Here is a 288,358-nt window from a genome sequence, read left to right as displayed (position 1 = left end):
TTATTGTAGTTAATGAATTGTTACGTCGGCTCCTTACCCTAAAGTGATTAAAGTGCAATTTCTTCTATTTAATTCTACTATACCACTGACAATAAAAGAGATCTTCTTTGACTTATAGAAAGCAACCACTTTACATGAGAAATACTAATAAATCTTTTCCAATTATTTATCTGAAAGCGAACAAGTTTTGCATTTTATAACAATTGAATTGAAAAGCTCTTTTGTGAATTTTCTTTAATCTTTAATACATTATCAATCTTTTTATAGAGAAATAAAAGCTTGAATTTTCAAGAGAATAAGTTCTATCGATTTTTTTTTATTTAATTCTTTCGAAAGTAAAGATTTTTTGTGATGTCACAATCCAGTGCATTCAATAACTCGAACTAAAAAAGACATATCATCACATAAAATTTCAATTTTTTATAATCAATGCGTTTCTCTATTATATGGTACGAGAACTGCTCATTTCATCCCCTACCTCAGAGAAAGTTATATTAGATGAGATTTTTAACAATCTCACGTATTGTAATCCTAACGATTCTACTAAAATCTCACGTTCTCCGATCGGGCCCAAACTTTGCCAATATATGTTTAACCAGTTTCTGAACTTTCCTAGCTGCTGCCCGTCCAAACGGCTGTTCTTTCGAGCTTAATAATTCTCAAACTAAAAAAAAAAGAGGTTACATAGGTCTCTCAGATCAAAAAATAGGCCTTTTTTCTTATAATAATTTATTGTGTAAAAAATATTTTAGAAATTCCATCTTTTGGGATATGAAAGTGTAACTTTAGAACAAAATTAAATAAAAATTTTTTTTGAAAAATTTTGAAAATTCCATTGTTGGTAGCTGAGTTTTGGAACCATTCCTCAAAAAACAGATCTTGTGGTAGGCAGGATTTCTCCCAGTAGGTTCAACTGAAATCAGAAAACCGAATATACTCTGTTAGAAGATTAGTTAGACCCGTGGATGAACGAAGGATTTTTGAAAAAACAATATTTGGATTTTGGGAATCAATTTTGGAATAAATTTTACCCTATTTTCAACACATTTTGTATTGTAAAAATGGTTCTGATTAAAGGAAGTGCAAATCCCTCGTTCAAACACTAGATAATACTTCTCAAAACAAGTATGCAAAATTTCAGAAAGATCGGTTCAGTAGACTCTGAGTAATCTTGACTACCGCATTGTAAAACCGTGTTTTGGGATAAACGCGTTTAAAATTTTATAACAATATGCGGGCACGGGCGGAATGCATAACTAAAATTGCTCTACCTCCGAGAGTTTTACTCCGATTGACTTGAAATTTTCAGAAAATATTTTTCCAATGTTATACTATAAAATAAAAAATAAATAAAAAGACTTGATTTTTTTGATCTGAGAGACCTACGTAACCCCTTAATCGGTCTTCAGACTAGATGTTTAGCCCAGTTTTCGAAGGTCTCTAAACCTAAATATCAACCAATTTTATTGATTTTTCAGAAGCGAATAGATCATTTTCCCTTGACAGCTGAATGTTAAGTTAAATTTTCCAAAGACTGATAAGAATTAAGAGCAGTTAAGCCATATGGCTAAGCCTTAGGTCTGAAGCCCGTATTACGGTTTTAAACAGCGATTTGTATATCAAGTGAAAATTGCAACTTGGTGCACAACCCTCACCCACAATCAATACATTCATTATGTTTTCTCGATGTTTAGGCTACTATAGCATGGATTTGGATTATATTTTAATATAAATAAATATGTTATAACATGGAATTAAAACTCTTCATTTAATATGCTGATTATATAATATATGCTTCCAAGAGCGCAAGCTCAAAAGCATTATTAATTAAAATAAATAAAAAATAATAATAAAATAATAAAAAAGTCTCCCTGACTCCCCTAATTCGAGCTATAAAAGGTAAAAATCTTGGCCGAAATTAAAAAAAAAAACTAGAGTAGTAGTTAAAAAAAAAATAGAGCGATTTGTATTCCCTTTCGAGTTGAAATTAAATTCAAACATTTTTATTTGTGAATTGCGAAAATTCTGTTAGACAAACTAGTCAGACTTAGTAAGAATATAGTTTCAAAGGGATGCTTTGAAAACAAACGTTATAGTTGCTGTGGACTCATTCCAGAAACTAAACTCCATCACAGATAAATATCAATATCTTCATTCAGAATCATTATTAATTATGAGTAGAGTAGAGGGGTACAAAAAAATAAAAATATTTCTTATCAATGGAAAAGAATTCTCAAGTAGAAAACTTTTTATCGACGCAGAGATGAATCAACAGAAAGTTTTATAATAAATGACTTCATGAATTATGGTGAAAAGTTATCCAAAAGTAGATCTATAAGTATCTCCATAGCGTTCACTTCCCTCTCTCCTCAAAATTGATTCTTTGAGAAAATCACGTAATTATTTGTTAGCAAATGGCAGCATATGATGAAGTTCGGACAAATGATTAATAATCTCATTGTAATGATGAATAATTGTTTCTATATTCAGTGAATTCTTCAAATTTTCCATATGAAATATTATTTTTGACACAAATGAACCATAAATTTCATATATCTACCCCTTATCTAGCAGAAACAGTTACAAACATTAAAATTGCCCAATGAAATAAAATTTTCCTTTTGAGGGAAGAGGAAAAAATAACAAAATGTTTGATTCTGACTATTTTATTGTTAAATTTTTAAATCAATTCCTTTGGCATTTTTGCACAGCCATTAACATGATGCTTTTGAGCAATAAACATCCAAACAATTATTTTTAAAATACGGATAAATATTCAAGTATTTCAATTGAAAAATATAATAGATCGTCACCATTGATAGTGTTTCATTTCTTTTATATTTGAACTTTAACTTCTCTGCCCAAAGTTCATATAAAAACTATTAAAGTTTTGAGAGATTTTTAGAGAAATCTGTGTAATATTAAATCTTATTTCTAATGGCTCTAACACACCTTTTAGAACGGAAAAATTTCATAAAGTCAAAATTTACATCACTTTCTTTCCTAAAAGCTTTGCATTATGTCTATCCTACTCTTTCGCACTCTTCTTATTCTATTGAACATCACACTAAATTAAATTTAGTTCAATCAATTTTGAAACCGAAACAATAATATAGACTTATGCAAAGCTTTTGAGGAAGAAAGAGAAGTGAATTTCGACATTATGAAATTTTCCTGATCTAAAAGGTGTGCCGGAGTTATAACAGACAAGTTTTTAATATTACACACAATAAATCAATTCAATTCAATATATTTCTCATCAATTAATGCTTGGTTGCGGCTGCCGCCGATCGGTAAACGGCAGAAAATCTGAACCACAGATCGTATATTCCAAAAATTCGTAACAGTTTTTACAATTTAAAATTTATAATTACAATTTGAATTGCTGAATTCAATTTGTATCAATATGATAGTAATGCTACAGTTCGCTAACTAAAATGAAAGTAAAATCACAAAAAAACCACCTTTTGACAAATTTTTAAATAAACTTATAAATTTTAAAATTTTTATGTGGAAAATTCTTCGGTAAAACTATATTCGAACATGGGAGAATTGTCATATGAAATTGTTATATTGTCATAGAACCCCCCTACTGATAAGAGTATGATTTAAATTTTAGTTTTACTTCCCTAAAATTCTTCAATTTATATGAAAAATTTTCAATATTTCTATCCTAATTCCGGACATATTGCCTGTTCCTTTACTAAAAAGATATTGAAATTGATAAACTTTGCAATTATGGACCAGTTTCATGCGGAGATAGGGTAAGTGTGCCAAATTTCGGCATAGTTGCATGCAAGCGCATAAGTTTCAAGTTTGAAATGTAATGTCTTTAATAGAAATTGGTTTTTTTTATTCCTTCCAATAAAAGAGTGTTGATTAGAACCTTGTAGACAGTTTATTGTCTTTATTTACTTTAAAATCATTCTTAATACATTTTAAAATGAATAAAAATGTAGACATAGCTTTTGTGCCCTATTTCGGCCACCTTCATTCTCATAGTTCCTTGTGCCCTTCGGGAATTCTTCCAATGCCTTTTTTAGATCATCTCGTTTGTCGAAGCTACATTTTCTTGTTATTCTTTTGCATTGTATAATCTCTAGAGTATGTAAAAACTAAAAATTCACGGAAATTCGAGGAGCAAAAAAGGTGGCCGAAATTTCAAGCTGGCCGGAATTTGGCACACTTACCCTAATTATTCATATGCTTCTAATTCTAAATTCGAAAAACCTAAAAAATAGTTTTGAATCCGAATATCTTTAGTTTCTTGTCAAAAACGACTAAAAATAATTGGAAAATTCGTCAAATCTACTTTGAAATGCTATCCCTGGAGATGTACGAATTGCACGAATAGTTGTTTGCGAAAGAAATGGTGCGTTGAATGCGATACAAACATGATGGTTTAGTCAGAACTTCGATATGCAATTAATAATTGCAATGACAGTTATTGGACAATTTTGCGTAATATTTTCGTGATAGAATAACTTTTTTACCCGAAAAAAATAGTGAAATATTTGTTTGTTAAAACTGAACTGGGTATTATGGCTTTGCTTTAAACGATTTATTATGAAAGTCACCTGTTCGTATGGCTACAAAGTTTTACTAATCAATGTAACAATAATCGGTTCATTGCAATATTAATTCATGTTCCATTGTTAATTGTAAGGGAAATTTCAACATTGTCTCTTGTGTAATGTCAGTATGTGGTGGTTGTATAAGAATTTGCTTGATATGATTTATTATCCCGCAGAAAATCTACTGCATCAGTGAAATTTTCGTAAACAAGAGAGATGGGAAAATGAATCAGCTGTAAATTCAATAAGGTGATATACTGTCAATATGCTATTGTTGCAGGTAAAACCATCTTCAATCTATTTTGATGCTGGGAAGAGCTTGATAAATGAAATTATATGTGATGTGCATGGATGAGAAAATTGAGATTCACTGGATGATTACTCTCAAACTTTTTTTCACTTTCACTTGGATGTTCTATGGGGGAAAAGGTATCTTTCTTCTTCGCTAGAATAATGGGTGAAATAGGTACAAAAAAGAAATCCTCTCACTTTTCGTGCTTTGCAAGACAAGAAAAGTACCACGAAAAGTTAACAAGAGCTGAGAGTGAATCTTGTTAAGAAAAGCATCGTGAAAAGCGTCACAGTTCTTTTGGGTTTAAGGTTTCTTTGCCTTTTGGGGGCACACGAATTTGTGATGAAATGCTTACAACAAGAAAGATCCCAAAAAACATACATGATTATTGAAATGAATAAAATAATATCAAATTGAGAGAACAGTGCGGGATTAAAGAAGGTGAGTTTCAGAGGAGAAGAAACACAAAATAAGCCACAATGACTTGAAAGATGGAAATAAGAGAAGGAAGAGAATGGCAAATATAGAAAGAAAATCATGAAAAGGGTACCTTATAAACATTATTATTTATGGATAAATAATAAAGGCAGTGAATGGTGAAAATGTCAAAACGTGTTACATTCCAAGAAGTTTACACTCTCGCGCTCAATACAATTCGAAAATCACCATTTGAGATGGCAACGAAGAGGTTGGCTCGCCGGGCAAAAAACACCAACAAATTCACCTTCTTTGAGGCATTACAAGATTATTGCCATTCCACGATTATGTGGGGCCACGATTTTCAATACACAAAAGACGAGGAGGAGATGTGGATTCAGAAAAACGAGAAGAACTGCAAGTGCATCCTAAAGCCATTCTTCTGTCCCGAGCCCCATACCAAACCATCCCGACCATAGAAATTTCACAGCTGAGACCGTCTTTTACAATGCCACTGATTGCCGTCCATGAGAAAGTTATATTCCGATTGAATTAATGCCTCACCTCGTCTTCTTTTCTTCCATCAACAACCCCCGTCCTTCCCACTTCGCTCCAGCAGATTAAGTGGCTCTTAAGCCACGCTCTGACTAAAATGCATAAAATGCCTAAATGGCTTCTTATTAGCAATAGCTCAGCACATGAAGAACGTGAGGAAGGATTGTGCAACTTTCGCACCCAAAAACTCATTGTAGCCTCTAATTCTACACAAAAAAAATACCACGTGTAAAACTTACACTAAAAGTGGTTTATTTTACCGCCTAATTCTAACTCTGAATCTGACAAATATGGGTAGAAAATGCCAGGAAGTTGACCATTTGATATTAATATTGTAAACGTAATACTCTAGTAGATCAACAGGTAGAGCATCTCTATGGAGTCATTTAGGTCCCAAACACAATTTTTATTTCTAAACTACTTGAACTATCTCGACCATTTCTTCAGTGGACAAGCATTCTTATAATGCCTATAAATTTCTATAAGTCTTGTCCTCTGAAGTCGAATTTCTGATTAAAAAATCGCAGTGTTTGGTGCTACCCCGTGCTTGGTGGTGCCCCAGTTTCCCCTATACCCCAGGATTAGACTGAGATTTATGCTAAAATTTATTTGATGGAAAACGGCAAGTTCAACTTTTTTAGCTGAAGGAATTGAATTTAATTCACTGTGTCCAAATTTCCCAAAGAAATTCCACACCATTCAGAAAATCGACTTGAAATTTGATATTAGTTTAATCTAATTTTATGAGAGAAATCCAAAAAATAAAAACAACATTCCGGAAATGTTAATTTTACCCTGCAGTATTGATCCGAAAACGGTGTAAATATTACCCTTTTTACGTGTATTATGGGTTAAAGTTACCCTTCTTTCATGTTGATTTACCCTTAAAAGGTGTAAAATTAACATTAAAAAATGTTGATATATTTTTACACCCAAAAAGTGTTAAAGTTATGACGAAAAAGAGCTAATCGCAGCCTGTTTTTTCCTCAGTGTAGAAATGATTCATCTTGTAGACTTTTATTGCATTTTCACTATGCTGAAATTAACAGAAATATAATTAAAGTGGATATAAAATGACTTTTTAAGAAAATTTTAGCAAATATTTTAATATTCTAAATTTAAGGACATCATGTTAAGTGCATTTTAAAATTCCTCTGACTATATTTAATTTAATTTAAAATTTAATTTAATTCATAAGTTATTTTGCTGGAACTTTAATTGATACAATTTTACTAGTTATTGTTGTAAGTCTACTAAATCATGATTGGAATTAACCATTAACATCAAATACTTCTAACAAATACCGCTTCACAGATGTTTTTAGCTCAGTGTATACACTCACTTTATCATCCATCGTGTTTTCAATTAATATTTAGTACCATCGTGTAGCTAAATCTGCAGAGCAATTTAGTGCTATTTGGTATAAAAAGGCGCTATGCTAATCATCATTTGTGATATCTCAATCCCATCTTACCCCATCTGACTTTTCAAGCATTGCTCAATCAACTTCTTGTGCAAATTTCTGCTCGAAAACTCATAAAAAATAAGCTGATTGGATGATGCAAATCATTGAAATTTATGCACTGATTTCAACTAAAATATTTTAGTGAAATATTACCTATTTTAAATTAATAACAGTTAAGTAAAAAATAACGGAAATTTGTAGCCAATAAAATACTCAACGATCACAACTCTTTCTTAATGTTTCATCTCACTAACAATCAGATATTTTCATAGTAATTCACAAAAAAGTTTCATAGGAAGTCCTTATTGAAAAAGTGGTGTTATCTTAAACAAAATAATTACGAGCTATTCCAATTTGCAGAATACTCGAATTGTGTACGATATTACTCAAGCCCAAGTAGCACAATTAAGACAGCACCACGTTATTTTTATCGCATGGTTAATTACTCAGATAAATCCAAAAATGTAAAAATAATATTTCGGTAGTGTTAATTTTACTCCGACAATATTGATCCGATAACGTTGTAAATATTACCTTTTCAGGCATAAGGTAAAGTGCCCTCGAGGTGACCGGTTCCTTGACTCGACCGGTGGTCAATATTTGAATGTTCTAATGGGGAATTTCTATAAAATTGTCACTAATTCGTATTTATTTATGGAATAATTGACTAATTATTGTAAGATCATACGCCAAATATTAGTACAAATATAAATAAATTGAATAAATAACTCTACCGGTCGACTTGAGGGTACTGTACCTTATTAAGGGTTATATTTACCTTTATAAAAAGAATGGCAAACTTCCAACCTTGCAGAATGCTAGAACTCACGAAAAGGAGCCATCCGTAAATTATGTTTTCGCATGGTTTTCGGGTGCTCACTGGTTTAATTACGAATAAAATGATTCATAAAACATAAATAAAAGCGTTCCAAAATCGTAAATTGGTAAAGTGGTATTTTAGAATGTTTTGGCCTAAATTACAAGCTTACGGGCAAGAAAAAATAAGTGTGAAAAAGATAAGTCATTTGTGGATACCTTACCGAATTATTGTCGATTTTAAAACCTTTACAAATAATTCAAAATTTACCAAATTGGTTGAAAAAAGCTCGCCAAAGTGATCAAAATTTGACCTTTAAAAATTTAGGATAGAAATTTTTTAGATCATATAACGATGAATGGTTTGCTTGGACTATTCCAAACTATTATATCCAAAAATAAAAGAAATTGCTGCAGTTGTTTGCGAAAATAACAAAAAAAATTATAGTTTTCGAAGAGTTGGAAGAGACTCCAAGAAGTTTTTTATATCGGGCCATCGAAGACCGGAAGTTGATATCTTTTACCGTTTGAGTTCCAGACTGATAAAAAGTTGGATAAAGCCGCATTATTATGCATACAAAATCTTTTATGTATACACTGCATGAAAAATTACACCTAAAAGTTGTAAACTTATCATAAAAAATGTTGATATATTTTTACACCTAAAAAAGTAAGCGTTATGATTAAAAATATTTGTTGTGTTCTCTTTTTGTCTCAGTGTTATAATTATTTTACATCCGCTCTTCATACTTCCGCAGTGAAGAAGAATAACCTCCATGGTCTAATGAGACAAATTATGACAACAAAAATTGTTGCTTTTTTTATAAAGTGTTGGCATTATTAGTAATTATAAATCTAACAGAACTAGAATTTTTATTGATACTAACTAACTAAAAAGCCAATTTTTTTTTAACATTTTTCTGGAAGAAAGATATTAAAATCTTCTCACGTTACTTACAGAACAATATCTTCCTCATTCTCGTATGTTTTTCATGAAAATCTTTTATAAAGGTTATGCAAATAATGCAGGATATTTCGTTCAATTAACCATGAAGAAAAGTAATGACGGTGACATACTTACGTTTTACTGACGTCTTTTCTTGAGAAAATTATATTGTCCATCTAAACCCAAGCAATACTTTCGAAAGACTTGCATAATCTCTTTGGTTAGTTTTCACATTATTCCATCAGGTAAAAAATAGCAATTTTAAGGTAAGAGATCTGCTGGAGCTCAGGACCACCGCCTCAAATCATTTCAGCAACGTTCTAATACCATATTCATGATATAATTTGTACAGTATACAGTAAAATGTTGTTGTTCAGGCATGCCCTGAATATTAATTAGAATGTTGTGGTGACTATAAAAATTTTACAAATTTATGCTTATTCTTATTCATTTGACAAAAATGCTTGTCATAGGCGAAAAGTTTTGGGTTTTGAGATATATAGAATTGGCTTCCAAAATATCCTTCTATTATGTAATGTTTTGCGAAATCATAAACATATTTAAGTCTTCAGATACAATACTTTTCAACGTTATTTTTGTGTTTATGCTCTTTTTGCTACATGATTCAATTTCTAGCTTTCAAACGATTTTACAACGTTGGGGAGATGTTAATGAAAATTATGTTGATGGTCCTCCGATCGATTTAAAAAGAATCTCAACATGTATGTATGTTTCACTTAGTTTTAAAAGATATTTTCTCAGAAATCTTTAGGAAATTTGTTCTAAAATAGGTACTTCATATTTTTGGAAAATGACAAAAACCAACAAATGAGGCATTTAGAGTGATCGGAGCGTGATGTCTTAGATGAATAAAATTGTAGTCCTAAGTATTGCCTATCGCCTGGTGTCAATGAATTTTTAATATCTTGTTTAGAGTATTTTATATAAACTTTTAAAACCTCACTTTAAGAGTATTTTTTTTTTGGTAATTCTTAGAGAAACTCCAATTTTACACCTTGAAGGAGTGATTTTACAAAGTTTTTTGTAAATATCAAAATTGAAGCACAGCTATTGGGCTTTCTAACGGACCCACATTTTTTAAGTTCTGTTCACTAGAACCTGAGATACATATAACGGATAATGTAAGGCAAAACAGAAAAAAATATAAAAGTATTAATAAAAACACATTGTCACGTGATGGAGCAAAACCAAAGTCAGATTCTTAATTAGAGGACTTGACTCTATCAAACGTACCATGTGAGATCTACGTTAGCAAAACCGTGTTGCATAATAAAGAACCTATTAATTGCATGGTGTTGCAGATTTTTTATTAAAAAAAATCGGATTCATTAACTTCAATTGGTTCTGTATGATATTAAAGAATATGAATATATATATAAAGAATTATGGTTAATGTTCCGAAACACAGTAAATTTACCTTTGCCTCTACCAAGCGCGGATGTAATAGTTGGAATAATTATAACAGTTTTAAGGGGTCCCGGTCAAAATCCCGAACGCCAAAATCCCGAAAGCCAAAATCCCGAACGCCAAAATCCCGAAAGCCAAAATCTCGAATTCTTAAAAGTGTCACAGCTACTCCCACGATTATACCCACGCTTGCTGGAGGCAAAGGGAAATCTTCTGAGTCTTAGGAAATTATTCTAAACATTTTCCACCATATAATTTCATCAATTTCAGGATTTTTAAAATTCGGGATTTTGGCCTTTTCGGGATTTTGGCGTTCGGGATTTTAGCTTTCGGGATTTTGGCTTTCGGGATTTTGGCTGCCACCGGTTTTAAGATTTAGGGATTTTGGCTCTTTCGGAATTTTGGGGATCAGCATAGGGGAGACCGGGGCAGAATTAGCCACGTATAGTATATCAGAGAGCCATCTCTTCTCGGCCTAACGGCTAAGATCAAAGTGTAGTAGTATTAGATAGTGGTATCTTATAGTTTGCCTTTGAATGAGTATTGAGGAAACCGTTCTTTATCCTAAATACAGTGCCCGCTTTGTAATTCGGATGATTGGGAGACGACAATATGACAGATGTCCGCTTCGTAATCCGGATGGAGTTTTTAAATTTGTTCAACGTCTCGAAAATATAATACAAGTTACATAATTAGAGAATTCTATTTTCGGGATTTTGTCATATATGGAATTTCGAGCCATTCGAAATTGTTGCCCATTCGAGATTTTGGCTTTTTAGGATTTTGTCCCATTCAGGATTATGGCTATTCGAGATTATGGTTTTTCAGGATTTCGACCCATTCAGAATTTTGGCATTCGGAATTTTGGCGTTTTCGTAATCTTGACCGGTACCCATAAGGGAAAGTGCCCAATCCTCCTACGGTCTCAAGCTTCGTAATGACTAAATTTTTCCTATGTTTCTCAATAAATGTGATTCATCCAACCCATATTTAAAAAACTAGGGAAAATTTAACTATTACGAAGCTTGGGATCGTATGAAGCATGGCACTTTCCCCGATATTCCACAAAGAAACTTTCTAGTCAACCGGTACTTCCCAGCTTTCAGTCTTCATTGATTGTTGTTTTTGATTAACTCTTATTTTCACATGGATTGCCCTGATATAATTTATTTATATTGGAAGATATATCCTAGGCGACAATTCTGGAATATGAATAAATCGTGATACTCTCTATAGACTCTTAATATGACCACTAACATTTCTATAAGTAGCAAGTAATTTCACTTATTTAATACTTGTAGAAACATTCCTAAACTGAATTCACAATGCTCATCAACATCTTCCCCATCTCCCAAGTTAGCATCAAGAAATAGATTTTCCAAAATAAACCAAAATGCCATTTGGATTGAAGGTGCAGATTGGTACAGAATGCGCCAAGGGAGTGGAAAATGCAAAGTCATGTCTTTTTTGCATAATACCTACAAGAGTATATTATTTGTATTGTTATTGTGACGAAAACGAATGGAAAACGTGCACATGTTCCCTCTTTTATTTATATTTTAATACATCAGAAATGTACATCTTCTAATACTGTAACACGATTTTGATATACCAAAAATGCGAAAAACCACAAAATGTGAATAAATATGAGCGGTTTAAAATCATTCGCCGTGATGATGTTCTTTCATACTAAATGGTGCACGAAATATCTTTGGTTGGAGGAAAACGCCAAAAAAAAAATTTCTGCAAAATTGTTTGAAAGGAGAGAATTTAAAGTGTGAAGATTTTTGCGTCTTTGCAGAATGACATGGTATTAATCACTCAGGCCATCAGCACGACAAGTTAATCTCTGACATTCTCTCTGCACTTTTCTTGCACTCTTTTATGCTGGAGAACTTGAGAATCTTCACGTCAATTGGCACAAACTCATCATACATTAATTCAAAAGAGTTTCTCATCTTAATTAGAAATCTTATTGAAAGTTTTTTTTAATCTCTTCAGAAGTGCATGATATGGCCGTAAGCTGGCATCCGCCAGAAGATGCAAAAGCTTGATTGGGGAGATAATCGAGAGTGATACTGAGATATTCCAAAGAGAAAATTGGTGCAGGAACTCCAGCAAGACTTTGTAGAATGGTTCATTGTCACTAGCTCCAAGTTCCCATTGTAGACGGCCAATAGCCAGATATGAAAGTGCGATTGTGGAAGACACCGATCATCTGACTAGTGGCGACAGGATTTGTCGCTGTGGCCAAAGAAGAGGAAGATGCTGAATCAATCTCTGGCCATTGATCTGTCATCGGAGCATTATTTATATGCTTCACTGGGATTATTGTTGCCATTCAGCAACATTCGCTTTGCGATACATTCACTCCCTATTGGAACATTCGACAATGACAAAATGCATAACATGAAGACTTTGGAATGGCTTTCAGGTGCACATTAACCAATGCTGACTTCAGTCAAATTCATTAATATTTGTGGCTATATACCACAATGATTTCCATGCTCAGTTTGCTGAAAGCTTCTAATGATAAGACGTTTCGTAAAATAGGCTAATTCGGATTCCCTGTTTCAAATCTGCAAAAAACACCGCAAAGAAGTTCTCTTTAGTATATTTCTTCGTTGTCTTTTTTCGCTTTGCCCATCTAAAACAAGGAGGACAGGAAGAACATCTCAAAATTCTAAATAAGAAATGATTCCAAATTACCCCATTTTATCCTACAAAACTTGTTTCGTTACAAATAATTGCCCTCTATACTCGATTTCCGTTGCATTACTCTTCGTAAAGCATTGAAAAATTGAAAATTTATTTAATTCTCTGGCTTAGAATTAAAATCAGTTTTTTTAGGGTTATGTTTTATAAAATTCAACCTTATATTGGGCCTAAGATTTTGATTTTCAAAACCCTAGAGAATCTAATACTACTCATGAAATTCAGTCTCTGCTTCTGTAGTATAAACGATTCTAAAGAAAAACTGGTAAAAAATATCAACTTGTGGTTTTCTACAAAAGTATCTTTCCGTTTTTGGGTTTTATTTATATTTCGAAATGAATTTGTTCCTGAATTCTGAATTTTAATTTAAGAAAAAGTTAAATAAGCTAAATAAAGCGTGTCCACGATAAAATTGTTCCAAATGATTTGATATTTTTATGACAGATGTCACTAGCTCCGCATTTTGGTTGTATGTAAACATCGTGACACGTTTTCTTACCTTTCTTTTAGTGAAACTCTCATCAAATTCTGTTCATTTTTCACTGAGATACGAAATAATAATGGAAAAGAGAAGGGAACTAATCGTTTACACGTAGGGTAAAGCGGTACAACTTGGACAGTGGTACAATTTGGACAATGCCAATGTTACAATTTGGACAGGTCTTTTTGTCTTGATAAATTTAGTACTTCATTTTTATTTGTATATTTTTAATGCTTTAGTTTTATAATTTGATTCCCAGTGAAAAAATTAGTATTTTATTTATCAAGAAAAAAAGCCATGTCCAACTTGTACCGGCGAATTGTCCAACTTGTAACACTAATTCTAAATTATATCACTTTACCCTATCTAAAAAATTAGATAAATTAGATAACTGCTCTCTCTTTGAGTTCGAGGAGTAAAATGAGCATTATTATAGAAATAAAGGTAAACGAACGCAATAACAGCTAATCGACGACATACTAAAGGATGTTGATGACAGTCTTATTTCTATCCTAATCCACTACTGTTTTTACCCACCTCGAACACCCGGAACAGCCCTAAACTTACTTTACTCGATATCGTAAACCCTATAGGACATAAATCAGTCTCATTTTTTTTAATATCCATGTTGAAGTTCTCGTCAGAAAAAAACTTTTCGACCCTATGATAGACAACTTTATGTAATCACCATTAATTGCGCTAAAATTTAAAAAAATCTATTTTTCGATTTTAGTTCCCAAACAAATATAACATTTATCTGAAATGCGTTGAGGACTTCAGCGAGACTAGTCAGTCACAATTTATTCCACCACCGTACATAAACACTGAATAATATGTTTCAAAAAGTGCAAAACTCTGTCATAATAAATTTTTTAGTATAACGAAATTAGCTATTTTGTCAATTGAGTCGCTTCATTTTGTAAGACAGTATTAGGTGAGATTCTTAACAATCTCACCTACTATAATCCTAACAAAATTTCATGTCCTCCGATCGCGCTCAAACTTGGCCAAAATGTGTTTCGCCACTTCCTGATCACGAATATATGGGGGGCTAAGTTACGTTCCCGGCCGGCCGGCCGTCCGGCCGGCCGGCCGTCCGGCCGCTCTTTGGAGCTTAATAGCTCCTAAACTAAAAAAGATATCGACTTGCGGTTTTCGGCAAAGGTTATATATCGCATGAAAATTGCAACTTGGTGCATTGACCCCCCACCCCCCACCCCTCCTTCCGCCATTTTGAAGACCCCCCTTTTTTTGTTTTCTCAATAGCTCCGCCCCTATGGCATCGATCGGGCTCAAATTTTAGTATGTTATAGCTGGGCCTTAGAGCTTTCCATCAATACCAAACTTAAGGTCCCCCGACCCCCCTGACCCGAGCTATAAGGGTCCAAAAAAAATTTCTTAAAATGGCCATAACTCCGGTTCTAATTGTCAGAATTTAAAAAATGAGGACTTTTTGGAAAGCTCTCGTGAAATGCCACTTCCTCTTCTAACATCGCAAGTTCATAAAACCACCGCTAGGGGCGCTTTTTTTAAAAAGAAAATTTTTAAATCTTAAAAGTTAAATAACTCAAAAATTCCTTATGCGATCGGGCTGAAATTTTAGTATGTTGTAGCCGTTGATTATACCTATCAAACAAAAAAAACCTTAAGTCGATCCATAACCCCTGACCCGAGCTATAAGGGGTCAAAGTTCGAACATTGACCGGCCTCTATCTCCGGTTCTAATTAACATAGCGACCTAAATTTTAGGTTTTTGGTTTCGTCTCGATGAGCACTTTCAGATGGAAGTTCAAAAAATCACCACAGGTGGCGCTGTGATAACGTCAAAATTCATCGAAATTCAAAGACATTTTTCTCAAAAACGGCATTGTGCAAGTTAATCAAATTTTAGTATGTTGTAGTCCAGTCTAGGACGTTTCCAAAATGGTGCGTATGTGCGCTGTGGTTTCAATAGAACCGGAGATATGAGGGGTCAAAGTTCACGAAATTCAAAAAATCATATCTCCGGTTCTATGTGACCGATTTTGATGAATGAGGGCTTAAACGAAAGATCTCACCAAATGCTACAACTTTCTAGAATATTTGAACTTCGTGGGACCAACACCAGGGGCGCCACAGTCGAAAAATCAATTTCAATATCACATAACCTCAATTATCTCGACTGTCGCTGAACCGATTTTGATGATTACTTCGACATAATTGTAGAGGACATTTGTCTCTACATTTCGTCCATACATCATTTTCCGCTCAGACTACGCTATCACTCCGATTTTGCCGTTTAAGTGTGAAAAAATTGATTTTTCCAATAATAACGCTTTGAAATCACTCAGATGCCAATTTGACTGCCTCTACTCCACCAAGACACTTAAAATAGGGTTTTAAATGGAAAATCCCACAGAATACAACAATTCTTTGATATAGTTGAAGTTCAACAAATGACTACTTGGGGCACTCTGGATGAAAAAACGAGTTAAGAAACAAAAAACCTCGATTATCTTGGCTTCTGAGTAATCGATGAGATCATGTTCTATGGGAAAATTATAGAGAACATTCTGGTCTACATTTCACCCATATAACACTTTTCTGTCAGTTCATCCAAATCCTTGATATTTTGGTTTAAATACAAAATTTGTATAATTTCACGAATTTGATTCAAGATGACTGAATGGCGTCTCCCAACTTCAGCTCTAAATCGAATTTGCATGCACTCCGAGTTAGCTCACGTTAAGAATCTCACCTACATAAGCCGGTTAGGATTATCTGTCCCTTTTATATCTCACCCACACGCAATGAATATTAATCACTATACATTATTCATGGCATGAATGTTAATTTAAATATTTTTGACCGAAAAATTGAAGAATTGTGCCACACTCTGCGGCTTCTTTATTAATCCTCTGAAGATTTTCATCAGTATTAAAAGATCTTTTTTTATTGAGCTGCACAGGTGTTCTTCCGTGAATTTCATTATGCATTAGCTACACGACCAAATAAAACATTGTGCTATAAATTTTTACATGATTAGAAAAGTTTTATTTTCACATGCCAAATAAGTCAATTTTGGGATGATGAAGAGCGTGAAAGGCATAACGATTGACAAGACCTGCGGAGAGATTTTTTAATGTATCGCTCCGGGTTGTTCTCGGAAATCCATTCAATTCACAAGAATCGTGGGTGTTAGAGAAATCATGCAGATAAGGGCATGACTATTTAAAACCGTTTGCAAACACGTTGTCAGAGTTAAGGAGCCATGTGCCCTTTAGTCTGAAAGTCAAAAGGCCTCAATAATTGATTTGAGTTCATTAAAGTAAAAAATTAACAATTTACAAAAATAGGGCACAATAACCACTTTTCGCCGCTTTTCAGAAAAAGTCAAATTACTTTAATCACAGTTTTTGAATCTTTGATTATGTTAAAATTCAAAATGTTTCCTGTTAATATATCAGTTAACCCTTTAACGACGAGACACTTTTTACGGACTGAAAATCAACAATAAAAATTAAACTGAGAAACATAGTCAATGATAAGTCTTACATCTAACCTTGGAAAGTCCAACAGAGTCTGATTCGGTGTATTTTGTGCTTCTATGAACGATAGGGAAAAAAATAGCCCGAAAATTTAAGTAATTTTTCTGACAATACTAATGAATAATATTTTTCGCTTTAATGAAGAATATTGCGTTTGAGTATTGTAGTTTTTATTGCCAAAAGGGTTTTGCTTAAAAAAAATTGGAAGTATAAAAAATAAATAAAATGAATTATGAATTTGAGAATTTAAAAATTCGCCATTTTTGAGCTTAAATATTTACTAGGGGAGACCGGGGAGGTTTGGGACACTTTTTCATGTTTTGAGTTTAAGGCAATATTCCAAAAAATCACGATAATATAATAAAATTTTATGCGGTCTATAGGATACTTATGGGTATTGACTATATAAAAAGTATGCAATAGAACTTGGAAAACAAATAAATTTTCTTGGATAAGATAATACATTTCACTTGACACTTTGTCCCAAACCTCCCCGATTTGGGGCAGTGTGGGACACAAAAGGGGATGTCTGGGACGCATTTTTTCTCGAATAATTTGCATTTTTGGAGCATATTAATTAATTTTAAATGCTATATTAAAAATATTTCTAACAGAAGTAGATATATTTAATCTTTTATTTCATACTTAAAAATCAATATCAATCTTATTTGTACAGTAGAGTCATTTTTTGTCAATCAGTTATTTAATGTGTTTTCTTCTTATTTACCACCCTAGCTTTTTTTACTTTTTTATTCTTATTATTAGAATTATCATCATTCAAATTCCTCAGGCGAGTAGATTCTCTAGGACACTCTTAGTTTTGAACTCATTGACGGATTCCTCTTTTATTTTACGACGAGAGCGTGGTAGTTGTTTTTCCTTATTTCTCTGAATAAGCTCTCACCTTGTCTTTTGTAGAGAACTTGTGAGATTTGTAGAGGATATTGCTCGAGAAATTTTCCAGAAAATAATTTTTAACGGGATTGGGCAAAGGCGAATATCCTCAGAAGAAGAATTTATTAGTTCCCAAGACATTGATGGTTTAATTGTCTCTGTAGTTGGAGACAACTGCTCAACTGGTAAACTTTGCACAAGAGGGAGATTTTCAGTAGAAACTGGGCATTACACTTCATTTTGACAATAAACAATTGCACACCACCGACAATCTTGTCGAAAATTAGCGTCCCCTTTTAGGTGTGACAAACAACCCCGCGTGTAGTTTTACTATTTAAAACCTTTAAGTAAAAAACAAGAGCGTATAATCTCTGAAACTTTTATAAAAATATGTTCCCAGATTATACTGCTAGCTAATGAGATAAAAAAAGTTTTGATTATATATCGCTGATATAAAATACAAAGAGAAAAACTGAGAAATCAAAAAAATATAATTTTTATCAGTTTTTAAGAAAGTGTTCAAAGAATTAAAACAATAAAACTGAGGATATCCATTCTTTTAGTGAAGATACATCTTAATATTGCCTACGATTGAGTAGTGGCATTGTCTTTGGATCTATCCAAAGACAATGGTAGTGGTCAAATCCCGTTTTTTTAAAAAAGTAATGAAAAAATCGCCTTGTCCCACACTACCCCTGTCCCAAATCTCCCCGGTCTCCCCTATATAACAAATAGCTAGGAACTTGCAAAAAGTATTCTAGATTCCTTCAACCTTCAACTTTACAATTATGTAGAGACATAAGAAAAAAATAACTTTAGGTAGTCAGGAAAAATTATTTTCTTTATGGGACACCGGTGTTGTAATCGTCCAATGGTTAAACTTGTATCACTCGTACTTTAACGCAGGATTTTTTGTTTCATTGATCACCAAATAAAATATATTTCCCTACTTTCCGTACCTAAAGAGACGGCTCGCTGTCAAATTGAAGCTAATTATTAGACAGTTAATTAATTTGATAGTTCAGTAGAACATACCATCGTAGGGGGAGATGGGACTACATTGAAAACAATATTTTTCGTATATTTCTATCAAGTTGGGCTTTTACAAATACAAGACAATTGTGTATCTATTAAATAATGCCTAATTCCATTTGAAAATGAGACACAGCATTTTCAATGTAGCCCCACTTCTCTCTAATGTTTCTAATGCTCTAATGCTAGTTTTAACAAAATCTCTAATAAATTAAATAATAAATAAAAATAAATAATAAATAATATGTTTAAATTGTTCCTAGTAACTTAAATGTAATGTTATATACAGAGAGATCTGAACATTTTTTGTACTGAAAATCAGAATAATTATGTGCACCGAATTCCCTGATCATTTATAATGCACATTATTTAATACACTTTTAAAATATATTGGTGCACTTTGATACCCTCACTGTGCGCTGCTTTTGAGCTGTCTTTTCATGATCTTATGCATCCAAATGCCAAACGAGCGGTAAGATTGTTAAGTGATTCAGTATTGCATTTGTTTATTTCTTTAGTATATTCCCATCTCCTTCCAACTTCTCATCTTTGGTTTTTGTACAATGTAAAAGCTCAATTTCATTCTGTGCCCACCAATGCCTACACTAAACATTGAGTCCGCAAAAAGGCTGCAAATGTGAAATAGTTTTCATTGCGATTTACTTTCAAAATAACTCTCAAAAGGTGGCCAGAGGGAGTGAATGGGACAGCAAATGGCAGTAATGTTGAATTGCATTATACAGACAAAGGGTATCACTTCCGCTAATCACGATTTATTCAAATTTTGCACCAAACAGCTCTCTTTTGTGCTACGAAACAGACAGTGAAAATCTTTTTTTTATTCTGCTTTTTTTTCTTCATCCGTGTATAAATCCGAATATTTATTTCTTTAATTCTTCGTGACGATGAGTGTGAATCTCTCATTTTCATCTGCTTTTTGTTGTCTGCAGAGGCATTCGCTTTATGCTCACTTTATATTCAAGTGCACACCAAAAAAAAATCTTCTGTCTGCCATATAAAGTGAAACATATTTGTGCTAATGAAAAAAATGTACAGAAAATAGAATTATCTGAGAAAGTTACTAATTTATTGCTTTTTTTCATAGTGAACAAATGGAAATAATAACAGATGGCATAATTAAATCTGCATGGCATAATTTTTGGTGAAAACAAAATTTAAAAAAATAGAATTTAAATAAATCACATAGAAATAGGAAAAAATTTAATCGTGGAATTAATTCATCCTGAATTTCAAGTATTTCCAAGATTTCTTGAATCACTCCAGCATTAACGAAATATCAATTGATATACATACTTGTAGGGCAATTTAGGTCAAAGCACTGCAAGTTAGAAATTTAAAAATTCGATATTCTCAAAAATTAATAAGAGCTTTATCTTGAAGTATTACTCTACAAAATAGCCTTGATGAAGCTCCTTGAGTCTCTGAAATATTAAGGAAATCGAGTACGAAATACGTAATAATTATAATGCTAATTTTGAGTAATTTTTTATTAGTTTTTTTTACGAGAATTCTTTGTAAGAAATACAATTTTTGATGAAATTTAGATCGAATATTTTCTTGTTAAATAAGTTATGATTATAAAGAAAATTCTATTGTTAAATCCTAGACAATCCTTTTTATAAAAAAAAGAATTGTAAAATAAAATAAAATGATTTAGTTAGTTTTCAATAAATCATGCAAAGAGGCATTTAGTAGAACCTAGTGGCAGGACTTTCCAAAAAAGCTCCATCTTTGTCAATTTCATTCATTTTACCTAGGTAAAAAAATTGCATACCCCGGATAAAATTTCAAAATCTAAATACATCAATTTAGAGTTGAACAACTCTTTTAAAACTAAGATAAAGAATTATTTAAGTAATAATAAAAATACTTTAGAATTGAATAATTACTAAATTAATACTATATTGCCAAAGTCTGAACTTAAACATAAGTTTCATCGGATTAACCCTTTAACGATGAGACACTTTTTACGAACCGAAAATCAACAATAAAAATTCAACCGATAAACAAAATCAATGAAACGTCTTACATCTGATTTTGGAAAATCTAAGATTCTGATTCGATGCATTTTTTACCACTACGAGCGATAGGGACAAAAATAGCCCAAAATTTTAAGTAATTTTCTGACAATACCAATGAATAATAATTTTCAGTATATTGAAAAATATTACGTACAAGTTTTGTAGTTTCTTTTCCAAAATGGTTTGGCTTGAAAAAAATTAGAAGTATAAAAAATAAATAAAATCATTTTTCAATATTTGAATTTAAAAATTCGTCATTTTTAAGGTTAAATATTTACTATATAGCAAATAATTGGAGACTTGCATAAAATATTCTAGATTCCTTCAACCTTCTACTTTGCAATTACGTACAAACGTAAGAAAAAAATAATTTTAGGTAGTCAGGAAAAATTATTTTCTTAATGGGACACCGGTGTTCCAATCGTCCTTAAAGGGTTAAAGGCTTGTCCGGAATTCCAAATTCTTACAGATTTTTTTGTCTATTTTAAAAATGGAATAATTTAATCTTGATATAAATTGAGATATGTATCTGGAAAAAGTTTGGCATACAAGGGATACAAGGAGATATTAAAGGAAAAATCTGTATACTGTTATCTCGGAAGAACACTTCATCAGCAGTTCCATAATTTATACATAAAATCCTCTATATCCCATATACTATTTTCTAAATACGATTATATGCTTGTCAGTGGTAAGGAAAGGGTATAATATGGATGCGGTATACATGAAATAACTTGCCGTAATAGTTTGGTATCTTCTTATTTTGATACAAATGCTAAAAACGTTCAGGTGTTTTTTGCTTAAATCCTAAAACAATTCGATATTTTGAAACCAGAGGTTCCATTAAGGACGAGAGAGCAAAAATGGCAAAACTTGAGGGTTAGAAAAAAAAATTGATGACTTTTAAGAGCAACATATAAATTTAGATGGTCATACGAAAATTTTTCTGGGTCATCGCTGACCAAATCGTCCTTAACCCTATAAGGGCGCATGGGACACCATCCAGTGTCCCAAAAATAAAAAAAATCTTTTTTTCGGACTAATTAGGGAAAAATAGGATAAGTGTACCAAATTCCGGCCAGCTTGCAATTTCGGCCACAAATTTTTGTTCCTCAACTTTTCGTGAATTTTTAGTTTTTGCATACTCTAGAGGTTATACAATGTAAAAAAATAACAAAAATATCGCTTAGACGAGCAAGACGATCTGAAAATGGCATTGGAAGAATTCCGGAAGGGCAAGAAACTATGAGAATGAAGGTGGCCGAAATAGGGCCACCAATGCTATGTCTACATTTCATTTTAAAATGAATTAAGTAAAAAAATTGTTTTTGTTTTGGAACACTGGTGTCCCACTCGTCCTTAAAGGGTTAAAGGCTTAGCGTGCGATTAAACGTTTCAACTTTCAAGTGTCAATTTAATGTTTTTAAGTTTCATGACTAACCCCTAAACTGAGGAAAAATTTACTAAAATACTGCTCAAATTCTTTAAGTTTCGAAGCTTTTTGAGACGCTTATTAAATAAAGCACCATCGTTGAGAATAATCTATGTGAGAGTTTTGGCTAAAGTGAAAATTGCAATACCCGGCACGAATTTGTGATTCAATAAAATGATGCATTACATTTTTGACGTGGAAACTGACAAGATTAAGCTGTTAAAAATGATGAGGGAATTGTCGAATAAATCTGATATAAAATGTGAATGACATATATTCAATGATATTTTCCACGTGACAGAGAATGATGTTTCGTCCTCTATTTCATTCCACTCACAATCCTGCATCCTGATATCATTGAGACAATAATACCTTCTGGCTTTGTTAAATTACTGAGCAATGCTATAGTATTTAAATTGGCAGAGATAAAAGTTCAATATTGCAAAGTTTCCTCGTTAATCAATACTCAGCGGGAGTTTCTTCCGAAAGTAGCAAATTTTCCACGCGGAAATTAAGTATTTCTTGCAGTATTGTGCAATGAGATCAGTAGGGGGCAATGGGAAAAAACCTAGATGGGGAAGAAGAAAAGTTATAGAACCAGAAATTGTGTGGGTGAAGAAATAAATTAATGGATGATAAAATTATATAGGGTCGTTCAATTTGCTCATAGCCAACATGAAATTAGCGTCACATAGTCACTTTATAATTCACACTGAGAGACAGTGTCTTTGGCAATGAGTCAGGGGGAAGAGGAAGGTATGGCGGAGACACACCGAATTAGATCTCTTCTCCAACTTTCGTCTGGCATCCAGGAACTTACCACCCAAAAGGAGGATGTCCGCCTTCACAGAGGGACACAAAGCAACTTGTCTCTTTAGCTTCCAAGTAATTTGTCAGTCTTCCGGAAATCGCATTGTTCGTTGGCTCCGTACTAATTTATTATGCACAACACGACACTACTTAATATTCTCCATCTATAATGGCCAATATACAAAGTTATGATACAAATTTATTTGATTATACATCAAACTTTCAAACCACTAGGTGAATTTATATTAATAGCATTACAATCTTGCTTGGGAAAACTTTTTTACACACAGCTCTCTTACAAAATTGCACCACAACTCTTTAGTACTCAACCCATGTCCTTGCTGAGGATCTTTACTTAAAGTCCCAATAACTTTTCTATAGAAATTATGTGTGATGTCCCTTTTTTGTTCCTTGGAAGGTGGTAAGGTAGCCTTCAAAGGAAAATTATTCCACATGTAATCCCAACAAATTATCATGCAAGATATTATCAGAAACCAACGAGCTTGGGTATTTCACAAAGTTTTTCCTACATGTCCATTTTTACTGCTCGAACTTCACAAAGAGGGCAAGATACATATACAACCCTTCGATTTTTTCACGCACCAAAGTTTCCACCTTCCGGTTTTTCAAAGTCTTAAGTTTAAAGGGATTTAGTGAGCGCATTTCTGAACCGAATGGGGTCATGTTTGGGCTTCGAATTTATGATAAAACTACTGAAAAGATTCCAACCGTTCCTGAACCGATTATAAAAAGAAGACCAATTTTTTATCCGAAAATCAATTTTATCAGTCCTAAGTTATTTTGGGCGATCTTTTGAATTATTCATGAATCGGTTTAAATCGGTTGATATCCGCTAAACAGCAAATGATGCGAAAGTATTTCTGAAATACAGCATACAACTCATGAATTCGAGCATTTCGCAAAGCAATGAACGCTTCGCCACCCATTTTTAATATCGATTCTCAATCAATTTTTATGGACTTGCAAATCATATGAAGGGTTTTTCAAATTTACCTAAACTTTTTCTGTTATATTGAATTTCGGGTATATTGGAATTCCAAAGACCTTTACAATGAATCAATCAGTTAAGCGATAGGGTCACTGTAGAAAATTCCGCATGGTCATGCATACGCCAAAGTCTTAAGTTTGAAATGTATTTTTAACACAACTGATTATTTTGTTGCATCTTTTTAAGCACAGTTGTTTGAAACCGTATAGACAGTTTATCGTCTTTGTGTTCTCTCAAATCATTCTTAATACATTTTAAAATTAATAAAAAAGATAGATAAAGCTCTGGGTAATATTTCGTTTATTTTATTTTTATTATTATTATATTATTACTTGCTTTTTTAATATCATCTTTTTCGTTGAAGCGATATTTTTTTTTCCATTGTGTATAATTTCTAGACTAGAGTATGCAAAATAAAAAATTCTTGGAAATACCAAGCTGGTCGAAATTTGGTACAGTCACCCTACGTTTTCTGAAGTTACTTGACATTTTATCTTACAATAATTTTATTAATTCAAGATCACATCGTATATGGATGAAAAGTTAATATACACAGGATTTTAAACCAATACCATTCATTAAGACGAAGGGCAGAGATATAGTGATTTTATTTTTTTTTGTGAAAATTCAAAATTCTATAATTTTATACGATAAATATCATCTCTTTGGTAATAAAGAATAAAAAAATATTTAAATCAAAATCGATGTATCACGATGTTTGGGTTTCAGTGATACATTTAGCTTTAGTGGGTTTTAGTTGATTAGAGAAATTTGTTAGTCAGGTTTAAAATTTTGGCTGAAAAAATGGTAGCTATTATGCTCTAAAATTTTGAGCAAATTTATCCTGTTCGTGCATACGTAGCCAATGTGTCATACGTTTTTCAATATTTTTTCTAGAACAGATCAGGAAAACTAGAATTTTGAACTGCACGGTACCATTATAAAAAATCAATATTCTAGTCTTATTTTGTAAGCATAAAATCATTAGACAGATTTCATCCAGTTTAGCAGCCTACGCTTGTCGATACTCCGCCACTTCAGGAAGATATTCGGATTCGATCCTAAGGCGCTCCAAGGCAAGATTATGAATTTGATTCAGCCACCTTGTCATAGGTAAACAAGTACTATAATTAATTATTTAATTCCTTTAATTTTAAACTATATTTAGAAGAATAGATTTTCGGACATCCTTTTGCAGAAATATTAGGGTAGATTCTTAATAATCCTACCAAAATTTCATGTCGTCCGATCGAGCTCAAACTTGGCCAAAATGTGTTTCATCTTCCTGATCACGAATATATGGGTGGCTAGGTTACGTTCCCAGCCGGCCGGGACTCATTATTATTTTTTTTTGCAAATTATACTCGAAGAAAAAGCTTAATTTCCTTGTTAAATGTACCACAGGCTCCTCAACTTTTACTAAAAAACAAAAAAAAACAATTGTATTATCTCTTCACAAGTTTTAGGCATATTTTAAGATTAGTTTCAATTAGTTTTGAACTAGTAAACATAAAAAACTTGACCTCGATCAAAATCAATAATGTTCAAAATAGTATGATTTCAAATTCAAATTTTTTATTAATTGAGCAATCTTGAAAACCCGTTATACTTTTCCACCCCTTCATTTTGTTTATTAAATAATGTTTTCTTACAAAAAACATCTCTACTATTGGTATAGTGCACAGTATGTAGAATGAATTGTGTAACAAATTTAAATAAACATTGTGAGCATTATATAGAGACAAATAAACATGTTTCAAAATGTAAAAGATAGTACAAGGGTGAGTTATTTTGCAAGTTTCACTGGATGATCCCTTGAGTCTACACTGGTAAAAATAAAAGGGTCAAATTGACCCTTTTCCAAAGGATGGATCATATTTGACTCTTTGAAAGGGTCACCAGGTACCCTTCGAAAGGGTCACGGTTTTGACATCTATTTAATTCCGGAATAAACGAATAAAAAAACAATGAAAAAGTGATCTTTGGTGTTCGCTCAGATGAGAGAAATATGATATCAGTAATAAGTTTACAATAAAACATGATTATTCGTGATAAATGTGCATACTAAATTTCAAGAGATACAAAAGTGAACCTTTCAAAGGGTCAAATACGATCCATCCTTTTGAAAAGGGCCAATTTGACCCTTTTATTTTTACCAGTGTACATGGATTTCAATATGCTAATGGGGTTTGAAATAAATTGTACCATCATTTTTACACCAATTCTAGGGCTGTATGCACATATTGTAAATAATCTAAAATATAAAAATACCCTTCAAAAATAAGATCTTGACCACGATTTTTAAAACTAATAAGCACATTTAACACTTGTAAATTTTAAAGGGTCTTTTGAATACTCCATTATACATTTCCCATGTATTGCAAATAAAGGGTTTTGTTGTGGGAAATTTCATAAGTATATCCAGCTGTTTAAATTCCTTTGAAAAACATATGAATATTGAAGGGACCATTTAGAGAGAAAATGAGCAAAAAGACTTAGTAATGATATGGTTTAGATACAATTGACAAACTTTTGCAAATAACAGTTTAAAGTTCATGGTATGTTTCAACTTCTAAAGTATTGTTTCAACCTTTGTTTATTTTATTCGTTGATTTTAATATTTCAGCCATTTGAATCGATCTGAATATGTTACTCCCTGAAAGTGAAGATATTACTAACTAAAGAGGTGCTTGAAGTCTCCAAAGTGATACGTGGTAATTAGGGGTGCACTCATCCCTCTGCTAGGATGGTGCTATATTGGCAAAAGTTAGTAATATGTGTCCACTATATAACAGACAATGGAACGATGTAATATACAGTGATTCATTATCAGTGCATCACGATGGACATCAATGGGATAACTTTTCGTGAAACGATGTCTTTTATAGACAACATTTACTCAACGATTGGTAAGTTTTGCCTTTCCTAAGTCTCCAAATTGCATATCTAAAGTACTTATCCACTAAGAAACATTTTCTACTACATGTGGTCTTGTAAATGTCACTTAAGTTTGTCTTTATAGAACCATGGTTTTAGTAAAATCTACTTGATCTTCCTCTATAAATTATAAACTTCATTAGGACGAAGTTTGAAAATTTTCTTTTCGTAATACTGGCAAAGGAGCGAAAGTATTATTTTTTTAATATAGAGATTTATGATGTGTCATTCTACTATAAATTAATTGTTACAAAGATTTACACCACTAAAAATGTAATAATTCTTTTTCACTTGGTATTCAGTGACAGACGTTTTTTTTTTTAATTATTAAAAGAATATTAAGCTGTGTCCTCAAATACTGTCTTTTCTGAATTCAAACTAATAAATAACGACTTAGAGTTTTTGGAGAACCGCCCTATACTCCCATACTTCTTCAAAGCAATTATTAGATTATTACAGTGGGACCTCGATAGAGTCAACTAATTATTTTTAGGCCTGTTGACTACTGGATTCGTTGACTCTATCGGAGTCCGAAAAAATCAATTAAAATGTGAAATTTTGATATAAAGGGGTATTATATTATATTTATACTAGATCATTGATAAATTCAACACGATAGCAGAATATTTTATTAAATTAATCCATGTATATTCTATACTCTCTGACCAAAAAAGTCGTGTATTTAGGCAAAAGTTGGAGATTAAGGAATCATTTTTAAAAATATTTTTATTAATAGTAAATACATTCAGTCCCGGGATTATGCACATTTTTGGAACCGAAAAAAATCGCGAAATGGCAATATGCATCAAGACAATTTTTTCCCGGAGGCGATTTCTTTCTAATGAATTTGCTTAAAAAGTTTTTTGCTTAAAAATTTTAATTATCTGTTGCTTATTTTTGTTTTTGATCCAAATTTTCTTTTGAGATACTGATATTTAAAATTAAAAATGTAAATTAAAATAAATTTACACGTTTTCTTTAGAAGCGTAATTTTTATGATTTTTTTATCATGCACATTTTTTAAAGAAGTAAGATCTTAAAAAAAAAAAAACTCAAACCGACGTAAAATAGTTAACTAGGTGGGGATTCCACAAATCGTCTAATTGCATTTCCCGATGATTTTCGGAATCGCAACCTAGTGATCTTTAAAAGGTTCCAATAAATTTAGAAAAGTTTCTTCACTATGCTATAGTCAAGAAATCTAACACCTTATACATTTTTTGTAATTCAAGTTCATATTTTTTGTTTTTGCCATAATATTATTCACTTACAAAAATTAATGATGGCTCAAAATTCCTTACATTGTGATCATAGGCCTATTTACAAAATCTTAAGACAAGAGAGAAAAGACAAGAGAACTGTCAATCGGTAAAAAAGCTTAAAATCACGCAAAGAAAATTGTTTTGTTGGAAAATTATTACACGGTTAATAAAACTACGAATTTCAACATGTCCTTACATAAATATTTTATTCTTGTGTTCAAAGTGTTACGTTGATACACAATAAGATTTGTTATTATTTCGAAAAGATCATATTAAATCATATAATAATATTAGTTCATTAATACAAGAAAAGTTGACTCTATCGGAGTCAATTTGGGTCCAAGTTGACTCTATCGGAGTCCGTAGAGTAAAAAATAGCCGTTGACTCTAATGGGGATTGACTCGAGGTCCCACTGTATATTATATCTATATATATATAATTATTTTTTTATATAATATCTTTCAAATATAAAAAAAACATTACCGGTGACGTATTCTAATCCGAATTAAAAAAAAAGTCAAAATATTAATATGACCGTACCATATTTCCCGTAGTTATTAATCGATATTTATTTCTATTATTTTGAAATTACTTCTGAATATTTAATTATTCTGGGTTCATAAAATTATTTTGAAAATATAGGTTCTATAACAGATTTTTTGCATCTTGGCCCGTACAGGATATCCACCATGTTACAAATTCAGCACAACATCTTGGAAGGAAAATTTTAAAACTAATTGGATCTTTTATCTAATTTACTTTTGGGGCATTTTAACAACATTCAATACTTTCATGTACATGGTAATGACAGATGCGATCAATATCTGGGAGATTCTATCGCAAACCCTTGTCTGGACATATTTTACCATTGCCATGATTAAAATGTACGTTATAATGACCAATCGAAATGATTTGGCATCTATCATAGTACAATTTGAAAAACTCTGGCCAAAAACTGTCAAAACATCTGTTGAAAAGGAAATTGTAGAAGGTTATATGATGGCTAATCATAAATGGATGTCTAGATATGCTTATTTATCCATATCGTGCTTTTTTGTCGTCAACACCACACCAATTATATTAACGATTTACAAACTAATATTGGGTGAAAAACCGGAACGATTATTGCCGTTTGTTACGTGGTTTCCTTTCAACGAATACGGTAAAATTGCATATCCTTTCACCTACATCTTCCTGTTCTATGGCTCACATGTCTCAAGTGCTGCTTCAATTTGCTACGACTCCCTCTTCTGTATGTTGATCTCGCATCTGTGCCTCCAGTACAAACTTCTAGCCGAGGACCTCAGGAATACAGTGGCATCTACGAAAAATAACACAGATACTAATGAAATTAGTAGCGAGGAACGTCTGCGAAGAGGCATTGAAAGGCATCAATTATTGATGGAGATTCGTAATAAGATAGATTCAATCTTTACCGACGTCTTCTTCCTGAATTTCTCCTCAAGTACCTTCAATATTTGCATAGTTGGATTTCTCTTTGTAATTCAGAAAGGCTTCGCAGGAAAAGTCAAATTTGTTATGATGTTGCTAACGCTTTTAGCACAGATCTTTCTTCTCTGTTGGTATGGACAAGAGGTTGTAGACAATGTGAGTATGCGAGTAACTGATACTTAAATAAAATTTTCATAAAACAAAAACTTTTTCGAGTACATAAAATCTTGTTAGCATTTAGTTTACTCTCTAATGGCCTCCACACACTGGAGAAATTTATGTCCATATTGAAGAGTTTTTCCTACAAAATCATAGGAAATTGGCTTCAATATGGACATAAATTTCTCTAGTGTGTAGAGGCCATAAAAGAACTCAAAAACGTAGAAATTTATAAATGATAAACTATTATGCCATATATTGCGTTTAAAGATTACATAAAAATACCTTTTTCCCATTTTTAGAGTTCGGCTATCAGTGATGCTGTCTACGACTGCAAATGGTACTGCTCATCACAGAGATTTCGTAAAATGATCATCTACATGATTCATCACAGTCAGATACCTCAGAAGCTTTTTGCTCTGAAATTCTGGGAAATTACGCTGTATAGCTTTAGCAATTTACTCAAGGCATCATGGTCATACTTCGCATTACTTAATACAGTCCTAGAAGAGCGATACCTTGGGATCCACCCTAAGGGGGGTCTCCTAACTTAATTTACAGCTATCGATAGTAAGATCTATAAGTTTACAAACAGTAAATTCAATTGTGGGAATTACTGAAATTGGTGTTTATTATATTACATGCTTCACTAACAATTAATTGTGATAATCAAGATGTTGCGGTGATGTGCATCACAGGTCATCACGGCTATTAAGTACATAGCACAATTGCCTGTTCAGTAGCTAAAGGACATTTTTGACTTCAATTTCTTATCATTTACAACTATTTATAACCTGTATAGAGTAAAGTGGTACAAGTTGGACAGCAATGGTACAAATTGGACAGGGATTTTTTCTTGATAAATTTGGTACTTTATTTTTATTTGTATATTTTTAATGCTTTAATTCTATAATTTGGTTCTTTGTGCTTAAAACAAAATTTTTGTACTGTATTTATCAAGATAAATCAATTATAAATTTACAACACTATGTCCAACTTGTATCACTTTACCCTATACGATTAAAATAATTGCATTTTTGACAATATTTGTGCTATACAATTAAATGTAGTTCTGATAGATTTTATCTATCCTGTTATCTAAAAAAAATATGCATAGAATTATTGTGCTCTAATTTCAAAATAAAAAAAAACTTTTAATGAAATAAATGTGAAGAATTTCGGTCTGATGGGGTGTAGCAGAAACACTAGACCTCTCTTTATTTTCGCAATTTTGTCCTCTAAACGTCATATAAAATAAAATTAAGCAAAATAGAAAATAAAATTGCGAAACTCGAAAGAGGTCTAGTTTTTCCGTCCATATTCTTGCTGAAATCGAATGAATATAGAAAAATATTTTATTACTAAATTAACTGAATAGTTTATCTCCGAAAAATAATGGCAATAATATTATTAAAATTAAAATTTAATAAATTCAATTCTATCTCAAATAACAATGCATCATTAATTTTCCCGTGCATTTACATATAGAGTCTTTATTAAACCACATCGATAAAGTACATTATCTGTCTACTAACTTTATTTCTCACACAATTTTTTACTATGTATCGTCACATTTCTGTCTTATAATTACTAAAATTTGCCTCGATTTATGACAAGATGAATAAATGTTGTAAATTTGATGGAATTAAGACATCGAGTTAAAAAGGTATCTCCTCAAAAGCCTTTCTCCACTATTCGGACAGACTCCTACTAATTGTAAGCGTTTAATAACATAAAATCATTACTAAATTTTCGTTTTGTTTACAATTTTATAATGCTCATTACATTCATTGTAATAACCAGCGCACAATAACTTTTATTTATAAACATGTTTTCAAAATTTTCTGTGAGAGTGAGCGAGATGACTAGGTCTAGATTTCATTCACTCTCACTGAAATGTCAAAAACATGTTTACAAAACAAAAGTTATTGTGCGTTGGGCATAATACCCAACGCACAATAGCCTTTATTTTGTAAACATGTTTTTGATATTTCTTCAATGAGAGCAAGTGAGATCTAGATCTAGTCATCTCGCTCAATCTCATAGAAAACTTTGAAAACATGTTTACCAACAAAAGTTATTGTGCGCTGAGCATAATACGTTAAACAAACATTCGAAGAGCTTTCCAAAAAAACTTAGTCGACGCGACATTTAAACTTGCTCAGCTCAAATCCTTTTATTATAACAAACAGATCTTTATTATTTTTGTAATGCGCTCGACACACTTATGAGTTAAGTCGAGAGACGACTTAATGGAAAATGATGGAAATGTAGTTTGATCATTTTTTCTAATATAATCACGCTAAGTCTTCGCTCGGCTAATCCTCAGGTCTATCAAGGCCCTAACACCTTTCGACTAAGGAATAATCAATTGAAATGCTAATGGTACTTTAATTTTTTTTATTTTTCTTTATGAATTATCCATAGAGGGGAAGTTCTCAGGTTTCGCTTACACTCTGGCTTCGAACACTTCACATTTTAGCCATATTCTTTAAATTAATCTGGCCTATCTGACCTATTTTAATAGCTATAGTCTTGAATCACACATTTTCTGGAAAATTGCATCGGATTCATTAAAGGAATATAGAAAAATATGAAATGATTCAAGTCAGAGTGTATGCGAAGCCTGAAAGCCTTTCACTATGTAGATTTTCTAAAGAATCACCATAAATACTCAAAATCTGAAACAATTAAGTATTAAAGAAAATCAAACATTAAATAATGTAAACACAATTTTTCGAATATATGCAATAAAATTAATATATCACGTTTTAAAATAAATATTTTTGGTTTCACACACTTAAAAGAGGCTATTTGAATTCTATTTTGAAGTGACAAATCACTAAAACTCAAAATTTCATTTGATTGGACAGTCAAATGATAAACTTTGCAGTATATCTGTCCATCGATTTAATACTTATATTTTTGGTGAAATGCAAATCCAAGTATAAATATTTTTATTTACGAACTTTTCAACCAACAAAGCCCCTCTAAAAAACCTCATAGAACCCTGAAAAATACCATTGAAATGGGAACACTGTAAAAGCGTAAAAGCAAAAGCTCAGTCTCATCGTAAATTCTACTTTGATTCTATTTCCCAGAGTGAGAACAGAGGAGTGAAAAAAAGTTTGAAAATAAATTTCATCGCTCGTTATTCAAATTCGCAAACACCTCTAATTGTGGTACACGTTACAGTGCAAGCACGGAAAAAAATGAAAAGATATGTACGTGAAAAATATAAATTCCCCAAAAATATTACGTGGAAATTTGTGTCTCTCCAGAGAACACACGGCACGTAGAAGGCAAATGTAATTTGGAAAGTTATTAAAGAAAAATAAATTATTTACGTATAATTACGTAAATTAGAGCATTAAAGGCAATTTTCATAAAGACCCAGTGAGGGAGCAGAGGGAAAAAAATACTACGAGAAGAGTCAACTTCTTTGGTATACTTTCGTTGCTTTTTCTTTTATTTTATTTTTTTGGTGGTGAGGAAAGTTGCGAGACAATTTCCCTTGTTGGAATTTTCCAACGGAGGATAGGAACAAATTTCAATAAATTCTACCGACAGACTGACATTTTCCTTATCACCATTTTCAACCATGGTGCCCTGTCGCGAATGCCGAGACATTAAAAGGACGATTAAAATAAATGACGGTTGCAATTGATTCTTAGACAGTACTTGGGGGACGACTTCGCACTCTGGCAAAATAATACTCTACTTTAGGAACTTCCTGACTTCCTCTTTTTAGAGAGTATTACAACTTTTTCTTCCATACAGACACCAAGATAAATTGTACTTGGAAAATATCTAAACAAAAAATCATGAAAATGTAGGGAAGAACGGAACTACATAACCCATAAATATCAATTTCAAAATAACTATAGAAAAAATAAATAAGTTCAATTTAAGAATCTCTTTGTTACAGGACAAACTGAAAAAAATCTCGACTATAATATTGTGTACAGCCTATGCAGAACTAATAGCACTTACCCAATAATGATTGCAGCCCGGATTAGAATTTCCTTAAGATCACCAAGAAATTTTTCCGTAATAAAAGTTGACAAAGAGTCTCTATAATCTCAGTTTCCGCGATCCCAGATGAAATCAAACCTCGACCGATGGGGCCTAATGTGATACGCCCTACCCGATTGAGATCAATAAACTATTACTATTAATTACTATTAATTAACTATTACTCGCTGAAAATCGATTTTTCAGGTCTAGTCGTATATTATCGCTACGCTACGCAGTACAAACAGTTTTACAGATTCTGATCGTTTATATGGTGTTTTATTGCTCGAACTTCACGGAAGGAGCAGTTTAGAGTATATAATCCATCGATTTCTTCACCCCTCAAAACGTTCACCTTCTACCCCCCACCCCTCCCCAAAGACCAATTTTCTCAACAAATGTCGTCAGGCTGTTTGTCCGTCTGTCCGTCCGACTGTCGCCAGCTCTAGAGGCCAAACGGTTAGAGATAGCGAATTGGGATCTTCGGAGCACCCCTCCATAAGTCGACCCAAGGATCGTTAACATACTCCTTATTTCCTCCCACTTCAATTTAGGATTGAATCGGTTGAGAAACGGTAAACGATGCGAAAGTGTAGGATTCAGTTCTTTTACAATAATCCTAACAGCTATTCTTTTGAAAATCGTGTGTAATTTCCCTTCGTAACAGTAAGAGATTATCGTGATCGTGAATGCGAGAAGAAAGGGAGTCAGTATTGATCAGACCATAGAAATGGGGAGCATCGACCACTGTGTCCTAGGTCTTGCAGAGTGGATAATCGGTTGTCTCAAGCCACAGGACTTCAAAACTACTTTTGAGGTATAGCAATAAGGGGTCCCACTCAAAATCCTGAAAGCCAAAATCCCGAATGGGCCAAAATCCCGAAAGCCAAAATCCTGAATTCTTAAAAGTGTCATAGCTACTCCCACGATTACATTCGCGCTTTCTGGAGGCAAAGGGAAATCTTCTGTGTCTTGGGAAATTATTCTAAACATTTTCCTCCACATAATTTCATCCCTTTCAGGATTTCGAACATTCGGGACTTTGACTTTCGGGATTTTTGCGTTCGGGATTTTGGCTTTCGAGATTTTGGCCTTTTCGGGATTTTGGCTTTCGGGATTTTGGCTTACGAGATTTTGGCCTTTTCGGATTTTGGCCTTTTCGGGATTTTGGCTTTCGGGATTTTTTCTGCCACCGTTCCTAGGAACATCATCTTATTGTAATGATCTTAAATAAATTGGAATTTACATGGATGTTATTTATGTTCAATAAATATATTCATAGAGAATTTCTGAAGTTTCCATAATTTCAAACACGAAAAAAAGCTAAATACGTCAGTGCAATAATCGATATTGATCCCATTAGATTTAATAGCCGCAAGATTTGCATTATTTCATTATAGTATGGAAAGTTATTCTGAGCAAATGGAATTTTAATATTAGTCTCAGATTCTCCATTCAAACCAATAAGCATCGATGCAGCAATACCAATAACCAAGGTTCGAATTCTGAGCTTCAATTAGTAAGGAAATAATCTGAAAGTAGCACAAGATATAATTCCGTTAAAACCATTCAGTCAAATTGTCTTTTTAATGATTGCACAGCACATGCAACACTATTAACTAAATTACCCACTTTTCAGCAATATAATTAAATTACTCATTTTCATAATTATTACAAAGCAATTAGGGGAAAGTACTCTCCCTTCGAACGTTCATGCCTTCAAATAATGTAATTTTTTTCCTAATTTCTATTAAATATTAGTTAGCTTCTTATCAATTATTGAAATTTATATAATAATTATGTGTAAGTCTGTTAGAAAAAGTGAAAGAAATTTACATTATTCGAAGAAATGAACATTCGAAGAGAGAGTACTTTCCCCTACATTTCTTGTAGTATGTTTAAAACATTTTCTTTATGATATCACATTCAAAATATTTTGAAAATCATTTGTATACATCAAATTAGAAATATAAGCGATAGTGCTATATTTTTAGTTAGATGTCCTTCAAATTTATAGGAAATGTTTATGATTTATAGTTACTCGGTTTAGTATTATTTAAAGCATTCTTATAGGTATCTCTTTAATAACTTCAATTGCAATACCTGTACACAATTTCGAAGCATAGTTATTTGCTCCTAATCTTAGAATTATTTATGCTACTCGTTCTTGTGTTCTAGAAATAATGAAAAATTTAAAAATAAGAGAGTAATAGTGTCTCTAATTCTATGCAAAAAAAAATTGGACTTGACCATAAATAATTCTGAGATATTTCTTTAAGTGTTAAATATTTAAATTGATCATTAACGACCGATTCGTATTCTCCGTTAAAGATCAACTATAATTAGAAATTAATTCCAAATGTATTTTAGACCTTAAAATTAGATATAACAAACTGGACAATAATAAGGCTTAAATGGAAATGTCAAAGGTCTATAAATTCCTTTAATAAGGACCTTTCAAACCTTAAAGACGCTACTTGACGCTAGTGAAATGGTAATAAAATGAGAATTCACTGAGTAAGTGAGGGTTGGAAATCTTTATTTTTATATTAATTATTTATTTTAAATTTTTAATCTTTCTATATCTCAAAATTAATGGGATTCCCATAGTAGGGGAAAGTACTCTCTCTTCAAACCTTCATGCCTTCGAATAATGTGAATTTTCTTTTACTTTTCCTAAGAAACTTCCACATGATTGTTACATAATTATCAATAAGTGATAATAAGCTAACTAATATTTAATAGAAATGTTGAAGTCTCTTAGGAAAACTTAAAGAAAATTCACATTATTTGAAGATATGAACGTTCGAAGGGATCGTACTGTCCCCTATTTCCATTATTACATACTGTTAAATTTTAAGATGAAAATATAAACCGACATTTTCTCACATCATTTGAAAAACTCACTCAATTTTCTTTAATCGAAATTTTCTTCATAGTGTATAATGTGAAATAGACAAGTATATTTCACAGTAATACCATTACTGGGTGTATGGTGGAAAAAATTGAGATAAAAATGTTGCGAAATGTTGTGGAAAATTGTGAAAAAATGTCTCAACATCGCAATATTTTTAATGGAGTCCTTCAATAATAAATGAATGTCTGATATTGTGGTCTTACTTAGAGAGACTTTTTCGCATATACTTTGTCATTTGCAAGTAAGATTGAAAGTCGTAAGTAATGAAGATAATTTCAAAGATTTTTCTATCCTAGTGCGCACAAAAAAAATGGGTGCGGAAAATTGTATATTGGAGGAATAAGGTCAAATACTATGGGAATTGTCATTTAATCAAGCTGAGTACCATTATGAAGCAGAAACTTAATAATAACTTTCAAGCTGTGCATCTTCATATTTGGTATTTGAGGTTAAATTTTAATATTAACTTAATGATAGTTTTGGGAGACTCTTAATAGTGAATTACACTGGAAAGTTTTCAACGAGATCCTTCCTTATAGAAAGTATCACCATTTCATTCTGGGTATCGCAAGCCCCAAGAAAATCTCCATGTGTCTCTTCTGTTACATAAATAAGGCGGATAAATTAGTGAAGCACACAATGGTGAGGGATTCTTTGGCGCGGAAGTTAAGGAGTCGCCAGATGGGAACAGTTTGTCTTTATGGAGAACTTTTCGTTTATGGAACAAGTAAATTATACTTTGGCACGCTTTGAGCACACTCTCCCACCTCTCCCAAATATTTCGTCGATTGCATCACCCAGTGTCGTATAATCATTTTAAGAGCTTCTCAGATGTAAAAAAAATCCTTTCTATTAAATAACATTCAATATTCTCTTTTTGTGACAATCAATAGCTGGACCTACACTAATGTACTGTAAATCTTGTGAAACAAAATCTTGAAGAATACTTTTACGGAAATTTTGTCAGTTATGTTTTGTAATACAATGACTTATACACCTTACGAAATTCAGATATGTTCAGCTCATGATGTAAAACTTTAATGAAGTGAGTAGGTATACAGTGGTGGCCAAAATAATAGGACCACCTCTGCAAAAACCATTATATATTCTTTTGTATTTTTTATTCCAATTTGTTCAAATAATTTTGATGTAGAAATGTTCAAATAACTACCTTACAAATTGCCAACAAGCTCCGAAACGTTGTCCGAGTAATAAAGGAGGAGAAGGATCTAGGTCAAATCCGTGTTTTTTTTTGTCATTCAATAATTACCTTACGTCGAATACATATTGTTTTGACCGCAAGAAGTCTCTTTTTTTCACAGAATATGTCAATAGTGAAATTCTGTTAACAACGTAATAGGACCACTTTCATTTAAATAAATAAATGTGACCTATAAATCGAATAAGTGGAACTAAAGCTATATTTATAAAATATAAATGACAATTTTTCTATTTTAACGTCTGAATTGAATTTCAGTATTTATGTATTCTGCGCAATACAGAGACCTCTAGCGGACAAAACAACTTTTATTCTACTATGTTAATAATTTGAAGATTTCTACATCAGAGTTATGGCAACAAGTTAGGAAAAGATATAAAAATTAAAACAAAAATAAGCTTTCCAAAGTGGTCCTATTATTTTGGTCACCACTGTATGCATCTGAATTTTGCGGAGTACATTTTAATTTAATATGGGACTATTAATATTTGGAAAACAATAAAAAAAACAGCTTATAGTTGAAGTACATGACCGTATTTTTCGAATTTCCCAAAATTGGTAAATATTATTTGCAATCCCAGTTCTAACTTTCTGTCAATTATTGTATCATAGTAGTTCAGAAGATTTCACTTTAAAATAATAACATTTCATAAATGAAATAAAATAAAGCAAATCAAAAAAAGAACAAAGAAAAAGAGAAATTATACTTAAATTTTAATTATAAAAAAACACGAAATGAAATTGAAAACCAGAAAGTAATTAAAAATGAATTCAATACTGTTAAATGTTATATGATTCAATAAAAATGCCTGTTTTAAAATGTTTAATTTCTGCGAAATATTTGAAAAAAGGGAGTGGCAAAGCGGGCAAAGCGTTCCATGTTTTGCGAAATGCTCGAACTCATATACCTTAAAATTATTTTTGCATGACTTCTTTATTCTGCTCGATGGTCTAAATAGATAACATTAGTTCCGCGCAAAATCTTCTTTATCAGTGGTTTTAGCTCTTTTTTTTTACTCAAAATGTTTTTTTTTACTGATTGTAGAGCGTACGGCCTATTCGACGCATGTCAACCCTGTCGGCGGCTGTATCCCACCAACCCAAATCCTTTATTCCTTTCACACGCCCAACTGTACCATCCCAAGGCGAGTGCTTAATGTTGTTATATGGTGTTCTTATTGCTTATGGCAATTAACATCAGTACTTCAGTGAGCGAGCATCAGTCGCCGTGGACAGTTCACTCTCAGGAAGTTTAAATAAAGATAGCAAACTCAGTTCCCCAATTTCCCTCTATACTATAGTAATTTTATTTAAGTTAGCCCCATCTGGGCTTATATGATCATTTAAAGTTTAAAATTGTTAATTGACCAATTTGATTTTTCATGTATCAAAAATACTTATAAATTCTAAAATAGTTTAACAAAACGCTGATACGACACTAAGAAATTCAATCGACAATTTTCTCCTAAATGTTGCATACAGAAGTGGATAGTGAGAGGGGAAATATAAGTTGAAAGAGCTTGTGGAAACTTATGTGTAATGAAGACAAAAACTTTTACCCCCAAGCATTCAAATTATCAATGAACTTCCTCAACATTGTTATTGGTTGAACGTGAAGCACAAGATTTTCCCAATATATACACTTTTTTATGCCCTTTTTGGTGCTACCACCTCACCAATTTTCGCTGATATTTTAAGGAAAATTCGTGGAATGAGGAAAAAGCCCCGCGAATTCCATGGGAAACTTTGCATGATCAACTTTCATAGTGAAAGACGTTTTTCAAAGTACACCATTCATGATAATGAACTCTGAATAAGGTACAGATTTTTGTATGTTAAGAGCTTCATTATCTAAGTAAATACAAATATGCTTAAAGAGGGGTGAACACGATCTGTTTAATACATAAACATCATATCACGGTCATATTAATGCGAATTAATTTTTAATTAATAAAATTGAATAATCACTCAGGCAATATATAGTATATACGAAATAAAACATTTCATGATTGAAGTTTGACCAACTAAGCGAACTGATTTTAAGCTGCTTTACTTCTCGAAATCCATTAAAGGATCAGTATTGTTTAAATCCTCGATTTTGAGTTATATGTATTTTCGACTCCTTACCTTCTAATGGGTCTAATTTTCGTAGAATCTTATACATCTGAAGTTTTGAGGTTTTTAACATCGCGCTGTTTGATTGTTCATCCGTTTAACTATTACTAGATCTACAGGCCATACGGTTGAAGATATCAACTTGGGAACTTTGGTAGACTTCACTCCCCCCTAAGTCGATTCTAGGACCATTAAAGTAGCGTCTAAAGGAGTAGATTTTGATACGAAACCTTCTTTTAAATGTAAAAGTTTCCCATTGAGCTTTAATCCGATGCACTTTCTCTTGCCGTTAATCGCGTAAAATCTCCGTTTCTTTATGTTGAATATTTTTACATTTGAAACGGTTTTAAGTCAGCTTATTTACCCTTTAAGGACGATTGGAACACCGGTGTCCCATAAAGAAAATAATTTTTCCTGACTACTTAAAGTTATTTATTTCTAATCTTTATACGTAATTGCAAAGTAGAAGGTTGAAGGAATCTAGGATATTTTTTGCAAGTAAAAATCAAAATCAAAAATAACGAATTTTTAAATTCTCATATTGAAAATTAATTTTAATTATTTTTTATACTTCCAGTTTTTTTAAGCAAAACCGTTTTGGAAAAGGAAACTACAATACTCAAACATAATATTTTTCATTAGAGTGAAAATTATCAGTTATTGGTATCGTCAGAAAAATTACTCAAATTTTTGGGCTATTTTTGTCCCTATCGTTCATACAGACAAAAAATACACTAAATCAGACTCTGTTTGCTTTTCGAAGGTTAGATATAAGACCTTTTACAAGTTTTGTTTATCGGTTTCATTTTTATTGCTGATTTTCGATCAGCGAAAATTGTCTCGTCGTTAAAGGGTTAAGAAATGGTTCTTTTTCTATTGTTCAATTAATAATATAATTGTTTAGGTAGAAGAATTTATTTATATTTAAAAGGTTAAGTGTGTTTCGAAGAATAAATACCATATTATTTAAATTTTTTTAAATATCTTGAACTTTACATTGAGAACAGTGGAGGCAGTTTAGAGACCCAGTCGAGGTTCTAAAAGAACACGTTTTGTCTCTAATAGTGTTTCCTCTAATAGTGTTTTAACCGGTGACAGCCAAAATCCCGAACGCCAAAATCCCGAAAAGGCCAAAATCCCGAAAGCCAAAATCCCGGAAGCCAAAATCCCGAAAGCCAAAATCCCGAATGTTCAAAATCGTAAAAGGGATGAAATTATATGGAGGAAAATGTTTAGAATAATTTCCCAAGACATGGAAGATTTCCCTTTGCCTCCAGCAAGCGCGGGTGCAATCGCGAGAGTAGCTATGACATTTTTAAGAATTCGGGATTTTGGCTTTCGGGATTTTGGCCCATTCGGGATTTTGGCTTTCGGGATTTTGACCGGGACCCGTTTTAACACTATTGTTAATTTATGTAATTCAAGCTCTTAAGCACGTAAGATAAGATAAGATTTTGCCAGGGTCAGTTCTCAATTTCGGATTACCGATGCATCCCGGCCACAATTGGGCCCATTATGCTTCCTCACTTCTATTCTATCTCACCCGCTGATACAGGTAGCCGCTCTATATCACAGCTCTGTATGCTCACCAGTGCCACTGCTGTATTACAGCAACACATCTTACTGTGTGTTTGGATCAGTAACAGTGTAATTTGTAGCGAATGAATTACCACTATCATGCCGAAACTCTATATGTTTTTAGGAAGTTCATGTTTTTGCTAATGCGTACCATTGGCATTGCTATTCATTCATTCACTGGACGAATTCAAATCCGATATGGCATGAGAAATCTTTTTCTGCTGCTGCTTAGCTTTGAGCCCGAGACAGAGATACTACTTTATCCATTGATCCACTTGATGAGGCTCTCTTAAGCACGTAAAAGTAGAATTTAGAAAATATTTTATTTTCTAAAATTTATAAATTAAAGAAATTTTAAAAATTCTGCCATTGGGACCTGATTTTCGAAGAACACTTTTCAAAAATCTTACTTTCCGTTAACCACGATTGCTCAATGTTTATCGGACGTATAAAAAACAAAGTATTACTTGTTGGCAGATGAGTAAAAATTCGTACTTGAAACAATTTGCGACATCTCAAATCTTTTTCTCGGAAATCTAAAATTTGCAGGTAAACACTGTGAGCATTTTATCCAAGAATCCGATAAACCAATTTTACAAAAACCGAGATATAAATCAATAGAGTAGGGGAAGACTAGATGCCAATCGGGACTACGTTTGCCATAAGAATAGTGATAGGTTCTAGGTGTTTCATTGTCTGCTGAATATAAGGGTGGCATGGTCATCCACTGCAGGAACACTCATTGAAAGACTATTGCTTTTCTAGATTATTGGGGGAGTTGAAATGCGATGGATACATTGGCAAATATTTGAATTTCATTGAGAATGTCTACTACCCCTTTATATTTCTTTCATTATCTCAACTTCTATCGTTGATGTTCCAATTTGATTTACCTATCTCATCAAGTGAAGACGCTTGGGTTCATCCGGTGAATTTTCTCCATCAAGTAAATTTATTCTCTCCACTGTCTTTCCTGTCTCGCCTCACATGTGTACCAGCAATTCCCTCGTGCACAGTTTCCGCTTTCCTAGGAGGAAATGGTATTGCGAAAAGGGTTGAGGCGGTTGCAGTTCAATGAAAAATCACAAGATCTGCATTGAGATGCAATTTTATTGCAAATACCCAGAGACATGACTTAATTCCATCTAATATCCCGCATATGCACTGAATTTCCACACAGGTGATACTATTAAATTTTCGTATGCGGCAATTTTCCCATCGCTCTGTTCATCTCCGACAGCCTCTAACAATATTTTGTAGTTGTGGTGGTTGTTTTATTAGATCGAAACTGCAGTACAATTTGCAGTTCTCCGGTTGGTAAACTCACAATATTTCACCTCGTGAGTGGCAATACGAGAGTTATGAGTGGCGCGGATATAAATTTGTAATCACATTCATACTCGCAACATGCGCTCACGATAGTGAAATAAACTATTATTGCGTATACTTATTGATTTGGAGGAGTAAGACAGGAGAATGGTTTTATATGGAGCAGAGAATTTTATTGCAAAATATCCCTCATGTACCTTTACGTCTTCTTTTTACGCCTTTTCCCACAAAATACGAATTATTGTTCAAACATGAACTTTACCTTTTCACTGTGAAATACATTACAACGAAGAATAGTATTTAAGGAAATTTATCACTTATAAAATCATAAATCATTTCACTTTTAGGTGTTGGTTGGTTTACATTCGGTATGGAATTTTGAAGATAAACTGATATTCCAATGTAATATAGAGGATATCTGGATATTTTTGGTCTAGCACAGTCTTGTAAACAGATTTGTTCGTTCGTTCATTTTGAATTATTTCTCAATTTAGAGAGTAGATAAAGGGGACAATTTAATTAAAACATTGATTATTACTGCTCGACCTCCACAGAGAGAACATTATATAACAGGGATGAGCAAGAACCTTTTGAAACCGAATAAATGTCAAAATATGTTTGTCCAGGTAGCGTTTCGACCAGGGACATGACATTTCCTATGCTTCCCAATTTTTTCTAGCGCGCCGAAAAAACTTTTGAGTTTATTATAGATGATTTCTGTCATTGTAGAACGAATTAGTAAAGAATACTAATAAAAAATAAAAGCCAATTTAATAACGAAGAGGCAACCGAAAACCCCAAATTGGCAACCTGAACTGAATAGCAACAACACAAAAAAATCTTTTAAAATTTTCACTAAATAAAGTCTTTTCGACAAAACAATTTTAATCACAGACACTACAGAAACTGGAGCAAACACCTGTACCACAAAATTTTATTTTACAAAAAAAATTTTCTGTGTTTATCATGCCAAAAATTGCCTAATTTTCACTTAATTCCCGTCGGCGCTGTACTTTTTCGAATCACAACACACATCTCTAACGGGAGAGCCTTTCTTCCCAATGCACACTATAATATTGTCAAGAAGTCAATAAGTGGCTCTCAGAGTTAACCGTGAGCGGCTATCTGCAAAATAGTGCCGATCTGAAACTAGAGATCGGCTGATCGGCGCTATTTTGCTAAGAGATCGACAGATCGGCACAATTTGACCAGAGATCAGCAAATCGGCATGAGATCGCCAGATTGAAGCCAGATCGACAGATCGACATAATTTTTGGAAGAGATTGACAATCGAGTGAACTGTAAGCGGAAGAGTTATCTACCCCTTGAATATTGTTGAGAAAACACGCGAAAATATCAATTACTTTGCGAATTTACAGCACTGATTAGTTCTATTTGTCATTTGACAAGTGAAATTTCCCCTCAGATATACCCAGTGAGGGGAAGATTTTTTATAGGGACACTGGAAGTTACTGGAAGTCAGCGTCATATTTTAGTCGTGAGCGAGTAATTTCAGAGTTATTATGACACCAGAATAACTCCCGTAATTACCGTCATATTATTCCAAACTTACCGTTATTCGACTTTCTGAGGACCGTCATAGGACCCGATATTGGAATCCAGAATACATACATCCAACGGTAACCGTACTCCAAATTGCTATTTGGTTCTGTTCGTCCGTCTGGCCGTTACCACGCCTAGAGGCGAAGCGGCTAGAGATAGAGACTTGAGAGCTTCGGGGAACCTCCCTTTTAGTTGATTGTGGGACCATCAAACATGCACATCATTTCCCTTCCATCCCTCACTTTCCCACCAAAACTATATTTTTATGAGATTGCTCGAAAATGCATCGTACGACTTTTCTCATTTTTGGATATGCTTTAGAGTTTAGCTAGGCGGACATTTCGTTCTTATACGAAAATACAGTTGAATCATTCCTAACAACTCCTTTTCGAGGTCAAAGGTCTAAAAGGCTATAGAGACGGCATTTCTCAACCGAATGGTATCCTTTGGACTTGTTGGAAAGGACTTTCACTTCATCAGAAGTTTGGGTTAAATGCAATTAGTACCCGGTAATAACACAGTTCATAGCCGATAACTAATTTTTATTCGCATTTCAATTATGTTACTCCTAAGGAATTTTGGGCAATGTTTTGAGTAATTTATAAAATGATTGGAATCGGCTGTGAACCCGTAATGCACCGGTTATTGTTTATTAACCAATTTTATTAATTTTAAAACTATTTTGGGAAATCGGGGAAATCTGTGGAGTGATTTATCAATCGGTTCAAATCGGTTGAGAACTGTTAAATGATGCGCTAGAACTTTTGAGGCATTGCATCTAAGTCACGAGTTCAATTATTTCGCTTTATTGAAAATTATCGATACATTTAAAGCATTTAAAAATATGCACTTTTTTTTAGAACTGTCGACATCCATGAAGTAGTATCATATAGCTATGAGTACAAAATTTTGTGAAGGGCTCTATCTTGTGAGTTCAAAGTGTCCAAACATCGTTCAAAACCAGAACGCTTTGACACTATTGGTTTAATTACATTTTTATAACTTCCTAAATCAAGAAGTTTGTTATTCTGCCTCTACTTCCTTACATTTTGCAATTGAGTTGGAAAGTAACCCTAAAATTCTTTATGGATGAATCTCGTTTTGGTAGCCTAGAACTAACTAATTAGGTATCCTGTAAGTCTTAATGTGAAAAGCTAAATAAAATGCATGTCTACTTTTAGAGACCAACTTTTGCAATTCCCCATTTGCTGTTGCTGTCCTCTTGTAGGTCACAACAAAAGAAATCTCTAATAAGATATGTATACAACAACAATAAAAAAACAACTCAATTTGTCTTTTTGAGTGAACAGAGAATTCTTAATTTTCAGGATGGATTGCTAGCAGAACCAGTAAGCGTTCATCGTCAATGGCAAATGCAATTGCTAAGTAAAGTTTCGCTGGGTGAAATGAATTTTGAAGAAAGTTCTGAAAGTTTAATTACTTGCTGATTCTATTAACTTTTTCTCTCTTACTCCTTCTAAAAAATCTCTTGATGTTTCTTCGTCCATATTGTGTGCCATCTGTGCCATAAACACTCGAAGAACCACTGCAAGTGCTGGGAGAAAAATGCTCAGTTGCGGAAAAGTACTGCATTTACAAAGTTTCACCATTTCAAAATTGGAGAAGATGATGGGTGTTTTGGGATGGAATCTGGGTGGAGGTTTTTGGTAAGGAATAGTCTTCAATTTTCTATTGATTTTATGGATAGTAAGCACAGAGAAAAAGCCATTGGACATACGGTTTAGTGACCACAGAATACGTGCACAGGTGGATTGAAAACCTGCGGTTGATGGGTTGATATAATGTAAAGCCATTCACACAAACCAGAAAGGATTCCAACATTCACAAAACCACATTCGACATAATTGACTCTTGTGCAGTAGGAACAAGAACAGCTGATTTAGTTTAAACATCAAACAAAGAGGTGCAAAATTTACAATTAATCACCTATAATTAAGGACTAATGTGCAATTTTCTCCCTTTTATTCAACCATTTTCTCTCATACCAATTTCCCATTCACATTGTACACGTCAAATAGTCGATGAATGCATGGCATTTGCAGGATTTTCCCAGGTAAATTGCACCTCTTTTTCTCATACGCACGGGAGGGCATAATGGTGAAACATTCAATAAAATTGCAATATCCAGATAAGGGGTTGAACTTGCACAAAAACCAGCTCGATTTCCTTTCTTTGTGATAGAGAAAAAAATTTCAATGTCCATTTGGTGGTAACAAAGAACTTTGGAGGAGAATGAAAAATTATTTGTGTATGCAATCGATGGGAAACCACATCCGGGAATTTTGTTCTGTAAACCACTGATACCCTTCAAGAATATCTCTTGAAATAAAAAACGTCACTCATCTTACCCAAGCAAATCGCTGCAAATGACCTGCAAATTATGCAGAAAAATATCGTCAGCACCACAATTTACTGTGTGAACTGAACCCTTGAATATGCCTCTAAGTGCACATAACTTAGAAGAAATTTAAACCGAACTGGAGCTCAATAAGAAGACATAATGATGGGTTAGTTCAGAAAATACTGCAAATAAGAACATCTAAGTGAAAAATAATTTGCATTCCGCTCGAAGTACTGAGTCTAATAATAAACCCTCAAAATTTAATTAGTTTAAGTTTATTAAATGAACAAAGTTACTCACTATTGGTGCAACTTATGGCGCATTTATGAGACACTGTAACTCAAGCGTTAAGTTATTACTCTGACTCAACAATGAGTTATTTCTACTGAAAGATAATGATCAAAAATTTTCTGAAATGTAATTTTTAAGTATTGGGCGCTTTGCAATATAGTTATAAACATTACGCCTCAAAATACGCAATTGTTCTTTTATTGTTTTAAAAATTGCTTTACGATGTACTAAGAAAAGCAATTCAAGATATTTAACTTTATTTGAAGATTTTAGGGTGATCACCGGTGTGGGATGAAGTCACATCAAGATTGGAAAAGTTTTTCAATGTATCCCAGAGCTTGCGGCCTGAATGTAGGTATTATTCAGTACAGACAATTTGGCTTAATGAAATATAACCTTCATACCGGTCGAAAAAACTATCATTTCTCGAGAATATTTATGGTATTATTTACAATAAAGAAATAAAAAAAAAGACTTAGTTTAGTTGACCTCTGCAAAGGTCCATATCTGAGTCGAAAGCTTTGGAGAAAATCAAAACAAGTAGAAAGATTAAACTATCTTTGGATTACTGAATACCCTGAGTAGCTATCTCGAACCGTTTGACCTTTATTTCTACACGATTAACTTTAACAGAAAAAAATCGAAAAGTTTCATATTTTTATAAAAACCGTAATTTTAGTTATTTAAAGCTGAAATTAACATTTATATTACAGAAATAATTACAGAATTCGAATTTAATTATTGGTTTCTTTATCTTCAAAGACAAAAAATAAATGTCTATAATAAAATTGAAAAAGATCATATGAACTAATTATGAGCAAAATTTTCTAGATAGAAGGATGCAATTATATTAAGGTATACTTCCTGCTCTTTGAATTCGATCAGTGTAGTATAACTCCCCTAAGCCCAAATACACAGACACTGATCCTAGAGAATACTCGTAAAATTTTGCTTTGAAAAAAACAGCTCAAACTATCGTACAGTGTGACTTTAGGATCAGGAATTAGACTTTCTTTACATAAATTAGCATAAATTTCCTTTCGTGATCATTTACGGCCAAATTTTACGCGCTAAATATTCCCGAAGATCAGCCTGAATTTGAATAGGCCTTTATGGTAGAAAACAAAAATTTCGAGATATCGAAATCCGGGGGGCCTTATTTATTCTTGTCTTTGCTTAGTTCGAGCAATAACATTATTTAAAATCATACAATTCAGAAACTATTTCTACAAAAGACCATATCATAAAAGTTGAAGAGCGCATATTGCAATAAGCAGTTGAAATAATTAGCTGAGTCTAGACGTTGACATTCGCACTGTGATTTTACAACCGTAAATTGTGCACAGAATAATTAATTTATAGTCTGCATTTTATGATTTTTCACCAGAAACGCAGCATAACTTTATGGCTTTAGAGACTATTACCAATATATTTCTGAATAAATTAACATCATACATATTTTTGTGCATAATTAAAATTTGGGAAACAATGTATTTCTAAAAAACCGCGGAATTTTATATTGGCTGTATCTTTGAATTAGAGCTATAATAATATGTAATATTGGCTGAAAATATGAAGGCATATACTCCGTTTTCTATTGGTTTAATAAACAAAATAGTAAAGGAGTAAAAGAACTTCTTGTAGCTGAGATTGTATCTTACAATCTGTGTACATTTGCTTCGATTAATTCGATTTATAAAAGATAAAATATTACGTCAAAAAATTTGCTCTATTACACTTTTATTGTAAATAACTGATAAAATTGAGTTGAGTTTAATCACTGATTTGAGAAAAATAACTAACTCTCATTTTGACGTAATTTGAAGGGAAAAACATATTTTTGGGGATTTGAGAGGGTTAAGAAACGATTAAGAAGAGGCTTTATCTCTTCGAACAGAGCCAATAAAATTTTTCCGTCCACTTTTAGTTAGGGTAAGTGTGCCAAATTTCGGCCAGCTTCTAATTTTGGCCACTTTGAGTGTAATTTCGGCCAAGCAAATAAATTAATTAAAATTATGTATGTAATCTTCGAATAGCCAATGAATTCATTTTGCTTTTTAATATTTATTCACTTTAGGATGTAGTAACACAAAGATCGTTAAATTTTAGGTACAATTTGAATTTAAATTGTGTTGTAAAAACTCAGTGTGGAATGAGTCTTACCAAAAATGTGACACTTTACTTGTGTTTCTAACAGTCTTACGATTTGTGCTGAAGTGCAGAAGGTTTTCCTTCGGTGTTTTTCATGAAAATTGATTAGTTTTCATTAAAGATTGTTTCTGTTTATGTTAATAGTGACTCATTCTTAAAAATTTCGGGTAAAATTTCCCAGCTGGATCCTGTATTTCGCGTAAAAAAGTATATACTTTATGAGCGTCTCTCCGGTGAGGTAATGTTGCCTATTCCGACAACATCTTTTGCTTTCCTAAATTTCTTATTCGTTTTGTGTATTTTTTTTTCCAATTTCTGCGTTTTACAATGTCCAGAGAAAAAAAACCATAGCTTCTATGAAAAAGATATGTGGAAAAGGACTTAAAAGATTTCAGGAAGGGCAAATTGCTACGGGAATCTGCGCATTAATTTGAGATGCTACTCTTCAGGTCTTCAGGACAAATTACACGGAAGATCTCATGACTTGTGGGTCATATAAACGTATTAAACTAAATATTTATAAACTCGTTCTGTATGACGTTTTGAAATTTTCAATCAGTTGCTTCACAAAAGGTGGTCACAAACAAGGTGGCCGGAATTTCACTCAAAGTGGCCGGAATACTACCCAAAGCAATGTCCACATTTTTATTAATTTTTCAATATTTTGGGAAGTGATTTAAAGAAAACAAAGATGATAAACTAGTTTTCAAGGTTCCACACAACCCTCCAGAAAGGGAAGGAACAAGATATAACAATATGAATTAAAAATACTGCATTTCGAACTTAGGCCTTCGGTGTGTATTTACAACTATGCCGAAATTTGGCACACTTACCCTACATCCCATCTGACCTAATTCTTTCAAAATTTCAAGACCTTTCAAATTAATATAAACTTGGTTTAATTGATTAAAAAATGTGCCTTTAGAGTGGTGGCTTTGATCGTATACTAAAGTATGCTAAGTTTTGTCGTCATAGGGTAAATTAAGCTTATTCAAAATCTGCTCCAAATGGAAATTTTTCGCTACTCCAAATGGAAGCCATATATTTTTCATGATAAATATAGTTCTAAATTATTATTTATATATTAGGTGAGATTCTTAACAATCTCACCTAGTATAATAATCCTACCAAAATTTCATGTCCAAGCTCAATCAAATTTTGCCATGATGTGTTTCGCCACTTCCTGATCACGAATAATGGGTGGCTAAGTTACGTTACGGCCGGCCGCTCTTTGGAGCTTAATAGCTCCCAAACAAAGAAAGATATCGACTTGCGGTTTTCGGCAAAGGTTATATATCGGATGAAAATTGCAACTTAGTACTTTGAATAACCCCATTTTGGCATCGATCGGACTCAAATTTCAGTATGTTATAGTGGGGCCTTAGAGCTTTCGATCAATACTTGAAAGTTAATCCGGTGTTCGTCGGGTGGGAGAGGAATAGCCCAGAATAAAAGTCTTTTCTTCCCAGAGCTTTCGGTGCCCTATACACCTTCTTCAGTGGTCATTTTCGACCATGTGACATTTTCGACCACTGAAGAAGGTGCGTAGGGCACCGAAAGGTCTGGGAAGAAAAGGTTTTTATTCTGGGCTATTCCTCTCCCACCCGACGAACACCGGATTAACTTTCAAGAAGTGATTATACGTTATGATGATTTAAAAGACGGATTATGACCTATGACCTAATAGGTCATAATCCGTGTTTTAAATCATCATCAAGTATAACTAACTGACCGTACTATTCCAATGATTATACGTCAGTTTTCCTTATTTTTTCGATCAATACCAAACTTAAAATCCCCTGACCCCCCTGATCTGAGCTATTAAGGGCCCAAAACAATTTCTTAAAATGCCCATAATTCGGGTCCTAATTGTGCAAGTCATTGGTGAAAAATCAAGTTCTCTTACGTTATCGTGGTGTTCTGTGCTTGGATTAATTTTAGGTATTTGTGAGTGATTAGTGAGTACTACCATCCCCACTTGGTAGATTGACAAGTTGGTTAAAACATAAGCAGTTTCGTGTTAGTGAACTTTTCATGTTAATCTGTAACGTGTAGTCCTGAGTATTTTCCGCTGAATAATAATTTAAATAATTGAGAACCGTGAACTTCGGGGTAGCTTAGAAAAAGACGATTCTTCCCAAAGCTTTCGGCTCGGACTCCAAGCCTTCCTCCGTGGGAAAGAGCACTTTTTATTTTGTATTCTAATTTACAATTAATTTTCTGACTTATTCAAATCTAGATTTTTTAGAAATTCAAAAAATATTCTAGAAATGTAAATTAGAATACAAAATAAAAAAGTGCTCTTTTTCACCCCAGCCACGGAAGAAGGCTTGGAGTCCGAGCCGAAAGCTTTGGGAAGAATCGTCTTTTTCTAAGCTACCCCATTCCCCGACGTTTACCGGTTCCAAAGTCCATTTTTCATGGACTTTGGAGTTGGAAATTCAATTGGAATCATAGCTCTCTATGGAATTTCAGATACGATCCACTGGAATTCCAGCGTTAAATCCCGCAGAACTCCACGGAACATTTATATGGAAAATTAAACGTGAATCATCCGCAGGATAAGATGGAGAAATCCTATGGAAAATTCCACTATATTTCCATAGGGTTTTCCATGGTTTTCTCCACTATTTTTCTCGAAAGTCTAGAAAATAAAATGGCATTGTGACAACATGGATAATTTATTTCCAAACCTTCCACAATCATTTTTAGTGATTCCTGTGACAATTATAATAAAATTAATTACCCGACACTGCGTTTCGTGTAGATAATAGTGTAGGGATTACATTAATAGGTTGCTAACGTAAACCTAGGGCACTCAATGGGTCAAGTGGTGGAGCACTCGCTCTATGATGCAAGTGTCCCGGGTTCGAATCCCTTTAGGTCACCAGGATTTTTTCTGGCGTTAAAAGTCTTAAGATTGCATCCAGTGAACTTCACTGCTCTTGATTCCACGGGCATAGGATTGACAACCTCATCCCGTACAAGAGAAAATAATAATGCATGTCTAGAAATCCCCTTGTGGGAAGGCCTAGTTCCTTCATGGAATGTTGTGCCAGCATTATTATTATTATTTTAACCTAAAATAAGATCCTTTTCATGTCATTTAATTTGTTTTTTTTTATCAAATACTTTTTTATTATCTATAGTGTTAATTCGTTATTGCTGGTTTAGCAAAACATATTAATATTCTCGTAATCTTTGCTATTTCTTTAGTATTCGGAAATAAAAGAATGAGATGCATGTGGCAACTTTGTTTTTCCTTCACTTTTTTAGGTGGAAAAATCCACAAACATTTCCATGGAAGTGTTCCACAGAAAAAATCCTCTATAAATCTATGGGAATTTTATTTTGGAACCTATTATGGAAAATTTCTATGGATTTTTTCAAGGAAAAATGCTGGAAATTTTCGAGGAATTTTTCGCTTGTTATTCCTATTCCGCATTCTTTGCTATAGGGAAGTTATGATCAAATCAAACGAAATTGATTCAACACTCCCTTCAGATTATTGAGAAGGATTGCAAAAAGTATCAACTAACCTATGCTTCGTATTTTCACCATTTCATAAATGAAAGAACTTCAAAGGATTCCATCTTTGCGTAAAAAATAATATCTCTTCAAAGGAAAAATATAATTCCAAACAAATAAACTGGAAATCAAAGAATAATATAAAATGCTACTCAAATGTTTATGGTTTGCAAGAGAGGAAAAATGCAATTTCCAGTAACGTGTAATGGGAAAAAGTTATGTACAATTTTAACCTTTACTCTTGGTGATCAACCACTGTGACCACAATCTAAATAATGAAGTTTTACTTGTAGAAACTTCAAGATTTCTATTTTAATACACCAACAAAGTCTGACGTATATAGTAAATTATCGATATTTTGCAAAATTTAACCGTCATTTGCAGAGACAAGTGTGCATTGTGCATGCATTGTATTCATTGAGGAGTTTCATTGAAAACTGGTGAACACCCCTCCCTTTCATGATCACCACCCCCATGATAACTTTGTCTCCAAGAAGATTAACTATTAATAATGCGAGAGGAAGCAAATATCATTAAAATATACTTTGAGCGATAAACTTCAGTCTGTATTAATCTCCATGCGAATTTATCAACAGGGGTTTCTTTATTAAACACACTTTGTGTTTTTGATTGATGAAGGGTTGCCTAAGAGTTGGAGAGAATTTCACAAAGGGTGTCAAAAAGTAATTTAGTCTTTGGTGGTTGAAAATATATCTTTGCCTCTTACATTAACTATTTCTTATTAATATTCAGCAAACTCATATGTATATATATATAAACTTTTCATATGTTGGCATTGAACAAGAAACCCAAGCTAGTACCGAGTTTGAGAGAAAACACCCATTGTGGCATTTTCTCTTTATAATATGCTTTATCATTTTGGTATTGTGACAAGAACCGTCATTTATGCTCATGGATTCTAGCAATGATGATAAAATAGTTAGAAGATAGTGAAGACATTCTATGGGTGAATATTTATTGAAGAATGAGTACTTGTAACTAAACTAAATTGTAATTAGTTGAATTATCCAACTGGAAAATTGTAGTGAAACAGAACATGGGACGACAATTGTGGACTGATGCGTTATCTTATAATTTTACTATGTATGAAGTAAAATGTGTAGATTTTCTGAATCATAAAAGGACTTTGATGATGTGTCATACTCATATAATCATGTAGTCAACCCAGGTTCAACCAGAATATACCTTGGACGAAGCGCGAGAATAATAACAATAATAACCGTAAAAGCATCCCCAGTGAAATTTCCTTTTTGCACAATATTCAAATATACTCATTTTATTAAATGTATATGATGGTTGTTATGCCTCTGTATGACCCATATCACTATCTGACTCTCTAACTACCCAATAATGTGACAGAAATAATAATCAAGAGTCCAAACATAAAATGCCCATCAAAAGAGCTTTATTGTTCTAATTTAGATTAAAGAGAATACGGAAAATCGGTTGAAATTGAAAATCATCAAAAATATTAATATTGTATGACAGATTTGAATAAGAAGATTATGTGTGCTTTAAGCTCGTATATTGAAAATTAAATTATATTCACAGTTGTTGATTAAAAGTTTCTCTATATTATAGTAGTGATTAAAGTGAGCACTCATAGTCGCAGTTTCAATATGGTACAATAAAATCATTGCACTCAATGGGTCAAGTAGTAGAGCACTCGCTCTATGATGCAAGTGTTCCGGGTTCGAATCCCCTTTAGGTCACCAGGAATTTTTCTGGCGTTAAAAGTGTTTGGATTGTACCCAGTGAGCTTCACTGCACTTGATTCCACGGGCATGGGACTGACAACCTCATCCCGTACAAGAAAAAATAATAATTCATGTCTAGAAATCCCCTTGCGAGAAGGCCTTGTTCCTTCATGGAATGTTGTGCCAGCATTATTATTATTATTATTATATTATTATTAATAAAATAAAAGCAATAAAGTAACGTCTAAGTAATCAGAATAACATATAAAACTGGCTCTATTATAACTATTAAATATTACAATAAGAGCTTGTGCTTCCTAACTAGGAAAAAAAAACAATAGCATCCGAAATTGTGAAAATTTTCTCTCTTTGTGTGAATGCTCGATTTTGTTTGAACCTCAATATCGATGATATAAAACAAACTGTAAGAGAAAAGTTGTACATTGACGAAAATGTATAAAATTCTCTATGAAATCCACAAAACAGATTCTAATGACTCCGGCACACCTTTTAGATCAGGAAAATTTCATGAAGTCGAAAATCGAATCCTTTTCTTTCTCACATGTTTTCCATATGACTATCTCATTCTTTCGCACAGCAAATTCGATTGAGCTAAATTGAATTTGGAGTGATGTTTAAAAGAAGAAGAAGAGTACAATAGAGTGAGATAATCGTATGCAAAACATGTGAGAAAGAAAGGGATGCGAATTTCGACTTCATGAAATTTTTCTGATCTAAAAGGTGTGCCGAAGCCATAAGGAACATATTTAGTTTTGGAGATATCTTTGATTAAAGTTGCTAAAAAGTTCGATTTTTCCATGTTTCCTGACATATATGAGACTACAGCGCCCCTGGTGTCAGTATTACGAACCTCATCTCTCCAGAGGATTCTCGGGAGTGAAAAGAAGAACAAAATATATCCATAGGCATTAAGAAATATAGTTCAGCATAATCGATGATATAGGCACTAAAGCACTAAAACAAAATGAAATCAAGATGATAAGTATTTTTATAAATCATTTGACCCAGGCAATAGAAAAATAGCACGAGAATCCAGAGACAAAATCACTGTTACATAGTGTAATACAACAAAATATAATATACAATTATATTTTGTTTTGTGCAAGTTAAACAATTTTCTTAATATTTGGGTTAATCAGTAGTGTTAAATTGTTCTAACTTACAATCTTGCAAATTTAAGGTATCATAAATTTTAAAGCTCATTAAACTAGCACATTAAATCGATGCTTAGTTGCTCTAAAACTATTTATCACGCAATTTCATGGCAAGAGCAAAAAAGAGCTGCGATGTGTCCATATAAAAACACATATTTGTTTGAAATCATCTTAGTGTTCAGAAACGGTTTATAAATTGAGGTCAAGACAAAAGTTAATTTATATTTAATTTGGGTATTTTGTCTGGCGAAATTTTGCCTAGCCATCTTGCTTAACTAAAAAGGAACGCAGTACCTAAAAGACATCGTAAATGGTAATAGGTTTTTGGATTATTTTTAGATTATTTAATATTTAATAAATCTGGAAAACAAAACACTTAGTAAACACAGACGAAATCGATATTTTTCATCTTCAATACACTGAATAGTGAATATCCTTTTTAGAATTCACAAACAGTTCTTTGAAAATTGAATGAAAATAGGATGTTTTTGGTGTCAGAGTTAGCTGAAATTCTTAACAATCTCAGCTTTTGTGGTCACAGGTGAAATCCGACCTCGTTAGATTGGGCCCAAATTTTGGATTTACACGGTTTGACACTCAAAAATCACGAAAATCATATGTGCTAAAAATCGATTTTCGTGGACGTCCCGTCCATCCGTCCGTCGTATAACCACTTCTGGAGAGAGAACGGAAAAAGATATCGACAAGCGGTTTTCTGCAAAGATTAAATGTTGATGGGCGGCTAGAAGTAGGTGATATCAGATATCAGATTATTTCGGTTTTTGTTAATTTGATTTATCGGATTTTTGGATAAAATGCTCCGAATGTTGACCTACAAATTCAAGATTTCATAGAAAAGGAATTGAGATGTTGCAAATTGCTTCAAGTAGGAGCAAATGCTCTCCCTTCGAACGTTCATGCCTTCGAATAATGTGAATTTCTTTTGTTTTGAGATTTACACTAAATTATCATGGAATTTTCAACAATTGTTGATAAGCCAACTAATATTTGATAGAAATGTGTCATTCTCTTAGGAAAACTAAAAGAAGTTCACATTATTCGAAGGCATGAACGTTTGAAGGGAGAGTACTTTCTCCTACGAGTTTAACTCATCTGCTAACAAGTAATATTTTGATTTTTATACTTACGGTAAACTTTGAGCAATCGTGGTTAACGGAAAGGAAGATTTTTGAAAAGAGTTCTTCGAAAATCAGGCCCCAATGGCAGAATTTATCAAATTTCTAAATGAAAATTTTGAAAATTAAAATGCTCTACTTTTACGTGCTTAAGAGCTTGAATTATATAAATTATTAATTATGTTAAAAAATAGAGATGGCAAAGCGTCCCAGCTTTGCAGAATGCTCGGACTCACGAGATAGAGCTCTCCGTGAATTTGTTTGTGGCATAATCTTTTCGTGCTTACTGGTCTACTAGAGATCAAATTGATTCTTATATCACAAAAGCATTTCAAAGTCAAAAATGGGTAAAGAAATGATCATTTTAGAATGTTCTGGCATGAGTTACAAGCATATGGACAAATAGAAAATGTAATGACGAGGAAGATAATTTATTCTTGGAAATTTAATTAATTAATTTCATTACTGATTTCAAGCCCAGTCAAACTTTGACTTTTAAAAATTCAAGATGACGATTTTTGAGGTCACAGGTGTGTTTGGTCAAAATGTTCGCCTAGACTACCTCCAAAACATATCCAAAAATAAAAAAAAATCTTAAGAACTATTTTCAAAAAAAAAACATGGTTTTGGAGGGGATGGATGGGAATAGGGAGGAAAAGAAAAAACGTCTGGAGATATTGTTTTTTATTAGGGGTCACCGAAGACCGGAAATTGATATCTTTTAGCGTTTAAGGTCCAGGACGGTAAAAAGTTGAAAAAAGTTGATTGTAGTATAACTGTTCTCTCTCTTTGAGTTCGAGCAACAAAATCAAAAGATATTGTTTTATCAAAGAAGTACAATACGTATATAAATAATGTGTATAATTTTTATATTTAATATTGTATTCATTTGTAAGGATAAATATTAAAATTGGTTCTATTTAATGACAAATGCAAAGACAGCACTCCAATGAATTGGTTCATTCCACCCACTTATCGTCTGCATAAAATCACAATTTGTGCAAAATACGGGAAAATGGCTATTAGGAATTCTATATCATTATGTAATTTTTCCACCCAACTATTTGCTGTGACAGTGAAGAATTAGTCTCATTAGGATGGTGAATGAGGGAAAAACTTGGAGAATGAGGAACTTTAGCAGACAGAAGAATAAACAAAATATGTAATTTGTTCAACTATTTTCAAACAATTTCTCAAGAAACTTCAAAGGTAATGAATCTGTGAGGCATAATTAAATTTTCATGCGAGTTTTCGACGTTTGATTTCATGCAAGAAAATCCCCCTCTTTAGACGCGTCAATATGGAAAACTTTGAAAATTCCTTTTGCAATTAAATGGGAAAATTATGCTTTGCACGGCAAAATTTCAACATAGATCCACCTCTTCTGTCTGCTGCTTGTATTTCGTGATTTATATTTTCAATCTCATATTGTCGCTTTAGCGATGGAACTTTTCTTTTCTCTCTCCCTCTTATTGTTCCAACACTGATTTTTCTGGTTGCTGCCGAAAAATTAATGTAAGGTCTTTAGGGTGCAAAGGAACATCAATGAATATTCCTGAGACAGGCAGGGCCCTAACATGTTAAATGACGTAAAAATGTAAGTCATTTATTAGGTCATATCGTAAAATCTGGATGGAAAGCCACCCGGAGAAACTCCTTTTCCCCACAATTTCGGATCCCTATGAATGCTATGAAACTATATATATTCCCTCCTGTGCGTTTTCACCAAATGCGTATGATCTGACAATTTATTAACTTCTCACAGTGGATGGCAGGAATGGTGAGCCACCAGTCGACAATCCATGTACCTCAACAGAGGCACTCAGTGTGAATTGTAATGAATACTACATAGTCATGTTTTGTGATTCTACCTATATCGTCCGCTCCAACTGGTCCTTTTCACTCTCCTTTCGCCACTTGCTGTTTAGACCTTAGTGTCCACTGAAGTGTTCATTCGCACATCCACAATTGACCATTAATTAAAACATTCCACCGAGGTGAACAAATCACACTTCAATGACTACAGAATACAAGTTTAGAACCATCCAGATATGTTTACGTTTATATTCGTTAGGAGTAAACGTCAGATTATCCTCGAAAAGTGTGATTGTGCCCCCCGACGACTTACCACAGAACCAATTTCATAGCGAAAAAGTCATGAGATTCGCCAACTCCTTCTATGTTTGCCATGAGGGAATCGGGTCCTCCACAATACTCATAAAGACTATTGCATTGGAAAGTCGTATGTAAGTTCCCTCCCGTGATAATAAAAGGAAGGAAAGTATTACAATATGCAATGGTCAGTTTTGATTGAATCGAGGTTCCAGTCCTGAATCACAAGAGTGAATTCAACTGATTCAAGTCTGTCCATAAATAACCTCAAAATTTTTCCAAATATTTAAATATATTTAAAAGTTTCGCAGAAATTACGCAGAAATTCTGCGGAAATTTCGCAGAAATCCTGACGAAATTCTGTGGAAGTTTCCCTCGGCTTTAAATCATCTTCATTGCTTTTTTTAGTAAGCAATTCAAGTTAAGAGGAATTTATTTAATGTCAAAGGTCGACCACCCTGTAGGTCCTTTCAAATGGATTTCATCAAACTTGGGTTTTATTTGAAAGATCTTATAATTTTGAACCAGACTGCATCGGTCACAATCGGTGATGGATAGATAAAGTGACGGTAAAAGCTCCATTTTTAAAATACTGTTTTTCGCATCTTTCACTCTTTTGACCTATATAAAATGCAAACGGTGAGAGATATCACCTTACGGATTTCGGTGACCCCTCCTCAAATGACATTATCTAGAAACTAGTCTCTTTAGTTTTTCCCCTAACCTTTTGTGCGTTCCCTATCCCCTTAAAATACGTCATAAATTAGGTTTTTCTGAATTTGAACAAAATTGTCTCAAGCGAGTTCAATTATTTTCGAATATGTTTTGTAGTTGTTCGTCTGAACATTTCATCCTTAGACACCTTTCACCGGTTAAATCGCCATCTTGAATGATTCATGATCAACGGGCCCAATTTTCAACCGATTTGGTCAAATTAAATTAATTAAAATATTAATGATTTTTAAAATACCTCTTCTTGTACAATTTTAAACTTCCAGATGGTTTTGTGGTAATTTGAAGACAAATTAATCGAAATTAATCTTATATAAGCATCCAAAAAAAATTCCGAAAAAATATAAGGCAGAGCTCCTTCTCGGGAGTTCGAGCAGTTCGCAAAGCCTCGGACGCTTTGCCACCCCTTTTTTAAATTTCTTCTTTTAAGTATGTTTAATACCATTTTCACTTATCTCTGTAACCGTAAAGATTTTTTTTTATTGCTAAAATCAAACTGTAGAACGATCTACTCTCAAATTTCAAATGAACATTTTCCTGTGGCAATTGCTAGAGTTTCTGAATGTTATTGAAATACCTAGAAGTCAATGATGAGTATACTACTGAGCATCCTTCTGTATCTGAATTGTTGAATTGTCGACGACCTACCCCACATGGTTAAGTAAAAATGGCAAAAGGTGCACTGGTCTGTAGTACAATTTTGTCGTAAAAACAACCACTGGGGTGGAAAGATGCATTTCACTGGAATTCAGCAAACCTGGAACCTCAAATGATGGAAATGTTATTCATCGTGCTATTGCATATCATGCTGTGTATAGAAATGTTGATGGTAAAAGTATCAAATATATGTAATATCATATCATTTCTGCGTCCATATTACACCGCATTCAACCACTAAACTGACTAAGTTTTGGAAAGTTTGTCTCTTTTAAAGTTACAATTGTGCATTATTGCTCTTCACCTAGGAGGTGCACATAGTGAATTTCTACACTCAAGAAGCTCTATTAATCCTATTTGTCACATGAGAAAATCGTAATGGGTAGGGTAGGGGTGGTGTATGTATGAACATCAACCACCCAACCAGTTGCTGAAGATACCACCATCTCATTTCTTGTGGCCATTGAATTCTGGCCAGACAGGTGGAAAATGGCACCCATTGTGCATAGTTGTGTGTTTTCATCTGTGGAATGTTCAGTAGCCACATAAATAATCACCACGAGAGGAGGAACCCTCTGGTCAGACTTAGAACCTGTCCTGGTGAACTAAGAGGGCTTTTCCCCAACAATTTGTGGACTTTTATACCCTCTGCTATATATATAGATTAATTTTTGGGGGAAGAAGTAATAAATATAAATACTACCCCAGAGTCATATAATTGGTTTTGATAAATTGTTTTCTGTGATCCATATCCTTTAGTGTACTGTTCACTGATTAGCTCTAGTCTACCCAACCTCTTTTCATCTCTTACATAATCTGGCTAAAGTTTAGCAAATGCGTGTAAATAATTTACTATATCACTGAAGCCATTCAAAAGACTTCAGTTTTTAGTTTTCTTACGGTGCTATCACACTAGGATTTTTCATAATTAAATTTTAAATTGAATTCAGCAAATTGAGCATTAAAATTGCTAGAACCACTTGAAATTTTTCATAGCCAGGACACATTTCTGCGAGAAATTTGCTAAATTGAAAAAGCCGCGCAGATTCCCAGTTGCTTTATTTTGTCATTTGTGATTTTATTACATTATTAGAAAAATGAGTGAGTCCAGTGATGAGGAAGAAATTATTCTACTTTATGATGCATGTTCAATAAAAATGTATCTCAAGGTAAAAGGAAGAGATTGTGGGCCAGAAAATAGATCCAAGAGAGATCTGCCCACGGATTTATTGAAAAAAATGTATGATGATATCGCAACTGGTGATTTTTTTGGCACGACAATTTTCTTCGTATGGCTACTGAAGAATTTGAGGAACTACTTCATACAGTAGTTGGACCTCATTTGCAGAAAGAAACAACGAAAATGAGGATGCCTATACCGCCTAAAATTGGAATTGTTGAGCAATTTTAACATTTTAATTTGCTGAGTTAAAATTAATTTGAGCAACCACATTTATGCTATTTTAGCATATTTAAACATGTTTTGGTGGACCAAGTATTAGTTTATATCAATAAATAAGCGAAAATCTATCAATTCAAATGATTTTTTATGCAAAAAAACGCATAGGAACAATTCATCTGAAAATTAAATTGAATTTACAAATTGAAAAAATCCTAGTGTGATAGCACGGTTAGAACTAAAATAGACTCAGGCTGATCCTCAGGAAATTTTGGCCTATAAACCTCGCAACAGGGGAAGGCTTTCAGGCTTCGCAAATACTCTGACTTCGAACACTTCATAGTTTTCCCGTAATCGTTTAATAAATCTGACTTTTTTTCAGAAAACGTGTGACTTAAGACTAGATATTAAAATAGGGGAGATCGGGGAAGAATTAACCACATATAGTATTAGATAGTAGTATCTTATAGTTTGCCTTCGAGAGAATATTGAGGCAACCACCCTTTATTCTAAATATATACTTCCCTTACTATTCATTGAAATCAGTCTCATACAAACATTTTTTGTATAAATTATAGGGGAAGTGCTTATAATTTTGGACAGTCTGCTTATAAGCATCGAGGTTCCAAGTTTGAAGTGCGATATTTTCTATACTAATTGACATTTCTTGTTACTCTCTTTTCAGAAGGGTTGTTTAGAAACTTAGCAAGCTATTTATCGTCTTATTTTTATTAAAATTAGTTTTAATACGTTTAAAAATGAATTGATAAGTAGAGGTGACCTTGGCTCTTATTTTGGACAACTTGTTTATTAATTTGGCCAACTTGGCTGTAAATTTGGACAGCTAATCCGCCTCAATAGGATGCCCATTGTTCTTCATTTGATGAACCAATCTTACCAAGTCCTCTTCCTGTTCATGTAAGGGAAACGTAGAATGTCACAGAAGCCCGGAAACTTTCCATATCATTCATTAAAGTGAGTTGACTTCGGTACTCCAAGTACGTGCAGATTCGCTCATTCCCTGACCTTTCCAGGAGCCTTTCAATGCATTTCTCGCTACATCTCGTTCGTAGAGATGATGCTCCTTTGTTTCTCCAGGCATTTGTCCAACCTAGTCTTCACAAAAGCTAAAACTTCACGAAATTTCGTGAGAAAAACACCTGTCCAAAATAAGAATCATCACCTCACTGGTGAATGTCTTAAAAAATTTCCCATTTTTCACACGAAAAATATAATTCACAAGGCAAATCTCACTTCAGGTCAAATGTACAAATCATCAGTAAAGTGAATCAACACAATATTCAATGAATATTCAATAATATCACTCAAAAACAGCGAACAAACTTTGTTAGTACTTCACCAAAACTAAATAAGACTGAAGTAAGCCACGAAGTTCTGTCATATTTCTCGTAAGCAATTGCTCACACTGAATTTTCAACAAAGCAATTTCAACTCAAATCATATTCAAAATTCAACGTATTTAGTGTCAAAATCTTCCAAAAAGAACAAATATTTAGATAGAATTCATTTTTCATCAAATATTGGAATAAAAATCCATCATTTTAATCAATTTATTTTTAGTGTCCTATTTTACCCTCAAAGTGTCCAAATTTAGAAACTGTCCAAAATTATGAGCACTTACCCTACGCAATGAAAATTCCATTTAATGGCTAATTCTACCCCGGTTTCCCCTGTATTGTCATGACAGATTCATTAAAGGAATGTTCAAAGCCAAATTGTGTGCGAAACCTGCTTTATTCTAATGATTTATCCTAAACTGCCATACTCTGAGGGTTTATGATCGATCAGAGGTCCTTTCTTTGTATAAATTTCTCTTGCCTATTTTTTTACTGCCAAAATTATAAAAGGTTAAATATTCTCGAGGATCAATCTGAGTCTTTGGATTAATAAGAGCATTTGACTCTTGGGAGGTGTAAAAGGACGAGCAACTTTACAAGTAAAATTATCTTCAAAATGACTAGGGTAATTTAGATGCTTTAACTTTGACAGAAGATTCAACACATTAAGTTCATATTTTTTCTGAAGAGAATTACATAATTTTTTTCCTTGACTCTTCTAAAATGTTACTGTTTAGTGAAAATTCTTTAGATATAATTTGAAAACTTCTTAAATACAAGGAAAATACGCGAGTGTAAAATGCTCCTATTGGAAACAAATTAATCCAAATAGAGACAAGGGAAAGTTTCTAATTGGAGACAAACAATGTAAGTGAAACCGCGACGTAAGGCTTCCAAAATCTTGTTGAGTTGCTCCTGAGTGCAGAATTTGTTCTTATTCCTGGTCTTTTGTCCTTTTCCATCTGAGACAATAAGACAATCTCTCCAAAAAATCATATTTCCGGGGTTTCCTATTGAAGCATTTGCAGTCACTTCAGAAAAACACTTTTTGTTTACGAAATAGGTAATTATTTCATTTGAAAACTTCACGTACTATTAACAATAAAGATTAGTACTTAATTTAACTAAAATTATCCAGAAACAAGACATAAATGTTAAAGAAAACCAATAAACAACAGTCACCTTATTGTGCTTTTCATTGGAAAACATGGTTGATCGATGAAAAATTCGATGGTGAAAAGGTACACTTTTAATTTTTCTGAGCAATTACCAAATTAAAATTTGTGAATATAAATGGATTTTCGCCTTTTTGGAGCAAAATTAACTAAATAATGAAATTGTGGTATAGCAAATATATAAATAAGGTAAAGTATCCTTACTCGACCGGGTTCCTCTATTCGACCGGTGGGTCAATTTTTGAATATTTGATGGTGAATTTCATCAATTTCTATGAATTTGTCACTGATTCGTATTATTTAAAGAATAATTGACCTATTAATGTTAGATCATACACAAAATATTATAGCAAATATAATTAAATTGAATAAATAAATCTACCGGTCGAATAGAGGAACCGGTCGAATAAAGGGTACTTTACCTTATAGTAATTTAGTATCGTATTTATCATAAAAAACCATGACGTTTCCATTTGGAGTTGCGAAAAATTTCCATTTGGAGCAGGTTTTGAATTAGCTTAATTTACCTTATATATTGAAAAAATGGAATATATTTGATCTGAATATTTCAATACAATAACATACCTTAATTTCATAATTTAATTCGAATTTTATTTGTAACACACGAAATGTTTTACAGATTTCTCTTGACAAGAAAATTCTGAACAAACTTTCTAGTAAACGGAAAAACAATAAATAATGAATTATAATATACTTATTTTTTAATGCTCTTAAAAGTAATAGTTTTTAGCCAAAAATACTTTACTGTAAATAATTATACTTAAGAGTCATGGAGTTATGAAGGAAAATATAAAAACAAATTAGCATTAATTCAGGTTAAGCATCATTAGTTATACTTCAATTAGGTTTTGTTCCTATCGTACATACGGGTCGCTTTTCACTAAGGAGATGTGTTTGCACCTCTATCTTTCATAAGCTTCTTGTTAAATCTACCATTAAGCGATAATTTTTAAACTATTCTTAGGTCCTTATGACCACTAGTCCATCTTTAAATCCTAGAATTAAAAAGAAGCTTTCGAAAAGCAAGGATCCAAAATCACCACCGGAGTGCAAGATTACACTGAGAAAAAACGGGAGTGCGATTAACTTTTTTTCCTCGTAACTTTAACACTTTTTAGGTGTAGAAACAAGATTTTTTAATGTTAATTTTATACCTTTTTCAGGGTAAAACCTTTTGAAAATTAACATGAAAAAGGGTAACTTTAACCCCTAATACACCTAAAAGGCATAATATTTACACAAATTTAGGATCAATACTGCAGGGTAAAATAAACATTTCCGGAATGTTATTTTAACTTTTTCGGATTTCTCGCAGTGTACACACACCTGCACTATTCTAACATTCTAGAAAGAATATTTAGACATAAAATTTTTAAATTTGCATCCAAGGAGTAATTTGTATACATTGATAAAGATTTTTAATTTTAAAAAGTAAAATTTATTAAGACACTTCTGGTAAAATACATAAAAGTTTATAATATTTAATCTGCAAATTAATTCTGTTCGTTATATTATTATTTATTAAAATATTATTATTATTATTATTATTATTATTATTATTATTTTTATTATTATTATTATTATTATTATTATTATTATTATTGTTAGAACCGTCAGGGAATCGGTAAGGACGGAGCCCTCAATGCAATCGCGTGGATGAGCGCCTTGGCCGCCAGAGATTTCTCCAGAACCCTCAGCGTTCCTCCTAACGATCTATACCCTACGACGATCCAACATGAACTAACTCTCACAATACTAATCCTCTCTACGATACCCCTCCCGTAGGGGTAACTCACAGGCTAACACTAGGAACACTCTTAGGAGAAATCGGCGCCGCTCCGAGAGACATCTATGATGCCAAATTCAAATACCAACGGGGGGTTTAACCGTTGGGGAGAAGCTAGTGCTAACATTATTATTATTATTATTATTATTATTATTATTATTATTATTATTATTATTATTATTATTATTATTATTTGTCTTTAATTTTAAAGTTATGTGCGGATTGAAGACAGCTTGTAATGTATCAAGTGTAAGAATACTTTTAATAAATTTTAACACTAATATTTAATTTAAATCCTTAGGATTTTTTATGATCTCATAAATGCGAGAAAAATTATATAAATAACTTAAAAGATTAAGCAATCTGCGAAGTACAATAGACGATGCATTTTCACCAGTTTCCCGTCTCAACTTATGCCAGGATGGGTAGTTTACCATACGATGGCGACAAACCCAGGAGAGATTCCAGCGAGAAATTACATGGGGCAGGAAGGAAGCAAAAGCAGAAAAACCACAAACTGGCTTAATTTGTACGAATGGGGGTTATATTCTGTTTTGTGTTGCCAATATATTTCCTCAGCTAGAGGGGCTGTTCCGCAGCCCTTCCTGCCTTGTATATGTGACATAATTAAGGATTAACACAAAGAGTCTACACAGTTGACAAGTAAATTAAGAGGAAGTAATTAGTTACATTTAAAATCACACTCTAAATACGAATTTAGCACCCAAACTCTTCTTAGGCATATAGTTGCCGTTGCACAAGGGGTACGCCCGATATTTTTAAAAATTCATTTAATGTCCTACAATGTATGGGACATATAACAGAAATTTAGCAGTTTACCACCCACAGTGAAGCAATTTGTTCCTGAAACCCCGTCACCAAAGTCATATTTCAATGCGTCAAAATTAATTTGATATTAATCAATATCACACTGTGAACTGATATCCTTGGAATCGTTCCACATATGCAAGTCCTATTAATCAAAATCCTTTGTGGTTTCACCACTATGGACTCCTCATACCACACACAGAGACGGCTAATTTTATGGCTTTTCTCAAATTCACTCGACATCTTTCCTAATGCGATAGACTTGAATGCATCTTTCCCAGCTCTTGGAAAATCATCCATGGAATTTTTCATGAAGAAAATGAAATTTTTCAGAGGGGTGTTAGCTACACCCACATTTATTCGATTTTTTTTTCACTACGTCTGATGTGTCACGATGACTTGAATGTTTCCTCGCCTTTTCCGCTTACAAATACAATTTTTTTTTGCAGAGCAAGAAAATAAGGATGATATATTAAATTTTTTACTTTAGGTATTTTTAGACATCACCTTTGACAAATAGACGTATTAGGTGTTAAAAGTGAAATGGATCAGTTGCATTTATGAAGAGTGACTAATGAGAAAATTTCCACAGGCGTTGTAAATAAATAAATATGTTCTGACAGTGACCAACAATATTGTTGCAAAAAATATCTTTTGAAAGGGGAAATGATGACGTTATGAATTCTTTGGAAATAATAGATTGAGATTGGGTATATATTTACATTTTATATATCCCAGATAGATAACTACAGATATACAATAACTTTTGTTTTGTAAACATGTTTTGGTAATTAGTGAGAGCGAATGAAATCTAGATATTTAGTCATCCTGCTCACTCTTATGGGAAATTTCGACAACATTTAAACAACATATTATAGATATATGCAAAACGCTTGAGAAAGACAAAGATTGATGTGTACTCATTTCATAACATTTTATTGATTTAAATGGTGTCCCGGATGTAGAAAGTACGGCCTATTCGACACATATCAACCCGGTCGACGACCGTATTCCACCAATCCCAATCCTTTACTTTTTTTATACGCTCAACCCCTAACATCGTTATAACTGCTGTAGGTTGTTATAATGGTGCTCTTGTTGCTTATGGCAATTAGCATCAGTACTTTATTGAGTGAGCATCATTCGCCTTGGACAGTTCACTCTTATGCCGAAAATAAACACAGACTGATTCTCTTAAATACTCAGTTCGAAAAATTTGGGAGTACAAGATCAGCCCAGATTATCATACACTGAGGATTTAGGATCAAGGATTAGCATTTTCAGCGTAAATTTCCGCATTAAATGTCCATACTTTGATTGCTGAAAGACTTCCTAAGTACAATATCAATGCATTATTCATAAGGACAGGAGCATTATGATCTTCCCATTACTCCAATTCCTTACGCATTTTAAGATTTTGAAAATTTCACTAGACCTCATGAATTTATAAGCTCAGCTTGATTCTCAAAATTTCGAGCTGATTCCTGAGCGTATTGACTCCAATCCTCATTTTTCGAGCTAAACCCTAAGCCGATCCCCATGTCTGTTTTGGGCTTTAGGAAGTTGAAATAAGGGTGGCGCCTCAATTCTCCAATTCTCCTTTTGATTTTGTTATTTTACTAGTAACTGTTTCTGTTTTAATTATCGGTAAAGACTCCGACACTTTGGAAGAGAAAATTTCATGAAATCAAAATTCACCCTTTTAATTCTAAAACGTTTTATATACGTCAGTCTCACCCTTTTTCGCTCTTCTTCTTCTTTTGAATGTCATAACAAATTTAATTTATCTGGAGATACAGACTAGGGACCTTCGGAAGGTACCTGTAAGAAGCCGATCCAAGGTCCGTTGACATGACCTCACGCATGACCTTTTTTTCCCCATCCATCCATACCTCCCGTTCTCCTGCAAAAATTATACCGCTTGGGGCTGATCGAAAACGCGTAGTGCGTTTTTTTTTTTTAATTTTTGATTATATTTTAGGAGTTTCCTAGGTGTTGTCGAGATTTTCCACCGATAAAAAATAGAGCCCGACTTGTGGATTCAATTCCCTATTTGCGGGAAATTCATATTTCCTGCCTCTCGCTACAAGCAAGGCCTTTTACTGGCGGTATAGTTCTGTTGCCCGCCGTGTGGGGAACTGGCTAAAAGGAGACACTGTCAGTCAGACGGTAACATGGCCTGGGAGGGAATTCTGTAACTCGATGAACGCTTCACTAGTGAACGATTCACAGTGAAAGGTTCACGGGCTTCTCTTCACGACTGCTAGGAAAGTTATTCTGTAACTTTGCGTGAAGCAGAGAGGGGAAATGTGTTGAAATTTTATTAAATTTAAGATTTTCATCAATATTTGAACTAAATGACAATGGAAAACACTAGAATTGAGTATTAGAAATGATGTAGTGCTATTTTTCAAGCTGATTATGAAAAAAAATTTCAGTGGCTTCACCGAGTGATAACATCATCTTCACTGAAAAATTTACAAGTGAAAAACATAATCTAAAAGTGATCCCTTCACGTGAAGCTATCGCAAGTTACAGAATCTCTTTTGCGATCACTTTAGTGAAGCGTTCACCAATTTTGACAGGTGATCACTTCACAGGGTTACAGAATTCCCCCCCTGGAAGAGTTCGGATGGGGCACAGAGCTGGGTCGCTGCCGGGCAATTGGCCGCGATAAGCCTTGGTCTCCATGAGGAATCTTTCAGGGCATTTTTCAGGGATACATAGGTAAACTTTTCGTTCATATTTAAAAATACCATTGAATAATTTCTGATAGCTCCGGCGGCTTCGGCACACCTTTTAAATCAAAAAAATTTCATAACGTCAAAATTCACATCCCTTTCTTTCTTTAAAGCTTTGCATATGTCCATCGTGCTCTTTCGCATTCTTCTTCTTCTTCTTTTGAACATCACACTAAATTGAATTTAGTTCAGTCCAAAATTTTGGGGCTGAAAGAATGGAGTATGGTTATGCAAGTCTTTTGAGAAAGAAAGGGACATGATTTCTTTTTGATCTAGACAGCGTATTTCTGATGGTATTATTGTTGAGTACACTAGAAAGGTATTGCAATGTTTGATAAGTGTAGGGGAGACTGGGGAAAAATTTCACAAAAAGAAAATTTCAATATTCACTATTTTCTAAAATAAAAGAGAGTGAGGCTTGAAATTTTTATTATAAATAGCCTTCATGAACCTTCTTAAACCAACAAAGTTTCAAGGGATTCGAGGAAGGATTATGTAAAATAAAAAAATAATGAAATTTTGAGCCCTATTTTTGGAAGATTTGGCTTACAGAAAATATTAATACTGATTAGCTCAATTGAAGCACATTAGTCTCGTTAAGATAGAGAAAAATTATCTTCGACAAAGTTGTAGAGGAATAAATTTCCTATAAAAATATGTCTATTTGATATTTTTAACGTTTGCGAGAGTAAAACGTCACAAATTATCCGAAGACTGACAGAATTTGCTCCAGCAATTTTGAGAATCTCCACAAAATCGACTTTTAGAAAATGATTCGAAAATCATATTTCTTTCGAGATAGAGGAAAATGGTCTTCTTCAATGTTGTAGAGCAGTAAATTTCCTATAAGAATATGTTCATTATAAAACGTTTAAGTTTTATCAGAGCTCGTGAAAGAATTAAATATGCGCTTTGACGAGTTTTGCCCCAGTCTCTCCTAATGCTCAGCGCACAATAAGTTTTGTTTGTAAATATGTTTTCAAAATTTCCTATGAGAGTGAGCGAGATAACTAGATCTAGATCTCACTCACTCTCATTTAAATGTCAAAAACATGTTTACTAAACAAAAGTTATTATGCGTTGGGCATAATGCCCAACGCACAATAACCTTTGTTTGTAAACTTGTTTTTGGAATTTTCTATGAGAGAGAGCGAGATGACTAGATCTGCATTTCATTCACCCTCACAGGAAATTTTGAAAACTTGTTTACAAACAAAAGTTATTGTTCACTGGGCGTAAACCTGTTTCAATCAGTTATGAAGCGATAACGAATTTATCCAAAAATCAAATGCGTTACTCGCAAGCTATTTTGATGATATTTAAAGTGATTTATGATGCGTTTTAATTTAAATGCTTCGCTAAACGCTTAGTTTTATTCCGCAATGCGTTCCGTAATGGACTTATGATCAAGTTTTTGTCTCTTTAACAATTGTTTTTTTTTTTAATTTTTCCAAATGTTTATTAGGAGAATACAGGCGAAAAGGGTATGACGCCTCTTTAAATGGATATTAACTCAGACTACATTTTTCCTCTTTTCACTCCCTCCGGCTCCTCAATTTTTCACTACTAGCAGATTTTATATGAAAATCGAACCTAGTAACTTCGCGTCATAAAGCAAGTGCTATATGCTATATCCAAGAGTTCAGATGAGGCCTCCAATATTTCTTCAATACTGAAATCAGTTCGAAACTTGCTGCAAAAACCACATCACAAGAACCACGCACTTAATTAAAGTATTAAGTTTTAATGCGGAAATTCAATACAAATGGTAATTTAGTAATTTGAGGCGGCTCTGTAATCTAAGGCTTTGCCACAGAAAATATACAACAGTGTCATGCTCAATTTGTAGGCGAATTTTTGGGCAATGGGCCTGAAGAAGGAATTGATTAAGAAAGCCTATCTGAGTATTGACATTTCACCCAACCCCTACAATCTATATTGTGATTTTAACCCATAGAGTGAAACCTCTTGTACAAATTATATGTCGAGGCGGAGTGAAGCACCACAAATAATGCAAACGCGATGGAGTAGGAAATTGCGGGTGGCATTTTTGGTATGGGATGTGACTTTGACTTCTAACAGTTGAGGATATATAGGGTTAGAGGCTTAGGGGGTAGCCGAGTGAGCATTTAGTTTCTCTCCCCTAACACACATCCATTCGCATTTATATTGGGATTTCGCACTGGTGAAACTTGCTTATAGAATGAATTATATGTTGGAGATAAACAGCCAGAGAGGCAGAGTACGAATAATATTAGATAATTGGAATTCCGCCTGCCCAATTGGTAAATTATGTACAATGTCATTAACCCTTTAACCACCCCCACAGTTCACGTTGCGCTCTCTTGCCCTTCCATTTGCATGTGTTATACGCAGCACATTTCCACGGGAAATTTCTGCTGAGCAGAGTTTATATTCCCAACACCCACCAGCACTTTCCATCAATGATGTGGTGGCATCAAATAAATGGCTGAGCATCCCCCGCAAAGTAATTGAAATTACAATCATACTGGGGCCATGAAGGGAGAAGACGAAGACATATAAGTAGTACATACTAATGCACCGATTTATCAATCTTCAACTAATTGCTCCCGAGTTACAACAATTTCCACTACAATCCTCATGTATAATTTCCAATCCAATTTATTTGGGGTCTCTTATAGTATGGGGTCTAGTGAAATGCTTAGTCCAATTCATGCAATTTAGAGCTTTTTTGTATAACACAGCCAGATAAGTTTTAGTATATTAGTTGTTTGTTAGCTACTGTAAACTGTTTTTTTTTTTTTTTGGAGATAAAAAAAATCGCGTCAGGCAAACTTTATTTATTGTGTTCAGCAATAAGTGCTTCTTTTGGCGATATTCTTTGTTCACAGAATTTGAAACACAGATGAATTTGTGCAAAATTATAATTAAAAGTGTGCTGAAATTTCCTGTAGAGAATAGCAGGGCAGTTTCAGGAAGAAAATGTTTAACAGAAACCATTTTTCTCAACAAATCTTCACGTTTCAGAGGATTTCTGAGAAATTCTTAGAAGCCAAACGGTAAAACATAGCGACTTGGGACCTACGGGGTCCTTCCTACACTCTTAGAAAAAATTAGTTAGGAGAAGCTCATATGCAGTTATTAGAACTATAAAATATAGTAAATATAGACCCAACTTCATATGTAGTTCGGGTAACTAAATGAAATAGTTGACCAGAATTAGTTGAATAACCCTGCGTAACTCTTGCAAAAGTTGACAGAACTATATAAAAATATAGGCTCATGTATTTATATTGGTAGTTATAACTAAATGAAATTCGTTACTGATATTAGTTGCAATTATCAATTTCATTTAATTAACACAACCATGTAATATTTTGTGAAATCTATATGAAATAATTGCCATAACTTATCTACCTAAATATTGCCTTTCGTTCTTATTACTAATAAAATTGTTATGAAAAAAATATTTTATGATTATTGTAATCATTTTAAATTAATATGGCAATAATATCCCATTCTACTATTATACATTAGTAATTAAGGTAAAGTACCCTTTATTCGACCGGTTCTTCTATTCGACCGGTAGATTTATTTATTCAATTTAATTATATTTACTATAATATTTTGTGTATGATCTAACATTAATAGGTCAATTATTCTTTAAATAATACGAATCAGTGACAAATTCATAGAAATTGATGAAATTCACCATCAAATATTCAAAAATTGACCCACCGGTCGAATAGACGAACCCGGTCGAGTAAGGGTACTTTACCTTATGTCTAAACTTTTCTAAGAGTGTATAAATCAATTCTAGGACCAAAAACATGCACTTCATTCATAGCCCATGTCTTTATGTTTTTGGGATTGCTAGAAAATACGTAGTGTGGTATTTTCATTTTTGAATAACTTTTGAGCTAATTGGATAAATTACAGTTCATTTTAGCAATTAACCGACCCAAGAAGCAAAGACCCAAGAAGCCTTATAGAACCAAGTATTACACAAGTCTTTTAGTGCACTTTTAAAAGACTTCAAGAATTTTCGGATGAATTCGGAGAGAATTTTCGGATGAAATTCTTATAGATGCTCTTAAGATACTTAAGAGTGCGCCACTTCACTTATAGCAATATTTGTGATGGAACTAAGAGCGTTATGAGCAAATGGAAAGATTTTTGGTTCTATAATGCCTGACTTAGGGAATTCAACAAGGCTATATTATTGTTTCTTAGCGATAGTGGTTACTCCAAAAACTCGAAACCAGAATAGGAAAAAAAAATATTTTACTAACGGAATAGAGGTCAAACGATAAGAGATATCAGCTTTCGGTCTTTGGCGACTCCCCTCCCATAAAGCGATATTATCTAGAGGTGTTCTCTTCTTTCCTCTCCCCCCTTCCTTCTCATCCATAACTACACAGTAAAAAGAATTTACAAGGATAGTCGTTGGTTTGCTTTTTACCACGATTATTCTTGTAAAGTTACACAAATTATGTATTTCAACAAAACGTGTAATCTAAAAATGTGTAATTTAAATTTTATGTAATTGTAAACCGTGTAATCAACGGGGAATTATTACACAGTTTTGTATATTTTCTTACATATTTCGTGTAAAATTACACAGTTTTCAAATAAAAGGTGTACAAATTACACAAATGTGTATTAGTACGTACGATTACATGGTTAATGTAAAATTTACAATGAAAATCATGGTAAAGCAGCTGAAATTTTTTTTACTGTGTATGTTTTTTGGACTTTACTGAAAATGGCTATAATGTTTTTCATTTTTAAAATATGTTTTGATAATAACTCTAATGCAGAAAAATGAAATCGTTTTACGTAAAATTGAAATTAATGAATATATTTTCATGTTCCTTTTTTTGTTCTACTCTTGAAAACATTTATGATCCATTACATCGCTTCCGAGGAAATTCTTATGAAATATGTACAGCATTATTTTGCAAGGCTTGTATTATGTCAATACAGGTGGAAGGAAGTGGGACACTTTTGAAAGCGGTGTACCTTTGAAATTGGAATTTTTCTCCTATGTTTAAGTGGAACTGTGCCATATTGTCCAAGCTCCGCCTTGAGCAGAGCTCAAACTAGAGGAGGAAATTATTCCGAATAGCTCAGAACCAGAACAATTCCCTGCTCTTTGAGTGGCTCCCGGAGCTTCCTAGTCTGCGAATCTTGGTTGAGTTGTCCCCGGCGTCCTTCGACAACCTCGAATCGTTGGCCAAAGGCCTCAGGTATCAAGGCAGAAATGCCACCTGTTATAGGCAACAATCAGTTGCCTCTCTGGAGGAGGGCAGAAAAATCTGCACGCAACTCGGCTATGGGGAGCCTCAATACAGGATCTCAGCAGAAAATTCACTAGGAATCTCCCTGAAAGCCGACTCTGAAAAGCCGACTGGAGGTAATTGGAGCTGGGCCGTTGATTATTTAGGCACGCAAGTGTCGCTGATCAGAAAGGCCCTGGATGGTGAGAAAAAAGCCCTGTAAAGTCATTAAGGCACTTCTTCTTTCTAAGAGTAATGCCGCTGTACTCTGCTGTCGGTAGTGAAACACCTTGTTGATTGCTGGCTTTAGTCTGATTTATTAGGAAAAATTTTAAAGCTGAAATTTGATATCTCACTTTCAGCATTCTATATCAAAATATGACCGAAAACCTAAATTTGCAATTTTAATGATATAATTTTCTTATTTACTAAATTTTTGCTGACTGATTGCATGCTTTGTTTTCATTTCCCGGTGTCGCTTTTCACCATTGTCGGGTGACCCAAGTGACCCAATTATTGATGGGAGATTAAGATATTTTTAATCTTCAATAGTTCTTAAACTATTGATTATTTTTTGATTTAGCAAACATATTTTTGAATAGTTCAAAAATGGTTTTCCATAGGTCAAATTTCCAATTTACCTTTGTAAATGTGTTAAATTTAGCCTTAAAAATGTACAATTTTGCTCTTATGACTTGGAAAACATAATAACTTTTTTAATTAATATTAACTAAATTGTAAAGATGATTAAGATCTTATGGATGAATGCTCGGAATTAAAAGTCCTAAAAATACTCTGAAACAAATTTTATTCCAGGATTCATTCCAAAAGTCCTTGAGATTTCAAGTTAAATATTGATAAATTTGGAGGATTTTAAGAGCAAATTGCACAAAATAATTTTGATATATTAAGGAAACTATGGGTCCTTAAAGGACGATACTCTATTGTTCTATTAGTTAAGGATATAGAAAATATATTGAGATTAGTCTCGTTCGTTTGGTCATTTTAGTAAAGGAGATAACATTCCCCATCCTTGGGTATTGCAATCACTCAGCAATACTTAATACTCTATTCTAATAGATCAGTCTTTCAACGGATCCTACCAACATTCTGAGAAGAAAGATGAAGGTTTTCTGCCTTTTTAGTCTAAAGAACTTGTTTGATGATAGTTCCCTCAGAGGATGTATCAGGATTCGCTGTAAATTTTGATGATAAAGTCCCTATATCATTAAAATGTGCTTGAAGTGGGCTTTAATGAACATTGAACAATTTCTTAAAATATTCGAATGCTGTGTATCTATGTTCATCTTTGAACACATATCATAATGTAATTTAGCTTCTCAATCTAAATTATACACCTTTGTTTGTGCAACTAAATTATATCACGATAAGGCTCAATTTTATTTAAAAATAGGTGAAAAATCAAAATTTCAAAGGTGCCCCACTTTCAAATGTGCCCCACTTCCCCCTACATTCTAAAAATTCAGTATCCACAAACGTTTGATAGGGGCTACCCCAAGGGTAATTTTCCCAGAACAAGTTTTATTTCTATCTCTTATTTTTCTGTAATTTTATACATTTAATTATTAAAGCCTAAAATATTCTATAAATCTTCGAAAAGGACAACGTGAGACGACTTGTCTATTTCATGTAAACATTCTTATGGTGGAAAACTATCCCAATGAAGATTATTAGATAGAAGAGGTATTGTTCACAAAATTTTTTCTACAAAAAATATTTAAACTCAACAGCATTATCATGCAATGGGAAAAAAATCTTTTAAAATAAGAATATTTTTAGTCCTGAACTGTTTAATTAATACTTTCATGATAACTCTAACACGACCCGTTATGAAAACCAATTACTTACTCCGCCATTGAATTCGTATTCGAGACGAATGGAAGGCATAGAGAATATAAGGGGTATAATAGTATACTTCTTGCCGTTTAAAAATGAATCGACAGTAAAGCATCAATTAACACTATAAAATTTAAATTGCAAAATTATATTAAAAAATATTTATCATAGTAAAAAATAAACTCTGGATATATAGGTAAATCAAAGCATAACGATTTTTTTACTCTTTCCTTTGCCTGTATGAGTAATGAAAAACGAATATCGTCACGAGAAAAAGTTAATTACAGAACACAAAATGAATTTTCACCGAAAGTCCATCTCAACGGGGTCATTTTCGTTTCGCTATATAGACTCCAAGGGTGAAATTAATCACATAATTTGCTAACTGATTAGTCATTTGATTAATTAACCGCAAGAGTGACGCTTGAAATAGGATGATGGGATGAATGAGTCGATTTGGATGCTTCATATAAATGATCATAAAAAAAGGTCCCTATTCAGTTCTGTCTAGCAGATTTTGAGGCTAAAAGGTCGGGGGTGGTTGGAAGTGGAAAATGTGTGTATGCGAAATTTATCTTAATGCTCGCGCTACGGATTCATCGATAATTCAAGTGTTAGGGCGTATTTCGGGGTTATGTGGCACATGGGTTAGGTCGTTGGAATCACGGAGACAGAATGAGTTTATCTGGCTTTTCTCGTTCAAGTCCCGGATGTTATGCAGAAATATTTTTCGTACGATAGCACTGAATGTTTATCGCCCAAATGGTTGAAATCTCACGCCTGTTAGAATTTCCATTCACTGATTTTCATCCACGATGAGCTAAATACAACGGATGATGGGAAAAAGAGGAAAATTGGAAAGGGTGCAATACCCATGAAGTATTCTTGCGATGTTTATGTTTACCAAAGACGAACTATGACTGAATTTATACATAATAAATAACCCACAGTTTTGTTCAATAATCTGAGAATTTGATGGAAATGTGTGAGCATTTTTCCAATAATCTGCGGAATCTTCTTTTCCATGCATAGAACGTTTATGAATAGCATCAAAAAATTTCCGTATAAAATTTTACACAATAAAATGATTTTCTATGGTACTATTTTCTTGTAAATACTTCGCATTACATCGAATTTATTAGTTCACGGTAAATAGTTTGAAGCACAATATGAGAAAAAAAACATCTTTGGAAAAATTCATTTCCTGAAGAGAATCACCTTTTGATGCTTCCCTCAAGATAAGACATACCCTTATATTGATTTGCTCAAGTTTCTGCAGGAAATTTCTCGAAAGTGTCAAAATTGGATGAAATTAATTTGGATTTCAAAAGAATTTCTCATTTTCGCGGAATTTTCATTAATTTTACCAACTAAATGTAAAATTCCACGTGAGCAAGAATCGTATAAAATTACTCCGAACAATTTTCTCGAAATCTTCGTGCAAGAGTTAGTGAAGAAGAATTCCTGCAGGGTATCACAGAAATGGGTCCTTCAGGCAAATTTAATTTCACAGAAGAACAACTATCAAAAGCAAAAGTTGAAACTTTGAATTAAAATGGTTAGTTGAAAGAAATAAGTAAACAGTCGTTGCACTGGAACTTAGAATTTTCACTTATCATTGACAAAAAAAACTTATAATTGCATATAATAAAGATTAGAAGAGATTAAAGGGGTATGGTCAAGCAAGAGAAACTGCAACTTGTGAGCTCGACGCTTTGCATCCATTGCAACCATCATCTTTCTAACCATTGGAACAATTCATTGCAATAATTGCAAATTATCAATTTTAAAGAATGTGAATAAAGTTCTAATACTTATTTCAATTAAAAAAGTTTCTATATAGAATTACATGTTCAATTAAAAAGGCTTTAAGCTTCGTTATTAGTTTTCTCATTTGAATGGAATTGCTGATCTTCTGGACACCCTAATGGTCCAGACCAGATCATGAGGTATCGATCGGAATAATTGACAATCCGAAGGGCCAATATTCACGGCGAAGCCAGGAATCACTTGAGGAATCACTTGAGCATTTTCGAGTAGGAGACGGTAGGGCTTTTTCACGCAGTTAGAAAGGGCGAGACACTTTTTACCGACCGAAAATAAACAATAAAAATGAAACTGGTAAAAATCAATGATAAGTCTTACATCTAACCTCGGAAAGTATAACAGAGTCTGATTCGTTGTATTTTTTGCCTCTATGAACGATAGGGACAAAAATAGCCCAAAACTTTATGTAACGTTTCCGACAATACCAATGAAGAATAATAATTTTCGCTCTAATGAAAAATATTACGTATGAGTATTTGTTTTTATTTCCAAAAGGGTTTTACTTAAAAAAATTGGAAGTATAAAAAATAAATAAAATCAATTATGAATTTGAGAATTTAAAAAATCATCATTTTTGAGTATTTATATTTAGTAATTTAGCAAGTAGCTAGAGACTTGCAAAAAAAAAATTTTAGTGTCTTTCAACCTTCTACTTTGCAATTATGTAAACACTGGAAAAAATAACTTTAGGTAGTTAGGAAAAATTATTTTCTTTATGCATAAAGAAAATAATCCCATGGGACACCGGTATTCCAATCGTCCTTAAAGGGTTAAACATGTCTTTGAAGACTGCTTTGTTATTCATTTTCAAACTAACACCCATAATATGGTCTTCAATTCTTCTGGTGTTCGTTAGAACATAATACTTCCAAATACTAAAGAATGCTAAAGAAAATAAGGAATAACTTTCGTTAATTTCTCTTGGTTATTCGCTATCTGAAAATATACATTCGGAAAAATGTTAACCCAGTCAACGGCTAGATCCATCAAACCCAATACTTCATTCCTACACTGAGAAAAAAAGAGGCTACGATTAACTTTTTTGTGTCATAACTTTAACACTTTTCGGGTGTAAAAATATATCAACATTTTTTAATGTTAATTTTACACCTTTTGAGGGTAAAATTAACAAGAAAAAGGGTAAACTTAACCCATAATACACCTAAAAAGGGTAATATTTACACCTAATTCGGATCAATACCGCAGGGTAAAATTAAGATTTCCCGAATGTTATTTTGACTTTTTCGAATTTCTCTCACAGTGTATGTCACGCCCAAACAATCATTCCTAGGCGGGTGCTGAAGGTTTCCAGGACTTTTGTTCACGTCAATCGTCTTCAAACTTCAATGAGTGAACGTCAGTCGCCGTAGACAGTTCACTCCGAGGAAGTTGAAAGATCAGTGGGACCTTCAGTTCCCCATTTCCCTTTAGAAGTTATAATATTATTTAAGTATGCGCTTTCAAGTATTACACTAAATAATCATTATCCAAGAATGTGTATTTTCGAAAATTAAACATTCGTGAAACTGTCCTACCCTAATTTAGTTTTGACAGGTTTTGCAACAGGGGATCCAATATAAATAACGCTGCAACGCTGCAAAAGTTCTACTGTCTGTCTGTTTTTGAAAACAATGATTCCTTTCTTAGACTTTACTCAATTATATCAATTGCCCTTGTTAGATATCTATTGTGTTGGTATCTCCAGGCTTCAGCAGCTTCTAACATGGCACCCTCAACCAAATGCACCAAAAAATAAATTTAAAATCATAAATATTCGACTTAGCTTTTGATGTTAAATTAGACTACACAGGCTAACCCTAAGTTTTTGTATATTTGGAAAATTTTAATTCAAATCCTCATTGTCCAATTTATTAACTGAGTCAGAACTACAATCATGATCATTAAAACATCTAAACCAATTTCTATTTATGACAGAAAATCATCGCTGTGAAATTCCGGAAAATGTTGCTTTTAAGGCAGTTGAAAACTATATTGTTTACATTGTGGAAAATTGAGGTATTGTCATTTTAGTTTTTGTAGAAAAGGACACCCGACGGTGGATCTGAACCAGCTTTTTCGGACAAATTGTCTTTTCGGACAGCGTTGAAATTTATTAATTTTGTTCTAAGAATCATATACTCACAATGAGGAAAACACGATAGGAGAAAGCGCTCTATTTTCGAACGATTCAAGCTTCAGACAACTCATTTTTTTATAATGTTCTTAATGGATTTGACCCATGTCTGTTCAGGAATTTTGAAGAATTGGACTAACTTATAAAATAAAAATTATAATAGATCAAATTCACTAAAAACGAATTGAAATTGAATTGTTCGAAGTTTGAGTCATCCGAAGGTATTCATTCCCCTAGATATCCAATCCAAAGCTCCGTGAAATTTTGTTTTAGATTTTCAGGATCTAATTTAAAAATTCCGACGCCCCTGCAAGGACAATTTGTCCTGAAAGCCTATAGTATGGTCATTTTAGGCCTAATGATGTAGTTGCGCGATGAACATAGAAATAGTACGACTTCATAGAAATGGGCTGCAAATTCACACTTTTACATTCTTTACACTTACAAAATTTACGTGATTAAAATTAATAGGTTATCGTATACAAGTACATTTTTTTTACTAGAAATGTTTAAAATAAATAAACTAGTGATAAGCCTAGTTAAGCTTTCGGTAGCTAAGATTCTTTTCGGGGAACCCCTCAGTGTTCGCAAAAAAGGGGCAAAGAAGAATTATTATGGGTGAATTTTACCAAATTTTACACTTTTATACTATCAAGACTGATTTACTCCTTGCTATCCTTATTACTAAAAGCTCAACACATCTATCAAGAACTTCTGAAATGAATCACAGATACTATAAGCTTATTTAAGCTTATTACTGGTTTTTGCTTCGTTGGATTTCTTAGAAGAGATATAATGATTGAGTGGAAACTTTGTTTAAGGGATTCTCAGTTAATTTAGAAAAGGTCACAGAGATTGAGGATCACAGATTGGTATAGAGGAAGAGAAAAAAAGCAGAATACTCGCGAAAGCCCAAGTTAATGAACAACCTAATCCCATAACTCTGTTCACCTAATGAGCAATCTATCAGTCCATGTTCGTTTCCTTGTTATCTCTTGCAAAACTTGGTGAATTCAAGTCCCCCCAACATTTAAGAGGTATTAGATTGCACAGGAAATTTTCTTTGGCATCTGACCACAAGCTTAGAATTATCAAGTGGATGCTGTGTGTGCACTTCATCAGGAAAAAGCTCGGTTACCATGGTGTTGGAAGCTTCTCATATTTCTACTTTGGCAAAAGATGAATAAAAGCATCCCATCCCCTGGTAACTGGTGAAAGGTACGGGTTGGGGAATCCTTTAGATTTCTTGTCTCTACTGTTACCATCTAGAATCCTATCTTTGTTGCGAGAGGCATCTCATACATCTCATTCAATATTTTATAGAGAAAACATCACACATTTAATACTTCTCGACACTCCGTTGAATATGGAATGGAAGAAATGGTGAATGGATGAGGGAAAATGAGACTACGAAGGTACTTCTCGGTAGCAATTTTCATATGCATATGTATGTTATGTCTCTTCAAATAATAGTATCAAATATGTAAAGGTAACAATTTTACATTCATTTGCCTCGTAGAATTTGGGTTTGGGGCAGGGGGAGAAAGGTGGATGTTGTAACAACCTGACGACACGGTAAAGGGAGTTGATGCTGAAGAGGAGCTTACAGAATTGAAAGTTCAAATTTTATGGATATGAACAGTCAAGTTTGGGGCTCTATCTCAACCCCTACCTCCCTCATCTCTTCCCGCCCTAGTTATGCCTTACGTATTATCCCCGTACGCTATACACAACACTCAGATACGACTTACAATGTCATTATCTCGGATTTTATTGCTTCGAATGATGACGCATGAGGGGACTATAAATTGGAATTCCTCAGCCGCGTTTTCGACACATAGTACCATGGCGGAAGTCATCGTATGTAGGGTGTGCTTTTGAAAAGCTCCCGAGCTTCCCGTGTACCAGAGTGTGAAAAGTGATGAAATGTATGACGATAAAATTCAATACGTACTCCCATCTCTTCATTGGTTCATTCATGGAGGGCACAATGACGGGAGATGCCAAGTGGATGGAAGCACATTGCGTCCAATTTTGCCACTTTCTCGCACTTGAGCACTCTTCAGTCATTATTGTACCATCATACACAAAATACACGCTGGATGCTGATGAATTCTTCCAAGCATCCCTGATTCCGTGGAAGGGAGCAAAGTCATTGAGAAAACAATAATGAACATGAAACTTTCATCTTTTGTTGCAACACATTTTCACTGACGAAATATAATGCTCAAGTGCTTCCCGTTCTGCAATGTAGAAGATTCTTCATTGGCGAAACAATATGTTGCAGAAAGATATGCAGTAACAAAGGATATATAAAAAAAATTGCAGAAAAGAGAAATTCTTGTAACAAATAATTCGCGGATTACTCGAATTTGTTCATTATACACGAATTGAAAATTGTTTTATATCGTCTGTCTGAATAAATGAAATTGCTGTGCTAATTCAAAATAATAAAACCCACTTACTCAAGTATTCCTCAAAGTCATTTCCATATCTTAAGTTCGTTATGTTCATTACGAGCCGGTGCTCGTAACTAGGTTGACAAATATGATATATTGAAGTGATCCCAATTAGCAAACATTAGTTCTTAGTACGGGTTTAGTAAGTTTGATATATTGACTTTTCCGAATAATGATGTCTACACACTAGAAGCAATTTTCGTCAAAAATTGCCTTTTTCGTTCCTATATCTTCACAAATATTACAAATTGGCTTCTTAAATTTTTATGGTATAGGGTAAGTGTGCCAGATTTCGGCATAGTTGCATGCAAGCGCCAAAGTCTAAAGTTTGAAATGTAATATCTTTAATAGAAATTGATTTTTTTTCATTCCTTCTACTTAAGGAGTGTTGCTTAGAACCTTGTAGACAGTTTATCGTCTTTATTTACTCTAAAATCATTTTTAATACATTTTCAAATGAATAAAAATGTCGACATAGCTTTGGTGCCCTATTTCGGCCACCTTCATTCTCATAGTTCCTTGCCCTTCAGGAATTCTTCCAATGTCTTTTTCACGTCATCTCGTTTGTCGAAGATGCATTTCTTGTTATTCTTTTGCATTGTATAATCTCTACAGTATGTAAAAACTAAAAATTCATAGAAATTCGAGGAACAAAAAAGGTGGCCGGAATTGCAAGCTGACCGGAATTTGGCACACTTATCCTATCCGTAGATATGTAGTTTGTCTATCTTTTGACCTTGTAATTCAGGCTTCCCACTTAAATAAAGATTTATCATTTATTTCACAAAAAAATTAAGGAATCATGGTTGTTAACACCTTGACATAGACATTAACAAAATTATTTTTTTGCAATTATTTTTAAAGCAGTGAAAGCAAAATAGGTCAATTGTGGGAATTATATTTTCTGAAGATTTGATTATTTCACTTTTTATGAACAGTCTTTATCTCTACAATGTTGCTATAGCCAATATTTTCTCATTTAAACAGCCTGAATATTTTTTGAGACTATATAGCATTCAAAAAATTTTATCCAAATTATATTAATAACTCAACATTGGATTATACATTTATATAGTTCGACCAATAAAGGGATTATTCCACTCAAAAAAATTGTGCACAATAAAAGTGTTGAATTATTGCATGAAAATTATTTACTATTCGATAAATAAAACTATGAATGCAAATTATCGAATATTTATGTTAAAATCTTTTATTTTCACTTGCTGATGTATAATATCAAACTGTTGGAACAAGAACTATTATAAGCTCTTTCACAACAAATTTTCTTACTAATTCTTGTTTCAGGATAAGCGCTAATTCCCTGGGAATTTGTTATGATGCTTATGCGTGGTAAATATGCTTTATTAATACTCCGCTGAAATTTAAACTCAAGTTATTATTATTATTAATCGAGTCGAGGCATTAAAAATTAAACATGTCTTGCCCAGAAACGGGCTACGTCAATAGCGGCAGAATTTGCCGACATCAAATCTTCTACATTGCAAAATGCAGGAGACAAAGGACAAACACACAAGTGGGCAGTAGTCTGAACTACCCCACAGTCACACAAAACGTCTCCTTCTGTGAAACCCCATCGTCTCCTGTTGTCTTTTGATCGTGCGACCCCGCTTCTCAAACGATTGAGCGCTCTCCACGTTCTCCAGTCCTGATCACCACCAGGAGGAAGACTTTCCTTGGGCTCGACAAAATTCGGAGGAACGGCATCCCTCCATAAATTAAGTCTTGCATACTCCGGTATTGTTTCGAGACACAAAACAGTTTGGCTGAAACTCTTGCGAGATTTCAGCCTCCGCTTCGCCCTCTCTCGACCATAAAGGAGATGCCTTGGCTCTTTATAAGCCTTAGACATTTCCTTGCTGGAGATGACTTGTCTCCTTATTTGTGGAGGAGCAATACCCGCTAACGGGTATAATTTGGTAACGGGTGTGCTTTTTAAACACCCCGTCACAATGCGCACGGTATCGTTGAGAGCAACGTCCACTTTCTTTGTATGCGCCGATCTCTCCCATACCTCAGCCGCGTACTCTGCTGCAGAAAAGGATAACGCAAGAGCAGATGTGCGTAACACTTTCGGCTGAGCACCCCACTGAGTGTTTACAAGTTTACGTAGTAAATTATTACGTGTTTTAACCTTGTCTTTTACATTATTGCAGTGGGGTTTGTATGTCAGTGATCGGTCAAGAGTGACGCCAAGATATTTAGGTGTGAAATTGTGAACTCAAGTTAATAAAAACAAAATGGAAAGTTTAACATAACAATTTCACTGAGAATATGCATCAACATTGTTCATCTAAGATAACAATGTTGTTTCTTCACCGCAAATTTATCAAAAGACGGCAATAAACTTGAATCAATTTACAGTCAATAAGATTCTTAGTATAAGCCAAGCAAGAAGTTAAATCAGATTGAAAAACGGAATTGAAAAATATTTTGAAAATCGATCTAACTTAAGCTATATATAATATTTGTGCCAAGATTAGTAAATTTTCAACTTTAATCGTAATCCCCAAGGCACACTTATGAAGAAACATACATATAACCATTTGGACTTTAATTATTTTTACTATTAAACGAAAAAATATAAATATAATATTATTGATTAATAATAATAAATTAATTATAATTAGATAAGGGTTAATCCACATTTATAATAATAATCGGTATAGATTTTATTCAGGCATTCAATTTTTTTTAAACATTTTTGTATATGTTCCAAGTTGTAATGAATTGAATTATTCTGCTTTATGGAGAGTCAAAAGGAGTTTTCAATAAATTTGTTTCGGAACTAAAGGCTGTCTAAACGGTGAAGCATCTTGATCTCAAACGGGTTTCAGACTGATATTTTAGACAATTGTATAAGTACTGACGTGAGAAATGGTAATGAAAATATAGGAAGATGAAAACTTACTCCGGTTGCGTCAGGGTTGTTTATCTTTTCAGGACAAGAAAAACACGTAGGTTTTCACCACTGAGGAAGACGCGTTGTTAGCGTCGAATGCTTTGGCAAAGATCTACGTGTTTTTCTTGTCCTGAAAAGATAAACAACCCTGACGCAACCGGAGGAAGTTTTCATCTTCCTATTTTCATTGATATTTTAGACAAGCCTAGAAACCAAGGAATTTTATAAATTTTGCTATTCGAACTCCAAAGTAAGGTAAAGTGCCCGCAAGTCGACCGGTTCCTCAATTCGACCGGTAGAGTTATATATTTAATTTATTTATATTTGCACTAATATTTGGCGTATGATCTAACATTAATTGGTCAATTATTCCATAAATAAATACGAATCAGTGACAATTTTATAGAAATTCACCATCAAACATTCAAATAGTGACCACCGGTCGAGTCGAGGAATCGATCGACTCGAGCGCACATTACCTTGTATAATAATAATAATAATATGCTATCTTGGAATGACAACTTTTCAGGGAGTCATTTGAAGCTGCCAAATCCCTATACTGCCCGAGTAGTTTTTTTTCGAAAAAAATGAATATCTCGTCACCAAAACGTAAAATGATCACCAAATTTTCACCAGTTGTAGATCTCGGTCCCAGGAACAATATATCTCCCGGAGTAATAAAAAAGGCTAAGTCAGCTTAGCATTGTATGGAATGGAGCCATCAATGTGTATTAATACTTCAATTCTTCGACTCCTAACTCCTTAAACCCTAAAGGGTCATTTTTTGGTAAATCTAAGGTTTTGAATTTTTTAACGTCACGATGTTTGTCCGTCATTCGGCCGTTCACACGTGTAGGGGCCAAACGGTTAAGAATAAGAACCTGGAACCTTTTCGAAGCCCCAATCAAAAGCCTATCCTGGGACCATCAATATACAACTAATTTCCCCCCAAGACCAGGTTTTTTTTGGAATGCTCGAAAACGCGTGGTACGATTTTTTTTTAAATTTTTGGATATGTTCTAGAGATTATCCAGGCTGACATTTCATGCATATTTAAAAAAAATATCGTTTGATTCAATCCTAACAACTGTTTCAAGCTTGAATGTTAAAAGAGCTCTAGAGAGGAGCATATATCTCATCGAAACGAGGTCATGTTTGGGCTCGTTGGAAGGTCTTGGAATTCCTAAGAAGTCTGAATCGATACTTGCAAGACCCATCCTGAACCTGTTTGAAATCCTTTTTAAGATGGTTTTGAAATCATTGGATAAATTACGACTTATTTTAACGACCAACCGATAATTGCTCAAAAAACATTAGTGATGTACGAGAACTGGTGAGTTAGAGCACTCTGTAAATATAATATTCTTCCACCGTTGTTTTTCAAATAACTAATTTAGTGTTTAAGTAATAATAGCACACGAGCTTTCGTACTGTTAAATATTGAGTAGTTTATGCTTGAAAAGTTTCTCCAGGAATTTCGTTTGAGCTTTTCATGTCTATCCAGGTATTATTATATCTAAATTTATTCATTAAAACTAATACAAGAGCAGTGGAGTTGTTTTACATTCAATAGCTCACAATAGACTAATTATAATGGAGAAAGTTAAGAGGCATAAGAAAGTCGCTAGGAACGTGGAAAATGTTTTGGAAAATTTATGCTTTTTGCCATACAACTTGGGGATTGTTGCATGAAGGTTTCCCCTTGGGAGACGAAAAAAAAGAAAAAGATTTTCATTCTCCTGCACTGGAATTGTTTTTCAGCCATATCCCTACCCTCTTTGACTTTACTTGAGAGCATTATTAGACTTCTTAAGAGTATTTTTGCAATTACTATTTACACACTTCCTCCCTAAAGGTCTATTTCAATTGTTTGCTGGGAATTTTCATCCTTGTTCTCAACTAATGAATTTTTTTCTCACACTTTTATTATGGCACTTGTGTCTCAGGAGGAAAACTTTCTGTCAAGACGAGAATGGCTATTCGTCATTTTTTTTTTACTATGAAGGTATAAGTATACTTTAAGGAAAAAATATAACTATACATATACTTAAAAAAGGCAAAAGCTGCTGCAGCTTCAGAGCTTTTTGTGTTGAATAGTCAAGATGGTAAAATTATGTGGAACAGTGGCAAATTGAATTATTACTAGAGATGAAAACACGAAAATATTTTCGTCTTTTTCCCTAGAATTCTATTTGTGGCACATTTCATCGCTCGAAAATTGCATTTCTAATTCAATTTGCCTTTTGAGCTTTCATAATATCGCAACTGACTCAATTGTATTGCAATTTGCTGGTACTTTCTCGCAACAAGGAACGAACGTCAATTGAAAAATAATGAAAACTAGTTTCATCCAAAAGTTGCAGTACGAATTTTTTGGAAAAATAAAACTTTAGACCGAGTTTATTAATTAGGACTGTGGAACAGCGTTGAAGCACCGCAGTACTCGAATTTGTGGCTTTAGTTCTGTACCCTTAAAATTAATTTCAGGATTTTCATTTGCTTGAATAAAATCATTTAGGGATACAAAAAGTATAATGGAATAAAGTATGGCACTCACTAGTTTAAGCATTTCAAAAGTTTCTTTTAGTACGTGATTATATTTTGGTAATTACTCGCTGAAAATAATTTGTTTTAATGCGATTCCTAAAGTAACTCAATATATACTGAAAATTATATATTATTTTAGAAGTAAAGATTTATTAAATATCAAAAAATATCGGTTCTTAATCTTTTTATTTTTTTCATGATTCAAACGTATTGAAATTAAATTAAAAATGAAATTAAGCGAGATATTATGGGAATATTCTGCAAAACCTGTAAAACACTTTTTTGTGATACTTCTGGGACAATTTTGCAATTTAAATACAAAAACTACAATTATCTGTGAAAATTATAATTTTCAATCGCAAAACTTACATTATTGACCAAACAGTAAATTATATTCTTGCTATTTTGAATTTGTCTTTTATTTTTTTTTGTTTTTTTCCACTTTTTATCTTTCAAATAATGATATATTTAATTTTAATTTACTCTCTTTCTTACAGTTTAACCCTTTAACGACGAGACACTTTTTACGGACTGAAAATCAACAATAAAAATTAAACTGAGAAGCATAATCAATGATAAGTTAAATATATAACCTTGGAAAGTCCAACAGAGTGTGATTCGGTGTATTTTGTGCTTCTATGAACAATAGGGACAAAAATAGCCCAAAAATTTAAGTAATTTTTCTGACAATACCAATGAATAATATTTTTCGCTTTAATGAAAAATATTACGTGTGAGTATTCTAGTTTTTATTTCCAAAAGGGTTTTGCTTAAAAAAATTGGAAGTATAAAAAATAAATAAAATAAATTATGAATTTGAGAATTTAAAAATTCGCCATTTTTGAGCTTAAATATTTACTATATAGCAAATAGCTAGAGACTTGCAAAAAATATTCTAGATTCCTTCATCCTTCTACTTTACAATTATGTACAGACATAAGAAAAAAATAACTTTGGGTAGTCAGGAAAAATTATTTTCTTTATGGGACACCGGTGTTCCAATCGTCCTTAAAGGGTTAATCTTTGTACTAATAACAAGCACCCATCCCAAATATAAAAAAAAAGTTTCTGGTTCTTTTCACTTTTATTATATAAATAAATTTTCTTAAACTTTAGGTTTATGGTTTCTATCAATTGTTGGTAGTTTCAAGAGTCTCCACCTTAATTTGCACCATTTAATTCATCGTATTAAGTAAAATAATTCCATAAATGATGAATCTGTTTGCCAATAAATTAATTTAATCTCTAAGCTTACACTGTGAGGGAGATAACTGCATTAGACATGGGGACTAAGGGTTCTGGTAATGATCAAAGTTAGTGGAAATGCTGTTAGGACTTTTCGCTGCAACATAAAGCACTTCAAGAGCAGTTTTCTGTTGGAGAGAATGGAGTATGGGAATGCTGGGAATATCTTTATGCCTAAAATGTTAACTTTTCCCCAGTTTTGCTTCTTATGTAAATAATTCACGTGCTGAGCTTTTGTCTCCACTTTCAAAACCATTACCCATGGCTTTTACATGACTTCTGGTGGTGTTATTTAAATTTGTAGAAAATCACAATGTTAAAATAAATACAAAACCCGCTTCACAAATACATATAGTATCACAATTACTTTGTACACACCCCTTTGCAATCTCTTGCAAAGTTTCAATAAAGCTGCGTATTATACTCGACTTGGTGCTTTTAACTGGAAAATTTCATTTCTCTTGTTATGGAAGTTTTAGTGTGACACAGTTAAAAGTTGCAAGTGTTTTAGACATGAGATAGTGCTTAGATATTCAATCATCGCATAGTAGAAGAAAATTATGTTGAATTTACATTATGTTGCTGGAAATACTATAGACGTAAGAGCAAAAGAAAAAGGAATGAAAACCTTTTATTTTTTTGGGAATCTTTTTTTTTTATTTTCTGAAAAATAAAATTTCGTCTATTGTTATTTCGTTTGTTCACCTATAAATCAGAATTAGAGTTTGACCGGTTAGAAATAGCGCTTTAGGATTTTAGTTTAGAACCACCCCTCAAGAGTCAAAAATGTTTTACAGATGGCTATTGCATTTGTATGCCAAAATACTGACTTATTGTCCTATAAAGTTTTTCCAGGTTAAAAGCAAAAAAAATAGAAAATATAATTTTTCACTCAATTGGGATATGTTTTAAGTTTGTTTAGAAGTCTTTAAATTTTCGGAGGAATTGAAATTGATACCAGTAGATTTATGAACTGGTTTTTAAACGAGAGTTCATTTTATTCTAATACTCCATTGTGTTGCAACGAGGTTAACCCATTCCTTACCATGGTATTATATATCATACGCAAATTGAGTGATCTTAGATGATTTATTTCTATGGGCAATTAATATTCGAATTGTTGTCGGGAATGGATTTTTAATTACTTTAGTCCTTCAATCACTTGAGGAAAATAATCCGACAGAGATGGAAATACATTTTGTTATTCTTTTCTCGCTTCGCGGAAAGTCATGCGAAATTTTTTTCTCAAAACGGCGGACGGAAAATACGACATCCAGTCGAATTTGTTAAAATTGGCCTTCATCCTCTTTTCTGATTTGAATTTTGATCGCCAATTTGTTTTCTTGGATAATTAGTCTACCTAAATCAATAGAGTTTGCAATGGGTGAATGTACAGAATTTAAATTCAGCGACCGTTAAGACGCATGTTTGACAGAGGTTCCTCGCGCCCCCATAATTAATAAAAAAAATTTCTTTTCAAAAGAAAACATCTATTAATCTGTTGGAATATAATTCCAAAATAAGAACATTCTATCTCAAGTATTTCTAGTACATTGACTGAATCGGATAAGATGTTCTCAGGGAGCTAAATCTCCTTTTTTAAAATCATTTTCCTAACGTTCTATAGTCAAGCTAACTAAATGCATTTATTTTCTCTTGTATATTGGCTGTTCGAAAATAAACAACACATCCCTCCAATAATACCATGTTATACCAAAATTTTATATTTTTGGAAGTTATCTGAAGTGTCTCTCCCTTCTATACGCTAAATTGAGCAAATTCCCAAGTGATCTACAAATTGGTTTAAACCAATGAGAAAAAAATATAGTAAAGCGATAAATTATAAAAATATATCGAATGAAAAAGTAGAATAGTCAAAAATCTATGGGCACTGGTCCCGGAATCGCCACAAATAGGAGCAGGCGCATTTTGTAGGTACTGACATAAGATTAGAAAATTGCAGGACGATAAACGCTGGAAGCCCTTGTAAAAAAAAATCTTTATCCTTCCGAAAAATCGCTGTTTTGACAATGATTTGTGCAAGAACAACTAATGCGATCTTGATGAAATTCGACACAGAATTAGTGTATTACTTAAACTTTTTATTTATACATACCACTACCTCCCACAACCCTCCAATGTGGTATCCCCCCTACAAAATGAGAGTATTTTGCTTTATAACTCCTTTCTGAGTGGAGGTAGAAAGCTGAAATTCGACACGGGAACAAAGTTTAGTGAAGTTTAGTTTAGTTAACTAAGGATACCACCCAACCATCTGATAGTTCCAACAAATAATGAATTCCTTCGCACAAATTGTTATTAATGCTACTGAATTACATATTAGTACAACTTCTGTAGACAATATTTTAAACTGAAACAGCACTGACGTAAGACGTATCTTGAGAATCAAGAGTTAAACTCCCTCCGGGTGCTTCAGGAGTGGTTATCCTTTCAGGACAGGAAAACGCAAATATTTTTGCAAGAGCATTCGAAGTGTTCCACCAGCAAAATCTCGAGTTTCCCCAGTGCATCCTCATTAGGAGTAGAGCAATTGAGAGAGACAAATTTCAGAGACTTTTCACGATTTTCATCACTAAGAAAGGCGCGTTGTAGCGTCGAAAGCTTTGGCAAAAATATTCTAGAACTTGTCCTCCATTGTTTAGAACATTGGTCCCAGAATAAAAGTTGTTACCTATGCCAATATCTATTCATTGACATAGGTCCCTTTCGTGGCGATTCCGGGACCGGATTTGATCATTCTTCTTTGTAAATTTGTATACATTAATCACGATAAAACGTATAGGGGAAGACTTTCAGGCTTTGCACACACTCTGGCCTCGAACATTTTAAATTTTTCCTATATTTCCTTAATGAATCTGTCCTATCTATGGAATTAAATTACTAATTAGTCTTAAATCACACATTAAGTCAGATTAAGTCACATTAAGTCAGATTCATTAAAGGATTAATGGGAAAAGCACGAAGTGTTTAAAATTACGGTGTGTGTGAAGCTTGAAAGCATTTCCCTACTATCTTTAATTTTTGTTCAACAAAATAATTGCATTTTCCAATTGAAATTGAAAAAATAAGTGTTGAGTTGAAAAATTCAGAATTTCAGTATATTTATTTTAGCAATACCAATGGTTAAAAACTATACTTTCTTCGACAATTTGACAGAAAAAGCAGTTTTTGGAAACTGAGATCCTTGTTTCAGATTTTGTACCAAATTCGTGCAAAGTGATTGGAATCAAGTAGAGCAAGGAAGGGTGGGAATTTTGTCAACAATTTCAAACCCAATTATCCAAAAGCCATTTTCAGACATGAAGAAAATTCAATCTTAACTCCTCTCTTACGGCACTTTGTACACTACAGTTGTGCAATCATATCTTTTATAACTCCTCTATAGCAATTTGTATTTTATTTCATTTGCCTCGAAAATCATATATTGCTTCCTATACTCCAAAACCCCAGACTTTGCTCAAAATTTTCACGAAATGGTATTTGAGCAGCAAAACAATGCGAATGTTAACTTGGTGTATATTATTACAGTTTACAACTTGCGCGATATATATAGTATGGGGGTATATCGTTCTAGGCTACATAGAATGTACTCTTGCACATATTATATTGCATATCCCCACCATCATTATACCTATAGTTACATTTTGTTGTTTGTGGGGTAGCTGAAATGGGGAGCAAACAACGGCTCATATAGGACTCACAATGGTGCCTCAACATGGGTACGTGAAGGGGATGGAATCTCTTGTTTTTGGGCTTTTCACCAGTGGCAAATGTGGAAAATGGTGTGTGGTTGTATATTTTATATTTCAAATTGGAGACACAGTACATGAGTGTAGAAAGTTTGAGCTGATGTTGTGGTTCCCCTTTAGCTCTCTTATCATCCTAAAATATTGATGATGACACAGCCATGCAAGATGGAGCGAATGAGTATTAGGGGAGAAATCTCTCTACCCTCCATGGTTTCCTATTCAAAAGAATTCCGTGACATAAATTCCACTGGATAGATTTTGTTTCTTTGGAAGTAACCTCCATCACTGCTAAATCCACAGCTTAGCTGAAATAGTAGATTATCGCACCAGATTCCTGCCATGGTGATACAATTTTTGGGGTTAAGGAACAAGTCGGAGTTTTTTGTCAGTTCCAAATGGATTCACTTAAAAATCTGGACTTGAGCCAAAGTGTTTACGATTTATGAATGAGATTCCTGTTGACACTTGGCAAATGCTTCCTTCATGCCATAAAACAAATAAACCCATTATTCCCAACAGTACATTGTTGGGTCATTGCTATTATTGATTATGCTGTAATTGCATTCTCCTTTCTCATATAGGAAGTTCTTGAAAAACTTCAATACCATACTTCAAGAAGGTACTCTACGTCTCTATGATATTAACAACAGTTATTGCTTCAATAAAGGGGTAATAAAGTGAAAAATACTTCGCGGAATGCTCAAAGTCTTGTGTTTGCTTAACTCCTATTATTTTAAATGGAATGAATTTATGTTACTGATTATTTTTAAATTTACATTTATTTTAGGTAGGGTATGGGCTCATAATTTTGACCAGTCTGCTTATAAGCATCGATGTTCAAAGTATGCAGTGCGATATTTTCAATACTAATTGACTTTTTTTGTTATTCTCTTTCCAGAAGGGTTGTTTAGAAACTTGGCAAGCTATTTATCGTCTTATTTTTATTAAAATTAGTTTTAATTCGTTTAAAAATGAATTGATATGTAGAGGTGAATTTGACTCTTATTTTGGACAACTTGGTTATTAATTTGGACACCTTGGCTGTATATTTGGACACCTAATCCGCCTCAATAGGACACCAATTGTTTTCCATTTCAAAAACCTATCTTACCAAGTCGTCTTCCTGTTCATGTAAAGGAAACGTCGAATGACACAAGAAGCCCGGAAACTTTCCATATCATACATTAAAGTGAGTTGACTTCGGTAATCCAAGTACACGAGGATTCGCTCATTCCCTGGCCTTTCCAGGAGCTCTTTAAGGTTTTTCTTACTACATCTCTTTCGTAAAGATGATACTCCTTTGTTTTTCCAGGCATTTATGAAACCTAGTCAACACAAAAGCTAGAGCTTCACGAAATTTCGAGGAAAAAACACCTGTCCAAAATAAGAATCATCACCTCACTGGTGAATGTCTTAGAAAATTTTTAACTTTTCATATGAAAAACGTAATTCACAAAGCAAATCTCACTTCAGGTCAAATGTACAAATAACCATTAACGTAAATAAACACAATAATCAATGTAATATTTAATAATATAACTTAAAAATATCGAGGAAAGATTGTTAGTACTTCACCACAGCTAAATAAGACTGAAGTAAACACGAAGTTCTGTCATATTTCTCGTAAGCAATTGCTCACACCGAATTTTCAACAAAGCAATTTTAACTCAAATAAAATTCAAAATTTAACGTATTTAGTGTTAAAATCTTCCAAAAAGAACAAATATTTAGATAAAATTCATTATTCATCAAATATTGGAATCAAAATTCATAATTTTAATTTATTTATTTTTAGTGTCCAATTTTACCCTCATAGTGTCCAAATTTAGAAACTGTCCAAAATTATGAGCCTTTCACTTATGCAAATTTCTTCGATGCATAATGCCTTTTCGCGCGTTTATCGGTCACGAAAATGAGCATAACCCCGGGGCTATATATATATATATTCGTATGGTTTTCTTTTTGACAGCCAAAAACAAAAAAAAATAACAATAATAAAACAAAATAAATAAACAAGGATATTGCAAATTTCGCATTTTAAAGTTGCACGTCAAGATTAGAAAGCCAAAGCCTAGCCTCAGCAGTCAAATTATTTAAACTGTTTAATCCTCCATCAAACCGGCGACGTGGGCACTCATTTATAATGTGTTGTAATGTTTGCGTAGGACAACCACAATCACACTTGGGATCATCTTTGATGCCCCATTTGTGTAAATTTGCGGCCGTCCTTGCGCATCCAGTTCTAATTCTATTCAGAGTTGCCCAGTCCTTTCTTGAGAGATTAAGCCCCTCTACAGGTTTAGATGGATCGTCAATTAGATGAGAGTTTTTATAATTTCCATCTCCCCATTCCTTGTTCCATTGCTGCTTGGAGCTAAAATTGCCATTCCTCAGCATTTCGGATCTATTCCAGAAAGGATTTCGGGACTTCAGCCGTAAACTAGGCGCATTGTTAACAATGTTTTGCAATGGCGTTGTAACAAGCTGAGTTTTAGACCACTCCCTTAGTGTAGCCTCGTTACGCCTAATATGAGGTGGAGCAATATTAGCCAATACTGGTAGCCACTGCGTTTGAGTCGGTTTTAGGGTACCCGTGATGTGTCTCATGGTGGAATTGAGCTGAATGTCCACTTTTTTGCAATGTCGACTACCAGCCCAGACAGGAGCGCAGTATTCAGCTGTTGAATACACTAGCGATAGCGAAGCTTGTCGTAGTGTTTCAGCGTCTGCTCCCCATGTCGAACCAGCTACTTTGCTTATTATATTGTTTCTGGAACCAAGCTTTCTCGATAGGCTCTGCAAGTGTTTCTCATATGTGAGGGTACGATCAAGGGTTACTCCGAAGTATTTCGGAGTTGGATTATTTTGGAGAAGTGTTCCTCTGAATACAACTTCGATTTCACACTTTGCAAGTCTGTTATTGAGGTGGAAAATGGATACCTCCGTCTTGGTTGGGTTTGGCCTAAGTCTCCATTTCCGAAAGTACTCATCCAGATAGGAAAGATCGTCTGTTAGAGTCTCTGCGCACTCTGAGAGGTTTGCATTTTCGGTTAAAAGTGCAATGTCATCCGCGTATTGAAACATTTCTGATTTCATTTGTGGGATGTCATGTGTATAAAGACCAAACAAAACCGGGGCCAAGACCGACCCTTGTGGTAAGCCATTTTTCAGAGACCTAGTACGACAGTACTCTGACCCCAAATAGACGGTATAATAACGATTGGAGAGCATCTCAGAAATAATGTTGACAATATTTAAGCAAGGAACAGTCTGAGCAAGTTTTAACAGGAGACCATGTCTCCAAACTGTGTCGTAAGCCGCAGAAAGGTCAATGAAAGCTACAGCGGCTTTTTTCTTTCGCTGGAAAGCTGCTTCTATTCGGCTTGTCAGGGCCAAGACCTGCTCACAGCAACTCCTCTCAGATCTGAAACCCGCTTGCTCTGTTGGTAATACAGATTCGATTGTCGACTCAATGCGCCCTAGAATAAGACGTTCGAATAGTTTATAGCACACCGAAAGTAGCGATATTGGGCGGTAATGGCTGGCGTCACTACCATCCTTCCCGGGTTTTAAGATCGCAATAACTTTAGTTTGCTTGAAAACACGGGGTAATACCCCTGTCCTAAGGACGTTATTGAAGTGTGCCAGCAGCCACTTTTTTGTCCCGATTACACAGTTTCGAATAAATTCTGGGTACATTTCGTCGACTCCCGCGGCCTTACGAAGTTTAATCTTCCTAATTGCAATAGTCAGCTCCGCTAGGGTAAAGTCCCTTGAGAAAGTTGGATTACCACTGAGACTCTTCTTCACCTGTTTAAGTCTTCCCACTATATCTTTAGTGATTTTCCTATCGACATGCACTTTTGAAATGTCTTGGAGTCGTTTGGAAACATCGTTTGGTGAGATTTTGTGGGTAGACCCTGATTCTGGTGCTGGGGCAGAACCAAGTTTTCGAAGCAAAGCCCAAGCTTTGCTGCTTGAGTGAGTAAAATTAATGTTCTCTGTGGATTCCCTCCATTTCTTTCTGCGAGCCGAGTTAAGCTCACAGAGCAGTTCGCTGGCCACTGAATCAGATGGGTTTTGCTGGTAATGACGAAAGAGAGTATCACACTCCTCCGACCATCCAGGGATGTATTCACGACGATACCCACGTGGAATATATTTCTTCGCTATTGCCTTTACTGCCCCAACAAATCGATCATAGCTGTCTTTATTTGTCGGGGGGATAAACTGTACTACATGGTCTAATTCCTCTGAGAAGCCCTTCCAATTCGCTTTTTGGAAGTTCCATCGCGCCTTAGGGACTGATTTTACAAGCGGGATTGAGGTTCCATACTCGATTATCACTGGTCTGTGCTGGCTATGTGGGAAGTCAGTTAAAACCAAACGATTGGCCATTGTTGTACTATCGCTAAGAGATGCTTTCGATATGATACTCAAATCAGGCGTATAGTCCCTATCCCATCTTGCTGATCTGAAGGTACCTTTGTCCTTCGAACAATAAAGAAGCTGAAGACCTTCATTCTGAATCCATTGGCTTAGGGCTTCACCATTTTCATCGTCCTCTTTGTAACCCCACTCTGTGCAATGGCTGTTAAAATCACCTGTATATATACAGGGATGTGGAAATCTTGGAATGGGTGGCGAGGGCCAACTCTCATTTGGAGGTTTATAAACATTCACAACATTGACACCGGATACATTCAGAACAATTATTTCAATATTGTTAGAAGTTGTAGCGAGAAGAACTTTAATATCGTTGAGATCATTTTGTGCATAGGTGGCTACACCATGTATACTACTATTTACCGCCGCTACTAATTTGTATCCGGGGATTTGTCCTCTCCTATTAAGATCATCATTATCCTTGGTGTGTGTTTCTTGAAGGGCTATGATATTGATGTCTTTGCATTGCAGAATCCTGGAAAGGTACTCGCATTTTGATTGCGATATGCCCTCAATGTTCAAATGGCATACTTTTAGTGTTCTTCCTAGGTTACGCGATGCAGCGTTATTTGTAGGTGGAGTAGCCCTGAAAAGGGCTTTTTGACTTTTCGTCTTGCATGTGTGCATCTTCATTTGCTTTGTGCGTATCTTTGAGAAATTATTTGCTTTGTGCATTTTTGCTGTCAAATCGCTGTGTAGCAGCACCTATAAAGACTGACTTTTAGTTACGCTATAACTATGGGTTATGAGCGCATGCAGAGTGGACCAATCGTGCAGGTTGTCAGTCGTCCTACCCCGGGGCTGAGTGTACGTATTTCATACCGGTTTATTACCAGTTCAAACTATTCGAAAATGAATTCGATTATCGTCTCAAGCCATTTTCCAAGTTAACTTAATTTTTCTTGTTTCGTGACGTAAAACTATATTAATGATGATATGGAACATTATCTACTGTTGATATAAAAAAAATTTAGTGAGTATGATCTGCAATTTTTTAGAGAAATTTGATGAAAAACACATGTGTTTTCTACATATTCCCTAATTTTAAACACGTTTTTTTTTCAAAACTACGTTTTCAAACACGACTAATAAGAATTCGTGTAATTTTAATCTGACTGACTTGACTAGGCATATTCTTCAGACAAGTATACATTATCATTACGATTAAACGATTACATTTCTTACAAAAAAGTAAGTATTGATTTTTATGTCAAAAATCATGTTTTTCTAAGTTGATGCGAGAACAGCAGCAAGACAATATTTCTTACAAGACTTAATTGAGTTTTAAAAATTTGTACATATTTCAAAATTTTTATAAAAATGGCTCTTTCTTTTTGGTTCCAGCTGCTGATGAAGGTTTGGAGGCCAAGCCAAAAGCTCTGGAAATAGTTTATGTATTTGTATAAATCATTATTTTGATTGTTATTACGTTAAACTGTCTCTCGGCTTAAGCAGTAAGTCTGTCCAAGGCATATTGTCGCCCTATCTAATGCTTTTCTGCACACTATAATTAATGTATTTATTCATAGAAATACTCATAATATATCCGTGTACCAAATGACTGAGAAATATTCTCAAAATACCTGTTTTACTCTGGGAAACCATCAGAAGGTTTAGCTGGTTATTATATCGAAACACAACCATTGAAGACTTATTTATACGAGACTATTTTAATTCGAAATTGCTCTTTAGAAATAAAAATCCTCCAATGAGCTATACCATGGTGTATACTTGCTCGTCTATCGGCATATTATACTAAATTATTGAAACTGAAACAGAAGTAGGGGAAAGTGGTCTGCCTTTGAATGCGGCAGCCTTTGAATATTGTATTTTTTTCATTTTTCTTTAAACCATAAATTCTTTTCTATTAACTATTAGATAGCTATTCATAATCTTCACAAGTCATAAAAAAATGCAGACCCTAGCTCTTATTTTCTAGGTGCTAGGGCAAAAAAACCAAACTGAGCTCTAAACTGTAATTTTGATGTTCCACAATTCATGTGTTTTTTCATAATCAAAATAATTTTTCGAACAAATCTTCTATTGTGAATCATAGAAGGTTATTCTTGGATGGTATTTCTCCAAATACATTTTGATTCAGATGAGACAATTTTTGTGGGTGATAAAAGTTTGCAAATATTGCTCTGCGGCAGCCTTTGAATCTTAATGTTGTGTGCCTTTGAATCCTCTTTTTCCATACATTGAAACATCTGACAGCTTCCTGTCCGGGAGCAGAATAGAACTCCTACTTTGGTCTGACGAATGTCATACAAATACTTATAACATGCTATCTTGCTTCGGCCAAGATGTTTCAAACTGACAATTGTCAACTTCAATTGCGTTTTATTACAAATTTTCAAGTGAAAACCAGTGCTTCAGAAAAATGTAAAAAATGTTGTTGTATAATGACTTTTGACTACAGTGGTGGTTTTATTGAGTGCATTAGGGTTCATGCTAATCAATTATGGGCCGTTTAATGTTACAGACCTAATATTCTCAGTGAAAAATTAAGATTCAAAGGCTGCCTAACCACATTCAAAGGCAGACCATGCAGGCTGCCTTTGAATATATCGACATCACATTTTCAAGTTTCTCACGAGGAAAAACTGAGGACTTGCGAGTCCTGATAAGGTAAGCATAGAAGCTCAATGAACAAGAGAATTTTTTGGTGTAGTGCACAGTAAAACTCATGTTGTAGTTTACTCTGAAAAAAATCTCAAATTTTGAACATCATTTTTCGTTCAAAGGCAGACCACTTTCCCCTATTTTCAATAGAGAATTGAGAATTCCTGGTAATTTCTCAATGATCTAATTATGTGATATTTTGAGTCCTTTGCGCAATGCTGAAGTGAAATTCAACAATGCAATAGTGAGTTCTCTTATTTAGTGGAAGAGTTTCAATTCGGCTGATGATATTTCTAAATTTCGTTAAGTATCCTCAATGTGAACTATAATTACACATTTTTTTACAGAAACTGTTATAGTCTACTTACATTCATATTAATGCGATATTCTTTCTCATCTTTTCCAAAACTTTCGATAAACAATAAAAATCTGTCTGACTTTTTATTTTAGTCGAGACACAATTGAGAGTATTATAACAGGATGCAGGAATATTGTATCTCAGGAACAAACCACTACGTGAGATTTTCCAAGACTCTCCGGTGCATAGTATATTGGAGTATACTACGAAATATCAACGTTCAAATAATCTTCAAATGTCGCCTTATTGATGAATTCCGACGATGACTTTAAGTTAATGTCTTTAGCACTTTGATTTCTTGAGGCTTGGTAAACTCTGGAGGAGTTATGTACTAGATGAGTTACATACTAGTTTTGCATCTTTAGAGCTCAAGCCAAAATATTTATTCGAAACAACAGTTTATACAGAACAAATTTATCCTATCAACAGATACTGCTTAAGGAAGCACCAAGCTTTTGTTTAACCTCTCACAGTGTAATGATCCTTTGATGTATTAGACAGGAGGATGGTGCTCTATTGAAAATTATATAACCATTTAACATAGCTTCAGAATAAAATATATAGCATCACTATGCTTAAATTGCACCTATTTGCCTTGGTATCTAAGTGCGAAAGTAATTTTAAAAGATTTCCCATCCAATGAAAATTGCACATTTTCTGTATAGTCATTAAAGGGGATATAGCGAGGAAATATTGCTCCAGTCTATAGTGCACTATTATTCCATTTCCTCTCCCGCAAAAGAATTCCATTGGCTCCGTTTTTGTCCTATACTCATAGAATCTTTCTGTGGCAAAATGTAATTGCATTTTCGATGAGAGTAAAATTAAAATTTAATTGCACTTCATTTTCAGCTGGGGTAGAAAATTTTGCATCCGAGTGAAACTTTTATTTAAAATATATAAACAACCATGCACAAAGCCAATAATTATCGGGATTTAATCCCTATACATAAATCCCTGCAAGCATTTTCATCTGCTGCTGAGAATCTCCTGAAACACTAAAGTTGCATATTTTCCTGCTAAATTATTGCACCCATTATCAGAACTTGCCGCGCACTCGTAACTTTTTTTTCACTGTTCAACTCTTGCTCTCCTATGGCCTCAGCTCCCCTAGCCCTCGTGGTCTGTTGCATTGGCATGGGTAGGAAGAGGTGAGAGACGCTAAAGCGCGTAAATATTTAAGTAATTATACACGTTTTGCAGTTTTTCGCCATTCATAAGATTTATCTGACATCACAATCAAAATTTAATCGATTACCAGAGATAGTTCCACTTCAGGAGGATTTCCCGTTGACCAACCACACTGCATACAATTGCTTTATGTACTGCAGAATATTTTCACGGTAGTTTCACCTCATCTGTGGACCGCCTGGCAGTGATTTCTCTTTCGGCCACCATCATCCTTCCGCCTTATCACTTTCGAAAGAATCTCTCCTTCGGCAGAAGAGGCCATATGCCTCTGACCATTCGTCTTACAAATCCATCCCAATCCAATTTGCTATTAGTCACGATACTGAGATTTGACCTAATAGGAAATTTAAGACTTCCCGAACAATTTTTTCCCATGTCTAACTTCAATTGGAATTTCATGTTAATCAACGCACATGCCCAACATTCTTTCTTCTTGATAATCCAATAAATATTGAATGAGTGAAAAATCAGAAAACTTTTTCTTCTGATGAATAATATAATTTCCCGAAGAAGGTTTTTTTTTGTCTGAGGCTATATACAAAACTTTGAAAGACTACTATACTCTCTAGCATTCATTCTTAATACACTTCTTCACTTTCGGCATGTGAGCCGTAAAGTTTATTGGAGCAATAGCCCATTATTTGGGAACAATGATAAAATGGTCATATCAATTAATTCTGGTAGACAATGGTCAAGTTATAATGCGATTCCTTTTAGCCATTTCATGTGAATAATGGTTTCAATAAAAATATTATCACATCCTTTTCAAGCATGTCGATTTTACTATAGAGCGATAAATTTGCAAAAGTATGCAAATGTACATTATTGGAATATGCAATTGATGAGAATAAAATTTGCTTTGGAACTTTAAATAAATCGCCTTGGATATGATTCATATCATTTGAACAAAATTTACGCAATTTTAATAGAATTTTAATGGAATTAACCATTATAAATTTTATTGGTTTCAATTAAAATTTCAAACATAACCGCTAATGGAGAGAAATCGATAATTCATATCAACTTTCAAAATTAGGTAGAGGTGAAATAATGAATAGACTTAAATCATGGACTTAAGATTATATTAACCTATTAGGAACTATCGCATACTGTAAGCATAAATTAAATGAATTTGGATAGTCTTTTTCTGTGCAATTGTTATCACAAGTAAATCATATATATCAGGGAGTTAACCCTTTCGGAACAATTCTTTGGCAAAAAATTTAATGTTTTTCTGTCAAGAATGGATAGCACCCCCCTGACGCATCCAGAAGGAGCTCATCACCGTCATTTACTTGTTCTACTATAGGGGAAGTCTTTCAAGCTTCGCATACAATCTAGTTTCAAACACTTTATACTTTTTCCATATTCCTTTAATGAATCTGTCCTACTGGCGATATATTTTAAAAGTTAAACTTAAGTCACACATAGTCTGAAAAAATTCGTCCTTAGTAAAGAAGCAAATTGTAAAAAATCCACATGGTGCTTGAAACGAACATACAGTGCCCGCTCTCTAATCCGGATCGCCATAATCCGGACGAGTTATGGACGGTTATGCCCTAGACACACTTACGACTTAAGCCGAGAGACGACTTAGTGGATAATGATGGAAATGTAGTTTAACCATTATTTTCAATATAATTACGCTAAGCCGTCTCTCGGCTAATCCTCAGGTCTGTCAAGGTTCTTACATTTAAAATAATTTTGAGGTCATGCATGCATGTGTGTTCAGCAATGAAAATGAATTATCCTGTGATGTTTTTGTTTAATAGATGAAGCACAATAGCATAGAATTCTGTAATTATGTGTTTTTAAGCTTCTTTAAAACTTTTATTCTAATTCTATAGAGAAAAAACTTGTATTATATTTTCGAGACGTTGAACAAATTCAAAAAAATCCATCCGGATTACGAAGCGGACATCTGTCATATTGTCTCCAAATCATCCGGATAACGAAGCGGGCACTGTATCTTAAATAACCATGAGACAAATCGTCGGTTGCGTCTACCTCTGTCGTATCTGCATTTCTTTTGTGTCAGTATTTCATGCAAGAGGGGATGTCTGTATTATAGTTTGCACCGAATGCAGATACAAAACAAATACAGATACGACAGAGGTAGACGCAACCGACGAAATATTGGAAGGCAACCTATATATCGCTCCTTGTAAATTAAAAGGGGCCGACTTACTTTTTTCCGATTTTGAGATTTTAATGCACTTTGAAAGCGAATTTAATAAATTTCCAGATGATAAAAATCATTAAATTTCGTTATAAGATTTTTTTTTTGCAAATTTTACTCTTTTTGATTGATTACGCAATTTTGTTTGAAGTCAAGGGACACAAAACAGATTTATCGTTCGATTTTTTGTGAAACAAGGGACTAACTCAAGCAAGTTGATCCTTTGTCACTCTAATTTCGGGAAAATTTGAGCATAATTTAGAATGAGAAGGAGATAATTCAAAAAGAAATACATATTTTGACAGCTAAAAATATGAAAGTTTCGATGTTTATATTAATGGTCATGCAAATAGAGAAGAAATAAATTATTTTTGGTGAGTAATTGAATTGTGATAAATATTTTCACAAAATTTAAATTTTTCATGCTGTCTCCTGAAAAATGGCTGAACAAGAGTTAGCCCCTTGTAATTTACAAAGAGCGATATGGTGCCTTAAAAATTCCATAAACGAGAAGATTTCATTGATATTCAAAAAATAGTCAAGCTCGATTGCGTGAATGAGTTGCTTCACTTGACCGGTACAAGTCAGTTGTCAAAACTGACTGTAATGGTGTCTACACACTAGAAGCAGTCTTCGTCAAAAATTGCATTTTTGACAGAATTTTGACGTTTCTGCCTACTGCACTGCAGCCAATTTCCTTCAAAAGAGCAATTTTTGACGAAAATTGTTCTCAATGTGTAGACACCTTAAAGGTCATATAGTAATACAGTCATTTATGACCAAGGGAAGTGAAACACAATATTTTTTTATGGTATGAACTTTCGTTATGGCAAATTTATCGCTTTTCTCAGAAATTGTTGGACTGTTTCGTCAAAATGAATGCCAATGCCTATCGGTAAATTCTAATGAAAGGATTTCTGAAGCCGTAGGTACACAAAAATAAGTTTGAAGTAGTAGATGTCGTTCGTTACTGATTTCGAACGCACGTTGGCCTCAACCACAGTCATCGAATGCAAATTCTCTTAACTTCTCCAAAAGGGGCATTTTGTTGGCCAATGTCATGACTAAAAATACTGGAGTGCCAATCTGCTGAAGATAACCTTTCATCTTGAATGGTCTCACGCTATTCAACGCTATATCATTTGTGATTTTGTTCAAAATTTGAAATAAGTTCTCAAATTTTGATTATTTTCTGACTTTTTATTATTTATGTCAATAAATTTCGTTGTCAAATAAAAAAAACAGCACTTTCAAAAGTGGCAGTTCAATTGAATCACCCTGTAAATGAATAAAAAATCGTTTCAAATTCAAAGTTTGCTACAACAAGCTATGCAATAACGAAACTGAATAGAAGTGTCAGATGTCTTTTGGTTTGCCTTAATTTTAAAGCTGGTCTGAAGGATCTTTTGAATTTTAAACAATTAGAAAATTTTGAAGCAAGTGCAGTGTTATTAGCTTTCAACTCGGGATTAGAAATATTTAGTTTTAAAAAAGGATATTTAACTTAAACTTATAAATCTTTAGTTTTAAAGTGTAAAACTTCTTAAAATCTGATAGATTTGATTTATTTTCATCTCTGTTTTCCCCACCCCCATGCGGCCATCGCCGTCTTAGCGTCGATTCCAACCTCCGGGACAGAAACTATGGAAAATCCCTTCATTGATTGTATGTTTAGTAACCGTGCATATGCATGTAGGCCACCTCTTTAATTTCTTATGTTCTTTGAAAATTATTTTATTTTAAAACTTCTCGGTAGATCATTTTGAAGAACAGCGCTCAACGGCTCTATTTGAATTTGAATATAGTCCCCTATAGAGTAGTATTACAGTCACTCTCGTATCTATGCTCGCTGGGATAGAAGTCGTTAGTAACGACTCGTTACTTAAGGTGTAACACCTTGAGGAGGACTATGCGCATGTCTATTCCTTTTAGTCTATCGTGAATCGTTACCGAGTGCGTTTGGGTTGTGCAGGGGTTAGCCCTACAATGGGTAAAGACAAGTCTCCCGCGAGTTCTAGAATAAACGAGTTGGTAGCTCGGTCGCCAAATTAATAGAGAATAATTCCTCGGTTTAATGTAATTGTCTTCAGTTTTGTACTTTTCAATGGGAAAAGGACTTTAATCAATCAATAAATAAAAAAAGAATATTTAACGCACTAATTATTGAATTGAGAGCTATGTCAAAAAAAGCTTTTTTACAAAAAAGCAAACGCTGGAAAATGTTTATAGATATAGCTATGCGAAATTCATTCATTCATTCACTCATTTTCAACCGCTTATCCCTACTGGGATTGCGGGCCCATGACACCAAGTTTAACAGCCCACGCCTGTCGATCCTCTGCCACTTCAGGAAGATGTTCGGGTTCGATCCCAAGGCGCTCCCTCGGAAGATCCTGAATTTTATTCAACCCCGAGGTCGAGGTCTCCGTTTTGCGAAATATCTGTTCTAATTTTTCAATAATTGACATAAAATTAACTTTTGAAAATATTTCAATTTAGACATCTTCAATTTAATTCCTAAATAATGAATCCTGAAAAGATTGAAATTGGTGCTAATACAGATGATATAACAAATTTTTAATTCAAAAATTAATAATTTGACTTTAACAAAAACCATTGAATTGCAAAGAAATGAATGCACAGCGACAGGCTGATTAAACACCTTTTTATGTCATTTTAATTGGCCGGCGCATGCATGGTTTTTTACGTCCGCCGCTTGACGCCATTTAGGCTTATTTCCTGCTTCAGTGCTCGCGGAACAAAAAAGAAGCAAAGAGAGTACCAAGAGAAAATATTTGGCTCAAGTGTAAGTTTTCTGGAGTTTCGTCTCACTTTATAGTACATCACAACATATACATAAATAGTAATTGCACGTCTTGATAATCGCCACATAAATTATGGGATTTATAACGAACGTATGAATGCGTATAAATCCATCAGAATCAGGCTGTTGCTCTGTGTGTTAGCATAATTACACTCTAGTATTCCCAACAGCTTGTCCATTTTTATTGTGCGCCTGGTTGGCCGCCCGAAGAGGGAAGGCATTAAAATGCCACGGATGAATTTTTTATTCCACTCATCATCGCACTATTTCGTGTGCTTTTTTGCCATGATGGGGGCCTTCTTGGAGTACGGCCCCAGTTTTGCTGTTGTGTCTCAAAACTACCAAAAATTCTATCAGAGTTACGTATTTTCACCGAATGTGGTTCATCGACGAACACGCGGTGTTGAATGGTTTTGTATGAAATATTTAATGGCCATTGAGTGTCCATTGGCCTCTCGCCTTAATGCCATTTTCTACGCTTATTGGAATAATTGGTGCAGCTGAACATCGATAAATTGATCTCTATAATGGCCACTCTCTGAGAATTTTTTTTGTGCAACTTCACAATCCATGAGAAGAAATGTTAGCCAATCTTCATCTCTTTTGATTAACACTGAAAGAAATATTATCATATGTTAGGAACAGCTTATCATTTATAATTATCAATTTGACCCATTTGCATTTTAAACAGGAACACAGACGTAGATAAATCAGGAAAATTATTTTGGTTTTGTATAAAGATAGATCAGACTCATCAGACTTTTAAATACAGTGGTTTTTATTTTTTTTCTCAATTCTTTGAAAAATCGTTAAACTTAATCATTGTAACTTTTAATTGGTAAATATATTTTCAATCCTAATACATCTTATGTGTTAAAAGATTTAAATTATTAAAGTCATTAAAGTGTAATATACTTTATATTATCAGTGTCTAATACAAACCTGAACTTACTATGGGAACTGAGACAGTAGTTAATATAGGCCAATTGTAGGCACTGCGATTTTTTAACTAGAGACGAGACCAATATTAATTCATAGATACTCAAGATCCTTGTCCAGTACACTGAAGATATGGTCGACATAAGTCCAAGAACTGTAGACATAAAAATCACTGTTTACAACTTTCCCATGTTTACTACTGCCCCAGTTTGCAATTTACAATAATTTATTAATCACTCAAAAGATCATCAAAAATAGGTCAAGGTTCAATTGAATTTCTAATTAAAATTATTGTTGACTTCATTGTTGATTGATAACTGGACAAAATCGGTTCATACTTCTGTGGAATTCCAAGCATTTTATGTAAACCCAAATTTGCATAAATTAATTTAAAAATATACTTCACAGTGTCCTTTTAACTTCTGATCCTGAACACACAATTATTAGAAAATAATTCAAGGACATTATCAATTAATTACGAAATGTTCGCCTATAGGGTGGAATCACCACTTCTGGCCAGTGCCTCACTTCTCGCCACTTATATTGAAATCGCTATTTTCGCGATTTATGAAATAAATGAGCCGCAAAGTTATTTGTATTTTTACTGCTGCTTCGTATAAAGTTGAAAAATAATAATAATTCCTTTTGGATTGACGACTTAGAGCATTTTTAAGAGGAATATTTCAAGCAATTGCATCGAATCCAATATTTCTTAATAAATATATTAAGTGTCATCAAATTTTCATCAAGCAAAAAATACCTTTTTGGATAAATAATTTGTCTATTGAATATATAATTACACTTGTGAGATAGATAAAATTTATATTTAGTTAATTAATATTTTATTTTATATTATTTTTATATAAAAATGAGGCATGGCGAAAAGTGGTAATATTTATGGAATGATTTTACTACATGTCGCCATCTCTTTTCAATATGCGACGCTAACTTCACTTTGTAGATTCTCAGTTGTCAAATCTGGATTGTTTACTTTATACAATAGTCCAATAGTTTGATTTCTCAAATAAAAGCGAAGAAAAATAATTTAAAGTTAGTAATAATAGGGTCATCATGAGGAAAGAGAAATATTGAATGTATTCTTTGCATAATATTGCCCAATATAATTGAGTTTAACCTTTCCAAGTGGGTGGCGAGAAGTGGTTACAAAACTGGCGAAAACTAGTAAAAAGTGGCGACGAAGTGGTTATTTTTGCATTGTTAATAAAAATCAAATTTTTAAGTAGTTCAGGATTTAATTGGAGGGCTATTGTTTTCAAGAATTTACAGCCAATACACTTAAGTAACTTTGTGTCAAATATGAGTTGTCTTGTAATAAGGGTTCAAAAGTTATAATGAAATTAATTCCCGTTTTTCCTAAACATGGCGATAAGTGGTTACTCCACCCTAGCCAACTTCTAAAAAAGCCAAAAATGTAAAAAAAAAATCGTTAAGATGCTATATCTTCAACAGTGTAGCCTCTAAGTTGGATCAGAGTTAAACAAGATGGACAGACTGACAACATCCGGTTATATTTTTAAAGAACTGCCAGAGGGTGAATGTAAAAATATTGAAATATTTAAAAAAAAAATCAAAATAAAGATATATTTTAAACCGTTATACATCAATTTGAGATCATATGATTAGAAAAATAAGTCTGTTTAACGATATTTTAGTCGAAATGAGTTAAAATCTTCGTGTTTATGAGTTAAAAATCTTGCTTAAAAGCTTTCTCTTTCACATTATATACTATTAAATTAGAATTAGAGTGCTGCAAGCAGAAGCCATTCATTATTTGGTCAGTGTTCTATTTGCAACTTCTTCTCTTTCTACGCCTTCCTGGTCCTTGCTGCACTACCTTTCTCTACGGATCTAAACTCCGTTGGACATACTGGCGTTAAAAAAATATTTTTTAACTAGATTCACAGTACTTTTCGTGGATGTTTGTCGTCTTCTGCAGGTCCACAAATTCTATAATATGAAGGGGACATGACGAAAGAGGCAATTAAGTCCTAACCTATATCATAATCTAGAACACATTCCAATATAAAAGTACTCGTCTAGTGTTATGCAGGCGAAAACAGTCAGACGCATGTGTGTAAAACCGTTTAATCAGTGTTATTATAACTTCTACTGGTTAATCTACGTTATATGCCCAAACTGCAATGGCTTAATTACCCAATTTTCAGTAAGTAAGTTGGGAAACAACTATCCACTAGATACTACGTTCTTTTTCATCCATTGCATCATTAATATTCCGTAGTTTTGTCAGTTTCCAATAGTTGATTGTACGGCTTTCTAATTTTTTTAAATATATTCTTCCGCATTAATAATTTTTCTTGGTTGTATTTGGGTAGATAAATTCGGTTTTCGCCCTTACTGCTACGAAGCTGTCGTTCTATCGTTAAATAGGTGTGCCCCTATGCTAAGATATGTCAGATCTAACTGATAGATATGAGTGACAATTTTCGCATTTTCAGTACTCAGATACTAAAGAAGAATTGTAATTAGATCCTGAAAGTATTACGGTTTTGTTTTTGAAGAATGTCTTTATTTTTTTTTTGTTTTAGATGCCACCTCATAGTCGAACCAGAACCAATATCCCAGAGTTAAGGGTTTGGTTTCGTACTACTCTTCGTACAGTATTCGGTAATCACGCGCCCCATTAAATTATAAAAATTGTTAAAGTTCCGAAATATAAACAACACAAATTTATAAAGCAATTAAGAATTAAAATAGAAATAATTATAGAGAACAGCTTAGGCTGGAAACTATTGGAATAAGAATTAAAATGTAAGTTACACAGAAATCTTAAATAAATTACATTGTAAAAAATAAAAAAATAAATCGAATCTTGATAGAAATTCACATGAGAGCTGACTGCTCCTACGACATAAAAGAGGGATACGGTTTCAGGATTGCAGATTGTCCTTGATTTGAAATACTGTAGATTCCAGCTACAGTTTTGTCTAAAGTATGGGGTTTTGAGTTTATATCCTCCTGCGGATTGTCCTTCCTCAATTATTAGAAAGTCAGGATGCCTGATTCAATGGTAATAATAATAAACCAAACTTCCCTGCTTCTTCCTTAATTCCTCCCTCTGACTTGATTAATTAACTAATATTATATTGTTGATTCAACAAAATATTTTTGATCAGTGTCTTCTTGTCATCCTGTGGTCATGTCTGATCTAGCAGTATTTCTCAGAGATGGATTTTCATTTTGTTGGTGTGGCGGCTGCTGCATGTGAGCTTGTGTCGCGTACTTTTATTTTCTTCACGAAGAGAAAAATACATTTTTGTCACTTTTTACATCTCATTGGTATGCGCAGCACAAGATTTACTTTTCAAAAATTGGACGAAAATTCCAAGAGTACCACTTCTTATTCACCACAAGACAGCACCGATGAATGTCTCAACTCTTGGGGTTTTGTCATACACACACGTCGTCAGAGGCATTCGTAGCAAACATTATAAGAGAACTGGAGATGCCCCATAATAAAATAAAGTAATATTGCAGCTGGGGGATGAGAGATGGATTACAAAAGGAGAGTGTGAGACTGAAAAATAGACACAAAGTCTCTTCAAAAATTACATGTAACAACCATGAGAACAACACAATTTCTTTTGTAAAAAGAATGAAACTCACTCCCATGCATGACAATTTTTCAAACAGCACAAACTAACTTCCACGAAACAACCTTCCCCTATAACGATGAAAAAAGAGCACCATGAATTGAGATAGAATGAGATGTTCATCAGGAGCTATTTTGTGAATCTGATGACACTCAACCGAAATAGTCTCACATTGCTACATCTGATGAGAATCTCGAATCCAATGCTTATAGAAAGTGATTTTCAACCAAATAGAATAACGCTCTTGGATGCTGCTAACACTATCTGCAAAACTAAATCTATCCTTGTGAAGGTGGAAAGTTGAAAATCTGTAAGGGTAACTTTTGTGTACAACACCTTGAATGCAGAACTGTGCTAAAAACTTTTTAGTAATAACCTCTGTACAAGACATTTTTTGAAGAATCTAAAATCATGCATTTACTCAACATCAGCGTAAGTAATGGCAACACCCGATCGGTACTATCTTATCTTAACTTATAAATTGTATATATGCATTGGAATTGGTACTAATGAAACTGGCGTTTTATTGTTAAATGTGAGCTCGATGCTGTACCTCAAAACTTTACAATCATTTACCGGTTCACGACCGATTTGAACCGGTCCATAAATCACTCAAAAGATCGTCCAAAACAACTAAGGAGTAATCCACTCAAAGAAACTAATATTAAGATACTAGCATAATTTCGTTGGTAGGGTGGAGTAAGTACTTTTGGCCACTTTAAGGTTTCATGTGCTTGTAATTTCTATAATCTTTATTTAAATAAAATGAAATTTTGTACAAAGATACCTTAAAGCCGTTTCTTCCTAATAATCCAAGAGAATTCCCAAAATTTTTTGGATATTTTAGTGAAAAATGCATTTTATGCAACTATGCATGTTTCAGTACTTTTGGCCACTTTGTAAGCACTTTTGGCCATTGTGCGTAAGCACTTTTGGCCACTTGTTTCCAATAGAATTTTAATAAAATAAGAGAAGAAATAGCTTTCGAAAACTTTCACAAATACACAGCACAAGTCCTATTCTTATTTAACACCAATTTTATGTGATTATTAGAGTATTTTAAATGACTTTTTGCACATTTTCTATTTGATGTAAAAATCAGTCAAAAGTCACGATAGTTTTTACTGAAATCTGCGAGGTGCGCCACGTCTAAAATGTATGGGAAAATGAATGGCCAAAAGTACTTACACATCCGAAAAAAGTAAGCTCTTTTAGCCACATCCGATTTTCATTTAATTTGTTAGAAAATCTTATTAAGGATGATATCACAATAAAATTTAGTCAATTAAGAAATAGACTTTCACTGAATAACATCAAATATTTTCATCAAAAATATGAAATAATGCAAAACAATTTCTCTTAACATAAACAAGTTTCTTAAGAATTCCATGTTTTTTTAGTGATTGTTTACCTTGTCGAGAAATTCTTTCAATAACTTAGAATTAATCAAGTCGATACAAAATCAAATATGGTTTTCTGATTCGTTAGATTAGAGGTCACGAAATAAGACCCATTTTCCTGTTCTAAATAAACTCTTAATTGCCTTACAATGTGATTTTACATTAGGTGGCCAAAAGTGCTCACATGGCCAAAAGGGCTGACTCTACCCTATATAGATCCGACCAGCTTAGACTTCTTTCTGCCAAATTATTCTGTATAAGAATAATGGTAGTGATAGTAGTAGGATTATGTACAAAAAAACCTAGGCTGATTGCATCTACATACAATGGTTCATTACCGGTTCATAACCGATTAAAACTCTTTTAGACTTATCAGAAATTCTAAAATCTTTCTAATAAGACCAAATACACCACCATTCGGTTGAGAAATACGTTGAGGGCTGACTTATGAGGGGGTGGATGGTCGTCTGAAGATTCCAAGTTTCCATTTCTAACCGCTTGGCCTTTAGAAATGACAACATACATGCAGACAGACTGACAGACTGATTGCCTGAAAACTCGCTATGAGATTTTTATTTTCATTTTTGGATATGTTTTAGAGGTTACCGAGGTGAACATTTCGTCCTTATATGTACGAAAACACCTTTGAATAATTCCTAATAACGGTTTTATAGTCAAAGGTTGAGAAGGCTCGAGAGAACGTATTTCTTAAACGTATGTTATAATGCTTGGGTTCGTTGGAAAGGTCTTGGAACTTTTGACAAGTCTGAACTGGTCCCAATCGATTCTGAATCAGTAATGAATCGAGAATTAATTTTTTGTCCAAATATAAATTTTATTACTATTCGGATATTTTTGTGATTTTTAATTTTTTATTGCTAAAGTTTTCGCATTAGCAGAAAATTTTAAGTTTATATATCATTTTTTTAATTTCAGTAAACACACATTAATACAAAACTCCAGCGCTTAAAATTTTATTACACGATTTAATTATTGTGTGGTCTCTATTGTTATAGTATGTAACCTGGGTAATAATCAATAAATTATTATTCACTATTTATTATTAATAATAAGATAATTAATATTCAATCATGAAAGTATTTTGATCACAATCTTAACCATAATTTAAAATGTATTATCCCAAAGTATATACTTTTTTATTATTAAACTATTAAGGGAGAATGAGGAAGTTTCATATTACACTAATTCGAATCACAAATTCAAAAAAGTACAAATAAACAGAACAAAACTTTATTAAATCTTGTGATTTTATTCGTTTACTCTGCATAGATAAATGATAATATTAATTATTATAATCATTATAAAAGTAATATGGAAATGAGGACTTGGCTTTCTCATAAACGAAATCAACAATTTATGTCTATTTATTTTGAATTAATTCTATTGATAATTAGAGGATCTATATAAACTTGAGGTTTAACCTCATTACCGTCTGCTTTTAATTTTTTAAACAAAAATGGGACCACTGAATTTTAAGTAATAAAATGATTGATTGCGCTTATTCTATCATCCTATGTCAATATTTGTCTATAAAGCTTGCCCGTTTTGAAATTATATAATTAAATCTGGCTGCTAAATGTCAAGTTTAAGGCCTTAGTAGTGGATGCATTTGAAATACCTATAATAGAAGTAAATTTTCTGTAATCAAAATGGGATTTGAGCTTGATGCACTTAAATCAGGGAACAATCGCTGTAGGGGAAAGTGCCCATGCTTGATACCATTGGAAGCTTCGTAATGACTAAATTTTCTATGTTTCACAATATATATGTGACTCATAGCAACCATACTTTAAAAACTATGGTAAAATGGCCAGTTTTTAAAATATATTGCGGCGTCACGTTTATTGAGAAACATAGGGAAAACTTGGTCATTACGAAGTTTCCAATGGTATCAAGCATGGACACATTCCCCTACTATTAAACCCATAGCATGCTCATAGAATTTTCATGCTATGTTGATGTGTTTCCATTGATTCTTTTATGATGTAAAATCAGTATAAAATCGACCATACTGCTTCTTCATTTGGGCCTTCGACATTGGCGAATGTGAGGGACTTCTTGTGCCAGGGATAAGCCCACATTTTTGACTCATTGTTCGATGGTAGCGAGTGATAATGGGGCGCATTTTTTACTTAATCTTCCAGCTCTTTTTTCACCCATCTCTCTCAGCGAAGGCTTTCAACAAATGAGATCTTGTGATGCGATAGTTAGTCTCTGTATCTCGGTCACATAACAAAATACCGCCAAGAGGACACAAAACACATTGGTGAACTGAAGGATAATAAATTTCCTCAAGCCTGCGTTCGTGTATCGTAATTTAGGCAAGGAGACACATGATGAGTCCCAAATGCTCCTGTCCATACTTAATGAATGCACCAAGAGACAATCTGCTTTTTCACATCCTCAGCCCACCAATTTATCATATCTTTCTTTCTTTCTTGGATTCTTTTTAATACCACAATAGCACCGTGCTGAAATGAGTAATGGAGTGAAATTGAAGATGGAATATTTCTTAACTTTAACTCTTTTGAGATACAAACCTTTTCTTCAGTAATAATTAGGAGTCGAATCTGTTAAAAGCTCACTGGGTTATTGACTTAAATTGTGCGAATTGCGTGAAAAAAATTGAACAAAATTGTTGAAAATTTTTAGTGTAAATAGCCATTTAGCAACTGAGTCAAAATTGGAGAAGATAATTAATAAAATACTGTTCGAACGGGGATTAATTGACCCGTGAAATTGGCCATTAAGACTTTTACAGGATGTTATTTGTATGATTTATTGATTCTATGCTGTTTAAGCAAATATGGAAGAAAAGTTTTATTTGAATTAAAGTTTTTTTTTTTTATTGAGCACATGCCCCTACCTATCACATGATCAATTTGATTTACCTGGAACTGTTGAGATTAAAAAAATAGATGGTGAGATATAATTCATAGGGCATTTTGTGGATGTGGAATTGTATTATTTATTCGCTTTTACAGTTTTTGTGGAATTTGTGTTTTATTTTCACAAAATAAATTTCCTTTACTTCAGTCACTTAAGCATTAGGCATTTAATGTTTTAAGGTTTCCCTAGTAAAAACATATGCTGAAAATAATGTTAGTGAATAAGTAGGTGCATTGTTTATTTCCAATAAAGTTATCAAGTGAAAAATATAGATTATCATAGGTAAATCATAAGTAAACTTAACTCAGGTAACATAAAAATCTTTAGTTAAAGGCATTAAAAATGCCTAAGCTCGGTGTTACATAATAAATATTCACATCAAAATTCCCTTACCCTGTTTCAGATGAAAAATTGTTTACTATAAAATATTCAAAGGAATCGAAAAAATACTGTTGTTAGTTATTTATATTCTGACAATAACTAACGTAGCCATAGTGTGTAATATTTGCATAACTCGTCATTTTAAAAACGTGAAAATTATGGTTCTCCAACGTTAAGTTTCTGATATGATAAGTAAATGTTACTTGGGATATATAACTCCATAAAACATTTTGAATAAACCGGATTATTCATTTACTGAATATCTTTCAAAACACGATGTGATGGCAATATCGTAAACATTTTAATGAATTTTGGAAATAAAACTAACCTAATTTCGAAATTTTAATAAATTGATTAGACCAACGTGAATGCTTATTAAATAGAATTGTATATAAACTAAGGTATGTCATATTTAACACCTCGCTTAGTATGGAAAACTGCGAAACCTTCGGATGCTGCTGAATCAAGCCTTGGACAACTCAATTTTGGGTCCCGATCAAAATCCCTAAAGCCAAAATCCCGAAAGCAAAAATCCCGAACGCCTACGTAACGAAAGCCAAAATCCCGAATTCTTAAAAGTGCCATAGCTACTCCCACGATTGCACCCGCGCTTCCTGGGGTTTGCGGAATCTTCATTTTTTCCATTTTGATTCTTACACTTCTGTTTTTCGCTGTTTGTCTTTAGAATCTTTGTCTTCGATAATCTTTGTTTTTTGCAAACTTTGTCTTTGGAAATCTTGTCATTCATAGTTTTAGAAAGATAAGGAATTTGGGCTGAGTTTAGAGTCAAACATCAAGCTTTTTAATAATCAGTCTTCACTGTTAGGGCAAATGGAAATTTTCTGTGTTTTGGAAGTTATCATTATCGCCCGTTTGGCAAAGGGAAATTTTCGATTTCGATTTCGTTTTTTGAAGTTATCAGTATCGCCCGATGTTGGGGCAAAGGGAAATTTTCAGGGCACAGGGAAATTTTTGGGAAGTTATAAAATATAGTTGTGGAAAGAGTATGACAGACGAAATTTCCGATACTGGTGCATAATGTTTGAAAGACAAGATTTCCAAAAACAAAGTTTTCAAAAAACAAAGATTACTAAAGACAAAGATTCCCGATTTCCTTGCTGGAGGCAAAGGGAAATTTTCTGTGTCTTGGGAAATTATTTTACTCATTATCTTCCATATAATTTCATCCCGTTCCGGATTTTCAACATTCGAGATTTTGGCTTTCGGGATCTTGGCTTTCGAGATTTCGACCCATTCAAGATTTTGGCGTTTGAGATTTTGGCTGCCTCGGATTTAAAATTTATATCACAATCACTTAATATTTATAAGAAATATAAAAAAAAACAAATGAAAAGCTCTCGTCATCTCAAAATCGTGCTTTCCCCCATGTACATAATAAAAGAAGTATTAAAACTAAGTAGGAGTAATGGAGTAATATATTTTTAGTTCCTTTGTAAAAATGCGTAGATCTGTTTATGTATTTTATTTTGATTGAAAAGCCTCATGGTAACATTCTCAGAAATCCAAACCCGAGGGCTGAAAACTACAATGAAACAGATATATATATACAGAAAACAAATTGGAAAGGAAGAATCGAATTAGGAATATTGTAAGTCAAGTAAGGCATTCCATAGGAGTCAAAGGGGCACAAATCCTCCTTTGACTATCACTTTCACAAGAAGGGATACCGAAGGAAAATTTTAATAGCAATTCTTGTCCAGTCTGACCAATGGGACAAAATGCTGAGAATTTTTACCCAGCGTCTCACTTTCCCTCCATTGTGTGATACATCGGCATGGTGTGTTGTCATTCTGGGATGCAGGACGTGGAGAAAGGCTAAGAGGAGAAATATTACACAAGAAGTTTTGGAAGAGGACACGCTGGCAAAAAAAAATCCATTTGACAAGCCACACACAAAAAGCAACATACAGCCTTCCCCCTTACAAAAGTGAATTGTGTCAAACCCCAGAAACAGCACAAAGGCAATCTTATCAGGACATCTTATTTAGGATCTCTCCCGGTCTTTCTACCTTTAACATTTAATAATAAGATGGAACGACGATTTTAAGATCTTGTCGAATGTTCCGAAATATTTTTCATTCATTTTATTTTTAGGGATTTCTCAAGATGTATTCACAATCTTTTTTTACCAGCTATCTCTCCTTTTATTTTTTTCGCCATTCTCTGTCGACATCAACCCATAGGAGGAGGTTAGACATTACAAGGAGAAAAAGTACCTATACCTACTTTTATAGGAAGAGAGAAAAAATATGTTTGCCTTTTGGGAATTTTCTCAGAGAATATCGACTGATGGCCAAAAAAAATCTCCCAGAATTATGTGTGCAAATATCATGAGGTCACCAATTTAAATTTCATTAAAAATTTCAACGTGAGAGTCTCCCAATAATTGAGATTAATTGCCACAGTACAATTTGAATTTGTTTTACGCATTAGCATAATGGTGAATGTATCAATTGTAAATCTCAGGCGGAATATGACAGAGATGCGGAAAAAGAGCCTTCCAACACTTAATAATGGGGAAAAGATAGAGGCCCCAACAAATCTTACTAATGCATTGTACAATCACAATTGTGTAAGACAAATTTGAGTGCGATGTGTGGACGAAAAACCGTCATTTTCATCTTGTCTTGCAATTTGTTAAAAGAGCGAAACCTCCATCTATTGAGATCGCGGACTCTTTTTTTCCCATCCAGATTCCAAGGAGGATTAACTACTGGAGAACACATTTAAAACCGATTATTGAGAATTAATTACCAAGCTTGGCTATTTGTTTTCAATTTATTAAATGTGAGAGAGAAAGAGATTTAAGAAAGTGCGATATAAAAAAGAACCTACACGAAATATTTCTACATTCATATCTACCTCACATTTTATTTCGACTTCAAAATTGCATAAGGCGTTGCGATCATATTCAAACGCAATTTAGATAGTGTTTTGCGATAATATGCGTCTTTGCTAAAAGTCTTGTTCTCTCAAAGGGTCATCTCACAGTTTTAAGAAAAAAATGTTTATTTTATGATGCACTCTTCCATGCATTCAACCGCATTATGGTGCTATTACATTGAAAATACTTTTAAATAAAAAGCACAATTCATAGCCATTCTGTCTTATCTTATTTATATTTATTGATCTCTTTTGCTTTTTTATTAATACTTTGAAACATTAACCAAAACATTTACTTAAGATTTAGTACAAATCTTATAGTTCTGTCTCAAAAATATTCGCATTTGTTTTCTGAAAACTATTGAAAAATTGCCAGGGAGTGGATATTTCATGCTATAATGTTATTTTGCAACACCACAATTAATTTTCACAATAATTATGCGAGCACAACATCCTTTAAACACCAAACTTTCCTTTAAGGATTCAAAAAATCTAGGTATTGCACATATTGCCCTCTCTGTAGAGCTCAAGCAATAAATAGCATTTTAGGACAGGTTTTTATTCCTTAAAAGTAATGGTGAATAATTTGTTTTAATAAAAATATTATTATCTGACGAAAAATGGAAGAAGGGGAAAAATATATTAACACTGACCATTAAGTTGGAATCTGTGCAAAATTACTAAATGTGCTAATCTCGAAAAATCTGCGATGTTTCCCTTAATTCTGGGACAAAGTTGTCGTGAAAACTTAATTTTGTAAATCCTCATGGGGGCTCACCTAAATAAAATTAAAAACTTGTAGAGGGAAATTGGAGAGCTGTAGGTGCTACTCTTTTTTCACTTTAGGGTGGAATCACCACTTCTCGCTAGTGCCCCATTTCTCGCCACTTTATATTGAAATCGCTATTTTTCGCAATTTGTGAAATAAATGACCCGCAAAAATCTTTGTATTTTTACTGCTGCTACATAAAGTCGAAAATTAATAATTATTCTTTTTGGATTTACGATTTTAAGCATTTTTTAGAGTAATATTTTAAGCAAGTGCATCAAATCCAATATTTCTTACCAAATATAGTATCATCAAATTTTTATCAAGCAAAATGTACCTTTTTGGATAAATAATTTGTCTATTGAATATTTAATTACACTTGTGAAATACATGAAATTTGTATTTAATTAATTATAATTTCATATATTAATTTTATATAAAAATGAGGCATGGCGAAAAGTGGTTATCTTCTGGAATTGATTATACCACCTGTAGCCATCTCTTTTCAATAGGTGACGCTAATTTAACTTCGTAGATTCTTAGTTGTCAAATTTGCATTGTTTACTTTCTGCAATAGACTTATAATTCGATTTCTCAAATAAAAGTGAAATTTAATCGTTTAAAGCGAGTAATAATAAGGTGATCACGAGGAAAAGGAAATGCCGAATGTATTCTTTTTATAACATAGCCTAAAATTATCGATTTTGGACCTTTTCAAGTGGGTGGCGAGAAGTGGTTACAAAACTGGCGAAAAGTAGTGAAGAGTGGCGACGAAGTGATTATTTTTGCATTTTTAATAAAAAATAGTTTTTTAAGTTGTCCAGCGTTAAATTCTAGGACTATTGTTTTCACGAATCTAGAGCCAATACATCTGAGTAGTTTTGTGTCAAATTTGAGTGATCTTGTAATAAGAGTTCAAAAGTTAAATTAAAATGAATTCCTCTTTTTCCTAAACATGGCGATAAGTGGTTACTCCACCCTATAAGAGTGAACCATCCACGGCGCTTGATGCGCATTCACTGAAGACTGAGAACAATTAGGCAATTGAAGAGCCCCAAAGCAACCTTTCAGTACATTATAATAATGGTAAAGTTTGGGTGTGTCAAAGCAATAAAGGATCAAGATTGATAGGTTACAGCCGTCGGCTGTGTTGACATGTGTCAAATAGGCCGTACGCTCGACAATTTTTCCTTTTATGAGATAAAGCATCATTAGATGCTTATTCTAAAGCCTTTTCTGCCTCGGTTTTATAGTCTCCCTCCTCTGCCTCGTTCCTTTTTTGGGCATTACTTCAAACTTTACTTAATTTTTTACATTCAAACTCAAAGATTTAAAAGATTCTTTTCTATTGCAGCTTCCTTATTCTTAAATATGTTTTATTTCAGTTTAAATGACTAAAGAAATCTAAAACTTCAAAAGTAAATTTCTTACAAATTATTTAATAAGTCTTTAATTTATAAAATTAAATTAAGCCTTTAAAAGCTGATTTCAAGAAGAAAAACATATATATACAAATATTTATTATTGTAATAGAATATAATTCCAAAATTTATGGAGTTGTAACTTGGAAAGTCTGTCAGCTTATCTGTCACCGTACAATTCTAAAAGAATAAACACATAACCTAAAAGGAAACATAAAGTTCGCTTTTGCTCAAAATGGCTGAAAACGGTTATAATAACCCTAAAACCTAAGTTTCCGTACTATCTGAAGATCTTTAAAATTGTAAATGAATATAATCCGTTATAATTTAACTGTTGTGATCTTTAGCTATTTTTTAATCGTTCAGTAAATTATGCGTTAAAAAGAATTTTTTAAATTTCAATATAAGGTAAAGTGCCCTCGAGTCGACCACTACCCAACTCGTCCGGTGGTCAATATTTGAATGTTTGATGGAGAAGTTCTATAAAATTGTCACTGATTCGTATTTATTTATGGAATAATTGACTTATTAATGTTAGATCATACGCCATATATTAGTGCAAATATAAATAAATTGAATAAATAACTCTACCGGTCGACTTGAGGGCACTTTACCTTATTTGAAGAATTAATTCCTTTAATATCAATTTTAAAGTTATATCTTTCCAATTTTGGAAGCTAATTGTAGGCATACTGCAAAAGTTTTGTTTACTCCGAAGATTAATTGATTAAGAAAATAAATTATAAATTACCAACAAAAATTATGCACAAGATAACCAATAAATTCTCACTAGAACTTTTGCCATTCGTGACTGTCTGGCTTGTAATTTTTCACAGAGCTGATGACAGTGTCAGTCCTATTTCTGCTCATGGTGACAAATTCTTCGATCTATCCCACCAACAGTGAGGAATTTTATGAGAGGCCGGAATTTGTGGTGCTATCGCAACCCTCCTCTTGTTGCTTGCATAATTTATTTTTGGGATGGGGCAAAAACGAAAGGAAGAAGAGTCCTCATACACGCATTTTATGTTTGGTTCAATTCAATGGGGCGCAGTGCCTGAATAATGAGACTCATTGGAATTTTTATGTTCCAGTGTTGTTTCTAAATCAAAATTCAAACCCCTCTAGAATCATATTTCTTCGGAAAACATTGTTTGTGTCTCGCAGTTGGATTTTCTTTGGGTGTTCTTTTTCACAGTTGAAAATTTTTCCATAGAATTCGATATTTTATTTATTCATTTCACGGAAAGATATTATTAACCCTGTGAAAATGGTTCATGTAAGATTCACTCCCAAATAAATGGGAGATGAATACACAAACAATAGAAATTCTTTATGAACAAGTTTATTGGTGAATAAAAACAGATGTTCTAAATTTGTCGTCGACGGAAAACATATAAAAAAAGGAGACTACAGGAACATAAATGAGGAATTTTATTAGGAGTTGCATATCCTTCCAGAATTTATATGTTAAATTTAATTTGTGGCCTTTTTTGTGGTTTATCTGTTTGGTCAGAGAGACATAATTTAATTTTTAATTACTCACAAAACTAAGATGCTCCTCTTAGATTATTCAACATTAATAATTTTTGTAAAATTCCCATTCAAAAGGGTTAAGTATTCGGTGTGGTCATTAAATTTCTGGGTTCTCCTTCGCCCTTGTTGTTTTTTTAACAACCACCAGCACCGTGACATGGAGAATACATAATTTTAATTAACTGGATTTCCTCTGAAAATACATTTTCAAAGGTATTCTCTTCCTATCCTAAATAATCCTGATAAGAATCAAAGGGTCCTCCACAGCATTTATACTGTGGATTTATTTTTGTAGATATAAAAATTGCTGTTATGCTTTCCCAACAACCCTCTACTCTACAGTCGCTTCACAGACAATCAGTATCTTTCCAAAATCGTCCACAAGCATTTATGCTTCTCTATAGATTGCACCAGTCCCTATAAAAATAAATTCAAGACGTTCCGTGAAAGCTCCATGGAAATGACTAAGAATATCAGTTGGAGTGTGTCCGAACACTTTCTTATAACTTTCCCACAATACTCTTATTACGCCTTATTCTACCTTAACCCTAGAAAAATGCAACTTTTATTTATTTATTCTTTATTGGAGAACAGGTTGATTTATTCTCACAATCAACTCAGAAGCCAAATAATTAAAAAAAAAACTGAAATGCTACTAAATCATCCAGCTTTAGCTAGAAAGATTTAACTTGAGCTAAGACTCATACAAAAGATTTAGGAAAATAGCATTATGGTAAAATGTGGTAATTCTGACCCATTTTTAGTTCTGAATTTTAACTTCCGGGGCAAGATTCAAGGAATACTACAAAGAAGTACAATACAAGTATGAGAATCAAAAATATTTCTTTGTATTTTTTCCAGTTTGAAACATGAAGCAAATCTTAGAATCCCGGATTAAAATTGTTTCTTGATTACTCCATGAATCTATCTCTGCAATAACAACTTTAACGCTGGAACTCTATTAGAAGTTGTATCACAAAGTTTAGAAAAACCGCTCATAGTAATAACAATAGTGGCACAGCGTTCCATAGAGGAACTTAGGCCTTCCCGCAAGGGGAGTTCGGGAGATCCATTATTTTTATATAGGAATGGGGTTGTTAGTCCCATGCTCCGTCGAATCAAGTGCAGCGAAACTCACTGGATGCAATTCAAAATTCGAACATCTTTAACGCTAGAAAAATTCCTGGTTACCTAAAGGGGATTCGAACACGGGACACTTGCATCGTATAGCGAATGCTCCACTGACTCATTGAGTATCCGCAAAGCGTTTTTGCTTTTGCGAAATTCTTGGACTCATACATTTTCACATAATTAAAAAGCAGTTTATTTTTTTTTCACATAATTAATAAAGCTGGTTTGCGATATACCTTAAAAGCTTTAAATTGCTTTACATCTTAGGTTAGGTTATTATAATTAAATCGTTGAATTTATTAATCAGGGGAATCAGTGTCGCAATAGGCAAGACCGTTGACTCTTGGGCGGATCGATTCCCTGGCGCGATTCACTGTTGTGAGTTCGAGTCCCGCCCGGTGCAAAGATCTGAATGTTTAGAAAAAGACATTTTCACTGTGATATAACGTAATAAAAATGCACCGCCTCGCCCAACAACTCCGGGAGCATGGAAGAAGCATTCACCATACTACGGGAAGGCGCTCCTGGGCGGTCTACAATGGACTTCGCAGATTCTTCCAACACGGGATATAACGCATTGTAAAAATGATTACCTTGTAATAAATATCTCGATACGATTAATAATAATAATAATTTATTAATCCTACGAATTCTTACGGACTATAGGTTTTTTTTATATATTTATAAATAAAATTTGTAAATCAAAAATGATTATCATTATCATGAATCAATTTAGAATCTTATTAATGTTTTAAAGACGTCTATTGTCTTGTTACGAGGCTACCCCTAAAATTTCGAAGATTTTAGAGACAGTAACTTGATTCACTGTGATCCATATCACAGGTTGAAGGATATGAATAAAAACTAAATTCTTTTAATTTAAAAGAAAAAATAGCTCTGATGAACATCGGAAAAACTGAAAAGTCAGCTGAAAAGACGAACATCGGAAAAGTAGAAGTCAGTTCTTCTATAAAGTTGTAACGGTCATCATATTAAAAATTTACGAGTTAATTCTCCTCCCTGGAAAGGAATCGAGAGGAGAGCATTCGTAGGGAGAGTGAGAGAGTCTTAGAAGAACCACGGAAGGGTAAGCAATAAGCCGATTTTAGACCTAAGGTTTAGCCCAGTTTCACATGGTCTCGAAATTCAAAATAGTAAATAACCAATTTTATTGATTTTTCAAAATTTAACTGATCACTTGCCCATGTTGTCCAATCTTAAGTGATAATTTTGCAAAAGATCTTGATTGATAAGAAATAGGAGAAGTTAAGCGATATGGCTAAGCCTTAGGTCTGAAGCCCGTATTAGGCTCCGAGTTCTGGGCCTCAGGACATGGATTTACACGTCTCACAGTCAGGGTCAACACAATTTCATCAGATACTCCTTAATCAGCAAGGTAAGTTTTTGCCCAGTAAACTAATTTAAACCTAAAGATATTGACAGATCACCTCGTTTTATGTAATGTGCCCTGAGGTAAATAGAACTGATACCATTCTAATTAGAATAAAATACTATTATTTGTTCATAATCGGTTTGTACCGGTGCAAACTTTTCGAGGATTCCAAAAGTGAACTGAAACTACCCCTAATCGCTTGAATAATACAATGTCCAGATTTATTTTTCATTTTTTTGCACCTTTGGATATTGAAATACCGTTATAAGAAATCATGTAGACCCCTTTCAGGTTTTGCACATACTTTGAACCCTTCATATTTTCCACATCCTTCTTAATAAATCTGTAATAAGTAAATTCTTTAAAAGCCATTCTTAAGTCACACATTTCCTGAAAAAATAAGTTAGAATCATTAAAAGAATAATGAGAAAATTATAATATGAAGTGTCTAAATTCAGACTATGTGAGAAGCCTAAAAGCCTTCCTTAGAGGAATTTTCGTTTAGGGATCAAATGTTATTCACTTTAATTAGAACGGGAATTTAATTTCAATTTTTCCATGTGATATCACAAATATTTGATTTTAAGTTTTCCAAATTATTTAACAACTTTTGTATATTTCTCTATGAACAAACGAAAAAAATATGGTAGAGAAATTTCTATTACTTTTTCATTCGTTTTCCCATGAATGGTACCTGCTTGGATATGTTACGAATAGGTCCATGACTCAGTGTAAAAATTTCCATTTCATTCAGATAGACAAGAAGCACTTTTTATAGGGATGGAACACACACGAGTCACAATTTAGAATACAGTCAGACTATGGATCTACCTGGAAAACGTGTTTTGAAATTTTTGGTGTAAAGCAGAAAAAAGAAGAAATCTTTTTTTTCGTTTCACTGTCAATCAAAAGTGTTGGATGGAATGAAAGAATGCTCACTTATTAATTAGAGACTAAAGTGATATGAGAAACGTTTAAAAGTTTTCTTGATCTTTTTTTCTGGTTCTTCAACTTCCAGAGAAGAAATTTTTAGAGAGAATTTCACGATATTTTGGTCTTCAAACACGAACCTATTTTCTTATCTTAATTTATTAAGAGTTGCCCAGAAATGTTCAAAAAACTAAAGAGAAAAACTATCTGAATTGCGTGCTTGAAATGGAGAATTTCATGCTGATTCTTTTTTTTTCAAGATTATGGTCTCTACAAAATGTATGCGATTTCAACCAAAAATTGATATCTCTACCAAATGCTCCTATTATCTTAAGCTTCACAATAAATTACCCCTAATTAGGATAACATCGGGTCAAATAACAGAATTCAAAATTATATTTTTGATTGAGAGAAAAACAGCATAAATTTTGAGGCATGAACTAATTTTGCATAATAAATTCAAAAAATACTTCTTAAGTTTACATCTTTTTGTCAATACATACTTAAACCTTTCATTAAGTTCAGACTCTTGAAAAGTGCATATATTTTTAAGTGAGAAAATCAATTATTTTGTTCTTACTGCAGGTGCTAAAGCAGGCTAAGGGATAATGATAATGTGCAAGAATATAATTAAGTATATATTTTCAATAAGTAAAACGACAAATTTTGTATGCTAAATAAAGACATACTGGAAAGTTTGAATATAGCTATTTTGAAGACCTGAAAGAATTCTGGATAGTTTAAGAACTTCAAATATATTCAGGGGAATGTAAGCATGGTTCGCACAGAGTGAACCCTCAAACCATGAAAACGTTCCTTTGTTTGCAAAGAGCTGGTTTACCATTTGTCATCTCGTCTCATGAGGTTAATACTTATCTATCTTATGGTTAAAAAATGACAAACTAGCTTTTTGGAAACAAAGAGAAAATTTGCATTGTTTGAAGGTTCACTCTGTGCGAACCATGCCAACATTCCCCTACTTGCTTTGTTATACCAGGATCTTTTTGCTATTTTGTATATTATTTAGTTTATTGTGTATTTTTGTTACACATGTCACATTGTGGATGAGAATACTCGTATGTCCTTTCAGATGCTTCATTTTCACCAGACGGAACTCGACTGTAATACGGGCTTCAGACCTAAGGCTTAGCCATTTAGCTTCACTCCTCTAATTGTACATCAGGCATGATTTTTTAGGAAATTATTGATTAGGATTGAATACTAAGGGCAAATAATTCATTAGATTTTGAAAAATCAATAAAATTGCTTGTTATTAAGATTTTTGAGACCTTCGGAAACTGGACTAAACCTCCAGTCTGAAGCCGGCATAACTCTCGATCCAGGGTTGATACCGACTAAGAAATGAACGCTCTTACCAGTTGCACCACGGACCTTCATTTTTTAAATAAACTCAATCGAATATACTCCAGAGGACAAAAATAAGGGGGATACCCAGCATGTCTGGCATTTAAATTCTGGCGGATGGGGAATGAAAATCGGTCCCTCACTGAATTTGCAGAAATGAAGATCACAGCCGTCACCCTAGAGTCCACTTAAAGGTCACCGGGTTACAAGTAACCGGAAAGTCCGGCCATAATTTTAGTGGCCGCAACATAATACATAAACAAGAAATTGAACAAATACTGTATTATTTTACATTGTATTTATTACTTCATTACCATCAATAAATAGTCAAAAATAGCCCACCTTACCATGCGGCCATTGTCGTCTTAGCGTTATTTTCCAATCTCCAGGGCAAAACGATGGAAACCCCCTTTTCAGGTTTTATATTTCTAATGTTTTCGGGTTTACACTTTTACATCAAAAACCCCAGGAATAAAAATTATCTTAAAGTCATAATTACATTTTCTAGAACTATAATTACATTTTCTGAGAATTTATTATTAACAAGATCAGATTGGAAATGGCCTAAATGAATATTGCAAATTTTTTTATATAAATTGTTGAAATGTAAAATAAGTACCACAAAATAGCATATCACTCTTTTAATACCCCAAGTGTATTAGTAATAAATAATCAAAGTAGTTCAATCAGCAAATGTAAAGCAATAAAAAATAAATAAATCGAAAAGCCACAAGAAGTTCCTCATAGAACTACTCTGAAAGCTGTAGACGTCAAGTTAAAATTAATCTATTCTAATGTTCGTAATTTTTTAATAAAATTTTAAATGTTCAGCATATTACCCTCAATCATTATGATAGGTATAAATTTCAATTACTTTTTTTTCATCCAGCTTACGTTAAACCCTTGAGTAGAATTTTCCATCATTTTGAGTGCACTTTTTAGAAAATTTGGGTCAGCAAGGAAAGACAGAAATAGTAAGTGGGAAAAAGTGTTCTGGAATCAATTTAATCACTTTAATTGAAAATGTGAATTGCCAGACCGCAAGCGAACTGATAGAGCAAACAAAGAAAAAATTTCATTCTTTCTGAAAACTCGAATTCCCAATAAGTACCCAGTCATGCTTCCTCCTCTATAACAGGATTATTCAGAGACACTTTTGATAGTCGTTCTTCTCTAATGTTCCATGACGAGTGCTAAAGGCTGAGCATTTGTAGAACGAGGCAATTGAAGTTGACACAGTGCTCGATCGCAGAAAATCTATACGAATTGTAGTCAAACAAATGGACGTTTACGCATATATCGCGATCAAAAAAGTTAAGTTTTTTTTAAGGGACAGCTTTGAATTGGGGTACCTTTATAATATGGCTTTTTCTACTATTGGTCCAATGCCATTTTATAAATAGGAGAATTCATCCTAATTTTAAAGTAGCCCTAATTCAAAGACTCCCCACTTCTCCTACTTTATAACCGAAACGACTACATAATGCTACAATCTTATTGGGTTCATCTCTAATTTGGCTACTATATCAAATTTTAATTTACTTTTGAATTTCTTTTACTAAAACTAACTTTTTTTATAAATCAACTATTTATAAATCAATGAACGCTTAAGTTCAAACAGTTCAGAAATGATTGAATAGGGGAAAGCTTCGATCGTTCGCACATACGCTACCTCCAAACACTTCGTATTTCTTCCGTATTCATTTAGGAATCTTACCTATGGCTATATATTTCAATAGCTAGTCTTAAATCCCACCTTTTCTGAAAAAATTGGGAATCTAATCCTTTTTTTCTAGTTTCAGGAAGCAAAAATTAAAAACAGGTCCAAAATTGTAATTTTGATGTGTAATACTTCATACGATTTTGCACAATTAATATCACTTTTCTGAAAAACTACTATCACAGAGGGTAGAAGGGTTATTAGGGTTCAGATTTATGTAAAAATCTTTTAGGCTGAAGAGGCACTTTTTGTGGGTGGAAGAAAATTCACAAACTTGACTCACATTCATCGATCGCACATAGAAGACATTGCTTCTTCGCATATTTTCCAGGAAACTTCATTTTAGATGCGAACCCTCATATTCACATCTATTGTAATCTACGGATTTGATCCACCATTAAAAAGTAAAACTTAAAAATCTTAAAGTTGATAAACAAGAAGTAATTTGACTCAAAAAGGTCGCAGTTGTGTAATTTTGAAGCAATTTTGCATTTCTTTGTTGTAAAAATATTTTTCAAGCTTGCACAAACTGAATGTGCAATGAAAGAATCACATCTACAATAAGCTCACACAGTTTACAACTGGTTTTTGACAATCTTTGACATAACCTCACTTCTGTGTTGTTTTTTATGTCAAAGAAAAAAAATTGTCCGTGAGAAGCTGTTTTGTGAAAATTTTAGCCTGTTCACCTGCTGAAGCTCAATATCTGTGCTAAATCCCGATTCCTGCAGCTGCAGGAACAGAGAAATCTTAAATAATGCGCATTCAAACGTTTTTGTGCATATCCGGCTCCGTGGAGGAATGGTGGAATCTTGTGTGGTCTTCTCGCTTGCAGAGTTTTAGCCAATTTTTAGCTTTAAAAACTTATTGATTCGTGTAAATTTGGTGATATTTGGACTTTTCAAGAAAGTATTCATCAGATTTAACCGTTTCCGGAGTGAAATTCTCATAGAATCAAGCAAAAAAATGGTTTTAGTGTCAATAAAACATCTCTCAGAAAAGTTCCAAAAAAGTGATATTAAAATGTTTAATTCCTTGTACAAACGGATTAATCAAGTAGATTAGAGTTCCCTTTAAACAATGATGTGCAACTTTTAGTGTCCGGTGCAAAACTTACGGTGAAAATGGGGTGTTCAATGATGGCGTGAATCGTGTGCGAAGATAGAAACTTTATTGATCTTTCGCACAAATCGCCGTTAAATTTTCATTTTCCTGTGGAGGAAAATCTGAGGATTTGCTGGGATTATCTAAGGTGGGATTATGAACGCTATAAGTAAGAGACTTTTTTTAGCATAGTTGGAGAATCGATACGGTTTGCATGGTAGTCAGAAAAAATCACTGAACTTGAACAGAATTTTTGTGTGCGAAAGTTCAAAGCCTCCCTCTATTGTGTGTCAAGAAGTCTAAAAAGTTATTTAACGCAAAAGCCTATAACGTTCGAAAATTAATTAATTAAGCTATTAATCTTAACTTGAATAATTTTTATTATGGACAAATGTTTGACTATTTACTATAGCCTTCTCGAAATATTTAAAGACGAGCTTGAAGGACTAAAAAGTGGGAATAATAGAGAAATACCAAGGCAATGCCAATGAGGGTTCCCTGTTATTTTTGTCCTTAAGTTAAAATAAATATACAATTGGGTAGCTAGGTTGATGCGGAGACAGGAGGGTTGTGGCATAAAAAAATACTTACCTTTTATATTCTTGCATTAAATCGTTTGTGGCTTTTAAACCTAGGGGCAGAGAGTATCGAGATAAAATGTATAAGATGAGAGTGTCACCCTGGAGAGAGATAGGATGGAGAGAAGAAGCAAATCCTAATGCTATTGTGTACTTGAAGGGATTAGTGGAGGCTGCCACATATCCTCCGATTGCTGTCTCCCTTGGTCCCAGCTCGAGATGTCTTGGTGGCATCTCTTTTGCAAATGTGGGAAAATGAGCAAATTGAAAGGCCCCAGGCGGCGAACTTTCTCGTTTGCCTGCCGCTGGGTATAAGAAATGTTCGCCTGTCATCAAAGAAGAAATGGTTTGTCCTCCAGAGAGAGATTGTCTTTCAGGGCACATTTGAAGTTTTGGGCTCGTCGTTGTCCTCTGATATCACTTTTCCATTCTTTGCTACATCCCCCATTATTTCCATTTTGAGTGTGGGCAACAGAGAATATATTTATAAAAAAATTATATTCTCATTGTTGTGTTATTTCGCCTTCTTTTAACAGTGTGTCGAGAGACCACTGAAGACTCCTCCAGCCTCTCTCATTTGTCCACAGAAAACGATCTACAATTGTGTATCGGTGACATTCATGATTATTATTATCGGATCTTGTTGCTCACCCAAGCCTCCCCGTGCAGACGCAATTGCTGGCTTCCATTTCTTGTCTCAAGAGGGTTTTGTTATATGCCGATTCTTTAGCTCTTATGTACCATGTATGATTGTTGAAAAAGAAGTCACAGATATTGGATAGAACCTACAGGTTTCTTAGCTCAATTGTTTAAGGTCCTAAAATCCTAAATATAAATAAATTCAATTGGTTAAATCAAAATGTTCCAAAAAATTCTGACTGAAATTGTAAGTTTAAGCAATATGGTTAACTGAAACCTATGTTGAGCTTGGTTTTTCAGGACAATCTGTTCTTCCGATGAGCGTCGGAATTTGTTGATAAAATCCTATGAATCAAACACACAATTTCACCAGAGCTTTCGACACTTATAGTGTCTTCTGCAGTGGTTCTTGTGGTCTTTTCTTTAGGATTTTTGTAACTAATTCCTTTACTTTCTTATGCATCTGTTTTGAATTAGAGTTGGAGATAATTTTCTTCTTTATTTTCTACACAGCGAACGGACTGGTAAAAGAAAAGCTATGCAAGCCATTGTAGGGAGGCGTCGATCTCGAGGTAGACCTAGGACAAGATAGCTGAATCAAATTCAGAATCTTGCCTTTGAACGCCTTGGGATCGAACCGGAACATCTTCCTGAAGTGGCGGAGGATCGACAAGCGTGAGCTGTTATTTTGGATGCCAAGGGCCCACGAACATAATAGGGATGAGCAGTTGAACATGATGATGATGAAAATTTCCTCACATTTAAAGATAATTCATAGATATTTTAAATATTTGTTTTCCTAATTATTAAATTCATTTGCAAAGGTGGTAGAAATTGAAGTAGAAAAAACGTCTATTGACACTTTAAGCGGATGTCTGAATTACAAAAAAATAAATAAGTCGATATTTTTTAACTAACCGTTAATATAACCGAAAATTTAAGAAACCGATTTGAGTATTTTCGAAGAATCTGAGATGGAAGTAAAAAATATTACAGTTGTCGAGAAATATAACAAAAAAACTTGAACTGATTGAAATTAATTGAAACTTATTCTACACGGAATTAAATTTTCTTCTAGTTGAATGGTCTTCGAAAATTGTTTTTTTCTTCAAACACAAACTACAAGCTGCATATTTCGATATTTAAACAGTTTTTTCGAAAAAATAATATTTGAGCACTCTAAATGTATGTAAACATATATATACTCAAAATTTCATGAAGCTTTGTCATAACCTTTTCCTTAAAATAAAACCGCTAAAACCACTTAATTTTTGGTTTTTTAATTAAGGCTGCCCCCTTAAAAACTTGTATCAGTTAGCTGACTAATGTCTTCCTATATTTTGAAAATTTGTCTTGTTTAGATATGAATTTTTATCACTTTATTTAATTGATTATCGATCTGACCAATCTCATACAATCCACTTTCCAGAAAAAGTTCGGGAAATTGGAAAAAAAAAAGTATTTATCAAGATCATGACTAAATGATATATCTGTATTGACAGTTCAAGTACCATTTCGGATATGATATTTGTAAGTCTCCCTTTATAGGCAATTAGATTAAAGAAGGGCACATCATATTACTTTCATTTTATTAAACACTTTATATAAAATACAATATTTCGACGAAACTGTCTAGGAAAGTTTCATAGCCGAAAAACAAACAAGTTTTTTAAAATCTATTATTTCGAAAGAAGATGTAATATTTTCAAAATGAATTTTTGAATTTAACATGAGATTAGTGACTATGAAAAACCATGTTAATGAAATAGAATTAACTGATTATTGATATATATGGAAAAAACGGGATGTCGTAAATACGAATCAATTAGAACCAGTTGCTTTATTTATGTATTCCATTTATGCAATATCAATTTGTTAAAGCTGTTTAGAACATAAGCCCATAAGGTAGACGTAAACACTGCAAACTTTGAACGCAATAACTGCAATGTATAACTGGTGCTCATCATCGTCTAAACGTAGATGACCAACCTCCAGAGTGAAAACGATGGAAGACTCCTTCCTAGGTTGTATATGCCGTCTCAATCATTTATCAAAAAAGGATTTTTGAATTTTGTCTCATAATCTAATCTCATATTTCGATTATAAGTAGTCTAATCCTGTCCTACATGCGTCCATCGCCGTCTTAGCGTTGCTTAAAACCCTCAAGACCAAATGATGTAAAACGATTTTAAGCACTTGATTACCGACAAGATAATCGAAAATCCCATTTCTTCAAAATTTCGTTTACAGCTTTCGACTAGTTACTAGTCAAGCGGTGCTTTAAACAATTGCCAATATTGTCCTAGCTACTGCTGGGGGTCCCGGGATTATGCATATTTTCGGGACAGAGAAAAAGCGAGTCAAACGGCTATATTCATCCATAAAATTTGCATACTTTCAGGAGACTTCTTTTAAATAAGTTACGAGAACGTCATAAAATATGAATAATTGGCGCCAAATTCTTGGACTATTTTCAATGCCAACGCTACATAAATTACGCCTTTCACATTTACCGCCTCGAAAAATTGGATACTTTTAGGGGTGTTTGAAAAGTGATTCCGCAACTGTGCTCCTAATGGCAGACAAAGATGCATAAGTGTATTGGCATTATCCCATAACTTCCTTTAGTTTGAAGTCAAAAATTAAATCGGCCTCATCTTTAGGAATCATAGAGTCCAACCCTAAAATCCTCAAATTTATGATTTTCCTCGAAAATCTTATCTACTACAACTATTTGAAGCTTATCCTGAGTTTTTTGCAGCCTTGTTTCTCTGCGATGACAACCATCTCTGGCGACAAGTAAAATGTTAAGCATTGTGGTTGAATTAAAAAATCTATTATGTGATTGAGAATGGAATTGCGTTGACAAACCTCCTCCGTTGTCGTCTTTTTGTCCCTTACCCAAGAAATATTCCAAAGAGTCTTCGAGTTCCTTTTTTATAACAACTTTTTCTTGTGAATTGTTGCGGAAACCTCTTCATCCTTCCACATATGCACACTATATGCTCTTGACTGGAGACAAGGGAAGGAATATAGGGGACAAAAATACCACAAAACACACTTCAAATTGATGGGCTGATTTCATTATTATACTCCTCAACTGCTTCTCCTATTTATTTGATCCATATTGTCGTAGGCAAAAACCATCAAAATTGCACCTTTAGAAATGTGACATAGATCCAAAGACCGAGAACAGGAAGGCATATATTTACCAACGAAAATTGCCAAATTGTCCTTTTTTCCCCGCAAATTACAACTCCCCGGATGCCGTTTTCTATGCACGATAAATTAATAATTACGGCTATTTAGGGACTATTAAGCTGTCATGCGCAAATGGCTCTTTTCACAACAAAAGAGAAAAATATATGACATACAAAATGATAGTTAAAATGCATATTAATTACCCTATTAAATATTTTTGAAAATATCAATTTATGAGTAAATTTTTTTTATTTGTGTAAGGGAAACTGGGGCAGTAGTAAACATGGGGTAGTTGTAAATACTGATTTTTATGTTTATACTATTTGGACTTACGACGACCATTTCTTCTCTTGACAAGGGTCCCTTAGTATCTATAAATTCATACTGGACTCATCCACTTAAGTCTAATATCTTATCAAAAATATTTTAGTGTTTAAAACTACCCCACGTTTACAATTACCTCAGTTCGCCCTAAGTAAATTATTATTGTAAAATAAAAAAAATCTTTTTGCTCCAAAATACATAGAAAAATTATTTCGAAATATTCCTGTAAATATTATTATTATAAAATTTGATAACATTTATAAAATCTTTAACATAATTTACCTTATAAAGTGTTAACACATATTTTACGATACCCATAACATTTGTAGTGTGTATCGTCGAAAAATTAAATTACTTCCATTGTTTTTAGTTCCAATGAAACTCTTTATAAAAGTTTAAGCGATGAAAATTGCTTCTGAATTAGTTTGATAAGTTCTGAAGCAGTTTTTAGTAAGAATTGTGACTTCCAGAAATAAATCAATCAATATTTTCTATAATTCGCAATTTTATTTGATTGAGCGCACATCTTTAAGCAAATTTACTGAAATTTTCAGAACTTTAAAACTTATTAAGTGGAACTGTGCTTAATTTGAGCATAAAAAATTTCAACTTTAAAATGGATTTTAAGCGTCATATTTTTGCTAAATGAAATTGACTTTTTTTCGACTGAAAAGACTGTAAAACAGAAATATACATATGTTAAAATAAAAGATTAAAATTGAATTTTCATCTTCAAAAGAATTTTAGAATGAGCCAAGACATTAAACTTCGAAAATAAACGTCTTGTGGTAAAATAAATCCTTATAGACTCTTTTTTGATTCGATCTACAAATATCTTCTTAATAAATGACGAAAGATTAATTAGAATTAAGCTTATTATGGCTTCGCATGTGCAATAGTTGACCAATTGTCTTCACTTAATGTGTCGATAGCTTTACCTCATAAACGTAAGAAAGGAACGATAAACGATACTTTGTCCACTTCAATTTCAGTGGTCAATGAATTTTTCGGATAATTGAGAATTTGATACATCACACTTCCCCACAATTGGTGCTAATGTAAATGTTACCATATCAGAGATGGAATATGATACTTTTTTCGAAATGATACTTTGCTTCCAACCCTCAGGGATCTCCCAAGAAACTCAATACTTTTTGGTCAATCAAGCGTGAGCTTAATTAATCGTCTGTGGAATATTTTTGTAAACAGAACGAGATGGAAATGGAAAAAAGGAATCTATAAAAGAATAACTGCCACATTTAGTACATTGTCGTAAAAATATCATGAGTTGAACACCTTTGATTAGTCATGTGAAAATGCGCTATGTGACCAAATGTTTGACATGGTTCAACATTTTATGCTTCACCCTCTTATTAATTGCGATTAATAATTTATCCCAAGTACTAGCTCGTGGGCTTAATGAAAACATAAAGACAGGACGGGGTAGTCATTTAGATGTTCTCCTGCCATTGGTGGAATTTCTTCTTTTATTGCTACCTGTTTCACAAGAAAATAATACGCCCAACGCAATGGCGAAAAGGGAGACATTATATTTTCAGAAGACGGAAAAGAATGAGGCAAGGGAATGGGCTGGAGACCAATGAGGACAAACTTGGTGGCTCAGCATGGTGCTTAATTTACTTTTCCTTTGCATGGACATGCAATTAAAATTCTCACTCTTGCTAATCACATTGATCTCGTTTTCATCACCAATCTTCCCCTAATTAGAGGAATAACTTCTAAAAATGTCAATTTGCCTCCCTCTCTTGCATCTTGTTAACCGTCGCAATGTTGATAGTTTTTCGCAATTTTTTTCTTAATTTTATTCTTTGTTTCATTTAGTAGCTCTCTTGCAGCATTTCAACAAGAAGGGTGAGAATATGCGAGAAGACATGTACAGTACATATAAGTATTATAGACGCATTTGACTTTTACAAATGCAAGAAACAAGAAAAAATTGTAAACTGAAAAGAATTATTCCAAAATTAAGAATAATTGCGTTATCTAACAAAGATTTTGTTCTTAGGTACTTAAGCTATTCCTACTTTTCCTTGAGTTCAATGGTTTACGATAATACTTATCATTTCGATTTCTTTAAGTTTTTCGCCTGGAATCTAGGTAAAACCGTTTTTACCATTTTGGGAACTTAGATGCCTATATCTCCGATTCTGCTGAACCGATTTATTTCTCTATAAAGGATATGCTGCTATCCTTTAGGTACCCGATAATTCTATAGTACAGTGCTTAAGGCTACAATTTAGAAGCATTTTCATAAAATGGGTATAAAATTGTAATTTTGATGTTACAATTTTTTACCTGTATTTGGACTTCCGAATTGCTAGTCCAGATATAATTATCCGACGTTATTTCTTGTTTAACCCATTCAGTCAATGTACCAGAAATACTTGAGATAGAATGTTCATATTTTGGGATTTGTTTCCTACAGATTACTAGATGAATTTTTTGAAAAGAAAAAAATGTTATCTATTATGGCGGCGCGGGGAGCCCCTGTCAAACACACGTCTTAACGGTCACTGAATTTAAATTCTGTGTATTAATTCTTTACAAACTCTATTGCATTAGATAGAGTAACTATCCAAGAAAACAAATTGGCAACTAGAATTCAAATTAAAAAAGAGGAAAGAGGCCAATTTTAACAAATTCGACGGGATGTTATATTTTTCGTCCGCCATTTTGACCAAAAATTTTGCATGACATTCCGCGAAGCAAGAAAACAATAACAAAATGTATTTTCATCTTTGTCAGACTATTTCTTCCACGTAATTGAAGAACTAAAGTAACTAAAAATCCATTCCCGACAGCATTTCGGTTAACAATGACCCAGGAATAAATCATCCAAAATCACTCAATTTGCGTATGATGTATAATACCATGGTAAGGAATGGGTTAATAAGGTTAATTGAGAGATATTTTTACTTGGACAATAAGTATCTTACTTCTTTATGTAAGATGATATACAGTTAGTCTTCCGTAACAGGCTAAATAGTTTTCCACTATAATTAATCGTAACAGGATATTTCTTACAATATAATATTTTTTTCATTAATAATTTCCGACGATTAATTCAATAGTGGAGAGCGAGAAGGTTTGGGACACTTTTTCATGTTCTGTCTTTGAGATAGTATTCCAAGAAATCGCGGTAGTATATTACAATTATATTCGGTCTATAGGATAGTTATGGGTATTGACTTTTTGAAAACTACTGGGTTGAACTTGAAAAATCAATTTAAAATACTATTTTTCTAACAGAAAATGAAAAATTAAAATGTTTAATCTTTTATTTAATTCTTATAAATTAATATCTCTATTATTTGGAAAGTAGTACTTTTTGTCAATCAGTTGTATTTTCTTCTTATTTTCCGTCCAAGTTTTCTTTCCTTTTCTAATCTTAATATTGGAATCATCGTTATCAAATTTCTCAGGCGAGTGGATTCTCTTGACACTTTTAGTTTTGACCTAATTTGCGGATTCCTGTTTGATTTTGCAACAACTGCATGTTACCTGTTTTTTTTTTCTTATTTATCTGGATGAGTTCTCGTCTTGCCTTTTCTGAGGAACTTGTGAGAATTGTAAAGGATATTGCTTGAGAAATTTTCGAGAAAATAGTTTTTAATGGGATTGTGCAAGGTCGAATATTCTCAGAAGAAGAAATTATTGGTTGCCAAGACATTAATGGTTCAATTGTCTCTGTACTAGGAGACAACTGCTCAACTGGTAAAGTTTGCACAAGAGGGAGATTTCCGGTAAAAATTGGGAACATTACTCTCAATGCGAATTGCTACATTAATTTTGACAGTTCAAAGACTTGCACTCCACCTAATGTTGCCAAAAATTAACGTCCAATTCGTCCCCTTTTAGGTGTCCCAAACATCCCCGCGTGTAATTTTGGTAGTTAAAACCTTTAAGTAAAAAACAGCAGTGTATAATCTCTGAGCCTTTTATAAAAATATGTTTCCAGGTCACTCTGCTTAGCTAATGCCATAGAAAAGTTTTGATTGCACTTTGCATCATAGAGTGAATGCTCTACCACTTGACCCATTGAGTACCCATAAATAAATAAATAAATAATCAAAGTCCCAGTAATTTTGTAAGCTACTGTATATGATAAATAAAATAACCACAATGAGATCCTTTTTAAAAGCAACAACAACTTTCATACACGCGATTGCTTCCCCATTGGTCTGGTGCGCTTATATTTATTGCATGATCTTGATATGTCCAAGAGGAGGAATGGGCAAAGAGACACACTAAAAAGGGCCTCTGAGGAAGATCTTCTCGTTAAATTATAATACGCATAAGAAGTTTCTTTTGGTTCGATCTCTTTTGCCTCTTATTTCTCACAATTTTATTCGCTCTTTTGTGCTTCATTATGAGTATGATTTAAATTTAAGTCACATTACATTAATAAGCTATATCTCTTTATGTGTGTGCTTCTTCATCTCGATTTATATGTCGTTTTTTTTCTTATTTGTTTTATCTCCATTGGAAAATGACAGAGAAGATGGTGAAAAAGTACCATGAACAATAATATAAAATAAAAGGAAATTTCACTCTGTATTCGATATTCTTTTTGTAGTTGATCTTATTTTGGTTGGGTTTTTATAACTTAAAGAGGCAAGCTTATAACCATTCACAGCTGAAACGAATATCGGATAAAAACGAATAAAGAAAAGGTGAATTGATGGTAAGAAATAGAATTGCCACCGCGAGTTACAGCTTCATGTACCTTATAAATTGGTTGATCGATCAGTGTGGAACTAAACGATTGATAAATGGAGATCATGTCTTTAGAATCTCTTTGGGTCTTTCTCCTTGAGATCCCATTTTAATTGGTGAATTTTTCATATTTTATCACAACATAGCCACAAGCAATTTTCCCTGTGTATGGACAATTTTATAAATTTCCCTGCTTCATGTATTTCATTGCCAAGCTATTTATTTTTGTCACTGAAACGAACCCAAATGGAGACAGTAAAAAAAAAACGAAAAATCAGAAGACATATGCACATATAAATTGTTAAATGCCACATCTTCTCTCTAATGTGCATTTTATTTAATGCTGAGTTAATTCTTGAGGATAGTAGCCCATCGATTGTGATCGGCGTAATTTAATGCATCTCTTTATGGAGCACCCTACAATGTTTGTCTCGAAATATTCTCTTTTCTTAAGGCACACACACACACATATATATTTTGAGATAAATTTCATATAATAATAATACAAGGTAGGAGAGCCAGAAGAATGCTGTATTCTGGAAGGCCGCTGTTCAATTTAATCGATCTAGAAGATCAATTTTTCTCGCTGCCACAAACTAATCGCACGATCGCTGAACATTTCTCACTGTGACATAAACCGATTCCAATTCAGACACAAAACAGAGGCAGCACAAAATACCATTGAGTATAATTCCATCGAATACGATAGAGGTATGTAGATACAAGAGATGGTGAAGAATAAGGATCAATAGTTTGCTATAAGATATTTATGTACTCTCCCTCTTGGACATATTGCTTTATCTTACCATTGCAGTTTTTTGCCTCAACTATAGCCGCAGCGATCGATGAGAAAGAGCGGTGAATAAAACATTTTGGACACACCGAAAATTAACAATGATGATAGAAAATTGTTCAACATTTTATGATGATTATTGAACTATAATCAGAAAATTATCGAGTAGATTTTGCTGCGGCTCTTTCCATTCGACACACATTCACAAGTTTTTTGTATGCTCTCTCAGAGATGGTCAATTACGTGATTTTATGAAATATATACATTTATGGTAGCATAAAGAGTAAACTTAAACTCAATACAATTTGTAGTAAGTCACAGACGAGCCATTTACTAATATTATTTTTGGACAGACGTTACAAGTAAAGTATTTTAACTAGTCAAAATTTCTGTGAGTTCTTTACTTTAATGTCAGAATCACATTGACAGTAAAATGCTCACCGTATTTCGTTAATTTACGCATTTTCATTGCAATCCTTACGCAAATTTTCCATTACTGTATTACCTTTTGTTGTATTAATATTACTGTAATATTACTGTATTACCTTTTGTTGTATTAATATACAAAATCGATAGATGGCACCGCTATATACAAAAATTTTAGTTAAACATATTTTAAAAAATTTCAGTAGTAAGTTCGGTAAAATATTTATTGAAAATTTTATCTAAATTGATTTAATAGAGTCAGTCTAAATGCAAAGTAGAACAAAATTAAATAAAATTTAAAAATAACCCAGATACGCTTATAGGTACCTTATTGTTTACCGCAACCACGGAGAACATTTCTTATTGTTGAATAATGCCCTAAACAGACTTATGGCTTAAGCCGAGAGACGACTTAGCAGAAAACTGATGGGAAATGTAATCATTATTTTGAATATAATTGCGCTAAACTGTTTGTCGACTTAAGTCGTAGGTGTATCCAGCACATAAATTTAGTGCTAGAAAAAAGTTTTTTTTTTAAACTGTAGGGTCGAAAGAACAGTTGTTCGGCCGAGAACACCTTTGGAAATTTTGTCAATATATTGATATTTATTAAATATTAATGTATATAATAAAATGCAAATAATTTGACGTTTTTTGATTAATCTACTTTTTCATATAGAGATAAATGTTCAAATTTCATATCCTAAATGGTATATAGTGTGGCAACAACAACGACACAGGTTCTTAAAGTGCCAATAGGTGTTCCTTCAGCCCAATTGAAAAAGTTTACAACGTAAAAAGAATACTATCCCATCGCTATCGTCTTCTTAATTCTAATCGTCAGCCTTAGAATTTTTTATGAACACCACCAACTAATAGAGATATCTGAAGATTGAGGATAATCATGCAGAAAATTATAATGTTAAATCATAGAAAATGTGATTGGATTCACAACATGATTAATTTGGGAGAACTAGAGGAATTGTGTGCATTGAGCAGGTAAATCAACTCGTGATCCAGCGAATTCTTCTGGTTTGCACTGAAATATCAGTGCTATGTGGCATTTATGGCTATAAGACTCTAAAACACAAATGCTGACTGCCGCAATGATTTGAAACAGAGTGCTAAATTGGCCAAACGACCATTTTGAGAAGCATATTATTTTGTCTATCTTAATGTCGACGCTTTTTGCTCAAATTGCGCATACGAGAGAAAATTGCTACACTTGAGAGAAAAATGTGATATTATTTAAATTGCGGAAATGAAACATTTTCTCTGAAAGTGAAATTTCACAAAATAACCTTCGACATTTTACTTAATGTGTTATTGCCATTATTACATGGTGGATTCTTGGAGGGTTTTATTGTAATTCTTTGTTAAAAAAAAACACTTTCAAAATTCAACAATTTAACAATATTCATTCTTTCATAAACAAAACAAAGTTTTACAATACGTACAGCCCATTATTGTACTAATCTAGGTAAAGAGATATGAAAAGAAAACCACCAGGGTTCAATAGTTTTTAAATTAACTAACTCAGAAGCATAGAAATAATAAAACATATATATATCCTATCCATCCGTTTTTAAGGTAATTATGTTAACATAAATTATAATTATTACCTTTTAGTTTAATAAAACAATTACTTTAAAAACAGGTAAAAGTTTATTTAATAAAGCTGAGTAAAAATGAAAAATCTTGTAGACACTACCCTGTACCTTAAGAAATAATTTTGCCAAACAATTTCACAGAAGACTTCTATGGTAACGTATAGTATTTCTGGACAAGGTGCTTTTCAGGATAATATGGGTAATTTTGGAAACAAAAATCATTTAATATATTTGTTTTATTAGTATTTTTAAGTTCTATATATAATATTAAGTTCTTTACGTATGAGTTAAACATAAAACTTCTGAAATTTTGTTTAATTCTTCTTACAAAACTTTACTTCTTACGAAATCTTCAGTATGGTCAACTTTGCAAATGTCAACACAAACAGTGCTGAGTGAGCAAAAAAACTGTACGATTAATTTCTCATACAGTTTTTTTTTGCTCACCGTTTATCGCATTTTCGTTTTATTTCTTCAATTTTCTTATATTATTTTCACTTAGTGCCGCTGAATGTGAGATAAGGTAATACGGTAATTGAGAATTTGTGTTAGAATTGCAATGAAAATGCGTAAATTATCGAAATACGTTGAGCATTTTACTGTAAGTGTGATTCTGCCCTTATTCTGGATAGAATAACGAACATAAATATTTATATCAACAAAGAAAAAAAATAATTTGAGTAGTCATTAAGTTGTTTGAAACTTAAAAGTGCTAAAAAGTGTCCCGGAATACCACACGTTACCCGACTGTACCACTCTTTTTTATAACACTTGTGTTCTTTTTTAGCTGAGATTCTTTATTTATCTCTTTTTTTTATGTTTTGAATTTTTATAATTCCATTTTAAATCCTACTTTAAAGTCTCAGAGCGCAAATTAAAAAAAAAATAACAAAAAATATCAGAAAATATGGCTTAAATGATGTACTTTTATATGCTTATGTACTTGAATTAAAATGTTTTACCATGGTGAAAAAATATTTAAAGAAAATAGGTATACTGGGTATACTATCTTTTAGTATTCGTGACCCACGTAGCCCCTTAATGTGAATTGCATTAAAATTATAATTAGCAAGTATGACACTGGGGTTAAATTGCTTTTTTGTGAAACAACCCCAACCTCTCTTCCAACCATAAATTAAAAGATATTGAACATTTTGGATTTTAGCAGAGCAATTGAGAAAAAATGAAATAATAAATGATAAAATTAAACTGAATTACTAATTACTATATTATTTTATTATCCAATCAAACATTCACGTAAAAAAATCGGTATTAATGTAATGTATAATTGTATTCATAAAAAGGATCATATTTCTCATTTTCAGTGGTTTTTTTCCACCTCCACATGTTTTCATGCCACTGTGAAATTTTCGAGCATATTTTATTCTAATCGATTGTCTAATTTTGTAAATTTAATTAGCATGATTAATGGCAGCGTAGGTTGCTTCCATGGCACAAGTAGAGCTTTATTAAATCAACGGCATGGCATCAATTTGCTGCGTGTTATGCCAAACGGTGTGGAGACAAAGAAGACTTTCTTACTTCTTATGGGATGTTGGTTTTTTTTTTACCTAAATGAGGAGCAAGGTATCTATTGCTATGGAAGAAACCAGATACTTTGAGCACGAGTGTCTTCATTTCTTTGGGGTGTTTAGACCAAGCCGGCAAAACAATAAATTCACAATTAATTTGATCCGATGATACAATCATTAGGAAGAAGAGTAGTATTAAAACTTTCGCCATATTCCATTCTTGTTTATTTTCTCAGGTGATTCTCGTCAATTTTTTACTTCCTTCAACCAGGGAAAAAATTCTCTTGGCTCATTCACGATTTTTCCATTTAAGTTTTGAAGGCAAATTCTTCGTTATGCTTCCACCAATAATCTAATAGTAATCTCTCTATGGGCCTCTTTTTTTTTGCTTTCATTCTTTGATTGACCAAAAGTTCCACGAGACCTTTTGAGAAACTATTCATCACGGCAATTTGATGATTTTGTTTCATTTCTCTATCATTAAATTGTTTTTGTAGATGTGCCGAGTATTTTGAGGCTCATGGACTTTTTGGCGGGAGATGCCGGAGGAGAGTGATGTCTTTTTGGGGAGGCTACATGGCCTAATAGGTCCACCGAGTTTTTCGGGAGTATGAGTCAAATAGCCATCACCCAATGACCAAAGTTTGATCGAGAGAGAAAACCCACAATATGCGTCTGAGGCCAATTTTCCAAAAGGAGAAATACAAAATAATTGCCTATAACACACGAAAATGTTAAGCAATTATCTAATAATTTTTATATTTCTCATCTATCTTTCCCTCTATACTTCTTCGTGACTATCTTTTTTTCTCCCTAACTTCACCTTCAGGCACAGACATTGGTATAACATTCCACATTTTGATAACTTTTCTGTATCTTAAATGGCACTTGATTGGAAATTGTCTAATTTCTAAAATTTTTCGAAATTATTCAATTTTAATTTAAAGGCCAAAAGTGGGGGAAAATACAACATGGAACCAATTAGTGTCTATTCATGGTTAAACACTTGATTTATCGAAAATTGTTGGACTAAAGGTGGTGATTTTCGGTTAATTCTTGTTATTCCGCCGTTATGGCGTTTGATTCTCTAACACGAATCGGAAACATCTTGCATTTCATCCTGAAATATTTAAGTAGGTTCAAAGATTGACTTGAATATCTTTCTATAAATTTTATCGATCGAAAGAAGAAAACCACAAACTGAAAAACGTAACGGGAGTTAAAGAAAAACAAGATAATACTTAAATACTTAGTTCTCTGTAGATTGACGTAAATACTTTACGTACAGACTACACTCCTGTAACTAACCTATATTTAACAATAGAAAAATTACTTAACAATATCCCAATTAAATATGGTATTTCATTCAAATTTAAGGTTCGGCCCAGAAAAATATAAACAATTCACGTTCCATACTCATAAAAAAACCAAGTTTCAGGGGTTTAACAGGTCGTCTAATCACAATTCACTATATATGGCTACCGATCACCCAATCATGCATACTGAGCTGCACTGATCATCTGATCATGTATACTAATCAACCTAATGGATACTAATCATGGATACTAATTAGCACCGATTCACCGAACAGGGATAATGATCGACACTGATCAGCCGATCATGGATACTGATCAGCACTGATCAGCTAATCATGGATACTAATTAGCACCGATTCACCGAACAGGGATACTGATCAGCACTTATCAGCTGCTCATGGATAGTAATTAGCACTGATCAGTTAATCATGGATACTAATTAGCACCGATCCACCGAACAGGGATACTGATCGGCACTGATCAGCCGATCGTGGATACTGATCAGCTAATCATGGATACTAATTAGCACCGATCCACCGAACAGGGATACTGATCGGCACTGATCAGCCGATCGTGGATACTGATCAGCACTGATCAGCTAATCATGGATACTAATTAGCACCGATCCACCGAACAGGGATACTGATCGGCACTGATCAGCCGATCGTGGATACTGATCAGCACTGATCAGCTAATCATGGATACTAATTAGCACCGATACACCGAACAGGGATACTGATCGGCACTGATCAGCCGATCAAGGATACTGATCAACACTGATCAGCTAATCATGAATACTAATTAGCACCGATCAATTGATCAAGGATACTTCAGCATTGATCAGCCGATCATGGCTACTGATCGGCACCAAGCTGCCGATCATTTATACAGATCGGCACCGATCTTCCGTTAATGAATACTACTTGGTCATCCGATCTCCGATCATGGATACTGACTTAGACGTCAAACTACAAAGTTTTAAATCTGAATATTATTGTAATATTTGGATAACCAAATTCCAAAAAAATGCAAAAACGACCTAGTTTCCGATGTAAAGGAATTATTTCCGCCAAGACATCTATTCATATAGGGATTTTGATATTGTTTAAACGGTTTAAACCCAAAGATTGGAGTACAAATATATTGATCTTCTATCCAAATCACTCATACTTAAATCTCAGTAACTGTCAACGATTCTTAATAGCATTACTATTACTTTGGTTGGTTTTCCGTACAGTATTCAACTCTGAATATTCTTAATTGATCGTCTAAGTTAAATCAATATCATAAAACATTTTCATAAGGATAAGAATTTGTCGGTAACTGAATAATTGGACATATAACGCGTTTTAGATGCAGAGTGATTTGTTATACAACTTAATCTGTTTTAACTTAAGTGTCAATAAAATCATAAGCTAATGGATGAGAAATTCTGCTCGGTCCACAATAACACCGGGATGTGATGAACCTTACAAAACAAGACAATCTTACCGAATGCCAATGCTAAATCGTATATCTGTCAAGTTAACTGGCTAATTATAAGAACTACATGTTTGACCACCACTGTCTAAATTTCCTGCTAATCTCTCTCTAAGAATCTTTTCTAATTTGCCTTTCTTCCTCGAATTGGAATCTTTGCACAATCTTCTTCACGTCGTCAAAAAGTTGATGCCATTCAAGCTGTGTCTCCTATCAAAATATCAAAAAATTGACGAGACAAATCCCACCAGCTTCACGGTATACGTGATGATTATGGGATGGTATAAAAGTCAACAGTGGGAAACCCCCCAAAAAGATCCCAATTTGATGCGTAAAAAATATATATTATACTTCATGGCAAAATTTATGGGCAAATACAATTGATATAGTAAAACTGATGAGAAGCGCCATTATTATAAACCAAGAGTCACATTAATAAATTGAGAGAAGATAAATCTCAAGATCGTCATCTGCAGTATCATTAAATGGAACGGAGAAAACCCATCTGAGCTTAAGATCACACATATCTCATTCTTTTTCACGGCAGGAAAGGCACAAGATGTAGAAGAAAATATTACGACCGTATCAAAAAATCAACTTTGATTAATCAATAAAAGAGCCGTTATTGTAGGCGAAAAAAGAGGGGCATGCCAATGAAGAAAATTCTTCAGTAATACCTTGAAAATTCCACTAATATATAAGAATATTAAAATTCTTCCATAAAGTCAGTTTCCAGTACACTTCTTTCTACCTTTCATTCTAACCAAATTTTCTCTAAAAAGCTGAAAAGATGCTCTAATGCTCACAAGCTTGAGGAATATTTATCGTCCAACAGGTTTTTTTATCATATAAAAGAGAGAGAGTGAAGATACCAGAAGAGTTAATACGAAAATACACTTAATTATGAGATTTCAATGTGAGGACTTAATCAGAATTTATGTGGTTAAATCGTCTTTTATTTACAAAGAAAAGTCGAGGGAGGAGAGAGATTCAGAAGGAGACAACTAACTACTCTTTTAAACTAAATGTCTCTCTATACATCTTCCACCTTCGTTTGAGACCTATTCAGAGCCAGGATTATGTCACAGACTAATGCTAAATATATTCATCTACTTAATTATGTGATTATTTATTAGACAACATTATTTGTGGTATTAATCTAAATACTTTCCTTAAATATGCAAAGAAATTCATGACAAGTCTCGGTCTATTTTTTCATTTGTTATTTATTGGATAGCTGGAAAGAACAAGAGTTTAGCAAATAGCACTCAATTAATATAACAAATTTTTATGCACAAATCTACACTCAAAATTAGATGTAACATTTTATTCTATCCTTGTATACTCAATCTCGTGTTTTATGATTCACATACAATACTGTGATATACATCTTTATTGCAGAATTAATTGGTATGGTTCTATAGCAGCAAAGTGAGATAATTCATGTTTATTCTTAAATTAAACAATTTTATGACCAATAATTTCGCAATTTCGCATCGTGAAATGATTACAGCTCTTCAGATCATTATAATATTGTACAACTATCACAAGGAGACAAAATTAAAAAAAAAACTATTTTCGACTGCATAAAAATAAAATGTAAAAAGTAAAATAACTCAGTAAAAATCCTAAAATAGTCTTCACGAAAATGGATTTTATTTTTATAATTTACGCAGGAAGGTGAAAATACTATTTTTAATGACAAAGTTTGTACTGGTCCTTTTCTAATTACTCCTGGAACTCCATAAAAATAGCAGTTATAATAATCCCTTGATTTTTTCACCCTCTAAAATTGCCACCTCTACTCCCGGGCCGGGGACCACTTTTCTTAACAAATCTTCATATTTCAGACGATTTCTGACAAATGATGTCACGCTGTTTCCCCGTTCGTCAGATCGGTCAGACCCGTCCGGCCGTTACCACACATAGATCCCATACCGCTAGAGATAGAGGTCTGAAATCTTTGGTGAACCTTCCCGCATAAGTCGACCCTAGGACCATTAACATGCCTCTCATGCCCCCCCCATCTCTCCCTTTCCCCATCAAAATATTGTTATTTTGGGTTTGTTCGAAAACACGTCCGTCGTACGATTTTCTTTCATATTTGGATATGCTTTAGAGCAGAAAGGTGCAAGAACCGTTGAAACCGAATAAACATCAAACGAAACATGACGTCAATGGTCAAAACGCTACCAGAACAAACTTATTATGATGTTTATTCGGTTTCAACGGTTCTTGCAGACCTCTGCTTTAGAGATCATCCAGACGGACATTCTTTCATATACGAGATACCGTTGAATCATTCCTCCTAATAACGGTTTTTCAAAATCAAATGTTTAAAAGGACCTAGAGAGCGTATTTATCAACCGAATATTATCAAATTTAGGCTCGTTAGAAAGGTCTTGGATCCAACCTGAACCAATTCCAATATGATAACTAATTTCAGATTGAGAATCGGTTAAGGATTCAAGCACTTCGCAAAATCTGGGCACGTATTGCTACTCTTTTTTATGCTCGAACTTGAAGAGAAAGCAATTATATAGTCCGCTTTTTTTCAACTTGTCACCGGTTTCGAACACAAACAGTAAAGCGCTCTGCAGACTAAAGGTTTAGCCCAGTTCCCGGAGGTCTTTAAAATATTAAATATTGAGCAATTTTATTGGTTTTTGAGAACCTAAGGTCATTTATCTTTGATAATCCAATTTTACGTTAACTTTTTCCAAAAAATTGTGTTTTATAAGAAATGGGAGCAGTTAAGCCATACGGCTAAGCCTTAGGTCTGAAGTCCGTATAAAAGATATCGAATTTCGGTTTTCGTTGATCCTTCCATACAAGAATTTTATCTCTAAACTTTCTTTCACTTTTATTATTTTTCCACCCACCATCCGTCTTCCCTTCTTCCTTTCTTCACTCCAAACAAGTACTCATGCATACCTCTGCACTTGCCCTATCTTTTTCCCTAGCACAATACGCAGCTGAAGTATGGAAGAGATCCGTGCACGCTAAGCAAGTTGATATCGCTCTTAACGATACCGCCCGTACTACAACAGGATGCTTAAAATCACTGCAGTGGACAAACTCTATCCCTAGGAATTGTTCCACCACGGATGAGGAGACAAATCATCTGCAGTAGAGAGATGTCCAAGGTTCTTTCTGAACCGAAGCATCTTCTCCCTGGTCACAAAAAGCCAAGAGCAAGGCTAAAGTCTCTCAGGAGCTTTTGCCACTCTATCAAACACGTAAACAATCTCCGGAGGAGGCTAGACTCAATCTGTGGAAAGAAGTCTTTCCACCAGATTTTGTCGAATTAAGGGAAGGCCTTCCTCCTGGTGGTGACCAAAGACATGGAAGTCTCTCAATCGTTTGAGAAGCGGCGTAGCGCGCTCGAGAGACTACAGACGGCGATGGGAATTCTCCGAATGTGACATCCTATGTGAATGTAGGGTGATCCAAACCACCTCGCACTTGTGCGTTTGTCCGTTGTCCCCTGCCTCATGCGAAACATGGAATTTGATATTGGCAAGTCCGCTTACCATTGACGCAGTGGCCCATTTTTCGGCAAGACAAATTTAATTTTAGTCCTCGACGCGATTAATAATAAACTTCATACAAGTAAACGATTTAAATCCGACTTCTTAATATTTATCATAAACTTCAACTTCTAAAATAAAAAAGAACAATTAAATTCCTTATTATCTACTTTAAGCTTATTTCCAATTCATTTTAGATACGTACAAGGTTAACGACTCAATCCATTTCATAGTTTAGAAACTAAATATTTATTAAGTTTAGTAGATTTTCATTTTAAAAATATTGCCATCTTCTAAATCTTACTTAACTTTCAAAAACGGTAGAAATATAAATAAATCCATGAAATTTGGAATTAAGTCACTTTATGTTTTATGTTACTCTTATTTTCTGAAGAAGCGTTATATATCAGCTGTTTAAGCCACACATTTTACCGATTCTAACATTAACAGAACATTTATGATATGAAAGAAATTTTATGTAAATGTTTTTTTTTGATAAACTATACACATTCTTAGGAATTACCAGTGCCATTGAACTTTTCTTATGTGGAACAATAAATTTGTGGATTTCCGTGATTGTGGTGTTCCAGAACTTCGAGTGTTCTTTTATCATTTCCTAAAAATCTCCTCAAGAGCGAAACATTTGCACAACCCATCGTATCAGAGAAAGAGTGAGAACAGTAAAATAAAATATTAATTAATGCAATCAATAAAATATGCCATGGGACAAAATTTGATTGGATATATTGAGAAATTCCACACATATGACGACAAGCACTAATCATCATAAATGAGAACTAATGGTCCTGATGATATTGTAAAATTTTGTTATCATGCTCTTAATATTTTCTCCCAGTCTCTCTCTCTCTCTTAGCATCTTTTTTGTCTCCTTAAGCCTTTTAAGAAATTCCAATTGATCTTATAAATATTGGCTTGAGAGTCACGAGTGTGAGGACCAGAAAAAAAGCTCTGCCAATTTCGTGGTGAATTTCATGGTGTGTCCAAAGCGCCTCCCATATTAATACAAAAGATACCGAATTCATTCGGGTTAATGTATTCTCAATATAATTCCTTGTTCTTCTTCCCTCTTCCTCTACATCCATCTTCAGTTTCCACTTCTTAGTCCACATTTTGACAAAGAAAAAGAGAGAAGTTCAAAGAGATGAAGATGAGGTCGTCACATGAAATTCCTGAGATTTGAGAAAAACTTCTTCTACCATAAAGTTTATCTTTTGAAATTCTTTGTATAGCATCCATTTGTTCTGTCGCTGGCTCTTTTTTGTTCTTCTACTTAATATGTTCTAAGACTCTGCCCAGTTCTATTGGATAGATTGAGATTTTAGAAGAAAATCACTATGCCTCCACAATCACTTGCCAAAAATAGAGTTGTACCTTGCCGAAAAGAATAAAGCATCTTAAATCCGACTGTATAATATTAGCCTCAATTATAAATGCAAATTAAGGTAATTTCACACTTTCTGACAAATGCCTCAAAGTAATTTTATAATTAATTATCTGCCATGTGTCTCATGAACATTTCTTATCCGTGTGTGTTTTTAGATGCTTCCATCCGCACGAAACTTTATTCCGCAACCTTTGTCTTTTCTGAAATACCTTGGAAACATTATATTGCAATCTTAGAATACTATTTGTCCTTCTATATAATCTTCTCTACTTGGGGAAGAATTCTTCACATATGCAAGAATTTCCATGGAAATTTAGTGAAAATAGTTCAGAGGAAATAATTCAACTCATTCTAAAGACAAAGAAATACTTTTGGTTGTCTAAATACATAAACCAAAAACCGAAATATGAAAATTTTTTAAGGTTTTGTCCTTTTGGCCAAATGCTTGATTCTCGTTTGAACGGGAAAATTTTCATCAGTAAACTAGCAAATTTCACACCTCTCACAGTCTATTCCATTTCTTAAAAAAAGCACAAAAATCAGACCATGTATCTCATATTAACCAAAAGGCTTAAGAGTATTCTTCGAATAACTTGAAGGTACCGCGAACTCATACAACTCGATTATCCTTGGTTAAGGCATAGCTTATACCGCTCATACCCATAATGACCTATGGGCAGGGTTGTGCCTTACATAGTAAACTTTTTTTTTACATTTTACATGTAAAAAATATGTAAAAATGTAAAAAAAATATGTAAAATGTAAAAAAGTAAAATTAAGCATTTTTGAATCGTTTAAACATTTCCTGTAAGCAATATCAATATTGATATTGCTTACGAGGAATGTCAAGAAAACATTCTTGGGAAAGTCATGAACAAAGTTTCGATTTGAAAACCTATAGATGTAAAGTAGTTCAATGATTTTGTACACACAAAACATACTCGCTGTGGTAAAATAACGTTACTATTTTCTAATTAATCGTTCTTCTTCCACAGATAGGTATTTCAGAATGTTGTCTGTATCAAATCCTCAACATGTTGATTTTTTTACGTTTAACGTATAATAGAACCAAAATTAATATTGTTAGTTAACATGTAAAACAATGAGACATAAAATAAATAAAGCCGCAATATATATTTTTAAATTAATCTTTATTAAAAAAAAATGATCATAATTGTGCATAAAGCACGCACTGCTTCGAATCGGCACTGCTTCAGCATAAAACGGTTAAATGATTTCATATGTATGTAACTCACTTATAGCTTCAACACAAAAAGGTTAAAATTGCAAATAAAGAGCGCACAGTTGCAGCACAAAACTATTAAAATTGAATATAAAATCCTCACAGCTGTCGAACGAAACGTTTAGCAATTTAGATCGTTTTTACTCGGATTCTGTGCAGATTTGATTAAAAATCGATATAATATCATAATTTCTGCGTGATTTTTTGTTTAATACGTTAGTCTCATTTTAATAAAAAAGCACGATGGTTTTTAGAATATTATCACAGAAACATTCATTACCACAGAATCAGTGTTAGCAAGGAGACACAGATTCTCTTCATGAACATTGTTTTCTGGAATGTGATGTCTTGGACAAGGTATATAGCAAAATCCCCCCAAAAAAATTGTTGTTATGACGAGAATAGAAAATATATGTTAATTTAAATGACTTTTACAATATTGATGAATAGCAGAAACCACAGAACAATTGGAAAACTCCCTGAGTATGTAGCTAAAGAAGTTCAAAAATTATTAATCGCTTAGGTAGTTACTATTGTGACCAGCGTACAATAACTTTTGTTTGTAAACATGTTTTTAAAATTTCCCATGAGAATAAGCGAGATGACTAGATCTAGATCTTCTCTCATTGAAATATCAAAAACATGTTTACTAAACAAAAGTTATTATGCGGTGGGCACTATATTGGTTCAACCGGGTAGTAGAAAATTTGAATTGGAATTGCCAGTAAATTTCATTATGCATTTTAGACGACAAGCTTTACAGCAAAAAGTCGTAAAATATTTTTCTGATTACAGTGAAATCTTGATTGAGTAAAAAAATAAAGAAATTGAACTTGATATTTGATCGGTATCAATCAATTTTTAATTTTTTTACATGTTAAAGGCTTTTTTTTACTATGTAAAAAATGATGTAAAATGTAAAATGCGAAAAATTCGCCCAACCCGGCCTATGGGGTTGAACTTCGCAACTGATGGCGTAACGTTACGACCGACGGCTAAATATTTGTGATTTTTTACGGCTGTGCCAAGTACCGTAAGTGAGGGTGACTTTGACACCCCACTGTTCGTAAACTTTTCTTTATTTCTAGAACTTAAGGGTGGTCTTTACCGATCAGACATGGTAGATCAAATCTGTAAGGACCATCCTTAAGTTCTAGGAATAAAGAAAAGCTTACGAACAGGGGGTGTCAAAGTCATCCGCAATTACGGTACATTTGTGTCATTTTCTGATCTACTGATGGAAGGGCTAACCCTTCCATAACATTTCTGGAAAGCCACAATACTTAGCTTAATTTTTGACTTCTGAGACCCCTGCTAAAGATCGGCGACTCTTGGTTCTAAGAGGTAGTTATAGAGACATAGATACATATATTTTGTGATAGAGATATGGGATTTTGAACAAAAAATTTGCATGACTTTCCGCGAAGTGAGAAAAGACCAACTAAATGTATTTCCATATCTGTCGGGCTATCTTTCCCAAGTTAATTAAGGGACTAAAGTTACTAAAAATACATTTCCGACAGCAATTTGGATATCCATTGTGCAGAAATAAATTATTAAAAATTACTCAATTTGCGTATGATGTGTAATCCTATGGTAAGGCATGGGTTAAGGACGATTGTAAGACCGGTGTCTGAAAAATATGTAACATGGCTTTCAAAAATTATGTTAAACTCTAGGAAGTCAGAAAAAGTTATTTTTTCTGACCATTAATTTTAACCCTCTCGTCCTTAAAGGGTTAATAGAATTCAGAATATCGCATTGCACGTCTCTTGAATATTTATCAATAACGAGCATTCTGCGAACTACAAGAGTTTCATCCATAATTTTTCTTAACGCTATTTTCTTCACGTTTTTGTGCCACTCAACTTCCAAACAATATGAATAAGTTAATTAGTGACAAAAGGGGGAGAATTCTATAAATCATAATTTTCTCCTCACACTTCTGGTGATAACTTTCCCTCAGAGACGATGAAAAACATTCTACACCCTCGTCTTGCGGATGAAAAGTTCTCTCTGGCTTTGTATATATGGTGTAAAAAGTTCTTTGGCGTGCTGGCAAAGAATTAATAAAGACTGTTGTGAAGAGTGGTTTTTAGTGGTGTGAAAGAAAATTATAATATCTTGAAATTTATTCATTCCAAATGTGTCACTTATTGTTGGAAGTTATTTTATCTTTCATTTTTATTCTTCTAGATTTCTTTCCTTGGGTTGAGAAGAAACATGCTGAAGAGAAATAAGTGGTATAAGTTCTCCAAAGAAAATCAACACAATAACCACCGATTATACTGAAAAAAAGAAGACTTTTCTACTAATGCCCTCCTATTTATTTCCCTGTCAACTCTCTTATCACTTTTTTTCTCTCACTCATTCGCTTGTGTGTTTAATTCCTTATTGCCATTGTCCCCTTATCAATTTTATAGTGGTCTGGTGCGCTTCGCTGGTCCGCTGGATGCTGCTCAAGATGAAAAGTCCGCTGAAAAAGTGATACAAAAGAAACCCGGAAAAAGGTTTCAACTCATCTCTAGCTCCTTCTTTGTTTTCCCATCTCATTTCTCTTCCTGGCTACTTTCACAAAAATCAATAATGCCATATTCAAAAGAGCGAGCCAGTGCTCTGCTAAGAAAAAAATCGTGCATATAGAGAGGAGTGTCAATTAAATAAATGAAATGTCGGCATTTAATGAGACTTTCATTACAATATGAATGAAATGAGTTGAAACTCTTTCAATTAAACTTTTGTGTTAAATTGAAATTACACAACAAGGCATTTGTATTTCTTTCATTTGTACACTTTTTGCCTCATCTCATCTTACTTCATTGCTGGGACTTTTTTTTGTGTCCGCTCCTTCAGCACAATTCCATCTGAGACAACAATGTGCTGACAGAGGCAGGGAATATTTTGATCTTAGGATTAGGGCCTTGGTAAACATTTCGCAAAACAATTTACTCATTTTTTTTAATTATCGCTGAAGCATTAAAATTTACATTATCTTTCCAGCACACGATATGGGATTTCTTTATTTTTCTCCATTTTCACAACGAAAGATTTATTTTTCTAATTTACAGATTTTTTTTTGCTTAAATTGAAAACAAAAATAATTAAATAAATATCAAAATAAATGTATTATTCTGTTGTTCCCTTAATTCTTTTTTCAAAACAATTCAATATTTTGATTAAAAAAGCAATTTCAGGGGATATTAAATACAATTAAGCAAATTTTATCATATCTATTATTGAACAAATAAGTATAATTAATTTTTAAAATAAATGAAAAACATATTTCATATGTGAAAAACACAACAAAATTAAAAGTAATTAAATTTTATCATATTCTGTTAATGCTGGTCAAGGGGAAAACATGCAGGATGAAAAATTTAGTAAAAATCAAAAAATAATTTACAGGAAATTAGCATACTATAGAATTTTCCATAATAGAAGGATTCATAAATGAATCTATAACTAAGATTTTTCTTGAGATATCGCTGTTTCAGGAATAGAATTTAGATTTATCTGAAGCGTAAAGAATCAGATAAAAAGCTTGTAACATAGATAATGTATAAAAAGAAATTTAGTAGTCTGATTAATTAAAAAAAACTATATCCCATATGGAATTATAAAGACTTCCCATTTGGATCATGTCCTGAATTAGATTGTTGTACCCTAATTGTTGTATACGACGCAGCTATGTATTGTGCTTATGCATTAAATACTTACAGAAAGTAAATGGAGATAGCACAATTACTTATTCAACCAACGATATGTTAATAACTAGTAATAAACTTATGCTTATTGTAAGTTCTTTAATTGTTATAACGACGTTTTAATTGTCGTTTAATTTTTATGTTTTAATTACACTGTGCAACAGCAAAAAATGTTTTTCAAATAATCGGTATTTTCGGGTTTCTTGGTGTCTCTCGAGTACATATCCCGAAGAAATTTATGGTCCATAACGTCTGGTTTCTGATCTAAATTAAGATGAAAATCTTTAAGAAATTGGTTAGAAATATTTTGGGAAATTTCCTTTATCTCAAAAATGGTACATCCTAGGATGTTAATATCAAAGAATGACTCAAGGATGTGTAGAACAGAACTCAAGGAAAATATTCCAGGAACGAACCATATCCATATCTCCCCATTTTCCTTGAAATGTTCCAAACTGTCTCCATAAATCCCTAAATATCCTTCAAATCCATTAAAAGGATGCAAAGGACGACTTGCATAGTTTACAAAAATATTCTCTTGAATATCAGAGGATCATAAAACTTATCGAGCCAAAAATTATGCATTTTTTTAAATTACTTATGAACAACAGACTTTTTTCACAGAATTCAACATTTTATCTCATATCTTACCAATATAATATTATAATAACTAATAATTTGCCTTTCTTTGTAATGAGCTATCTAACACAATTCTGACATAGGGGAATCTAGGTTTCCGAAGTGCATAATCCTGAGACTCCCTGTATATTGTAACCCCTAGAGAATACCCTCCACTTTTTGGAAACTTTATAGGCTACCGTACATTAAACCACTCTAAAATTTGATCAAATTGCATGATGTAGATTTTTGAAACATACACTGAGAGAAATCCGAAAAAGTTAAAATAACATGCCTGAAATATTTATTTTACCCTGCAGTATTGATCCGAAATCGGTGTAAATATTATGCTTTTTAAGTGTATTTGGGGTTAAAGTTACCCTTTTTTGCGTTATTTTTACCCTTAAAAAGGTGTAAAATTAACATTAAAAAAAAGTTGATATATTTTTACACCTAAAAAGTTTTAAAGTTTTGAGGAAAAAAGTGAATCGCCCCCCCCCGTTTTTTCTCAGTGTATGAGTTTGAATTTTTGCGCTATCACAGTGCCAGTTAGTCTTTAAACTCCCATCTGGAACAGATCATCGAGAAAAATAAAAAAAATAAATTTAAAATAAAATAAAAACCAAAATAATAATATTTTAGAAATTTTTTAGGTCCAAATAAGAATCTTAAGATCACATTAATTCAGTTGTTCAACTTAAAACATAAACTTCGTGTGCCTAATACTACTTTACCCCTCTATTGTAGTCTAACGTCTAATGGGCAAGACCGTTGGCTCTTGGGCGGTGAGATCTTTGACTCGACTCTCACAGCTGTGAGTTCGAGTCCCGCCCGGTGCAACCAACTGAATGTCGAGAAAAAGACATTTTTCACTGTGATAAAACGTAATAAAATTCACCGCCTTTGCCCAAAAAACCTTCAGGAGCACGGAAGAAGAATTCACTACGGGGAAGGCGTTCCTGAGCGATCTACGATCAGCAGATTCTTCCAACACGAGGCACATTGTAATGATTACATTGTAACACCAAATAAAGTGTCCCGATACGATTAATAATAATAATAATAATAGTCTAAAGTGTTCTCTAAAAAAAATCTAAAAATTAAAAATCTAGTGCATCAAATAGATATAATGGGTGGGTATCAGACATTTACTCTTGAATACCCCTGACTGGAAAAATTTGGATTTTCCAGGGTATAACTTGATAAGCCTGATACACGTGTTGCGTTGTAAAGTATAATTCATTTATATTTAAAAGTCACTGCTTTGTTTCCAACACCGGCGTTTTTTTGTGCAAAATAAAGTCTTACTAATTCAAATGTGTGAATGTTTGGATTAGCGTGAAATGAAAAATGACCGAGGACGCTGTAGAACATGTATAAAAATGTAACAAACGATTAAAAAGAAACCCAATAAAGTGCATCTGTTAACATCTTAATTTTGCCTAAATGTCATATTAATTTTGCAACATTTAATTTCCATTCAAATTTATTAGTGTTAAATTGTCTGTGTTTCGCTCTGAGTCGTTTCCTTCCACCAAAAGCTTACATTTTTTTTGTGCCTCCATGGATGTAACCCATGGAGGATGTGCAGAGGAGTGAAAAAAAATATTATAAGAGCAAACTAACAATGAGTGTATCAAGGCAATAAACATTATCGCCATGCTGTTTTTTTTTCATCTTTTACAATTCACCCCAGCATAACTCTTTTTCACGACTTCTCTCATGTTCCTCTCCTTTGGCAAATTGACTCGCGAGTATTTAACACAATTAACAATTTCTTTCCTTCACATTTTATTCTTCTTAGGTTTGCGGGGGGAAAATGGAAGAACCACCACAATGGCATAAAGTTGCCATAAATTAATTGCATCTCGCGTGTTTGTGTCCACAAGAAGTTGAGTGGCCCCCAGCAGACGTTCCCAGCAGCATTGGCGGCAGCCACGGTGGACAAGAGGCGATTCCATCGAGTGGCAAGAAATCAACTCTTGAAAATCTCCGTGACATCAATTCGATTCAGGCAGCACTCAACGATGCTCCGGTGCGAGAGTGACTCTCTCACTCCGTGAGACCACAACACAATTTAGTCTAACGACTCAATTAAGGATGCACGCTCGATTATGGGAATCGTAAAATTGGTTTTTGGGTTCACCTCCCAACTCTTGTAAGGTACTCTTGATAAAATAACTAGAGACAGACTCCAGTTTTCACCTATGATACAGCCACAAATGAATGTGTGTGCGTGTCAATTTGTTTTAATAATGAACCATCCACAGTCATCCAATATTCACCTAACATCATCCTCATGCATTCAACTCACGGAGATAAGAAGGAATTTTTATCTTTCGGCCACTTTAACAAGTCAACTTCCATTTGGGAAAAAGTGAAGAGCACCATTCACAATTTTCCCTAACAACTTCACTCTCAGCCATATTCATTTAAGATGCTACAGTAGAGTACCAGAGGTAGAACACTTGAACTAGGATTTTTGGAAACCCAAACTCAAGGGGTTTTCTGAGTTGGGCCATTGTTAGATGATTAGTAAAATTGTGCCGCATTTGATGTTTATACAATCTAAAGAGTAGATAATCTAAATCTAAATTCCGTTAAAATAAACTTGAAACAACGAATACATGTAACTGCGAGATTTATGCTCATGTGGACTATTTAACTGAAAGTAAAAGCAAGTGAGCAATAGTTCGTGAAGCGCTTAAACTTGTAAATTCGATACCGCAGAATAGTTCTAGTGGATCAAATAAAGAATCAAATTCAGAGATACTTTCATATTTTGGCCAATTCAATCCGTTTAAAAGATTGACACTTTAATTTATTTATTTATTTATTTCGATGTACCAAGCTTTTATTACCATTTTGTACATTGCATTGTTCAGTTTATAAATTTATTATTCAGATTACAATGTTTCGTGAAAAATATTCATTTGAATGCTTCGATCATTTGCACTGGGCGGGACTTGAACTCGGAACTGTGACAGTCGAGCCGGGGGTCACAACCCCCAAGAGCCGAACGCTCTTACCAATTGCATTACAGACTTCCCTTACTTTAATTTATATTTGGGAAAAAGACTAGTAAATTAAAAAAAATGTACCTAAATGTACCTTCTTTGAATTCTATGAATTTTAACTATTTTGAAGTCCTAAATATTAGCAAGTAATTTATAAAAAGAAATTCCACAAGGTTGTTTGAAATAAACTGAGTCCTAAAGAAATAAAAATTTAATAAATCCACATAGGAGAAGGTTCGGCAGTTTTAGGTACCTGAAGTTTTTCTTAGTTAAGTCCAAATAGTTAGAGATAACGATTTGGGATTTTCGTTCATTAACATGATCTTTAGTTTGTCTTCACCTCTTCCCCAAAACTTTGTTTTTCTCCAACGCTAAGACGGCGGTGTCCGCTATTCTTTAAGCTCTGTATCAAATCTCTCAAATCCGCGTCCTGCGATAGTTTTTTTTTCATTTTTGTATATATCTCAGGGGTTACCCACGATGATATTCGTATACGAAAATACGTTGATTCATTCCTAATACCGGTTTTTCAAACCCAAAGGCTCTAGAGTGCACATATAGTAAAGAGAGGTAATCCGGATACTTTTCATTGAGTGCGACTTTAATGCTTGTTTTTGGACTGATGAAATATTTTTTTCGCCATTCCAAATCAATAGAATTATTCTTTGTTTAATTTAGAATCATAATAGAAATAGAATTTTAGCAATAATATTGATGAAAATTAATAAAATTACGATAATATTAATATATGCGCAAGAATGTTACTGCGATGCTTTTTTGTAACTCCGTTGAATTCGATGAAACTCGGATGCTCATTTTAAGGAAAAGTTTAATGCATAAAAATGAGAAGATATTATTTCAAAAACATTTTTTAGAGTTTTATTCCATCAATTCATTTCATTAATTTATTATTTAATTATATATATTTTTATTTATTTTAAGATTGCACTCAATTCTTTGATTTTTCCTCGGTTTTCTTGGCTGACTTCCTTCCACGTTTTTTCTTTTCAGCTTCAATTGGCATTTGAGCCTTTTCCTTTACCATGTGTTTCTCCTTTAGTTTTATCTCCTTTTCTTCTGCCCTTATATTTTTGTTCCTCTCTCTAGTCAACTTCCGTTCAGCAATTTCTTTCTTTTTTTGTAAATCCTGCCTCAATTTTTCCTCCTGTTCCGCGATAATTTCCTCGGAAGATACAATATACTGGTGTTTGACATTGCTGGCTTTGACCCTCTTCTTCTGACGACGTTTTGGAATTTCTCCTGGCCAGAAATAGCATTGTTTTAGTGTGTCGAAGATCGGTTGAGTCTCAGAAGTTGCAGAGAGTTGGTTTCCAGGGATGACTGGATCATTTGAAGGATTATTGTCGGTGGCCTGATCGTGCTGGTTATTGATAATGGACTCCTCTGAATGTTGGAAAACAATTTTCGGGAAATAAAGACCAGCATAGAAAAGTGGCCCATCCATCCAGCCACTCTGTGGTGACGTTCCCATTTTCCATCCTTCTGCGTTGTGAATGGCAATTTTTGGAGTAATGTCAGTTTTATGAACAGCCATTGGAGGAGCAAGTTCGCCAGTAGCTGACACCCTGAGGAGTACTGTGATACATTGCTTCGGTCCTGAATTTTTAAGAGATGGAACTACACGTGAACCTCTCCTGGACAGGACATTTCCATCTTCCGGTGTCAAAAAGAAGGCACTTTCGTCGCAATTAAAAACACGGTCTGGTGAAATGCTCAGAAGGTTGTGTTCTGTGAAATATTTAAGACAATTCTGAAACCATTCCGTGAGGTCTTCAGCAGTAACAGTAACTCTTTCCAATGAGAAGGATTTTGGCTCGCGCATGCTGAGCTCTGGATGACGCTTAAGAAAATTCCTGAACTAAACGTCTCCGGGTCTTCCAGCTGTAAAATGGTTTGGAATTTTGTAGACCTCACAGATGAGTTTAACGCTGTCCAGAACTTGTTCCTTCCCGATGGGATGCCAGCCATCCGCACATCCCAGGATCCATTTGACAAGTTCTTTTTCCTGTTCTTTTGAAAGAATTGTTGGCCTGCCATTGGGGCACTCCTCTGGGTATTTGCCGGTCAATTTGTTGTGCAGTGTTGTTCTTGGGACATTAAATGTTTTGGATGCATATGCTATGGTAGAACCATCTCGTACACACTGCAAGGCATTCCTAATACCTTCCTTAGAGTCGGGCTTGTCCTTATAGGTCTTTTCTTTTGTTCCCTTTGGCATGTGAAACAGAAAAAGAGTCCTGAACAATGCAAATTCTGAACCAAAACATTGACTTTCACCGCATCCGACATGCATCGAAATGTAAACATTCACAAAAATCACTTAATTCTGTATGAATTATTTATATTATCAATAAACTCTTACTCACCTTGTAGGTCAATAACTACACTAACTTTTATTAATAATTTTGATTGCAAATAATGTTTTATTATATAGAAAAAACACTAAACTTTTTCCAGCGACGAGCTGTCAACAGCAAAATTTTCTCAGAAATTAAATTTTTAGTACACAACCCAGCTGACCCGAGCTTAAAAAATATTTCTTTTACCCACTTATTAAAACCGATAAAAATATAATTTTTGGTTTTTCTTAAAGTAGAATAGTTATAATATGATACTTCAGTAATTAATTACAGAAATAAAAATATAAATTATATTTTAAGTGGATGTATCGGAGTTAAATCGGTCGCGGCATCCGAGTTTTGCAATCGTCGGAGTTACATGGCCTTACTATATTTCGACCGAAAGAGGTAATGTTTTTGCCTGCTAGAGACATTTTGGAATTTATAGCAAGATTGAACTGGTTACAATCGGTTATTAACCAGTAATGCTCTGATAATTAACTGGTTCATAACAGATAAATAATTCTTGTACGCAAATGAATTTTAGCTATTTTCGGCGATCTTTAAAATATTTCATACGTCGGTTCGAACCAATTGTGAACAGCAAAACGCTAAATTTTGCGAAAGTAATTTTCAGGTATAGCATCCAAGTTACAAGTCCGAGCACTTCGTAAAACGAGAAACGCTATGCCACTTTTATTTTTTTTTAATTTTCTTCATTTTTGAATATGTTTTAGAGATTACTCAGGCGGACATCTCGTCCATATACGAAAATACCGTTGAATCATTCGTAATAACAGTTTTTCAAGGTCGAAGGTTAAAAAGACACTAGACAGCACATTTATTAAGCAAATGGGGTCATGTTTGAGCTCGTTGGAAAGGTCTTGGAATTTCCTATAAAACTGTACCGGTTCCAATCGGTTTGCAATCGGTAATGAACCGGTTCATAACCGATAAATAATTTTTATCAGAAAATCAATTCTATTTAATTTTAAAACTATTATGGTGATCTTTTGAGTGATGAATCGATTCAAATCGTTTGAAAACAGGTAAATGATGCGAAAATACTTTTGAGGTATTGCATTAAATTTAATAAAATTAAGCATAATTCTGCAATAGTCCCATTAACTCCATATGAAAATCATTCATTTTTTATGAGTATTGGTACCGAAAAAGCTTGACTTAAAATTTATTTAATATGAAAATACACCAGTTTATTGAAAAACTGAAAAAAAACTAAAAATTCTTTGAAGTGTATCAAAAATTTTGGTATACAACTGTACTATACTGTGGGGGTGGTAAAAGCCAAAAGGATCTCTGGTGAAAGAAAATTCAAAAACCACTTATAGTCCCTCCTAAATAAAATTAGAGTCTTGTTTCATTTGATGGCGCGACGTCTTCCCTCCGCAACGTCAAGTTCATCTCAGAGACAGAAACATTTTTACGTTCGTCGAAAAGTCATTTTTGGCGACAGTAAATTCTCAGATAAAATGACAAAATATGGTCATTTATTTCTCAAAGTGGCGACATCCATAAATATCCTTCGTCCCATCAGACCTCTACAAGATCTTCAATGTCCTATGTTTTTTTTTTTGCTGGCTGCCTTATATCTCCCTTCGGCGAATCCTTAAGGCATCTTCCCGCCCAGAAGTCAGCAAAGTAGCGAAAAAGAAGCCACCGGCACAACCATTTCCATCTGTCGAAGGATTCCTCCTCACTTCAGTGGGCATCATCACAGAAAGGACATAAATAAAAGCAATAAAAGTCCTCGAACGACACGCCAAAACAATCCCCCGAAGAGTGCCGGTTTTCCCTCAACCAAGAGGCAAAATCCAAAATGAAATGGTATAAAATATATAATAAAAAAAGGAGCAGTAGAAGAGGCAAGGAGGAAGTCAAATAAATATTTACGACATGCCATAATAAATGTTTATAATAATTGCTTCACTCGGCAATAAATATTTCAGGAGGCACCCATCAATTTACTTTACACCAGCGCATCGTCTCTTTTTAGTAAATTTTACACAACAATTACATTATGGGACAAGACGGTGCAAAATGTTTCGCTTCTGATTCTCAAGGTTAATTTTATGTGCACACATTACAGGTAAAAAATCATATAATTAGCATCCATGAGAAATTCCAACAACAAATGCGGCTTGAACCTCGTGACCTCTCTTCGCAGAAAAAGAGGGCTAATCAATCTCAAGACAAACCACCAAGTGATAGTGATAGTTTTAAGTAAATCTTCCATTATATTAGTGACTTAATAGAGGTGGATTAAAAAAAGGTGAACCACAGCTAGTGTAAATATTGCTTGTGAACTTTGTGCACTCTTGACACAGCTAAGGAGCATCCACTTAGCCACCTAATTTGATAGTTATAGCAATTTATGGGGAATGAAACGGGCGATTAAGTCTACTTCTTATTTACCTTAGCAATTACTAGCATAAAATACCCATGAAGATTTACCTATTACCATATTAAATTTTAAATGGTCGCATCAGACGATTGCACTCATAAAAATATGTCTTAGTGCGGTACAGGGGTTAGATATTATACACAATACGGTGTAAAATTGAGAAGCATTTCACATGAAACTGTCCTACATAAAAATTTATTAAAAAAAATTTCACATGAATCGAAAGGTAGTGTTTTGTGCCAGTATAATATATAAATTCATAAACGTACTGTAAGATGGGGTAATTCGGAATCATGTCTATTTTGGAATTTTGAGATTTTCTCACTGTTTCAAATGGTTAAAGGGGTAAAGAAAACCACGAAAACGTACCAGACTTTATATTCAAGTATACTTTTTCGTTGTTGTTTTTTTCTCCTTTTGCCATCTAAAATTGTTTGGAAATCTCAAAGTTCCAAATTAGACATGGTTCCAAATTACCCGATCTTAACCTAAAATTTATATAAAAATAAAACTTAACGATTTTCTTCCTAAAAACCTTATGACGTAGTTTAATGATCAATGTAATTTTAATGTAAACCTAAAGCTCCACTGTTATAAGACAGAGTTCTATAGAGTTAAATTAATATAAATAAGTATAATTAAATTAATATAAGATGATAAAAAATCACTTTATCATCTTGTATTTCTCAAGTATAAGAACTAAGTACGGAAAGTTTATAAATTTCTTGCATTAAATAAGAAATCAAACATATATATATATATATATATATATATATATATATATATATATATATATATATATATATATATACATATATATAAGTTAAAAGTTACGATATTTGCTATGTGTTAAAAAGGATATTTAAATGTCCGCGAAAATCAGTTTTATTAGTGTTCAAAAGAATTTTAATAAAGCTATTCCGAAGAAATTACTCCTACCATTTCAGTTCCCTTTACACACTAAGTTATTAAACAGTATTACTTATTTATCCTTCTTAATTGTGTCCTCAAATTCTCTGTGAAGAGACTGAATTAAAATATTTAAAAAAGGAAAGTCTCAACTGAATATTTTACTATGTGCAATTACCTGTAATAGGAACACCATAAACCGGTGTATTCTTTGAATAAAAGCAAAATCCATGGGTATTTTACCAACAGTTGTTTAGTGACTTTTCACGTTAAGTTAGTTTTTGTGCGGTACAATTTGAGAATACATAGTTCGAAATTAGTTTCTTCAACTTAATAAGAAACATTCAATGGAAAATATATTTTCGAAGTCAATAAAAAGCTGACTTTCACTATCATTTCTCACATTTAAAAATGTAAGATGAGTTTGTTAATACAAGAAGCGTTATAAGCTCTTTAAATAAAAAGATAAAATCTTAAATTTTGACCGAAAATATTTCTTTTGAACACTATCTGAATTTTTTGAGCATTATAGGCTCTTAAAAAATTGAAATGAAACCATATAAAGTAATGAGTAATCAATAAAGTTTATTGACGTTTGTAAACTTGAAGCTTTATTAAATATCATCTTAAATTAATTATAAAATTGATTTTTTTTTATAATGAGTAATTATAAAACTTGAATGAAGTCGTGGAAAACTGATACGCGTAATTAACACATCCCCTCTTATAATATAAAATTAATTTTATAAAAAGAATAATTCTGATATATTTATCGATTAAAATGTTTGCGTTAAAAAAATTCAAAACTATTTTTAAACGTAATGCAGATAAAGTGATCAGGATAACGTAAAAGAATAACTGTTGTACCCCTACTTTTATTTCTGACACCTTTCATAATTTTTAAGTTCCTTACTAAATTACATGTTTATCAATCAAATCAATTTGTATAATAATTTTTAAACCCTAATAAATCGACTAATAGATTTTTCCACCGCACCTTTTTTTGTTATTGACACATTTTTACTTTGGTTACAATTTTTGTTATTAATTTGACTTTAATTAGTGTACATATATTTTATCATTCAAAATGATATATAAATTATTTGCAGTTGAGCTTTGATATCGAGCAAAAAGAGTCAACCCTCTCTATCATAAATATAGTAGGGGAAAGTATTCTCCTTTCGAATGTTCATGCCTTCGAATAATGTGAATTTTCTTTTTTGCTTAATAGACTTACACATTTCTATTAAATATTATTTAGCTTATTTTAAATTATTGATTTATTAATGCGAAAATTATGTGTAAGTCTTTTAGGAAAAATAAAAGAAAATAGCATTATTCTAAGGCATCAACGTTGGGAGGGAGAGTACTTGCCCCTACATATCGCTCCTTGGAAATTGCAAGGGGCTAACTCACTTTTTTTGCGATTTTGAAATTTTAATACACTTAAGGAAGATAATTTAATAAATTTTCAGACAATATATGTTACGAAATTTCTTTATTAGAAATATAATATTTATCTAAATTTTACTCTATTTCGAATAAAAGGAGCACAAAATAAATTTATCGGTCATATTTTTGTGAAACAGGGGACTAAGTCAAGCAAGTTGAGCCCTTGGCATATATTTCGGACGGAAGATTTGTCCATTATTTAGAATGACAAGCAGCCAACTCGAAAAAAATAATTTGGAAGGTAAAAATAGGAAAGTTTCGATGTTTATATAATATTAATGCATATACAAATTGAAAAAAAATACCAGTTTTTGCTTAGACAATTATTTGATATAATTATTTATACAAAATTGAATCTTTTATGCTGTCTTCTGAAAAATTATTCAAAATGAATTGACTCCTTGTAATTTCCAAGGATCGATATATCAGAAATACATCTCAAAGTTTCCATATCTCTCGTTTTAAGTGTCAGTATTTGATGAGCGTTAGCACAAATGGAAGTTCTAAAGATATATTACAACTCTTTAGTACACTGTAATTTCATAGAACCGCCATTGGAAGCGCTAAAAGCGAAAAATTATTTTCCAAATTACTATATCGAATGTACTCGATATATTATTTTCGATTTCCAAAGTGTTGAGCTTGCAAACGATGGAATCACCGATTTTCAGTCACTGAATTATAATAAGTGAATAATGGGGCAGTTTCATGCAGATAAATTGTTTTTTGAGACAACGTATACGATTTTTTTTCGAACTAAATATGGTCTGCTAATTAGCATAGCATTAACTATCTGAAAATTTTGAAAACAATTCCTAGATAATTATATTTTGGCATAAGAATTTGTATTTTTTTCTATAGTATGTGTGCGTGATACTACCCCACCCTCCCTTAACCAAGAACCAACAATTTCTGTCTCGTATCATTTGTCCACATAGTCAGTATTAGACGGATAGGCAAAAATGTGCAGATAAAAAATTCTAAAAACAATAACATTTCTTTGTGTATCTGACAATTATTAATTTTTGTCGTAACACGGGTAATTAAATACACTAATTTTTCTAAGTGTTAGATGTAATGTAATGTAAATCTTCACTGCATGCCTAATGTTGAGAAAAATATTCAATTAGGTATTCCAAAATAATGGGAGAATTTTATGAGTAAAAAAGCGTGTAAGAACGTGTCATAAAGTTATTTGAAACATCATGTAAACAGTGCAATTTTCGGAGAATTTCTTGTTAGTAAATAGTTTATTTTTTTTCCCCTTTTGCTTAAATAGATTAGCCCCTGATGTGCGTTTCTTTCTCACTCCAACAACTCATGTTCACAGCAATAAATTTGCACACGCACCAGAAGAATAAGTCAAAGACTTCCACTAGGCATCCAGAAGCATAGTTTAACAATATTCTTTTTACTGGTATACAACATCCACTGGATGTCTTTTGAGGTATTGTTCGAAAGATGGAAGACCTTGGCACAAAGGAGGCTTAAAGAGACAAACTTTTGGTCTCGTGTTTGCATATGAATTGCTAGTGAATTTCTGCAGAAGTCACACTTCTAGTATCCCACCATGGCACCACTGGTGACTTTTCTTGTCCAGTAATCCGGTTAACAGCACCACCAAAGGAGGTACAAATAGACACGAATATGCAGGATAGGAGATGGGGGAATGGAACAAAAAGGAATTCAGTTGAAAATAGTTGTAAAACATCTAAGAGATATTCTTGCCCAATATAACCTAAGTCACTCCCCCAGACCATTTGACAGACTCCGACGTACCTTACGTTTCGCCAAAAGAGGGATGAATTGCTCAGAGATCGTAAAAGTTTGCTGTTATAAATTCTTTCCTCGTATGTAAATATTGTGTAATATTATATTGGCAATAAAAACAGCCAGTCTTACCATACTTGTGTCCTAAAATGACGACGGTTTTCACCGTCAAAGCCTGTGGATTGGCATGAATCCCTCAAGACTTCTTTAAGGACAAGTAAGCAAACAGTGCAATGTCAAAAATTCTTTTAATACATACCATTTTAGATGGTTTGGATGACATAAAAGACGATTTTAAACATCTTCTTCAAGATAACTTGAAGAAAAGTAATGAATTCTTTTTACTCACTGTTATACTCTCTGGTGGTCTCAATAAATTCTTTCCACCGACAGCTCGCAATCCATTCTGTTCCTTAAAAAAAGTTTACAGTCATTGTACCAAGAATAATGCCAGACTTTGCCATAATTCTCATGGTTTGCAAATAAAATTTTCCTTTTTACGAGCATATATTGAAATATAAATGTAATGAGGTCTTTAAAGGTAAAATTTCAAGTAAATATTCACTAATTTCAGCCAAATTTTGAATCTTTAATTGTATTAAATTTTTGAGGAATTGATTGAAATCAAACGACAAAAGGTATATCGTCTTGCCGAAATGCTGGAAATCGTGTTATCAATTATACGCAATAATATTGTGCACTATTATATTGATAAATTAAATGGTGTTGTAGCAAAAGCTCTGAAGTAGAGAACCATGGAAGAGTTTCACAAAGTATCATTGTTTTCACCATATTTTTTTTAATTAAATGAAAATTGTTATTGAGCCATTAATTGAGCCAACTTCACGATTGTTTTAATCAAAAATATTTTAACTAAAGAATTGATTGAGCTCACAAAAGAAAACCTAAATTTATAGTTTTGTGAAATCACCCAGAAGATTCGATTTTTATTGGTTCAAAATAGTCAAAAAAAACTATGACAAGGCCAGATAAGCTTATAGTAGCTGAGATTCTTTACATGCTAAGTCGGAATGATGCACCTGGAGGTGCTTGAGAATTAGAATATGTGAGAACCCGATTATGAGTTGAATTTTGGGGTGACTTAATAACGTAGAGCAACGTGTTCTCCATGGCCAAAATGAAACCCCATGTGATTCTTTAGCCTTAGAACTCAATTCACTAGCGATTTTTTCACGTTCAGATTTGCTAGAACCCCGAGGTTCACGCATTTCGAGGTCACCTATAAATAATTTCAGCTTTTCTGGGTATATCACTGATCATTGTCTATTCCACCGTGTTTGGAAATAGAGGATCAACAAAAAAAGAAAACATATTCATTTAAATCAGTTAATAAACATTATAGGTAGAGTCCAATTAATTTCAGATAAGGGTCACAGTACATTAACCCTTTAAGGACGATTGGAACACCGGTGTCCCATAAAGAAAATAATTTTTCCTGACTACCTAAAGTTATTTTTTTCTTACGTCTGTACATAATTATAAAGTAGAAGGTTGAAGGAATCTACAATATTTTTTGCAAGTCTCTAGCTATTTACTATGTAGTAAATATTTAAGCTCAAAAATGGCGAATTTTTAAATTCTCAAATTCCCAATTGATTTTATTTATTTTTTATACTTCCATTTTTTTTAAGCAAAACCCTTTTGTAAATAAAAACTACAATACTCATACGTGATATTTTTCATTAAAAGGAAAAATATTATTCATTGGTATTGTCAGAAAAATTACTGAAATTTTTGGACTATTTTTGTCCGTATCGTCCATAGAAGCACAAAATATACAGAATCAGGCTCTGTTGGACTATCCAAGGTTAGATATAAGACTTATCATTGATTATGTTTCTTAGTTTAATTTTTATTTTGATTTTCAGTCCGTAAAAAGTGTCTTGTCGTTAAAGGGTTAAGATGGAGTGAGGAGGGGTGCTACTTACGATTTTAAAAGGGCCTCGACCTCTAATATAACATATTAAGCTCGGCTCTTAGATTAAATAGGGTGAAATTCGGATGATCTGAAGAGATGTAGTATTAATCGCAGACTTTTCAAATCACCCAAAACTATCGACTTAATTTGAACCTAAGCTAAGGCGATTTTAAAATAAAATATCCGACCCCTTATTCGATCAGGTCAGAGAAATCGTAAGGCGTCAAGTCTTTTTAAATCATGAGCTTTTAGAACCAGCCATAACATACTAAAATTTGATACCGACTGACTATGGTATAAGGGCTAAGTAATTGAGAAAGCAAAGTTTAGGGGTCCTTTAAAATGGCGAAAGGGGAGGGTAAGAGTAGGTCTGACATCACCAATTTCTAGCCACCTATCGATATCTCTCTCCGCTCTCTGTCCAGAAGTGTTTATACTACAAACTTATGAAAAATGGTCCTGTCCTCCTCTATAAAAGTTCTAGTACAGTTTTTGTATCTTTTTTTTTTAATTACCGTAAATTCGGGTGACTTTGTCCTCTGTGGGGGACTTTGACACCCCCTGTTCGTAATCTTTTCTTTATTTATAGAATTTAAGGATCGTCTTTACCGATCTGATCTACCATGTCTAATCGGTAAAGATCATCCTTAAGTTCTGAGGGGACAAAGTCACCCGCACTTACGGTATGTCAGCCGATGCTTAAAAAATTTAAAACGAATCATATTTTTTACATTCTTAAAATCATATTGAAGAATGAGAAAATTGACATCATATTTCTTTTTCCAAGAAATACAAATAAAGCTCATACTTTTGGTGTAGGTGGGGCAGAATGGAAAAAAAATTTAACCAAATGCGTTAATAATTCATTGATCGAATTATAGGAGTATTTCTAATTAGCAATATCTCAAACTATTTGATCAATATCTGTGATAATGGATAATCTGATGGATAAACTGAAAGCTAAAAGAGTTTACGTACATCATTGTAACAAAATAAAAAAAATGATTATATGCATTACCTTCTCTGTATAGTTCGAGTTCGAGCAACAATAGCAACTGTATAGTTTAGAAATCACACAGTAGAATATATTTTAAAATAAACAACTAATTCATTTGATATTAAAATCATGTTTATATTCATAGAGAGTGCAAATTGTAATGAAATCATTTTCAGACTTAATAGTGTTTTGTAGTAATTGCACATAAATTCATGTGACTGGCACAATCTCCAACACCTCCAAAATTGTTTCAAAAATAAACATGACTTGAAATTGAAATAGGTGAGATTATGAAGAATCTCACATAACAAAAAGAATTTAATGACTACCGCGCCTTTCTACTGAAAGCTTTTTGAAATATGATGTTAAAAAATCTAACGCATGAGAAATTTTGTTAAAAAAATAAAACCCAATGTGACATGAATATTATATTTGTCACATAAGATCAGAATAAGGAATATAATGTTTCTCACGACATCATTTACAAGTACTTTACAGTCAAAATTCACAATTATAAGTTCTCAATTTAAATGAGATCTCACGTTACGTGAACGCTTTTAGTATAAAATGATGTATCATATAAAAGTAATCAAAAGATACAGATTATTTAAATTAAATTTGTGCGTGAGCATATCGTCGATTGCATTGACAAGAGGGAACCTGTATTGTAACTTACACCAAATGCAGATACGACAAAGTTCGATGCAACCGACGATATATCAACATGAATTTTTAAATAATTTTTTAACCTAATTATTTCTACAGTATTTTTAATTGAGATTTTTTATTACGTCGGTCTGCTTTTATGAATAGAATTTTGACATATATAACATAAAAAGAAAATTAAGAAATGTTGACATTTACCTATTTACCTATTTACTGTGATGAAAAGAAGCAGTTCAAATTTAAAAAAAAAAAAAATACTTTTCTAAACCATGTTGGTACTGAAGTAACAACATGTCCCACCATTTCCTCTAGCCAATGAGATCGATTGGTATTTCCTGATCTTTTTTTTTAAAGAAAATATATATAAGTATTGTCATGATGTTTCACTTTCAAGATCTGTGTCTAATTTATTAACCGTATGTTAGTCCCTTGCTGCGACTCTCACTGTAGAACTTTTCACTTCCATCCTCAAACACAATTTTCCAATTTGTGTGCTTCTTTGAGTCCTTTTTTTAATTTCCTTCAAGATACATCTTACCTTTCATGGCACAATGACATGAAGTTATTTAAATTAAAAACACTATGGACTTCCTTAAGAACCTTTAAAGTATTTTTTTTTAGATTGGTAAGCCTCAAAAAAAAATGAAGGAGTATAGTCAATTTTTCATCCTTTATTCATGAATCTCACACGGATTTTCACGGTTTCCAATTTTTACGTATTTTTTTCTTTACTAAAGGTCTTGCTGGCTTTATTATTCCCACACAACATCAATTAAATTGATATTATATTTTTACACTTGCACCACTGGGGGTGACGGCACAGTAACATTTTGTAAATTTAGAAGCACCATTCTGATGATTTTAGGAATTCTCTTTTCATCTTCATTGGCCTTTTATTTGACCACTCTGGTAAAATGAAGAATGCGTGGAGAGAGAGGAAATTAAAAGAAGCATCCCACAGTGTTTAGTGAAATAGACTACAAAGAAGGAAACCTATTCAACACAAATGGTTTTCACAAATTAATTTTTAGCAACAATTATTACAAATTAACAACACCTGTCACATAGTTCAATATTCATGAGCATGGGCGCTTGAATTTCGATATGTCAGACAAACCAACAAATTCTCTTACTACTGGAAAATACTGGTAAAAGAAAGAAATTCCAATTTCAATTGAAAAAAAAAACCACACTCACACGTATTTCAACACTATAAATATAGCTCCTGAACAGTTCATTGATTACCAACTCGCATTTCTGGACACTTTCCCAAACACATGTCGGACGAAGTTGGGTGAGGAAAAGGGATCAGAAGTGACCACACAATGGAATTTAATGAAATGAATTTTGTTGCTCGAACTCCACAACGAAAGAACTGTATATTATCCTTTAGGTTGAGTGTAGGGTAAAATTTGGGAAAGCGGACATTTAAAATAATAGCACATATTTGCATGTATCTGTGTCCTGAAGACATTTTCCATAGTCCAAAATTCAGTGTTTCTGACTTTCACCGCTGTCCGACGTTTAGAAAATTACCCTATTTTGAGTCTTGGTATTATTTTGTAGTTTTAAACACAATTTGAAAATTGGGTCACTCAAGTCGTAGAGTACTCGCTCTATGATGCAAGTATATCGGGCTCAAATCCCCTTTAAGTCACCAGGAATTTTCTCTGATTGGATTGCATCTAGATTGCTTCATTGCATTTGTTTCCACGAGGCATGGGACTGACAACTCTATCCCTGTATAAATAAAAAAAAACAATAATGGACGTATCGAAAATCCCCCGTGGGAAGGCCTAAACTCCGCTTTGGAACGTTATTCCAGCATAATTATTTTATTATTATTGAAAATCCGTTCGTCCGGCTCTTGCGAGATCCTCAGGCCAAATGGATAGAGATAACGGCAATCGATATAATAACGGCAGAGACTTTAGCCGTGAAACCGATTCGTCTTACATAGCCTTCATTTTACTCTACATGTCCCTTCCCTATCAAATGTTTTTTTTAAGTATATTTAGTTTTGAATATAATTTGGAGGTATAAAAACCCTTGAACTATTTCTAACAACAGCTTTTCCATGTCTAAGGGTTAACAGCTCCATTGGGATGAATTAGACTTCCCTGAAAAGGTTTTGATACCCTTGACTAGTCTAAATCGATTTTTTACCACTTCTAGACCGAAATAAAGCAAGAATTAATTTTAATCCAAAATTCGATTGCGAAATTTCTATAAAAATTCTACCTAATTCTATCCCTAAAATTCTACCCCTATAGATATAGGGGTGAGCGCGTTACCTTCGGACGATTTATATTTCACACGAATCATTTTTTTTCAATGTGTTATAAATGAATTGGCCCATTACAACATCATATTTTAGTAGCTAGTCCAATGCATCAAATTTTCAGAAAAAAGCAATGGGTGAAATCCAGAAGAAACATACAGAAAAAATTGAATTGTCCGGAGCTTGAATCGCCCGAAGGTAGCGCGCTTTCCCTTAATACTTTAAGGACGATTGGAACACCGGTATACCATAAAGAAAATAATTTTTCCTGACTACCTATAGTTATTTTTTTCTTATGTCTGTACATATCTGTAAAGTAAAAGGTTGAAGGAATCTAGAATATTTTTCACAAGTCTCTAGCTATTTGCTATGTAGTAAATATTTAAGCTCAAAAATGGTGAATTTTTAAATTCTCAAATTCCCAATTGATTTTATTTATTTTTTATACTTCCAATTTTTTTAAGCAAAACTCTTTTGGCAATAAAAACTACAATACTCGTACGTAATATTTTTCATTAAGGCGAAAAATATTATTCATTGGTATTGTCAGAAAAATTACTTAAATTTTTGGCCTATTTTTGTCCCTATCGTTCATAGAAGCACAAAATACACCGAATCAGACTCTGTTGGATTTTCTAAGGCTAGATGTAAGACCTTTTACTGATTTTGTTTATAGGTTTCATTTTTATTGCTGATTTTCAGTCCGTAAAAGTGTTTCGTCGTTAAAGGGTTAAGGTAATTGTGAACTATTTAGTAATAAATAAATGACAGTTCTTTCCATTTTTAGAACCACAAAATGAATTCTTCATATAACTGCACAACTTATTTTCCGAGATCATAATCCTAAAGTCCTGAGTCCGAGCATTCTGCAAAGTTGAGATGCTTTTCTATCCCTTTTATATTGGAAAGGATCATGATGAGAACCAGTGAATAAAATTTCCTTTTCGGATCTATTAAGGGGCGTTCAATTTATACACGAAATACACGCGTGGAACAGTGTAAAAAGTTTCAATTTTCTTTTTCAAAAACTGTTGCTGTACGGTTTATTCACAATCGAATCGATAAAGTATTCAGACTTGCTTTTCTTAAAAATATATTTTATCAATATATTTTTTATTAAAATATATTTTTTAAGTTTTCAAGAATTTTTATTGATTAAAAGAATCTTTTGCTCTTGGGATAGTAATTTAGAATAGAAGGAAGAGCGGTACTTTTTGACGATTCAAGCTTTTGATAACTCAGATTTTTTTATGTTCATAATGTTTTTGATCTATGGCTCTTCTCAGGAAATATAGACGTAAATCTCATATTAGGACTAAATTAGGAACCATAAAATCATGATTTGTACTGGTAAAAATAAAAGGATCAAATTGATCCAAATCTGACCCTTTCGCAAGGGATGGATCAAATTTCGAAATCTAAATACACATTTGTCATAATGGAACATGTTAACTTGATCCATCCTTTGCAAAAGGATCGATGTGATCCTTTTATTTTTACCAGTGTACTTTTTATAATCTTAAATCAATTTAAAATCTAACTTTTATGGGTACAGACATTAATGTGAGGAGAAGAATACTTTGTTTCATTGGAAATTCTTTAGACATTATCATTCGAAAAACGGAAACCAACCAATTTTCTTAAAGGTCAACGACGTAGGTTCTAACATGGGCTTCAAATTAAAGGCTAACCCATATGGCTTAGCTCCTCTATGTTTTATCTGTCATATCGTTTCTAAAAACCTGATGATTGGATTATTAAGTTGCTATTTAGGATTTTGAGATCTTCGGAACTGGGTTAAAGCTTTAGTCTGAAGACCGTATAATGGTGTCTAGTCATAAATGATTCCAAACCCTAAAATATATATCGCCAATATATATAATAAATTACGTATAAGTGTAAAAAAAAACACTTTTACGGAACCCTAGAAATCGTAAACCCTACAAGTTTTGCCATGAATTGGGGAACTGTTAAATAATTTTATTAAATAGAGAAATAATACGGAACCACTTATGGGATATTTCATGAAGTTAAGTATGTATTTCGCAATATTAAAACACTTTGCCACCCTTTCTTACAATCGTGGTTTTTAGAACGTCACTGAAGTACCACCTGAAATCCACATACGGTTTCTGTTTGGAAAGCATGGGAGAAACAGATGGTATGTTTTGCTTTGACCCGGCCGATGGATTTTCACCGAAAAAAAGCCTAAAAAGGAAAGGGAAATGATGGGAATTTTTGGCACAGAGACTTTTCACTTGATTGCTCACCTTCTCAATCCTCATATTTTAGCCATTCCAAGCCATTTTATATTCCGGATATCACGCAGATTTTTCTTCCTGTAATATTTATATATATAATTTCATGGTTTGATTGGCATTCAGAAAAATTCCTCAGCCATTTGAAACCGAATTTCATTTTTATGGCCAGTACGCATCTCCCCTAAAACAGTTTTTTCTTCTTAAATTTAAAATGGATTAGGATCAATAAAATATTTCCTCTCATCCAACTTTAATACAGATCAAGGAGTGTGATTCTATAGGGTAAAAAAAATCCACATGCTGCCTGGAGAATTTCTTATGGTGTTTCTTAGAAAAATGAATCAACAATGAATTTGTTTGCTTCACCAGAAACTTTTCTTTCTCCCTGCAATGTTTGGTGTAATGTGAAAAGGTCTTAAGCTATAAAATTTCAAGTATAACCGAAATAAAACAATTTACAGTCTTTGCAGTAGATTTGGGCCACTTGCTTTTTTCACTTTATATTACATCAAGGGAAAAAAACTGTTTCACTAGAATGCTCTCACATGAGATCTTAATCTTCATTTCTGGGCTGTTGTTGATGTGTAAAACACTTTATGAAACATGCAGCATTGTTCAAATTCTCTAACGGGGGAAAATGCTTCTGAAAATTTGTGAAATATTTTAGAAGAAAAATTTTCATTCTCGGGCAAAATGTTTTTAGAGGTAACATAACTTCGATTGCTCCAACTTTTACACATGAAGCTATATACAACTATAATCGCTCGATTTTTTTTATATTTGTTCCAATTTGGAATAGATTTTTATGGCACTAAATCAAAGTATCGAGTTCAAGCATAGAGCAAAGCTGGGACGCTTTGCAACCCCTTTTCTTAAGAAAAAAGATTCAATACGCTCGTTACTCTAATATCTAATTACTACAAAATTTTCAGCAGTTACAGTGTTCCAAATCAAAAATACACACATCAATTATTATTCTATTTAATTATTTTAGTATAGTGTGCATTTGGGCATCACATATCAAATTATAATTAATTTAATACCAATTTTGTTAGTCATTACGAGTTCCGTATATTTAAATAACACCTGTTGTTTATTTTGATTTTCACACGGTGCAATAGAACACCTGAATTATAGGATTTCGGTGAAATAGGGAACAAGTAAAATATCAGAAAGTAATCTTTCAGTATTTAGTAAACCTTTCAGTTAGCCACATTGTAGAAAATATGTCTCATCAACATTTGAAAGTGTTTAATAAAATCAACAAAATTCTTGAAATTGGAATACCAATAGCCTCTTTTTATGTTACTAATCAACCATTGAGACATCGTGTATTGATTAGAGCTCCTTTTATTGCAACAGTACTATGTTTTGCAACCGTAACTACACACATCGCAAATAAACTTAAAGGACATCTAAACACAAACATAGCTATATCTCTTGTAATCTTTTTTGGATGTACGCAAGTGTTTTTTAAAACCTTTTCGATGCGTTATCATAGGAAAAGTGTTCTAAAAATTCTGGACAAAATAAAATCACTTCACAACAATTATGAAAATAACATATTAAATAGTATAACTGACAAAAGTCTAATAAAATTTGGAAATATTTGGATAAATTGCTGCAAGTATGTGAGATCATAAAGAAATAATTTTATTCAATTCCTTTTGCAAAATTGTGTTTTACATCTATTTCAGATTAGTGACCATAATTATGACTGGGACAGTTGCAGCTATTTGGATTAACAATAGTTTCAAGGGAAATACTGGATCAAACATTGAAATTCCATTTTTTCCAAAAACCATATCCTATTATAATGAAATAACGCAATTCATTCAACTAATATTAACTGAACTGGCAACAGTATGTGTTATTTGCACTGACATGTGTTTAGCTTTCTTCGTGTTTGAAATTATGGCAGCTTCAGAAATAATTTGCAAATACATTTCCCTAAATATAAATATAATTCAAGAAAAGCCTGATTTATTTAAAATAATTACAATGAGATACTGTGATGTTGTAGAAAATATCAAGATTTTTAACAGCATTTACTCAATTATACCATTAGTCCAATTTGTCGCGAGTGCTTTCATGAGTTTAGTAGTATTTTTTATTGTTCGCATGAACCCAATGGATCCAGTTGCATACGCCATGGCATTAGCTATACTTATCCAATTTTTTATACCTTGTCTCTTTGGAGAGTTTTTTAAAATCAAAATGAAAAGATTTTCCACAGTGCTAAGCCTTGCTAATTGGTATGATTTCAGTTTAAAGGACCAGAAATGTTTCTTATTCATTCTTGGAATCACTCAAAAGGAATATGGACTAAAAGTTGCAGGGATGTACGATATCAACATCTACCTATTTATTAACGTAAAAATTCAACATTTTTGTTCTATAAATGTTTACTATTCGATCATAAATAAGACTTTTTTCATTTCAGATCGTGAAGATGGCTGTATCATGGTGTGCATTTATTATAACGCTTGGTTCCCATCTTTAAAATCACAATCAAAAATTAAATTTTAATATTTGATATGTCCAATACTTCAATATTACTTGTAATAAAAAGAGTGACAAAGAGCAAGCTCCTTATAAACATATTTTATTCTTCTGTAATGTAATACACATTTATGATTTTTTTATGAATAAATTATCGAAGAAATACATTTTATTTTATTTAGTTGAAGTTAAGTTTTAAAAATTATGATAGACTGCGTTATATGCATTGTTTCTTCATAGAATTTAGTTTATTTAATGTTATAAATCAAGGTGAAGAATATCGTGAAGACAGTGCGATTCAATTGTTGGAAAGGTCTCAAACTCTGCCACAACATACCAAAATTTTGATCAACACCGTAATAGTAAAATTATGGAAAAATATGGTGACTTGTTCAACCACGTAAAAGATACTGATAGTGTCAAAAATTAGAATTTCACTCTACTTGAAACAATGGTTTTAGGTGGTATGGTAACAAAAAATTATTAGTCAGAAGATTAGCAAATATTTATTAGAAAGCTTAATAGGAAAGGAGCTTCTACAGCACCGGAAACTGAACATTATATGAATTTATAATTCTGAATGCGATGGAACCGATAGAACACAAATAAGGAATTCATGATAAATACATACAAAATAAAAAAAAATGTAGTGGTGCCGTGTAGAGCCTAAAACCCTTTCAGTTTCTTTCTGGGGATCCGAGGTGTCTATTTTTCATTTTTGTTGATCAATTTCCCGGAAAAGCCACCTTAAACATTGGAAACCTCACACGGATTCAGCCCATCCAGCCTTCTTTCCGTCTGGAGATAATTTGTAGTTGCCTAAAGAGACCTAATATTCCGACTCAGACATCCATTGGACTTAGGTAATGATGATTTTCCTCCGAGTGGATCAACTTCCTGCCTTCTGAGGACACCCTTCATATGAGACGAACTTGGATCTGTACTTTCACTCACACCAAACACACGATTGCTCAACAATGATCCAGGCTCTAAATAGGAAAAATAAGATCTGAGACAGATTATATAAAACATGTAAATTGAGCATTATTCTGAATTACATCGAAGATTCCGAATCCAAAGTGATAGCAGCTCTTACGAAAATTTCCTTGGAAATATAAGTTCTGGGTTAAAATCGTCTACAAGGTATTGATACTTTGGATAATAATAAATAGGTTACAATTGTACGACTTTGAAACACTTTCTCTTTTGATCTTTTGATGTTCACCTATTCTCAGTTGAATATTGATCAAGTTCTATCAAATTTTGATGTCCTCAAGACTGAAACTTCAATTTCTGACGTGAATATTATGGAGAAAACTTCTATCACAGGAGTCGCGGGTTCATGACGTCCAGTTTAGCAGCCCACGCCTGTCGATCCTGCACCACTTCAGAAAGAATTATATCATGTTTGAATTCGTTAGAAAAGTCTTGGAATTTCTGATAAGTCTGAACCGGTTCCAGTCGGCTACGAATCGATAATAAACCGATTCTTAACCGATAAATAAACAATTGGTTAGTAAGCGCTGATGAACCGATGATTTTCCATTACTCTTAAACTATTTTGTGGGATCTTTTGAGTGATTTATGATTTATTTCAAATCTGTTGAGAATCGGTGACCGGTAGATGATGTAAAAGTGTACTTTTGAGGTATAGAATACGTGTGACAAGTTCAAACATTCTGCAAAGCGTAGAATGTTATACCATCCTTTTTTTTAAAATAAAAGCAAAATTTTGAAAAGTTTTTTTTATTATCCCAACGATCTTCAAATTAACAAAAATTTTGTGAAACTGTTGCATTGGAAATAAAGGCAACATGCCTATCTCAGTCTTCCATCAATCCACCTCACTGCAATCTTAGAAAGGCGATGAGTGGCTAAATAAATCGATATGGGGTATTCCAAATACTCCCACGCACCTAAATCCGTTGGGCTATTATCGGATATTTTCCATTTAATCAATATCAACATTTCATATTGCTCGTTAACATTAAAAGAATTTTTTGATCAGTAAATTAGTATATTAAGTAAGAATATACTTCAAAGTAAGTTATTAAGTTTTTAAAAATGGTCAGTAAAAATTTTATTGTCAAATATTGCTTTATTCTTCAGAATACAGAAACTGCGTATAATCGAAAAGTAATGACTTCAATTACTTACTTACTTAACCGGCGCTACAACAAATTACTGGTCTTGGCCTGACTCAGGATCCGTCGCCACTCGAGCCAGTTACGCGCCACTGTTCTCAAGTTCCACACCCTAGACTTCAATTACTGCTCTATAAAATTCTATGAATATTGTGTGAGGTCATTATATTTCTAATAAATGCATAACATCCTTGAAGTATTTAGTCATTATATAAGTCCCATATACAGTGCCTTTCAATAATTTAAAGACACCCATTTTCCATGTTTTTACACAAAATGAAAATTAAACCTTGAAAACTAGTTTATTTGTTTTCTTTAAATCAGTTCCTAAAATATTGAAAAATTATTAAAAATATACCCCCCAATTCTGAGATAAAGAACCCTAAAGATTTAAGTTAAAGCTTTAACTTTGACACTAAAGATTTCTAATTCCGAGTTATAGGAATTTTGGATAAAATAGCCCTTAGCGTCACTAAAGAAATTTGATTATCCAAGATGTCAAATCGGTCAATACAAAACACGTGAAATTTCCACGCAAAGATTTTTCTGGCAAATAGGAAGGAGAATAAGTGAGATTTGAGCCTAATAATTTCAAGTGGTGAGTATTTTTAAACTTTAAATGTTTGTAGATGCGTGATGAGATCAATTTGCGTTTTCAGGAGCTTCGTCTGGACTTGACCAAAGAAAGGAAGTACCCAGTACCCATCGTACTTCAAAAGAGTGCTTCGTCAATTTTGGGCTGGAGCACAAAGGTTCTCGAAGGATTTAAAGACAATTATTGATTCCCTTTGGTCAAACCTCTAGAATAATTGAATGCAATGGGGGCACCCGAGAGGAACACCGCACACTGGGAAGAGGTAAGCAAAGTTTGAGGTTATGTTCCCTGTTTTTTTCTCTTAATTATTCTTTTTTGTTACCATTTTTAGAATGTAAAGAACCGGGAATTTCTACACAAACCCAAGAAACGGGTGCTTATGGCCAACACTGAAGAAAGTGGAGGTGGTGCACAAAAAACGGAACAAGAACTGACGCTTTTGTAGGGAAAGAACATTGCAGGTGTTTCGAAAGACGTCTGTGGATGGAGACTGGCCACAACAGTCTTCCTATGACGATTCTTCCAGATCTGCAAGAGTCCTCCAGTGATTCCATCAACCCACGAGTTTATTCATACAATAACTTCAAGTACTGCATCCATCAGCTACAAAATCTAAAGATAAGCAGTTGAAATATAATGTAAATCGTCCAATAAATAATTCTCCACAAAAATATACATCTTTTTGATTAATTAAAATCACCTTTGTGATTAAACATGCTGCTTAAATAATTAACAATCTCAAATTGAACTGGACTTAAAGGTTTAAAAGGTCCTCTCGAGCAGCTTTTAAATTAAAGACGATTTATAGACGTTTGACATCTTTAAGTCTGTAAAACTTTAGCGTAGAATTCAAAATTTACAGTCTTACAGATTTAAATAAATTTGACACTTTAAAATTAAAGATTTTTATCAGAGAATACGAATCAGCCTTTAAAGGGCGATTTAAAGATTTAAGACTTAAATATTTATCTCAGAATTGGGGGGATAGACATTGTTTTGTGTAGTATTATGCCTAACGCACAATAATTTTTGTTTTGTAAGCATGTTTTTGACATTTCAATTAAAGTGAGTGTGATCTAGATCTAGTCATCTCGCTCACTCTTATAGAAATTTTTGAAAACATGTTTACAAACAAAAATTATTGTGCGCTGGTCATTACGGCCACTTTGATTGTAAAACCGGCCACCTTGTTTGTGACCACCTTTTGTGAAACAACAAATAGAAGATTTCAAAACGCCATACAGAACGAGTTTAAAAATATTTACATTAATACGCTTATATGACCCATAAGCCCTGAGATCGAAGTAATTTGTAATTTGTCCGTGTAATTTGTCCTGAAGACCTGAAGAGTTTATTCCTTGGCATCCCAAATTTACGCGCGGATTTCCATAGCAATTTGCCCTTCCTGAACTCTACCAAGGCCTATTCCACATCATCTTTTTCATAGAAGCGATGGTTTTTTTCTCTGGACATTGTAGAATTCAGAAATTGAAAAAGAAAACATAAAATGAATAAGAAATTTAGGAAAGCAAAAGATGTTGCCGGAATATCCAACACTACCTCACCGGAGAGACGCTCACAAAGTATCTACTTTTTTACGCGAAATACAGGATTCAGCTTGGGAAATATTTTACCCGATATTTAAAAAATGATTCACTATGAACTTAAACAGAAAGAAACTTTAATAAAAATTAATTAATTTTCATAAAAACATCGAAAGAAAACCCTCTGAACTTCACCACAAATCACAAGACTGCTAGAAACACAAGCGATGTGTCATATCTTTTGTAAGACTTTTTCCGCACTGATTTTCTACAACACAATTTAAATTCAAATTATAACTGAAATTTAACGATTTTTGTATTAATACATCCTAAAATGAATAAAAATTCAGTCATTTTCAACCGCTTATCCCTATTGGGGTCGCGGGATGAATAAATACTTAAAAAGCAAAAAAAAAAATTCATTGACTATGCGAAGACTAAATCCATAATTGTTGGGTAGACATAAGGGGCTCAAATAGAGCCTAGGTGTCTGCAGCCCACAGATCGTACCATGCTCCCTATACAATCTATCTATCTAAATCCATAATTGTAATTCATTTAATTGCTTGGCCGAAATTACTCTCAAAGTGGCCGAAATATAAAGCTGGCCGACATTTGGCAAACTTACCCTACTTGTTTTACAGGTTATTAATTAAAATTTTGTGTAAAAACATGAAAAAAAATGGGTGTCTTTAAACTACTGAGCAGCACTGTATGAGGTGATATTCTTAATATTTAAAAAAAAATTGGTTGCTTGTTTTGAATTCTTAATGATGGAATAGAAACCTTCGATTTCAAGGATGAAGAAAAAACTGCACACGAGTGAAATACCATATATTATGTATTTAGTATTTACTAAACCTTTCAGTTAGCTACATTGTAAAAGAAAAATGTCCTATCAACGTCATTCAAAAGTTTTTAATAAAATCAACAAAATTCTTGAAATTAAAATACCAATAGCTTCTTTTTGTGTTACTAATGAACCCTTAATGTTATACCGTGTATTGATTAGAGCACCTTTCATTGCAACAGTAATGTGTATTCTAGGCGCTACTATGCATATTGCAAATACGTTTGAGGGATATCTAAACACAAATATCGCGGTGTCACTTATAATACTTTGTGGAAGTATACAGGTATTTTTTAAAACTTTTTCAATGCGTTACCATCAGAAAAGTGTTACAAAGATTATGTACAAGATAAAATCGCTTCATAATCAATATGAGAATACTAAATTAAATTATATAGCTGAAGAAAGTCTAACAAAATTTGGAAATATTTGGATAATTTGCTGCAGGTATGTATCAAATGGATTGTGAAAACCGCTCTCTCTTGGAGTTCGAGCAGTTAAAATATTTTACTTAAGTATTTTCTTAATTACTTCTGTACTTTCAGATTAGAAACCGCATTGATGTTTTCAGCAGTAACTTCTATAATGATTTATAATATTTTTAAAGGAGACTCTGGAACAAATATTGAAATTCCATTTCTCCCAAAAACCATTTTCTATTATAATAAGATATTGCAAATATTGCAACTGATATTAACTGAACTGGCAACAGTATGTGTTATTTGCACTGACATGTGTTTAGCTTTCTTCGTGTTTGAAATCTTGGCAGCTTCAGAAATTCTTTGCCAATATATTTCATTAAACATAAATATAATTGATGAAAGTCCTGACTTTTTTAAGATAATCACATTGAGATACTTTGAAATTGTGAAAAGTATAAAGCTTTTCAACAGTATTTACTCAATCATGTCGTTAGTTCAATTTGTTACTAGTTCTTTTCTCAGTTTCATAACATTCTTTATCGTTCAGACGAACCCAATGAATCCAATTGGATATGTCATTGTATTAGCTATACTTTCACAATTTTTCATACCTTGTCTTTTTGGAGAGCTTTTGAAAGTAAGAATTGAAAAATTTAGCACAGTGCTAAATTTTGCTAATTGGTATGATTTCAGTTTGAAAAACCAGAAAAAATTCTTATTTATTCTGGGAATAACTCAAAAAGAGTATGGATTGAAAGCTGCGGGGATGTTCGATATCAACATCTTTGTATTTATTGATGTAAAATTTTCATTTTCTTATGTCTTCATTTGAATTAAGAATAAAAATGTTTTTTTGTGCCCGCGACCCCAATAGGGATAAGCGGTTGAAAATGAATGAATGAATGAATGTTTTTTTCTGTTTCAGATCGTTAAGATGGCTCTGTCTTGGTGTACGTTTGTCTTAACACTTGGCTCCAATCTTTAACAGCACAGAGTGAAGTAAATGATTGAAATGTTACTGTTCAATGTTTGCAGTAATATTAAAGTATTAATAATGTTGTAAATTGTCAGGATACTTTTGCAATCAGAAGAAAAATTTTTGTTGCTTGGTTATATTATTTACTTACTTACTTAACCGGTGCTACAATCAATTGCTAGTTTTGGCCTGACACAGGACTCAGGAGTCAGAATCCGTCGCCATTCGAGCCTGCTACACGCCACTATCATTTAATTACGCAACTATGATGAGCTGACTTCCTGTTCCACATCGTCGGTACATCGGACGCTGGGTCGACCTCGTTTCTTCGAAGCATGGAACCCGCCCCTAAAGACTTTCCAGGCTAGGTCGTTCTCATCCTTACAAACCAGATGACCGGCCCTACCTTGCTCTACAACATGCACAATACGGTCGAAACAAATTATCAGATGATCAGCCAACCGGAGTCTATTGAGTTGTATTTACTTGACGACAGTTCCCACTCGGTAGCGTTCATACAACTAATGATTTTATAGGCTCCGAAATCGTCCCTCTTCACATACGGGGCCAAAAATCCGTCGTAGAATCCTCCTCTCAAATGCGGCTAAGAGTTCACAATTCTGTTTGCCGAGGACCAACGTTTCAGACGAATACATGAGGACTGGCAGGATCAGGGGGGTGACATTAGTTCTGAAAAATGCGACCAGTTTTAGTGTAAATTTTTCCCTGTTTTCGTACACATTTCACGAGATATCTTCAAACCTACGTAGGTTGCCAATTTGGGGTTTTCGGTTGCCTATTCTATATTAAATTGTCTTTTATTTTGTATTACTATTATTTTTTAGTTCATTCTAAACTGACAGAAAACAGATAATAAACCCAAAAGTTTTTTCGGCGCGCTAGAAACATATGGGAAACATAAGAAATGTCATGCCCCTGGGCAGGATCATAGTCCTATACAGTAGTTGCTTAGTCTTAAACCCTAAGGTTCTGGACCGGAAAATTCTTGATAGACTGAGATAAGTCCTGTTGGCCTTAAGCAGGTGTGTAAGGCGCGCAAGGACTTCTGTTGAGATATTGTCGTCTGTTATGATTGTTGACCCAAGGTAGACGAAGGAGTTAACAACCTAAAAGTTGTAGCTCCTCATCGGGAACCTTGTTTGACGAAGCCACCATGTACTTTATTTTGCCTTCATTTATCTGTATCCCCAGACTTCGTGCCGCTTGCCCAATCTGCGTGAAGGACTATTGTACAACTCTGGGATTGCGTCCCATAATGTAAATGTTGTCAGCTGCGTGGACTGTCTATGACCCCCTCATTCTCACGCCGGAGTCACGAATTGCTTTCTCCAGTGCCAGGTTGAAGAAACGCATAATAGCTCGTCCCCCTGTCTGAGCCCGTTATTCATACGGAACTCTCGTGACAACGTTCGCCGTAACTTTGCTCCTCACATCAGTCATGGCCAACTTAGTCAGTTTTATCATTTTTTTGCTTCGTAATCAGGGTACTCAGCTAGTCGAAACAGGAGAGGAAGGCTTTGAGGCTTCGCACACACTTTTTCTTTAAACACTTCATTTTCCCATATTCCATTACAAATCTGACCTAATTTTTCAGGAAATATGTGACTTAAAACTAACTATTAAAATATATTGCTGTTACGTCAGATTCTTTAAAAGAACTTGGGAAAAATATAAAGTATTTGAGACAATGAGAATGTGCAAAGCCTGAAAGTTTTCCCCATAGTAGGGTTCATGTAATATTTAAAGTTAGATTCCTTATCCTAATTTATTCTTAATGTTCAAACTATGTAAACCAATACACCATAATTATCTATTAATTATTATAACTCAGAATAAAATCATAATAATAATATTTGGAATTTGGATTCCTTGTTCTGTTAGGTTAGAATATTTTCTGTCGCTTCAAATTTCTCAAATATTTTTAAATATTAATTTTATTTAAATATTAAATATTAATATTCTTAAGAAATGAATACAGTTTTTTCAGTAAACTTCTTATGCAATTTTAAAACACCTTATTATAATCTTTAAGAACAATCTGGAAAGGATATTTAAAAACTGGGCACTTTTCCATAGTTTTAAAATATCGGTGCATTGAGTCACATTTATTAAGTTAAAAAATAGTCATTACGAAGCTTGGAATCGTATAAAGCATGGGCACTTTCCCCTAATCATTCTATTCTGTTTTATCGGTTCAATGCATTTAACACATTAAGTAATAATGCCCATTGATTTTAGCATAACACCATAATGCATTACATAGGTATTTGAGGTCGCTCATTGTTACAAACAATGAGGGATTAGAAGCAAACTTTTGTGTTCGAATTTGTTCCACTAAAAATTCAGTTATACTCAAGGATCACTTAAAATATGAAATTCCATCCAGAATAATATTCTTTAATTTAAATCTAAAATAGTATTTATGGTCAACACTGTCTATCGCATAAAGAAACATTTCCGGACAAGAACCCTTTATTTAACTTTACATGAAATTTACAAATTCTATTCAAATGGTCCGACTATGCATAAGAGAAACACCCCAATTTATAGTGGATAATTACATATTCACCATAGAATTCAATATAATACACAAGTTTTACATTTGTACAATTCAATTTCAAAGTCATTAAGTGAAATTCACGTCATATTGTTCGAAATCAGTCGTGGTGGAGGCAAAAACGAAAGCATTCGGCCATCCCCAACTCTTAAGTCTTCCACTCCAATGGTTAACACAGACGGTGTTTAACAGGAAATTCATTCTATTCACCTGACTTTTCGCCTTCTGCAAACACTATGAGAATTATAATGTTGGCAAAAATTCATGTCTTGCTCTCTGGCTCTTTTTTTTCATGCTGGAGGATGTCGTGTCTGTTGCAGACCGCAAATAGAATTTACCACAAGGAGAAGATATAGCAAGAAATTCTTTTCTACGATGCCATGGAAGATGTTAGGTATAACATACAAAAAAAATCTGTGACCATAACTCATTCATTTTGTACCTTGACACTTATCTTGTATCCATTTGACATGAGTATGACATGTTTTAAGTAATCTTGCTGTTAGTTTAAACAGATTGAGCCACAGTGCTTCACTCCAAACATCAATCTTCTAATGTATTCCGGGATTGTTTAAGTTTAAAATATTAAAGAAGGATTTCTCAGCTTACACAACCTGGGTGATAAATCTCAAATTCACGAGAAAATCCACCTCAAGAGTCTCGCGACAGAAAGCAACTTCAGCAACGAATAAGATCAATTCCACCACCACAGAAAATTTAAGAAAACCACTCAACAAAATTCAATTGCACCAGAGTTTGTGGGAAGCTAATAGAGCAATTGAATAAACATTAATTGCTAATTACCCAGAAAATCTGACAAAATACACTTACTAATTTACAAACAATCGCTCTTGGGATACAAATTTAACGATTGTACCACCTTCTGTATTATTAATGTTTTTTAAATTTTCCACCTGAATATTTTATTCGCATACCGAACAATTGTAAACATCATTTTGGAGCTGAATGGGGGAGGACTATTAAAGAATATATACTTCAGAGACTCTTATTCATTTTTTTTTCTCAATCTTACACGCTTCTATTCTCTATTCTCTCCTCAAGCTCATAATCTTCTGGTTAATATAAACCATGGATCACGGGTACTTTTGTGCCAAGCACATACAGTTAATGAAAACGCCCCACAACAATAAACAAAACTCTCCTCTAAATTTATTTATACGCCTTTTAATGAATTTAAATGCTTCACTGTTTATTATAGCAGCATCAGATAACTAATATCTCGTGAAGATTCACCAAGTTCCGTGCTTTCTATGGTCGCCAAAAAGAATGGTAATTAAAATATTGGGAGTGTCCGGAATATATAGACTACAGTCATAGCACTACAATGGAAATTACATTTCATGATGACGGCTAAAATTGAGCTTTGCAGGTGATGACTTATTGCCATTTAAATTTTGACCCATATAGAGGGGTATGCATTACTATTGTTGGCGTATACAACTGGTTAATGTTGTTGAACATATCATACAAGGCTGCATATATAGATCTCCATTCAGATGCCAATATTAGACTGTGTTAGCAGTACTTAACAACTTTCTCTGTATTGTTTAGTCTAAATAAATCAACAAATTGAATTTAGTTTTATTCAAGGTTTACTTTAATCATCAATTTACGTCTAATCTGGTTTTATTAGCAACTATAATTCACAATTATTTTGATAAAATGGAAAGTAAACAAATCTAAAATTGTAAGTAAAAAATGCAAATTTGGTAAGTAAAACATCAAAATTGGTAAGTGAAAATTCAAAATTGGTAAGTAAAAACTCAAAATTGGTAAGAAAAACATCAAAATTGGTAAGTAAAAATGAAAAATTGGTAAGTACAATAATCAAAAATGGTGAGTAAATAAGTTAAATAGGGTAAGTAAAAAAAATAAAAACGGTAAGTAAAAAAATCTAAAATGGCAAGTAAGAAAATATAAAATGGTAAGTAAAAAAACAAAATTGGTAGATAAAAAAAATTAAAAATGTTAAAATGTTTCACTGTTAGTACAATGGAAAATGTTCTGTGTTTAGGAATTTATCTGTAACGCCTGTTGAGGCAAAGGAAAATCTTTTGTGTTTTGGGTAGTTATTAGTTCTGCCCTTTGGGGCAAAGGGAAATTTTCTGTGTTTTGGGAAGTTATTAGTTTCGCCCTTTAGGACTCAGGGACATTTTCTGTGTTTTGGGAATTTATGAGTTTCGCTCTTTGGGGCAAAGGGAAATTTTCTGTGTTTTGGGAAGTTATTAGTTCTGCCCTTCGGGGCTAAGGGAAATTTTCAATGTTTTGGGAATTTATGAGATTCGCTCTTTGGGGTAAAGGGAAATTTTCTGTGTTTTGGGAATTTATGAGTTTCGCTCTTTGGGGCAAAGGGAAATTTTCTGTGTTTTGGGAAGTTATTAGTTCTGCCCTTCGGGGCTAAGGGAAATTTTCAATGTTTTGGGAATTTATGAGATTCGCTCTTTGGGGTAAAGGGAAATTTTCTGTGTTTTGGGAACTTATAAGTTTCGCCCTTTGGGGCAAGGGGAAATTTTCTGTGTTTTGAGAATTATAAGTTTCACCCTTTTGGGCAAAGGAAGATTTTCTGTGTTTTGGGAGTTCATGAATTTTGCCCCTTGAGGCAAAGGAAAATTTTCTGTGTTTTGGGAAGTTATTAGTTCTGCCCTTTGGGGCAAACTTACTTACCATTCCAACATTTTTGCTTACCGAGCCTAATTTTTTACTTACCAAAATTGATTTTTTTTACCTGCCAATTTTGATGTTTTACTTCCCAAGTGATTTTTTTTACTCATACCGTTTTTACCAAAATACTTGCCAAAAATGTTTTAGCCATAAAAAATAAGCCACTAGTCCAGTTAAAAGAAATTAAAATAGAATATTATGTTAAATTGCTATTTAATAACCATATTTCTCGCAACAAGATAAGTGATTAAGCAGTAGGTTTCATTAGCCTCAAGTTATACAGGCCTCAGTCTTAAGGCTTAGCCATATGGCTTAACTTCTCTAATCTTTTATTAGTTAAGATTTTTTTAGAAAATTTTAACATAGGATTAGATTATTAAGAGCAAACGATATATTTGATTCTGAAAAAACTAATAAAATTGGTTGCCAATTAAGATTTAGAAACATTCGGGAACTGGGCTAAACCTCTAGTCTGAAGACCGCTTTAGGATACTATACTCTTTAGATTGCCAAATACTTTCCAGTATTATATGTATTCGGATCGCAAATCGCAACTTTTAAATTTTACTGCAGGTTATTAACAACATCATTGAATAAGAAAAAAGAAGAAATTAATAATGACATTATTACTATAGTAATTTTATATATAGTGTTTTCAAAATAAAATAAAATTATTTTATACTTTAATAATTTATTAACTAATATATTTACTTTACTCATTTATAGAACACTTCGTAAATAATAATCTTTTTGTGCAATTTTTATGTATAATCGAGTTTATTACCCAATAAATTAGTTTATAAACAGAAAACCATCATAAATTATAACATATTTAGGAATTTCAACTTTAGAAATGTTGTTTTCAGATATACTTTACACTTGTTTCACGTTCAATTATATGCTATGAGTTTTGAGCCTACAATTTGTACTAAACACTCTTAAATGCTATTTACCGATACATTTTTTTTTATTAAATTGTATTCCACTGCTCTAAAAAGTCAAAACAGTAGGATCACCAGATTAGACAGGTCAAAGAACCTCTCAAGCTGGTACAACCAATGGTATGTTATTCTAAATAAGTGGAACATAATGAGTTATTATAGTTGAGTTCAAAACTCAACAAAAATAGCTATTGAACTCATCTCACAAATTATTTTAAGCTTGATATTTGCTAATGCTTCTTGTAATTCAGAAATAAAAACAGAAAATATCACTGAAGCATATTGAGTAGTATTGAAATTACGTCAGTATCAATTGAAAAGGAAATTCTTCATGCTTTCACCGAAGAGTGGAATCATGTCGTGAGCAAACAAATCATCAATCGGTTGTACTTGAAATTTCCTCTATGGAAGCATTTCTTTTTTTTTTCTTTCAAAAATCCATTTGTTAGAGTCATTTGCACCTAATCGAAAACGTAATTTGCATATTTCCATATTAAAATACCTTCTTTTTTTAGTGCTTTCATTCCTCTCATCCTCTTCACGGAGTCTTCTTCGTTTTTTATTCTCACTTTAGCTGTTTCAAGACAAATAAGAAGACTCAATGAAAGACTCACAGGAAGATGATGAAAACACAAGAGTTTAAATAATTCCTCTGTGTGTCTCTTCTTCAACTTGCTCATCCGCCTTTTAATATCAAAATTCTAAGTGAGACGTCGTCAAAAATTTGCATGATAAAATGAATAAATCTCTCATCTCTTTTCACCTCGCACTTGTCTTTATTCATTTGCTCTTCCTTTCTGCCCATGTGGACGTTGCTTCATGCAAAGGAAGAAGGAGGCACAAAAAATCCAGAGATTTAAAGTTAATATCATATTGTCTTTATGCGTTGCTCCAAATCACAATTCCTACACCGAGAAAAATAGAATAGTCAAAATTACCCAGCCGCAGGAACTTCTAAAACCGATCAGTTAAAACATCATTGCAAAAGTGATCTTAAATTTATTTAATTTAGCTTAAAAATTATTAAATGATATAGTAAAGTATTAATAATAGTAGTCAGTACCAGTACTTAGTTGAAGTAATACAAAAATTCTACAGCTTAATATAGATTTAAATTTAAATCCGGATCATTTGCATCCTAGATGAAACAGTAAGAACTAAGTTTAAAATTACTATAGGGGAGACCAGGACAGAATTAGCCACGCATGGTATTAGACAGTTGGATGTTATAGCTTGCCTTAGAAGGAATATTAAACAACACCTTCCTTCTTATTCATTGAAGTATTTATCAACCTGATACAAACAATTTTTTACAAATTATAACGCAATGAAATATTTTATTTACTGGCTAATCTGCCCCGGTCTCCCCTATAAAGGGAAAGTCCTGTAGTCGTCGGGTAGGAGAAAGTACATTCCAGAATAAAAATTCATTTCTTCCTGTAGTAGTCAAGAAAGACAAACGGGACCCATAATAAAAATTGAAAAATTTAAAATGAAACTCTTGAAGATTTTTTTCGAAGGACTCTAAATAAGTCCAGAGTACAATCGGAAAATTATTGTTGATTATAATAAAAGTTTTCTGTTCGATTGCATTTTAAATAAAACAGAACTTATACGAATTCCATGTCAAATTTCGCTGTATTAAGGACTCAAATTGAACTCATTTTGCATTAACATTCTTTTACTCCTTTTTTTGGATCTTCCTAGACTAGAAGCACTAGAGGAAAGGCAAATTCGTTAAAACGTTTCAATTCAAATTCAATAAAAATCGTGAACCTAAGAAGAGAGTAAATAAGTACCAAAATAAAATATTTCTAAATTAGACAACTACAGTCAGGTGTGATTCCTTCTAATCACACCTATTTTTGAGGTAATCTTTCGGGTAGTCCGAACAGGATTACAACTAAACCAATTATCTTGGATTTGTCTGGAGGTAAATCATTTTAAAACAATCTTTAACTGCCAAGCTTTACGGGATAAATATTCCCAAGGATCAACCTGATTTTATTTAAGCCCATATAGTAGAAAAGATATTACTCTCCACGATGATCTACTGACTGACATCCGTTGAAAAGAAAATTTAACATCCGCAATTACGGTTTTGAATTAATATAACTTTAAATTACAAAAACAAACAGTCACAACTTTACTGTACCTTTTTGCTATTAGATTATAAATACTACATAGTAAAATTTACTAGTCAAGTAATTATATTTTGCAATCTAATGGCCTTTACACACTAATGAAATATTTGTCCATATTTGATTTACTTAAAGGAAAATTTCTAACGCTTGTATGAAAAGTAGAATTTTCTATTGAGGATAGTACATTTTGCAATCCTATCTTTTGTTGGTGCCGTTGATGCACATTCTATTAATCAGCAATTTTTCTAAAATTAAAATATTATAATGGATTTTTCGGTCTATCGATGAGTATTAGAGTCGAAACGCCGAAACACGGACTTTGAAAAATGTCCTCAATTACCTCATCTTACAACGTTTCGTTTAAATGATTTGGATAAGACCTTCTATAAAAAACTTATATAATTTTTTGTAATTTTTAGTGTCTTCTGTCGGATTTTGTTTGAAAATAGTAGAAGAAACACTCAATTTTTTCTCGGTGTAACCTCACACGTCAGCGTCTTCCCAAATCTAACGGGCGTCACCGGTCGCCTCCTCATGGGAAACAATAATAATACTATTTGGGGTGTAATAAGCTATCGCTATTTTTTCTTCATCTGCAAATGCTAAATGACACAAGAAGCTAATTCCGATAGATGGTCCAATTTTACGGTCTACGACCAAATGACTACAATTCTTATCAGTGTTAATTAATCATCCGTCCTCCCCGAGACACATGAAACGGGGTGTGAGTGCGACGTGTACGAGCTTTTTGTACACTCGGTGAGATAAAGTACCACATTATATACATTTTCTTACTCCTTAACCTCTTCTCATCTGGGTGGAGCACTTGAGGTGAGACTCAGGGGGAGCTTGAGGGACGACATGAGGGATAAGAAGTGCCACGAACTAAATAAAAGCCACCAGAGAGAGAGTTACGGAATATCTTTTAATGACTCTCCGAGATGGCATACCATATATACATATCTATACAGAAAATTCAATAAAATTAAGTGAAGGAAGGGAACTTAAAAAAGGCGAAATAAAAGCGATAACGTGACACATTCGAATTCAACATGTTTAATTGGCGCTCTTATAAAAGCACCAAAAACATCTCTATTTTCGCTTCGATGGACGCACCATGTCGATGGGTGACTCCCGCTCTTTCGCGCTGACCGCGCGACGCGAGTTGGTGTCTCAATCACATGGACCACGGATGACGCGGTAGACTCCGGTGGCGGCGGATATCTTTCATTCTCTGTCTCTCTGTGTCGTGTTTATGGCTCCTTCTTACGATGTGACAACACAAGAGTGACCAGATGTTTGTCATATAAAACCGGGATCCACTCGGTAACCTGCATCCACACTTGTTCGGCACAAAACACATTTGTCATCTCACATGATTTTACCATTGGGCATTGGAGCAGAATCTCATACCAATTTACTAATGACTTTCAGAAAATTGCGAGTAATTAGATCGAGTACTGATAGAATGAACATGATACATGTATGCATTCATCAATTGATGCACCCTTTGAACTTATTGCTCAAGTGGTGATACACTACCAATTAGTTAAAAGTCATTGACAGTCAGTCGAATATTTCTGTAAAACATGTTTTGGAATTGGCATCCTGATTTGAATTTCAGAAATTTAACCAGAACCACTCAAAATGAGCTTTAATACATAGGGTAGAAGCTTCACTAGTGGCCCAGATTAAACATAAATTAACCTCTTAAGTTTAGTATTTTTTGGTCCACTGAAATAAAATTTTAGTTAAGATACAAAACTATAACTTACTAAAATTTCCGATTTCCTAAATCCTCTAAAAATCACATATTTTCACGATGTAAAATTCACCACTTGCAGTCACTAATCACTAGTACCATATAATTATAATTTCCAATAGGAAACTAACAGTGATGAAAAAAAAAGAAGACTGGTACTTTTTGTTCCGATGTCGACTTTATTCTAATCTTCCTTTCAATTTATGCATGATTTTTATATGATTGTTCTCCCTTCGATCTTCTTTGTCTTTTATCGGATATCTATTTTTAGTATTTTTATGATCTTATGCTTGTAGGAATTTCTCAAGATACACATTCTTGGTCAAAGTAATATAACCATTTTTATATGATAAATTATGATATTTAAATTAGGCAAAAGTAATCCTTACAAGTCAACAATTTAAGAGATAAACTTTCTCAAACAAATGAACATTTTTGATAATCTTCTAATACTGTCTGACGTATTTAGTTGTGTATTATCTTCAGTTTTTTCCGGTGTTCGTCAGAGAATTGTCTTCTTCTCAAAACCAAAAAGACTCAATTTTCTCCAAAGCTTTCGACCCTCGGTAGGGGCTCAGTGGGCTGACCGTGGTGTCACATATAAGATTAATATTAATATTAAGAAAAGCCAGAAAGAGAGGAATATATGCAAAATTTCAAATGGAAAATCACATGTGTTAGAAAGAGTATACACTCTAGTGGAGTAATACGATGAGTAAGATATTATTGTTAGTGTTAGTTGTTTTCTGAATTGTATTACAGGCAATTCGAGCAATTTAAATGACGTGAAATCTTTGCCAATAATACAAATATTTATCAGCCGTCACATTCGTTTAAGAATGATACAATAACTGGTCGTAAATTGTTTAAAAATCTGTAATTCTTAAAATCTAACAGCTACTATTTTATTGCTACTATTGATTCGATGATCTCGCAAAGTTATCACTCCTCTCCGGGATTATTTTTACTTTCTTGGACATTTTCATACTGGACCAAATTAAAGAGAAAAATTTAGAAAAATTAAATAAAAGAAAAATTCATTTATTTAGACTTTTCAAATAAGACAGAATACATTCAAAATAAATTTTATTTATAATAATTTTTATGTTTACGTTATATCCAAATCTAATCAAATATATCGCTCCTTGGAAATTACAAGGGGCCAACTCACTTTTTGGCGATTTTGAGGTTTTAATGCACTTAGACAGAGAATTTAATAAAATTTCAGATGATATGAGTCAATAAAATTCGTTATTAGAAAAGTTTTTCATAATTTTATTCTTTATGATTGCTTGCGCGGTTTTGTTTGAAGTCAAGGGGCACAAAATAGATTTATCGTTCAAACTTTTGTGAAACAAGGGACTAACTCAAGCAAGTTGGTCCCTTGTCATTCTAATTTCATGAAAATTTGCGCATCATTTAGAATGACAAAGAGCTAACTCATTAAAAAACATATTTTGAAAAGTAAAAATATGTATGTTTCGATGTTTATAATAATGCTCATACATATAGAAAAGAATCAAATTATTTTTATTAATATGCTTAATTGAGATATTTATACAAAGTTGAATCTTTCATGTTGTCTCCTGAAAAATGGCTCAGATTAAGTTGGCCCCTTGTAATTTCCAAGGAGCGATATATTCTTATTAAAATTAAAAAAACACTTGCCTTTCAGAAAAACCTCTAACTGATTATTTGAAAGTTTGAAATCTTATATGAAGCTATTTGAAGCCAATTCCTAAATTGATCTCGGACTCAGCTCACAGTGCTCCAAGAAAAAAAATTATTTAAACAAAAATTTAGTATATTTATCCCTCCATACGGAAAGGTATCTTATAATACGGAAAAACTTCTCACTTTAGCATAACGATCACGAGTGCAGAAAAATTCCCATACGCATTTGTATGTGAAAGTAAGAAATTGGCTTCAACTTTGAAGGCCACTCGCCGGGGACTAGTTTGAAATACTAGCACGAAAGCAATATTTTAATTAAAAATAAAATATACCTGTCCAATTTGTATTGAATTCCTACGAGCTCTTCCCAATCATAGAACGCAACAGGACTAACTGTTTTAGAGGATAGGTGAGTGTAGGGCTATTTTACGCATACATTACTTTTGGATATATAAATAAATATATATATATATATATATATATATATATATATATATTTTTTTTTTTTTTTCAATAAATAAATTAAGATTTGGGGAGTGTTGTGAATATTTTCAAATAGAAAATAGTTTTGAAAAACTAGCTGAAGTTAGTTTAGTTTGACTTCATAAGTGTTTGGTAAATGAGTTTAAAAAAACATTATTCAAAATGATTAAAAATGGAAGAATTTTGGAATACGAACATAAATGAAATGGCCATTATATATGACAACACCCTATATTGTCGCCCAATTTCAAATGATGAACTGAAGGGGGTGTCCTGAATTAAAAAAAAAAAGTATAAAAATATTTTTTTCTAATTAAAAGAGAATTTAAATAGATCAGAAATCAGAAAGGTTCTTTGTTACCTTTCTCGTCATTTTAAACACATCGAATCTGCTTCTAAAATTGATATGGTTTATCGACTAATTCAAACAAAAAAAATTATTAACTTTGTAATTCAGGAAGCCCCCGTAAGGGGATGGAATGAAGCTTTAAGTAATTCTGTTATCAGAAGAATCCTGCGCAAAAGTTTCATTATCGTTACTTTTTTAAGGCCTATATTCACATTGCATTGTGGGAAATTTATATGAAATTTTAACTTGTACAAGAAAATCATCTAAAATTTACTGGAGATTTGCCTGCGATATCGCAAATGAATAGAAATGCTAAATTTTGACATATTTCTTACAAAGTGTAAAGGACTTCAGTCTTCCTAAACGCTTAAAGATACTGAAATATTAGGTGAGATTCTTAACAATCTCACCTACTATAATCCTAACAAAATTTCATGTCATCCGATCGACCTCAAACTTGGCCAAAATGTGTTTCAGCACTTCCTGATCACGAATATATATGTGGCTAATTTACGTTCCCGGCCGGCCGGCCGGCTGGCCGGCCGGCCGGCCGGCCGGCCGCTCTTTGGAGCTTAATAGCTCCTAAACTAAAAAAGATATCGACTTGCGGTTTTCGGCAAAGGTTATATATCGGGTGAAAATTGCAACTTGGTGCATTGACCCCCCACCCCCCACCCCTCCTTCCGCCATTTTGAAGACCCCCCATTTTTTGTTTTCTCAATAGCTCCGCCCCTATGGCATCGAGCGGGCTCAAATTTTAGTATGTTATAGCTGGGTCTTAAAGCTTTCCATCAATACCAAACTTAAGGTCCCCCGACCCCCCTGACCCGAGCTATAAGGGTCCAAAAAAAATTTCTTAAAATGGCCATAACTCCGGTTCTAATTGTCAGAATTTAAAAAGTGAGGGCTTTTTGAAAAGCTCTCGTGAAATGCCACTTCCCCTTCTAACATCGCAAGTTCATAAAACCACCGCTAGGGGCGCTATTATTAAAAAGAAAATTTTTAAATCTTAAAAGTTAAATAACTCAAAAATTCCTTATGCAATCGGGCTGAAATTTTAGTATGTTGTAGCCGTTGATTATACCTATCAAACAAAAAAAACCTTAAGTCGATCTAAAACCCCTGACCCGAGCTATAAGGGGTCAAAGTTCGAACATTGACCGGCCTCTATCTCCGGTTCTAATTAACATAGCGACCTAAATTTTACCTTTTTGGTTTCGTCTCGATGAGCACTTTCAGATGGAAGTTCAAAAAGTCACCACAGGTGGCGCTGTGATGGCGTCAAAATTCATCGAAATTCAAAGTCATTTTTCTCAAAAACGGCATTGTGCAAGTTAATGAAATTTTAGTATGTTGTAGTCCAGTCTAAGACGTTTCCAAAATGGTGCAAACGTGCGCTGTGGTTAAAACAGAACCGGAGATATGAGGGGTCAAAGTTCACAAAATTCAAAAAATCATATCTCCGGTTCTATGTGACCGATTTTGATGAATGAGGCCTTAAACGAAAGATCTCACCAAATGCTACAACTTTCTAAAATATTTGAGCTTCGTGGGACCAACACCAGGGGCGCCATAGTCGAAAAACCAATTTCAATATCACATAACCTCAATTATCTCGACTGTCGCTGAACCGATTTTGATGATTACTTCGACATAATTGTAGAGGACATTTGTCTCTACATTTCGTCCATACATCATTTTCCGCTCAGACTACGCTATCACTCCGATTTTGCCGTTTAAGTGTGAAAAAATTGATTTTTCCCATAATAACGCTTTGAAATCACTCAGATGCCAATTTGACTGCCTCTACTCCACCAAGACACTTAAAATAGGGTTTTAAATGGAAAGTCCCACAAAATACAACAATTCTTTGATATAGTTGAAGTTCAACAAATGTACACTTGGGGCACTTTGGATGAAAAAACAAGTTAAGAAACAAAAAACCTCGCTTATCTTGGCTTCTGAGTAATCGATGAGATCATGTTCTATAGGAAAATTATAGAGTACATTCTGGTCTACATTTCACCCATATATCACTTTTGTGCCAGTTCATCCAAATCCTTGATATTTTGGTTTAAATATAAAATTTGTATAATTTCACGAATTTGATTCAAGATAACTGAATGGCGTCTCTCAACTTCAGCTCCAAATCGAATTTGCATGCACTCCGAGTTAGCTCACGTTAAGAATCTCACCTACATAAGCCGGTTAGGATTATCTGTCCCTTTTTCAAATAAAGGAAATATTTTTTACATTGTAATATATAGTTTGTAAATAAAATTACTCAAACTCGTAAGCACGATTCGAAATTTGCGAGAACAACTTTTAAAAATTGAAAGCAAATTCCTGAGATAAAGCATTCAGCTAAATGTTTTTCTTTTGACCACCTCTTTCCACCCCAGTTCTTAAACTATCCTACTGGGAAGAGACTTCTGGTCACTTCTCAGAGCATGGTATGCAACTAAAACCTAAAATCTCTTATTCATTATCTCCTTCGCTGGAGCATTTTATACACAATTTGAGAGCAACATAAAGTAAGACACCAAGGGCACCGACATAGAGGGTGGATGAATTGTGCTTTAGCATCTACCTACTAATTAGATTGGTTCTTTGTTTTCTTTTAAATGGACACTATGCAAACTGATAGGAGTTCCAGAGACTCTCCCCTCCGTTCCAGTCCTGGCATTTCTCCCAAAAGTTCTTGAATAATTTCTCTTGTATATTTTTTCTTACTTTGTGGAGTGGTTTTTTGTCCCACAAAGAGAGAATTGTGCTGTTTGTTTCATTTAAAGCAAAAGACACTCTATTTCTTGTTTGTCTTTCCAGTCCCAAATTGAATTTTGTTAATTTTATATGAAAACATTTTATCATTTTCATATTTTCCATCTTCCCACCAAGAATGGAATTTCACATTATCTACACCACAAACAAAATGTGAAGTGGAATAAAATTTTCATTCTCTAGAGGCCATTGAAATGGAGTTTAAATAAACAAGAATGGAAGACCCGGGAGTAAAGTGTGGAGAAAAAAATAATAATAAATTAAAAGTGCTGTATGCTTTTCACACATTTCTAGCTCAAGAGATTTCCTAGCCATTAGCTCCTTTTGCGTGGTCGATTAGAAAATGCCCCATAAATGCCTCAATTATTTATGGACGGATGTGTTTGAAGAATGACGCACTCTCCTCAATCCACATAAAGAAACTCTCTAGAAATTTGGATTGGATTTGGTGTGAGTATCCAATAGAGAAAAAAAGGTCAATTCAACACCAAAAAGTCTCAATCACGAAAAGGAGCAATTGTTCCTGCTGAAAATTTTCACCGTTGCGCATCGAATTGCTCTCATGGAATTTCCGCTGTGGCTTAAAAGTCTTTTGTATCACCTACCACATACCCTAGTACCCATCCCTCAGACCATTCTCATTTGCACCAATTGGAGACAAGTCCATCTAGATTAGAGACTTTGTTCTGTTTAATTCAAATAGCTTTTCTTTTGCTATTTCGACCGCTGCCTCCTCGAGCCGATCCTTCTGCTGACGCCAATAAAATTCGCACTGCATTTGCAACAAATCATTGGTAGACCTTGGTGACCTTTCTAGGGTCATGATTTTCATTTTAACCAAGCATGAAGGCACAGTGTCTAGTGGACTTCCGAATCCAACTGTACAATACGGGTTGAATAGGAATGAAATAGTTAATTGAAAAGTTTAAAATTTAAAAAAAAATAGGGTGAATGTCCTAATTCAAAACCATTTCCGGACGTTTTAACTTTGACAGAAGATTCAACACATTAAGTTAATATTTTTCTGAAGAAAACTACATAAATTTGTTCCCCAACTCTTCTAGAATATTAATGTTTAGTGAAAATTCTTTAATATAATACGAAAATTTCTTAAATACAAGAAAAATACACGAGTGCACAATGCTTCTACTAGAAACAAATTAATCCAAATGGAGACAAGGGAAATGTTCTAATTGGAGACAAACAGTGTAAGTGAAACCGCGACTAAAAGCTTCCATACCCTGTTCAGTTGCTCTTTAGTGTATGTAGGATTTGTTCTTATTCCTGGTCATTTCTCCTTTCCCATTTGATACAATAAGAAAATCTCTAAAAAAAATCATATTTCCGATGTTTGCAATTGAAGCATTTGCAGACACTTCAGAAAAACCCTTTTTGTTCACGAAATAGGTAAATTATTTCAGTTGAAAACTTCACGTACCGTTAATAATAAAGATTAGCACTTAATTTCACATAATTCTGCCAGAAATATTACATATATGTAAAAAAAAGTAATAAAGAACAATCACCCTTATGTATTTTTCATTAGAAAACATGGTTGATTGATGAAAAATTCGATGGTGAAATCGTACACTTTTAATTTTTCTGAGAAATTTAAAAATTAATATTTGTGAATATGAATGGATTTTCGCTTTTTTCGGAGCAAAATTAACTAAATAATGAAACTGAGGTATAGAAAATATATAAATAAAAATTTAATACTGTATTTATCATGGAAAAAATGATGTTTACATTTGGAGTAGCGAAAAGTTTCCATTTGGAACAGGTTATGAATTAGCTTAATTTACCCTACTTGAAAAATATCAATTGGAAATAGTGTTACGAAATTCAGATATGGCAGAACCATTAGTATAAGACACTTTTTTTGTTTTGACTTTAAGGCGTTATTTTCAGAACCAAGAATATTATTTGGAATTTTGTAGAGTGTTTAGTATACTCACTACTATTTAAATTTTATTAAAATAACTCTTCGATCAGACGCCCAAAATCCATATTCAAACTGGTCGGTGGTGGCCAAAATCTCGAATATGTCAAAATCCTGAAAAGCCAAAATTCCGAAAGCCAAAATCTCAACGAAATTATATGGAGAAATAATGTGTAGTGTAATTTTCCAAAACACAGAAAATTTCCTTTTGCATCCAACAACCGTGAGTACAATCGTGAGAGCAACTATGAACTATGACACTTTAAGGAAATCGGGATTTTGGATTTGGGGATTTTGGCTTTTTAGGATCCCTTTTTTAACATTTTGGCTTTCCTGAATTTTGGCTTTCGAGTTTCTAGTTTTTCAGGATTTTGAGACAGGTGAACATTTCGTCCAGAGAGACCACTCCCAATATCGAAAAAAAATCTTTACATCAAATATTGGAAAGTTAAAGTTGATTCTCCCAAAAAAATTATAAATATAAAAAAATAAAAATTCTGTGTTTTGGGAAAGTATTCTAAACATTTTCCTCCATATAATTTCATCCCCTTGAGGATTTTGAACATTCGGGATTTTGGCTTTCGGGATTTTGGCTTTCGGGATTTTGGCCTTTTCGGGATTTTGGCCTTTTCGGGATTTTGGCTTTCGGGATTTTGGCTGCCACCGAACTTAATATCTTTATAAATTTATTAGATTACATTTATAACGACAGTATTTTCGAAGATTCGGTATTCCAAAATTATAATAGATTAAGGTCTCTTTTTTAGTGATCAGGATATTAATTTTATAAAAAATATTAAAATCGAAATATAAGAATCAAAAGCATTGATATAATTGGAGTCGCACTGTAATTAAAACAAGATCATTTTTAAGCTGGATTATTCTTAGCATTTTAGTATTTCAAGGTTTCTCTCCATGAAGAAAAGGTGTTGTTTCTTAAAACTATGAAACTTCATTCAACACTGCAAACTTAGTGACAATTGCTGTGAGTTGTAGGAGAATGAGGAATCACAACTAAAAAGCCAAGACCATTATTATACGGATATAATGCTGGAGCAGCTGCAAATAGACAAGAGAGTGGTGTGGAACATTTTGTTCGCGCACAGAGAAATTTGCAATGCACGTAAATTAGTCACGCTGCTACTATACACTGTGTCTATATTATCAGCTTTTAGTTTTGTTCCCAAGAAATGTGATGAAATTAGTGAGATGTAGATAAATTTTCTCCATTTTACATTTTAATACAACTATCTCTTGGGAGAGATTGAAGACATTTTAGTTCATTATGCACCACTTTTCCTCAACATTCCAATTTCAAATATATATTGCAAAATTGTGCAATTGCACTTGAGTCATATACATTTATCACTAGTACTCAAAATTACGACACCAAAGTGCTTTGAGTGCTAGAAAAGAAGTTTTTAGTACGCTATTTCATTTCAGTGAATATTAGTGTGAGATGTTCCGTGAGAATTGTCAGTGCCTTAATTAGAAATGGGGTTTTAGCTGTTGACATACAATTGAAAGTTTTGCCATTTATTAATCCATTTCGGCGGATTGTTGCGCGAGATAGGGAAGAATTCATCAAGAAAATGTCTTTTTCATGTCACCAAATTATTGTGTAAGTGAAATCACGAAAAGTTTTCTTTCTGTTTTGAGGTTGAAAAAGAAGTAACTATATGTCTACAATAGAAACCGCAATACTTACTTTTGTCACTCTTTCACGAAATGATGTTGACAAGTTGACACGAAGGTGAAAAGGTAATTTCTCTTCTTTTTTTTTCTTTTTCAAATTTAGAGCTTTATTCACTGGATTACAAAACGCAATTTTAAGAGATTTTCACAAGACATTTTTTGCTACTCAAACCAAATTTTATTTTAACCCTTTTCTACAAACTTTTCCATGAGTCTGAAATGTCACCCGAATCACAGTGAAATTCGGATATGAAAAACCCCCATGAAAAGTCAAAACAAAATTGTGAAAAATAATAGCAAATTTTAACATATATTTGCTTTTATATTGATAAAATTATTTTCAAATGTGGTAAGCAAATCTCAAAATTCCAAAGATTCCAAATTAGAAGTAATTCTATGTTATCTCATTTTGTCCTGTTTTATATTCTTTTACTACCAGAAGTCTCACAAAAGCCATAATTTTTTCATCCATTATGCCAATGAGTTAGAACTTTTTAACGATTTTTAATACTAAAGCCAAGACTGATACTCTGTGAAATAATTTAACTGTTACTAGGGGGAAGTGGGACACCTTTGAAGCTAAGGCACCTTTGAAATTCGGATTTTTCACCTATTAGGTGAGATTCTTAACAATCTCACCTATTATAATCCTAACAAAATTTCATGTCGTCCGATCGACCTCAAATTTGGCCAAAATGTGTTTCGCCACTTCCTGATTCCGAATATATATGTGGCTAAGTTACGTTCCCGGCCGGCCGGCCGCTCTTTGGAGCTTAATAGCTCCTAAACTAAAAAAGATATCGACTTGCGGTTTTCGGCAAAGGTTATATATCGGGTGAAAATTGCAACTTGGTGCATAGACCCCCCACCCCCCACCCCTCCTTCCGCCATTTTGAAGACCCCCCTTTTTTTGTTTTCTCAATAGCTCCGCCCCTATGGCATTCAGCGGACTCAAATTTTAGTATGTTATAGCTGGGCCTTAGAGCTTTCCATCAATACCAAACTTAAGGTCCCCCGACCCCCCTGACCCGAGCTATAAGGGTCCAAAAAAAAATTCTTAAAATGGCCATAACTCCGTAATTGTCAGAATTTAAAAAGTGAGGGCTTTTTGGAAAGCTCTCGTGAAATGCCACTTCCCCTTCTAACATCACAAATTCATAAAACCACCGCTAGGGGCGCTTTTTTTAAAAAGAAAATTTTTAAATCTTAAAAGTTAAATAACTCAAAAATTCCATTGTGCATCGGGCTGAAAATTTAGTATGTTGTAGCCGTTGATTATACCTATCAAACAAAAAAAACCTTAAGTCGATCTAAAACCCCTGACCCGAGCTATAAGGGGTCAAAGTTCGAACATTGACCGGCCTCTATCTCCGGTTCTAATTAACATAGCGACCTAAATTTTACCTTTTTGATTTCGTATCGATGAGCACTTTCAGATGGAAGTTTAAAAAGTCACCACAGGTGGCGCTGTGATAGCGTCAAAATTCATCGAATTTCAAAGTCACTTTTCTCAAAAACGGCATTGTGCAAGTTAATGAAATTTTAGTATGTTGTAGTCCAGTCTAGGACGTTTCCAAAATGGTGCGTATGTGCGCTGTGGTTTCAATAGAACCGGAGATATGAGGGGTCAAAGTTCACGAAATTCAAAAAATCATATCTCCGGTTCTATGTGACCGATTTTGATGAATGAGGGCTTAAACGAAAGATCTCACCAAATGCTACAACTTTCTAGAACATTTGAACTTCGTGGGACCAACACCAGGGGCGCCACAGTCGAAAAACCAATTTCAATATCACATAACCTCAATTATCTCGACTGTCGCTGAACCGATTTTGATGATTACTTCAACATAATTGTAGAGCACATTTGTCTCTACATTTCGTCCATACATCATTTTCCACTCAGACTACGCTATCACTCCGGTTTTGCCGTTTAAGTGTGAAAAAATTGATTTATCCAATAATAACGCTTTGAAATCACTCAGATGCCAATTTGACTGCCTCTACTCCACCAAGACACTTAAAAGGGACAGATAATCCTAACCGGCTTATGTAGGTGAAATTCTTAACGTGAGCTAACTCGGAGTGCATGCAAATTCGATTTAGAGCTGAAGTTGAGAGACGCCATTCAGTTATCTTGAATAAAATTCGTGAAATTATACAAATTTTGTATTTAAACCAAAATATCAAGGATTTGGATAAACTGACAGAAAAGTGATATATGGGTGAAATGTAGACCAGAAAGTTCTCTATAATTTTCCCATAGAACATGATCTCATCGATTACTCAGAAGCCAAGATAAGCGAGGTTTTTTGTTTCTTAACTCGTTTTTTCATCCAGAGTGCCCCAAGTAGTCATTTGTTGAACTTCAACTATATCAAAGAATTGTTGTATTTTGTGGGACTTTCCATTTAAAACCCTATTTTAAGTGTCTTGGTGGAGTAGAGGCAGTCAAATTGGCATCTGAGGGATTTCAAAGCGTTATTATGGGAAAAATCAATTTTTTCACACTTAAATGACAAAATCGGAGTGATAGCGTAGTCTGAGCGGAAAATGATGTATGGACGAAATGTAGAGACAAATGTGCTCTACAATTATGTCGAAGTAATAATCAAAATCGGTTCAGCGACAGTCGAGATAATTGAGGTTATGTGATATTGAAATTGGTTTTTCGACTGTGGCGCCCCTGGTGTTGGTCCCACGAAGTTCAAATGTTCTAGAAAGTTGTAGCATTTGGTAAGATCTTTCGTTTAAGCCCTCATTCATCAAAATCGGTCACATAGAACCGGAGATATGATTTTTTGAATTTCGTGAACTTTGACCCCTCATATCTCCGGTTCTATTGAAACCACAGCGCACATACGCACCATTTTGGAAACGTCCTAGACTGGACTACAACATACTAAAATTTCATTAACTTGCACAATGCCGTTTTTGAGAAAAGTGACTTTGAATTTCGATGAATTTTGACGCTATCACAGCGCCACCTGTGGTGACTTTTTGAACTTCCATCTGAAAGTGCTCATCGAGACGAAACCAAAACGGTAAAATTTAGGTCGCTATGTTAATTAGAACCGAAGATAGAGGCCGGTCAATGTTCGAACTTTGACCCCTTATAGCTCGGGTCAGGGGTTATGGATCGACTTAAGGTTTTTTTTGTTTGATGGGTATAATCAACGGCTACAACATACTAAAATTTCAGCCCGATTGCATAAGGAATTTTTGAGTTATTTAACTTATAAGATTTAAAAATTTTCTTTTTAATAATAGCGCCCCTAGCGGTGGTTTTATGAACTTGAGATGTTAGAAGAGGAAGTGGCATTTCACGAGAGCTTTCCAAAAAGCCCTCATTTTTTAAATTCTGATAATTAGAACCGGAGTTATGGCCATTTTAAGAATTTTTTTTTGGACCCTTATAGCTCGGGTCAGGGGGGTCGGGGGACCTTAAGTTTGGTACTGATGGAAAGCTCTAAGGCCCAGCTATAACATACTAAAATTTGAGCCCGCTCGATGCCATAGGGGCGGAGCTATTGAGAAAACAAAAAAAGGGGGGTCTTCAAAATGGCGGAAGGAGGGGTCGGGGGTGGGGGGTCAATGCACCATGATGCAATTTTCATACGATATTTAACCTTTGCCGAAAACCGCAAGTCGATATCTTTTTTAGTTTAGGAGCTATTAAGCTCCAAAGAGCGGCCGGACGGCCGGCCGGACGGCCGGCCGGGAACGTAACTTAGCCCCCCATATATTCGTGATCAGGAAGTGGCGAAACACATTTTGGCCAAGTTTGAGCGCGATCGGAGGACATGAAATTTTGTTAGGATTATAGTAGGTGAGATTGTTAAGAATCTCACCTAATAGGGGTTTAAATGGAAAGTCCCGCAAAATACAACAATTCTTTGATATAGTTGAAGTTCAACAAATGTCTACTTGGGGTACTCTGGATGAAAAAACGAGTTAAGAAACAAAAAACCTCGCTTATCTTGGCTTCTGAGTAATCGATGAGATCATGTTCTATGGGAAAATTATAGAGAACATTCTGGTCTACATTTCACCCATATAACACTTTTCTGTCAGTTCATCCAAATCCTGATATTTTGGTTTAAATACAAAATTTGTATAATTTCACGAATTTGATTCAAGATAACTGAATGGCGTCTCCCAACTTCAGCTCCAAATCGAATTTGCATGCACTCCGAGTTAGCTCACGTTAAGAATCTCACCTACATAAGCCGGTTAGGATTATCTGTCCCTTTTTAAATAAAATTGAACCTTATCGTGATATGATTTAGCTGCACAAACAGATTGAGAAGCTATATTATATCACGATAAGGCTCAATTTTATTTAAAAAGATGTGAAAAATCCAGATTTCAAAGGTGCCCCACTTTCAAAGATGCCCCACTTCCCCCTATTCATCGAGTTTGCTCAAAAGTAAGCCCCTAAAGTATATAAATACACAATTTTCGATTGTGGTATATAGCTTTCATATGATTTATGATACCCGCTTAAATCGATAGCATTAACCATCACTATTTAGTTTTAATCAAATAAACACAGAAGTGACGAATGATTTCTTGGAGTGTTCTGTCTCGTAAATTCAAGTTCGACAGCGGCAAATTTGAACTAAAATCGCAAAATAGGTTTTCGAAATTCGTTATTAATACAAACTAAGGTAAAATGGGATGATTTGGAGGCATTCGTAATTTGTAATTTTGAAATTTCTTCTTAACAGACAGACCTATCTCTTTTAAATAAAAGGATATTATTACTTAAACTCCTTTTTTATTTAGTTTGCTCGATAAACGATTCAGATATTAAGAACATTGGTAATCGGAACTGTGGTCACTGTACCAAATTTCGGAATAGTTGCATGCAAGCGCCAAATATTTAAGTTAGACATATTTTTAAATTGAATTATTTCTTAATTCTTATAAATGAGTGTTACTTGGAACTTGTATGATAGTTTTTTGTCTTTTTTTCTCTAAAATGATTCTTAATGTATTTTAAAATGAATAAAAATATAGATATAACTTTGAGTAACATTTTGGCTACCTTGATACTCATAGTTCCTTGACCTTCCAGAATTTTTCCAAATTCTTTTTCACATCATCTCATCCGTCGAAGAGACATTTCTTGTTTTTTTCTGCTGTACAATCTCTTTGCAGAAACTAAAAATTCATGGAAATTTGAGGAACAAGAAAAATGGCCGGAATTACAAGCTAACCGAAATTAAGCATAGTTCCCCTAAGTATCTAATCTAAAATTCGAATAAACTTCATTTAGGTTTAACAAGTTCAATGAAATACATCTTGAAGCGTAACACAATTCTTTTTTAATAACTAAAGCAAATTAATGAGGACAATCAAAACATTAATATTGTTATTACACAGAGAAGACAAAGAGGGTGCGATTAACTTTTTTTCTTCGTAATTTTAACACATTTTATGTGTAAAAATATATCAACATTTTTTAATGTTAATTTTACACCATTTTAAGTGTAAAATTAACATGAAAAAGAGTAACTTTAACCCCCAATACACCTAAAAGGGTAATATTTACACCAATTTCGGATCAATAATGCAGGGTAAAATTAACATTTCCGGAATGTTATTTTAACTTTTTCCGATTTCTCTCAGTGTATATAGATAGATAGATAAGTATAGATAAATTTGTTCATCAATAATGCTTTCGAAATACAGTTTCGTTTTAATAAGATCTCGTGTAGTTTTCAGCGTCTACTGCCGTCTTAGCGTTGGTGACCAACCTCCGGAGCAAAACGGTGGAAAATCTCTTTCTCAGATTGTATATGCCAGTCATGTAAGAACACGTTCGAATTTTTTGTTTATTATTATTATTATTATTAATATTGTTATTATTATTACAATCAATACACAAACTTATTGAAATGTGTAAGTAAATATATGGACAATATTGCATGTCTTAATCGGAAAAAGCTAATTAAGCAATACTTTAGTAAAAAATGGTTCATAAACTTTAAAATTGTTAAGTTTTGAAATATTATTGGCAAAGGGAAAATTTAAATGTTATGAAACAATTAAGTTTTTTACTAACCAATTAATTAATTTAACCATTTAAGTAATTTGCCAATTAACTGACCAAAAATGTTTTTCCTGTCTTAATCTACTCTTTTTGATCTCAATAAACGTTCTCTACAAGTGTTTTTCTTTATTTCTAAATACATATTTTAATAAAGATAATGTTTTCTTGAAAGATCATAAAATTATATTGCTCTTTGAAGTAAAGTAAAACATCTAAATTCCTATTTACAAAAACAATTAAAGCGCTATTCATAATTCTGAATCATTCAGAGACTTTTGCCCAAAGGAGGAAAAGCAAAAGTTAAGTGCTGAAATGGTGATTAAAAAGTGCAATAAGAAGAAACAAAGAATTTGCAAAGAGAGGGATAGAGTTAGTCGAAATTGAATAGCGAGCAAAATGAACAAAAGAATATAAAGAATTAAATATATTTTTGCAATATTTCTTGAAAAGCAATTATGACATTTAATATTTCAATTTTAAATCATTTAATTACTTTTTTGTTCATTTTCCCTTTCCTTTCACTCAAATCACTGATAATTTGTTCACCAGTCCAGTAACTTTTTCCTTCATCTACTCGTGGGACATTAAGTGGGAGGAACTACTTAATCAACTCTCCAAATTTATGATTATCATCGCAATTATGCAAATTAATATCGATCTGGTGGTTTTTTTTCTCTCTATCGGATTATCTCTTCTGTGAATATTTTCTGTAGTATCTATCGTTGTGTCTTTTTTTTATACCTGTTGATTTTTATAAACACAAATTGTTATATAAAAGCTATAATCTGGTGCCACACAGCTTGTTAGTGAATTCCACGCCCCATGTCCAATCCCAGAAAAAAAACAAAGGTTTGGTGGAAAAATTGCTGGATTTCTCACTAAAATACCAAAAGAACGAGAAAAAAAGAATATCAATAAACATGCTGACAATTTAGGTTGAAAAATTGTTTCACAGAAGAGAACCCCTAAAACGTCGCCATGGAGCAAAAGAGAATGTTAATTCACATTAATAAATTTCCAGTATGAGACAAGTGTTGCATTCCACGTTGATTTGTAGGTGTCAAAGATTAATTTGAGCTTTAATTTCTCTCACTGAATGCCAATAAATTTGTTATATAAATCTCCAATATGTGATGCAAGAGATTGGCGCCCGATTTGAAATCAATCTTATAACATATTTTTATCTTTTTTTTCTTCTTCTCAACTGTCACATATTCGTTGAGACTGTAAAAAACACTTTTGAACAAACCAAAAAATTCATATGTATCACGTACAAATTAAGGGGACGCTTAATTTGCTAAAAACGTCTTTTATATTAATATTACAGGAAAGAAACTCGCATAGTTGTTCTTGTTTGCCTAAGACGACATTAATCCGAATTAATTTTAATTTATATCCCCAATGAACTGTTTAATATGAGAAGGTCAATATAGCCAAATATCATATTTTCCATTTTTGGAGATTGCGGATTTATGAAGCGATAAAAATGTCTTCAAATGGTGTCAATATCCATCACAAATTTCTTGCCATTAAATATTCAAATTTGTTATTTTAATTAATGATTATTCTTCAGCTCTGCTGCGGTAGAAGAGTTTTTTTTGTCAAAAAATAATGCAGAGAACTGAAAAACGTTTCTTTTTTGTTGGTTGCTAGTGTACTCATAAGAACTGATAATTCTCCTGAGAGGTCATAAAGAAAAGGATTACACATGGAGACACAAGTAGTTAAAGCCATTAAAAAAACACTAAAGCAGTAAAATTTTTTAGTAAAGAAATGCGATTACTAATTTATGACTTTTCCTGTAAGAAGATTACATTTACGATTGGATTTTTTTTGCATAGGATGACGTCCATTTTAGTACAACATTTGTGTTCTGTTAAGTAATTCAAAAAGGGGTGGCAAAGCGTCCCAACTCTGTAAAATGCTAAAACTCGTGACTTAAGCAATCATCGGACTAGAAGTTTAGCCCAGTTCCCGAGGATCTCAAAATCTGAATAGCGAGCAACTTCGTTGATTTTTGAGAGCCTCAAAGGTCATTTTAATAGTCATTTTAATAGTCCAATCCTAAAATAAATTTTTACAAAAAATCGTAATTGATCAGAAATTAGAACAGTTAAGCCATTTGGCTAAACCTTAGGTCTGAAGCCCGTATTAGTTTATTTACGCTAAAAGTGGACTTCCATATCATTCATCTATTATTAAATTCATTAAATATTTAATTCATGAGAAATAGCCTAGTGCTATTGAGTTTCAGAGTTTCGTAAAGTTTTTCCACAGCGCAATATCTTTTTAAATTTACCAACTCACAATCGATTTGAAACAATTAATATAAGGTTAAAGGACCACATATCGACCATGCACCTTATATCGGCCAGCTTACAGAAGATATCGACCACCAAGATAAAATGAATATTTAAAAATTACTAACTACGTTTTACCAATTACCTAATGAAAAATATATTGTGTTTGTTCATTATAATCTTCTGAATAAAGTTTTTCATCGAATTTTCAGGAAAATATAATTATTCATCTAATTTATTGAATCACTGTATCAGAGTCTTAATCAAAAAGCAGCCATTTCTCAAATTCTTATGATTTTATACTAGAATTTCAGTGACACAAAATAAGGAATTATACCTTATTTCAATGATTTGCAAATCTCTCTGAATAAAAAAAAATACTACTCAATTATTCTACTTTTAGTATCAGAACACTTTTTAATTGTCTCGCTAGGCATAATCAGAATTAATTTGTTAATTGAGAACAGGAGCGTTTTGTTCCAAGTACAGATCTCATCGGCCATTTTTCATCGCATTTCGATGTCATTTTCACGAGCAGTAGAGGTTATGTTTTTGTTTTTGAAAAGGAACTTCCCCAGTGTAAATTTTGCATTTTGTCAATATTAAACATCTTGACGGGTGTCTTATAGCCTCTACACACTAGAGACATTTATGTCCATATTGAAGAGTTTCTCTTGCACAAGCGTAGGGAATTTGCTTCAATATGGACATAAATTTCTCTAGTGTATAGAGGCCGTTAGAAACTACAATATTCAGAAGAACGATTGAAAAATGTGCTAGATACTATGACGACAGGTGAATCCTCTTGAAAACGTCTGCAAAGTAAGGAGTGTCCAGAATGACCCTGAATGGTAAACTTTCCCGAAGACAATCAAAAGGAAAATCACTGGTAAGCCAGTACTAAGTCAAGAAATGAATAATCTAAGCTTGTAGAGGATCGTGAAACAAGCCGAAATTGGATTTCTTGTCGTTAAATCTACTACGTTAATACTTTGTCGTCCAGAATAGGATCAGAATTACGATGAAAAATTAGATGATGCAGACGTCCCTTCACGAACAATCTCCCTGTAAAGTGATAAAAACTCCTCCTGATAGTTGGGCAATTATCGGTTCTTATTATAAGGAATGGATGGCAGAGAGTGTTTCTTCGATTACATCGTAATCAATAAGAAAAATATTCAAATTTGTATTATTTTTAAAGGGATTTATTTTTCGGGCGATACCTGCTCCACTCTTGGCCGATATCTTCTTCATCTGATTTCATATGGCCGAAGCAATATGCATAGTGTATGGTTGCAATTTTACCAATTTTTTACTAATTTCTGTAAATGTTAAGAAATAAAATGTAGAGATATAGATAAATGGAATGCTAGAGTTCTAATTGGCATATTTAAAACTGCCAAAAATTGATTTAGAGCTTTTATTTTAAGCAAATTTTTGAGCATTTTTCTTAACTGGCCGATAGCTACTTCCCTTACCTTATCACTGAAACAATGGATCAAAATTACTTTGAAGATATGCAATTAAACTTCGGATAAAAATTAGTTTCCGCTTCATGACTGCTTCAAGTTAAATGAGGAAAAAGTGTTCCAAACAACCTCGGTCTCCCCTAATGCTTTTTAATATTTCAGAATCTTATGAACTAAATTATAATGGCCTTTTTAAAGGAGGTTTTGAATAATCTTTCTAAATACTTGAAAAGCTTTTGAAAGTGTCTTGTGGAATGTCTTTCAGTTGAAGACCCCCACGTTTGAAAAAGAGATGTTAAAGGTTCATCTGCACTTGTTAAAGTATTACAAATTAATGTTGTATTCATATTTTGTAACAATTCCATGTGTAGCACTCGTGAAAAGAATTTCTGAAAGTTATTAATAAATTTGAACTGAGGTATAGGGCGTCTGGAGGTGAAAGAATTAGACGAAAACTTCTGTAAGTGGCAATAAAATTTACATAATTTTCTTTTCATTTCACGTCCACGAAATAAATAGCGTGTATTATTTAATAACTTGACAGATTCTTTTTTGAGGGTAATTTATATATTGACCAAAGGAATATTCTAATTTCCTCATATACTACTTGGGCTCGTTTTCCTTTCTCACATTTTCTCTGACTTTTGGTCTTTTGACGGTGCATAAAAGGTCTCGCTTTCGTATTTCGTTTTTCGAGAACAATAATACATGTGACTAGTGTGTAAGGTGTGTGTTACAGAAAAACGCAGTAAAGTGTGAAGTGTTTCTCATTTTCTCAAGAGTTTCACAGTTGGATCTCTCATCTTGTCTCATATTCTATCTCACCTTGTGCTCAACCTTTTGTCCAATCTTAGTTTCAATGCACCTGAATTATTTCACCATTATATCTCTATTTATTTTTCATCTACATAATATATTAGTTATTCAGTGAGCTGCTGCTGACTTCCTTCGTCTCATTGATGTTGGTCTTCTTTGGGATATCTTCTCTCACCATGACTTCCTCCTCTGCTCTCCCTCATACCCCACATACTAGAGATCTGCGCAAAAATGCGCGCAGGTCGTGCGCGCACGAGCAAAGGCCCTTTTTGTGAGCAGCAGCAGCAGAAAGTTTAAAATGCGCGCACGTAGTGCGCGCACGAGCAATGGCAAAAATGCTCGAGCAAAAAGTTTAAAATGCTCAAACACGAAATGTCAGTAAAAATTGCCGAAATTTTACCCTAAAGTTGGTAACTAGAAAATTCATATATAGAAAACTTAACAAAATATTGAGGTGCTGTCTTTTGCTGATAGTAAAGGATACTAAGGATTACTCATCATCTATATGACCCCCGTTCCGACCACTATAAAAGCCTGATTTGTGTGATAGAGGCTTCTTACAAAAAAACAAAAACCCTAGCTTAGAGCAAAATTCACTGGAAATTCTTTAGAACACACTGAAAATGTAAATCTATGGAAACCCTATCAAGTAGAATTCTTCAGGTGGCCTCTTTGAATGGAATCAAGCGTCAATTTGATCTTTAATATCTACTTATTAATGACTAGAGCTGGTCAAAATATGCAAGAAAAATATGCATTAATTTAATTTATTTTTTACCTTTTATCTAATTGGAAATTTACTACATACAGTAGTAATAGTACATATGGACTACATACAGTAATCATTTCATGTATTTTATTTCTTAAAAAGAATTTTCGAGTTGCTTAATAGTAGTACTCTTTAAAAAAGCACTATTTTATTATTTAAAGCAATATTTTTGAAAAATATACAAAATGACAGAGCTGTAATAAACCGAACTCGCAGTATGGCAAGACAGCTTCGAAGAAAGTTCAAACGCGTTTATTTCACAACTTGCTTTCTAGATTAAGATTTTGGATTTGCTTAGAATAAATTTAATATATTTTTATTTTGAGCCAATAGTAGATAAATATAAAACCAGTCGACGGATTGAATACGATTTAAAAAGATTTTAAACAATGTATGTTAATTTTGAAGTAGTTGAATACAACATTTAATAACAACCAATCTTATTTCAGTATGTGGCATTTAAAAATATGCTTTTTTATTTCTCACTTCCTTTGTGAAATGACAAATGATATTTTACATTTTATGACATATTTATGATCCAAATCTTTCCCTGATATAAGAAAGTAATACTTAAAGCTATGTATCTATAAGTGCTGTCTGAGCTCCGGTACATTTGGGATTGATTTTAGAAATTGTACGATTGTTTATAAAAAATTTACAAAATCAAATCAAGAAACCTTTTGGATTGATTTTAGAAACTTTAAGACTTATTTTTAGAAGCTTTGCAGGATTAATTATATAAACGTTTCCGGTTAATTTTAGACACAGAACCCTTAACTCTTTCGTCTCCTTTGGGATTCTGGGTACCCATGGAAACAACAATTTTTTTAGACTATCTAGAATCGATAAAAATCCTATTTTTCTGGATAATTACAAACTATAAGGATGTCCAAATCTAGGATATTTTTTGCAGGATCCTAATTAACTCCTGAGCTTAGATATTTTTGGTCAAAAATCGTGAATTTTCGATTTTCTGCTTCCTTGCAGATATCCTGACTTTTTTATATTTTTAGACCAGAAAAAGGAAAAACCTCTCGGGGTCAATAAGTATGATTACTAACAATTACAGATTGCATAAATTCGAAAAATAATTTTTTTCGTAAATTTTCAAAAAACTTGTTCAAACTTTATGGGTACTCACGACCCCAAAAATCTAGAGATCAAATGTAAGGTTATCCCGCCAATTCACGCCATTTGCTTTATTAAATTCCAAGCGGGAGCGACATTTTTGCCAATATGGCCTATAATTTTGACATTTGGCAGCGAGGGAGATTGCTTTCAAGGAAGTTTTTCCTATTCTTCCTAATTTTGGTGAATTCTGGTTGTCCAGGAAGTGTCTTTTATGTTTTTGAGAAAGCTTAATGTGTCTACAATAACATCGTCTTGAAAGAAATGTGTTTTAAAGTGTAATGTGTAAAATATTATGAGGAATCTGTTGGCAAGGAGCTGGGTGTCTTTTTTAGGACTTCCTGGACATCCCACAAGATACTGGTCAATAATTCACCTTGTTTTAGTTATCAACATCGTACAGGAGTCCTTTGACACGCACAAATAGTTTACAAAATCGATAATATTGACTTTGAGAAAATTGAAGTTTGTATCCTTTGCGATCTTTTGGGGACGAGAGTTCCCATGAGTTTTCCAATTTCCCAGAGGCGGAGAAAATTCTTTCTCTGTAAAAGTATCATATTTGACCACTAAGAGTTACAATAAAATGAGTTTTACTGAAATTCGTTCGCTGGAAATGTTGTGGTCCGGAAAGAGTTAAGCTTATATTTTGACAGATCGATTTTAGAAAACGCGAACATCTTAAAGCATAAAGAAAAAGGTCCAAAAAGCAAAAAGGACATCAAATCCCGACGACCTTAGTTGTGTGTAAAATAACACGCACAGACCAATCACAAAACGGTTTAGGTTGCGCTTGAAAACACGCACAGTCTAAGCATAAAACGGTTAAAATTACGCTTAAAATTACGTACAGCTCAATCATAAAACGGTTAATACGCATAAAATTACGCACAGCTTAATCATGAAACGGTTAACGTGCTTAAGATCACACACAGGTCAATGATAAAATGGTTAATGCACTTAAAATCATGCACAGCTCAATCATATAACGGATAATGCGCTTAAAATCACACACAGATCAATTATAAAATCCCGTCTGACCAAGTAAGCGTGATTTATAGCCTCAATTAACCTCTATCTTTCATACCTTACTTTTAAGAAGCTCCCATACAAAATACCCCTTACTAAATATATGTGAAGGATACTCTTTTGCATTCATGGTGGTGAGCAGCGGAACTACGAAAATTATGTTGCCGGTCTTTGTTGCTCAGTTGTCAGTGACAACATGGAATATTTCCAATCATTTTATTTGTTTTTAAAATTCTCGCAAAGATTCTCAGTGATTTTAGTTGTTTTTTTTTTTAATAATAATAAATGTGCGTGGGTGCGTTTCGTCTAGAGAAAAGTGTCGTGGTAACTATACACAAATTTCCAATGTTGAAATGCATGTTTTTATTTCCTTTCGGGGGTATTGTTTAGGAGACAATTTTTTCAGAAGAGTTTTGGCTTTTCTATAAAGTCTTAAATCGTTCATCCTGGTTAAATAAAACATATCCCTATCTTTGTAGCTTCAATCATTTATATAAAATTTGAATGTGAAATCAGGATGTGAAATTGACAGTTTCATTCCACCGCCATTGATGAACGTGGCAAGATTCAGTCCTTAATTTGTACCTACCACTCGGATCTTGCCTATGAGGGCTAAAATAGTGCCTAAAGCTGGATGTTAATTAATGGCTTAAGGCTGGGTCCCCCTTACCCTGTGTCAGACGGGATGGTAAATGCACTTAAAGTCACGCACAGCTCAATGATACAACGGTAAAAATTGCGCTTAAGAAAGCGCAAGCGTTATATTAAGCGTATTAATCGTGATTTTAAGAGAATTAACCGTTTTGTCATTGAGCTATGCGTAATTTTAAGCGCGTTAAACATTTTATGATTGATCTGTGTCTGATTTTAAGCGCGTTAACTGTTTTATGATTGAGCTGTGTGTAAAACACAAGGTTTCTTGGTCAATGATGAACTGTTTTATTTCCAAATTTATTCATCTTTTATACAAAATTTTATGCTTAGCTTAACATTTTTGATATTTGGAATTATTGGGAAAATTATGGAGAAATTGGTAATATTGCCGGGATTTATGCTAACGTGTTTAAACTAACCCAACGGTTATTCTTAATAGGGGAAAGGCTCATAATTTTGTCCAGTTTCTTATTTTGGACACTTTGAGGATAACATTGGACACTAAAAATAAATTGATTAAAATGATGGATTTTTATTCCAATATTTGATGAATAATGAATTCTATCTAAATATTTGTTCTTTTTGGAAGATTTTGACACTAAATACGTTAAATTTTGAATATGATTTGAGTTGAAATTGCTTTGTTGAAAATTCAGTATGAGCAATTGCTTACGAGAAATATGACAGAACTTCGTGTTTACTTCAGTCTTATTTAGTTGTGGTGAAGTACTAACAATGTTTCTTCGCTTTTTTTTTGAGTGATATTATTGAATATTCATTGAAAATTGTGTTGATTCACGTTAGTAGTGGATTGTACATTTGATCTGAAGTGAGATTTGCCTTGTGAATTAGATTTTTCGTGTGAAAAATGGGAAATGTTTTAAGACATTTACCAGTGAGGTGATGGCTCTTATTTTGGACAAGTGTTTTTCACACGAAATTTCGTGAAGTTTTAGCTTTTGTGATGACTAGGTTGGACAAATGCCTGGAGAAACAAAGGAGCATCATCTCTACGAAAGAGATGTAGCGAGAAATGCCCTGAAAGGCTCCCGGAAAGGTCAGGGAATGAGCGAATCCGCACGTACTTGGAGTATCGAAGTCAACTCACTTTAATGAATGATATGGAAAGTTTCCGGGCTTCTTGTGACATTCTACGTTTCCCTTACATGAACAGAAAGAGGACTTGGTAAGATTGGTTCGTGAAATGAAGAACAATGGGCATCCTGTTGAGGCGGATTAGCTGTCCAAATTTACAGCCAAGTTTGTCCAAATTAATAACCAAGTTGTCCAAAATAAGAGCCAAAGTCACCTCTACATATCAATTCATTTTTAAACGTATAAAAACTAGTTTTAATAAAAATAAGACGATAAATAGCTTGCTAAGTTTCTAAACAACCCTTCTGAAAAGAGAGTAACAAGAAATGTCAATTAGTATTGAAAATATCGCACTTCAAACTTGGAACTTCGATGCTTATAAGCAGGCTGTCCAAAATTATGAGCCCTTACCCTACCATATATCAATAAGTGCTGTATTTGCTTCAATAACATTACAATATTTCTATTCTAATCTAATAACAATATTTATTTATGTTTACATATTTGTTTATTTTAATCATTTATGTTCATCTACTGAACATGTGCGTAATTTGAAGTGCATTATCCGTTATATGATTGAGCTGTGTGTGATTCTAAGCGCGTTAGCCATTTAATGAATGAGCTGTGCGTGATTTTAAGCGCATTAACCATTTTATCATTGACCTGTGCGTGATTTTAAGCACAATCTCAACCATTTTATAATGAAGCTGTACGTGATTTTAAGCATAATCCGAACCGTTTAAGTGTGTGTGGTGCGTGTTTTTAAGCGTAATTTTAACCGTTTTATGTTTAGGCTATGCGTGTTTTCAAACGAAATCTAAACCGTTTTGTGATTGGTCTGTGCGTGTTATTTTACACACAACTAAGGTCGTTCATGCTGAGGCAGTTGGGATTTAATGTCCTTTTTGTTTTTTTGGACCTTTTTCTTTATGCTTAAGATGTTCGCGTTTTCTAAAATCGATCTGTCAAAATAAAAGCTTAAGGGTTCTGTGTCTAAAATTAACCGGAAACGTTTATATAATTAATCCTGCAAAGCTTCTAAAAATAAGTCTTAAAGTTTCTAAAATCAATCCAAAAGGTTTCTTGATTTGATTTTGTAAAATTTTTATAAACAATCGTACAATTTCTAAAATCAATCCCAAATGTACCGGAGCTCAGACAGCACTTATAGATACATAGCTTTAAGTATTACTTTCTTATATCAGGGAAAGATTTGGATCATAAATATGTCATAAAATGTAAAATATCATTTGTCATTTCACAAAGGAAGTGAGAAATAAAAAAGCATATTTTTAAATGCCACATACTGAAATAAGATTGGTTGTTATTAAATGTTGTATTCAACTACTTCAAAATTAACATACATTGTTTAAAATCTTTTTAAATCGTATTCAATCCGTCGACTGGTTTTATATTTATCTACTATTGGCTCAAAATAAAAATATATTAAATTTATTCTAAGCAAATCCAAAATCTTAATCTAGAAAGCAAGTTGTGAAATAAACGCGTTTGAACTTTCTTCGAAGCTGTCTTGCCATACTGCGAGTTCGGTTTATTACAGCTCTGTCATTTTGTATATTTTTCAAAAATATTGCTTTAAATAATAAAATAATGCTTTTTTAAAGAGTACTACTATTAAGCAACTCGAAAATTCTTTTTAAGAAATAAAATACATGAAATGATTACTGTATGTAGTCCATATGTACTATTACTACTGTATGTAGTAAATTTCCAATTAGATAAAAGGTAAAAAATAAATTAAATTAATGCATATTTTTCTTGCATATTTTGACCAGCTCTAGTCATTAATAAGTAGATATTAAAGATCAAATTGACGCTTGATTCCATTCAAAGAGGCCACCTGAAGAATTCTACTTGATAGGGTTTCCATAGATTTACATTTCGACGGTTCCATTCCATACTATTCTATCTCAGAATGACAACATTACAGGAGAGCCATTTGAAGTTTTGCAATTTAAAAACTATGTTTACGTGGAACTAAATTACTCTCGAACACCATGTATATACGAAATAGGTTCTTTTTAATTGTCTACACATAATGGAATTACCGTCAAAGAATAATTCCTTTATTTTCTTTAAATAATTATCATAATTTTATATAGAATGGAATTTTTGGATTTATTTACCTTTTTTTGGATTCTAAGTCGACATAGAATAGTTTAACTCGGAAAATTTTGTACCAATAAACCTGTATGTCGACTTAGAATTATATAGTTAGGAAATACTGCCTACAGTTTTTTTCTTTAAGTGGACTTAGAATAGTATTACTTGGAAAATGTTGCAAATAAATCAAATATCAGGCTCAAGCAACACTAAATATCTTAAGGTATTTATAAAAAGAACAATCTTTCATTTTCACGTTGGATGATTAAATTAAAGCGTTCACTATGAAGACTTTTTGTTTATTTTTTTATTTCAATTCATTTTAAACAAAGCTTATAAATATTTTTTAATTACAGAATATTATTCATCACTAAAGCATTCTTTCTCCACCATTTCTTTTTTAAGATCATCTTCCATAACTAAATCTGCGAAGAAGTTTGAATATGCTTTTGGAATTACACTTTTATTGACAAGATTCATAAGGTCCTTATGCTTTTCTGCAGATATTGGCTTCTTCCCTTGTCGGATTTGAGGAATGGTTTTCAATGTCATCAGTTTTGGCATTGGCTTTTTACTCTTTCGAAGTTTTTGGTATGAACTGACATCACACAGTTTTATCTCATTTGCTTCTTGCTCAAAGTCGGTTTTATACAATAAAGTAAAGGGATTACTTTTTTGGACTTGAATTTCACGAATTTTAAGCCAAGGAACATTTTCTTTCTTAGAATTTTTGGTTGTGTTTGCTCCTTCAAGGAGAATTTTGAATGTGAGAAAATCTTTCATACACATTTCTTCAACTTCATACGGCGCTTCCTTTTTCTTTGCGTTACGTATTAATGAGTACCATTGATTTGGTACAAAAATTGTCTGATTTTTTGTCTTCCTTTCAATGAGAGCATGAACACTATCAGCTTCATTCTGGGTATGACCACGCTCTAGATATCGATGAGTAATGTCAATTTTGAACGTTTTACACATCCATCCATAGAATACGGCCAAGCATTTATTTTTATTCTGAGCAGGACAATTATCCGTCCAGAAAATAAAATGCTTCGTACCTTTTTCAATCTCTTGCCTCATATATTCAAAAAGACAGCTGGCAACTTCCTCTGCTCCTCGTCCTGAGATGCTTTCATCCCAAACGTAACACTTGCCCAACTTCTTGGCAACATCGAATAAGGTAAAATTGAACACATTTAGCTTTCTAGAGTAATACAGTGTGCTTGTTGGAGCACTTGGGATCGTGATAACTTTTTGGAAGTCAAAACAAGCTACCAATGTCTCTGGGTGATCCTCAGCATATTTCGTATCACATTTCTTTAACTCTCTAGCTTTTTGCTTGTTAAATAGATGCTCATCGTGCTTCTGTTTTTTCTCTTTTTGTTCTTCTGGGCTCAAGCTTTCGTATGTGACACATTCATAACATTGGTCCTTCTTAGGATTTCGAAAAGAGATATTGAATTCTTGATTGAAAATGTCACGATATTTTCTTTCAGAGGCAGGAGCGCATGACTCATTCTGATCATTGAGCCACTCCGTGTACAGACCATGCATTTTGGAAACATTGAGCCGGCCATCAATAATTTCTCGCGTTGAATCCTGTCTGCAGTAATGTGCTGGTAGTCTAGGAAAAGAGTTAATATGTTTCCTCACAGAATCAGATGTGGCCTTGTCTTCTTCAGAGATATTACGTTTAAATTTACCCCTGTAGTCTGGTGCTAGTATCTTTGTTATTAAATTCGTTTTTTGCAGTGCTGTTTCAACAACTTGGGAGGTTATAGCTAAAGTGGACCTAAACATTGTGGCGCAAACCTTAATTAAGTCACCATCAATATTTGGCAGTCTGTAAATTCTGGAGTACCTTCTGCGACTCTCTTGGAACATAAGTTTCGTTGACTGCTTTGAAAATTCCGTGCAATGTATGCTCAGGAATTGACGTTGATAATTTATGTCCTTCAATGCATAGAAATTTTTGAAATTATTCAGCCTATCATTCTCAGTCAATCTTTCACTGCACTTGAGTCGGCAAGACTGAGGACAAGGAGTCCCAATTTCACGCGCATCATACCTTTTATTATACCGTGTATATTCTTGCCCTGCATTACGCGCCATTTTAGCAATATTTTTTTGCCATTTCAATGGGCGTAGTTTTCTCTTACGGCCTTTTGGAGAGCCGTCAATTTCATTCAGTGTGTCCATAGAGTGTCCTGGGCGAGGTAACAAGTTACTGATGTTTGTTTCTTGCACGCCCTTTGAATGGCTTGGGCAAGATGAGATGTTACTGATTCCTGTTGCTGGTAATGAATTTGATGGTTCTGGGTGCAGTGGTGTATTGCTTCTGATTATCTGATTATTTGGTAAGTTGCACGGCGAATATCCAGGTTGAGATGAGGAGTTACCAATGTCTATATTATTTGGCAAGACCTCCAAATGCTCTGCTGCAGGAGAGGTGTCAATAATTGTGTCAATTCCAATTGGATGTTCCTCGGAAGCTCCCTGAATAACCAAGCATACTACTGAATGCACTGAACTCATCGTCTCACTACCGGAATTAACTGAAAAGGTACTACTGGAAAGTGATTCCATTATGTACTCATCATCTTTGCCATCATCTGGGAAACGTTCTGGCTCAGAGTCTGGTGATTCAGACGATGATGAATTCAATCTTGTAGCCATTATATGCGATTTATGGTCCCTGATGTTTTGCGTTTATTCGGCTTATTTGCGGCTACAACACGTAAATTTATAGTACAACTCATTAGTTATCTATTATTGATTACAAAACGGTATAAACACATTACCTTATTTATTCAGAAGACACAATAAAATGTATTGAATGCAGCGCAACAATTATTTACTTTGTATTCCATTTGACAGATTGCACAAATTTCCAAGCACACTGAAGTTAGCATACTTTCCCATATAAAATTTGAAAAATAACAGTGCAACATTTCCTAACCATATAATTCTAAGTAGACATATAATACACTTCATACAAATACTTTCCATTCTATACTATTCTAAGTCTTGAATTTTCAATTTTTTTCTATTTTATGTCGACTTATAATACTAATTTTTCAAAATAGTTCAAAAATTTCCGGGTAATACTAGTTTACGTCAACTTAGAAATAAAAGTGAGAATCTTTTTTTCACCCAAGAAAATTCCAAGTTGACTTACAATAGTATAGAATGGAAAAAATGTGAAAATCCTTGTCTATTATAAGTCGAAAAAATTAAATAGCTCGTTACCCGGATATCCGGTGACCCTCATATTTACACAAGTTGTGGAGTTCAGTCTCAGGAGTAACATATCTCTCGGAGTAATATAATTCTAAGTCGACTTAGAATAGTATGGAATGGAGCCGTCGATTTTCAGTGTGTTCTAAAGAATTTCCAGTGAATTTTGCTCTAAGCTAGGGTTTTTGTTTTTTTGTAAGAAGCCTCTATCACACAAATCAGGCTTTTATAGTGGTCGGAACGGGGGTCATATAGATGATGAGTAATCCTTAGTATCCTTTACTATCAGCAAAAGACAGCACCTCAATATTTTGTTAAGTTTTCTATATATGAATTTTCTAGTTACCAACTTTAGGGTAAAATTTTGGCAATTTTTACTGACTGTATGTAGTCAGATCCTAATAAAAAGTAAATTTCCAATTAGATAAAGGTAAAAAATAAACTAAATGAATGCATATTTTTCTTGCATATTTTATAATTTTTCGTTCAATTTTATGTCGCATATTTCTATGATTTTTTTTGCATATTTTGAATGTTGCATGTTGCATGCTGAATGTTGATTGGGAATGTAAATGAAAATTATGTTGATGGTCCCCCGATCGATTTAAAGAAGAATCTCAACATTTATATATAAGTATTTCACATAAGTTTTAAAAGATATTTTCTCGGAAATCTTTAGGAAATTTGCTCTAAAATAGATATTTCATATTTTTGGAAAATTACAAAAACCAACAAATGAGGTATTTAGAGTGATCGGAGCGCGATGTCTCAGATGAGCAAAATTGTAGTCCGAAATGGTTCCTATCGTCTGGTGTCAATTGATTTTTAATATTTTGTTTAGTTTATTTTATACAATTTTTTACAACCTCACTCTAAGACCATTTTTTTGGTAATTTTTAGAGAAATTCCAATTTTACACCCTGAATGAGTGGTTTTACAAAGTTTTTGTAATTATCAAAATTGAAGCACAACTAATGACCTTTCCAACAGACCTACACTTTTTAAGTTCAGTTCACCAGAACCTAAGATATAACGAATAATGTAACGCAAAGGAGAAAAATATAAAAGTAGTAATTAAAAAAAATTGAGACGTGATTGAGGAAAACCAAAACGATATTCTTAATCGGAGGTCTCGACTCTATCAAAGGTACCATGTGAGACCCTTGAGACAGAAAAAAGTTGTCAATTTGTTGCATAGTGTATTGTACTAAGCGTATGACCAGAACATTTTTTCCGAGCGTACGTAGGTAACGTAATACGTTACGTTTCATAAACATTGATTAATTTAGTATTTAATCAACTATTTTAAACAATATGTGGTAGAACAGATTATCAACTATTTATGCCACGCTTTGCCATCTCATAAGAGGAAATAATTTCTTGACTTTTGTGGATGCGCGCATTTGCGCGCAGCAGCAAATGTGGTTTGCTCGAGCATTTTTCACAAGATTTGCGCGCAGCAGCAGCACTGCTGAATTCAATTTGGCGCAGCAGCAGCAAAAATTTTCCGTGCGCAGACCTCTACCACATACCAGTAAAACCGAACCGCTCCAGTACTGCGGGATGTTGTAAGACCACTCCAGACCGCACCAGCCGGAGCCAAACACACACTCAAACCCAGCAATTCAAAGTAGAACCAAAGTGTGAAATGAATTTTTGATGAATCATAATTGCTTTCATTTTAATATCCACATAGCCACTCTCTGTACTTCTCATTCTCCTCTTGCATTTGTTATTCTTTCCCTTTTCCATATGTTTTTTTTCGCGCTACCTCATCCAGCACCTCTCCCTGCCACTATGGGGCACATCGCCCTCGGCACCATGGCGCAGGAGAACACCCAGAGAATGAAGATCTGGGTAATGAGAAATACATATTCCATACACGATCACCTTCTGCATTTTGATTATAATCCAAAAAGAATTGCAATGAAATTCTCCCTTCTGGCGATACTTTTCATCCCGTGGTTTTCGCGCTTCTTCACTTTCAAACCTCAAGGCTCAAGGGATAGAATCCCAAATACCACATCCCCCAAAAGACAAACCACCACTGTATGGTGAAAAGAAAACATGAGGAAAATACTAAAGATGAAAAATTTCTCAAAATCACTCCGTGCTGAAATAATTCGAAGATGACTTTTCATCGCAATGTCATTCGAGTAATTCGCAAACTTTGAACCAAAGAAGACTTTTGGTGGAAAGGGTAGCTTATTAAATGGATAATAGACGCCCAAAGATATTGATACTGATACTACTTATATCAATATGCAAATATCATTGGAGGGAAATGGAAGACATCCTGACATCCATTAAGCAGCCTTGCGGTAAGTCATAATATTGATAAGCCTACAAATGGCAACATTTGATTTTAAAATTCAAGAGCACCTATTAGCAGTTAGGTATAACAATAAAATTTTAGCACACTGTGGGTACCTTTGTTTAACACTTGAAGAATAAGCAGCAAATATCATAACAATTGCTAGAAATCTCCTGTTCCAAAGAATGCATATACTAAAAAAATGGAACAAAAAGCCTTAGGGGAAACAGGGACACCACCAAACACTAATTTTTATAACTAAACTACTTGGACTATCTCAACCATTCCTTCAGTGGACAAGCATCCCTATAGTGCCTATAAATTCCTATAGGTCTTATCCTCTGAAGTCGAACATCCGATTTAAAAATCGCAGTGTTTGGTGGTACGCCGTGTTTGGTGGTGCCCCAGTTTCCCCTAAATGTGAGACAAGAATTTTTGTTGCTAAATTAAATTTTGTTTATTGACATATTAAGGGGCACAAAAATTCTGGACTAATCCTTACTGGAAAAGTTAGTAAGTTAAAACGTAAGCATTTCGTGTTGGAAGGATCTGCTAATCTTATAAGGGAGGAGTACCCCGGATTTGAAAGTTGAGAGACATTCTCGATATTTAGTTGAAAAAGGACAGATAATCCTAACCGGCTTATGTAGGTGAGATTCTTGAGCTAACTCGGAGTGCATGCAAATTCGATTTGGAGCTGAAGTTGGGAGACGCCATTCAGTTATCTTGAATCAAATTCGTGAAATTATACAAATTTTGTATTTAAACCAAAATATCAAGGATTTGGATGAACTGACAGAAAAGTGTTATATGGGTGAAATGTAGACCAGAATGTTCTCTATAATTTTGCCGTAGAACTTGAACTCATCGATTACTCAGAAGCCAAGATAAGCGAGGTTTTTTGTTTCTTAACTCGTTTTTTCATCCAGAGTTCCCCAAGTAGTCATTTGTTGAACTTCAACTATATCAAAGAATTGTTGTCTTTTGTGGGACTTTCCATTTAAAACCCTATTTTAAGTGTCTTTGTGGAGTAGAGGCAGTCAAATTGGCATCTGAGTGATTTCAAAGCGTTATTATGGGAAAAATCAATTTTTTCACACTTAAACGGCAAAATCGGAGTGATAGCGTAGTCTGAGTGGAAAATGATGTATGGACGAAATGTAGAGACAAATGTGCTCTACAATTATGTTGAAGTAATCATCAAAATCGGTTCAGCGACAGTCGAGATAATTGAGGTTATGTGATATTGAAATTGGTTTTTCGACTGTGGCGCCCCTGGTGTTGGTCCCACGAAGTTCAAATATTCTAGAAAGTTGTAGCATTTGGTGAGATCTTTCGTTTAAGCCCTCATTCATCAAAATCGGTCACATAGAACCGGAGATATGATTTTTTGAATTTCGTGAACTTTGACCCCTCATATCTCCGGTTCTATTAAAACCACAGCGCGCATACGCACCATTTTGGAAACGTCCTAGACTGGACTACAACATACTAAAATTTCATTAACTTGCACAATGCCGTTTTTGAGAAAAGTGACTTTGAATTTCGATGAATTTTGACGCTATCACAGCGCCACCTATGGTGACTTTTTGAACTTCCATCTGAAAGTGCTCATCGATACGAAACCAAAAAGGTAAAATTTAGGTCGCTATATTAATTAGAACCGGAGATAGAGGCCGGTCAATGTTCGAACTTTGACCCCTTATAGCTCGGGTCAGGGGTTTTAGATCGACTTAAGGTTTTTTTTGTTTGATAGGTATAATCAACAGCTACAACATACTAAATTTTCAGCCCGATGCACAATGGAATTTTTGAGTTATTTAACTTTTAAGATTTAAAAATTTTCTTTTAAAAAAAAGCGCCCCTAGCGGTGGTTTTATGAACTTGCGATGTTAGAAGGGGAAGTGGAATTTCACGAGAGCTTTCCAAAAAGCCCTCACTTTTTAAATTCTGACAATTAGAACCGGAGTAATGGCCATTTTAAGAAATTTTTTTTGGACCCTTATAGCTCGGGTCAGGGGGGTCGGGGGACCTTAAGTTTGGTATTCATGGAAAGCTCTAAGACCCAGCTATAACATACTAAAATTTGAGTCCGCTGAATGCCATAGGGGCGGAGCTATTGAGAAAACAAAAAAGGGGGGTCTTCAAAATGGCGGAAGGAGGGGTGGGGGGTGGGGGGTCTATGCACCAAGTTGCAATTTTCACCCGATATATAACCTTTGCCGAAAACCGCAAGTCGATATCTTTTTTAGTTTAGGAGCTATTAAGCTCCAAAGAGCGGCCGGCCGGCCGGCCGGCCGGCCGGGAACGTAACTTAGCCACATATATATTCGGAATCAGGAAGTGGCGAAACACATTTTGGCCAAATTTGAGGTCGATCGGACGACATGAAATTTTGTTAGGATTATAGTAGGTGAGATTGTTAAGAATCTCACCTAATACAAGCCTCAAAATACTATTTGGTATTTTTTTGTATTCTAAATGATATATTAGTGATCCATTTAACTATATCTTTGCATTTGAATTTTAATTTTTACAATAAAATAATAAAAAAAATAGATGTAATCGCAACTGTGTACTCTGTACCTCGCATCGTCACGAATTTAATCAGGTTTTTCGTGGAAAATTGGTTTTATAAATTAAATCTAAACTAAGGTACTGCATTCTTGTGAGAGCTAAATAGTAAAAATGAGCTAATAATTTTTAAAAATTCATTTTAATTGGTTTAACAATATTATATGAACCTGACGATCCGAGGAACACAGCCGATCGTTGGTGCTCTTCCCTTAGATCATTTTTGAGCGCCTTCACAGTAGTTACCGGAGTTGTTTGGGCAGAGGCCAAAGAGGCGGTGCATTTTCTTACTTTTTATAACATGCGAAAATGTTTTTTTCTGACTTTCAGTTGTTTGCACAGTGCGGGACTCGAACTCGCAACTGTGAAAGTGGAATCACAGATTTCACCGGCCATGACTTGACGGTCTTACCTATTTCACCACTGAGATCCTCAGTATGCACTTATATAAACCATTTAGAACGTACTTCAGCCGTTTATTTTCACGGCATTTCATTTGAGTCATTTGAGACGTTCACATTCCCAACGGAATTAAAGAACGAAAATAAGAAGCAATTACAGAAAAGTGAAAGAGACAAAACTTCTACTATATATTTTTTAATTCATCAGATGTTTTTTTTTTAATCATGTAGGGTATGTGTGCCAAATTCCGGTCAGCTTGCAATTTCGGCCAGCTTTTTTGTTCCTCGAATTTCCATGAACCTGTAGTTTTTACATACTCCAGAGATTATACAATGCAAAAGAATAACAAAAAATGCAGCTTCGACAAACGAGATCACGTGAAAAAGACATTGGAAGAATTCCCGAAGGGCAAGGATCTATGAGAATGAAGGTGGCCGAAATAGGGCACCAAAGCTATGTCTACATTTTTATTCATTTTAAAATGTATTAAGAATGATTTTAAAGTAAATAAAGACGATAAACGTTTCTCTGATATGTCTGATATGTGGGGGATAAACGGTACACATCACAAGGTTCTAAGCAACTCTCCTTAAGTAGAAGGAATGAAAAAATATCAATTTCTATTAAATATATTACATTTCAAACTTGAGACTTTGGCGCTTGCATGCAACTATGCCGAAATTCGGCACACTTACCCTAGGTGTTTATTTCATCAATATACTAAAATACCATACCAACAATTCCTAGTGACGGTTTCTTGAATATCAAATTTTAAAAGGACAACAGAAAGAGTACAGTAGCCTCCCGCTCAATCGGCTCTTTTTCAATCGGGTGCAAAATTTTGTTGACAATTTTCACGTTTGATTATGAAGCAAATTTGCTCAAATTCACCGCAATTCCTCTTATTTTATAATGATTATTTATAATTGAGCGCTTTTTGTGGAATTTACAATGACTTTGGTGCTCAAATCTCTCGATAATTTGGATGACATTTTGCCCCATATGCCCGATTGAGAGAGAATCTACTCTATTACCTCAGATTATTTACATTCAGCTTTCTATAAATCCCTGACAATTTTAAACCAGTTCCAACTAGATGAACTAGATAATCAATCGCAATGAACCCTTAACTCATTTTTATCTGAAATTCGATTGAGGGTTTGTGGGTGGCAGACTAGAGTCCATTGGGGGAGCCACATAAGCAGCCTCAAGGACCATTAACATGATCTTAATTTTTCCCCTATTCCCACTTCCCTTTCAAGATAATATGTTTTTAGGTTTTCTTGGAGATACATCGTAAGAATCCTTTCATTTTTACTGCTCGAACTCTAAGAGAGAGAAGTTATATAATCCACTTTTTTAAAATTGAATAAGTGGATGAACCAAATATTTGCTACATCAACCGCAATTTATTCAGTAAAATTCCCCAAATGACTTTCAATTGTAACATTCATTTTAGATATATTTTATTTATTTTTTTAGGAGTCCATTTAAAAGATAATTGCCCCGTAAGATATATTTTAAAGCTTGTCTATAAGCGATTCCTTCATTCTAAAATGAAAATTCTAGTTTCTAATATAAATTTTCAAGGTCAAAAGGTTAAAAAGGCTACATATACACAGGGTATTCCTCAATAGAATGAAGTCAATTTTGAGTACTCTAGAACGGTCTTGGAATTTCAAATAAGACTGAACCGGTTCCAATCAGTTTTGAACAAATAAATCCGATTATGAACTGTTAACTATTACAGTACAACTCCAATAGAATAGAGTCAACGCATTTGATTCCTATAATATATCTGCAACATCTGCAATATATTAAGTTGTTTGTTATAAGTTACTATTTTATTTTTAAAAATTGTCTCAGGTTCTCACTTAACAAAAGTAGTTTAAAAGTTTGACATCTTACCTGGAATTTTACAAATTTTTCAATTTTTTTTTAAGTTTTAGGGACTGGCTCTATCAGAGTCGTTGCTGTGTTTTCAAAATTCATTTGCTTTACTGTAAATTTATTTTCAGAGATCTTTTGTGTATAAATCGTTTAAAATCGGTTATAAACTGGTAATATTAAAAAAAAAAAAAAAACGCATGAAATGACTACGGGTATTATGGTGAATAATGGCAAACTACTTTGATGCATAGAATATAAGTCGCTAGTTCGAGCATACTGTAAAATTGGGATGCTTTGCCACTCATTCTCTTCATATTTCCAAAAAACCCAAGGCAAACTTAAAGGATGTTACTGAGCTTGGATACAGCTTATATTTATATCGATCCTCCTTCTTCTACACACTGTTTTTATTGAAAATTTATAAAGAGTGGTAAAAGTAATAAAAAAGGTGTTGAAGTGTGATGAATTCACTCTGGGTTATGATCTTAAAAAACTTCCTGTACAAGTGAGAATAATAAAATTTAGTATTAGACCTAGTTTTGTTTAAATAGAACTATTTATCATAAATGTTCATTAAAAATCTCTTTGCTATTACTTGTACACTTCCTTATTTCCAGGTCAAATGCCACAGATAAGCTATTAACACATATGCATATTTAAAGGTTGGGTTATATAGCAGGTGATTTCAGACTCAGATGTACAGTGCTAAAATGAATACTGAGGACCGAGGTGATTTTCAACGAGGATATTCAGCATCAAAAATACATCGCCAAAGATATATGGAGTGTGTTTCTTCTTAGGGGCAAAATTTAACACGTCTAAGAGACACTTGGTGAATTTATCACCAGCAAGGTGATTCGTTGACCCCCAGTGGAAGAGTCTCCTGAACTTTCCAGTGCATTTGGGTAGCATGTGGTGGCAAAGAGTTTGGAAATCAGAGAGCTATCGGGAATACTGCCAAGCAACATATTGTGAATAATTTAAATTGTATGAGAGTTGAAGTATTTAGCACTTAATCTCTTTTCTCTCTTTCTATCTTCCTCATTTTCTTGCTCTATTTATTCCCGTCGTCGCCACTGGTATAAATGCAAATTGGCTTGGGTGCTGGGAGTCAAGTTTTACTGATATATCCCCCTCCTCATCATACCCTCCCGATATCCACTATTTTGTGCGATTTTTATTTATTTTTCATCTTGTTATATGGTATATTTTCAACACTCATCGACCCACTGGTATCGTCACGGATTTCTTTCTCATGATTCTTGGTTGCCTCTTTTCTTCCCCAAGTCAGTCCCATCCACAATTCTACAATACCCCTTTGGTGGTTTTTGTACCCATGTTGATCATGGTTCGCGCCTCAAAATTCCGCACACTCCAAAAAGTCACTTAGTGGCTCTCACTCGTCTTGTTCAATCTTCATACACAAGAAGTTAAAGATGTACCGACTGGTTGGTGTGTGTGTTGTTATAATGCGATTAAATTTATAAATGTTGTTACGGTTAAAGGCACTCTCGTTATAAACACCATCCCCGTCATATTCTCCGGCAATCGTTTTGGCATGATGATGATAATACCACACTTGCACTTCTTCCTCTTCTTGTTCTTACCACCATCTTCTCTGCCCATCGTCTTTATTGCACAACTTCAATGCTCCTGGTGCCTCCACCCCTTTGCCTCACACCTCACTTTTTCTCATCTCAAAATCGCTTCAAGAACGTCTCGCCGCTTCTTCGGTTTCTTCGAGGAAGTGAGATTCATACACCTCTTGACATAATGGTGCATCCGATTGTTCTATATAAGGGCATTGAGACAGATTGATGAAGCTCTAGCACGATTCCGGAAGCCAAATTGATTTTATTTAATTAAACAATCAGCAGAAATGTGAACAAATCATTATGTATAGCATAAGTACTAACAAATTCAGCGCTACAAATCAATGTTATTCGCGGAAAACCTCTTATTGATCCGAACAGACACTATCGAGTAGGCTCTCTTATTCCGAGATAATATAAAATTTCAAGGTAAAACAGATAGAAAAAGCAAATGGCCTATCCATTTTTTTTTAACCTGGATATCTGAAACAACGCTAAGACGGCGATAAACACATGTTAAATAAGACAATTGCAAATACTGAAATAAAAACGAATTGAATTGATTCAGGAAATGTAGACATTTCAGATAGTTGTTCACCATTATTTTCTAATTATGCAACTATGATGCTTTGACATCCTAGCCTACAATTTATTTTTATTAAAAGTTACTGGAGAACCATAGAATCTAATGCTGTCTACACACTAGAAGCAATTTTCGTAAAAAAAAGCTTTTTTTTTAAATCTGACGTTTCTGCCTACAAGGATAGGGGAAATTTTCTTTAAAAAGGCATTATTTAAAGAAATTTCTACTAGTGTGTAGAGGCCTTTAGTCTGAAAACCTTTCAGGATAAGATGTTCTCATTCGCAGCTTATAACAATATGGTGACAAAACTTTCCATAGAGGAACTTAGGCCTTCCCGTGAGGTGAGTTCGGAACATCCTTTATTATCTTTCCTTATACATGGATGGAGTTGGCAGTCCTATGTTTCGAGGAATCAAGTACAGTGGAATTCAAATACCTTTAACGCCAGAAAAATGCCTGGTGATCTAAACGGGATTTGAACCCAGGACACTTGCATCATAGACCAAGTACTCTATCACATGACAAATTGAATGCCCTTCATTCGCATATTACTGAGGAGAATTTACTGAACTAGGGGAAAGTACTTTCCCTTCGAACGTTCATGCCTTCGAATAATGTGAATTTTCTTTTATTTTGCACAAAAGATGTACACATTTTTATTAAATATTAGTTAGCTTATCATCAATTCTTGCTAATTATGTGATAATTGTGTTTAAGTCTCTAGGAAAAGTAAAAGAAAATTCACATTATTCGAAGGCATGAACGTTCGAAGGGAGAGTACTTTCCCCTACTCATTGTGAAATAAACGAGGTTGATAAATAGAATATGTGGGACCCGGAATTCGATGAAAGGCGAGCAAAGAAGGTGGCCAGAGACACATCAAAAACCCAAAAGCCCAGATGAAATTGGAAAAGTGTTGCCAAGATTGTTAGAAGAAAATTTAGTGTTGCCAAAATTGTTAAAAGTGCCCCCACATTCTCTGTATTTTCCTGTGAATAACCATTAGACGTGAAATGTTGACAAAACTCTGGAAATTTCCATTTAGACTCGACCACTGATGAAGGCTTGGAGACCGAGCCGAAAGCTCTGGAAAGTGTTAATGTTTTCCTAGAGTATCAGCAAATCCTTAATAAACTCCGGATCCCACATATTTTATTTACTGAACTACCTTTATGGTAAGCAAAGAAAATATGGGATTTCGACCTAGTACTTCTCCTCTTTAGCAGACAGTCGACGGAAAAAGAGACCTCTCTTGATTTTTACTCATTAATTCTTCACGACGTTTCGAGGATGAATATTCTCTTCATCAGGTTTCTAATTCGAGGAAAAATCACGTATAAGTGGGAAAATTTACAATTGCACTGCACTTGGATTTTTGCACAATTTTCACAGAGATGTTTACCAAGTGAAGTGCAACAGTAAATTTTCCCACATGTACGTGATCCTAATATAGGAACTCCGGAAACAGAGGTCTTACCGTTCAAGAGCCGAATGTTCTTACAAATTTCTGTACGGACATACCTTCAAGTAAATAGTTTTGAAAAAAGTCCAGATTCCAGATACGAAATTCTCCAGAATGACATAACCAAAAACCGAAAAAAATTGCTAGTGAACGAAATAACTAAATACCAAGTTTCTGTAAAGCCTTTCACTCATTCTAAAATTTGTACTAACAAAACCAGTTGAATTGAGAACTGGTATGCACCTTCTGTATGAAGACTGCATTAGTTTCTCAATGAAATTTCTCTTATCCCACAAGTATTTCACTTTCAACAAGTTGATAAATATTTCTGTAGAACATGTCTAGATCATTTCATCCAGTTCTGTACACCGCAGAATCCACATCAGCAGAGAGATGGAGTAAATAATGCAATGTAAGTTGGAAGACCCAGGAGAATAAAATAAAATGCAATAAGAACTAAGAAATATTGAAGTTCATATGATTCAAGGCAATCAAAATATTAAAGTTACTCTTGGTGATCGGATAAAAGCTCAGCTGCAATTGGTATTCAATTTAGTTCTTCTTCTCCTAGATTTTCTTGTATACTCACACGCTTTGTGTCCTCTTCGCAATTTCTCAGCATCAAAAGTTTTTCTGTCATGTGAGAAAATTATTCAATTTTCCACGTGAAAAGATAAATAATTGCAAATTGAAGACGATGTCACTACCTAGGTGATGATGAAACACGAGCAAAAGAAAAAAAAATACTACCAAAGCGAAACATCTTGTCAGACGAAGTAATGTCTACAGAGAGAAATAATCTTCTTTGCAGAGTTGATATTTTCCTAACCAATTGCAAGAACCATTCAAGAAAGGAAAAAAAAATAAATTCCTTGTTAATTTTCATGTCGCAATTTGGGTCTTAGACAATGGCATTTAATGAAACTTTTGCCCCAGAAGATAATTTAAGCTTCTTTGACTTTTCTACTTCATTAATTACCTTCGTTGCTCAATTTATTGGGTATTTAATTTTTTTCTCATCTCACTCCTCCACCTTGCACAAAATTTGATTTATTATTTTAATAAAGTGGAAAATTCTCTCCCTTTGGATGGCGCACGCTTCCATGTTCCCATGCCACTCGACAATGAGACCATGAATACGCCAGTAATCTTCAAATAATGGGTATGGTAACTCAAAAGCAATTAATTTGATATTAAATTTGGAACAAATTTCTCATATCCCTGCAACTCATCACAAAATTTCTTTCTGGAGATTATTGCAGCAATTTTATTAATAACTTTCCAAAAGTGCTTGCTCGTTCAAATCATATATACACGTCTTTTTTTTTTTACTTTCTCCCTCAAACTCGATCCACTCGACCCAATAATTAGGGATTCTTACACAAGTTGTCCGCATTGGTAAATTGAAGATATAAATTTTCCAGAGGGAAAAATTTTACCATCTTCTCGAGAAACATACGTTCAATTTTCTCCCTTTGTAATTTGATTAGTACGACAACCACTTGACTTTGATTTACATTGCTTAATCGAGTCAGTGGGACGAGAAGGAAAGAAAAACATTTCCAAAATGCACATTTGTCTATTTCCTACACATGGCTTTTGTCGACTACAAGTCTTTCCAAGGTTCGGCTATATGATTTAGCTAGCTTAAGAATAGTGTTGAATTTTTAGAACCCCTAATTATTAAGTTAAATTATATTTTTGATATAAGCTTCTTTGGCTTTTTGCATGCATGATAACTCGGTTTAAGGTAAAGTGACCTCAAGTCGACCGGTTCCTCAATTCGACCGGTACAGTTATTTATTCAATTTATTTATATTTCCACTAATTTTTGGCGTGTGATCTAACATTAATAAATTCACCATTGAAACATACAAATATTGACCACCGGTTGAGTCGAGGAACTGGTCGACTCGAGGGCACTTTACCTTAAATAAGGTTGTCAGTATTTTATTTAAATGGCCGACTTGGCTAGTAGAAATAAAATCGACAAGTAAATTAATAATTGTGTAAAAAACATTAAACGAAAAAATGTTTAATTCTATTAAATATTTTATATTCACTACGATATTGAATTGACTTAAGTTACTTAAAGTCCATGACAATACTAGATAATGAAAGCCTTCCCCTACACCCAAGGAAGCATTTATTGACCCAGAGTTTTGACTCAAAAGCTTGATAATTGCATTATATGTATCCCATGCTACTCAAAAAAAAATCAAAGTCAGTTGATTTCTGAAGGGTAAAGGGCCTCAAATGTTACAAAAATTTACCATAGATTGAGAAAAGTGGTAAGAACGGTCGTTTATCTCTTAAGATTCCATTGGCAAGCAAAACCATCTTGTTAAAAGATTGCAGTTTCACTTTGAAGTATGTTAAACGAATAACAAAACTTGAGCTCCTTTTTTGCAATTGTTTTTTTAGTAGGTCGTCGGCTATCTGTTGGAGTCCATATATCACCTTTCTCAAAGATTCAGCACTATCTTGCTGTCAGTATGGACCAGCAAATTGTGCTAGCAATGTATACCAAAGGTCGAGAGGGAAGAAACACTTTCTGACTTCTGCTTTAAATACTTATGGCTACGTGGAAACTCGCCAAAGTTCAACTAATTGCACTAAAACATACTTTTCAGAGATACAAATCGTATCGTCAGCAGCAACCCCATCAACATCTGAGAAGTCAATCAGTTTAATAAGGTTTCCGATTTGGAATTTCAACTTTGAGATTCTAAATTCCTTCATTAACCATTCAAGCAATCATTACAGCCTATCAAAAATATCGTTAAACTAATGCTCTTCAACTAATAGGATCGTTAGGGATGGATGAGGACGAACCAATCAGAAAAATCTGTTGTACACTAAATGTTTCGAAAATATTAAAACGAGTCAATCTCGGACAAATCAATCGCCTAAGTCGGAATAATATGGTTTTTGTGGTTAAAACCGGAGAACAATATCATGTAGAATACTCAAAGAGTGACCTGTCCTGAAGTTTGACGAACAATCGATTGTAACTCCGATGAAGAAAGTAAAGTAGATGAAATAATCTCTGAGGTCAATATAAATGTTTGTCCAAAATCTAAACTCGAGGTCTTAACTAAACATTCAATTTAACCACAAAAAGCTTCCAGAAGGCTATGATATGCCTTATCCAGTCACTTGTTTAATGCTACAACAACATGAGCATGGTATGTGCAGAGACTTTGAGCAGCAGCAGTAACCTCATATGAGCCCTGAGGTGATTTCTTCGTCTTTTCCTCTGTTCAATACACGTTCGATGAATAAAGGAGAGCAAGTATGGAGAGGGAATCCAATCAGAAGGAAATATCACATAAAAAGTGTCTGCATCTGTGCACTGGTTTATGTGTCTGTTGAGATATAACTCATTTAATGAGTATGTATCACTTTTAATACATAAAATGCAGAATCAGAAGAGTTTTCTGCTCTTTCCCTCATACCCCATTTCCTTCTCACGTGGATATGCCATGTTTGTGCGGTTTATTCTTCTCGTCTTTCCATCCAACTCCCATTGCAGCATCCGCCCCCTTCGTACTTCTCACCGGCCACTTTCAGACCCATTGCAAACTCTCAAAGTGCGATAACGATGAAGGTTTATCAATTCAAATCGAACCTTCAACAACTTCACGGCACCAAGTTCAATGTATCAACAATTTTCAACTCTTGAGGCAACACCATCGCCAATGATGCTTGAATTTCCGAATGCAAGAGAAGAGAAAGAGAATACGAAAAAGATAGAATATTCCACACTGCCTGTGCCAGACTAAAAATCATAAATTCACGCTAAGTAGACAATAATGATTCAACATGATTATTTATTGTAATTATCATTGGTGGTATGAAGAGGAATAAAATTGGATAAACTAAACTCATATGAGACTCTTCCAGAGACTTTTTTACAACCTCGAGGTGGATAATTCTAAATTGAGATGTTCATCTACCAAATGAAAATGAAATGCTAAGAAGTGTTAGGAATTTTAAATTATACAAGAACCAGAGTGTATAATCTGCGCCACAGTCAATAATTGTAGAGCCACAAAACAGGAAACTTATACGAATGAATCAGATATTACAAGTATTTTACAAATATTAATAGTTTTTAGTTATTTTCAAAGTAGTGCATTTTCTAGGGGATTAGTACGGATAACTATTCTCTAGTATATTAGGCCGAATAATTTTAACTTTAGTTGAGATTTGCAGTTCTAATAAATAGAATTAAACAAAATACAATTGGAACTTAACAGTCTCTAAAAGACCTTAACATGAGGTCTTAATAGAATATTTTGTCTTTAAGATTAGTTTTATTTTAATTTACATAATAAAAGATAAAACTAAGTTTTAATCTTTTACCTCATGAAACCATTTCATTAAGATTTCAGGATTCTATGAACCGTCTACTGGCACCTAAATCTTTATACAATTGTTGGACACTTCATCTATCTTTATCTTCATGTCAAGCCTGATCACTCAAATCAAATCCTAATTAAGAGAAAAGTTTGTTGAAAAATGTTGGAACAAATTTGTTAATAATTTTTGTCTTGTTAAATGTTATACATTGTAGACGTGAGCAACAAGCTCCGAAACATTGTCTAAGTAATAAAGAAGGAGTAGGATCTAGGTCAAAATCCGTGTTCTTTTTATCTAAAAGCATTAAATCTCAACAATACACCAGTTGGTTCCCACCTGAAAGAAATGGGTGTCGACAGGAATGAGACTTGCGGATATTTCTAGAAAATGAAGAGAACAATATTCACATTCTATGAAAGTACCTATGTTATTAAATAATCCCAGCCAGGATCTTTATGCACAGCGCACAATAACATTTGCTTTGTAAACATGTTTTTAAGATTTCAATGAGAGTGAATGAAACCTAGATTAGTTATCTCGCTCACTCTCACAGGCAATTTTGAAAACATGTTTACAAACAAAAGTTATTGTGCGCTGGGTTTTGTAAACATGTTTTTGACATTTCAATGAGAGTGAGTGAGATCTAAGTCTAGTCATCTCGCTCACTCTCATAGGAAATTTTGAAAACATGTTTACAAACAAAAGTTATTGTGCGCTGGGCATTACTGTTCTAAGGACATCAAAATAAATAATAATAATAATAATAAAATAATAATAATAATAATAGTGGCACAACCTTTTCCTTTCCTCTTTCTCAACGGCAGAGAATTCAGTAGACAAAGCGACAGTAAAAGATCCAACACGTAGAGTATCAAAAATATCAAAAATCAAATAAAATAGTAAAAATTAATAAAACAATGAAAATCCCCGGGAAAGATTAGAGCGAATGTGGCGATGCGTAGTACTAGTCAGACGTTAGACGTTTTTCAAATATTCAAAAGTTTCTAAATTGAGTAAGTCTTGAGTGAGAGGATGAAAAATTGTTAAACATATTAAAAATTATTCTCAAACAAATAAGTATTTTCTCAGCCCACTGAAGAAGACCCATACCAAGGGTTGAAATCTTTGGAGAAAAATCAGATTCTTTTAATTTGAAAGAGGAATATCCTTCTGACGAACACCGGAAGAATTAAGAGCATAAAGTTTCCCGTCAGACTCCAAAAGAAAGGAGTTCGGAACATCCATTATTATTTTAACTTACATAGGGATGGGATTGTCAGTCTCATGCCCCGTGGAATCAAGTGCACTGAAGCTCACTGAATGCAATTCGAGCATCTTTAACGCCAGAAAAATGCCTGGTGACCTAAAGAAGATTCGTACGCGGGACACTTGCATCATAGAGCAAGTGCTCTACCACTTGATCCATTGTGTGCTCACACCAAAATAAAACTTTAACAAATAAAGAGGAAAGGTTCAATACAATAAGACTGACCAGTCACAGTGCCTGGTGGACCTGTTTTGACCTTAATACTCTAATAATAATAATAATAATAATAATAAGGCGAAGGTTCGGTTTACAACGTTTAAAATATGTAAATATGAAATGTAAGTTTAGCAATAGAAGTTTATATTCATGCATGCACTAATAACGCTATTGCGCTTAGCTCCTTAATAAAATTTAATATGTTATACTTTTTAAACCCTAAGCACTCAAACAACGAGCCTAAAAACACGTTTGTTTGAGGGTGCGTCCGAATAAACAGTAAAAGGCGTTGAAAGATATTGACAACTTATAATTAATCTGAACTGCATTGCTTCACATTTTTAGAGGAAAAAATAAAGATTTTCAAACCACGGTAAAGCGAAAAACCGAAATGATCTGGATCGCTCTCTTGTCAGATACGACAAAAGTTGATACAACTAACAAAAATTTCCTTACAATGATGCACAATTTAATAAGTAAAAGACACTTGATGTTTAGTATACAAAGCTTACTTTCAAAGCATTACATATAATATTTACTCCGAATGAGATACACGAGTGCCTTTATACACAAAAGACGGCCCTTGTAGACAATAACTTTTGGTATTTGGGTAGGATTAAACCATGGAATAACCTAATCGTCAAATTATAAACCATTCGTGCCAAAGGGGAAGAGCACAGATTCACCTTCTTTCCTCACCCATAAAACTTCTATTGGAATTATGAAGAAGTGGTTTGTTGTAAAATTCTGTTGCTTGTTGAATTGCCGCTGTCAGGTTATTGAGCGCATTCTTTTTGTTTTGGTTGCCTTCTTAGGATTCTGTACACCAGCATATTGTGTGCACAAATACTGGTGTATGGTATACGTGATATATATTTTGCATCGTAAAATGTTTTCGCGCATTTAATAGCTGTCAGAAAAAAAATAATAATAAAAGAATACGACCAGCAGCCGTGTTACAAGGTTAAGCTTTGCTGCAGCAAAATACACCACGGAATAATAACAACGAGCGCACACCGTGAGCAAAAGGCTCTTTTTTACTCCTCTTCTCCTTTTTCTTCACTTGGATTCTTATACACTTTTCTCACTTTTTTTTCATCCCCCCATTACCCCGAACCAGCCCCCTTCAAAGTATGAAATTGCTATTTGTGCGCCGACTTTATGACGCGAGTTCGTGGTTTGCATATCACAAATGAAAATTATTGTGCTGAAATGATTAAATTCCACACCTTTTGGAGTGCCTTATACACTCAGAGTGATATGTATAAAATGTTTATGTGGATATTGGGAAAGAGAGGGTGAATTCACACTGCTTAGCAGCAAGAAAGAGACCCATCTGCATAATTCCAAGAAATGCCCCCAAAAACTCCACCAATGTGTCGTGTTTTGCTCAAGGGAGAGATATTTAGAGGATAATAAGCGTACACCGCATTCACATTTCACGGCTGTAGTGGCTGTAGTGTCTGAAGTCATATGGAAATGTCATGTCACATCATGGAAGACATCTCACACCTTGACACGCACTTCCTAACTTCAAGTGATAATTTTTGCATTAACATTTGCAACATCACACCAATTATTGTCTCGGAAGACTTCATAACACCAACTTCTCACTATTTTTCAATTACACAAAATTACTTGGAAATACACTGAAAGGATTTATGTAATCCTCTCCAAAAAGAAAATTGACATGTACTTTTCATCATCCAATTATACCAAAGATACTCAATAAGTACTATAGCTATAGCGATGTAATTGTTTGAATAATTTTAATCATCTGAAGAGCAAGTTCTTAAAACAAGTGTTGTTTTTTTTTTTTAAATAAAGCGACACCAATTAATCTATATTTCCTTTTTTTGACATATGTCAAACAGTCATTAAGATTGACAGCGACGATACTTTCACTATAGTCGTCAAATGATTACGATATGCCCTCTCTCAATAATATACATTGAGTTATTTTTCCGCATGAGAAAGTAATTGTTCAACATTTAAACGACGATCGACGGCTGAATTAAATGTATATAACTTAAAAGTTTTCACTGATAAAACCTTATAGATATAGCAATATATGAGAATCTCATAATGAGATAATTCCTCGATTGTGAGTTATAAAGTATATATCGTCGGTTGCGTCTACCTCTGTCGTATCTGCATTTGTTTTGTATCTGCATTTGGTGCAAGCTACATTACAGATGTCCCCTCTTGCATGAAATGCTGACACAAAAGAAATGCAGATACGACAGAGGTAGACGCAACCGACGATATTATGACCTTCACACCTTAAGGTGTAATTTTTTGAGTTTTCTGTTTGCCCGTCCAAGGTCAAACAGTTAGGGATAGAGACTTGGAATCTCCATAATGCCCTAGACGGCTTAAGCCGAGAGACGACTTAGTGGAAAATGATGGAAATTAATTTTACCCATTATGTCGAGTATAATTACGCTAAGCCATCTCTCGGCTAATCCTTAGGTCTGTCAAGGCTCTAACTCTATCCAAGGACCGTTAGTAGGCGCTTTACTTTTCTCCCATCGCTCCCCTTTCCTTCCAAAACCTAGATAAAAATACCCTTAAATTATTCCTAATAACGATTTTTCAATGTTAAATACCAAAAGAGCACTGAAAGGTGCATTTCTCAATCTATTAGGGTCACATTTGGGCTGGTTGAAAAGGTCTTGGAATTTTTAATTAATCTGACCTTGTTCCGATTATGAATCGGTAATGATCCAGTTAGGAACCGATAAGTAATTTTTGTCTAAAAATGGAATCTTTTACTTCTCAGCTACTTTAGACGAATTTTCAATGATTTAATCTGCTCAATAAATCGGCACAAACAAATTACTTTTCAGATATAGAATCTGAGGGCCTTGGACAGACCTGAGGATTAGCCAAGAGACGACTTAGCGTAATTATATTAGAAATAATGGTTAAACTACATTTCCATAATTTTCCACTAAGTCGTCTCTCGGCTTAAGTCGTTAGTGTGTCTAGGGTGTAAGTCACGGATTCGTACATTTCGCAAAGAATGAAAGGATTTGTCACTACTTTTTTTTATTAATTACAGAATTCTCACTTATTAGACAAAATTGTGATATAAAGTTCTGGTAAAGATAGGGATCGGTGAAGTCCTTCGAATCGTTGGATTGTTTTCCGGATCATAGACTGGATATAAAATGATTTTTAAAGAATAAGTCGTTACTTTTTGCTAATAATTTTTAGAAAACGTATGGATAAGCCTCGTAGGTTTAGAACGTTTGATATAGACGATATAGACTTTTGAGCATCTCTATGTTTCAGTATTTCATGAAAACATTCAGATCCAGTTCTAAGGCGATTCCAGAGAGGATCCTGATTTTCCTTATGTCATTTTGTCCTAAATCTGTCCTGAATTGTGAGACTCTCTATATTACGATTTGCAAAGCTCTTCTAGTCTGAGAACCGTGAAAATTTTGGCGTGGGAAATTTTTGATCAACGCCATGCAAACTTTCAACAAATAAGTACGATAGGGTAATTTGGAATCAATTGTAAGTTGGTGTCTTGTGAATTCCTCACTGTTTTGGTTGAGCAACACAAATCACAAATGGTCCTCAATGGGTCAAGTGGTAGAGCACTCGCTCTATGATGCAAGTGTCCCGGGTTCGAATCCTCTTTAGGTCACCAGGAATTTTTCTGGCATTAAAGGAGCTCGAATTGCATTGAGTGAGCTTCACTGCACTTGATTCCATGGGGCATAGGACTGCCAATCCCATCCCTGTATAAGAAAAAATTATAATGGTCAAGTCACAGAGGTATATTCTTGTGTGTACGGCTTGCATTTATTCGTGGTCGACTTTTCCTCTTTGTCCATCTGAAACTGTAAGAAAATCCCAAATAAGTTAAATTATTTTGTAACTTTTCCATGGAAAAAAAAACTTTCAGAAATCAAAGTTCAATATTCTCAAATTCGAGTAATTAATCACTAAATACATGAAAATACCCCATGGCATTTATGAAACTGGACATGCAACTTCTAAGAGTTTCTCTTATTATTTTCCGAAACATTTTAGACATAAAATTCATCTGTACTACGTATTTATTACTTTCATGAAATCATTAGAAAACGATTCCAATTAATTAAACAAATAATCATATAAATGTTTCTGAAATTTAAGAATATCACAAATTCATGCAGGATTCGTTCTCATATAGTTGACAAACTTAATTGTGATCTCAAAATACAAATTCTGCACAGATAATGATTTTATTAGGCATGGGGCTGAGGTTTCTACTTTGGTAACGTGAAGGTTTTAGCCCATCCCCTACTCCCCCCAAAATCTTGAAATATGAATCTGCCCATCCTGAAATAAACCTCCCAATATTTTTTTCTTATTTATTAAATTACTTAATTCAGGGAGATATTACAAAGAAGTTTTTAAAAACTACGTTCATTTGAGTGTACAAAAATAATAGAGCGACAACCACCTTGGTAGAACTTTCATTTAATTTTGGATTCATGAATATTCATGGAAATTCTAAGAATTACTATTAGTTGTTTTTTTTTTGTTTTTTTCGCAGAGAAAACCAAATTAATTAATATTTTGTATTGCAAACTGTGATTAACAAAATGTCCTTCAATAGCAAGCTGATAGAGGTACAATAGCAATCAATCTGGGTATTTTTCCTAGTAGAATTAATAAAATTGAAAAGAGTGTGATTGGAATTGTACATGAAATGTAGAGCAATATAAAATCAATTCGCTATACTATTAAATAAATTCTTTTGAATTTTCTTCCTCGATGAAAAAGAGCCAAGACTATGCAGTCTAAATTAACTTATTGAGAAATCTAATACCAAAAAGGGTGGAGGAAAAGAGCGATTCTATGAAGGTTAATTTCATGTAATAAATGTGTGTAACAGTTAAGAATTGGATAAATATCTTGTGCAGCACTAGGAGTGATGAAAAAGATTTGGATTGTGGTGCAATTTAAGAAGAGAAAGACGTTACATTGGTTAAGATGGAGAATTGCAATTTCTCGGGCTAAAATTTTATAATAATAATGCAGCAATTCTGCGGGAAATTTTATGATACAGATATTTCCACGTTGAATGGTATATATTTATTGTCTGGTGGTTTGTATCATGGTTATACAATGTGGACAGCAATGCGGCAATCAAACTAACAACGTTAGGCCCTCTTTTTTCCTTCCTCACATGCTGGATCTGCTTTTTCTTTTAACTTATGAGAGACCAGCAATGGAAGAAAATACCCATGGAGATGTTACCAGAGAAATATTATTATATGAGGAAATCATGAGTTAGCCTCTGGTGATTTTCTTCGTGGCATAGATAATGTGGCTTTTGCACGAGCTTTTCTCACTATATCTCCCAACATTATAGTTGCCAATGGTCAGTCGAAGGGGATATTTAAGAATCATCTCTTATTTGGGGGATTCATGAGTACCGTGGTATAAGAACCTGGAAGGAAATTCTCCCTCAGGCCCCATATACATTTGTCACTCAATTATCTTATTATTCAAGGGGAGAACTTTTGAGATAATGAAAAGGAGTTTTATGTGCCTTGCTGTGCGAATGAGAACCTTTTCGGTTGTGGTTTGAGAAGAGAATTAATAAGAGAATATTAAGTTTATCACCCTTCACATCATCATAAAGCACACAAGTTGAATATTCGTGTAAAATTCCCATTAGAATCGTAATGAGGGGGTTGGTTGGAAAAAGGATGTGTCGGATTTAGGTGAGAGGCTTTAAGGACCTGTGATAGATATTTTTGAAAAGGGTATGGGGTTGACTAAATGTTGTCAAAAGCTCAAGGAAATTCTTTATTGAATGGAATGGGATGGAGTCACGTAAGATATATTTAGCTTCTTTCCTAATTTATTCACATTTTTCTTTGAATTTCTTATCTGTTTTCATCCCCTTTTTCCAAAAACAGACGTTATGACTTATAAAAATACATTTGGAAAAAATTTATATCTTTTCTAGAGTGGTTCATTAAAAAAAATAATCTACCTCAAAATCAGCACAAAATTCCTCAGAATTAATAATCTTTACTATTAACTAACCTAATTACATTCAGAAAGAAATTTGGAAATTCTCAATATTGCAAAATATTAGGCGAAAAAATGCTTGATAGATTTCCGTAAAAAGAGGGATAGGAAAATGAAAAGGATTCGAGTAATATTCAAATTAAGAAGCTCGATTCTATACCTGAAAAATCGTAAAGATTGTTTATTAATTTGAATGCAAACAACTGATTTTATGTACTTTAACGATCAGACTCAATTATTTTTATATTGATACGATTCTAACACCTGGCTATAACACTTTAATTACTAGAGACCGAAATTAAGATATCACATTATTGTCTAAACGCTGTGATCCCTCTTTTATACTTTCATTTTAACTTTGCAATTTATACTCATACTTTAACTCTCAGGGGCCAGAAGGGCCTCATAAGTGCTTATACGAATCACGTCCGAGTATACTACAAAGATTTTTTTCTGTCTCAGCAGTCTCACAGGTTAATTTTCACAAGGAAGTTAGGGCGAGACCCCCTCCTTTAGAAAAATATGAGTTCCTCAGATGAATCATAACATTAAAGCGAAAATTCTATGCAACTCGAACACCGTTCCTCGCAATCCAGAAATCTTAACAATTTAAGGGAAGAGAACCCCGGATCGCAATGTTAAGAGATATGCTCAATATTTAGTTGAAAATATAAGCCTCAAAATACTATTTGGTATTTTTGTGTTTTTTTTTTAACGGTATATTAGTGATCCATTTAACTGTAGGGAAGACTGGGGCAAAGAGTCACAAAACGGATATTTTATTTTTTTACAAAGTACTCGAACGCCCCAGAAATTTCTAATTAGCGCAGTTTTCTAGGAAATTTACCGCTCTACAACTTTATGAAAGTAATTTTTCTCTATTTTGTAAGGAAATACGTTTATCGAGCCGATTTCTAAAAGGTAATTTTGTGACCATTCTCAAAAATGCTGGGGCAAATAGTATCAAGCATGGAAAATATTATCATATTTTGATTCGTTTTGTTACGAGAGTCCGTAAATTTAAAAAAAATACCTAGATAACATATTTTCATAGGAAAGTTATTCTTCTACACCTTTGTAAAACACATTTTTTTCTATCTGAACGATAAAAACGATTTTCAAGCTATTTAAGAAAAAAACACACAAAAGACTGCAAATCGTTTAACCAATGCAAACAACAAGCGGCGGCACATGACATTGACTTTTTTTGCCGTGAGACACTATAAATTGTTTCAGTTTTCTTACTTTTTGCTCCATTCCATACCTTTTGTTACTTTTTACCCCAAATGGTCGTTTTTAATAAAAAGATTTCTTGAGAGAAGAATCTTTGTAAAAATCTAAAATAGATAGCGGCTTCGTATTCAAAGAATCCAAGTCATTTAGGAAATAAGCAAATGTGCATAAATTTTGAATAATAAGTAGGTAATAATTGATATATTCTTCAAGGAAAATATTTCAAAAATAAGGCTAAAAATTTTGATATTTTTTTATTTTCTAAATTCCTTATTCGAATTCTGAGAAACATACAACATCGAAGCAGGTCTATGGAAGCTATGTATGGAAAAGAAATTAAGCCGCTATCTTATTTATCTTGGAAGATAGTGAATTTTAAAATTTTCGATTTGTGACTTTTTGCCCCAGTTTCCCCTAACTATGCATTGAATTTTAAATACAATAAATTAATAAAAAATAGTTGTAATTGCAACTATGTACTCTTCCTCGGATTGTCACGAATTTAATCAGGTGTCTCTCGGAAAATTGGTTTTATAAATTAAATCTATGCTCCAAATTAATGCATTGCATTCTTGTGAGAGTTAAATAGTAAAAAGCAGCTAATAATTTTTAAAAAATTATTTGATTTGAAGTTTGAAGCAACAATACCGCAATAACCTAACGATCCGATGAACACTGTCGATCGCTAGTGCTCTTCCCTTATCTACCTATAAAACTATTTTGTTAAAATTTTTGAACTTACAAGAGATTATAAAAATGTCTTGTCGATCAATTCTGACTCCTTGTCACCGATCTTAAACTAAATGATTTTATATTTAGCTTTTGATCTTCTGTGAGTCATCAACCTGTAAAAGGGTATACTAGAGACGAATCCTTTCCTTTTCACCTCTTCACTCCTGCTTCTTTCTACTGCTTCAGTTTCCGAAATACTTTTTTTATTTAATTCACTCTATATTTATTCTAAAATTTTTATTATATATTCTTATAAAAAAGTTAAAAGCTGGTAAATACAAAAAAAATAACGAAATGATTTTGGAAAATTTTGAAACCAACACTTCCCAAGGATTCCTTAGCTGTTGCCTATTCCTTGCAAAAAGTAAACGTGAATTTTAAACGTCAAGATCCAGAAGGGGGTAAAAAAATACAAATTAAATTTTAAATTATTGAGAAATCTTTGCGTGCAAACAGTTTTTAAAACTTAACTTTAAAATAAAATAGATATTTTTTTCTTTTAAAAATCAAATGTAAAAGAAAATGAAACTATTAAAAAAATCATGGAAAATAAAAAAATAAACTTGATTAACTTTGAATAAACTTGATTAAAATTGAAAACATTGACGTTTTAAAATGCAAAGAAAAAAAAGAGGAAAAAATAGTATTTGAATGAGTACTTATCCCATTTGCAAATAGCTCTTTGTTCATCGATTCTATCTATCAGAAAGGTTAACATTTCAAATTTAACATAATATTTTAGGACTGCAACGAGATCTCTTAGTCTGGGTATAACATTACCCATCAAACTTACTCAATTAAATAGTGAAAGGGCAACAAATGGGACTGAATCATCCATTAGCATCAGAGCAAATTTGATACCCTTAGTGCATAATTGGAATATATGCTCAATTCACCACAATTTCCCAATTCCATTTTCTAGAAATTCTCGACGAATTTTCCCAAAGAAATAGTTCTGCACAACACCACAATATTAAACTACAATTATCTTCTTTTTAAAATTCAATTTTACTCTGGAATATTCTCCCAAGAGTAAAAATTGAGAAATTAATTCAATCCAATGATCTTTAATATATGACCAACGATTTTTTTGTGCTGTTGGGATCCGCAATGAGAGCGAATAGAGTTTACATTTCTTGTATTATAAGCAGTGAAATTTGCATTAAAATGCACCTTCACCATATTGTGTGGGTGCTTATGAGGTTTAGTAGAGATGGTGGGTGAGCTTCCAGAACAGCTTGATTTTTCCAGTAGCTCTACAAGTGGTACAGCAACAACATATCTCTGGCCCAATGCACCTCGAAATTTACCTTAAAAACGTGAGAATTATTTCTAAAGCAAATTTTAGTGCTTTATGAGATAATCACGAGAAGTCGTAATTGTTTTCTTAAACCCCACATTTTACAAAGTGTATTATTGTATTTAATGAGCAAGCTCCACCTATGGATGAATTTAAGCCATGGCACCATTAGGGGTTATGAATAAAATAATTTAAGAAATATTGAGTTTTAGTGGAATTTTTTACCACATTTCAGGTATAAATTCAATCATAGACAGGATCTAAAAACTAGCACTAAAAAAAAGTGATGTAAGTAATATTACGTGCTTTTTAGTGCAGAAAAAAATCGAAAAAGAAACAACCTTTTTCTCCAATGAATTAGAAGTTGGAGTATTAAAAATTTATTTATTAGCAAAAAATCGTTCTTCGAGTTATTCAAATTATTCAAATTATTCAAATTATTCTTAGTTTGGCCAGTTTTTAACTTCTTTAATTTCCATTTGTCGAGAATATTCTTATTTCGCTATTGTTACACTTGAGTGAGAGAAATCCGAAAAAGTTAAAATAACATTCCGGAAATGTTAATTTTACCCTGCAGTACTGATCCGAAATAGGTGTAAATATTATGCTTTTTAGGTGTATTGGGGGTTAAAGTTACCCTTTTTCATGTTAATTTTACCCTTAAAAAGGTGTAAAATTAACATTAAAAAATGTTGATATATTTTTACACCTAAAAAGTGTTAAAGTTATGAGGAAAAAAAGTTAATCGCACCCCCATTTTTCCTCAGTGTATAGACTAAAAAATTATGACTATTTCAAACATCTACTAACAAATTTATTTTCACTCATAAAATTGATTAAAATAGCAAATAAACTGTTGGGGTCATTACATACTGTGAAAAATTTCAAATCAATTCCGGAAAATTTTGTGTTAGAGGATAGTGCACATGCCTGGTACGATCCCAAGGTTCGTAATGACTAAATTTTTCCTATGTTTCTTAATAAATGTGATTCATCGCACTCACATTATTTTAAAAACTAATGGAAATTTCCCCGTTTTTAAAATATATTTCGAAGTTACATTTATTCAGAAACATAAAAAAATTAGTCATTACGAAGCTTGGGATCGTATGAAGCATGGGCACTTCCCCCTACTTATTTACTGACCAAAATAAATATAGTTTACATGACAAACTGATATTACTTTAAAGACTATTTCTAATACTTTAACTGCCACATATGGTTATTAACAGTAAAAAAAAATCTTTTTTTATATAGGGGAAAGCGTGCTACCTTCGGACGATTTATGTTATATAAATGAATTTAGCCCATTACAATATTATATTTTAATAGCTAGTCCAATGCCTCAAATTTTCAGAAAAGAGCTATGGGTGAAATCCATAAGGAACATAGAGAAAAAATTGAATTGTCCGAAGCTTGGGTCGTCCGAAGTAGCGCGTTCTTCCCTACCATACTTTTTGGCTAGGACCTTGCTCAGGAAATTCCACAATAAGGAAAAGTTAACAAGACTGATAAATTTTCATCTCTGTGGTGGGCAGCAACTGTGACCAAAGGCATCTAAAGTATGACCAGCAATTTGGGGGAAAAGAACCACGCTGGAAAAGTCCATGTAGAAGGATCAAAATGTACCTCAAACGCGATGGTCTCCTTTAAAAGGAGTGCACACGAAAGCAATGAAAGACCACTGGCGTGGTTCTGGGCAGTTATCGCACTTAATTAAAACATAATTCGACGGTAAAAATTGTAAATTGCCTCAACATTATTATAGGTTTCTACTTGCATCCTCACACTGTGTTTCGGCCGGGAAAATTGTGGTGAGTTTTGCCACCCCATACTCCCCTAAACACTAACCAGATCAGACGAGAGCCCTTAACGAGAAACAGGTGGGAATATCAGCAAAAATTTTCAACATCGGCACCATCAGGTAAAGGCCATTGGGCAATGGTCGTGAGAGGAAGTATGAAATTAATAGCTAAAATTGTCAGTGTTTATCAAACTCACAAGCAATCTCGCATTAAATACCAACTATACTGAACTTGGGGCATTTAATGATGGTCGAAGCGGCATGAGAGCCATTAAGTGACCTACTCTACATTAATTCCTGGGCAGCAAAAGTGTTGGGCTCGAAAGCCATGTGGACCCCTCCTTCAACCACCTCCGTAATTCGATTTTAATATTCACTTTGCACGAAAAATGCATTCCACAGAACCGTCAATTGGACTTCATAATCACCTAAGTTGTCCCCTCTTCTTCCCTCCACCCATAAAGGGGCACTTTGGCTCATAATTCCAACAATGGCAACCAGGAAATTGACACGGTAATTGCTCATGATTTTGTCCTCTTTTGTGTAAATAGCACAATACCACAAATGAATTAGTAAATTCTGCCTGAGGCTTCTTCAAATCCCACCCTTTATGGCCTTCATCTATTGAGAAACCTAATATTCACCCAGGCCGATTACAAGATTGTCCAAATTAAACTGAGCGATTGCTTTATCACTGTAATTATGCCATCTCGTTAAACTCTTGATACATTTCGTTAGCAGTTCACTGATTCACTCACCTTTATTGTTGGTAGCATGTATTGCAGGTAATTCCAATCTCTTTTACAGCTTAAACGTTTTTTTCTGCTGGATTATTTATATACGTTTGGCATGAAAAAAATAATGATTTTTATGCTTTTTTTTTCTCTGAATAATCTGAAAACTTAATACGCTTTTTTATCACTTCAGTCATTTATTCATTAACAAGGCGAGATAATGATATTTGCATGTGAAACGCATTAATCATTTAGCAATAAATAATTGCTTTTGCTTTGCTGTAGATTAAGTGTTTTTTATAATTCAAAAAGATAGGCTTCATGTGGTTTAATCAAATACCCTTTTTTAAATAGACACAAATAATGCATTTTATAGTGCAAATACACATCAAAGGACTGAAAATATTCATGGAAAAAATATTAAATAAACTATAATATTACATCTTCTTCAAACATAAAGTTTTTATTGCACTTTAAATTTTTGTCAATACTAGCAAAAATTTAATATAAAAATCTACATATTTGGTCTGGTAAATATTATACACGTAACTAAATAATTTTTCCATAATTACAATTCTATAGCTTTCCTCAATTGGCCAAATTTTTAAAGCATGTAATTTTCAAACCAATTAAAGACACCAAGCAAAATAAAATATTTTGTGATACATTTAAAAATAATATGGATAATACTTAATACATTAAACATGTTCAGGAAAAATTAAATCAAGTTGATAAATTTTATTTAGTGAAAAGCAGTGTAAAGTAAACTTTTCCAAAAAAAATCTAATTTATATACATAACTTAAATCTGAAAAGGCATGCTTAAAAATTGACAAACCCTTTATTTCCTATTTGCCAAACAATAATTATTGCATTGTTATTAAAATTCTTAATAAGAATTAAGAAATTTTACAAACATTTTAAATTTTAACGATTTAATTTAATTTTTTGACTGATCAAAACTACACTTCTAAATTTCTTTTCAACAATCTGAAATTAAAAGCATTTGCTCATAGTTTTTTTTTGTCGAAGACCTTAACGCTAAATCCTCTGAAATACGTATCCATCATCGCCTCAAGCTACTAACGCTAACATGAATAATTGTGAAAATAAAGTTTATTAAATATATGGCTCAACTGCTCTAATTTTAAACTGGTACATTTTTTTATTGTTTTTTTTTTCTTAGAATTATATGTACATATAGAACCAAATATGCATTTGCAAACCTTTTGGATACTGATTTGAATCATCTGTGTAAGACGGAGGAGGACATTAAAAACTCTCATTAATTACTATTAAAAATGCATTTCTTAATCATTACTACACTGAGAGAAATCCCTGAAAGTCAAAATAACATTCCGGAAATGTTAATTTTACCCTGCAGTATTGATCCGAAAACGGTGTAAATATTACCCTTTTTAGGTGTATTATGGGTTAAAGTTATCCTTCTTTCATATTGATTTTACCCTTAAAATGTGTAAAATTAACATTAAAAAATGTTGATATATTTTTACACCAAAAAAGTGTTAAAGCTATGACGAAAAAAAGGTAATCGCAGCCTCTTATTTTCTCAGTGTAATAAATATATCTCTATCTAAAAGTATTTTATAAACACAAAGACTTCGTAAATTTAATCATGTTAATTCAAAATAAAAAAAATACTATGCATTGTAACTCTTCTAAGCCTAATATAGTAAGGTCACAAAATAAAAAAAAAGACTTCTACAAGTAGCCCTAATGTACTGAAATAATAAATTTTAAACATAATCGATAATGACGTTGAATAAATAAATATTAATAATACAGCGGATTTTTTATCTTATATAAAACAATAAAAGATGTCTTTTAACAATCCACATAATTTTTTTTACCTACAGATTTATGGAATATAATTCTAAGTTTTATATTCACCCAATCTTCAGATATAAACCAAAAGAATTTACTTTACTACAAGTTCTATAAGTTCTATGATCAAAACTTAAAAATACTCGAATTTTCTAGAAAATTTAAAGTCGCAGGATAATTGCTATATATCTATTGCGATACACAACTTTGCTCACTGTACTCTATTTACCTTTAATTAGGATCAGGCTTACTAAAATTATATTTTAAATGAAAAGGCACTAAGGACATAATAAATTTTAGGTCATAGGTTTGTCACTAATAAACCCCTTGAATAAATTTTATAAATCAGTCAGACCTACGTTTTCTATAAAGTTTTTTTATCAGACCATACAAGTCCCTGAAATTCTGATTTGCGTACAAAAATTGCTGTAATTGTTAAAACTCATGCTTTTATTAACTCATCTCCAAACTTCATTTCCATATTAAATTTTTAGATGGTTTGGTTCCCCTAAAAATCCCATCCACAAGAAGATTATCTAGGCTTAACACTAACTTTTTGCCCATATCTTAATACAAAAGGATTCGTGATGCACTGCTGTCTTATATTATAAGATAAAGTTCCTTGTTAAAGTACACAAAAAACATTATTTAATTATCCATATTACATTCCTTTCTAATTATCTTCTCCCTGGATGACTTATGACCTATGAGGATGTGTTGTATTTTAGGAGCTTAACATGGCCATAAATCACTGATAATGAAAACCATAAACAACACAAGAAGACTCTTCTGATTCCTCAGGAAGCAGAGAAATGAAAATCTGCAACAAATTTGTATAACATTTCTAATTATTTTTCCTTCAGAAAAATTGCTATCGGCCTTAATCAATATAATTGTTCTCCACAGCTTGTCTTTTGAATTTGTGAAAATGATTCTCTAACTCTGATAAATTATAAAAAAAAAGTTGACTTTCTAACTCAATTCATACTATATAAATTGAATAGTAAGAAAACACGCAATCTCTTACAGCAATTAATAGAAGCGATTTCGCAAAGTATTTAATACAATTAACTGGTCTTTTTCTATGGTCAAACTATAAATGGGGAAGTATTGCACCATTGGGTCCATTATTCCACCATCAATCAATATTCTTCTCAATTTGGATGTTTTAGAAAATTCTCGGAAATTTCTTCCGAGAAAGCACTCTCGGTCAGGGAATATTGTAATTCCGTTTCCTTGGTGAAATGATTGTCAAGATTGTCTGACCATTATGTATAGCACTTTTGAGAGTCTCGATATAATTAAATTTACTCAGAAAATTCAATGTCAGTCAAAATGTGTTCTAATTTTCGCCAAACATTCATCTGACCCGCTCCTATTTCACCTTTCTTTTCCGCTTTTTTTATGTTTAATCTACCATACCGCAAAAGTAATTCATATTTCTCGAGTGGAAAAAAAATTAAATGTTTTGGGTGTTCTATAACGCAATTTTAACTATGGCTTTATTCTTTTTTTTTTTTGCTTTCAGACTTGGGCCCCAAAAATGAGGTGTTTGAGTGAAAAGGTGCGTGCTGAGGGCACCTTAGAAATATGATGAAGAAAGATGAGTTTGGGAGAACTTTTGAATATACTTAAATATTCTAGATAGAGCTCTCGATAATTTAATAAATTCTTCCCCAAAAATGGTGTACTCATGTTAGTGCTCTGCTTGCCAGATGGACTTCCCCGAAAAAATAAGAAATATTTTCTTTTAATTGCCATGATCACGTTATAACATTTCTAACTTATAGAGAAATCGTGCAAAGTGGCTGGAAATTGATGCTCTCACTTGCACCCATTATAAATCGCTTTACCTTTCCCCCATCAGCAAAGTTCAAATAGTTCAGAACATTTTACCAGTCTCCCAAAAGCCAAATAAATTATTATTAGTTGACTGTAACAATGAGATTTAAAATTTAAATTTTCCTCTTATGTCGATCTCTGTGCATGTGCTCTTGGACATGAGCGATAGTGTGTACATTTAAGAAGTATATATGGGCAAAAGTGGAAATAATTACAGGAAATGGCACATTGGACCCATATGGCTTAAACCCATTGTCGAATTGCTCGGCATGTTGTATTGGATTTTGTTTGGCGTATTTGGCCTTTCAATAGCACCAATCTTGCCACTGCGATGGCAAACAGAGTAAAATGCTGAGCCATTCGGGTGTTTTAGAAAGGCAAAATACTGCCCTAGTTTCATCCAGAATGTACACTTTTATTAACCATCAGGTGACCAGTATATTACATTTCTACACGTGTTTTTCAAAATGAACTAAAACAATACTTCAGAGCCAGAGACAAACCTATAAATTTCATTGGCAATTTTATTGCATTCCTTCACTTCCTTATCTTTTTTTTTAATTTTTTATTTCTCATATGAGGTCCCACGGTGTAATTAGTAAGAACGTGAGATCTTGAACGAAGAGATCCTTGGCTCAGCTTTTGCGATTCTGAAATCGAGTCCCATTTGGTACAAAAGATTAGACGTCCTAAAGACTGGTCTTTATTCTTTATCAATAAGTGCACCGTAAGTGTGGATAACTTTGACACCCTCCTGTTCGTAAGCTCTTCTTTACTTCTAAAACTTAAGAACGGCCGATCCGATATACCATGTCTGATTGGTGAGAAGCCTTATTAAACATTAGAATTAAATTTTACGAACAGGTGGGTGCCAAAGTCACCCGTACTTACGGTATTTATAAGTTTACAATTCTATCCTAAGACAAAATTTCTGGAAAAACATTTCTTATTAAAACTAGTGATTAAACCTCAAATTTGAAAAGACCAATACACGAATTTTAGAGAATAATTGTTGAAAATACATAATAAAATATTTCTAAAAGTTTATCTTCACTTAAAATTTACTTACCTAAGTCTAAATTTTAATAAATTACTTACATTTTATGAAATTAAAGAAGCTAAAGCATGAGAATAATAAGTAGCCAGCTTCCGAAGGTCTCGGTGAGCTATAACAAGTAGTTTTAAAGGAGTTGGAGGCAGAAAGCCCGTCCTGACGAAGACTCTTTTACGCCAACGGTACTAATCACGGATCAGCTGGGGTGGTAACTTTGAGGGGTACTATAACGGCGACTAACTTTAAGTTTCGATATCGCTATAGTTCCGTTAGATGGAGTTGTGAGTGCTCGACGAGTCATTCCAAAAGCACAATTGAATCTGCTCCTCAGTCGGTCTTCACCAGTTAAGCGAGGAGGATGCTGGATTCGTGGCTATCTTAGAATGGAGAATAGGGCTCAATTCCAGGAGGCTAGCGATGAAGGGTGCTCCAGCACGTTCTGGTATTGACCCGTTGCAATTTTTGCTACAATCTAATGAGACATTTTTATTTTTAATAATAAATACTTTATTAAGTATTCTAAGCACCTACTTATAATCTCCAAAATCTTTTTGTCGAGCAGTCAACAGACTCAGAAAGCATTACCGTGTGCTTTAAAGAAAATGTACACCCTAGGCACAAATTGACGAAATATATGAATGAGTAACACGAGCGCAAGATCACAATCAAAGAAACGGCACAATGTAATTACAACTATCCATTAGGTCCTTGTTAATTTGTGAAACAAATAGAGCACACAATTTGACGTCAACTTCCGTCATCATTATGTGATTTAATATATTTGTCCATCTGTATTGAAAAAAGATGATTATTCGCCAATGCGCACCTGACACGTCTTTCACCTCGCATATCATCTCTTCGTGACTTAATACTTCTTCCTTTGTTGTTTAGTATGAACATATCAGTGTAGTATATTAAATTCCACCTGAAATATTGTGAATTGCTGGACGAAAGACGCAAAACTTAACAAGAGGCAGAGGAAAAGGTTGAAAATTGAGAACATACCTTTTTGAAATCATTTTATATACATGCATGAAACGTTAATTCTAAAATGCTTACAACTTACAACACATCTATATTTTCAAATTTATACTATGGGTAACATTCTGACTGTTGGAACAGAGTAAGAGCACTGTAAGAGAAAGAATCCATTGGCCCCATTTAGCGTGAAACACGCAATCAACAGGAGCAAATCGTGTTGTTAAGTGAATCAATAGTTGAGGAATTACGTTAGACATTGAATATAAGAGAGAGTATTGAACAGAAAATTATATACATAAATACTTAAGTATTCAATACGATAGCATAGACCAATACGATAACTTTCATTCTCCAATATGCTTCCTGGATGAAAACCCCTTTCCAAGTACTTTATTGCCGCATTCTATAGGCGATCCTATTAAACCAAAATTATATACTAAAACTGAGCGATAAGCTAAATTCAATGCGGTAACTTTATAGGATCTATAATAGTGTGAAACATAAAACATTTTAAGTTTAAATGTTAAATGCCATAACTCTAGGAGCAAGTGATATGATCTCCTATATGATTTTTTATAACACTTGTTGTATTCCGAATATCATTCTTTGAATCAGCCGGATTAAACCTACAAAACGTAGAAATCAAATGCTCTCAAAATCTTTTAGACATACATACATAATTATCTATGAAGCTCCTTATTTTTATTCTGGAATAACTTTATTGAACTTACAAATTCTACTGACTAGATAGATTGGTGCAAATAGAATATTCATTAAGTGGATCAGACGGAGATTTGGAAGGATTTATTATAAACCGAAAATAATCATACTTGGATTAAGAGTAATCATCATAATTAGAGCAGTTTTGATGTCCATTTTCTATCCATGAACTTTTTCAAATACAAATTCTAATAAAACAAGTACTTCTATGAAAATTCAAAACAATCTAAGACGAAATCACTTCAAAGTTGAAATAATTATATAGAACCCAAAACTTAAAAAGACTTAAAATAAATTAAAAGATTAGCTTATACTCTATTAATTTATTTACTAATTTAACAGAAGCTCAGTTGCTCGTTTTTTGCTACTTCTGTTCTCCAATTCTCGAAATTTTGCTCTAGAGAGAAGCTTTCCGGGCTGGGTTAAAATATTGACCACTACTAACCAAAAGTTGTCAATATTTGGTAGTCAGCAAGTATGGGGCTTACTTTCTGAAATTCATACAAAGGTTTCCAATTTTTGTGGCAAAACGAAAATGAATATGTTAGGACTAAGGATTGTCATGTAGGGTAATTCTGTAATAATATGACAATGTCATATGACAAATTTTCGTAGTGAATTCAGGTGCAGGACAATATTAAAGCTCAGTGAGAATCGAATAGCCATTGCAAGAAGTTCGGATCCGTTTTTTAAATTGATTTATATGACATTGCCATACTGTTACAGAATTCCTGTACTGGCCGGATCAGAGTCCTACAGAATAGAACTAAAACTAACTTTGTGATTGTAAGCAGACCTCTGTAAGATGTGTCTAAAAGATGTGATGGTTAACCCTTTAAGGACGATTGCAACACCGATGTCCCATAAAGAATATAATTTCTCCTGACTATCTAAAGTTCTTTCTTTCTAATGTTTGTACGTAAATACAAAGTAGAAGGTTGAAGGAATCTAGGATGTTTTTGCAAGTCTCCAGCTACTTGCTATATAGTAAATTTTTAAGCTAAAATATGACGATTTTTTAAATTCGCGTATTGAAAATTGATTTTAATTATTTTTCATACTTCCAACTTTTTTTAAGCAAAACCGTTTTGGGAAAAGAAACTACAATACTCAAACATAATATTTCTCAATAGAGTGAAAATTATCCGTAATTGGTTTCGTCAGAAAAATTACTTAAAATTCTTAGCTATTTTTGTCTCTAAGTCTCTATCGTTCATAGAGTCAAAAAATACACCAAATTAGACTCTGTTGGCTATTCGAAGGTTAGATGTAAGGCGTTTCACAAATTTTCTTTATCGGTTTCATTTTTTTTGTTGATTTTGTTAACTCAAGGTAGAAGAAAGAATTCGAAATTTCAAAGTAGTACCTCACCATATTTTTTTACGGATATTTATCTTAGATATTGTTGGAATTACTGTCAATGAAGATATCATGTACTTGTACATCATTCTGATAATGCTTTTTATTATGCTTTTTATAATTTAGTAAATCGCTTTCAATAGCTTATCGCCATATTGATTCTAATATTTATTTGATAAAGAGATTTAACCTTAAAGTGTCATATTTCTAGAGACATTTAAACTGAAATGTAATGAACTACAGAATATCGAAATTGAAATGTAAAATCAAATTCAAATTTTCTGTGATTTTGAAACTAATCGGGAATAGATAATCTTTAAATAGTGAAAATTTTGAGGCAAAATTGAAATAGATGACCTAATATTAGCTTTTAACTCAGAATAGGAGATCTATAATATTTTAAATTAATTATTATCTTTAATCTCTAGAATTTCTTCATTTCAGAATTGAGAAGAATACCTGTAAATTCAATATATCGTAAATGTCCTGTGCGGTCAACTTTTTGATACTATGCCATAAATGTTTAATTGCAGTTATCTAAATGACCAACACTATGTATACATAGACCATAATTGGATTTTTGCAAAAAGCCAAAATATTCTCACTGTTACGTAATAATTATACATGGCAAAGGGGGTTGAACTACCTATTAATTTTCCACCCACAAGAGTGGCCCACATGAAAGTACTCAATCACACAACATCTATTCTGTATGGTGGGAGCTACGATAATTAAAACATTTATACCAAAATGGAAATCAATCAATAATTTCACTTGAAATATGAGTGTCATATGAAATTTATGTGGTAACCATAAGAGGGACATTATAGTAGTTTGCCACACATTGAGAGAGTGCCCCCCTGACTATGAAAAATCAGTCCAAAAAAAACAACTAGCACAACGAATGAAATAAATAGTATTTTAATTAATGAAACACCAATGTGATTTACATTCAATAATAATTTTTGTACAACATACATGACATAATTGAAGTCAAGTGTACCAGCTAAGGACCGAAGAGAGTTAACCTTATCCCCCCCTTGAATCCGCCACCTCCTTCAATATTTTATTGAGTCATTAATATGGAGTCACAATGCGGTGTGTGCCCAAAAAGTGCTCAATAGGAGTCAATCATATTAATTCACAGAAATTCACTTTCACTGATTTTCAAGCTCATGTTATATGCTCATTTCTGGGACACATGTGGCACGCACAAGAAAATCAATTTATCGATACTCGACAATTAAGTAAGGCAGTTTACACTCACTCTACGCCTGCACCAATTGTTACCCATAATTCAATGGAATTAATGCGCATTGTAACTCCTCGACTAATCTCTTTTGCTACCCTAGCTAATGGAATATCATTGGCATTGGTGTGAGTCAAAAAGTGAATATTTATATCTAAATATGAGAAGATGTACAAAAAAAAATCCTTATTGTGTTGGAAAGGTGGTCTGTTGCGCAACTTTGAACTTTTGCTTTCAAGCAAGATGACTGCCAACAATCAAACTTTATACGTAACAGAATCCTGCCTTACTTCTACCTCAAGAATCCACTTAGACAGATGAATACCATTCAAATCTATGCAATAATGCCCGGAGGTCGCCTTCAAGTTTACAGGAAGTAAACCTTGGGTGATCTTATTCAATATACCAAAGTAATTTAAGACATATTAGTCAAGCATACATGATGAAATAGTTTCAATGGTATCCAGTTCATTCTATCAATCGGAATTATTTGATAAAGCAATAGTTATTAGTTTGATAAGTGGATTACAAAATAAATCTAGTTTATTCAACTGTTCATCCAAATAAAGCAGTTTTATTATTAGAGAGTTTGAAAAACTTTTATATTTGCGATATTTAACGAACGAAAAAAATATCCCTGTATAACTCTAACTTCCCATGTGCAATTCTAAAAAAAAAAAAGTATAAAAAACACATCCCTCGTGCACTCAATGCTTCAAAAACACGTCTAACTTATTATGTTTTTGCAAATATTTTATCTAATCACAGAGAGTACTTGTTGATTAAACAGGACTAGCAAAACACCATCGAAACTTCATGTTGCATAAAAAAACTGCATTCGAAATGAATATAGTGATGTTTGTTTGATTGTTGTTTTTTTAGCAATGGAGTCAACGCATGAGGATCTCATGATTATTCAATTAAAAATAAATATGTAGAGATGATTGACAAGCAAATTTGTGTGCGACATTTAAACATCCTGCAGGGCAAACTTTCTCACTGAGACTGAATGCACATAGTTGATGTTATCCTGGAAAATAGCATATTATAGGCCGTTCATCCGTTGACTATACATTGAGAGCAAGGTACTTTAGAGAGTTACAAAATATACTTGATTATTTATTTACAAGTTTCAATAACAACAAGGCCACATTCATTAGAAAATTACATACTTTTAACAAAGAATATTAAAATTTCAAAAATTAAAAATAAAATTTTAGGTAGAAAAAAATATTATAAGAGGAAATGACAGACTTTTGACCATGATATAATTTATTTAGAAAAACCAACAATGAAGCTAAATTGCAATATGGAAAGGCTCAGTTCCATTAAAAAAAAAAGAATAAAAAGCCTTGATTCTTTCAACGATGAACTGGCGCAATTGATTGTAGAGGGATTTTTCCGGTGGTTGCTAGTGAAAAGGTTAGTCAACCTAAGATGAAAACACTTTTTTGGTTTTATTCAGAGCTTTCGATCCTGATGGGGATCTCCTTCAGTGGTCAACTAAATTGTGTTTCCCGAGTCTTTCTTAGGGATCGTGTGGTTCATGGGGTACCAGATCATCATCAGCAGGATGTTAGTGTGGGGCAAGTTTTTCCTTTTAGAGAACTTTTCTCACTTTTTTTGAACTTCTTCAAATTTCCAATAAGAATCAGGGTACCTAACCTTTTCACTGGCAATCACCGGAGATCCCTCTAAAAAGCCCTATTTCGTACTCCACTTCCCCCTATTGCTATTCAAAGTAATTTTTTTCTCACTGTAGCGTTCATCCGCTGCCAACTTACCATGGATATGCAGCCTCCAAAAAAAAGCGATATGAAAGCTTCTTCAAAAACGGTTTAACCGGTACTGATTTTGTCATATTTGAAAAGTTTTCTACAGCAAATGTTTCGACAAAAAAGATTTAAGCAGTCAAGGCCACTAATATTATGATTTTTGAAAATATATAGGTGATTCCTTTAACCGCTCGGAGGTACTTCATCTCGGCAACTTGTCTCGCGATCTTACTTTTCCGGTCATTACCCAAATCTCATGACCATAGGTGAGAATAGGACTGAAAACGGCTTTAAAAACCCATAATTTAGCCAAACGACTAAGCTCGGCTTTCCTCACCATGCTTCAGCCAAGTTCCCTCATTACTGCAGACGCTTGATCGATTCGCGACGACAGTTCTTCCTCCATCCTACCATCACTCGTAAATAACACCCCGAGATACATGAACTTCTCCACCTGTTTCAATGAGACTCCACTAACATATAGAGTGCATTGTACAGGCTATCTGGAGATTAACCATTACCTGTTTCTTATCAAATATGTTTCTTACCTTAAAACTTATCAATATGATTGGGTTTTCAATTTATCTGTAGCGCAAAGAATTGAATAATAAGATTGTAACATTAGATAATATCGAGAATTTATACATATAAATTAACTGGTTCACAACCGATTTTAAGCGTTGTTGTGAGACAATTCAGGATAAAAATTAGTTATCGTTTCATAACCGGTTCATTAGCGATTTGAATCAGTTCAGACTGTCAGGATATCCAAGACCTGTCCCAAGCAATCCCAAAAACATAGTTTTTAAAGACAAGAGAGGGGTTGAGTGTAAGTACTACGTTTATTAATAATAAATTCTGTATTCCCATCTGCAATTATGAAAAATTCCTACTTGTAGTAGGATCAGAATAAAGCTATTGTACCCTCAACTCTCAGTCTAATAGTAAATCGGGCCTTTTGAGAAGAGTACACAAAAAGAAATATTTCGTGAAATTTTTCTTTAATATTTGTCAATTCTTATTGGAGATTTATGAAATGCTCGTAAAGCGTGTAATTCACTAGGATGTTGGTAAAAGTTTGTGTTTTCTCACAAACTTTGTTCGTAACATGATCACTGTTACAAGTGTTATTTGTTCTTTTACAAACAGTGGTTCGTACCTTTTTGTTTGTTTAGCAAAAGTTTACGAACAAATGACAAAATTCTACGAGCGTTTTTCTTAATGTTTAATAATATTTACGAAAAGATGTTTGTAGAACAAAAACTGCTCATCAACCGATCATATTACGAACAATGCTTGTGAAAATTTACAAAATTTTACGAACTTGTTTGTAGGTTCTACAGTTTATGACCATTTCGTAAGTCTCCAGTAGGAATTCACAAAAAATTACAAACAATTTTACATAATTTTTTTTTGTACATTAACTATTTTACGTTACATTAGAAAATAAACATGATTCATTTTATTATAGGTTTTCGTAAACTAAGAGTATGTATTACTAGCTTCCATATTCTTATTAGAAATTTATTATAAATCGCAGACCTCTTCATTCTTTGGGAATAGGAGTAATGTGCTTTACAAGTTATTTTCCAAAAGATGCTTTCGAGAAGAAGGGTCTATTTGCTGGCTTAGAAAAGGTAGAAAAGCCAAGCATTGTAAGATTATTCGACTTCTTAAAAATTGCGCTATATGTATTGTTTAAGTTCTTGTTCTGATTTCGGAGTATTTAAGTTTCAATATGTGCTAATATTTTTTTTTTGGGAATAAAATCAAATAAATGTGGCTTAATATTGCATAATATGATATAATATAAATTTTCATGTTATTTAATTTGAAAATTTGAAATTCAGTTTGAACTTGAGTGCTATTAGGATTTTAGCCAAAATGCAAATTTTCATCAGCATAGGGGGAAGTGGGGCACCTTTGAATTGGGGTACATTTGAAACTGGTCTTTTTTCTCCTATTTTGAATATAAATTGAGGATTATATAATTCAATTTTGCTTCATAATTGGTTTATCGAACCTGAATGATAGCATAGTAAAGTCTAGTTTCACTTAAAAACACGTGAAGAAAGCAATATTTCAAAGGTACCCCAATTCAAAGGTGCCCCACTTCCCCCTATACCCAAATCATTTTTAATAAAAATTCTGAATTCTTTTTTGATAAAAATTTCTGTGTAAATGTATGAGTAAGTGGGGCACATTTGAAAGCGGAGCATCTTTGAAATTGAGATTTTTCTCCTATGTTAAAATGGAACTGAGCCATATCATAATGTAGTTTATCTTCTCAATCTGTTTTGCACCTAAATTATATCACAATAAGGCTCAATTTTTAATTTAAGAACAGGTGAAAAATCCCAATTTCAAAGGTACCCCACTTTCAAAGGTGCCCCACTTCCCCCTACTAACATGGTATTGTTTAATTTAAAGCCTCGACATTCAAAATTTAATATTCGGTATAAATTATAAATAAACACTAGAAATGTAAATGTCTAGTCAAGGGGGTGACATTAGCTCTGAAAAATGCGACCAGTTTTAGTATAATTTTTTTCTCGTTTTCGTATACATTTCACGAGATATCTCGTAAACTGCCAATTTGGGGTTTTCGGTTACCCCTTCAATATTAAATTGGCTTTTATTTTGTATTTGTATTTTTTGCTAATTCATTCCACAATGACAGAAAACACCGAATGAACTCCAAAGTTTTTTCGGCACGCTAGAAACACATGGGAAACATAGGAAATGTCATGCCCCTGTGTCTAGTAATACTCGTTTCGAAGCTCATCTGACTCACGAATTTTTTCTCAGTGTAGGTAGATTTAGCAAAAAAAAATAAAATATTAAAAATATAATAGCAAAAAGAGGTAGTCAAATTGCCTTGGAAACCATTCTGGCATGGTTGATCAAGGAGGGCAGTAGTAAGGGTTCGCATGGTGTGGGCGTGAGGTGAAAAATACCCGCGCAAAATGACAAAGTGACGCATAAATTGGCCGAATTTGCACGCGCCCCAGAGTTCAGGCCAGGGCAGAATAATATATGGTGTTGTTGAGCAGTCAGGACGATGTCCTGCGGGAACAGCTGTACATTTTAACAAATGGAAATATAGCGCTCGAAGCGAGATGTCTGGGTGTCAGAGAGGGCTGTTCCACAGAACCAGGAACTGGAGAGTGGGTGAATGTCAGTCAGGTGTCGCGGGAAATTGAGTTAGAGCCAAAATCCCAGAATAATGTGATCATAAATTTGTGAATTTGATTGACAACTTTTTGATGCAACACCGTGCGTTGCCAATTTCGTGAAAAAGCACATGGCTCTCTCCCTCTGACACAAAAATTCAATTATATATTTATGCAGGAAGGGTTTCAAACCGAGGGTCAATCCTCCTGTGTCGTCATAGGTCTTCGTGGTCTTTTGTCTATCGTACTCCGACAGCAAATCAAATTAATAATCAAGCTCAATTTGACGAAGAGTATAGATGGTGCAAGACGGTTATTTAATCCCTTACATACTGCTATCACCACTCTATACACTTCTTCGGTCTCTCTTATCTCTTACGCAACAAGATTACCCGTCGTTTCGTCCTAGACCACCTATCAATTTGGCTGATTGTTTTATGTTTACGTAATATATATATTTGACAAAATGAGATACGGCTATTACAAACAAAAATAGAGAAGTACAATTTGGGATCTTAAACTTACAGCGTATATTTATTTTAGACGCAATTTTAGTAAAAAAAATTGCCGTTTTTAAAAAATTGACGTTTCTGTCTTCAACATTCGTGGAAATTTTATTTAAAAGCATTTTTTTTAAGTGCTAAATATTAAAATATTAATTTAATTTTTTACGTGTTAAATTTGCAAGAACTAATTAAAAATTCAACTCATAAAAAGTTACTTAGAGCTTCACAAAGCTGCTGCCAATGGCCATTTGATGTTTACTATAGGCTTTAATATTGTTCTACTCCAGAATTTACGGACCAGATTTTACTCGAAAGGACGGACGGACATATGGGACGGTCACGGTTTTTGCTGGGTATGAAGTTTGTAATTTATAAGAGTCAGAACGTGTACAATATGTACAGTACATGCACATTTTGAGCCCGATCTGACGAGATCTCTGACGAGATCGCATTTTACCTTGGACCACAGAAACTGAAATATTTACACAATTTAAGTATTTCAACCAGGGGCCTATCGACATTTCATTTTTCCATACGTTTTTGCATAGAGGAACTGAAGACTATTGGCAAGTTTTTTCCTAAAGAGAATTGACTTATCAGTCTGATATATTTCGTAATTGTGCATTAAAAGCGACCTGAAAATACATATTTCATAATGTTCGCCGAAATAATACAAGAACTACGAGCAAATTTGTTTAAGTCGCGGTGCAATATCTGCAAAATTTTTACAAGGAAAAGTGAAAAATAGCTTCACTTTTTATTAGGCTTGATGGGCCCCTGATTTCAACGAATTTTCGTGGGTCAAGTCTACCTTTTCGCCATAAAATAATTATAAAATTTAACAAATTAACTTAACAAAAATCAAAAAATTATGCTTTTGACTGCAGGAATATAGGAAATAAAGTGTTTAAAGCCAGACTGTGTGCGAAGCCTGTAATCTTTCTCCCTACTTTAAAACAAATACAATATTTTATAAAAAAAATACACCAAACAACTCATTACTTTAGACTTTAAATTAATATCATCATATTCATTAAATGAAGCGCTATGGATATTTTTATTTATTATTATTTTTTTAGGGGTTCCGTCACTGAGAGAAATCCGAAATAGTTAAAGTAACATTCTGGAAATGTTTATTTTACCCTGCAGTATTGATTTGAAATCGGTGTAAATATTATGCATTTTAGGTGTATTAGGGATTAAAGTTATCCTTTTTCGTGTTAATTTTACCCTTAAAAAGGTGTAAAATTAACATTAAAAATGTTGATAATGTCGTTTTATTCTCAGTGGTGGTGCAATTGGTAAGAGCGTACGGCTCTTGGGCGGTGTTACCCCCGGCTCGACTGTCACAGTTGCGAGTTCGAGTTCCGCCCGGTGCAAACGAATGAAAAGTCTAAATGGACATTTTTCACGAAACATTGTAAACCGAATAACATATTTGTAAACTGCACGCACAATTTACAAAATGGCAAAAATATACCAGTAGATCAAAATTCAAAATAAATAAATAAATATTATTATTTTTACATTAGAATATTTTTATATTATTTTCTATGAAATATTTGTTTCTCGTACAAAAAGCTTTGTACGTAACGCTTTAGACTTAATATATTATTTTATATATAACAGCCTTTGTTATCTCCACAGAGAAAAAAAATACCCTAGAATCAATACTTTTTTGGGATACTTTTGGTATTAAAAGGGCTCCAATACCTCGTGGTATTAAATTCTAGGGTATTTTGGGATTAAATTCAAGAAAATCTCTGTCATTGATTTAATACCATAAAATCATTAAATTTCAATCGCAATGAGTATTGATTCTATCCCATTTTGGTATTGATTCTATCCCATTCTGGTATTGATTCTATCCCATTTTGGTATTGATTCTATCCCATTCTGGTATTGATTTTAATCCCATTTTGGGATCGATTCTATCCCACTTTGGGATTGATTCTATCCCACTCTGGGATTGATTCTATCCCATTTTGGGATTGATTTTATCCCATTTTGGGATTGATTCTATCCCATTTTGGGATTGATTCTATCCCACTCTGGGATTGATTCTATCCCACTCTGGGATTGATTCTATCCCATTTTGGGATTGATTCTATCCCATTCTGGGATTGATTTTAGGGTATTTAGGTATTGATTAAAAAAATATTCCTTGGAATCAATACCTCGTTAGTATTGATTTTAGGGTATTGTGGTATTAATTTTATCCCATCTTGGTATTGATTTTAGGGTGTTTTTATCCCATTTTCCGTATTGATTTCAGGATATTTTTATCCCAATTTTCGTATTGATTTTAGGGTATTTTCATCCTATTTTTTGTATTGATTTTCATCCCCATTTGGTATTGATTTTGGAGTACTCCAAGTATTGATTTTTTCATCCCATTTTGGTATTAATTTCATTCCAATGTAGTATTGATTTTCGCAAAGTCCAACCAAGAATCCATTTTTTTGCATCGGCCGAGATTCGATCTCACAACTTTTCAGCAAATCTTCACTTGAGAGTCGACGCCTTAGCCAGTTGCGCCACGGGACTGCTTGAATTTCCTTTATTACAGCACAATGAGTTTCTAATTTCATCCCATTGTGGGATTAATTTCATATAATTTCAGTATTGACTTTATGGTACTCCAGTATTGATTCTATCCCACTCTGGGATTGATTCTATCCCACTCTGGGATTGATTTTATCCCATTTTGGGATTGATTCTATCCCATTTTGGGATTGATTCTATCACACTCTGGGATTGATTTTATACCACTCTGGGATTAATTCTATCCCATTTTGGGATTGATTCTATCCCACTCTGGGATTAATTCTATTCCACTCTGGGATTGATTCTATCCCACTTTGGGATTGATTCTATCCCATTTTGGGATTGATTCTATCCCACTCTGGGATTGATTCTATCCCACTCTGGGATTGATTCTATCCCACTCTGGGATTGATTCTATCCCATTTTGGGATTGATTCTATCACACTCTGGGATTGATTTTATACCACTCTGGGATTAATTCTATCCCATTTTGGGATTGATTCTATCCCACTCTGGGATTAATTCTATCCCACTCTGGGATTGATTCTATCCCACTTTGGGATTGATTCTATCCCATTTTGGGATTGATTCTATCCCACTCTGGGATTGATTCTATCCCACTGTGGGATTGATTCTATCCCACTCTGGGATTAATTCTATCCCACTCTGGGATTGATTCTATCCCACTTTGGGATTGATTCTATCCCATTTTGGGATTGATTCTATCCCACTCTGGGATTGATTCTATCCCACTCTGGGATTGATTCTATCCCACTCTGGGATTGATTCTATCCCATTTTGGGATTGATTCTATCACACTCTGGGATTGATTTTATACCACTCTGGGATTAATTCTATTCCACTCTGGGATTGATTCTATCCCACTTTGGGATTGATTCTATCCCATTTTGGGATTGATTCTATCCCACTCTGGGATTGATTCTATCCCACTGTGGGATTGATTCTATCCCACTCTGGGACTGATTCTATCCCACTCTGGGGTTGATTCTATCCCACTCTGGGATTTATTCTATCCCACTCTGGGATTGATTCTATCCCACTCTGGGATTAATTCTATCCCACTCTGGGATTGATTCTATCCCATTTTGGGATTGATTCTATCCCATTTTGGGATTGATTCTATCCCACTCTGGGATTAATTCTATCCCACTCTGGGATTGATTCTATCCCACTCTGGGATTGATTCTATCACATTTTGGGATTGATTCTATCCCACTCTGGGACTGATTCTATCCCACTCTGGGGTTGATTCTATCCCACTCTGGGATTTATTCTATCCCACTCTGGGATTGATTCTATCCCACTCTGGGATTAATTCTATCCCACTCTGGGATTGATTCTATCCCATTTTGGGATTGATTCTATACCATTTTGGGATTGATTTTATGCCACTCTGAGATTGATTCAATCCCACTCTGGGATTGATTCTATCCCATCGGGAATGAGAATGATACCTTAATAATATAAAACTGATACCATAGTATCGTAGAATATATACCTCAGTGGGATAAAATCAATACCCTATAGTCCTTTCGGAATCGGTTTGGGAAGGAAGATGGTAATGACGTGTCTTGTGCGAGTGTTTTGTATTTAAAGTGAAGTCTGAGTGTATGCTGTCTTTTGCCTGGTTATTAGTGCAAAAGGGCTGCAATGGATACAGTGTACACACCAAAATACCAAAATGGGGTAGTCAATACCAAAATGGGATAGAATCAATCCCAGAGTGGGATAGAATCAGTCCCAAAATGGGATAGAATCAATCCCAGAGTGAAATAGAATCAATCCCAAAATGGGATAGAATCAATCCCAGAATGGGATAGAATAAATCCCAGAGTGGGATAGAATCAATCCCAAAATGGGATAGAATCAATCCCAGAGTGGGATAGAATCAATCCCAAAATGGGATAGAATCAATCCCAGAGTGGGATAGAATTAATCCCAGAGTGGGATAGAATCAATCCCACAGTGGGATAGAATCAATCCCAGAGTGGGATAGAATCAATCCCAAAATGGGATAGAATCAATCCCAAAATGGGATAGAATCAATCCCTGAGTGGGATAGAATCAATCCCAAAATAGGATAGAATCAATCCCAAAATGGGATAGAATTAATCCCAGAGTGGGATAGAATCAATCCCAAAATGGGATATAATCAATCCCAAAGTGGGATAGAATCAATCCCAGAGTGGGATAGAATTAATCCCAGAGTGGGATAGAATCAATCCCACAGTGGGATAGAATCAATCCCAGAGTGGGATAGAATCAATCCCAAAATGGGATAGAATCAATCCCAGAATGGGATAGAATTAATCCCAGAATGGGATAGAATCAATCCCAGAATGGGATAGAATCAATCCCAGAGTGGGATAGAATCAATCCCAAAATGGGATAGAATCAATCCCAGAGTGGGATAGAATCAATCCCAAAATGGGATAGAATCAATCCCAGAGTGGGATAGAATCAATCCCAAAATGGGATAGAATCAATCCCAAAATGGGATAGAATCAATCCCAGAGTGGGATAGAATCAATCCCAGAATGGGATAGAATCAATCCCAAAATGGGATAGAATTAATCCCAGAATGGGATAGAATCAATCCCAGAGTGGGATAGAATCAATCCCAAAATGGGATAGAATCAATCCTAGAGTGGGATAGAATCAATCCCAGAATGGGATAGAATCAATCCCAGAATGGGATAGAATCAATCCCAGAATGGGATAGAATCAATCCCAAAATGGGATAGAATCAATACCAAAATAGGATAGAATCAATACCAGAATGGGATAGAATTAATACTGTTTCCTAATAAATAATGACTTTCAAAAATCAATGCTGCAATGGGATTAAATTAATCCCACGAATTCTAAAATTCAATCTCAAATTGAGATAGAAACAATACCATTTCCTCCTCAAAAAATTAATTTCATAAATTTAATACCAATATGTCCTAAAAGTAATCCCAATATTTCTTAACTTTGTTCTAGAAATTAAAATCAATCCCAATATGCACCTATTTTCAAGAAAATTTGGGATAATTTTGGTATTGAAATGGTGGGATTAAAATCAATACCATGGGTATTGAATCTGGATACTTGAAAAATTTTCTCTGTGTCTTGTCAGAGACGAAATTACATGTAACAGTAGCCGTAACCCATGGATTTCCAGCTTCAGAGGACCAGCTTCGAAAGGATGCAGAGAAACTCAATAATCTCAAGGAGATTCTCAACCACCAAAGCTTCTCCTTGATGCCCTTTGTGCTCATGAATCAGAAGACTGAAGCGAATGAGAGAGAGAGTGAGGCTGACAACATAGATTAGCAATTATTTCGTTGCTCTTCGGGATTTAATCGAAAAACACCCCTGACAAGATAACCCCAAAAGCAACTAATACTCAAATTGACATCCTTACCCCACGCAAAATAATCCTCTCATTCTCTTCATTTTCGCGGGAAATGCTATTTAATTGGGGGGGGGGAATGTGGAATTCCAGTTAGATTCATCACAAGCTTTTATTCTCATGGCAATTTGGCCAATCCTTCGTTATGGATTTCGCGCGTTCCCCTCTGTGAGGAAATTTCCTCGGGATGACAGGTGAATTTCGTTTGAGTTCAAAATTAAAAGACATTCAAGACCCAGGGACAGATTGAGGGTGGAGACAAGACTAGACAGAAGAAATGCTGAATTATTGAAAGTGACAATCACGGTCAAAACACGGGGCTAGATTGTTGATAATTAATTATGGAATTTGTAAATATTTTCAAATCACTTCTATAATTGGGTGATTCGATGGCAGATTTGGGCGTTAAGAACAAGATGAAAAAAAAAAACTAAACGATACACCCAAATCATTCAATGATAATTCTCAAGGACTTTCAAATAGGGAGACCACAAAAAAGACAGCCTACAGATGAATATGAAATGGCACATAATATTAAATATGCATTAGACCAAGTCAGCAAAAAGTCTGTCTCATTGACATTTTCGTAAAGCTCCTAGGAATTCCTTTAACTTGTCTCTTGGGGCCAATTTCCATCTTATAAGCCATACTCATAATCTGCCCAAAAGCAGGAAAAAAAAGCCATTTGTGGGTCGCAATTAAAATATTTTAGCCCCACTGCAAATTAAATACGTTTTTGGCACTCTGGTCAATTTTACGCGATTTCATTATTCATTGTTGTACTGCCCGATCACTGAATGGGCCGCTGGAGTAATAAATGATTGAAAAGATCGGGCAGCTTGTGTTCAAATTATATCTTGCGTTATTGGGCTGCAACACCGCATGCCTCGGCCAAAGTACTTTGTCATCATGCTCGGGGGCCCCTAGCGAAGGCCATTCAGGTGACCAATTTCTCTTTGCGATCGCCATGTGCCGGCAAATTGTTATTCGCAAGGTTGGACACAGCTCCAAACCTGAAATGTTAACCATTATCCCAGGCAGTAGATGTGAGTAATTTTCACCCAAAAAGGTGATGAAATTTTCAGGATGATTCCCTGACACTTTGATATTATATTGCCATTTCGCAATTTCACATCAATGTAAGTTAAAATTATTTCAACTGATTAATCCGCAATCAAATAGGAATGTCATTGTCATATGAATTATTTTACTTCAATTGAATTTAGATAGGAGTAAAAATATGTTTTTTCAAGAAGTTTGTTTCAAATATTCATGCAGTTGAAATTGATTTTCAAATTATGTCTCGTTTCATGTTTCATTTTCAATTTAGAATCTCACCTCATATTCTTTTATAATTCAAACCTTGCTGATTCTAGTGGTTGGATTTATAAAATCAGAAAATTAAATTAAGAATAGTAGAAAACCTCAAAATAATCCAAAAGAAGGGAAAAGAAAATTGTTCCAACATAGGTCTGTGACAAAGTAGGTAGTATTTTAAAAGGGGTGTAAAAGCATCCCAGGCTTTGCGAAATGCTCAAACTCGTGCCTTAAATTCAATATACCTCAGAAGTACTTTCGCGTCATTTACCATTTACTGGTTCTAAAACGATTTGACCGGTTCTTAACCGATTCAAATATCATTCAAAAGATCCTCCAAAATTGTTTTAAAAGTATCGATTTTCGGATAAAAATTAATTATAGGCTATGAACCTGTTCATTACCGGTTCAAAACCGATTGAAACCGGCTCATTTTTATAGGAAATTCCAAGACCTTTCCAACGATCCCTAGCATGACCCCATTCCCTTGATAAATGCGCTCTCTAGTGTCTTTTTAACCTTTGACCTTGAAAAATCGTTATTAGGAATGATTCAACGGTATTTTCGTCTAAGGACGAAATGTCCGCCCGAGTAATCTCTAAAACATATCCAAAAATGAGAAACATCGCATGATGCGTTTTCGAGCAATCCCAAAAAACTTGCTTTTTGTGGGGAAGGGAACTATCATTCAAATAAGTGTGAAAAGCTGCAGTAGGGTGGAATAACCGGCTATCGCCATGTTTAGGAAAAAATTAAATTCATTTAATCATAACTTTTGAATCCTTGTTACAAGATAAGTCAAATTTGACACAAAGTTACTTAGATGTATTGGCTCTAGATACGTGAAAACAATAATCCTAGAACATAACGCTGGACTACTTAAAAAACTGATTTTTATTAATAATGCAAAAATAACCATTTCGTCGCCACTTTTTACCACTTTTCGCCAGTTTTGTAAAATTTGTAACCACTTCTCGCCACCCACTTGAAAAGAACCACACTCGGTTATTTTAGGCAATGCTATGAAAAGAATACATTCACCATTTCTCTTTCCTTGTGATCACTTTATTATTACTCTCTTTAAATGATTTTTCTTCACTTTTATTTGAGAAATCAAATTATGGGGCTTTTGCAGAAAGTAAACAATGCAGATTTGACAACTGAGAATGTACGAAGTGAAGTTAGCGTCGCCTATTGAAAAGATATGGCGACAGGCGGTAAAATCAATTCCAGAATATTACCACTTCTCGCCATGCCTCATTTTTATACAAAAATAATATAAAATGAAATATTAATTGACTAAATACAAATGTTATGTATTCCACAAGTGCAATTAAATATTCAATAGACAAATTATTTACCCAAATAGGTATTTTTGGCCTGATGAAAATTTGACGACACTTAGTACATTTGGTAAGAGATGTTGGATTCGATGCACTTGCTTAAAATATTGCTCTAAAAAGTGATCAAAATCGTGAATCCAAAACGAATAATTATTATTTTTCGATTCTATGCGTAGAAGCAGAAACAATACAAATAAATTGCGACTCATTTATTTCATAAATTGCGAAAAATAGCGATTTCAATGTAAGTGGCGAGAAGTGGGGCACTGGCGAGAACTGGTGATTCCACCCTAGATTGGTAAAAATGCCAAGTAGTGAAATATTATAGGCAAAGGGAAAATTAAGAAATTATGAACCATTTTTGTATGTTACTTACCAAAATTGATATTTTACCATAAATGTTTTTCCCGGTGGTAGGAAATAGCCTTAGATCTAATGGATCAACAAATATGACCTGGCATTGTTCTGATAAAACATTTTTTTCTTTATTTACAAATTTTGGTCGCTTTAGGCGATGACTTCCTTCGTTCTAGTTGTTCAGTATAGGGGACAGTGGGGCACCTTTGAATGTGGGGCACCTTTGAAATTGGAATTTTCTACCTGTTTTTAAATTGAATTGAACCATATCATAACGTAATTTAGATTCTCGATCTGTTTGTGCAGCTAAATTATATCACGATAAGGTTCAATTTTATTTAAGAGCACGTGAAAAATCCCAATTTCAAAGGTGCCCCACTTTCAAAGGGTCCCACTTTCTCTTACTGGTCAGAGTTTACTTTTTGGCCCACTGGAAGTAACGCATTATAGAATATTAATTTTCAATTCGGTCTTATGTGCTGGATACACTTACGACTAAAGTCCAGAGATGACTAAGCTCGTTCATAGCCAAGTCAATTCCTGACACACTACAAACGAGGCTTTACACTTACTGGCACTCACTAAACATAACTTTTGTGGGGTTTTATGCAGATATTGCTACTGAAATGCTCTAATACTCCCTTAAAAATGAAACTATTTGTAAATATACTCCACAATTCACGTAAACCAATAAGAATTATTCACTGAAATCGCCTAAATTGGCTTAAGTCGCGAGACGAGATAGTTTCCATATTAGAAATAATTGTAATTAACAATAATTATTGCACGTGAACTGAGAAATAAGTTTACGAATAGTTTCATTATAAATAGAGTACTTGTGCATATTGTAATAAAAATATCTGCATAAATAGGCTAACGTGTGGTATTATGGGACACTTTTTAGCACTTTCAAATTTCAAACAGCCTAATGACTTCTCAAATTACTTTTTCTTTGTTGATACAAATATTTATGTTCCTTATTCTATCCAGAATAAGATTCTTACCGAAAAATGTTGAAATATGCATAATTTTTTATTCAAAGTAGCAAAAAATTTAAAGAAGGAAGAATTGTATTTCGGAACAATTGTGTATTCCGGGGCAGACAAAAATCGCTATTAAGCAAATAAATGTCATTAAGCCTGACTATTTACCTTTAAGTGGAGGGTCTAAACTTCACTCTTTCATAAAAAAATTGTTTAAATTTCACTTATAAAGTGGCTTAAATTGAAAAAAAAACTCAGCACTGTTTGTGTTGACATCTGCATAATTGACCACACTGAAGGTTTTGTAAAAAGTGGAATGTGATACTCACAATTCACGCGTATTTCACACTTTAAATTAAATAAAATTTAAGAAGTTTTATATTTTCTAATACGTAAAGAGCTTAAAATTCAATATAGAACTTAAAAATAATAAGAAAACAAATATTTAGAGCATTTTTTATGTATTCAGGAATACCCATATTATGCCCCGAAAAGCACATTGTCCAGAAATACCACACGTTACCCTACCCACAAAAGTTATGTTTTGTGGATACCAATGAATGCTAATCCTCGTTTGTAGTGTGCTAGGAACTGATTTAGATATAAACAAACTTAGGTGTCTCTGGACTTTAGTCGTAAGTATGTCTAGGACATTAACCATCGTTTGAGTCACTTTGTCCACTGTCATCGTTTGCGATTAATATGTATACTAATTGGTGACTGAATTCTCAACGTTAGACAACCTGACTATAGAACATGCATACTCATCAAAACAAATAAATGAAAATACCTTTAATTGCATGGCACTGAGGACACTGGTTTTAATATCCCGCGAAGTGTTACTCTGGTTATTCTACACTTATTGTTTTTTGCAAAACTGCTCAGTTAATTCTTCAATAAGAACTTATCCAATTTAATTACAATATAGGCAATTTAAGAAAATATTCATAACAGTGAAGAACTCTAGTTAGGAATAATTTTATGAATATGTAGACATGTAAATGTAGTAGGAGATCGTGGGGCAATTTCATACATACATTCTAAATTGAATTTTGGGCAGCAAGATTATAGACATAAGAAAAATTTAGTATATTATGTGAACTATATTTAAATTTATTTAAGAACAGGTGAAAAATCCCAATTTCAAAGGTACCCCACTTTCAACTTCCCCCTAATGTTATAAAATCCAATATAGAGGGGACTCTAACAGTAGTAAACATTGTTGTCCTGGGGCCTGAGTCTTGAGTCCTGGCCACTCTTCAGTCCCAAGATACAGTGCTCAATGCTCCCCTATGAATTGCTCTTCCAAGAATATCCCTTATCTACACGAATGCTTTCTTATCGGTACCGTTCTAGTGAGGAGAATTGACTCGGGAATTTCAAATGATGAGCGTTGTATTTTTATATGGAAGAACTGAGTTCTGCAACATGAGTTAGCTGTAAATACTGCAATTTTTAATTATATATTAGAACTTTGGATGACAAAACCTATGTGAATTTATAGATACTATAGTAATCCTTGTGCACTGAACAAATGGATCACATAAGTTTAAGTCGTGTTGAAATAAATCTCTTAGTGGTCTCAGTGTATATAACTATCCCCTATGTTTACTACTGTTCCAGTTTTGTCTAAAACTCAAAAATAGAACAACATTAAAGATTTTTCTAAACACTTGATTTTTTTGATACTGCTTTAAACTGGATAAGAAAAATACGAAAAAGTTGGTACAGCCCCTTTGTTAAACTTCCCAACCCTCCCGTAAGTACACAAAAAATAATCGTGTATGATGGAAAAGACCGCCAGGCAAATTCCGATTATTACGAAGCTGCGTGGAAATCACGCAATGACACCTCATTGCCGTCAAAAAGACTGAGGAGTTATTATACCAAAAGGCAAAAAGGAGTGTATGAGGCTGAAGAAAAAGAGCTACCAAGTGTATTTAACGGTGAAAATGCTATAAAAATTTATTTTATATAAACCACTGCAATGTGCAAGTAGAGGGTTAATATTTTAATTGCTGACTGTTAACGCTCTAGATTTAGGCTGGACAATGTCCAAAGCCCGAGCGTTACCCTCAAGTGTGAAATATTCTTTTAGTCTGTGCAATTATTGTAAAAGTGTCATTATTGTACTGGAAGTCGAGCAGTGAAGAAATAAAGCAACTTAGAGAAAATCGAAGTGTTTGTTCTTAAAGCGCATCAGGACATCTCATGGCGATCCTGCCATGTTTTTCGGCAGTAAAATTTAATGTGAAATATATTCAAGTTAAAGTTGTGAACTAAGTTATGAACTAAGTTGTGAAGTTGTTAAAAAAAAAATGAGGAAAAATTAGTGTTTTAGGAGTTGAAATACTTTTGAAAAAAAAGTGAAAGATAATTCTAAACAAAAATTAACTAAAAGATCGAGAAAACTATGGGGTGTAAATGTAGTTGCCCGATTGAAGAGGGCAAAGCAACTATTCTTCAATCCGGTGCTGGAAGCTCAGCAGCCGCATCGAGCGAAACGACGCAACACAATCAGCCAGAATCCTTCACTCTGAAAGACGTCGTGCTGATCACAACATTAGCTGTAGCCGCAACATTACTACTTCAGGTAGCGTGGCAAAAGACCATGAAAAGGCTAGAGAAACGCCAGCAGGCACAAGTCCCCAACCTCACCATTTAAGAAGACATCAGATGTAGAGCGGAACAATCGAGGAAGCTGATACACCATCATCCCAGGGATATGCCAACGATATATACTACAGATAAGTCAGAAACATTTTAATGGAAAACCTTAACACTATTTTGTCAGAATTAGAAAGAATTTTAAGAAATTTTAAGAAAGATGGGCCAAGTAGAGTAAATACAAAAGAATTTCTAGGTGAAAAAATTAAAAATATCGAACAATTGTACAATAAATTTCGTGAAATAACAAATCAATTAAAAGGAACAAAAGTTACAGAACAAGAAAAAGTAAACATTGTATACGTTGCAAATCGAATAAGGTCAGTGTACGAACAGTTGAAAATAATTCTAGATGAGAAATATAAATTACTAAAATCTACGTCACAGACTGTTGAAGAAATTGGAAAAAGAGAAGATGTGCAAAATCCTGAAGAGAGTATAGAAGATTTAGAAGATCAATTTGTAGACACCAAAGAAACAAATATGTCGGAATTTAATCTCTCAACCGTAATAAAAATTTTGCCAGAATTTGACGGTAATAAGGATAAATTAATAAATTTTATTGAACTATTAAAACTTCTTGGCGAAGATCTAGGACCTACGGAACAAACAAAATTAGTGAAATTTGCTTATCGTGCTCGTTTAACTCAACAGGTTCGTAATAAATTATCTTGTTACGAAGAACCCAAAAGCCTAAATGATTTGACAAAATTGCTTCTAGAAAATTTTAAAGTAACCAAAACTGCCCTTCAGATTCACTCAGAATTAACTAAATTAAAACAGGAGAGTTCGGTACAAAATTTCGTTGATCAAATCGAGAAACTAATTGCTGAATTAAATATGGTTCAAATTAGTTCTCAAGGAACAGAAGCTGGACAAATGGTTAGAGCATTAAATGATCAAATTGGACTTACGGCATTTCAGAAAGGTTTAAAATCTCAGTTGAAAACAGTAATTCAAGCATCGCGTCCCAAGACCTTATCAGAAGCTACTTCCCTTGCGTTAGAAATTGAAGAGCCAACTGAAGAAAAAATTTTCTATGCAAAAGGAAAGCGGGGAAACGCTAATCATCGCGGAAATTTTCGTGGAAGATATCAGAGTAGAGGCCGCGGTAGAGGATCACAAGAAAATTCAAGTCATAGAGGATCCACTCGTGGATCAGGTCGAGGAAATTTTCGAGGTCGATCTTCAAATCATAGAGGCAACTCTAGGGGATCACAAAATTATTCTTCATCGAGAGGAAATCACAATTCGCGAGGTAATGGAAATTCACAGTCCAATGTACAATCGCAATTCGCCCATTATGCAGAATCAGGTACTGACCAACCACAAGTCGTAAATTATGCCGACGTGAATCCGTATCAATTTTCAGAAGAGTCGTTTCAAACATTTTTCGCATAACATGAACATTTACAAATTAAATGGCATGAGTTTTTGGAATGTAAAAGTCCACGGAAAACAACTATCTTTCCTGTTGGACACAGGAGCATCTATGAGCGCTATAAAGAAAGAGAGTTTAACAAGACAAATGTGGGTGAATGAGAATGAAAAAATAAAAATCAATGGCATAGGTGGAAGTATTAAGTCAATTGGATCAGTGAGAATTGAAATGAATGTTAATAGTGAAAATGAGAAATTGGAACATAAATTTGTAGTGATTGAGAATTTTATGTCTGAAGTTGATGGGATAATTGGTACAGACTTCTTTGCAAAATATTTAGCAACTATTGATTTCGAAAAACTTAAATTTACTTTTTGGCATAAAGGAAAGAAAAATGTGGTACCACTGTTAACTCAAAATACAGTTTGTACGATGATTCCATCAAGATGCGAAGTCATTAAATATTTTAAGACAAGTGAAACGAATGATTGTGTTATAATTCCTAGGCAGTTAGGATGTGGAATATTTGTAGCGGGAGCCATTGCCCGACCAATGGATGGTATGATACCTGTGAAAATATTGAATGTACGAAATGAAAGTGTTAGTATAAAAAACTACATACCAGAAACTCATGACGCAAACGATTACTCAATTTACAATTTCGGTGAAAAACGCAATTCGGCAGAAAGGGTTGAAAAATTATTCAAAACTCTTGATTTGACCCAACTAAATAAAGAAGAAGAAAACGCAATTCGTGCAATTTGTGCAAAATATGCCGATGTATTTCTTTTAGAAGGCGACCCACTTACGGTGACCGACATTTATCAGCAAACAATCAAGCTGAAAGAAAATTCGCAACCTATTTATGTCAAGCCGTATAGGTTACCTCAATCCCAAAAACAAGAAATACATAACCAAGTAGATAAACTTCTTAAAGAAGGCATAGTAGAAGAAACAAGGTCAGCATGGTCCAGTCCACTCCTTGTTGTGCCTAAACGTCCAGACAAAGATGGAAATAAGCAATGGAGGATGGTCATAGATTATCGTCTCCTAAATAAAACTATAGAGGACGACAAATTCCCCTTACCAAATATAACGGAAATTTTAGATTCATTGACAGGCGCTGTCTATTTTTCTCATTTAGATTTATCCCAAGGATATTATCAGATAGAACTTACCCCAGAAAGCAGACCATGTACCGCTTTTACTACGGACAAAGGTCAATACCAACTCACGCGACTCCCCATGGGACTCAAAATAAGTCCCAGCGCTTTCTCAAGGGTAATGACAGTAGCGATGTCCGGATTAAATAATATTTCTTGTCTTGTTTATCTTGATGATTTAATCATATTTGGCCGTAATTTACAGATTCATAATCAAAATTTATTAAAAGTTTTTCAAAGATTGCGGGAAGTTAATTTAAAACTAAATGCAAAGAAATGCGCATTTTTGAAAAAAGAAATATTATATCTTGGACATGTTATCTCAGCAAACGGAATTTTACCAGATCCCGAGAAAATTTTTGCAGTAAAAAACTTTCCAGTTCCTAAGGATGCGAATGAAGTGAAGAGATTCACTGCATTTGCAAACTATTACAGGAAATATATACGAAATTTCGCAGAGATTGCTGAGCCTTTAAATAATTTAACACGCAAGAAAAATAAAGATAAATTTAAATGGACAGCTGCGTGCCAATCATCTTTCGATGAATTAAAAAATAGATTGTCAAGGCCCCCAGTCTTGCAATATCCCAATTTTTCGGAAGATAATACATTTAAAATTAAAACCGATGCCTCAGGTCTAGCAATCGGCGCGGTATTAACAAATTCAGATGACCGACCTATCGCTTACGCAAGTCGTGGTTTAAATAAAGCAGAGAAAAACTATGAGACTATCGAAAAGGAACTGCTAGCGATAGTGTGGGCTGTCAAGTATTTCAGACCATATATTTTTGGCAAAAAATTCATAATTTACACCGACCATCGTCCTTTAGTATATCTTTTTAGTTTGAAAAACCCTTCAAGTAGACTCACAAAATTTCGTTTGATTTTAGAAGAATATGATTTTTCAGTCATTTATATAAAAGGAAAGGATAATGTCACGGCAGATGCCTTATCCAGAATTGAGCTAACTTCGAACGAATTACAAAAATTAAAAGGCGAAATTAATAAGGCAGATATTTTTGTCACAACAAGAGCACAACGGTTAAAGGAATTACAAAAAGACTCAAAACAAATCGAAAATGGACATGACGATTTTGTAAGGCAACCACAAATTTCTGAAATTCTAAAGAGACCAAAAAATTCAACAGAATTACGAATAGTAGAAAACTTTGATTTTGAAAAACTGAAAGGTCTTAAATACATAGCTGATCCACAGAAGCAAGTAATTTATGTGCCATCAAAAAGTATAATTTACTTAAATTTTCATACTCGATCAATATCTGCACGAGATGCGACGTTGAGAGTACTGATAAAATTATGCGTGGAAGAAAATATTACAGAAGTAGTATTAATAAAAAATATCGATAATGATAAAATTCCGGAATTTATTGAATATTTAAGGCGCCGAACCACGCAAGAACTCCTAAAAAAGGGCCCATATATTGTAATAGTAGGAGGAGTTCAAAATATTGAAAAAGATGCGACACGACAATTAATCCTAAATGATTTTCATTTGCTTCCTAGCAGTGGACATGCTGGTATAAATCGAATGCTAAATAGTATTAAAAAATATTATTATTGGCCTAAAATGAAAAATGATGTAGAGAATTTTGTAAAGAAATGCGACATGTGTCAGAGAAATAAACATACTATTCCGATTAAAGAGAAATTAAATATTACTACAACAGCAAATTCAGCATTTGAAAAGGTATACCTAGATTTAGTAGGACCTTTGGAAAAAGATTTAGAGGATAACGCATATATTCTAACTCTACAATGTGAATTGTCGAAATACGTAGTAGTTACTCCATTACAAAATAAAGAAGCAGTTTCAGTTGCTAAAGCTTTTGTCGAAGAATTCATTCTTAAATACGGCGTTCCTTCTGAAATAGCCACAGATCGTGGTACAGAATTCATCTCAAATGTAATGCAGGAAACATGCAAACTTTTAGGGATAACTCAAATTTTTGCGACTGCATACCACCACGAATCGATAGGAGCACTTGAGAATACACATAAAGTTCTTGGAGCATACTTAAGATCTCAAACTGCGGAATTTCCTAATTCTTGGAGTAAGTGGACACCCTTTTGGTGTTTTGCATTTAATACCACTGTACATACGGAGACAGGTTATACTCCATTCGAATTAATTTTCGGAAAGAAATGTGCGTTACCTTCTAATCTTCAAAATAATGTCGAACCAATATACAACTTCGATAATTATCCAATAGAACTGAAATATAAATTACAAAGAGCATTAAGAGATGCTCGTGATAAACTAATAGATTCGAAAATTAAGAGAAAGGAAGTATATGATAAAAGTAGTAGACCAATAGAATATAAGAAAGGAGATATGGTTTTAATTAAAAATATTGTAGAAAATAAATTGGATGCACTGTATAAAGGGCCCTATAAAGTAAGTAAAGAAAATGCACCTAATGTTATAATTGAAATTAATAATAAGGAATACGAAATACACAAAAACAGGACAAAACTTTATAACTAACAAATGTAATGATTTATGATGACTTTGCTATGAATTGGACAAATCTTGTAAATATATAAAACTAACAGGGAATTCAATCATAAAAAGAAAAACAAACAAAAAAAATAATAATTTTTTTTTTCTCTAAGGGGGAGGTGCAATGTGCAAGTAGAGGGTTAATATTTTAATTGCTGACTGTTAACGCTCTAGATTTAGGCTGGACAATGTCCAAAGCCCGAGCGTTACCCTCAAGTGTGAAATATTCTTTTAGTCTGTGCAATTATTGTAAAAGTGTCATTATTGTACTGGAAGTCGAGCAGTGAAGAAATAAAGCAACTTAGAGAAAATCGAAGTGTTTGTTCTTAAAGCGCATCAGGACATCTCACCACTCTCAAGTGGG

At 33.5% G+C, this 288,358-nt stretch overlaps 2 protein-coding genes across 2 annotated transcripts; one reads left to right on the top strand and one right to left on the bottom strand.

Moving 5' to 3' along the window:
* Positions 1-29,439: 29,439 nt before the first annotated feature.
* On the top strand, positions 29,440-31,021 carry LOC129800926 (odorant receptor 4-like). Its single transcript, XM_055845670.1, has 2 exons — positions 29,440-30,243; positions 30,549-31,021. The coding sequence occupies exons 1-2, from the start codon at positions 29,440-29,442 to the stop codon at positions 30,798-30,800; spliced, it is 1,056 nt and encodes a 351-aa protein (XP_055701645.1). The 3' UTR covers positions 30,801-31,021.
* A 54,077-nt stretch (positions 31,022-85,098) lies between these two features.
* LOC129802013 (uncharacterized) lies at positions 85,099-221,318 on the bottom strand. Its single transcript, XM_055847546.1, has 2 exons — positions 221,265-221,318; positions 85,099-85,912 (listed from the first exon to the last, which is right to left on the bottom strand). Exons 1-2 carry the CDS (start codon positions 221,275-221,277, stop codon positions 85,119-85,121), a joined length of 807 nt encoding a protein of 268 aa, XP_055703521.1. The 5' UTR covers positions 221,278-221,318; the 3' UTR covers positions 85,099-85,118.
* Between the last annotated feature and the right edge of the window lie 67,040 nt (positions 221,319-288,358).

This window comes from Phlebotomus papatasi, chromosome 2 (genome assembly GCF_024763615.1).
Source record: "Phlebotomus papatasi isolate M1 chromosome 2, Ppap_2.1, whole genome shotgun sequence".
NCBI lineage: Eukaryota > Metazoa > Arthropoda > Insecta > Diptera > Psychodidae > Phlebotomus > Phlebotomus papatasi.
This window is presented reverse-complemented; position numbering and strand designations above follow the sequence as displayed.

Excerpts from the sequence above, each read along its gene's own strand:
- LOC129800926 (XM_055845670.1), top strand. The coding sequence starts at position 29,440 with ATGACAGATGCGATCAATATCTGGGAGATTCTATCGCAAACCCTTGTC. Across the intron at positions 30,244-30,548 it reads GACAAGAGGTTGTAGACAAT|AGTTCGGCTATCAGTGATGC; the intron begins GTGAGTATGCGA and ends TCCCATTTTTAG.